We start from the raw sequence: 288,358 nt of genomic DNA, 5'->3' as shown, positions 1-288,358 counted from the left end.
AAGTGAGTTAAAACATTGTTAGCTCTGTTCATTATATCTCTTCATCAGTACCCTGTGACCAAAATACTAAGTGAGCTTTAGAGAGAGGTCTGTGGGAGAAAGTTGGGATTGGGACAGAGGAGATATTTTTCTCTGTGGGAGTTTTTAGAAGATCTTACAAGTGACAGTGCCTGTTTTGGGATTCAGCAATTTTGCTAAATGCAATTAAAACCTAGGTTTTTTTTATAGTCATGTGCAAAACTGATGTGCATCTTAAAATTTCGGTGCTTAAAAGTTTATTTGCTTATTATAATTGTTTTATTTAATAATCTGATGTCACAACAGAGCACTTCTAGGATTTTTTTCATGTCTTTCTTCAAACACTAAGATTATCTTAGATAACATCATGGTATATACTTCCAATTCTATTTACTCGGTGTCATACCGAAGCCTGGAAACCTCACCAACACACATATTTGAACGCAAATACACACTTTCTTCTCTATTTTCTTTTTCTCTTCCTTATTTCTTTCCTTATAGTTCTTTCATTTACTGAATTTGCTTCACCCAATTTTATGCTTTCCATTAATTCTGCAATTTTATTCATGACTTGTAATACTGTGCATAAATAATTGAGGAGAATTAAAGTTTTGAAATATTAACAGATACTTTCTCTTTTCTTTGACCCTCTTGGTCCTTTCCAGAAAACTCTGGTAAGAGATGACACATCAAAATACAAAGTAAAAATAAGTAAAGTCTTAGCTTTTGAGTTTCAAGAGCCCACTCTTCAGGGAAGTCAAAGAACTCACGACATGGGCAAAATATTTGGAAAACTACCTAATAAGTAAAAAAATCAAGATATCGTCTTGCTTGTTAGATAAAACTGTCTTGGGTTGGGGGCATGAAGAAAGTTCAGAAATAAATATTGAAAGTTTAGAATGGGTGGGTCCCCAAGAAAGAAAAGGGCTCATGTCCCAGTATCAACAGCTGACTCTAGGTGGATGGGAGAAGGATGCAAGGGGGAGGCTATGTGAGGCAACAATAATATTTAGCAGGATTGCCTCTAAGTCTGAAGGGACTTACAGAGAGCCATGGCTTCAGACAAAGGCCCTGAGGATCAGGGTCACAGCCAGGAGAACCTCTGAGTTATCTGGTGTCCTGGGCTACACCATCCATTTCACGTAGACAATTTGAGTCCTGCCTGCTGAACCCATTCAGGTCTGACGGCTTTCTCTGTTTCCCTTCTTTCCCAAGCTCTTCTTGGATTCCTTTGCCTACGATTCTTAGTCCTGTGTCCACTGGCTGCAATCAACGTTTAGTAAGACTTTTCTTTCCTCCCTTATTTTGCAAAATTGTTACATTTTAATGCAAAATTATGTGAGATCCAGACATGTACAGTTTTGTTTTTTTTTAAACAACTTGATCTGAGTGTGATTTGAATATATGTATTGAGAGAAAGTAGTTTTCTAGATTAATGGAGAATTTCTGGCAAAGTGATTGGCCTAGAACCCGCCTACCAATGCAGGAAACATAAGAGATGTGGGTTCAATCCCTGGGTTAGGAAGATCCCCTGGAGGAGAGAGTATGGCAACCCACTCCAGTATTCTTGCCTGGGAAAACCCCATGGACAGAGGATCCTGGTGGGCTACAGTCAATGGGATCACAAAGAGTCCAACAGGAATGAAGCAACTTTGCAAGCATGTATAGTATTTATTTTCTTCTTGAGTGAAACTATACAAAGTTCACTGGGTTGAAATGAGAAACAGAGGACTCAAGGAAACTTATTTTGTTCTGAGTTTTAATTAGGTTTTTTGAAAGAATGCTTTAGGTTTTAGTTTATTCTTGGCTGAAAGCAAAGATTTAAGGTGAGTTCACCTCTGATTCTTCTGTGAAGTGCTCTCTAAACTCTGTTGCAGTAACAATTACCTGCTAAAAATTCCTACTCCCCAGGCCCTTGTACCTGCCCATAGTTGTCACTGACCTAAATGGAGGTTAAATGCATGTTGCTGGAGGGAGAATTCCAGACTCCAGAGAGTATCTCTCTTGTAAGTGACAGAAGCTTGTGTGTGTTTGGTGTGTATACGTCCAGAAGCCACTAAGCCATGGATTTTTACCCCTGCAAGGAAAATAGTTCAATTCTGGGAAATGAAAACTAGAATAGATGTCTAATTCCAACTATATAGGACATGTAGATTCACAAAAGAAAATATTTCCACTTTAGTCATTGCTTCCTTCAAGGTATCTGTAAGTTTCCTAAAGATTGTGTGCCTGTGTGATGACTAATTTATGGAAAATGTGTGTAATTAGAATCAAAAGAGGAAAACTGTATTTCCCATAAATCACATGGCATCAGTGATGCTGTTTACTCTCCTTTACTGTGGGTCTAATTTGGGCATTCCTCTTAAGGTAAATATCAATTTAGTCATCCAGGTATAGCTTCATTAAATAATGTAAAATACAACTTTGAAAAAAGGTTAAATATTTATTGAATACACATTAAATAAAGCTACAGCTAGTCAATCTCTATTAAGTACTTACTAAGCGTCATGGTCCGGGCATGGGTTGGAAAAGAATTTCCAGACAGGAGTCAGAATGAGAGGGAAATAAAGTTTATTAGAGTGGGAGATGCTGTTAGAACAGCGGGCTAGCTCAAGGGAGAAATGACGTTGAATAGGGATCTTTAGTCCACTTTTATACTCAAGGTACAAGGAGTGGGATAGGGGTCTTGTGGGTCATTTGCTGATTGGATGAGGCACATATACTGGGTGGGGGAATGAGTAAGGCAAATACCTCCTCCCTATGGGGTAGGAGGGGAGACAGGTTATACTGTTCCATTAATAGTTACAACATGGGAGAGGGAAGGGTGATAAGGGTCTGGTTTTTCCATTCCTGCATTCCAAGACCCTCCTTGGTTATCTGCTATTTGTCCTTGAGTCACCACAGTAAGTACTGCTATATCTATACCTTTCTTTTTAATAGTTCCTTGATTTTCTAGGCAGGAAATCTCATGTCCTAGAAAAAATAGGGTGGGCTATTGTTGTTCAGTCACTAAATAGTGACTTTGCGACACCATGTACTGCACCATGCCAGGCTTCCCTGTCCTTCACTATATCCCTGAGGTTGCTCAAACTCATGTCCATTGAGTCAATGATGCCATCTAACCATCTCATCCTCTGTCACCCTCTACTCCTCTGGCCCTCAATCTTTACCAGTGTCAGGGTCTTTTTCAATGAGTCAGCTCTTTGCATCAGATGGCCAAAGTATTGGAGCTTCTGCTTCATCATCAGTCGTTCCAATGAATATTCAGAGTTGATTTCCTTTAGGATTGACTGGTTTGATCTCCTTGCTGTACAAGAGACTCTCAAGAGTCTTCTCTAGCACCATAGTTTGAAAGTAGTGAAAGTCATTCACTTGTGTTCAACTCTTTGCAATCCCATGGACTATACCCCACCAGCTCCACTATATATGGAATTCTCTAGGCAAGAATACTAGAGTGGGTTGTCATTTCCTCCTCCAGGGGATATTCCAGATCCAGGGATCAAACCCAGGTCTGCTACGTTGCAGGTGGATTCTTTACTGTCTGAACCACCAGGGAAGCCCAGTTCAAATGGAGCAATCAGCTAATAAATTAAACTTGTAGAGGAAGTCAATCAATAAGATTTGGTATTTTTAAAATAAGTACGTAGCAAATATTTTCACTTCAGCTTTAGTAGAAAAAGAGAAGTACCTTTCCTAGATGTTCCTCAGTTCAATTCAGTTCAGTCTCTCAGTCATGTCTGATTCTTTGAAACCCCATGAACTGCAGCATGCCAGGCCTCCCTGTCCATCACCAACTCCCGGAGTTTACCCAAACTCATTTCCATTGAGTCAGTGATGCCATCTAACCATCTCATGCTCTGTCGTCCCCTTCTCCTCCTGCCTTCAATCTTTCAAACATCAGGGTCTTTTCAAAAAAGTCAGCTGTTCGCATCAGGTGACCAAAATACTGGAGTTTCAGCTTCAACATCAGTCCTTCCAATGAACACCCAGGACTGATTTCCTTTAGGATGGACTGGTTGGATCTCCTTGCAGTCCAAGGGACTCTCAAGAGTCTTCTCCAACACCACAGTTCAAAAGCATCAATTCTTCTGCGCTCAGCTTTCTTTATAGTCCAACTCTCACGTCCATACATGACTACTGGAAAAACCATAGCCTTGACTAATCACCTCCACTAGCTTTGTTCGTAGTGATATTTCCTAAGGCCCACTTGACTTCACATTCCAGGATGTCTGGCTCTAGGTGAGTGATCACACCATCATGATTATCTGGGTCATGACGATCTTTTTTGTATAGTTCTTCTGTGTATTCTTGCCACCTCTTCTTAATATCTTCTGCTTCTGTTAGGTCCATACCATTTCTGTCCTTTATTGAGCCCATCTTTGCATGAAATGTTCCCTTGGTATCTCTAATTTTCTTGAAGAAATCTCTAATCTTTCTTATTCTATCATTTTCCTCTATTTCTTTGCATTGATCGCTGAGGAAGGCTTTCTTATCTCTCCTTGCTATTCTTTGGAACTTTGCATTCAAATGGGTATATCTTTCCTTTTCTCCTTTGCTTTTGACTTCTCTTCTTTTCACAGCTATTTGTAAGGCCTCCTCAGACAGCCATTTTGCTTTTTTGCATTTCTTTTTCTTGGGGATGGTCTTGATCCCTGTCTCCTGTACAATGTCACGAACCTTTGTCCATAGTTCATCAGGTACTCTTGTCTATCAGATCTAGTCCCTTAAATCTATTTCTCACTTCCACTGTATCATGTCCACTGTATAATCATAAGGGATTTGATTTAGGTCATACCTGAATGGTCTAGTGGTTTTCCCCCCTTTCTTCAATTTAAGTCTGAATTTGGCAATAAGGAGTTCATGATCTGCGCCACAGTCAGCTCCCGGTCTTGTTTTTGCTGACTGTATAGAGCTTCTCCATCTTTGGCTGCAAAGAATATAATCAGTCTGATTTCGTTGTTGACCATCTGGTGATGTCCATGTGTAGAGTCTTCTCTTGTGTTGAAAGAGGGTGTTTGCTATGACCAGTGCATTCTCTTGGCAAAACTCTACTGACATTTATATGTTCAGGATAATTCCAGAGGCTTCTTCTCAGAGTTGGGAAAAGGCTGTTTATTTGTTTTAAATTCCTGCATATCTTTTTGCACTGATTACTCAAAAGGGAAAAGTGTACTAAATATTCATTCATATTTGGAATTCTTTAAATTGTAGAGGCAGTCAATAATAGTTTATTAAAAGAAATAAAAACAGTTACATAAATGCTACATCAGTCTTGGGGAATAGATCAAATTATGAAAAGTTTGAGTTTGTTGTGGTATTGACATTTCTAAAGCAGCCACCATGAAATATAACTTCAAAAGCAGGTTTTAGCAAAGACCACAAAATACATATTTATATTATAGGTTTTCTTAGTGTTTCCTATTGTTAAGGGCATTTGTCCTGCCTTTGAAATTTTGAAAAACAAAATCTAGGAAGAAAGCTCTATTTTTTGAAGTATATTTTTTAGGTGTATGTGGATTTTTTTTTTTTTTTAATGAGGTTTGTTTCCATTCTTCCTCTATTTCTTTTCATTTGATACTTATAGGAGTATTATCATTTTAGAAGCACAACTACAATCATTGTCATAAACTGAGAGGAAGTATCACTTGTGGTCTGACTCTGTGAAAAAGAAATAGTCTCAATTCCTGAGGGTGCTCATATTCCTTCTCTTCCTTGGGAGATAGGTCTTAATCTTTGGAGTGGAGACTTGTCAAATGTTATTATCAAGATGCTGCTAATGGATTAAAATCTCTTCTGACTTGTTCATTACCTCCTTTTTTTTTTCTTTTTAAAAGTTTCTTTCCTCTTCATCTCTACTCCCTCACACTTCCTCCTCCAGTTCTTTAAGTGTGCAAAAGCCACAGCTTCAGTCTTCAATAGTCATGGCATATAGGGACCATTGTACTGTACTTTTAAATGGGATTTAAATAATATTGCTAAGCCTTCCAAACATGTGGCTGCCTTTCTTGCTCTTATGAAGGGGTGAAGAAAATTGAAACCAGAAGCTATTAATTTGAACTTTTTCCAACACTATGAAGTTCAGGTATTCATATTGATAATTGTGATGAATTTCTAAGATGTATTTGTTATTTCTTCTATGCTATGAAAGGAGAAAACATTTGTTTTGGCTGGAATACAACCAAATCTCATTAAATAAAGTTAAGTATATTCTTAGTCTCAACATGTGGTACTGGAAATATCTGCATTTGTGATGGAAATTTTAAAATATAACTATAAAATTATTGATTAAGACTGGAATAGAAAAAAATTGGGTTTTTATTTATATCAGGAAATATTCATTTTTTTGGGCTGAGTTTAATGTATATACCACCATCTTCCACTCATATGCACTATCTATGTATACTTTGAAGAAAATCTAGTTCATATAGGTTCATATAATCTTAAGGAAAACAAACTGATATAAATTTCACATTTGAACTCAGTCTGGATACTATTCATTAATTCATCTGAGACTCTGTTCTCAGCCTGTCACTGTTCTAGAATCTGAGGCTCTAAAGATAAGGAAAGTGCCTGTGAGGGGTGTGAGTGTGTGTGAGTGTGTGTATGACAGTGAGAGAGAGTCCTGCGTGTAGAGCCTACATTCTAGAGAGTACAGCATTCTTCAAAGTACTACAGAGATACCTAGGAAAATATGAAGAAAAAGGTGCAGTGATAGCATTGCCTAATTAGGAAGGTCAGGCACTACTTCCTGTCTGAAGTCAGGACTGAAGCTGAATGGAGGTCTAAAAGAACAGTAGGGGTTCTTGCATGAGGGAATCTTTAGCAGAGGAGGAAGGAAAGGGGAGGAACCCTCCAGGGAGCAACGACCCAGTGTGGGAACGACGAAGGTGAGATGCGCTATATTCAATATCCTGTGATAAGCCATAATGGAAAAGAGTATAAAAAAGGAATGTTTATATGTGTGTAACTGAGTCACTTTACTGTAGAGCAGAGATTGACGAGCATTGTAAATAAACTCTACTTTCAGTGAAAAAAAAAACATTGCCTAAAAAAAGAAAAGCAGGCCAAGATCGGAGTATGTATCAATATTTTAGCTTTCACACTAACTAAAGGCATTGGGAAGCCACTGGTATTTTCCTCAGGAAAGGCAGAAAGGGGCACAATATCATCAGAATTTGCATTTTGAAAGGAATATTCTGGCCGTAGTATAGAAAACCATATATATCTTTGATGGGAGGTTCCTGCAATAATTCAGAAAGAGTGGATGAGAGCTTGGATTGTGATGATGGTGGGAGAAAAGAAGAGAGTAGAAAGCAGTAGGGTGTTACAAAAAAATCCGAATGAACTTTTTGGCCGACCAAATATGTATTTATTAGGTAATGGACGTGGAGGCTTTGGAGGGAGGGCATTTTACAAGGTGCCCCTGGGTTACTGGCTGTGCCGTTCATGCTCAGTGGGGCCAGTGGAGAGGTGCTGAGGAAGAGAGCCAGGATTCAAGGAAAACCACATGTTTGATTTTGACCTATTGCCCTTGAACTATCCAAGTGAAAAAATCCAAGGGGTAGGGCACTACAGGTCTGAAGCTCAGAGGAAAGGTGTAGATCATTGTACAATAGTACAATTTTCATGTGCTTTTGTGTGCACAACCATAATTGGTGTATAAACCTATGGACTATGAATAGTTGTCTAAGGAGAGGAAAGAGGGAGAAGATAAGAGGGATATAACAGGCTCAGGAATCGGCACTGTTTAAGTTATGAGAAAAAGTTAACATCAAGAAAAAAAACCCCACAATTCAATGGTAAGGAAGATGGGAAGAAAAAAATAGGGTCTCATTTTATGAAAGCTGAGGAAAGAGAATGATTCAAGATGGAGGAAAATAAAAGTAAAACTGTTCTCTGTTATCCTGAGGCATGACTGAATTAACATCCCTTTATTGAATCTGTTAATAGGTGTGTAAATAACAACAAGAACCAAAATCCAATGACACCATTTTGATTTGAGATGGATAAACAGAAACAGGAATGCGATGTGTGGCATCGAGTGAGGCTTTTGGGGTCACAAATTAGCAGCACAGGGTTTTATCTTCAGGGCACTTAATGTGGTTTGTAATTATAAGTTTGCCTGCCCTCCTCTCTCTGTCTCTCTGTACATTTCACTTTCATTGCAGGGACCATGTCTAGTTTCTAACCATTGAGCCTAGGCATTTAGCATAGTGCCTACATGTACTCAGAAGGCATTCCATATTTGTTGAGAAATAAATGAGTGAATTTCAGTTACACAATAAAGAACAGAAAGCTCTGAATTAGGAAAGAAAAGACTTTGGTCTCCTGCTACTCTGGGTCCTATTTTCTTAAAATATTTACGTACCTCTCTTTCTTAGTATAGAAAAGCATATGCCTTGACTGGAGGACTTCCAAGATAACGTCTGATCTAAAGTTCAACGAATTTGCTTACCTAACTCCATTGAAAATTTTGGAACAGATCTCTCTGAGGAAAAAAAAATAGCCTTTTGTAAAAAACCTATTGCCATCCAGATTGAGTTTCATCTGTGCCAGTGAAATCTGAAGAAGGCAAACACCTTAGAGATGCTGTGCCCTATTTCACACCCTCTAGAGGCACACCTATGAGCCGTCGCTGGGGCATCCGTCAGAGCTCATGGGGGCCTGTTGGTGTCTGGTTTCAGCTGCATCCTTTCTCTTGCTTTCTGCCCTGGGCTTCTTTCTTTGCAGCCTCTGAGTAAAAGGCTGCACATGTGCACATCTGGAGGGTAGGGAATTCACAACCTCAAGAAACCTTTGGCCAATGAAGGGTGAGAGCCATGAAGAAATACTTTCCTCCACTCGTCTCAGGTGGAAAATTCTGGGGTGCATTCCACATGGTTTTTCCTGGTCCCCCAAAACACTGAGACCCAATTCCCACCATGATAGTCAGTTCAACCACACTTTTCCTTCTCCTCTCTTGTTTTGCTCTTTCCAGCCCCCCAAAAAATTCTCTTGGAAGGCTGTTTAACAGGAAGAACCCAAGTTAAGGGAGCTTTCTATTGCATCAATATAGGCACACAAAGTTCACTTTACCCAATTAAGATATTTCTGAAATTTTTTTTAGTATAATATGTATTGTTCTAAAGCAATATTTTGCTCTTGATTTACATTTCAATTTTAGAAGCACTCTATTGGTACTCTGTTATGAAACTTTAATTGGCATGGGCTTGTATGTCTTTTAGTAGCTCGACTAGGATAACTTCCAGCTTTTATAATGAACAAATAATCAAATATTTAAATATACTAGTAATGTAGTTACTTAATAAACTATTAAGGATAAATAGAGCTTTGCTGGTAAAAGCACAATTACTTACTTGCTAACGTGTATTTTCATAAATTTTATCTTGGACTATATTTTGTTATGTCAGGTTTGCAAAGATTTGAATCCTTATTGCTGATGCCCTTCACTTGAACTTGGAATTCGCCCCCCCCATTTTCATTGTAATGATAATGCTTTTCTCTGATCCACAAATATGTTAAAGTCAATAGTATATACACATAGATGCTTCTCTTTTTATTGGAAATAAGGAAAATATTTTTCTTCCGCTGTTCCCTGAGCCCATTAATCACAGTACAATATATGCTATTAATTATGCTTAAATGTAGCTTGCTTATATAATTTGTGAACCTCAAATAACTCAAGACTTTCAAATTATTTGTCTTCCATGTAGACATTTTGATTACTAAAACATTCCTAAAGCTAGTAGAAGGAATAATAGCATAGGATTAAAACTATGAATCACCTTTTGATTAGACACTCAGCAGTCTTTGTTGCTAAATGTTCACTCAGAAGATAACTCTAAGTCTCATTTGAACTTGTAGATTTTAATTCCATATTGATCACCATAACCTGGGGAAGGCAATACATATTCGCTCCAATCATAGTTTGAATTTAAACTGGGATATTAATGCTTTCTTATAACAACAGTGCCTCTAATTGTGCAACACTAATGGAGAAGACTGACAGAACAAAGTGGGCAGCATAAAGTGGACAGTTGCATTTGGTGACACTCTCCATTCAGTGTTGAATTTGATATTCTTTTAAGTTGACCTGTTCACTCAATACTGTGGAATAACCTAGACTTCCATCCATAAAGTCTTGATTGTGGTAATAGCAATATTAGATACATATATAAATAGAAGAATGTAGGGAAAACCACTAGAACATTCAGGTAAAACCTAAACCAAATCCCTTATGAGTATAGAGTGGGAATGACAAATATAGTCAAGGGATTAGATCTGATAGAGTGCCTGAAGAAATATGGATGGAGGTTCATGACATTGTACAGGAGCCAGTAATCAAGATCATCCCCAAGAAAAAGAAATGCAAAAAGGCAAAATGGTTATCTCAGGAGGCCTTACAAATAGCTGAGAAAAGAAGAGAAGTGAAAGGCAAAGGAGAAATGGAAAGATATACCCATTTGAATGCAGAATTCCAAAGAACAGCAAGGAGAAATAAGAAAGGCTTCCTCAGTGATCAATGCAAAGAAATAGAGGAAAATGATAGAACAGGAAAGACTAGAGATCTCTTCAAGAAAATTGGAGATACCAAGGGAACATTTCATGCAAAGATGGGCACAATAAAGGACAGAAATAGTATAGACCTAACCAAAGCAGAAGATAATAAGAAGAGGTGGCAAGAATACACAAGAGAATTTTATACAAAAAAGATCTTCATGACCCAGATAACTGCAATGGTGTGATCACTCACCTAGAGCCAGACATCCTGGAATGCAAAGTTAAGTGGGCCTTAGGAAGCATCGCTATGAACACAGCTAGTGGAGGTGATGGAATTCTAGTTGAGCTGTTTCAAATCCTACAAGATGATGCTGTGAAAGTGCTGCATGCAATATGCCAGCAAATTTGGGAAACTCAGCAGTGACCACAGGACTGGAAGAGGTCAGCTTTCATTCCAATTCCAAAGAAAGACAATGCCAAAGAATGCTCAAACTATGGCACAATCGCAGTCATTTCACATGCTAGCAAAGTAATGCTCAAAATGCTCCAAGTGAGGCTTCAACAGTACATGAACCATGTACTTCCAGATGTTCAAGCTGGATTTAGAAAAGGCAGAGGAATGAGAGATCAAATTGCCAACATCCATTGGATCATAGAAAAAGCAAGAGAATTCCGGAAAAACATGTACTTCTGCTTTATTGATTACACCAAAGCCTTTGACTGTGTAGATCACAGCAAACTGTGGAATATTCTTCAAGAGATGGAAATATCAGACCACCTTAGCTGCCTCCTGAGAAGTCTTATGCAGGTCAAGAAACAACAGTTAGATCTGGACATGGAACAACAGACTGGTTCCAAATTGGGAAAGGATTACATCATGGCTGTATATTGTCACCCTGATTATTTAACTTATATACAGATACATCATGTGAAATGCCAGGCTGGATGAAGCACAAGGTGGCATCAAGATTGCCAGGAGAAATATCAGTAACCTCAGATATACAGATGATACCACCCTTATGGCAGAAAGTGAAGAACTAAAGAGCCTCTTGATGAAGGTGAAAGAGGAGAGTGAAAAGGCTGGCTTAAAACTCAACATTCAAAAAACTAAGATCATGGCATTTGGTGCCATCACTTCATGGCAAATAGATGGGGAAACAATGGAAACAGTGACAGGCTTTATTTTCTTGGGCTCCAAAATCACTGCAGATGGTGACTGCAGCCTTGAAATTAAAAGATGCTTGCTTATTGGAAGAAAAGCTATGACCAACCTAGACAGCATATTAAAAAGCAGAGACATTACTTTGCCAACAAAAGTCTGTCTAGTCAAAGCTATGCTTTTTCTAGTAATCATGTATGGATGTGAGATTTAGACTACAAAGAAAGTTGAACACTGAAGAATTGATGCCTCTAAACTGTGGTGTTGGAGAAGACTCTTCAGAGTCCCTTGGACTGCAAGGAGATCAAACCAGTCAATCCTAAAGGAAATCAGTCCTGAATATTCATTGGAAGGAGTTTCATAGCTGAAACTCCCATACTTTGGCTACCTGGTGCGGAGTACTGACTCACTGGAAAAATCCTGATATTTTGAAAGATTGAAGGTAGGAGGAGAAGGGGACGACAGAGGATGAGATGGTTGGATGGCATCACTGACGGGGGATGGACATGAGTTTGAGCAAGCTCCAGGAGTTGGTGATAGACAGGGAAGCCTGGCGTGCTGCCGTCCTTGGGGTCACAAAGAGTCAGACATGACTGAGCAACTGAACTGATAAATGGATACATAAATCTTTCACATACATTATCTCATTTGACCTGAAAAAAATATTTTTTGACGTCAGTGGAACAGGTAAAGTTATTTCCACTTAGGCTCAGAGAAATGGTGTTCCTTATGACCAAACTGGACTACCCAGGTAGCGCTAGGGGTGAAGAAACCACCTGCCGATCCATGAGACATAAAAGACATGGGTTCAACCTCTGGGTCCAGAAGGTCTCCTGGAGGAGGGCATGGCAATCCACTCCAGTATTCTTGCCTGGAGAATCCCATGGAGAGAGGAGTCTGGCAGGCTACAGTCCATAGGATTGCACAGAGTCGGACATGACTGAAGTGACTTAGCACACAGGCACATGACCAAATTAAAAGGACTAATAAATGGGAACCAGGCCTTCTGGCTCCTGGTCCAGTGATCCCAGCATGTGCCTTTGCCCAGCATTCACTAACACTAGACTACTGTCTTCTCAGCTGGCGCCTTGCCCCATCTCCTGCTCTCATAGTCTTCTCTACCTCCTCCTACCATTTGCTGTATTTTCTCAATAAATAGTAAGATACATACAGGGAGTTAATTTGGACTAGCTGTATCCTTTGTCTTATTACTCAGTCTGAACGTTGTATATATTCTTGCTGTGATGGTTAATTTTATGTTCCTACTTGGTGGGGCTATAATACCCAGTAACTTAATAGAACCTAAATCTCAGATAGATTATGGTTCACATCTGCAGTCAGTTGACTTCAAGTAAAGCAGATAATCCTTGATAACGTGAATGGAACTCATTCAGTCAGTTTAAGAAGCAGCAGCTCCTGAGAGTTTCTAGCCTTCCAGTTTGCCCTCTAAATTTCAGACTTGCCGGTTACCACATTCCTGTGAGCTAATTCCTTAAAGTTAAGCCCTTTGACATAGGAGATATATATATATATATATATATATATATATATATATATATATATATGTGTGTGTGTGTGTGTGTGTGTGTGTGTAGGTATATCCTATGTATGTATTATTCCTATTGCTTCTGTTTCTCTGGTAAACTATGACTGACATATTTGCCTTATATTTTTTCTGAGGACATCAATTATCATACAGTTGTGCTCCAGTTATGTTTTCTATTCCTTAGATCTCTTTCTATTGTCCTTCTTCCTCATTAAAATTTAAATTTTCATTTGTACTCTTAATTCCATAGTTCTCTTCTGATTCATCAGTCTTTTCTCTCTTGTAATTTCAATCTTTTCCATGTCTCAGTTAGTGAACATAATCCTAATTTATTAGACAAAATAATTGCCATTAGCTCACTCCCTTCAATCTTCCTATCAGTAGAATTAGGAGCATTTCACATCATATTCCAAATAACTTACTATTAGCTAGTCAAATGGATGCATACATATTAATATGTAGACATACTGAGTTCTAAAGAATATGTTGTATTTTATTTTGGGTTTCAAAATATATACCAACCTATTTATAATTTCAAAATAGAAGGTTAAGTAGCAAGGAATCAACTGTGAACTCTATCACAATACTGACTTTCATAATTAGGTATTGAAGACTTTGGTCCTTATGCTTTTGCATACTAGGGATTCTTAAGCAGTAAGTCATTTTCGGTAGCCTACTGGAATTCACATGGATGTTTCAGATGCGACTCAAACCTAGTCAAAATTTAACCCCAATTCTTTCCCCCAAACCCTCTTTCTCTTTTCCTATTTCCCTATTTGGTTGTTGGCAATCTCATTCACAGTTCTCGATGACTCTTGACTCTATTTTCTTCACTAATAGATTTGCCTTTGGTCCCAAGTTCTGTCAGTTCCTTCCCATCACTAACTGTATCATACTCTGTTCAGTTTTTATGCCTTTTCACACTGATTCATTGATTAAAGAAAGATTTACTGTCTATGTAATCTTTATCAGGCACGGTTGTAGATGACCAGGATACATCAGGGAATAAAACAGAGAAGTATACCTTGTGGAACTTACACTCCAGAAGGGTTTGACCAGTAATTAACAATTAATATAACTAATAAATATGTATGTTAGGAGATGATATTTTTCTCTGAAAAAAAAAGAAAATAGGACATGCCCCATGGGAATTGGCTAACTCAATACATATTAAAGAAACATTTACATGTGGATGATTGATTGCATGACTAGTGCTTCAAACTCTAGTATGTCTTATGTTCAATGTCGTGGAAGAAATTTATGTTTAAATAAGGACTTAGTTCATCTCTTTGTTTGCTTTGGTTGGGTGAATATTTGTCTTGTTATCTGTTTGTTTGTTTCTTTGTCTTTGGTAGAATAAATGGTAGAATAAATAAATGTCACCAACCTGTCAGAGGATGCTGACAGATTAAAATACCCAATGAATGGCTTAAAAAAAAAAAAAATGTATTTCTAATTTGCCTTCCCTTCCTCTCTCATACCATTTCTCCTTTTCTTTCTTCTTTCCTTTCTTTCATTTAATTTAGCAGTAACTATGTAATTTCTCCTGAGGATGGCATGGCAACTCACTCCAGTATTCTTGCCTGGAGGAGCCCATGGACAGAAGAGCCTGGAGGGCTATAGTCCATAGGGTCACACAGAGTCGGATATGACTGAAATGACAGCATGCAAGCAAGCATGTAATTTCTACTATGATTCAGGAGCTATGTCTAGCATTGGAGACACAAGGCTTATTACTAAAGAACCCCTGAACTTAAGGTTCTCACGGTCAGGTGTTGGATACACAGTCATACAGGTCAAGGGAAGGCACTCTAGTGGGTGAAAGCCAGGTTTCTAGAACTCTATTCTCTGGCTGGATCCTAGGTTACTCTGTCTGTAGGTCTCAGTCGTCTTTTCTGAGAAATAGAAATAAGGCTCTGATCAGAAATGTGTGTTAGGATTAAATGAGTTATTATTTGTAAATTGCATAGAAAAGTCCTTGGCACACAATAGTAATTTTCACTTTTTAAAAAAATTATAAGTATAATATGCTCTAATAAGTTCGAAGTAAGAACATGCCTGAAGATTTTGGAAGTATATACATGATATAACTGAAAATACAGGGACAGTTCTTTCTTGCCTGTAAATTGAAATGAGGATTCCATAATTGGGATGAGGATCAGGTTAGTTATGGGGTTCAAGGAGACAGTGAGTTTGGGAATAGTTTTCAATGAAGAATGAAAGCAAGATGTGATAAAGGACAAGATTTTCAGACAAAACATAACCATATATAATATGGCTCACTATAGAGTCATGAAAAAAATATTGAAGTTTTACTTTAGTATTTAATCTAGGACATTATCGTTGACAGATTATTTATCGTAAAAGTTATTGTTATCTCTTTAAATTGTAATCATTCACTTTAAAGTGCTAATTGTTTGGGATTTGAGAAACTGGGAATTTATAATTGAAAAATTATAGCATTTTTGTTGATTTTAGATTTTTAACCTATTCTATAATTTCTTAGGTTTTTTTACCCTTAAAATGGACTTAGTCTGTGAAATCAGGTATATTATCATTTTAATCTTATTTCTAGTTAAAAGTTAAAGCTATAAAATATCTTGTGTTATAATTTCTGCTGGGCATAATTTCTTAGGGGATATAGTTGAGTTCAGGCACACTTTCATATAATGTGTAATGATAACATTAATTTTAATAAATTAGATAATATATTGCATTGATGAATTTCATTTGTTAATGTAAAACTAGAACATAATATATCTTTTCCTAAAAATAGAAGAAATAGTGATTTATTCCCTGACACAAAGTAACCTAACACACACACACAAATCTATGAAAGCTTGTATTTGCTCTCAAAGAGCACACACACACACACAAAAAAAAAGATTTGGAAAAGAGGGCAAACTTGCTAGAATTTTAAATCAATATTTGTGTGACACCTTTTTATCTACTGCCTGAAAGAAATAAAAACACATTAAACTTTTTAATAAAAGTAAGTTAGAGTAACTGAGAGCATTTTCAATCACATCATAAAGATTTGTTTCAGACATAAACAGTGACTTTCTGTGAGCTCTACCCTGACATCTAAAGAATTCAGAATGACATTCGCTATCCAGCAGGGATTTTCCTTCTGAAAACATCGCCCACTAAGAATCCCCAAACTACTCCGCCTCCTGCGTTGCTATGTAAGAAACACCAGGCAAGCATGAGAAAATGAAACTGGTTGGCTGAGGTTTGGCAAAGGAGCCTTCACAATGGGGAGGCTTAGGAGAATTTTCCTGGATCCCCATAACCGGCAAATCAGGACTTCAGATCTGGCCTTTTTCTAGCCAGGAATGGGAAGGGGAGAGGAAGGAGAAGGGAGAAGGTAGTGGCAGGGGAAGGGGAAGGGAGAAAAACTATGGGAAAGTAGACATATCCCCAAGGTCTGTGCAGCAGCCTATCAACATTCATTCATTCATTCATTTGATAAATCTTTGCATGCTGGGCATTGTTCTTGGTGTTAAGATAGGTTAGTGAATAAAGCAAATTTCCTACTCTCAGTCTAGTTCAGGAGACAGATAAGAAACAAAGAAATATGTGGTAAATCACATGGCAGTGTATACTATGGAGAAAACTGAAATAGAAGGAGAAAAGGGAGTATTAAGGTGGGTTTAGACTGGCCAGATAAAATACAAGATGGTAAAAGGAGAATTTCAGATAAACAACAAATAATTTTTAGTCTGAGTATGTCCCATGCAATATTTGGGAATAATTTTTAGTATAAGTATGCCCTATGTTATATTTAGATCAATATACTAAAAATTGAACTATTTACTGTTCATTTGAGATTAAAATATAGCTGACTGCCACCCATCCCCAGTCTCTGCTGCAAATCTAGTAATTTTGTTTGAATTAGAAAAAGGAGAGTGATTCTATTTTTATATTGAGTAGTCAAGGAAGCCTCTGATGTTATGATAAAAGAGCAGAGACCTAAAGGAAGAGAGTGAGCCAGGCAGATATTTAGAGGGGTAGTGTCCATGACAGAGTAGAACATGTGAGTGGCAAGGCTCCAAGTTAGACATATTCCTGGGATACTAGAGTAGATGATGGGCAGGGAGAAATCAGGTTGAAGGTTGAAAGGAAATGGACTTGGAGAGTTGGATGTTGAGCCAGATAATGTAGAGTTTTAAAGGATATCATAAGAACTTTGGCATTTACTCCAAATGAGATTAGACGTCACCAGAAAATTTAGGTCAGGAAATGCTATGATCTACATTGAATTTTAAAAATATATGTCTTCCAAATGGGGACTAAAAGAAAGGGTAAAAATTGGAAAACCATTTAGGGGTCAATTGCAAAACTTACAAAAAATGACTATATTTTTTTGAGAGTGTAGTGGCAACGAGGGTAGTGAGAAGTGGACATTTTAAACCCATAGGATTTATTGACATACTGGATGTTGTGAGATCTGTGAGAGAGGCAAGGATATTGGGAATTTTCTCCCGGTTTTAAGACCTGAACAATTAGAAGAATGAGAGAGTGGAGTTGACAGGGACTGAAGAGAAGGCTGCAGGGGTACCAGTCTGAGAGCATGGTCTGGAGTGGTTTCTTTAAGGAGTTAGGTTACTGGTGGCTTAGTTCTCTCTCCAAATGGAGATGGCTCACAGGCAATTGTACACCTGGAGCTGAAGAGAAAGATTGAAAATGCAGATATGTTTGTGAGTTGTTAGCATAAAGGTATTAAATAAAGTTATGAAACCAGATGAAGTCCCCTAGAGAAGAGAGATGGATCTTGGGTACTACTACAGGTAGAGGTGTAATAAACAAACAATTGAGGAGTATTGAGAGATGTTAAAGGAAAGCTGAGGGAGAGTGGTGTCAAAGAAAGCAAGGAAATGCTATTGTTTTAAGGAGGAAAGATAGTCAGTTATGCTAAACGATAATTGATATTTTGAACAATAATAGTAACAGTAACCCCAAGGTCTTTTAAACTGTATTCGTTTTAATGAACAAAATGCAATAAAGGATGAGGGACATGACATGTATCATGGGGGTTTGTATCCCCATATTTCTTCCTGTACCTTCATCTTTCTGGATTGGAAGCACTTTGGTAAATAATTGACAAGAGGACAAGTATGAGCTAACATTTGACAATTCCTGGCTCCTAGTTCCCTCACTGTTTCACTTTCACTAACTTTCACCTCATCTTGGACTCTCTAGGTCCCCTGCAATTATGGCCACTCATTATCTGAATCTCCATTTTGGATCTACTGTTATTTTCTTTTTTCTGGGCATACCACAAAGACTTGCAGTCTTAAATCAATATATGAATGCAGGGGCAAACTAAGTTTGACTTTCTTGGCAGTGCCTCCATTTATTATAGTTAATATCCACCTTGGTTGGAAAAACATCTGAGTCATTTATTTTCTTTAAATAAAAACTCATCTATTCTGTGATTCCTCATTGTTCAGCTAACTAATCTGAAAATCAAACTATGTGTTAAACAATTGATAGCATGATAGCTTCCCTTTCAAAACATGACATTTTGAAAGAAATCTTCATAGCAGCACATGGTACCAGTTGAAAAAATAATGTTGCATAATTTCTCTAGTGAGGCATGGCCCAACATAGTTGATGGGGAGAAGGTTTGAGTAGTTCCCTAGTGGCTCAGATAGTAAAGAATCTGCTTTGCTTGCAATGTGGGATTCCTGGGTGGGGAGATTCCCTGGAGAAGGGCATGGCTACTCACTCCAGTATTCTGGCCTGGAGAATTCCATGGACAGAGGAGCCTGGCATGCTAGTCTATGGGATTGCAAAGAATCGGACACAACTGAGCAACTAATACATATACACTGAAAAGTAATCCTCAACTCAACTGAAAGTGGGCAGTTGTTCACATTCTAACATGATGGTTCACTTTTTATGTATGAGACAATTACCTTATTTTTTTTCCTCAGTTCAGGCTAAATACATAATTTGTAAAATATTTTGAGATTATTTTTAATCAGTGAGTTTCTGCTTTAGAAAAGCCCTATAAAATATTTCTCCACACATTTCTGTACACTTCCCTCTTACTTTGTTTCTTGGAGGGGTATGCAACAAGAATATACTTCTTTAATAAAAAGAAAAGTTTTAGTTAGAAGTTGTGTTCACAGTTGCATTTACAAACAAAGCTGTCGTAGAGCAGGATTGTCAAACATCCGATGTGGCGTCTAGTTTTGACCAGTGCATTGGTTACTAGACTCATCAAGCCACTAGAAAATCCTGTTCTGGCTCTGCGGTGAGTCTGTCCCATAATGTGGGGAATCTGCCCCGCCTGCAAGTTCACCTCGGACTAGTCTATGGAGTTAGGCAATAGGGCTATGTGAGTTGTAAAAATGTCACCTCTGTTGAACCCAAAGAACTTTGGTGTCTAGCTTCTAGTTAAAATCTGTTGCTGAGTTGCTTATCTGTTTCTTTTTAAATGCTCAGAACCTTACAAGTTAGTTAGTCTGCAAAATTGGGTTGAAAATTTGGCCAGATTTCTAGAACATCCACCCCTGGCATTTGCCAAAAATATCAAAAGAGCAGCCTTTCTTGTGGTACTCAGCTCCTCTGATTTCAGGCCCAGTTAAATACCAGGCACTTTCTTCTTCCTTTCTGGGTGGGAAAATAGGGTATGAGAAAACTAGGCAGAAGACAGAATATTTAGGCATTTAAAAATTAATCTTTTCATATTTTCAAATCTTTGATGGAAAGTAACATAAATGAATGAGTTTGAATGTTTTTTGTTTGAAGTGAAAAGATCAGCCTAGAAAAAAAGAAAAAAAAGGAGGCATCTCTGTGCCAAGACCAAAGGGTAATTTTATGTCCTGGCAATTCAAGTTGTGGGTTGCTTTTCCACAACTGTGCTTCCACTGCTATTAGTCTGCTCGGAGTTCTACCCTGACTAGTGTCACATAATCTAATAATGAGCAGATGCTCCTGCTGTGCGTATGACTCTTGGATGGTGATTTTGGAGGAGGTTTAACTCTTTCATGATACCAGGAGACAATGGAACGAAAAAATGATGAGTAACCTAATAATTATTGCAACTTTCAAATTTACCTAATGTACAAGAAAGACCTAGATCAACAATAATAGAAAACCGAGAGAGAACTGTGTCTTAGGAAACTTTCTCTTTTGTTTTCTGCAATGTTTAAGATATGGGTAAGTATATTCAAGCTATCCAGTTTTATTAGGGACCATGAATTAAATATAGACACACTGCAGAGCCTGGCAGAGGTCTGATATTTCCATGTTGTGTATAATTGAGTGATATATGTCCACAGTTCAACGTCTAGCAGGAAATGTTAACTGGCTAGATGGTGGCCCCTAGAAGCAAGGTTTGGCATTTATTTTGGAGAAGACAAATATGTATGTAGACTGGTTAGGTACCTCAAGAATTCCCCCTTTAACCAGAGATCCATAGACACCTCAAGAACAATAGATATTCCAGAAAACCCAGGGAATAAATTATGCTTAAGAATTTTGATCCAAACATGTCTCCACAAGGTATAAATTGTGAATTTTAGTTGTGCTGGTTCAACCATCCCCTCTCCTAGACTTCACCTCATAATTGTAGAAGAGAGCATAGATAGCTTCCCCTGTGGAAGATGGCAGATCCTTAGTTTGAGAATGTACTTATTTAATAATTTAAATATTTTTATAACTTTAACATAATGAATGGAAATACAAGAGGGTATCCCCAAGATAATAATAAAATTTTCTTCCTACAACCTCATAGGTGAACAGTATGGAATTTGTTTTTGTCTTCAATTTTTCACAAAACTGTATATTTTTTGTTTTCCTATAAAATATCATCATATACTACAGTTTTGTTTTCTGCTCTTTTGCACTTAACATTTCATCTAGAGGGGATCTTATGCTATTAAATATTCTTAAAACATGTTTTTCAGTAGTGTCATATTAATTTGTTACATGCTAAACCACAAGTTATTAAGTCATATCACACTTTGAGTAGTAATGATGACTCCAAAGTTCTACTATTATAAATGAACCACCTTGGTATATAATTTTCCAAACATTTCTCATGATTTATTTTGCAAGTTTTTTTTTTTTCTGTGTAAACAGTTTAAAGTATATAGTAAATTTTAAGATTTGTGATGCATATTGACAAATTGCTTCCTGGAAACATATGCCCTTTGCAAAATCCCATAGTGTGCACGTCTGTGTGCATGTTAAGTCTTTTACGATGTCGCGTTTTCTTTGACTTTTCCTCACTGAGGCTTTGATCTTTCATAAGGTTTGTTATTTGTTTTCCAGTGGCTAGTTTTATAATGAGACCTCATTGTAAGACTCTTATTCCCCTATTTTCCCAGACAGCATAACATTTTGCTACTAGGAAAGTTTTCTTATTTATTGTTGCCTAACAAACCATCCTAGCATAAAACAACATTTTATTGTATCTTATAATTTTGTGGATAAAAATTCAGACAGGGCTCAGCTGGCAATTCTTCTACTCCATATTTCATCAAGTGAAATCACTTGCTGGTATTCGGCTGGTAGCTTGGCTGGTCTGAAGGTTTTAAAATGGTGTAACTTACACATTGATGACTTGGAAGAGATGGCCAGAAGTCTGGGCTCACTTGGGACCCTCTCCCTTCCCGCGTACTTGTAGGGCCTTTCTGAGTGTTATCTCTATCATGGTAGTCAAACTTATATGGTAGCTCATGCCAAAAATAGTATCACCTGAAGCCTGGGTAGAAGCTGGAAGGCTCCTTATAACCTAATGTCAACTTCAGAAGTAGTTGAATGATTCTTCAACTGTCTTCTATTGAGAAAACAAGTCACTAGATTCAGCTCTGATTTAAGGGGAAGGGAAGTAGAGTCAAACTCTCAATGAGAAAAGTAGACGATTATTTGTAGTTATCTGTAATCTACACCATTCATCCTCTGGTTACAAATTACTTATGTTCTACCATATCTGAAAGACTTTAATCTCCTCCCAAGATCTGCAAAAATCTTACCCTTTTATGTATCAATGTGTACTCCAAGATTTCATCATCTAAATTAGGATGATGTGAGAATTTATATCCTACTGTTGTGTGAAAATTGTGTAAATCTTAATTATGTTGAATTGCTTCATGGTGCTCTTCAGGTCTATTATGTCCTTCTACTTATCTGTATATTCATTCCATTAATTTTTGAGAGTTTGATATTGAAACTCCAATTAAATTCTTAATTTATCTACTTAAAAAAATTGTAATATATAGTGGAACTATATGTAATTTTGTTGTGTATTTTCCAAGTTTCCTGTAAATGTGTAATCATATTTTCATAATTTAAAAAATGAAGAAAAAGTGATAACAATTTTTAAAAATAAATAGAGTTCTACATGCTCTCTACTCCCACCCTCACCCACACCCCCACAGACATTGACAGGCTCAAGATAGAATCAGTGGATACTCTGACTGAAAATGAAGAACAGGAGGCACATAAAAGTCAATGGCTCACAGAAATTCTGAAATTCAGCAGTGTTCATGGTCTAATTCAACTCCTTAATAATGATTCTTTGAGAACCTTGGCTATACTCTCTGAGGTCCTGGTTTTTCCCTCTGAATCATTTTTCCTTTTCCATTAGAAATTGCCAATATTTGAATCTACATAGTTTTCCCAGCATGCTTTATATCTGTAGAAATTTTGAGTTTTGAAGCTCAAATATCTTATTTCTGTCCATTTTGATTCAGCTTAATATAATTAAACTTTTTGATTTCTTGTTTATCAATTAATAATCTACTCCATTAGACAAAAGATATGTGTACAAACCTCTTTGACATTAGTCCTTTTTTATCTTAAGCGCCCTGTGAGATTGTAGAGGGATGACATCCTCTAGTTTTACAAATATCATTGTCTATGGATAAAAGCTTTCTTGGTAAGTTCCCTTCTTGTGGTCCATGTCTTCTCTGCCTCTCAGAAGCTAACCCATTCCCTCAATGCTTCTGGAGTCATTTCTGTGCTCCTTCAGTGGGTCCATGGCCACTATCATCAATAGATATAGTCAATATGTAGAAGATGTTTTTATCTGACACTTTCTCAGATCTGCCAGCACTAACTTCCTCACCCTCTTGTTTTTCATTTTTCACTGTCACTCCTATTGCCTCTTTCTGTAAGGATAACTGAAAGGCTTTGTCAATCTCAGCTGCCTAATTAGCATATACATAATCCAAAATTTATTTTCTAATTTCCCTGGAATGGGATTCATGAATTTTGCAGTTGTTTTCTTTCTAGTGTAGTTTTCAAGAGAGGAGGGATCTCAGATCTAATCTTTTGCCATGTTTCTACTAGAATTAGAATTGAATTATTTGTTATAGTCTTAAATGTTTTTTCAAATGGTCACCATTAGAGATGAATGACAGTCTAGTAAGGGGTAAAATCGAGTATTTTGAAACAGTCAATTTGATTTTACCTTAATTTGTGTGGACATAGTTGATTGAGGCCATTTCTGACATCACAATTTTTATTAACAAATAATATCTCAAATGATTCACCCCATCCTTCATTTCAGTGATGAGTTCAGATGTCAGTGAGAGCCAGAGATAAGATGAAGAAAAAAAAAAAAGGATGAGGAGATAGATTAAGGAGGAAGACAATATTTAACATTTCATAAGAAGTGTCAAAATGAAGTCAAACCAGCTAAATTCTGAAAGCTAAGTTCAAACAGACATTTTAATAAATATGACATTAATATTGGAGATGGGAGAATCCCACATTACATTCACATGAAAATAAGCATACACATATTATAAAATGCAATGTAAAGGTTAAATTAAGTTTTAAGTTAAAGTATGAGATGGTTTCTGAAGTTCTTTTCAATCTGATCTTTATGTATCTTGCCTACATCATTCAAGTCTCAACTTAAATGTTACCTGCTGAGGAAAGTTAGCCCATGAGTCTGCAGCCTATTGGTCCGTTTTATTCCTTATATCAGTTTTTACTCTCAGATGTTTCATTGTGTATTTTTCTTTTTTTTTAAATCAAGCCTTGCTCCACTTACCCCAATAAATGAAAAAATTTATAAGAATAGAAACTTGTAGGTCCTTTCCAGTGCTATTTTCTCTGCATCTGGACAGACCCTATTGCCTAGTTGGAATATATTAATACTTTTGCTTATGAATGATAGAAATATTACCAAAATTTCATATTGGTAGCAGTATGTTGAAAAGGCTTTAAATTCCAGGAATCTAGTCACTCTTTTCTGCTCTTAGACATACTGAGATGCAAATAGGACTCTGTTTCAATAAATTGACTATTTCTAATATTCAAGAAGCTAAAAACTATCATTTTTCTGTTGCATCTGATCACCTTAACAACATTCAATTTTGCTTTAAGGATTAACTGAATTGACATACAAAGCTTTAAGGATAGAATCTGCTACAGAGAAGCATACTGTATACCATAGCTGTTTATTGTTATAATTACCATCATGATCATTTCCCTCTTGGTTTTATTTGCAGAAGTTTTTCTGTTTTTTAATATTTTTATATTTATTTAATATTTCTATTATCTTTTTCTTTAATAATTTCTGCTTTTATCTTTACTATTATTTTTCTTCTATTTCACTTAAGAATGTTTCTCCAATTTCTTGAATGCTTGGTTATTCTTTTTTCTCATGTAATTATAAAAATAGTCCAAGGCTGTGATTTTGTTTTTGAGTATCACCTTGGCTTCATCTCATAAATGTTAAACTATAGTGTACTAATTTCTGTATTTCCTAAGCCATTAATTTTTATTTCTTCTTGGCCCAAGCAAAATTATTTAGCAAAATTATTGTAAATTTCTCATAGTTAGAATTTTTGTTTTGTTTCTTTAGTGTTTTATTATTATTTATTCTTTTATAGCAGTCAGAGATAGTTCCCAGCATAATTTCTGCTTTGCACAATATTTTGAATTATTTATGAAATTGTAGATAACATTTTTCTATATGTTTCATGAATAGTATATATATCACAGGTTGTAGATTTTATATTTAAATATATTATTAATTTAATCATATTACTTTTTCCAAATTATTTTTTTTTTTGATCTATGGGAGGCATCAAAGACAGAGAACAATATTAAAGTCATTCACAGAAGTTATGTTTCTATTTTTTACATAGCGTTCTTTAGTGCTATTCATTTAGCATATAAAGATTTGTGATATTTTTACAATTTTATTATTATTGTAAAGTGCACTTTTTCTGTATAAATGGCCTTTTGTAATCTGATTACTTTTTCAAATACATTTTGGTTTTACACTAATATTTTCATCCATGCAATTTAACTTATGGACAACTTTTCTGTGTAAAAGTCCTTTGATGAGAACTGAAAAGATCAAAGTCTATAATGATCTCTTTAGAGCAAAGTAACTGTCCTTATTCTTTTCAAGAAGAACCATCTTTGCCTGAAAATTTTTCTCCTGACATGCAGGTGATAACGTGCAACATTAGCATGAAAACATATGCGAAGGAAGGATTTGCTCTTGACTAGTTAAGAAATAGGCTTAACAATTCACAAATTTCTTATGGGATTAGACTTTAATACCTAGTAATCACCTTTGTCAAGGAAAATGTATTCGACACTGTGGGAAGTAATTGCAATTTATGGAAATGTTTTGAACCAAGAAAGAAAAACCCAATGTCACTATCAGGGGTGATAAGATGGAGTTGGCTCCCTGTGTTAAAAGGAAGAAGTTTCTCTAGCAGCTCATCCCTCTCTTCTTCTTCTTGGACAAGACTTCATGTCTGAAAGACCTTCCCAGCTTTGGTTCAATAAACTCATACCTTATCATCACAATTAAAATCCCTTTGCTACAAAACCTTAAAGAGAGATTGCAATTAATTCCTCAGGTGTCTTTTCCTGTTAACCCTTTTTTCCACAACTATCAGTTTCATTTTGTTTTGTTTTACATCTAACTACTTATAGAAATGATTGCTTAATGTTTTTTCATTTGTTCATGTCTATTTTTTCCATACAGAGATCATAAGCTCCTAGAGGACATAAATCTTCTTGAGTTTAGTTTGCTCTGTACTACGCTGAGCACAGATACATGTTTACAAATCTATCAAGATGTGCCAGCTATCTCTTTTAAACAATTATCAATCTCTACCTTTTCTACTCCTCCCCACCACCACTCCCCCTGGCCAAAAAAAAGAACATAATAATTGATGCTTATCCAAGTGATAGTAAAAAGGTGAGGTATAAAAATGAAAGAAGTTTTAATTTTCCTTTTTACATTGTCAATCCTTGACCACAGTTATTTAAAAGCTGCATTTTACCAGTCATACAATATAAATATAATATAAATACAATATAAATATGGTTTGAAATGTTTTTGCAAATATAATATAAATCAATATAATAATATTAATATAAATACAATATAAATATAATATAAATACAATATAAATATAGTTTGAAATGTTTTCACAAAAGTTGCAATTGCCTAGTTATTTGGGTGCAAGGGAGTAGCAGACAGTTAGGTTAGATGTAAGCTGATGCATCTTCTCATCAAAGGAATCTAAGTAGCCTCTTGTCTCAAACTATCTATTAATTTTCATCTACATTTTAACCACTTGATAATCTACTGATTACTGAATGAGCTATTATCTATGTAGTCTCATATTTGGGGGCCTTAAAAAGAAAATTGTCTGGAACATGCAGTACCTGTTAGAGGTTAGAATAAAAAAAATGCCAAAATACACCGGCTCAATCTCAGGACAGCTAGGATTGCTGAATAGTCTGTAATTCAGGAGCTGAGGAGGAGTTGTACTTGTATTATGTAAAGGAGGGATACATAATTGAATTAAGCAGTGGGGGAAGGGGAAGAAAACAAAGATCAAAGCTCAAATAACATCAGTTCCTGTTCTTGGCGATGACATTAATGACAAAAGATTTCTTTGTTCTTTCCCATATGATACCACCCTACTTAAAGTGAACACACTATTGCAAAATTTGCAGTTTGCTCAAAGACCATTTTGAATGCTCAGAGAAAGCTTTAACAAGTTTAGCATTAGTAGTTTTAGAAATCTCCTCCTAATACTTCCTATGCAGAACTTTAAGGTTGAACATGAAAGTGGCTGACAATGTTAAGGGGGAAAAAAAACCCTTAGGAGAGAACTCTGTTATTGGTATCCGACATATAAACTATGCAGTTGGGAATTGCCTCAGGGGGCCATTTCCAGGGAAAGCCTCACCTGGTGAGGTCAGAACCTCTGGAGTTTAAAGCAAGGGGCATACTTTATTACAACGTGGACTGGAGGTGAACACACAGATCCCATCAGTCTTTAGAGAAGCTATTTCAAAGCTCACCCAAGAGCTCAGGCATAAATACACAAGCAGGAGGCCCTTTAGAAGGGGTTCAGACAAGTTATAATACTACCTGAACGTGAGCCAGGCCAAACGGCTAGGGCCCGAATTAAAAGGAAACAGTTTATAGGCTGTGGGACCTCTTACCAATACATCTTTTTCACTAGGGAGAAAAAAAATCCCTTTTGCAGAGGTGATGAAAACCTGTATTAAAAGGTGACACAGCAGAAAAAAATAAAAAAGTAGGCTAAGCCAATTGATTGAGTATTTTAAAAAATAAGGGGAAAACAGCCAGCAAGATTTTAAAATAAGTGGGGATGGGAGAGAGGGAGGAAAAAAAATCATGGTATATTCTATGATTAATCCAGGACAAATGATATTTACAGCAAAGAACACTTAGAAAATTCAAGAATTATATTTAGTTAAACCTGTGCTTTTTAAATAGTTACATCTATGAATATGTTGATGAATTTTTTCAATGATGTGAGATGTAAGATTTGTAAAATTCAAACACAGACAATGACATAGGCCCATAAGTAAATGCAATGTTCTTGATAAGTCTAGAAGGAGAAGTCCAGCCAAAGCATAAGTCATAAAATTGATAACTGTTCTTGTCTGTTATAGATATTAACCTGCAGAAAACCTTTGGCACACTTCAAACTCTCCTTCTTATCCCCTCAAGCCCATGACCACTTGCAGATATGTGTATGTACATGCTCAGTTGATCAGTCATGTCCAACTCTTTGTGACCCCATGGACTGTAGCCTGCCAGGCTCCTCTGTCCATGGATTTCTCCAGGCAAGAATACTAGAGTGGGTTGCCATTTCCTTCTCCAGGTGATCTTTCCAACTCAGGGATTGAACCCCAGTCTCCTGCACTGTAGGCAGATTCTTTACTGTCTGAACCTCCAGGGAAGCCTAAGATATGGTATAGTTTAATCCAAATCATAATGGTTATTACTATTGTCTATTACAGATTGAAACTTGAATGTACATTAATACATATACCTGTTGATTGTCTTTGGTAAAGTGCCCGTGTAGGATATATCTTATCCTTTGCTGTTAATGTGAAAGGTAAAAGAGGATTTGCTAGGTGGTTGTATAACTGGAAAAAATGGAAATGTGTCAGATCCCTCTACAAGAAGGGACTTATTGCCCCAAATGCCAGCTGACAGTCTCCATCTATCAGCTCTTTCATGGTTTGCCAAAGTTTCTATGGGTTTTCTCCAAGATGTGCTCTTCTTCCTCCCCACCCCAGCTCCATCCCTATCTAAAGACTGACTGAGCAGATATAAGCATCCATCTATTTCTGCCCAAGACAGGCCAACTCTGAAGTATATGCCCTAGAGCTCTCCTGAGCTTGTGACCAAAGCCTTATTGAACTTACATGGCCATGTGGTGTCTCCTGCCCAAACTTCCTTCTCTCCTAATATATTCTGCTTGCCAAATTCCCTCTCAGTGCCTGCTTCCAGAAAATCTAACCTATGAGTATGACCATGTTTGTTAAGAGGCTTTCTAATAAGTGATCTGCGCATTCACCTTATTTTATAGATTAGGAAATGAAAATACAAACAAAAAGAACTTACTTGGGATAAACTGTGAATTACATATTAGATATCAGTGCTATGACTTTTATAATCTTCTGATTGGCCTCTCATTCTTCTCATTGTGAGTTGGCCAACTGACTGTAAGTGTTACCAGGGACATTCAATAAGAATGCCAAACTTGGAAAGTTGTAGCTCCATTGGCAAGTGAATATCTGGGCTGTCAAGTGACTTCAATTGTATATTAAAATTATGTGTAGGGAAGCTAATGAAATAAACATATGGGATATTAGATAATTGAGAATTACCATTAAGTTTTTATCTTTTTCTAAAATATGTTTAAATGTTCAGTAAAATTATGTAATTTGAGGGGACCTTGAAAATTAGGGAGTTCACCCTTTCTGTTGTTAGATAAGTTGAACCTGAAGCTATGATCTTAGAGTTAAACATGAAAAGTAGATAACATGCTCTGACTGAGCCATAAGTAGATAAAACCCCCGAAACAGTCAATACTTATGTAGTACTGAGGGTGGATATGAGCCATGAAAGGTTTGGCAATCAAGGTGTAACTATCTTCATGCTAATTAGCAAGTTTTGTTAACCATTTATTAATACACATTTACTTATTTTAATATGTAAAATGGGTAATGAAACTATATGGCATATCTTCCCTCTTATTTTCATATATTATAAAACTTCAAATTGAAAAAAAAATGCTCATTTAGACCATTAATGTGTATTTAGTATCTGCTATGTGCTAGGCAATGTTTTAGGTGCTGGGGATATAATGATAAGCAAACACATGAAGTCTCTGACCACTGGGAGCTTAGAATTCTGGTGGAGGAGATAACAATAATTAATAAAGTAATTAAGTAAATAAATAACTATAATCTATAAGTTTATATTATAATGTCAAGTAAATTACAAAAATAAAGATTAAGCTGGGTAGAGGAGATAATGCCATTAGAGGCTGCTCTAGAACTGTAAATACTGTACTCTGGGAAGTTAATTTCTCATAAGTGAAAGAAGTGAGAGAGTGGGCCGGGCAAGTATCTGGGATACAAGTATTCCAAGCAGAGTATAATAGACTTTAGATGGGAAAGGCTTTGGGTTGTAAAAAAAAAATCATCAAAGGAAGTGCTGTAGGAATGCAGTGAATAAGCTGAGAGATATGTAGGAAATTAAGTCAGAGAGGTTGCCAGAGTCTAGATCTTGTGTGGATTTAGGAAGCATAATAGTAATTTTAAACCTTATTCTAGGCATATCAGAAAGGCATTGGAAGATTGAGGGTATGGGCATCATATAATCTGCTTTGTCTTTTAAAAGGATCACCGGCTACTGTCTGGAGGTGAAACAGTAGGGAGAAACAGTAGAATCAAATAGTTTGTGGAGTAGTGAGGAGACTATTGCAATAATATAGATAAATGGTCATAATGGCTTGGTTTATGGTGATAGCCCTCGAGATGATGAAAAGTTGTTGGATTTGCTAGTGATTTGGATATTGGATGTGAGAGAAGGAGAGTAGTCAACAGTGACTCTCAGGGTTCAAAGCAACTATGTGGGTGATGGTAACATTTACTGAGGCCACTATTTCAAGAAAATAAAACGGTGTCATAAGTAGCATTGACCTATTGCCAGTGTCTCATGCATGACATAATGGAGTTTTCTAGTCTCATCATGCCCAATTATAGCTATCTTTTAGTTCTTAGTCCTTCATCATTTAGTTGGGATTAAAAATAAGTACAAAATCAGAGTGTGACATGCCAGAATGCCAAATGAGGAGAGATGAGAACTGGAAAGCATACAATTGCAGAGAAAGAGAAGCATGTTAGTGGCAGAGCAATTTTTTTTCCTTGGAATGGTTACAACAAAGCAAAAGATATATTTTGTTCTTCTATCAGGAACATGAAAGACAACACAAGAAGCTCTTTAAAACTCTGTGATGTCCCTGTTTTGTTTTTTTTTTTAAAGATGACCTTTCTGATTACAGATTTCATTTTTATTAAAGTACAGTGCTTCACCCACAGCTATGTGTTTAGTGGCAAAATAGACAAGTGACAGTCAGTCTTCTAATAATCCGCTTTGCCATCAACTTTTCCTTGCTGGCTTGGGTGGAGGACCATTTTAATTGTGACTTCATTTATGTTTGTGAAAAGGAACGTTGGTTGCATGTATTCAAAGATATATTTTTATTTAGGTTTCCCTTTAAATTCCATTCAGTGCTTAACTTCAGTTTGTTTCAAGAAAAAGATTGTAAGGTCATAGCTATGGCCCCAGCTAGAATCCCTTGAGAATTTTAAGACACATTGGGCTGCAGTGCCAAGAGAGTAACATTTTAAAGAGTACATGTTGATTAGTTCTACCAGCTACCATACAACTTTCATCCAACCAATAACACTACTATTAGTCGGACATGTCTGACTCTTTGCAACTCCATGAACTGTAGCCCACCAGGCTCCTCTGTCCATGAAATTCTTCAGGCAAGAATACTGGAGTGGGTTGCCATGCCCTTCTTCAGGGGATCTTCCCAATTCAGGAATTGAACCCAGGTCCTGCATTGCAGGTAGATTATTTACCATCTAAGCCACCTGGGAAGCTCAACAAGTAACAGATGCCTACAAAATAAATTCTTTGTTAGTTCTACTGAGACAAATACACATTCGGCTTGGGAAGGGTTTGTCAAAAGTAGAACATGTTGGTGAGGAGCACTTACCAATATCAACCTATCATCATTACATCAGTGTTATCATTATTTTGGGGTGGGAGGGAAAGAAAATTTGTGATAAGGTGATACATTTCTTGGACACTAGGACAATTTTCTAATTTATTTTCCATATACTTGTCTTATGTCTTAAAATCTTCTAAATAGCAAGTTCAGAGACCAGGAATCATTACAATAAAGCTAAACTTAATTGATGTCCTGCAGTAATATGTAGCTTCAACTAACTCTTATAAAGTGGCAACCAACCTATAGAGAAAAATTCCAATTCTTAATTAATATTACTATAACTACCTATGTGATTTACCTCTGAAGACATTTCAAAGAGCATTGAATTTACAATATAGGTCAATTAATGTCATATTAATTGCTGTTATTATGTTGCCCCAATTGACCTATTTCATATTTGTGAGACTCCAATGAGAAGGAAGAAGAGGCAGAATAATAAATCTTTCCTTTTTAGCTGCTGTAATGTCCCATCTTTCTGCAATTGCATTCAGAGTAAAGCTTTTGCATGAAAGGGCTTCAGGAAGTTACAAAACTCCTTTACATGGCTTGTTGGATCTGTGTACAATTTCCAGCATTACCCAGAATAAATACCAGGAGACTGGTGTGGTTTATACAAGAGTTTATAGAGAAAAAAAATCCACCCACTAGCTCCCATGCTGAGGATTACAACCAGGTCCCTGCTGCCAAGTTCTGTGTTTAGGTAAAGCATGAGAAAATCTGCCTTTTTTTTTTTTTTTTTTTTAAGTCACACAAGGGTTTCTATAGTAAGGAGTGGTAAGAAGCTGACAGCTTTTTATGCATAAAAGGCAGCTGCTCCTTCTCAGGTAATATTATTAATAAACCCTAAGGTAATGTTTGCTCTGAAATATGTCTAATTGAAATAATTTACTCTGACCCTTGGAGAATTATGAAACTGTTTTCATCATGTTCACACACAGCAAAATAATTATGAGATGCCATATGGAAAAGCCATCATGTGGTAGATGTCTTTCTGAATCTATATTTTTGAAATGTTTCCCACAGATAAATCATATACCTAATTTACAAAGTAGAGGTGAATAGCCCCTTTTCCACATGGAGATTTGATGTGAAATGTTTGCAGTTCGAGAATATTAACAGGGGTGTTGACATCAGTAATTACTGCAGTTATGAGACATTTTTCATAAAGTATTATGAGAGCAATACTTGATCATATAGGGAGGAAAAACGGGGACTTTATACTTAGCATATAAAATTGCGAGGTATCGTCAGTCTCAGAAAACACTGTGGGTACATTGGTGACTGAGGTACTTTTTGCCTTTAGAATAAAATCTGTCTGGAAAGTTCCAGCAGTTTCCACTGAGATAGCACATTTGGCAAGATGAGGCTGAGCGTGGTGGTATGTAAGGACTTTCGGGAAAACTTGTCAGCTTTCACAGGGAAAGGTCCAAGTGTTTATGGGAACTATGAAGTGGGTTGGGTGGCTCTCAAAGGGATCTGTGGGGTCATTTGGGACAAGGATTTGAAAGCTTTTTTGATTGAAGCTCTTCTGAACTTATCAAAATGGTTAAAAGTCTGGCTGTGAGTCTCATGAGAGCTGATTTTCTTGTGAAATTTCTGGTATGGTACTTTCCTGCTGGGGTGAGAAAATCTTAGTAGGACAGACTTTCTCACCGTATTTTAATTCTTGAGATCCATGTCCCTGTTAAACCCAGGAAATGGAGAATCACAGGAAACTGAGCTTTACTTTCAACCTCTGGGAAGTTAAGATTCAGATTTCTCTAGAGTTTCAATTGTTTAATTATGTCAACTGGCCCAATTTCCTGACCATAACCCCCACTCCCAACCCGACCTAAAAAGGTGGGGTACAAGAAAAAAAAGAAAAAAAAAAAGACTTTTTAAAAAGCATAATTCACGTTTCCATAAGCTTCCAGTTTCTCCTGACTTGTATTAAATAAAATAATTAAAATGTGGTAAATAAACTATAGCCTGTTAATCCTACATTCCCTACCTCTCCAAGAGTGGTGCCAGAAGCTTCTTTGACCCTTAACATTGTCGCAGTCATTTGAGGGACCTCCATTTCTAATGCACATATCTGGATTTCAGAGCTCTTGGTCACATTTGCAAGAAATGAGCATTCTCTTCTTAAAACAGCTCTTTTGGAGGCGAACGCTGGGTTGTGAATTGTGAGTCTGGCCAGAACCGTGTCATCCTCATAATTAGCTAATAGTTGGCGTTTTGAAATCCTAGTTCCAGCCCCCTTGGGTCCTTTGTAGGGGCCTCCCATTTGTTTACCTCATCTTGCTTCAATTCTCAGCAGTCAGTTATCCTTGGATGTTCAAAGAATGTCAAATTTACATAAAAGCTCATGTATGTATATACAGTTCCCAAATATTTGCAGAGTTTTTTGAGAAACACGTGACAGAAAAGTTTTTCACCTTTTTAAAGTTGCAGTCCTACCTTTGACAAAACAAGACATGGAATTTTTAAGAAAAATAATGAAATGTAAAACTGGAACCTTGACAAAACGATGAAACTGCTCTTTTCTGATATATTTCAGGTCAGATCCTTGTACTTCCCATTTTTAAACAACTGCCAAGCATTTGTTTTTATATCTACTAGACATCTATGCTATTGGTGAGCACTTTTTGTAGCTATTGACTCTCCTAAAATAAAGGTAACATTTTTGTGTGTGATTTATAGTCTATCATTATTATAGTGCAGCCTCTGAGCCCATGAACTAGAGATTTATTGCACACTCGTGTCTTCTCCCTGACTCATGTAATAGTGAAAAGGTAAAATGCCTTGGCTTGTTGAAGGCTTCCTTCTTTAAGCAGCTGTCTTTTTTGGTGTGGTGCTTGCAGCTTGATTAAACTATATCGAGAAGGTCAGTGACCAAACTTTGCCTTTAACAGTTTCTCATAACATGTATTCCTCATAGGGAGCTTTTCTCAGCTCAGGTTATTTCCAGCAATGTTCTCAAACCAAAAGAATGATCTTCACAGTAAACCAATACATTCCCACTTTTTATCCTTATCTCCCATGTCAGTGATGACAGCATTTCTATTTCTTCTGCTGACTGGGCCAAGAATAACTAGATTAATGATGAGCCTGTTTCTTTTTCTTAAGTGTATTATATTCTTTCTTTGACCTTTCAAGACATGGGAATCTTCGATTTCATAAGATGGCTTAAAAAGGGAAATTCCCCACCCCCATCCCTCTCTACTTCTCATCACTGTTTCCCCCTACTTGGCTGGCTATCAGTGGGAATGATGCATTTAGAACACACACACACACACACTCACACCAGTCCCAACACATTTACTGGAAGTTCAGAGTATATTGCATAATTATAAAGAAAAGCTTGGCTGTAAGATTGGATTCCCACCTTAATCCCACCACAAAACTTTTTGGAAGATGCTGTCACAAAAAGATTATATAAACTGCATGAACGTTGAAAGAAAACAAAGTAGCCCACATAAATGAATGAAACTTAGAACAGACATTTTGACACCTAATTTCCTTTTCTGAAATACGTGATATTTTGTTTTATTCCACATTTTTATTTATTAATAGTCTCTGATTTCTGATTACGTTTTATATGTGAATGACTTATAACTATTTGAAATAGAAGCAGAAGAGTATGACTAAATTCATAAAGCTAAATCTTAACTAGCGCTTCTTTTATATCCTTCACTCAAGCACCAAAGTGCTTGTAATTTTTTACTTTGGGTTCCAGAATCTCTTTCTTAGGTCATGCAGACCTCCTGTTTTTCCTCCTATTTCTCTCCTATCTTTAATCTGAAATTTAGCTGAGACTAAGGCAGAAAATTGATTATGTCCTAAAAGAGAGTGTTGAATGAGGGCAGTTTCTTAAGAGCCTGCTAAATGCAATTGTCTGTTGAGTAATCAGGTCTCTCACTGCTCTCAGAACATCCAAACAAGCACCTGAGTATTGCCTCAAGGTTTCCCTATTTAGATCTTTGCATATATTTGTTATCCCAGATAAAATACTTTTTAGTAAACTGAAGCAGTCAGTCAAATTATTTTCCTCTATAGGAGCACAGTGGTTTAAATGAAATTATTCCTAGAACTTCCATTTCTCCCCCTGTGAGATAAAAGCCACAGAAAAGAGTTGGGATCTAACCACTCAGGAGTTAATTATAACTGAAAAACAGAGTTTAGAACTACAGGATGATCAGGAGGCTAGGTCTTTCCACAAATCTCTAGATTCCATTAACCATCTGTCAATTAAAGAAATCCACTTTGCTGTCCTATAGGGATCTCACCATGAACCCATCTCAATAAATGACACTATTATGATTCAGTTTCCCAAAATAAAAAAGCAGGCATCTTCCTTGATTCCTCCCTTTTCTCAACATCTACAAGTTATTTATCAATAACTCCTCAACTCTGTCCAAGTCTGCTGATCAATACTGCTAACACCCTAGTACCCTGGATTAAACCACCATCACTTCTCACCTGAACTACTGAAATAGCCTCATGATCAGGGTCAAGTCAATGCCTGTTCACTGAACTTTAGGAACATAAAATGTATTACAAAGTTATTAGAAAAGCTGAAAAGCCAAATATGAATGGTATCTCAACCGCAATATTAAGTATATCAGCAAGGCACATCCATTCTTAGTTATGAAGAGCAAAGGGAGAAGAGCCAAGGAATCAGGGTCACCAGGCAGGAGAGGAAATCACAGTGGAAGAGTCTGTTTATACTCTTGATTAGAATTAGAACCATGGGAAGATGAGGTGCTAGCAGACATTCTGCCTGAAGCAGTGGGAGGGTTGGAGTGGTGGGATTGATTTCTCCCTTTTTTTTTAGCCTGAAACTCATATCACAGCTTCCCATTTCCCACCCTCCTGGCTAGAGGGTGGTAGACAAAAGTAGCCTGGAATTGTTTGCAAAATGCCATTTCCTGGACAGCAGATTAAGTATACGGAAAGAATCTGTGAATAAAATTGCGACAGTCACCATCCACCCCTTTTGCTATATAGTATGCATTCTCTCCAACAATATAAAATTTATTCTCATGTAATAACAACTTCATGCTTCCACCTAAGAAAATACAAACCAAACACAAATTAAAACGGGCACATCTCCTCACACAAAGGGCACATGAGGTCTCATCATCACTCACCATTTACTCTCAAAGTTGAATGTCTCTAGGTGATGTAATACCTACATTGATCTACATGTGATTTCTCAATGTATGGCGGCCTATGAATGAAAATGTAAATTTAAGTGTCACCAACAGTCTTCATATATAGAGTGAAGAAAGGGTAAAGCATGAATAATTTATTAATATATAAATGACAAAAATATGCAGAGCTGATATAACCCTCATTTTTGACTCTAATCATGAGGACACTTCTTTAATTTGCCCTTTTATATTCTTCTTGCCCTTAGCCAGAACCTCAGTTGATTTGATCAGGGTTCTATATCTGATAGTGATCCAAGCCTTCTTTCTCAAAGGATCTGAATACTTCATGGTTCTAGCTCTATCAGTTAATTGTTGTAGGTTTTACTACTGGGTTTGGAATTATTGAGGGAGGGAGGTCCCAAGTGGATTTCACTATATTGGTAAGCAGAATCAATATTCACATTTCTTTTCTGCCTGATGGTTCAATGGCAAGAGAAACCCAAATAATCCAAGTCGTGGTTTCAACTTATAATTCGATGGGACAATTATTATGTCATTAATGAAAGTATTTCTCTTTTGGGAACTAAGACGTCTAAACTTCAGAACATAAAGTTATAAGGACAGGAAGCAAAAATGATTCAAGCATAGATATTTGGTATAATAATGAAACCAACAACTCCTATTTCTATTTCTTTGTTCCTAAAGGCTTATATATTGCCCATGGGAGAAGTTGAGCTTATACTGGTCCACTTTTCAAAGCAATCAGCGCTACCAGGATGTGGTCTTCCACAAGTGAATCATCAGTAAGCACTCACTATTCTATTAAGTCAGTTTCCTTTGGGCAACAGGGTACATTGCAATGCAAGTGAATCTCATGGGTGGAAAGCTGCACTTTTTGCTGTGAAATAAACTTCAACGTCTTACAGGATTCTATGATGAATGACAAGGTTTTTTTTTTTCATAAATCCATGGATGATAGTGCTGGCAGATCAAAGCAAATCTATTTACAGAATAGGTATATATTTAAGTCAGAACTTGATGCCCCTTCAGAATTATAGAGGGTCACAGTCTTCAACCTGCTATCAGGAAGTTACTGATCTCTTTGAAAATATTGCAGTGTGAGGTGTAAAGCATTGATCACTGAGGTTATGCATTGGACTCTATACTGTGGGGGTAAATTTGAACCCTTGTGAACTTCTATTTCTGGCATGATGGTACCTTTGTACATGGATCCCTTGAATAAGTACTGAAGTATCTGGGAAAGGATGCTGCCTGATATCCATTGTATAAATTATTTACCCATCTGATTTGAGAGCTTTCTCAACTGTAGATGTCTTTCAATGAGCATTTAATTTAGGATACAAACACCTTCATGCTTTGTGCCTGTTCTTAGTATATTAATCTAACTTTTTCCCAGAAAATGTCCACCAATCTTCTAATGCTCTTCCGATTTCTGGTCAACTAGCCAGAAAGCTAGTGATGGCCAATGAATCAGTTTTTCCCTCAGGCCATTTATTATCCTGAGTAAACTAGATAACCAGATTTATTATCTGAAATTTTGCCCATGAGAGAGGATATTCCTTCATCATGTTCTTTGAGTGGGGGTTCGTATTCTTTAAGTCAACTATAGAGCTGTAGCAGAACAGAAATCCACGACTGGCTGGTTCCACTACATCATTCCACCTGTTGGTAATGAGGTCTGAGCTTTTCTTTCTCAGTCCAGTGTTCATAGGAGCTCCCTAATAGGTCACACGTGTGGATTGGTAAAAAAAAAAAGGGGTGGTGTAGCATACCTAATCTAAATGTTATTTGACTCTAAAATGACCGTCTCACTGTTCTGGTTCTCTGGGATTATTTAAATATCTATTTTTCTCAGTCATCACATCTTTGGAGGGTTAGGAAAACCTGGGTAGAAATAGCTTTATACTTCACATGGGTGCCGGTTCCAAGGCCTGAGAATTGTCTGAGTCAAGTATCCCTGATGAAACCCTCAGAGGTTCTGTGTTGTTATGTCTGTGTAGGTTTGTGCCTTGTAGCATCTTATTTCTTGAATCTGGACCCTGACCTTGATGTTGAATTGCTCTGAGGAACTCTATGGCAGAAAGTGAAGAACTGAAGAGCCTCATGATGAAAGTGAAAGAGGAGAGTGAAAAAGTTGGTTTAAAGCTGAACATTATGAAAACTAAGATCATGCCATCTGATCCCATCACTGCATGGCAAATAGATGGGGAGACAATGGCTGATTTTATTTTGGAGATCTCCAAAATCACTGCAGATGGTGATTGCAGCAATGAAATTAAAAGACGCTTACTCCTTGTAAAGAAAGTTATGACCAACCTAGACAGCATATTAAAAAGCAGAAACATTACTTTGCCAACAAAGATCCATCTAGTCAAGGCTATGGTTTTTCCAGTAGTGATGTATGAATGTCAGAGTTAAGACTATAAAGAAAGCTGAGCACCGAAGAATTGATGCCTTTGAACTGTGGTGTTGGAGAAGACTCTTGAGAGTCCCTTGGACTGCAAGAGATCCAACCAGTCCATCCTAAAGGAGATCAGTCCTGGGTGTTCATTGGAAGGACTGATGTTGAAGCTGAAACTCCAATACTTTGGCCACCTGATGTGAAGAGCTGACTCATTTGAAAAGACCCTGATGCTGAGAAAGATTGAGGGCAGGAGGAGAAGGGGATGACAGAGGATGAGATGGTTGGATGGCATCACCAACTCGATGGACATGAGTTTGGGTAAACTGGGAGTTGGTGATGGACAGGGAGGCCTGGCGTGCTGCAGTTCATGGGATCGCAAAGAGTCGGACATGACTGAGCGACTGAACTGAACTGAGGAACTCTTTCAGTAGGAATAATTGTTACATTTATTAGTCAAAGTGTATGTGGATAATGTACAAATAGTCTAAGTGTGCATTAGGTGGTAACTGGGGAATCTAGCTTCTAGCAGTCCCCTTATTTTTTCCTTAGTTTCAGTTTATCTCAGTAATTTTCCAGTGTCTCTACGATTGCTCAAAATTTTATCTTGGGTCAGATAATTTGTATTTTATAATTCTATAAATCATGAGAATAATTTATTCTGGTCATTTTTAACAGATGACCTGAACCTCTTCCCCCATATGCTCCCAGAAGTCTGGCATGGAGAAAAACTTTGTCTCCAATAGGACTTTAGTAGAGGTGCTAAAGGACATATATCTGTCAGGATCCTTGATCCAAGCCAAAGAAATGAGATCTGGATACATCAAGCAGAAAATGGAGTGTCTAAAGAATATTTTGGAGTTTAATGATGGTCAGAGAGCAGGCTCCACCATCTAGAATGTCCACAATCACACCAGAGTTCTAGCCATGAGGACACTGAGTTACTGCCATTCCCCCTACACCACTGATGCTTTTGGTGCTAGATGCTGGGAACAGCTAAACATGTCACACACTACCATTTTGGTGTGCTTTTTTTTTTTAAAGGATCTTCCCAAATATACATATACATTTTTGATTCTATCCAAACTACAATGTATTTTTCAATGTTAATGATACAATGTATTTTTTAATGTTAACAATACGTTGTAAACATTCTTCCTGTGCTCAGAAGCTTTTTATTTCTATTAATTTACAGTAGAGCAAATAGATTATCACATAGGTCTATCATAGTTTATTTAACAAATCTCATATTGCTTGTACTGTTTCCAAATCTTTATTATCTTATATAATGCTTCAATGAACATCCTTGCATTTGTACTTTATACTCATTTCAGAATACTTCTTTAGAATAAAATTTATAGAGTTTGAATTTCTGGTTCTGGCAGGCTTCAAGTCTTTTCACTGATATTGCCAAATTGCAGTTCTGAGTTATCTTGAGAAATGGAGTGCAGAGACAAGGTCATTTTTTGAGAAATGATTTGTTATAAAAAATAGAATAATCTAAAATTTTCTTTATTCTCTTATTGCCACTATCATCTCTAACATTTCACTCATCTGGATTGCAATCTAATTCTGACTTTCCTCTTTTTTAAATAAGACTTTGATAAAGATTAAAGTATATAAAGAATAAAATGGTTGCTTACCACATACCTTGCATAAACTAAAACTCTGCAGCAGTCAGCTATTATAATAATGTTGTTATTAATTTGTTTTTTTCTCACTTTCCTTATTGATGGTCAACTTTTTATTCTCTGTTTTTTTTAAAGGACTTTCAATATTCACAATATGTGCATTAGGAATTCTACCCTCTGAAAACACTGAGATACAGCTTCAAAATGATATTGTTAAGGTGAAATAATTATAGTTACAAAACAGCATTCTTTTTCCTTATTAAATCTCATATAATCCTTAAAGTCTCTATAGAAAGTAATAAAGTGATCTCTCATAAATAGGAAAATATTATTTTCACATTTTTTTAGAAAGATTTAGACTAAAAATATATTTTTAATTCATTTTGACAGAAGTAATTTGTTGCAATTACATCACCAACACATTTAGATATTATATATATGTCACCTTGACTTAATAGTGACCTGAGGAGGAAATTTGTAGGTTTAGCAAATCTCTTCTGGTAACACCCACAGAACTGAAAATTTATCCCACTTCTTGGTGGTCTTCTGCCCATCCAAAGCTCCCGAGGATCATAAAAAATATCATTTTCTCTCCTAAATTGCTGTAAAATTATCCGGAGAGACCCAGGGGAAAATCTTTCTCTGGTTGGGCATTCAGTGGAGACTCAATATTCTATATTTTGAAATGTGGCTAGAAGTGGAAATGGATTTACTTCTCATGATCTCTTTGTTTATAGTTGGGGATGTAAAAAATAAAGTTTAGAACGTGAATAAAATATAATTGAAAAGAAAAGCTTTGATTTTTGCATATAAAATTTCTTTACCAAATGGGTGAGCTGGTGTAACTTAAGATAGTACTTAAGATTAAATACCCGTGAATGAAACTATGGAATATAAAACTTCTGACACCATGAGCTAGTTCCTAGAAAGAAGGCGCATACATTTAACAAATATTGTATTCATTACATATAAGGTATAAGAACTTACACATAATTCAGTGATAAAATTAATTGTAATTCAGTAATCATTAGTTATTACTTAATACTCAGTAATAGAGTTAGCAACCACAGTGCAGGTTAGTTTTTTTTTTTTTTTCTTTCCCCTTTGTTCTCTCCTATTTCTATTGACTTTCTTAATTTAGCTTAATCTCTCATTTAAATATAACCTATCTTGTTCCAAAAAATATTTGTGACAAACATTTTATTATATTCATTAATAACCTGAGTATTATCTCAGCAGCCTTGTCTTTCATTTTTTGCTCCATTAGTTGAGACTAAATGCTGTGATTTCTCTCTTTCTCTTCTTTAAAACCATGATTTAGAGATACATACTTCCTTGTGTGTGAAATTCTGTATTGATATGGAATTCACTTTCTTTGATAACCCTTAGTTTGGCTTGAGTCACAGTGATTCAGACTTAGTGAACACATTGACACTCGGTTAATTAGAGCATTCTATATGATTGGAGACCCTGGCCAGTTGGATTCTTAGAACTATTTTAGCAGAGACACCACCTCCTTTCATTATGAGCTGGAGACATCATGCTCTTTAGTCGTCATGGCAGTTTTCTAATATATTACTTTCTCCATTTTAAAGAGAATTAAAAGAAGGTTTAGCACTAAAGGTAAACCCAGAGTTTAAATTCAAGTTTGCCTTTGCTTATTTGAACAATGAGTGTATATCATGTGCCTCATTATGTTTTACGCATTGGTGTAATTGAAGTTGTTAGAAATTATGAAGGTGTTATGGTGGTGGAAATTATTCCAAAGTTGCTTTTTATTCTACTATACTGTTGCTGAAAATATTTAGGTACTTCCTTGGTGTTTCCTAAAGATTAGAATCCTAATATTGGAAGTCAAATTTAATTTACAATTGAATCACACATAAACTAAACACCGGTAGCCGAATGTACTGGTTGTGTCTACTCTGGCATTGTCATCAACAGTGACAATGTCCTGACATGGTCTGCTTTAGCCTAAGAATCTGTAGGGTCTGGAATGTTCAGTGTGGACTTAGGGCAAACACTCAACTGGTATGCTTCAGTGTGGCCATAGCTAGAGGTGGGTTTTTATAAAATTAATCATGATTAAGTTTCAGAGGTCCTAGGAGAGACTTTAGTAATGATGATTTTCTTTCTTTCTTTTTTTTAATTTGTGAAAGGCAATTTGTATTCACTTCCTTCTTGAATATATTCAAAATTATATAAATTTTTAGACAGAAAAAATTCTTTATCCACTTTTAGTTTTATCAGTATTTATAATATTGGCCTACTCACAAAACTGGTTAATTACTAGCCAAAACCCAAGTCCTTAGGGGTCACCCCTTCCACTCTAGCTCAGTGACTTCTTGGAAATCACCCAGCTTTCATATTTATATGCTGGCAACTGAAAGGCTACGCTAGTACAGCAAGAAGGTTGTAGGACTCTACTACTGGGCCATGGCTAGGATCTGTTTGGATTGGTTGTTTCTTGTACTGTCGTCACTGGTTAAATGTTTTGAGTATTATATCTTGCAAACCTGAAGATCCAGCTCAACTTCAAACCTCCCAAAGCTACTGAAGGATAGTTACAAAGCAATGCCAACTATTTTATCAGGATTCCATTACTTTGGCTTAATAAATTGGTAGAACTTGAACCCAGCTCATTTCCTGATTTTCCTAAGTAATTAAGTCAACCTGAGTCAGGGTTAGAATCAAATTATCATTTGATTCATTATATTTGTTACATTGTGATCTTTGACTCTCAGATTTCAGGATCTGGGGAGAGCAGGAGATTGAGCAGGACTGGATAATGGCTAAATCTTCTCCCTTTCATCTCTTTTCCTGAAAGAAGACTGTATTTTTTTTTTTCATCCTTCTCAGCCATACATTCAAAGATTAATTTTAAGGCCTGCAATAGTAAATAACCAATATTTAAAATTTGACAGCACATTATTTATATTTTGATCTCAGATGGCCCCCCCCAAAAGAATTGATGGTCATAAATCATAAATCAACAGTCATAAATCCTTGGTTCATAACACATTAAAATGATTGATCATGAATGGACCTCTTTCATTTATATTCATTAATTAATTGAAGTTGAAGGGATACTTATGAACACACCAATCTAACAAATGATTCAGTTCTTATCAGTGACTTGTTGTTTAGTTGCTAAGTTGTGTCTGACCCTTTGTCACCCTATGGACCGCCAGGCTTCTCTGCCCGTGGGATTTCCCAGGCATGAATACTGGAATGGGTTGTCATTTCCTTCTCCAGGGGATTTTTCTGATCTAAGGATCGAACCCACGTCTCCTGCATTGGCAGGTGGATTCTTTACCACTGAGCCATGAGGTAAGCCAACAATAACTTAATACCCTTATCAATAACTAGGGTGACTCTAGGTCCAGTTTTTCTGGGACAGTCCCTGTTTACTATGACCATCCCTATTTATTAACACTGCCCCTACTTCACTCTCAAAATTGTCTTAGTCTTGATGATATATTATATTGTAACTCACCCCTGTGTTTCTTTCTGTCCCACCCCTCTGCCTCATTTCAGAGGAAAATACTATCCTTAATTTTGTGTTTATTGTTTGGTATTTATTCGCTTGTTTTTTTTTTTTTTTCCAGTCATATATGTGACTAAATATTATATTGTTCATTTAAAAACTTTATAAAGAGGATGTCATACAATTCTACTCTTTTGGAACTGTTTTTTCCCAGTCAGTGTTATGTTTATTTATGTTATTGTGCTTAGAGGTAGTTCATTCATGTTAATTTTCTCTGCTGTATTATATTCCATTGTGCAAGTATGCTATAACTTACTATTTCAGGGTTATTGTTATATGGATGTTAAGCTATAACATCCAGTTTTGTTCTGAACATTTTGGTTTGCATCTATGTATACATATAGGTGATACACAAATTTGAGTAGAATTGATATATATATATATATGTGGGTTTGTGTGTGTCTACACACACATCATCTGTGTGTGTGAGTAGAATTACTATAGGGTTAGTGAGTATTCAACTTAAAAACTATAACATCAAAGCATTTTGGGGGTACTGGTATTGTTCTGTTTCCCAAAAGTACTTTGATTTAACATCTGTCTACAAAGAATATTTATTGACTAAATATTTAAATTTTATCTATTTGCTAACAACATCATATGAAAGTTGCTAGATACACTTTCACCAAATTTGGAGTCTATATTTAAAATGGTCTGATCTAACAAAATATAGTTTACTTGAAATACAAGAATTCCTTTTGTAAGCCATGCAGTTTCACAAAGATGTAGAAATATTTTTTCAGAGTAGCTCATGCAATGCCTTTTGGGAGAAAAATGGCATATAAATACATACATTGGTGACAGAGAAAACAACCTGTATTTTAAGCACAGACTCCATCTGGAATGACCCAAAGCAGACAGTTTAAATGGAAGACTTTGACTGACCGAGCACCTTCTCATGACGGGCAGGCAACACTAGGACACCTGGACTCTTCTTGAACTCCTTCACGTTCCCCATCCTGCTTTCTTCCTATTTCCTCTTTGGTGGTCTCTTTTTCTGTCTCCTTCTTATCTTGTTTGAAGTTATTCCTGGTTCTGTCCAGGCCTATCTTCTCTTCTCCCTGCCTACTCTCCCTAAGTGACCTCATCATCCTTGTTTTCCAAATGTTCGCTGCAGATTGGTGACTCCCAAACTGTATTCTTTCAGCAAAATTCTCTCTTCTGGGCTCCAGATTTTCCATCTGTGCGCTTATTCAGCACTCCCACCTTGTTACCTCAGGGCAGCTGAACTTAATATCTGAAGGTCAGGAGCAGCGGCGGTGAGGAGATACCCCAAGTCCAAGGTCAAAGAAGCCCCAGTAATTTGGTAGGTGCTGAGAGAGGGCATCAGAGGGCAGACAGACTGAAACCACAATCACAGACAAGTAACCAATAATCACATGGACCACAGCCTTTTCTAGCTCGATGAAACTATGAGCCATGATATATAGGGGCACCCAAGACAGACAGGTCATGGTGGAGAGTTCTGACAAATGTGGTGCACTGGAGAAGGGAATGGCTAACCACTTCAGTATTCTTACCTTGAGAACCCCATGAACAGTATGAAGAGGCAAGAAGATAGGACACTGAAAGATGAACTCCCCAGGTAGGTAGGTGCCAAATATGCTACTGGAGATCAGAGGAGAAATAACTCCAGAAAGAATGAAGAGACAGAGCCAAAGCAAAAACAGCTCCCAGTTGTGGATGTGACTGGTGATGGAAGCAAGGTCCAATGCTCTAAAGAGCAATATTGCATAGGAACCTGAAATGTTAGATCCATGAATCAAGGCAAATTGGAAGTAGTCAAACAGGAGATGGCAAAAGTGAACATCAACATTTTAGGAATCAGTGAACTAAAATGGAATGGAATGGGTGAATTTAACTCAGATGACCATTATATCTACTACTGTGGGCAAGAATCCCTGAGAAGAAATGGAATAGCCATCATAATCAACAAAAGAGTCTGAAATGCAGTACTTGGATGCAATCTCAAAAATGACAGAATGGTCTTTGTTCATTTCCAAGGCAAACCATTCAATATCATGGTAATCCAAGTCTATGCCCCAACCAGGAATGCTGAAGAAGCTGAAGTTGAACGGTTCTATGAAGACCTACAAGACCTTCTAGAACTAACACCCCAAAAGATGTCCTTTATATTATAAGGGACTGGAATGCAAAAGTAGGAAGTCAAGACACACCTGGAGTAACAGGCAAATTTGGCCTTGGAGTACAGAATGAAGCAGGGCAAAAACTAACAGAGTTCTGCCAAGAGAATGCACTGGTCATAGCAAACACCCTCTTCTATCAACACAAGACTCTACACATAGACATCACCAGATGGCCAACACCAAAATCAGGTTGATTATATTCTTTGCAGCCAAAGATGGAGAAGCTCTATACAGTCAGCAACAACAAGACTGGGAGCTGACTGTGGCTCAGATCATGAACTCCTTATTGCCAAATTCAGACTGAAATTGAAGAAAATAGGGAAAACCACAAGACAATTCAGGTATGACCTAAATGAAATCCCTTATGATTATACAGTGGAAGGGAGAAATAGATTTAAAGGACTAGATCTGATAGACAGAGTGCCTAAACAACTATGGGTGGAGGTTCATGACATTGTACAGGAGACAGGGATCAAGACCATTCCCAAGGAAAGAAATGCAAAAAAGCAAAATGGATGTCTGAGGATGCCATACAAATAGCTGTGAAAAGAAGAGAAGCAAAAGCAAAGGAGAAAAGAAAAGGTAGACCCATTTGAATGCAGAGTTCCAAAGAACAACAAGGAGAGATAAGAAAGACTTCCTCAGTTATCAGTGCAAAGAAATAGAGGAAAACAACAGAATGGGAAAGACTAGAGATCTATTCAAGAAAATTAGAGATACCAAAGGAACATTTCATGCAAAGATGGGCTCAATAAAGGACAGAAATTGTATAGACCTAACAGAAGCAGTAGATATTAAGAAGTGGCAAGAATACACAGAAGAACTATAGAGAAAAGATCCTCATGACCCAGATAATCATGATGGTGTGATCACTCACCTAGAGCCAGACATCATAGAATGCAAAGTCAAGTGGGCCTTAGGAAGCATCACTCCGAACAAAACTAGTGGAGGTGATAGAATTCCAGTTGAGGTATTTCCAATCCTAAAAGACGAGGCTGTGAAAGTGCTACACTCAATATGCCAGCAAATTTGGAAAACTCAGCAGGGGCCATGGGACTAGAAAAGGTCAGTTTTTATTCCATTCCCAAAGAAAGGCAATGCCAAAGAATACTCAAACTACCGCACAATTGCACTCATCTTACATGCTAGTAAAGTAATGCTCAATATTCTCCAAGCCAGGCTTCAACAGTATATGAGCCGTGAACTTCCAGATGTTCAAGTTGGTTTTAGAAAAGGCAGAGGAACCAGAGATCAAATTGCCAGCATCTGCTGAGTCATCAAAAAAGCAAGAGAGTTCCAGAAAAACATCTATTCTACTTTATTGACTATGCCGAAGCCTTTGACTGTGCGGATCACAACAAACTGTAGAAAATTTTTCAAGTGATGGGACTACTAGACCACTTGACCTGCCTCTTGAGAAATCTGTATACACATGGAACAGCAGACTGGTTCCAAATAGGAAAAAGAGTACGTCAAGGCTGTATGTTGTCACTCTGCTTATTGAACTTACATGCAGAGTACATCATGAGAAACGCTGGGCTGGATGAAGCACAAGCTGGAATCAAGATTGCTGGGAGAAATACCAGTAACCTCAGATATGCAGATGATACCACCCTTATGGCAGAAAGTGAAGAAGAACTAAAGAGCCTCTTGATGAAAGTGAAAGAGGAGAGTGAAAATTTGGCTTAAAGCTCAACATTCAGAAAACTAAGATCATGGCATCCAGTCCCATCACTTCATGGCAAATTGATGGGGAAACAGTGGAAACAGTGGCTGACTTTATTTTTTTGGTCTCCAAAATCACTGCAGATGGTGATTGCAGCCATTAAATTAAGAGGCACTTCCTCCTTGGAAGGAAAGCTATCACCAACCTAGACAGCATATTAAAAAGCAGAGATGTTAGTTTGACAACAAACGTCTGTCTTGTTAAGGGTATGGTTTTTCCAGTAGTCATGTGTTGATGTGAGAGTTGGATTATAAAGAAAGCTGAGTGCTGAGGAATTGATGCTTTTGAACTGTGGTGTTGGAGAAGACTCTTGAGAGTCCCTTGGACTGCAAGGAGATCCAACCAGTCCATCCTAAATGTGATCAGTCCTGAGTGTTCATTGGTGCAACTGATGTTGAAGCTGAAACTCCAATACTTTGGCCACCTGATGTGAAGAGCTGAGAAAGATTGAGGGCAGGAGGAGAAGGGGATGACAGAGGATGAGATGGTTGGATGGCACCACTGACTCATTGGATGAGTTTGAGTAAACTCCAGGAGTTGGTGATGGACAGGGAGGCCTGGTGTGCTGTAGTCCATGTAGTCACAAAGAGTCGGATGCTACTGAGCAACTGAACTGAACTGAAGTATTGATTCTCTCTCCTGAATCTAGTCCCATGCTGTTTTATTTTCCCATCTTGGTCGATAGTGCCTACTTGTTCGGGATGGCTGCCTGCATATTATTTTTTATCCCTTTGTCTCTCATTTTTGTCTCTTTGTTTCCATGTCCATTTTCATCATTTGTGCTGGTTCAAACTGTGTCATTTTCCACCTAGAATAATGAAATATTTTCCTGCTAGTTCTCCCTACCTTGATACCTTATTCTTTCTAATCCATTATTCACTGTGCAGGCACGCATCTTCTGAAAAAGTATATCTTATGATACCTCTTGATGCTCAAAATCCTGCATAGCCTCACAGTAAAAATTAAAATCCTCACCATAGACCATAAGATCTACATAATTCAGCCTCTGATAACCTTTCCAGAATTTTTTTCCATCCCCCCCATCTTTATTACTCTCCCATCATACTGGTTTTACTTCAGTTTTTCAGTGTAGCCTGTAGTTTCTTTTTCTTAAAATGTCCTTATTCACTCTTTTGATAATTTGTAATTACCCTTTGGGTTTAAAGGTGTCAGTTCCTCTGAAAATTTTGCCTCATCCCATAGTCCGTGTACATTAGATCTCTTCACTTAGAATATCTGCTGTTCTTCCTCCATAGCACTCATCACCAGTTGTAATTTTACTCATGGTTCTGTGATTTTTGGCCTACTGTTTCTTCTATCCTGAAAATATATATGCTACCTAGGGCGAGGAGCCATGATAATTTTGTACTTGGTCCATAGAAGGTGCTTAATAAATTTTGTTGAATGAATTAATAAATAAAATATTTATTGAGTATCTTCTGTTCAGTACAGTAATTATCTTGAAGAAGGAAGAATACACATTAATTCAAAATGAGTAAAAACTCCTAAACCACTAAACCTTTAAGTAATTAGAGGACAAAGGAAGACAATATGCAATTAAGTGTGAAAATATGTGGTACAGCATGAAACTGCTAGAGGAATGCAAGGAAGGAAGAGATATCTGGGGCTCCAACAATTGGGGGTGTCTTCTTGGGAGTGGGTAGCACTTCCATGAATATAGGATTTGGTCACTTTAAACAACAGATATAAATTTGTAATCTCCCATAGCCCAGCCTTAATTATAATAATTATTAGTATGTTTTCTACAGCAATTTTGGGGCTGTTGTAAAGGAGCTCATAAATATGTTATTATTTAAAATTCCTTTCTTCATGTTGAATAGTCATATGTTTCTCTGCTTTTCATACCACCCATTTGAGTGACATGAAGCAGTGCTGCATTCGCTCTAGAGGACTGTCCCAAATCAGAGTCTTCAGAAAGAATGGTGTTCATGGCACCAGAGTGGCACTCCCCCCCACCCCCAGCAGCAGATGAAATATTTCAAAGGGGACATCTGCCACCACCACTGAGATTTTATGGAGTACCCACACATGTAGACTCACTCAAGTGGGCATGACAGCTGAAAAATATTAAAAGTGTGTGTGTTTTTAAAAACAACTTATGGTTAGGAATTAAGAAATGACTTTTAAATAAGAACAGAATTTTTTTTTTTTGCAAGCATGTAGTTTTTTCTTTTTCTTTTTTTTTGAAGACCCCACACTTGCAAAATCTTTTAGGTCATGTGTTTGCTTTACAAAACATTTGGCAAGTAATAGGTGCCATGGGAATATATCCACTCCATCTGGAGTCAGCAGATCCTCCTGGTTCCACTGTACCTGTGTTACCACCAGTCCCCACGGCTCACAAATGTTTTTGTTTTCTTTCTTTAATAAATTTTGGATGCAATAATTAAACTGAGGAACCTTACTGAAGTGAGTTCCTCCCTCAATTTTGTAAGGCAAATCTAAAGGGAGAAAGGAAATGTATATTTGCCAATTTGATGTTTACAAAAATTAAACCTGCATAGAATGTAATTACTTCTTTCCTGGTAGAGCATTTCCTTTCACAAAACAAGGCCCAGTGAACACACATTATTTCCGACCTAGTTTGTTTTTTTTATAATCTCTCCAGTGGAAAACTTTTTAGAAGCTTTTAATTTTATTTCAATAATAGCATGTTATGGGTCATGTTGTCCTAACTTTCATCTTCCTTTTAAAAATTGAACAGATATTAAAACAGGAAAAATGATTGGGTTAATCTCATTCATTTATTGTCAGAGTAAGATTGTTTCTTGCTATATCCTTTATTACTTTCAGTTTTTGTCATCAGTTGAGAATGGTTATATTATTTCACAAAGATCCTTCTGGATTTCCCATTCCTCCCATCATTTTATTTTGTTTTATTTATGTTTTATTTTATTTTAAAGGGGAGGTCATGTAGAAAATCAGGTTTATAATCTCACAAATACAGCATCCCTTGTTTGATATTTGGATCTTTCTTCTTTCATTTTGGCAAGAAATACTGTGGGAATAAGTTTTTCTGCCAAGTATCAGTTATTTAAATATTTCATTACCTCACAAAATAAAAAAGAAGATGGAAAAAATTAGCTTCCCTAAGACAATTGGACAAATTCCTGATTTATCAGAAGACTGTTTTTTAGAACAACACTAGAATTTTTAAATCCTTTTTAAAAAATTTCTAGAGGTATTTATACTGCTAAATTAATTCAAATGTTGACAACTGAAAACATAGTTTTCTAAGTAGGAAACATTTGGTATCAAAAAAGAACTTTTTCCCACAAAAGCAAAAACAAAACAGAATAACAGCAAAGTATCAGTCTAAATATGTTATTAGAAGAAAGGAAAACATACGTACATACCCACCCACACACAAACAGTTTTCTGTGATCTTAATGCCTCCTGCCATTTTCTTGTTACCCGTATATTTCTAATTAAAAATTTGCAGTGACAGTAGTTACAAGAAGAGCTTGGTGGTGTGTGTGTGTGTGTGTATGTGTGTTTGTGTGTCTATGAAAGCAAAAACTGCGCAAAACTAGAGATACTATATGGAAATTAACTGCTTTTCATGTGCTAAGTTTTTTGTTTTAACTTCTATAAAATACAACTTTGTTTTTGGTGGAGAGCCATAAACCTAAAGATTTTGGTCTTTAAACTTAGTAGAATTATAAGTTAACTAAGAAGATCTAAATTTACTCCTGCAAATATATTATCTGATTGATCTGGCAAGAAACAGTCAAATCATCTCAAGTGAAACACCCACTGACAGTTTCATGACGATTTTACCCACCACTTTATAAATGCAGCCTCAATGTCTTTATTGACAATAAAGTCTGCTAAGAACATGACTTAAAAAAAAAAAAAAAGAATAAAAGAAAAATAAAAGACTAATGTATTTTGCAAAAGGAATCTTATTAGGACATTTCCCACAATGATGGGGTATTTAAGATTGTTTCTTTTGGACCTAGATCAAGGTTCTTTATTACTGATAGTTTCAGAATATCCTTGCTTTAAATCCATGTCAGCCATCTGACAAACCCATAGCAAGGAAACATATTGTCAAGTTTCAGTATATTATTATTTAATTATATTTTAATTTCCTAATGACAGATGGAATCCCCTTTATGCCAAATTGCTTTATGCCTGATTTTAAATTTCTATGTTGAAATAAATTCCTCCCATTTTAATCTAGAATAACCAATTTCTGAATGAAAAGCATGATACCTCTGGGAAAATGGAGGTAGTGATAACTCTAGGATGCACTTCTTGTGCATCTGAATATAATTTGAACACTTGTAGGTTTAGGTTACATATTGGTTCTATGTCAGATATAAGGATCTGACTTTAATGGGTGGAAAGATCATATTTTTAGACATTATCAAAAAGAAAAACCTTTCTTATCAACTACAATTTAAAAAAATTTTTATTGCAAAATGTTTGCTTTATAATATTGTGCTGGTTTCTGCCATACATCAACATGAATCAGCAGCAGATATATGTATGTCCCCTCCTTCTTGAATCTCCCTCCCATCTCCCACCCTATCTCACTTCTCTAGGTTGTCACAGAGCATTGGGTTGAGCTCCCTGCATCATACAGCAAATTCTCACTGGCTATCTATTTTACATATGGTAATGTATATGTTGGTGCTTCCATCCTAGCTCAGTTGGTAAAGAATCTGCCCGCAATGCAGGAGACCTGGGTTCGATTCCTGGGTCGGAAAGATCCCCTGAAGAAGGAAATGGCAATCCACTTCAGTATCCTTGCCTGGAGAATCACATGGACATTGGAGCCTGGCAGGCTACAGTCCATGGTGTTGCAAGAGTCATACACTACTTAGCGACTAAACCACCAACAATGTATACGTCTCCGTGCTACTCTCTCAATTCATCCCACCTTTCCCACTCACACTGTGTCCACAGACTGTTCTCTATTGCTCACCATGTCCTGCAAATAGGTTCACCAGTACCATCTTTCTAGATTTCATACATGTGCATTAATATACAATATTTGTCTTTCACCTGACTTAACTTCACTTGGTACAATAGACTGTAGGTTCATCCACCTCATTAGAACTGATTGAAATGCATTATTTTTAAAAGCTGAATAACATTCCATTGTATATACGTACCACAATGTATGCTTTCACCTGTCAGTGGACATCTAGGCTGCTTCCATGTCCTCAGTTCAGTTCAGTCACTCAGTTGTGTCTGACTCCTTGTGACCCCATGGACTAGAGCACACCAGGCTTCCCTGTCCATCACCAACTCCCGAGCTTGCTCAAACTTGTGGCAATCGAGTTGGTGATGCCATTCAACCGTCTCATCCTCTGTCGTCCCTTTCTCCTCCCACCGTCAGTCTTTCCCAGCATCACGGTCTCTTCAAATGGGTCACAACTTAGCAACTAAACCACCACCACCAATGTATATGTCTCCATGCTACTCTCTCAATTCGTCCCACCCTCCCCACTCACACTGTGTCCACAGACTGTTCTCTGTTGTTCTCTATGTCTGCATGTCCATTGCTATCCTGAAAATAGTTCTTCCCATCAGGTGGCCAAAGTATTGGAGCTTCAGCTTCAGCATCAGTCCTTCCAATTAATATTCAGGGTTGATTTCCTTTAGGATTGACAGGTTTGATCTCCTTGCAGTCCAAGGGACTCTCAAGAGTCTTCTCCAACACCACAGTTCAAAAGCATCAATTTTTCGGCACTCAGCTTTTTTTATAGTCCAACTCTCACATCCATACGTACCTAATTGGAAAACCATAGTTTTGACTAGATGGACCTTTGTTGGCAAAGTAATTTCTGCTTTTTAATATGCTGTCTAGGTTGGTCTTTGTTCTAATTATTGCAAAAACGTGCTATAATGAACACTGAGCTACATGCATCTCTTTCAGGTATGATTTTCTCAGGGTATATGCCTAGTAGTGGGATTGCTGAATCTTATGGTAGTCATATTCTTAGTTTTTAAAGGAATCCCCATACTGTTCTCCATCGTGGTTGTATCAGTTACATTCCCACCAGCAATGCACATCCTTGCCAGCATTTGTTGTTTGTAGATTTTCAAAAGAAGGCCATTCTGACCAGCATGAGGTGATAGCTTGTTGTAGTTTTGATTTGCAGGATGGGAGAAAATAATTGCAAATGAAGCATATGACAAATAATTAATCTACAAAATATACAAGCAACTCCTGCAGCTCAGTACCAGAAAAACAAACAACCCAAGATCAAAAAGTGGGCAGGATACCTAAACAGACGTTTCTCCAAAGAAGACAAATATGTGAAAAAACTGCTCAATATCACTCATTATTAGAGAAATGCAAATCAAAACTACAGTTTTTACGTAAGATGATACGATAAAGATAAAAAGAATAGACAATTATAGGTTAAAGAACAAACCCTAAACATAATATACCAGTGACTTTAGCTGATAGTTATAGGGTCTCTTCTCTAATCATTATTTTTGGGACTATCCTCTGAAGGCTAGTTAATATAAAACTCTAAACATTTTCCTATACTAAAAATCAGGGAAATTGTGAGTCAGATTAATTACACCTCTCAAATTCTAGATGACATAGAACATTAAACTAAATATATATCAGTGCTCATGATTTTATTCATAAAAACAGATTTTAATGGAACTTAATCATTTTTAAATATTTGAAAGTAGTTTATTCTCTGGTATAAGGACTCAGAAGGTGTTCTTCAAAATTAGCAATTTCTAAGATCATCCCTTTTATAAAATTTGGTTTTAGTGACTATTGGATTATCTCCTTTTCTTGAACGGCTTGGCTTAGTCACAGACACAGACACACACACACACAAACTTGTCACCTTATCAAATACATATATTTTTAATTTTGTTTTCTTGACTGATAAATTTGGTCAGTTTATTCAAAGTCTGGGACATGGGCAGAGGTAGATGCACATTTTTGAGGCTGAAACATATACAATGGGTGGGGGACCCCCTCCTTGAGAAAAAGAATGCAAAATAACAACAACAACAAAAATAGGTTCAGGATCTTGAAAGGAATTCTTGCTAGTGAGGTGCCAGAATCTTATGCTTTATTGGCCTTTCAGAAATATTTCATTTAATATAGGCCATAGATTGGGGCCTGTATGTGAAATTTTAGTCCCCTGTCTAATCTCCTTGTTCTATTCTGCACTTGAATCCCAAAAGGAAAGGTTAATGTTGACAGTCAGACATTTATGAGATTAACATGCTAATGTGCTAATCTCTCTGTTTTTGTTTTTGTCTCAGGCCCTCTATTCATTTTCTATCTCTTTCTTTTTCTCTCCTCAAATTCTCTTCAGTCTTTCTAGAAACTTTTTGCTGTTGCTTCTTCTTTATGTGTTCTTAGATTGAGACAAAACTTGAGAAAGCCTATAGGGAGCAATCATTTTGTTTTTATTGAGTAAGTAACCCTTCCTTTTCCCCTTGTCTCTTGAAGTAATTTTTCTCTGAACTCCTTCTCCCTTGTCATTGATGTTCTCAAGTAGAGAAGGCCAAGACTTATGTAGAGAGTTTAGGTTAAATGTATCAAATCCATAGCAATTAAGTGATGAAAATGGGCAAAGAAGTCCTGGTATGAGACACAGCAGTGAGTGACAGAGGTTGGAAGTTTTGCCTCATAGAGCAGCAGATCTTCAGCTCTGGAAAAATGTTGCAGGTTTGCCTATATTTCCTGGGGTCTAAATCTTTTTCTTTCTTCCCCAGAAAAAAATAACAGTATGGCTTTCAAATATGAAGTCTTCTGATTTTTAAATGTCTGCAAATCCACATTTAAGAATACGGGCAGGCTAAGTCTCTTCAGTCGTGTCCGACTCTTTGAGACCCTGTAGACTATAGCCTGCCAGGTTTCTCTGTCCATGGAATTCTTCAGGAAAGAATCCTGGAGTCAGTTTCCATGCCCTCCTCCATGGGATCTTCCCAACCCAGGGATCAAACCTGTGTCTCTTGTGTCTCCTGCATTGGCAGGCAGGTTCTTTACCTCTAGCGCCACCTGGGAAGCCCTTTACATTTAGGGCCAATACATATATTGACCATGAGTCTGATGCAACTCATAGTCACCAGTTCATAATTTCAGGTCTATAGGATATGGGTTAACAGGGCTGGCATTCCAAATAGGCTGGAGGCTACTTAAGTCTGTATATAGCTTAGGGAAGAGGAGCTTTCTTCTAGTCCAGCCTAGATTTTCAGGGCATTTCCTACTGCATTGGAGGAATAAAGAACATTTATTTGTTTAGCCATAGCCATTGAATGTATCTCTCTCCTCCAAGACTTCATATTGTGTGAATATGGAGTTAGAAACTGATAGTGGTTGATGGCCAATGTTCAGACATTCATGATCCTGGATTTCTAACAAAATACATTTCAATTTTACCTTTAAGATTATTAACATGGCACGTGCTTTTCCTTTCACAAAATTTCTGTAACTTCCTCTTGGACTTTTGTGTTTTGTAACTCTGTAGCTGTGGCATTTTGTGGTTTCAAATCCATCCAGGAACGCCATGCTATTGAGGATTTTCCTATTCCCACATTAAACACAAGAGCAGCATGATTATACAGAATGCATTTCCTGTCATTTGGCCTCTTGACATTTCCAGTATGCTCTATAGCTGAGTCTGGAAGGGGTTTTTATGTAGTTGAAATCTCTTGCACACACACACACACACACACACACGCACACACAAAAGCAGGTCTGGAATCTCATTTCTTTTTTCTCTAGGGAACATCCATGCTCTCAATTGACATCAACACATGATAGAAATTGGTCATTCCCTGATACAGTCATTTAGGAATTTTTGCTATTTTAAGGCCTATTATTATTTCCAGCAGTTGCTACTTCATCATTCAGCAAAATACAGCCATCCAGAACTTCCTGACATACCAGTAGTCCTGTTCAGAGCCTTAACTCCCCAGTAGCCAGCATTGTCACTCAATGCAGACCTGGTAGGGGCAAGAGCTCGTGGGCTTGGCTCACAGAAAATGTGATCCACGGGGCCTCAGCCCTTGCTCTTTAACTTTGCAAGGAGTCTAAGTTTCAGAAGCCTTATCTGAGTAAAATCAAGCGGGCTTTGAGACTGCACCTTGTTTCTGCTACTCCAGCTGCGACTGCAACTTCTTTTTGTGCAAAAAAAAAAAAAAAGATACAAACAAAGAGAGCAGGAAAATAAACATGTAGAGTTAGCTGCAAAATACACAGGAGCAGAGAACAGAGAAGATGAGGAAGAGAAAAATAGTGGACTCAGAATGAGTCAAAGGAGGGAATTAAGAAGACACATATGCTCAGTTTCTAGCTGCCTTTTCTGTTTTGACTTCTAGAGAGTATTTGAGTGTCTTATAGAACTTCTTCAGTTTTACAGGAAGGAACTCAATGGAATGATTTTTTTAAATTACAGGTTTCCTCCCCCCGCCCCCACCATAATGCTGGTTTACTGTAGATTTTACAACCATCTAGTTGCTAAATTAATGCTTCATAGGACGTAATGCTTGCTGATAGCCTGATCTTCCATTCTTCCTACAAAGGCCTTTGTTTGATGTTTGAGGTTTTTGAATCTTTATGATTTTAAAGTATGGGTACCTAAAGATTCATTAACTTAAGCACTATTAAGTTTCTAGACAAAGTTTTGTATGGATGTAGCTTTATATACATAAAAGTTGAAGCAACTTCAGATAATAAAATGTTTTAGATCAACTGAGCATAGCTGGGAAGAGTATGTGAGTTCTCTACAGCTGTGAGGATTTTTTTTTTTAAAGTAATTGACAAGAGGTCATTTGCAACATAGTTTGGTGCATTATCAGTTTTTAGTAGGCAACACAGACTGATTCTGAGCTGCTGTTTGCTTAGATGACTAAATTGTCATTTTTAATTAGCTTTTGTTTTTCTTAAAGGCTAATTGCTTTTTTGAAAAAATTCAAGGTTACTTGATTGCCAATGACAAGAGTATTATGGTTACATTAAAAAAAAAAAAAAAACCCAAACCTACCTAGTTGTACAGAACTATATTACTTTTGATTTGTTTTACAACAAAGTATATATATTTAAAACCAGAAAAACACATGTTTACTAATGATATTAGTAAAGTAAAATGCCTTGTTTTTGGCAAGAGGATCATTGCTAATATGTTTAATGAAACATAAACAAAATATTCATGGTTCTCTCAATTTAAAATATGTTTTATACCTCCTTATGACTATCATAACTTTCTGGACAAATGCATTCTAGTAATTAAATGCTTTTACTGATACCTGCTGTTGGTGAGTATATGCTATAAGGTTTTTCCCCTTTCCAGATCACGCCATGAAGGGTGGGCACTGTCATCCACATTTTCTTATTGTTGTAAGCACTGTGTACAGTGTTTAGTGGAGGGATACCAATATGGTGTTGTCACTGGCTATAGAAAAGGAATTATTCTTTCTACAGAACAAAATGGGTCAAAGATTAAATAGCTAGTTAGGCTTGTTCCTATTCTAGGAAGCAGTTAGTGAAATTAAGGACCTCAGAGTCTTAATCGAAATCTCCTGGACTGCTTGCTGGGGGCACATGTTCTGAGCACCTACTACATGCCAGGCACTGTTTGCAACAGTGAACAAAACAGATTAAAAAGCATTGTCCCCAGGGGGTGCAGATTCTGGTGGGAGGAGATAGATTATAACTAAGATGAGTAAGTAAATTAAGTAGAATATTAGAAAGCTGTTGTGTACTATGGGGGAAAAGTGCTATGAGGAAACAGGAAGGGTAGGGTGCAGGTAGGTGTAGAAGAAACACAATTTTAAGTAGATAGGCAGGAGATGGTGTGACTACAAAGATGATATTTGAACAAAAACTTGAAGAAAGTGAAGAAGTGAGCCATAAGGATGCTTGGGGAAAGCATACAGATAAAGACAATTATCGGAGTCTTCCTGGACTATCAAGGCCACTGGAGTATAAGAAGTCTGAACCAAGGAAGGAACACAGGAAGTTAGGTGAGCGTGATGCCAAGTGCGGTAGACCTTAGACGGCTTGTAAGTCAGGGAGAGATCGTGCTTTCAGCTCCAAAGAAAATGGGAAGAGGGGCTGCTAAGGAGGAAGTTCACTTAGGATCCACTAAGAACACTCCATTTAGCAGTGAATGGATGGAGCAGGAAGGAGCTGGGGGCACAGGGGATCATATACGAGGGTATATGGCAATGGCCGAGGCAAAAAGAGAGAATCTCATCAGTTACCTTTAATGTGTCTTGAGTTATCACAGTTGAGAACTTTGGCTACCTACCCTCACAGAGAACAATGTAGTCAAGCATTGAGAAGTTACTGGAAGCTCTCCACATGGCTCCACTCTTCACATTCTCCTCATCACAGAAATGGCCACAAGGAGAGCCTCCCATCAAACTCTGTGACATTCTGGTAAATATGTACTTATACATGCAACATCTTCATATGTTCTTTCAGCAACCAATATAAACCAGATGTGCAACGGGCCAGAATCTGCTCTGGAGGTTGTCTGGGGAAAGGAAAGATGTATTGATTCAGATTGCACACCTGCACCTCTTGCTGCCATGTGCTGCTCCTGCTGCAGGTTTGACATCAGCTGCTGAAGGAGAGCCTCAGCTTCCAAAATCCCCTCTTGTTGATTAAGTAGAGGAGCGTTGGGTCAACAAGGTCATCTAATGACCTCACTGCCAAGCACAGAGCATCAGGGCATGGCATCTTCCTATAAGAAGTCCCTAGCCCTGCCGTGTTTAACATGATCTGCTCTAGGGTGAGCTTGAAGCAATCACTTCTTGTTATTTGTAAAAATAAAGACTCAGAAAAAAAAAATATAAGAACAGGTAGGGAGTATTTGAAAGGTTATGAGTAAAAATGTAACCTTGCTCCATTCTCCAAATAAGTCAAGAAATACGAGCTTTTGGTTTAAGCTAGATCATGTACGAAAGAAAGATGAAAAAAAATGACTTTATTAAATCAACAAATTATCAGAAGAAAAGGATGAAAATCTTGGAATTTAAATATTTATGAGAATAATCCAAAACCATCGCCAAGCAAAACAATAAACATAGTTAGATCAAAAGTGTTTATGTTGTTTTGTAAATTTCCCTGTTTAAGTCTGAGTGGAACTTTATAACTGGTGAAATATGCATAATTAGAACATTCTTCTTAAATATTAAAAGTCCAGTACTTACTGAGGATATCAGCAATAATTCCATCTCTCGAGCTTTGATTTTTTTCCAGATATTATTTATGTTCACCAAAATCATTAATATGAAATCTTTACTTCTATGTTATTTTATTAATATTTTGTTAACCCATCACTCATAGTTCATTATCATTGGCTCTTCCCCTGTATAAAGAAACCCCAATTTTACAGAAACCATACAATGTCCAAGGTGGAGTAATTTATGCACCTAGTTAGGCAAGCAATCTGAGTTGCTTTTCCACTTGGTCAGGATGAACTTGTCTTCCCTCCTTTTAATCAATAGACCAAGAATATTGGCAATGGAATGATAGGCTCAAAAAAGACTTTAGTTTTAGGTGATGGAGGAATCATACTCATGGAGATGAATCACAAATGGGATTGTGGACTACTCACTTCCTCTGGAAAGTCAGAGTTCTTTTCTGTGCTGTCCACTCCTCTTGACATAGCTATGGGTCCTGAAAAGAATGCTCAGCATGCTGAACTTCTCTTCTTCCTTAGTGGAAATCCCTTGGACCCTGTGTTTTTCCACTTCCTCTTTTAATAGAATAAAGACATCTTCTTCCACAAATATTAAGGGTGATAAAATGATAGTGCTTTATTTTTTAAATCTCTGGACAAGATATATGACTTGAGGGCAAGGAAACGCCTGCTTTTTCTTATTCCTTTTTTTTTTTTTTCTTATTAAAGAAAAAAGAATGAACTAATTTCATTTGAAGTAACCCAGATGTCTTCGAGATAGAACCTGTCTGCCAAAAGAGTTCTTTAGAAATTCTCTGATGAGTCAAAATTCCAAGATTCTTTCCCATGTTGGATTGTACAGTTCCCTAATACAGCTTTGAGTTAGGTCAGAGCGATAAAGTGTCTTTCACTAAACTGTTCCTCTAATCCTCTCAGTGGTCACTTGATTCTGTGAATCCAGGGTTTCTCCAGAATTTTATCCCAAGAAGTCATTCGTCATTTCCCACTATGTCTGTGCAGATTCATAAACTGGACAATGAAGAAAATAATATTTGTATGAATGGTGATTGATTCAACTACTAATTGGTAATATCTCTGTGCAGTTGTTTCCTTCAATATAATTTGTATTATACTTAACTAGTCTCCTGTCTAAGATATCAGCCATTATGCATTAGGACAATATTTGTTATACTTTGTTTAATTATCTTTTATAGATTATCAATAGAGCATTAAAAAAAAAAAAATGAATGAAGTGTTTGCAGAGTGCACTCCATAGCTGAATGGATGTGTTTAATTTTCTCCTTGGTAAAATTTCCCAGATACCCTTCTCTGGAGTAGTCATTTAAATGATAGTGATCTTTGGATGATGCTGTTAAGATTAGATAAAAAGAGTAGGACTCATAAACATGTCATTTAAACATGGGAACAAGTAACTAGAATCCACTCTCTCTGGCCAAAAATCTCTCATTTTTATGGCTTTTCCACCCCCACATGAATGGCATACACCTCCAGCCTCTAAACTGGCAGGTTTTCTTAGAAAAATGACCCATTCTATGATGAAGAATACCTAAATCCCACAAGTAAAAGAAATAGCCTGTTATTACTCTTCCAGTTCAGCTCATGAAAAGCAGAAGTACGTGAGAACCAGACCCAATCTGTAATTTGGTAGCCAAACAACTGATCTGTGCTGTAACAGGAAAAATAAAAATACAGCTCCATTTTGGTATTCTTGGCTGGTCTACCCTGGAGGAGTGAAACCTTGATTTCCTCATTTCCAGGACAGTGTTCTTGTCTGTCATTAGATTCCAAATAGAGAAGCTTGTGCACATGGGGAATTCAATGTTTGCTTCCATTCCAAGGACTGAGATTGAAAGTATATAGTTTGGGTTTCTCTTTTATATCTATGGTCTTCCTCTCCTGAACTTTCTTTCCTTCCTTCTTGCTTTTCTCTTTCTTCTTCTTTTTTTTTTTTTTTTTTAATAAAAAAAGAATGAACTAATTTCATTTGAAGTAACCCAGCTATCCTCAAGATAGGTTCTATCTGCACTTAGGAGAAAGAAAGTACATTTTAGGGTTGAACTGTTTTAGGCTTTTTTTTTCCTTTAAGCAAGTGATAAAAGTTAAACTGAAATATATTACGATTTTCAGGAGTTTATTTGTGCATATATGGATTTGAATTTGGCAGTGTCAAACCAGAGGTGGTTAGGAACACTCCACCCACAGGAGCAAAGGGACGGGTTTTTATACAGAAGGAGAAAAGCAAAGGAAGAAAATTATTTGACTGGCTATAGTTTAAGCAGTTGCCTTCTTTAGGAAAGTTTATTTGGCTGTTTGTGATTATTTGTTTGTAACTGTCATCTTTGTGGATTTGAGTTCATTGGCTTTGGCTTAGATTTCTGTTTGTTTTCATAGGCTGCCAAGGCATTAGAGACCCCAATTTGATGGCCTTTTGGTTTAATTACTTTAACACAAGGAACACAGTTACCTCACTATTGAAGTAACCAAAGTTCCTCACATCCTTGACTGACTACAGCTTGCTTAGTGAGAGAAAGGACAACTCTTCCTAGTTCAGCCTGTAATGCAATAAAATGGAGATTGATGAGAGTTCTTGTTTTATCAATACCACTAATACATAATAAAATAAATACACACATAAATATATGTACACCTATATACACATATATGAATACATACATATGTGTGTATAATTTAACTGGGAATTTTCATATTTTTCTTGGCCTCTATAACAACAGGAACAAAAGTAATGAGGACAGTGTTATTCTGTAACTGTCATTGAAGACAAGATTTTGTCACAGACAAGTGAAGAAAGGGGACACTGTTTTAAGAGAAATAGCTTTTAATTGACAGAGTCCCCAAAGCACAAATCATTCCATCAAGATGCTGGGAATCTGAAGCTCAAAAGAGAGGCTTGGTCACTTATCTAGTAAGTGATCTGGAGTCAAACCAGAGATTTGATTCTTAGGCCAGTGAGTTCCTCTTTTTCCAGGTCGCCTTGTGACCTGAGCTATGTATATCCCAAGTGTTGCTGGTTTCTTATTTCCTTAGCTTTTTACTCCTACTGCCCTTTTTATTGAGTATTGTGTATACTAATAGAACCCTGACATTCTAAAAAATATGCAGAATTGTTTCCATCATTAGGTAGAACATACCAATATCATTCTAGAAATTTGAGTGTAGTATGTGTTCATAAGACAATATTATAACATAGATATAATATTTTCCTGGGAGATGTTTAATTTAAATAATCTTTTTGGTGAATACATTTGTTGTGGGAAGAATGTCACTAATTTCATCCAGTCTCTGTCTTGAAAATATGTTGGCAGGCTAAGACAAAAACTAGCTTTGTCTATTCTTTCCCTAGCCTTATCCTAATTTGGTGTTGTTGAAGTCTGTGTTAATGGCTAAGTTGCCGTTGCTTTCCCATTCACCTCTGGGATAAGGAAAGGGGAGTATGAAGAAGTGAAAGACTTGTATTTCAGGACCATTGGAGAGGACTAATGAGAGCACCAGAACTCAGCGTGTGCTCTGAGCTGATGAGGTTGTGTGACAAGGAAGCCTGGAGAAAAAAAGGTGTTTTCAGGGTATTAGAAGTCTTCTCAAGGCTGGAAAGTAGACTTCGTGTCTCCTAGCCCTAAGGTGATCTATACCCCCAACCCTGTGAGATGCCTGTATTCCTCAAGAGGTGGTTTAGGGCTTGTAAAGGTGTGACGCATGCTCAGGAGTGACTATGGCCATGAAGGTCACAGGGAAAAGTACATGTGCCCAGCAGAGAAGGCTCCTAATGGTCTCCTATGACGAGTGTAACAGCAATGTCCAGTACTCACTGGTGATCAGCGTGCCCTGCTCTAAATGATCCCAGAAAACATCATGACTAAATCACAGCTTCTTTCCAGAAAAACAGGAGGAAATTCCGAGCAGAATGTTTGATGAGTAAGAATTGTTTTTTTTTTAAAGTTGAGGACCAAATTTCATTCACATGACAGAAAGTCTAACACACTCAGATGGGTTCTCTTCCCCTTTTTTGTCTATGTGCATACCTTTCATCCAAACTTCGAGGTAAGAAAGATGAGTTGGAAAAAAAAAAAAAAAACCCATGAAAATTATTTCCTGGCATCTTACCCAGGAATGAGTGATGAATAGACCCTAGAAACAGCTTTAAAAGCCATTTTCTTTGCTCATGTGAGGTCATGAGGTTTCTCTGTGCTACTCTCTGGGCACTAGAATGAATGAAAATGGCCCAAAACACACTCAAGGTCTATCATTGATTTAAAGTGATTGATGGCTGGTCTTGTCTGATTGTGCTATATTGTTGAACCATCCATCATTCCAAACAAACCCTGTACTCCATAGTCCAATATATGGTTACTTGTGGCTGAAGAGTTGAGGGTTTATTTATTTTTCCCGGAGAGCTGTTGGTGGTGGGGTGAGGGAAAAGAGGACATGCCACTTCCCATTACAAAACTACAAAGTAGTTGTCTGTTAGGAAGAAAGTACTCTGATGACACATGCTACATTTTTGTTAAGTTTATGTAGGAGTGTGTTCATTTCCATTGAGCAACCCACATTTCATTCATTCCCCACACTTTCTTCAGGTTGTGTCTTCCCCAAGTTTTTTCACAAGACTTAATATTTGTCCTACTTAGAAAACCACCCTTTTCTGATTCCTAGCCAATCCTGCATTGAGACAGGAAGTTCACGTTTTAAGACTACCTAAAATGATTGTAAAAATATTTCATCCGTATTATCTAAAACATAGAAGATAGAAGTTATGAAGAAAGAAAGAAACATCAGACATGACTCCCTCTTATCTCACATTCTAGAGGATCTCTGTCATTTTCTTCCAAGGTGTTTCCTAGGTTTTGTGTCCTTTTCCCCCATGCAATGTTATATCTTGAGTGTTTCAGCTAAGGTCATCACAAAACCTTCCCAGGCATGATTCTTGGGGCAGACAGGGAGTGTTAGCCTCTCCTGACTCACCCTGCTGGGTTAACAGGGCTGCCTAGGGTTAAGCCCACCCCTTCTGAATCACCATCGCTGCTTATCTCACCCATGACATGGCATCTCCTCACCTCTGGGCTTCAGAGTTGAGGCCAGAATCTAGCTTGCCATTCAAATCCTGCAGTACTTCCAGTCTCATGAAATCTCAGATCCAATCCTGCTAGAGGTGCCATGGTTCCTAGAACTTGGTTTTTTCCTCAGTCATCACTGAGGCTTCTATCTTTATATAGTAATGAGAAGCCGGCTTTGCTCTTGCCAGATATAACACCTCCCTCCATCTCTTTTTTGTGCACCTATCCTTCTAGAACCTAGAGAAGAGGGTTGTTTTGCCTTGACATCTGAGTACCACTAGCTTAGACCCCGTCCTATCCCTCCTTGCTTCTTTGATGCTATATATGACTGTCTCTCAGCAAGATCCACTGTTGTCTTGGTCGCTTGTTCCTAAGTGTGCATTATAAATATGTGTGACTGTATTCAATGGGAGTAATTCCTTTTCCTAGTTGTTAACCTCAGCCAGGCATTCTACAATAATTAGCTCCTAAGTCCAAAAGAAACAGGCTTGTTGTGGCTTCAATAGCTGAAAGCTAGCTGGGGGAAGGAATTGCTCTGGGCTTCTCTTTCTCCTATTCTCTTCAACACTTCTCCTCTAATGAGTTTCTTTGATACCTGAATTTTCCTTCTTTGGGAAGGTCCTTTAAAGTGACATTTAATCTGGGTTTTACATGAATTTTAGGATGCAAATCTCCTGAGTTTCTTGTTTTGGCTTACTATCTTAAACCAGTTGTTCTTGATGGGGCATAATTTGGCCTTACTGGGGACATTTAGCAATATCTGGAGATATTTTTGATTGTTCTAAGGGAGGAGTGCTACTGGGATGTGGTGAGTAGCGGCCAGGGATGCTGTTAAACATCCTCCAAAGGATAAGACTGCCCACATAAGAAAGAATGAACTGGCCTAGAATGTAAATAGTGCCACGTTTGAGAAAACCTACCTTAGGCTGTCCGCATAAAGTCTAATAAATATACAAAGCCACACCCAACTCTGGTGGAAGGCATGCTGAACCTTCCTTTCTCTGTGATCTTGGAGAGACACTCAACACCCATTCACCTACCTAACTTGACTGTAGTGGGTCAAATTATACCAGGCTCTAAGTTCTCTATGTTGAAAATAAACTGCCAAAGAATCCTGAACTCTGCACCAGTATAGAAAAGGCACCAAACTAGGTATTGTGAATCAGACACACACTCCATACTCCAGTACTTTTAGGCCAACATGGAAAATAAAATGTGTCCACAGATTAACACATAACATACATCAGTATATTCCAACATGAATCTCTCCAAATAATTAAGTATATGGGATATGGTTACTGCTGGTCTCTTTCTTCCCTTCTAATTCTAAGAAATATCTTCAATTCTAGATAGACACTCTGACACAAAATATTCTGAATAAAGCTCAAATAACATCCAAAAATAAAGTATAAAAAACACTTCAGTTCAGTTGCTCAGTCGTGTCCAACTCTTGGTGACCTCATAGACTGCAGCACGCCAGGCCTCCCTGTCCATCACCAACTCCCAGAGTTTATTCAAACGCATGTCCATTGAGTCGGTGAGGTCATCCAACCATCTCATCCTCTGTCGTTCCCTTCTCCTCCCACCTTCAATCTTACCCAAATCAGGGTCTTTTCAAATGAGTCAGATGGCCAAAGTATGGGAGTTTCAACTTCAGTATCAGTCCTTCCAATGAATATTCAGGACTCATTTCCTTTAGGATGGACTGGTTGGATCTCCTTGCAGTCCAAGGGCCTGTTAAGAGTCTTCTCCAACACCATGGTTCAAAAGCATCAATTCTTCGGCGCTCAGCTCTCTTTATAGTCCAACTCTCACATCCATGCATGACTACTGGAAAAACCATAGCTTTGACTAAACAGACCTTTGTCAACAAAGTAATGTCTCTGTTTTTTTAATATGCTGTCTAGCTTTGTCATAACTTTTCTTCCAAAGAGCAAGCGTCTTTTAATTTCATGGCTGCAGTCACCATCTGCAGTGATTTTGGAGCCCACGAATACAAAGTCTGTCACTGTTTCCATTGTTTCCCCATCTATTTGCCATGAAGTGGCATGATCTTAGTATTCTGAATGTTGAGTTTTAAGCCAAATTTTTCACTCTCCTCTTTTACTTTCATCAAGAGGCTCTTTAGTTATTCTTTGATTTCTGCCATAAGGGTGGTGTCATCTGCATATCTGAGGTTATTGATATTTCTCCCAGAAATCTTGATTCTAGTTTGTGCTTCTTCCAGCCCAGCATTTCTCATGATGTACTCTGCATAGAATTTAGATAAGCAGGGTGATGATATACAGCCTTGACCTACACCTTTCCTGATTTGGAACCAGTATGCTGTTCCATGTACAGTTCTAACTGTTGCTTCCTGACCTGCTACAAATTTCTCAGGAGGCAGGTCAGGTGGTCTGGTAGTCCCATCTCTTTAAGAATTTTCCACAGTTTGTTGTGATCCACACAAAGGCTTTAGCATAGTCAACAAAGCAGAAATAGATGTTTTTCTGGAACTCTCTTGCTTTTTAGATGATCCAATGGATGTTGGCAATTTGATCTCTTGTTCCTCTGTCTTTTCTAATTCCAGCTTGAACATCTGAAAGTTCACTGTTCACATACTGCTGAATCATGGCTTGGAGAATTTTGAGCATTACTTTGCTAACGTGTCAGATGAGTACAATTGCGTGGTAGTTTGAGCATTCTTTGGCATTGCCTTTCTTTGGGATTGGAATGAAAACTGACCTTTTCTAGTCCCATGGCCACTGCTGAGTTTTTCAGATTTGCTGGCATATTGAGTGCAGCACTTTCACAGGATCATCTTTGAGGATTTGAAATAGCTCAACTAGAATTCCATTACCTCCATTAGCTTTGTTCATAGTGATGCCTCCTATGGCCTACTTGACTTCACATTCCGGGATATCTGGCTCTAGGTGAGTGATCACACCATTGTGATTATCTGGGTCATGAAGATCTTTTTTGTACAGTTCTTCTGTGTGTGCTTGTCACATCTTCTTAACATCTTCTGTTTCTGTTAGGTCCATACCATTTTTGTCCTTTATTGAGCCCATCTTTGCATGAAATATTCCCTTGGTATCTCTAATTTTCTTGAAGAGATCTATAGTCTTTCCCATTCTATTTTTTTCCTCTATATTTTTGTATTGATCATTGAGGAAGGCTTTCATATCTCTCCTTGCTATTCTTTGGAATTCAGCATTCAAGAGAATATCTTTCCTTTTCTCCTTTACTTTTTGCTTCTCTTCTTTTCACAGCTATTTGTATGGCCTCCTCAGAAAATCATTTTGCCTTGTTCACATCTTTTTCTTGGGAATGGTCTTGATCACTGCCTCCTGTACAATGTCACAAACCTCCATCCATAGTTCTTCAGGTGCTCTGTCTATCAGACCTAATCCCTTGAATCTATTTTTCACTTCCATTGTATAATTGTAGGGAATTCGGTTTAGGTCATGCCTGATTGGTCTAGTGGTTTTTCCTACTTTCTTCAAATTAAGTCTGAATTTGGCAATAAGGGGTTCATGATTTGGCCACAGTCAGCTCCCAGTCTTGTTTTTGCTGACTGTATAGAGTTTCTCCATCTTTGGCTACAAAGAATATAATCAATCTGATTTTGGTATTGACCATCTGGTGATGTCCATATGTAGAGTCTTCTCTTGTGTTGTTTGAAGAGGGTGTTTGCTATGACCAGTGTGTTCTCTTAGCAAAACTCTATTAGCTTTTGTCCTGCTTCTTTCTGTATTCTAAGGCCAAATTTGCCTGTTACTGCAGGTGTCTGTTGACTACTTACTTTTGCATTCCAGCACCCTATAACTAAAAGGACATCTTTTTGGAGTTTTAGTTATAGAAGGTCTTGTAGGTCTTCACTGAACCATTCAACTTCAGCTTCTTCAGTATTACTGGTCGGGGCATAGACTTGGATTACCGTGATATTGAATGATTTGCCTTGGAAAGGAACAGAGATCATTCTGTTGTTTTTGAGATTGTATCCAAGTACTGCATTTCAGAGTCTTTTGTTGATTGTGATGGCTACTTTATGTCTTCTAAGGGATTCTTGCCCACAGTAGTAGATATAATTGTCATTTGAGTTAAATTCACCCATTCCAGTGCATATTAGTTTGCTGATTCCTAAAATGTTGATGTTCACTCTTGCCATCTCCTGTTTGACCACTTCCAATTTGCCTTAATTCATGGACCTAACATTCCAGGTTCCTATGCAATATTGCTGTTTACATCATCAGACTTTACTTCCATCACCAGTCACATCCACAAATGGGTATTGTTTTTGCTTTGTCCTTGTCTTTTCATTCTTTCTGGAGTCATTTCTCCACTCTTCTCCAGTAGCATATTGGGCATTTACCAACCTGTGGAGTTCAACATTCATTGTCCTATCTTTTTGCCTTTTCATGCTATTCATGGGGTTCTCAAGGCAACAATAATGAAGTAGTTTGCCATTTCCTTTTCCAGTGGACCATGTTTTGTCAGAACTCTCCACCATGACCCATTTATCTTGGGTGGCCCAAAATGGCATGGTTCACAGTTTCATTGAGTTAGACAAGACTGTGGTCCATGTGATCAGATTGGTTAGTTTTCTGTAATTGTGATTTTCAGTTTGTCTTCCCTCTGATGGAGAAGGATAAGAGAGACTGACTGTGGGGGAAACTGGGTCTTGTTCTAATGGGCGGGGCCATGCTCAGTACATCTTTAATCCAATTTTCTGTTTATGGGCGGGGCTGTGTTCCCTTCCTGTTATTTGACCTGAGGCCAAACTATGGTGGAGGTAATGAAGATAATGGTGACCTCCTTCAAAAGGTCCCATGCATGCACTGCTGCACTCAGTGCCCCCAACCCTGCAGCAGGCCACCACTGGCCCAGGACTCTGCCGGAGACTCCTGGACACTCATGGGCAAGTCTGCGTCGGTCTCTCGTGGGGTCACTACTCCTTCCTCCTGGGTTCTGGTGCAGAGAAGTTTTGTTTGTGCCCTCCAGGAGTCTGTTTCCCTGGTCCTGCATAAGTTCTGGTGGCACTATGGTGGGGTTAGTGGTGACCTCCTCCAAAAGAGTTATGCCATACCACCAATCCAGTAATTTCATATGGAAGCCATACTCCTTATGCTGCCAAAATCCTTATCTGTCAATGTCCTTCACCTTGCCTAGTAATTCGTGTGTTCTAATGAATGGGAAAATGAGATAGATTGGTTTCTGTCTCGGTGCAATGTATTTTTATTCTCTGTTACCATTGTCCTCTTCATCACCCTTGGTTTTTCCTTTACTTGTGTCCTTCAGCTGAATCCAGAGAGGCTTATCTTAGTCAAATCTCAGCTTTTCCCTCAAATTCTTTTCCCCTGATATCCTTTCAATCTCACCTCTCTCTGGTATTTATTAATTATTCTTTATTACTTTTTGTCTCCTCAACATTTTACTATAAGTTTTTTCTAGTGTAAAGATAAGTTTAAAGGACTATAGAATGAACAGCTGTGTAGTCACCACCTAGAATGTCTAATAATGCTTTGCTTTTATATCATAACTATTTATCCATCTATCCTCCTTGAGTTTTGATGCACTTCAAGGAATGTTCCAGTTATCAGTGTACTTTATCTTTAAACTATTCAGCCTGCATAGCTTTACTAGAATTTATATCTAGTATTTCTTTTCACACATATTTTGATAAAATTTATATGCAATGAAATGCACATATCTTACGTGTACCATTTGATGAGTTTTGACAAATGCATACACTTGTGTCATCCAAACCAGAAAGACATTTTTTGTCTTTAAACAACAAAGCTGATCTCATTATTCATTTATTTTGACCTCAGTTCCCTGTTTGAGTAAATTCAGCACAACATAAGTTGCTGTAGTGATTCACAAATCTGGAACTATCTGAGGAATTGCTTTAAAAACATAGATACCTTTCTTTAGGCCATGATTCAAGAAGCCCACGATAGGGCCCAGAAATCTATGAGTCTTAAAGTTTCTCTAGGTTAATTATGATAATTAGTTAAGTTTGAAACTTCTCTCCTAAGGTAGTATGCCCCAAACTTGTGTGATAACACTCATCCAGGGTTGCTTGTTAAATGTACAGATCACTATGCCTGCCCCTTGGAAATTTTGACTCAGTAGGTGTGGTCAGGACTCAGAATTTGTGTTGTCATTTGCTTTGTTGTTTTCCAACTAGCTATTCATTCACTTTCTCATTTATTAAACACATATGTTCTGAGTACCTATTATGTGTCAGGCATCTGGACAGTTATGAACTTTGGGCAAGTGTGGAAATCACTCTATAAAACATCAAAATGATGTCATGGTTAGAGATAAAATATGACTTGGAAGTATTGAGTGGTAACTTTAATCACCACCACCCTCATAGCCCTTCCTCTCCCTCCTGCAAATGCTGTTGCAGTCAAATGAATGATGTAGAAAGTGCATCTGAGAAGTGAAGTCTTATGCTGAATTGTCCATCACCCAGCCCCTAGCCAGGAGACTGAGTTAGAAGAAAGACATTCTATTGTCAGGTTACAGAATCATAATCCTGGAACTTCTTGGCCACATCTATAGCCTCAATATCTGTTGACTTTTTGAAGGGTCTTGGGTCCAAAATAAATTCATGAGCTGTTCAATCTCCTGAAATGTTGAAAAAAGTCTGTAGTATTTTTCTAATTACTTGGCCATGCCATTGGTATGTAATACAGCAGTTTCTATATCTATTTAAGGCCCTTGCCTCCCATCATCTTAATGTAAACCCACAAAATGGGCAGGATGGAACTAGGGCCCCAAAGAGCTGAACTGATGGTACCTACAGATCAGGCACTGTGATTCAGGTTAATTGAGATGATAGATAATTGTGCAGAAAAGTAGCAAGATACTTCTTACTTGATTGGTTCCATGTCAGGGCTGCCTCCTCTGTGGGGAATGCAAAAGACTGTGCCCAGCCTCCCAGCACCTCTATGTGTTTAGCAACTCAGACACTCAGGTATTGTCCCCACTTTAAGCAGAATGATGAGAATTATAAGGTGTCTATCTCCAAACTACTATGGAGGTACAGATGGGAATATTATACAGTTATCTGAGAGTGAAAGCATTTAATGGTGGAAGTGATACTAGGTAGAAGAATGATCTAGCAGAAGGGACAGGCATGGGCTAAGGCAGCCTTGCAGGGAAGTATATGACATGTTTAGAAATGAAAAGTTATATGTTTTGATTGGAGTGTAGTGGGTGTGAGAAGGATCAATGAGTAGAGAGGCTGGAAATGTAGATTTGGGCCAGATTATAGTAGGCTTTGAATTTTAAGGCCAAGGGTTTAGGCTTTATTTTATGGGCAATAAGGACCCATTGAGCTGAGTGTTATAATCAAAGCTGCACTATAGCTAAATTACTTTGGCAGCAGCTTGAAGGATAAGAGGCAATATGGACTTTAGACTCAGAAGAAGACTAAAGCTGTGTGTGAGACATGCCATGTAACAGCTGAGTGAACTAGAGTAGGTTACCATACTTTTCTATACCAGTTTCATCATTTCTAAAATGTGTGTAGCAATAGTTATCCTGCAGGGGCTCTGACATGGATTTGAGATAATGGCTTTAAAATACCAGTACCAAAGTTGACAAATATAGACAACCAGTAAGTGCTCACTGAACAGGAGGTGACACTGAAGAGGGTTTCTCTACAATTTGACTGAAAAACATAAGAAAAAGGAGAGGGAATGGATAAAATGAAAGGAATATGAAATAATATAAAAGAAGAGTCTCCAGACCTTTTAGGAACGTGGAAAAGAATGAAAAATGACTGCTTTGTTGACAACTGGTAACAGCAAGGATGATGCCATGTCAGAAGTCAGAGTAATAAAGGAAGGTATTTAATAATTCCAGTAAGAATCACAAATGAAATAGAATTTAGTTCCTCAAGTAGTTATTTCTGGAAATAATATCAATTGTAATAGTAGCTAAGGAATAAATAACAATTGTCACATAATTCTCCTTGGCAGGTATTATATTAGATATCATAGATTATTCCTATTTTAAAAATTAAAAAACTGAGGTACAGAGAGGCTAAGTAAATTGCCTAAGGTTCTACAACTGTTAAGTATCTGAACCAAGCATTAATCATAGGCACTCTGACTCCAGAATTAGGAAGCATCTCTATGTTATATCAAAGGGTAATCTCTATGTTATACCCAAGGGAATTAACATCCTAGGATAATTTCTAGACAACTCAGCTTTGGTGAAGGACTGGTCAGACCTGGCTGGTCTGTTGTGGAGAACTCAAGATATAGTGTGCCAATGACTTCCTGTTCAAACAGATACAAATTTTAGTCAGCAAATTAAGATGCTTATTTTTATTTTATTTAAATCAGTTAAAATCCAACAAAGTTCCTTATTCAAGCATGGGTTTTAGGTAAAACCAAAGTTTGTGGGGACTTCTCCAGCCATCAGTCATTATATTACACGTCGCTGAGGCTATGTACAATGTATACTGTTGTACATAGATGTGTCTGACTCTTTGTGACCCCATGGACTGTAGCCCGCCAGCCCCCCATGTCTTCTGTCCATGGGGATTCTCCAGGCAAGAATACTAGACGGGTTGCCATGCCCTCCCCCAGGGGATCCTCCCAACCCAGGGATCCAACTTAGGCCTGTCACATTGCAGGCAGATTCTTTACTGTCTGAGCCAGCAGGGAAGCCCCTATACTGTTGAAGTTCCAGGTATACCAGCCTACATAGGTGCCCTGAAGTCAGGTGTGTCTGCAGCTCCCAAGAGCCTTAACAGGGAAAGCTGGAGAGACTCTGGGAGTCATACTTCATGTCCAGTGTCTTCACCATGTTGGCCCCTCCATAGGACTATGCTACAGTGCCTGATACCCCTAATCTCTCCCTAGTTAAGGAAAGTATCTTCTCTTCCTTACTTGCTGCTTCATTTGGAAAAATTCTCCTCCTTAGCTTCCCACATAAAGATACCCACATAAAGAAAAAAAGATAGTTTTTCAATGAGGTTTAGGTTTTACAAATAAAGCAATAATGTCTCCACTTTAGATCTGCAAAAATACAGTTTTTGTCATACAGGGGCAACATATAATAAGCAAAGAGATTGAATCAGTAATTTAAAGCTTTCCTACAAAGAAAACCCCAAACTCAAATGGCTTCACTGATAAATTATACAAATGTTTAATAAGAATTAGTATCAATCTTCATGAACTCTTCAATAAATTAGTATAGAAGAGAAGATTTCCCAATTTATTCTGAGGCCTGTATTACTCTGACACTGAAGCCAGACAAAGACATCACAAGTAAACTACAGACCAATAGAGATGAAAAATTCATCAATAAAATACTAGCAAGTCATATTCAATAACATATAAAAAGGATTATATACCAGGAATATGTGGGATTTATATCAGGAATACAAAGTTGGCTTAATATCTAAAAATCAATAATGGAATACACAATGTCAATAGAACCAAGGGCAAAACTATATGATCATCTCAACAGATGCAGAAAAAAGCATTTGGCAAAAAATTCAACACTTTATCATGATAAAAGCATTTAATAAAGTGGAATTTAAAGGATCTTCTCTAACTTGATACTGGACATTGATGAAAAACCCATGACTATCTCCATACATAATGGTGAAAAACTAAATGCTTTCTCCATAAAATCAAGAACAAGACAAAGATATTACTCTTGCTACTTACATTTAGCTTTTTACTGAAAGTTCTAGCAAGGGTAATTAAACAATAAAAATAAATGCACCCTGATTGGAAAAAAAATAAAACTATCTGTATTTGTAGAAGCAATGATCTTCAATATAGGAAGTCCTAAAGAATACACTAAAATATTCAGACCAAAAAGTCAGACACAACTGAAAATGCATACATAAATAAATGAATCAAACTAGGGTTCAGGGTACAAGATCAAAATACAAAATTCTACTGTATTTTTATATACTATTAATAAAAAATCTGAAACAAAAGTAAGAAAAAACTTTCATGAAAAATACTTAGAAATAAAGTTAGCAAATGCAGAACAAAATTTACACTCTTAAATTTGAATACATTTATTAAAAGAATTTAAGAATGGTTTCGGCTTCCGTGGTGGCTCAGATGGTAAAGAATCTGCCTGCAATTCAGAAGACCTTGGTTGGGAAGATCCCTGGAGGAGGGCGTGGCAACCCACTCCAGTATTCTTGTCTGGGAAATCCCCATGGACAGAGGAGCCTGGCAGGCTACAGTCCATGGGGTTATAAAGAGTCAGACAAGCACACAGCACACACACACACAAGAATGGTTTATATAAATGGGAAAACATCTGACATTCATGGATCAGAAAATTTCATATTGTAAAGATGGTAATATTCCCAAAATTGATCTACAGATTCAATATAATCTTTATCAAAATCCCAATTGTTTTTTTTAACAAACTGGTCCTAAAATTCATTCAAGGGACCTAGAACAGTCAAATCAATCTTGAAAAAGAGGAACAGAGTTGAAAAATCCACACATCCTATTTTAAAGCTCACTACAAAGCTATATTAATCTAAACAGTTTGTAGTGGCATAAGGACAAACATATAGATAAATGAAACAGCACTGAAATCCCATATATTATTCTGACAGGAAAAGGTGGGGGTGGGAGACACGAATTTCTATCTTGAAAGAAATAATTCTATATATTATCTATCATGCCATGATTTTTTTTTTTCATGATTCTCTATGGAATGATTTGAAATGAATATAATCAATGAGAATATATATTTTCCATTTGGCAATTGAATAATTTTGTTGCTGCAAAGAAAATAATCAGTATTTCTTTTCTTCACTACATTATTCCCTACCCACCTCATTCACCCCTGGCCCCATGGTCAGTCACCTGGTGAACTCTCTGGAAAGGATGAGCATTAGCTGATTTAAATACACACTGAGGTATAAACTATTCATATCCCAAATTTGTCTGAAGCTCACAGGTCCTTGGAGGTTTAGTAAGCCAGAGTATCCCATAAGAAATTCTGCAGTCTCTGAAGTCTGCAGACAGACCCAAGCGAATCACCATGATATCTAGGATTGGAATTTAGAGCATTTCAGGTAATTTGGTAAGAGAAATTACCTAAACTCCATTAAAGTTACTATAAAGTAGCAAGTTATAAAAATTGTGTCTTGAACCAGAACCAGAGGTTAATATTTTAGGAGAGTTGGGAGGATTTTAGAAAGAAGTGAGGGACATTCTAAGGTATCAACTTTGAGAAATTTATACAGGAAAAAATGTTCTTTTTAAGAAATTAAAAGTAGGAAAATGAGGTGGATTTCTCTCGTTTCAGAAGGGGCAGTGAGGGGACAAAACAAAACCAATAATTAATCTTACAATATATGAGACTGAAGGAAATTAAAGTAAAATGAATACAAGTGACTTGAGTTTGTTTTGGAATAGAGACCCTATTTAATAATGAGGCAACTGCCCAGACTGAAGTGAAATGTTTTGGGAGGGATGAAGAAAAGTTTATAATGGCCAAATTTATTGAGCTCTTAAAATATGATCATGTTGGAGTAATTTTCAGAAGTTGTCATTATTAAAACTACTTACTATTTCTCTTCATTTTTACCCTGCCAAATACTAGCAGTTAAAGAGCACACAAGTTAAAGCTATTGTAACAGAGTTGATACAATCCATAAAACTTCATTTAATGTCCCCCAAAACACAATGAATCTACAAAAATCAATTCTGCCTACCTCTCAAACATTACTTTCATCTTGAAGTATCTGTAAACAGTGTCTGTAAACTCTGTATATAGAGTTGTAATGAAAAGAAAAACTGTTAAGTTGCAATTGTTCTGAAGATACTGTGATATTCATCTCCAAAAGAAAATATTTCCCATCAGTGCCCCTCCTCCCACCCAGTATTCTAGCAAATACAGATGATATGTGCTAAGTCGCTAGAAAATTATAATCTAAATACCTAAACATAATTTTTAAAAAACCCAAACCAGAAATGTTTCTTCCTCTGAATTAAAAATAAAGCAGATGAACTTAAAGAGAATATACAAACTTGGTGGTAAGAGTTGGGGAAAGAAAGATGAAAAGTCAGGACAGAGGCACAGTACTGCTGTAAATACACTGATGGACTAACAATTAAAAAATTAAATGGCATTTTATTTAGTGCAATTGCCTGCACACTTTTACAGGAGAAGGTTAATCTAAAATGACACCAGTCCTGAAAATGTTAACTGTCACACTCAATAGCAGGGACATACAGTGGCCCTTGGCTACCTAAGGGGAGAAGTTGGTAAATCACTTTCTCCAATTCATGTACTTCCCAGAAAGACCAGCTCTTTGGTGTCTTTGGCTGGCCTGCATTAGGAAGGCTTCCCCTCCCATGGAAGGTTTTGTTAACCTAGCTAGCAGCAGGTCCTGATTGGTCATGGGAGAATGTGGGCTAAATGGTATACATTTCCGATGATGTAAAAGTAAATTAGAGAACAGGGCAAGTTATTACACCAGAGAACGTGGGGCAATGGGGAATAATAAAAATCAGGCTACTCTAATTTCCTTTGAACAACTAAATATATACAGGTCATTATTTCCTGTAATCCTCAGGCCTCCCAGTGCAAGTCCTGGCCCTGCCTTAAAGCCTCCGAGACAAAAACAACAAAACGCAGCGTGGAGAGAAATGAAAAAGCCTGTAATGCTATTTAAAGAATGGATTAAGTACAGTTTTCAGACGCTGGATTTCTTCTCCTATTGGAATGTTAGATTAGACAACTGAGAAGGAAAACTCACCTTGCTTGAAAAATTTAGATGTTTCCTTAGTAATTTCCATGTATATTCGCTGCAGTCTGTTCCTGAACATCACTGATGTGACTGAATCACATTTGAATTTCTCTTTGCCAAGGCTAGATCATAAAGGGAATCACAGTTTCTTCCTGATTGGGGTTTAGGCTATACTTAACATTATTTCTCTGGAGACTAAGCTTAGTTCTTAATTTCAAGTCTATGCCAAAATTGGTCTATTTTCTTAGGACACACACCGTGCCACTTTTATAGGAAAGAGGGAGTCTCTTTCTCAGTCTTAGGTAGGTCTACACATCCCTGCCAATATAGGAGGCCTCCAAGGCAACCAGAAGAGGCTACTATAGGCTCCTGGCCTCCTGTGTATTGGTAAGAGAATGACTGAGAAAGATGAAGCCTTTACCAGTGCTTTCGTTTGTAGGGACCCTTTATATCCAAACTGCCTTTGAGGTTTATTAAGTATATTGATTTGGGGGCATCTAAGCAAACCTGCTGAGGGGGTGGAAGCTAGGAACCATTTACAGTAAGGACCCCAGGTGGTTCTTAAAATAAATACTAAAGTTTAAAACCCACTCACTGCCAGTGATTCTTTACATTTTCACAAAACTTATACAAAGGAACTGCTATGAACCTTCTCTATCATATTTGTATCTGGAGACAGCTACAACCAAATTCATCATGGCTATGCCAAGTTTTTTTTTTAATAACTCAACTAGCTTTATTTACAAAATATTTGTGAAGCATTTTTTAAATCTACAAGTGTTTTATTTAAAAAAAATTTTTTTTCATTTATTTTTATTAGTTGGAGGCTAATTACTTTACAATATTGTAGTGGTTTGTGCCATACATTGACATGAATCAGCCATGGATTTACATCTGTGACAAGTTTTTACACTATAATATTGTGGAGAATAGCATTTTTTCCCCATGCTACTAAATTCTTGTTACTACTAAGTCAGCTTCTAATAGAGTCTTACTGCCTTTTCACATGTCCTTATTGTTTTTACCCATGGAACAAAGAATAATCCATGAAGGTTCCTAATATGGAGATTCTTGGCTACCAGGCAACTAGACTAGGACAGAGGGGATACTGAATGATGGTAGAGAGTTCCCACTCTGGCCTGCAGACACCAAAGTTTCACCTGGTCCCAGTTAGTCTACCTGGAAAGATTGGAGAATATTTGGTGATAGCAAAGGTTGAGTTGAGAACCTAGGAAGCTAGCAGTGTTGATCCAAGAGTTCAGCTTAAATGAACGGGGGCAATAAATGAAAAAAAACAAATGGAGTAGCCTGGCCAAGAAAAGAAAAGATCCAGTCATCTAACGTCCAGTAGTCTTTTATGCAAGGTTTTGCCTTCTGTCATGTTAGTTATCCAGTTTGAAAATATTAAATGGGAAATTTCAGATATAACTCACTTGTAGGTTTTAAATTGTGTGATTTTCTGAGTAGCATGATGAAATCCTCAGCCTTCCTGTTCTGTCCACTCAGAAGGTGAATCATCCCTTTTTCTAGCATATTCTGCATTAGTCACTTAGTAGACATCTCTTTTATCAGGTCGACCTCTGTGAAATCACAGGGATTGTGTTCAAGTCACCATTATTTTACTTAATATTGGTCTCAGAGTTCAAAGTCACGGTGCTGGCAACAAGGATATGCTAATTAGAAGCCTTAAAATGTTTCCTTTAAGTGAAAAGGTGAACGTTCTTGACCTAACAAAGAAAGAAGAAGAATGATATGCTGATGTTGCTAAGATCTGTGGAATGAACAGATTTTCTATTCATGAATTTATGAGGATGGAAAAATAAAATTTGTACTAGTGGTACTGTTGCACATCAAACTGAAAAAGCTATGGCCATACAGTGAATTAATTGCTTAGTTAAAATGGAAAAGGCATTAAATTTGTACAATAATATATTTTGAGAGACATCATATTCACATAACTTTTATTACAGTATATTTTAATAAATTATTTTATTATTAGTTATGGTTAATCTCTAACTGGGTATAATTCATAAATTAACTTTATCGTAAGGATGTATATATAGGTAAAACATAGTATAAATAAGATTTGGTGCTATCCGTGAACTCATGACATAAGAGTTGCATGTTTGATCCGTGGGTCAGGTCAGGAAGATTCCCTGGAGACAGGCATGGCTGCCCACTCCAGTATTCCTGCCTGGAAAATTCCCTGGAGAAAGGAGTCTGGTGGCTACAGTCCACGGGGTCGCAAAGAGTTGGTCTTAACTGAAGTGACTTAGCATGCACAGCACGCATGTGGTTTCAGGAATCCAAGGGGGTGTTGGAATATAAAGGGGCGCTACTGTGTGTCTAAACATGAATTTCTTTACTATCAAGCAATTAGGTAAATACATAATGTGTCTCATTTTACCTGGAATAGTTCTGGCTTAGGCCTCTTGTCCCAGTTCAATCATCAATTGTTCCATTATTACTCTAAAAGGTGTTCAGTTTGCATAAAAATGGTATGTATGTGTGGCAATATCTAATCATCCCATTAACTTTGCTGATCTCAAAAGAAGGATATATATTCACATTCTATTATTAAAAGATTACCATCCCTTTAGAGTTTTAGCTTTTAGCATTACATAGCCTCAGAGCAAGTTTTAGCGAGGTCAGAGAAATCATGGGTCCATTGTTACTAGATGTTGAGTGAAGGGTAGCATCTAAGAGAATGGTGTTAAAGAAGATTGAGCATAAGTTAGTGTCTGATTCTACTGAAGACTCCATTACTTTTGAGAGTTATTATTTTTTTTTCTAAAAATGTTGTCTTCATAATTCAGAGCACATAAAATGGAATTCTCCAGGCAAGAATACTGGAGTGGGTTGCCATTCCCTTCTCCAAGGAATCTTCCCAACCCAGGGATCAAAACCATGTCTCCCACACTGCAGACAGATTCTTTACCATCTGAGCCACATGGCTCAGATAAAATATAGAAATGTTCTTTTTTATCAAACCATTGAACATACTTATTTTTCTAACTTTTCTTGATTATTAATAATACTGAATATTAAATAATAACATTTGAAAACCTCACTTTTACTCTGATTTATCTAGTATTAATATTTCTAGTAACATTTTCCAACTTTTCCCTCCTCACCATCTTTGGTAATAGCCTAAATATTATTAAAGACATAGTAGAGAAAAAAAAATGTCCTTTCCAAAAGATGGAATTATTCTAAAAATCACAGAAAATTGGACATTATTGTTCAAAGAAAGATATGAGTTCTATTAGATGTAAGAGGCATAGAAGTTAAGCAAAATAGAGGGCTAATATGTATTATTTTAAAATCAGGTGGTAGGGGGGAGAACAGAACTCATAGAACTAAGTTCTGCTGTCACTACCAGAAAGTGTCTCTGAGAAAATAAACATATACACCCCCACCAAATAGAAAAGTGAGAGCAGGATATTTTTTCCTCTCTTAATTTGCCATTTGTTTCTAAAAAAATAATCCACCCCCACATAGATCAGTTGGAATTCATTTTGTCTGCATCCTGGACAGCACGTAGGGAGACAAAAAAAAGAAAAAAAAAAAAAAAAAAACGCCTGGGATCTGAAAGAGGAATGTGGTAGGGCATGGGAATTGCAATGTCGTGGTGGTCACCAGAGCATATTTTGGCTTGTGTTAAAACAAGCAAGCACCGTTGGGCCTTTGGAATAGGAGCAAATTAGTCCCGCTATCAGGCTACCTATCAGAAGCTGGCTGCCTGAGAAAAACTGTGTGGGTCTGGAGCCGCAGCCCAGGGCACTGGCAGACCCTCTGTCAGCCCTGCTGCCTTCTGACTTGCAGAACTGTTCAGCGACCTCTGCCCCTATTGGGTGTACTGTTACAGTTCATTTCAATAATTAAACAGTTCGGGGATGGCCAGACTTTTATGTTGTCAAGAGAAAATCCGGGCAGTGGCTTTTTCTTAATACTGAAATCAGGAGTGTTTGGGTTTAATTATATTAGCTAGGGCCTGTTCATTAATTTTCCCAATCATAGAAAGACATGTTCGCAGAAAGATTGGCAATGGGTTAAAGTGGTTATTAAGGCAGGGCATTTGAAAGGAGAGGGATCCGAACTCTGACAAAATCAGATGTCTGAAATTTCAATCAAGCTCCCTGGGTTCTGATGGCAGCTTTACTCTTTGAAATAAGACAGCTTCTCTCCCATCTGGAATCCCGTCTCTCAGCGCACTGGACTCAGTCATTGGATGCCAACCCCAAATATGCTGAGTTCTCAATGCCAGAAATATAAATGGACCCTTTCAAACTCCAAGTCCTTGGTTCACGGTACCTCTTTGGAAAAGTCTCTTACATCCTCACTATTACTCACTGAAGCTTTCCCACATCCCCATGTCAAGAAAGAAAGAAAAAAAAAAGCAATATAATGTGCTTAGTGAAACCAGCAAATTTACCATTTTTGCTACTTTAGCAGAAGTGTTAATACTTCAACTTTTTGTTGGGGATGTCTTGGAAATTTTGCTTATTTTTTTCTCTCTGGAGAGTTTAATGTGTACCTTTATGCCCCCTTTCATTATTGGCCTGGCCTCCTTCCCAGCGCTTCCCTGCTGACTCCAGACCTATCTTGGTTATTTTGCGGCGGTAGCTGGCTCCTGGTCATTCAGACATGTTTGTGGCTTATAAGTGTATCAAATTAGATGCTACAGTCTCCTAGGTCTCCTCCCTATGCTCTGAGAAAATTTGTGTTGCTCACAAATCTTCACTTGCCTCCCTATACTTTTTTTTTTCATCATCTATTTCCTTTGTGAGCTTGAGAAATGCCCCAGCTTGCCTCTACTCACAATGAAAATGGGCAAATTATAATAATTCAAAGGTGTCCTACTAACCCTTTTTAATCCTTGAGGATACAGTTCATCAATGAATAGCTTTGGTGTTAAAGCTTGCAGCCAGTTGTGTTGATTATATGAAGGCTCTAGAGAATGAAGTGATGGCTATAATAACCCTATGTTTCTTTTGTGACTAGCTGAAAATTCCTGTAGCGATAACCATTAGGATCTGTGCAATATTTCTCATATTTAGTTCTGCAGGGTTTTATTTTAGTTTGGTTCTAACTCCTATGCGCTCTTGAGAGCTATGCAACAGAGTGTTAAGAATGTGGATTTTGGAGCTAGATAACCTAGGCTCAAATCCTAACCTTGTTTCTTTTTCTCTGTAAGACTGTGGGCAAGTTACTTAAGGTCTATCACCATTTTCTCATCTGTGAAATGGCTCATTTTCTCATCTGTGAAATGGCTTTTATAATAACATCTATTTTAGAGCATTGTTGAAATTATTAAATAATACATTTATAGAACTGAGTCTGTCACAAGGTAATGCATGTCAGTTCTTAGCACCACCAGCCTTAGTCTATTATAGCATCTAAGATTCTGACTTGTAAATTTTATTTATATGCCTTTGTTCCTTTGTAAACTCTAAGAAGAAAGACTTGAGTTCTTTCCATGGTTGTGCCCTTCGTTTAGTGACACAGTGCTTTATGCAAAGTTATTTAACACTGTCAAATGGATGGACAGATGGAAATATGGACATCTAGCATTGGGGTTGGTCTTAAGCCATCATTTTAAGGTCATGAGGGGTGTCTCTAATGATATCTTTTTTCTATCATTTTCTTTATCTGTTCAGATCGTGCTGCCTTTCCAAGCTTGGACATGCTCCAAGCCTTGTTTCTCCTCCACTCTCCTATCACAGTTTTCCTTCTTTTAGTCTTTCTAAGTGACTGATTATCTAGTTTGATCAGTAAGTGAAAGGAGCTTTATGTGCCATGACTTAAGATAGCTTGTATATTTTATCAGATAATTTTTTTTCTCACTGCTTCATTCCAAGGAAGTGACTAATATGGGAATTTCAGTAAGGCTGTTAGAAAAAGTATTTTTGTAGGATGTTTTTGGGCTTTAAAAAAATCATACCCTATAAATATCTGCCTTCTTTACCTGGGGCTAATGCTGACACTGAACAGTGCTTTGTTCCAATATAGGAATGGCTAATAAATTCATACTGGATGAAAAAGTAGGGGGTGGATATTGAAAGACTGAGAGGCCACCAAGAAGCCCCTGTGGCATAAGCTGAATTATAGTTTAGCAAGAGGTTTAACACGTGTAGTTTAGCTTCCCCTCCAAACCCCAAGGGAAGTGAAGCTGGAGTGTCAACATGAAATATTCAAGCCTCATATTTTCCAGGTGTACACAAGCCAAATCTTGCAATGATATTGGCAATGTCTCAGAGTTGCAAAATAATGGAGATATTTTCAATTGAATGATTCTCTGGCTTTTTAAAGAATATCCTTTATTTCTACTTGTTCTTTCAAACTTAATATTTCAACACTGGTGAAAGGTCAAAGTGGAACTCAGACAAGTGTCACACATGTTGCTGTGGCAACAAGTATAAAAGCTAAATATATAATGCATGAAACAAGAGTTGAAAAAAAACTTTGAAAGTTAATATTTATACTATGGAGGCATTTAGTAGCCAGGTTGGGAATATGTCACTACCAGTTTTCCAAATGCCTGAATAATGTTTACAAAAATGTTGAGAACACTGTTGGGAGGGGCCTCAAACTACAAGAGGAAGTACAAACTGCTGGTATCACCTTTTCATTATAAGCAATACCCACTCTGTGGATGCCCTGAAAAGAAGTTTGTAAAAGAAGATGCAGAGGGGAAAAGGGCAAGGTATCTTGAGTTCACTCTTGGTGAAAGGGTAAGGACTGAAGGCGACCAGTATAAGAGGTGAAAAAGGAGCAGTCAAAGGGGAGAGGGGAAGATTGACGAATTTAATCCGACAGATACAAGGGAGAGAAATAATGATCACTGAAAAGTGTTACCTGCAGAAAGATCAAACAGTGTGAAACATGAGGAACAGAGAGAAGATATATTTATTATTTACCTAATATATTCTGAGCAGAGTTGACCATGTTCTATCACACAATTAATCCTCTAATGTAGATACTTTTGGTTCCCAATTCATAAAATAATAAGTTGGGGCCCATTGAAGTAAAGTCACATGATTCATGTCAGTGCTAAATAAAATCTTAGATTCTAAGACTCCAATTCACATTGTCTGGCCACATCTAAGTTTTTTTTTTTCTTGTAGTTTGTGCACTTTTCCCTGGTCTTCCTGCCTCAGGGAGGGCCTATAATTTGTTCCTTAACTTCCTAGGTAAAGGGGGAAACTCTACAGTGGGTAGTATGATATGGTGAAGAGAAAGCTGTTATGGGAGTGATGGATCCCTTGGCTCTAGTACAAGTTTTGTTGCTAACTAGCTATGTCCTTTTAACCAGTAGCCTAGGTTTCTTTCTTCTTCATCTGTGACATAGGGGGCTGGGGACTCAGTGTTGTCTTAAGGTAGCCTCTGGTTTCAATAATCTGGGGTTCAATTAAGTTAAATGGAAGTGAACATAACTGGACAAGGGCTGGGCCTTTAAAAATAATACATTAGGGTACTCCTTAACAAGTCAATGTTGTTAAGGTCATTTAAAAAATACTTCAAATTTAAATTCCATTTAGAATAGCACGTTAGTAGATGCAAAATAAATTACATGAGAATACTGAACAAATATGAAATTCAAAAGACAGATATTTCAAAACTTTTTGGAAAGCATTTGAAGGGAAGAAAGAAGGGAAGTCGGTAGGAGAAAGGTTGATTCAAATATTTCCCCCCTTTGGGGAAACAGCTGCACTACCAGTGTTCTCTCCTCATACCAGAATTGTGTACTTATTTCAGAGTATGGAACCACTTGTAGAATTTTTTCCCTATGCTTAATAGTTTAAGCAAGTAGATTATAACCCTCACTAAATCATCCCATATTCTTTGTTTATTTTATAATTTTCCCTAAGTGCCTTAAATATTGATAATTAATCTATCTTTCTATTCCATTCAGAGACAACTAAACTAAATACAAGTTATAATCTTACTCTGCCTAATCATCAGATCTTAAATCTCTAATATATTTAAACATTTCTAAGCTATTTTCTATATAACAAGACCTCCTTAGATATTTTATGCAGTAAGAGTGGCATGAATAAATAGATTAAATTATAGCTACATTATGAAATTTGATTTTCACACAGTCTTATGAAGGAGATAAAGCAGATTTATTATTTAGATGATAAATCCAAAGCACATAGAGGTTAACACACTTGCCTGAGTTTCATCAGTTAATTAGTGGAAAGATGAGTCTAGAACCCAGGTACTGTAATTCCTATTCACACTTTACTCCCTTGATGATGGCCTGCCTAATATTCTGTTTTACACTGTAGTTTGTCTTACGGACATCATAAAACAGAAACATCAGACATTGGAGAAATAGAATAGAAGACAGAAAATAGGATGAAAACAGCTTGCTCTGGTACCAATGTGAACATCACCAGTTAGGAGCTGTTTGGCTTCGGGCAAACTTACTCAACTTCTCTGAACTTTTTCTTCATTTGTAGAATGTGAATGATTACACATAACTTGAAAGGCTGTTGTCTGAAAGAAGTAAAGTTTATCTCTTTGAATATAATTTTAATCATACTTTTATTATCAATAAAAATGTTGAATCCAATTTAATAATTTTATACTTAACATATATCACCTATAGTACTATAACTGTAAAGCCCAATCTTTACTTGTCCTTGTTTCTGTCATATAATAGAACATATATAATTTAAGTAATTCCAAGTTTATTCACTTTTAGTTTTAATATAATTTGTTTTCTGTAATTAGGTATATAACATGGTCATGTTATCAGAAGGAAAACAAACATTTAAAAATCAGTATGGCCTTTCTATCCCTAGATCTTTCATTTCTCCTTGTGCCTACAGAAAACAGCACACTTCTTTGATCAGTGGTTCATTTTTTTTACTTAGAGTATAATTGCTTTACAACGTTGTGTTAGTTGTACAACAAAGTGAATCAGCTCTAAGTATGCATAAATCCCCTCCCTCATAAGTCTCCCTCCCAAGCCTCATTCCTCCAGGTCATTACGGAACACCAAGGAGCTGAGTTCCCTGTGCTGCGCAGCAGCTCCCCACTAGCTGTCTAGTTTACCCATTGAAGTGTATATATGTCAACGCTACCCTCTCAGTTCGTCCCACCCTCTCCTTCCCCTGCTGCTGTCTCCACAAGTCCATTCTCTATGTCTGCATCTCTATTCCTGCCCTGCAAATGGGTTCATCAGTCATTTTTCTGAATTCCACATATGTGTGTGTGTGTATATGTGTGTGTGTATTGCTCAGTCATGCCCGACTCTTGCAACACCACAGACTGTAGCCTGCCAGGCTCCTCTGTCCATAGGATTCTCCAGGCAAGGATATTGGAGTGGATTGCCATTTCCTGCTCCAGGGGATCTTCCCAACCCAGGAATCGATATACATATTAACATGTGATATTTGTCTTTCTCTTTTTGACTTACTTCACTCTGTATGACATACTCTAGATTCATCAAAAATCTGTAAACAATAATTGCTGGAGAGAATGTGGAGAAAAGGGGACTCTCTTATACAGTTGGTGGGAATATAAATTGATACAATCAGTATGGAGAACAGTATGGAGGTTGCTTAAAAAATTAAGAATAGAATTACCATTTGACCCAACAATCCCACTACTGGGCATATACCCTGAGAAAATCATCATTCAAAAAGACACATGTACCTCAGTGTTTATTGCAGCACTATTTATAATAGCTAGGACACAGAAGCAACCTAAATGCTCATCAACAGATGAATGGATAAGAAAGATATAGTCCCTATATACAATGGAATATTACTCAGCTATAAAAAGGAATGAAATTGGGTCATTTGCAGTAATGTGGATAAACCTAGAGTCTGTGATCAGTGGTTTTTGAAGTGTAGTCCCCAACCAACAGAATCAGCACCACCTAGGAACTTGAAAGAAAAGATGAAGTTTCTAGGATCTCTTACCAGACCTACTGAATCAGAAATTCTGGGGTTGAGGTCTAGTTATCTGTGTTTTAAAAAGGTTTCTAGGTGGTTCTGACTCATGTTAAGATTGGAGAACCAATGCTTTTGATTAGTGTAACTACTATATTTCAAGTTCAGTTCAATCACTCAGTCATGTCTGACACTTGGCAACCCCGCGGACTGCAGCATGCCAGGCTTCCCTTTCCATCACCAACTCCTGGTACTTGCTCAAACTCACGTCCATCGAGTTGGTAATATCATCCAATCATCTCATCCTCTGTCATCCCCTTCTCCTCCTGCCTTCAATCTTTTCCAGCATCAGGGTCTTTTCCAGTGAGTCAGTTCTTCGCATCAGGTGGCCAAAGTATTGGAGTTTCAGCTTCAGTATCAGTCCTTCCAATGAATATTCAGGACTGATTTCCTTTAGGATTGACTGGTTGGATCTCCTTGCAGTCCAAGGGACTCTCAAGAGTCTTCTCCAACATCAATTTTTTCAAAAGCAAGTCTTCAGTGCTCAGCTTTATGGTTCAACTCTCATATCCATGCATGACTACTGGAAAAACCATAGCTTTGACTAGATAGACCTTTGTTGGCAAAGTAATGTCTCTACTTTTTAATATGTGGTCTATGTTATTCATAGCTTTTCTTCCAAGGAGCAAGTGTCTTTTTAATTTCATGGCTGCAGTCACCATCAGCAGTGATTTTAGAGCCCAAGAAAATAAAGTCTGTAATATTTAAAATAAATCCTGCCAAATCCACAAATATTCAGTGAAGGGCTGCTAAAGGTAAGGTACTGGGCACCCAAGTAAAGAATTCAAATATAAAGCAGGTCTTGTGACTCCTCATTGTGACTTTTTACAGTCTAGAAACAAATCGGGAAGGGGAAAGGACTGTGTCAAGTACACAAGTATTTAAAGCCCACATCATCCACCAAGTCAGAAACGGCAATTCACTTCAGGATCCAAGGATGTCCCTCTCTGTAACAATGGAGACTTATCCCACACGCCCTAGAACTGGGCCTTGACAGGATATGTTTCTCTCCTGCTAGCATCATGGATCAGGAACATACCTCAGAACAGTCAGGAGAGGGAGAAGGAACACAGTATTTGTTCAGTCACAAGACGTCTCTCAGGAGAGAAGTGATACCTTTTATGCTTAGCTCCTTGAGCAAACATACATTAGAGGAGGGATGGTGAAAGAAAGGGACAGGCCAAAAAAAGGAGGTAGAAGTGGTGGCTCCATGTAGATAAGGTGAAAAACTCCCTCTGAAGGCACCCCAGCCCCGTGGCAGTCCTGTGGGGGGTTGTCTCAATAAGTGGGGGAGAAGCTGCCACTACCCGGAGGACATTCCCTGAGTGTGTGTCATCAGAAAGCGGTTCAGGAACAGAGACTTCCCAATATTTTGAAGTCATAAAATGTTGGGGTTACACTCTCACAATGTATATTTGTTTGGATATTTATTTTTATAACTTTTATAAATGTACACTCAGTAAGACACAGACAATAGCATTTAAAGGATAAACACATGCCAATAAAATGGCTAATATTGTCTTTACACAGCTCACTGGTCTGCCCTGCTCACTTCACTGTGGAAGTTCCTGTTTCTGACTTAAGTGAAAAGGAGTTGGGTTTGCAGTGGAAAAGGAAAGATAGGTTTGCTCACCGCATCCTCAAGCAGCGGTGATCCAAATAGATGTGTAAAGATTGCAGTTAATACATATATGAATATGCTTGGTCCTCTACATACTAATAGTATAAAATAAACTTTCCCCCATCCTGGTACTTTCTCACCAGGTTCCTTGAGAATCCAGCACAGCTTTGTCTAGTGGCGGGGTGGTCACCATGGCATGTGAGGACAGGAATGTCTCTAAAGGGACTTAAACATATTTGGCTGACACAGTACCCCTTTCCCCATGACTCACAAACCCACAGTTCCATAAACAAGACAAAACAAAATGATATAAAATTAGCCCTGTGTTTGCGGGTGCTTTGGAAAGGTGGGAGGGTGTTAAGTTACTTGGAGAAACCCAAGGAAGGTTTAAAGGTAGATTTTTAAATAGCAGTTCAGTAAAGAAGAATTCAGGGAACACAAGGAATTGGAGCCAGATATGACTCATAATCATTTGAAGAAATCTTGAGTAGGTTTTGGAATAATTTCTGTTTCTGTTAAGTGTGTGTGTGTCATTTATGTGCAGCAAGGTCAGATACATGAAGAAGGTGGTTTTGTTGGGGGGAAAACAGCAGGAGAAATAAGTCAGTTTGATCTAGAAATAAGAGTTAGGCAGTTCAGAAGGCGCTCTCAGGTTCTTTAGGCTGGGGATTTAACCTATCACAGAGAGAATATCCATATTATTTATAATCATGCAACCCAAGTCAGAAAATCAAGAGGCTTCCCATGGTATCTATTTTGGGGCTGAATATCCTCTCTGTATAATGAACTGCCTAATACTATTTTACTTTATGGACAGGATCATGACATTCAAATTCTTCTCCCTGTGTCCTTTCATATGTACCTTGTGAGTACTCACCTTAATGTGGCAAGCATTGTCATATTTGCTGTGACTACGTGGTCAAGATCAGGATGACTAAATCCTTGCACACAGTCATTTATCTCCACTGCATGAATTGTAGGAGTTTATGTAGAAAAGAGAATATGCCAAAAAAAAAATAGGCTGATTAGTAATTTCAGATGGAATCCAATGATGTATGTAGTCTATTTTTTGTGAACCAAACTTGACTATGTGTGAGCCTCAAGAATTCCTTTGGTTTGTTATTAATTAGAAGGAAGAAAGACCCCAGAGCCCACTAGTACTATGAGAGGGAGAAGTGAGATGGGGGGTGGTCCAGTAGACAAGCTACCTCAAAGAGAATTTTCCATATAGAAGTAACAGCTTCTAACACTGTCTCTTTCCTCTCACAAGTGAAAATCACTTGTGAGACACTAGTATAGGTCTTGAGGATGGAATGTGAGCAGAGGGAAGGGGGACAGGGTCTATATTGCTTTTCATAATTACAATAGTTTACTTTTTTGTTTGTATGAAAATTATCACTTTCAAAAGTCATTGGGAATCCTCAAATACTAGATCTCTATATTTGAGGAGTAAATATGAACCAAACTGAAAATACACTATCATCTTCTATAATAATCTTGATTTGACAATCAGCTTTACTAGCATTATTGGAGCAAGTATATAAATATGTTCTTCACACAATTCAGAGAAGCATTTTGGAAGCCTTCTGGATTCTTAAGTTTTCACATTCCTAACCAAGGATGCAAAAAATCCATTTCATTTCAATTCTCAATTCTGCTCTTTAGTGGTGACTTCTTGGAATACATGTTGAAAATAATTCCTATACCATAAAATTTCCACATATAATTTGCAATGTCTTCCACTGGAATAGAAAATGGGAATGGAAGGAGGTATTCATGTATTTGACATTCAAGAAGAATGGGAGTAGAAAGTGAAAAGAGTAAAGAAGAATCACAGAGGCTAGTGGATATTTATAGTGTAAACAGAAAGTGAAATAGGCAGAAATATCATATGAAGAAAAGGAAGATTCCCAAGGAAAGGACAAGGTTTATCCTTCAAGATCACACAGCAAGCAAGTACCAGATAATTGATATAAAACAATTTCATGATGTTATTATCAAAAAACTTCAAATCTATGCACCCTTAAAAGATACTAAAAATAGGCTCTAGTGAGAACAGCTTTGTGACTCTTTGATGTAGGACAAATTCGGGAAAGAGCCAGTGGAGCCCTGCAAATGAATTTTCCCAAAGCATTATAAAAGGCTGCAGTCCTGGGACAGTGCACATTCCTTCTCACGGTCTCTACCTTTTCCCTGCTTCCTTTCTGCTGCTGCTGCTTGTTTATGGCTGATCATTTAAGGCTTCTTCCTTTTAATGAATTCTTTAGCCTTTGACTTGCCTGTCACCACTGAGTTTTATGCCTTTGTTATAAGGCAGTGAGCTTGCTCCACACACAGTCCAAATTGAGCAAAACCCCCTTCAAAAGCCCCCCAAATGATAGTATTGTCCTTTTTAACAATGTTTCATCCCTTGTGTTAGAACAGCTGGAATGAAATGAATAGAAGGGATTGGGCAGTTCTGCAAAATCTTTGATAATAGAGAAGTACAAGTGTTCCCCATCAGCAGTTGAATGATAATTTCTCTGGTATAAGTGATGTAACCAAGTGGTTGTATATTACTGCCCCATTCTTTCTTGTCCCAAAACACCCTTGGAAATGCGATGCTGCATCTCAATGGGATCTTCCAGTACAAAAATTCTTTTCAAATAACATAATTGTGGATACACACCACTCCTACAGAGGTAAGTATACTGAAGATGTGCCAAAACATTAGGGCAGAAATTCAGTTTCCATGGCACACAAACAGGAATCTAACCATTTGCTGCAATAAATACATTTTTGTGGACTCAGAGATGATAAAGTATACACTCTCTATATGACTCAAATTGCTTGTTCATTTGTTTTGGAGTAGAACAACCTGAAGATGAAGCAGGAGAGAAAAATATATAGGAATACAGATTTTTTTTGCTTCACAGCTGAAATTAGTATATTTCTATTTCTATCTAACATAGGAAATCTTTAGGTGTGAGTAGTGATGTAAATAAATAATTTGTTGCTACACATTGAAAGTCAAGTTCTTCCTTGACTTTCAGAGACTATGTAAATTAAACAAACAAAATAAATAGCGGCAATAAAAAAAAATCTTCTAATATGAGATTCAACCAAAATGTTGTTCAGGGAAAAAAAAGTGGTAAAATAGTTGGAGAAAAAATGAACATAATAGTTGGATGTCAAATTTCTGGAAAGCATGTTATATACATAGCAATTGCATAAACCTGCCTTTAGACATGTGAAGATCTATTATGTACAACACAAAATGAACATAACCTGGATAGGTTTAGAAGCAAAAATTAGAACCAGTGGGTAACGTATAGAGGGACAGATACCAACTTAAGAAAGTACGTTTTAACTACATCTACTCAACAGTAATGATGATCAGTATCACTGGGAGTTCTTCAGCAGAGATAGGAGTAAGGAAAGCTAAAGGACTTCCTGCCATCATTCCTAAATTTCCTAGGTGTGATAATGAATCTACAGTGGTACAATTTATACTTGAGGAAGCTGATTCACTTAGGAGCAACATGAAGAATGAAATAAAAAGATTTCTTCTTTCTTCTTCTGTTAAGAAGTGGGAAGTGGGTGGTAAGGAAGGGTTGGACCATGGATCACTCTCCAGAGCTGTAGGCTTCACTGGATACTTGTTTTGATCCAGCTCTCATTCCTCCCCTCTTTTGGGGGCAAGAGTAAGACTGATTTTTTAGGGGAAAAAAATCTCTCATTCCTTCCCTCTCTTTTGGATAAAAGTCACCCTGATTTTTAGAAGGAAAAAAAACCCAGTCTCTCTCTCTCACATCATTCTATTGAGGTTCACATCCCTCAGTTCTAGAAGAAATCTTGACATGGGTTTCCTCATTAAAATAATAACTTTCATGGCTACAGTGATTGGTTAAGCAATGAATGTGCGATTCATAACCTGGCCAATAGGGTTAAATGAGGAGTCTCTATGCTACAGTTGTTGAGAGGTTACCGCAATAGCCTAGCACTTTCGGAAGCCATCTTGGTATCCTGACTGAAGAGATTATGTTAAAGTCAACTCAGGGTAAAACAGCTGAGATGGAGGCAAAGTAAAAAAGAGTTAAATTATGTGTAAGTTTTTGAAAGTGGCCATGTTAAAACTAACTCTACCTCTAGAATGTTTATTTTTGAATTCTTCTCCCCCTAAATGACTGTTGTTCTTCAGGTTATGTGAGCGGGTTTCCTGTTGTGTGTGTGTGCTGTGCTTCTTTGCTCAGTCATGTCCGACATTTGTGACCCCATAGACTGTAGCCTACCAGGCTCCTCTGCCCATGGCGATTCTCCAGGCAAGAATACTAGAGTAGGTTGCCATCCCCTCCTCCAGGGGACCTTCAACTCAGGGATCGAACCCAGGTCTGCTGCATTGAAGGTGGAATCTTTACCAGCTGAGCCACCAGGGAAACCTAAGAATACTGGGTGGGTAGCTTATCCCTTCTCCAGGGGATCTTCCTGACCCAGGAATTGAACTGAGGTCATCTATACTGCAGGTGGATTTTTTAAAAAGCTGAGCTACCAGGGAATGCTACCAAAGTGTTTTGATTACTACAGCAATGTCCAACGAGAAGCATAGTGTCAAGTCCTTGGACAGCCACCAGTCACCAAGGGCCAGGAAAAAAGCAATAACAAATTTGGTCTCCTCACAGTTTCTTTAGGACCTGGTACTGAATTACATCTGATCTAACCAGATTCTCTCTTCACATTATTGATTAAATTTTGATTTTTTTCTCTCAACCTCCGCTAAATAATTTAGTTTTCTTTTACTTTTTCCAAGCTAATCACATCTGATTTCCTTTATTCCAGATTTCAGTCCATCTTACACTTTTATAGGCCCAGATATGCAGATGTTAATTTGGTGCAATGAAAAAAGTTGATAATTAAATTGATTGAAAATGTTTATCTGTTGTTGTCTTACTGTATCCCACACTCTCCATTTCCTTATTCTTGTATTATTTATTATTTTTTATTACTAATGAGTTTTGTATTATCTTTGTGTTTCATTTGCATACTCTAGAAACAGGGAATTACAATGATGTAGTGTTTATACAAACACTTTATGTGTGTTTTGATATTTGTAAATTTTAAATTCTCCTTAAAATACTTTGCTCAAGCCCCTGGTAAATACTGTTTTTATTTGCAATGGAATTTAATTCAATTTGATTAGACACAATTTCTGATACATAATGAATCCTTAAGCAAATGTATTTTCTTTCTATTTTGTTTTTGGTAGAGTGTGCCTTGCAATGACAGAAGATAGCATGATGAGGAAGCTCAAGAAGTAGGAAAATGAAAATTTAGTATGTCAGCATCATGAGGTAGGTAAATGTGGAGTTTCTTAATTTCTCACCTTTTTAAGATTTATTTTTTATTGAAGCATGGCTGATTTATAATATTGTGTTAGTTTCTGGTATATAGCAAATTGATTCAGTTATACATATATATGTATATTCTTTTTATATCTTTTCCATTATGCTTTATTACAGGATGTTGAATATAGTTCCCTGTGCTATACAGTAGGACCTTGTTGTTTATCCATTCTGTATATAATAGTTTACATCTGTTAATCCCAAACTCACAATCCATCCACCCCCGACCCTGCCTCTGTCTTGGTAACCGTAAGTCTATTCGGTATGTCTGTGAGTGTATTCCTATTTCATAAGCAAGTTTATTTGTGTCATAATTTAGATTCCACACATAAGTTTTATTATATGGTATTTGTCTTTCTCTTTCTGAATTCTCTTAGTATGATCATCTCTAGGTCCATCCTTACTGCTGCAAATAGCATTATTTCATTCTTTTGTTTAACTGCTGAGTAGTATTCCACCATGTATACATAACACATCTTCTTTAGCTATTACTCATTTGTCCATGGACATTTAGGTTGCTTCCATGTCTTGTCTATTGTAAATAGTGTTGCTGTGAACAGAACGGTGTGTGTATATTTTTGAATTATAGTTTTGTATGGATGGATGCCCAGGAGTAGATTTGCTGTTCATATGGATACTCCATTTTTATTTTTTTGAGGAACTTCCAAACTGTTTTCCATAGTAGTTATACCACAACTTCTCACTGTTGACTGTTGGGAGAAAAAACCTAGGAACTCATCTCTTATGAAATAGTGAAGGAAATTAGTACCTTTTTATGATTGCAGTGCTTCTTAATTTTTCCAATAGTAATACATGTATGGAAAACAATAATACTTCTCCTGAATACTAAAGTTAAAAGACAAGATTGCTGTCACTGAGGGGACTGGTTCAGGTTCCAGCTCATCTAGTCTTATCTGACTAGTCTTAGGACAGAAGAAAGCAACAGTTTGTGTTTACTTTTAACTTAAAATAATCACCAAAATTAATGATTCTGAAGTTTTGTTGCTTTTAGTGACCAAATGATTCCAAGAGGAGCAGAACTCCTGTTTATTTTCCCACTCAGTTCCATTTCAAACCTTTTCAGTAAAGAGAGAGTGAGAAGATCATTTTAGTATTGCAAATGCTTGCTGAGATAAGAATAATTTGTTCATATGGAATTATCCCACATAAGCATCTCTTTCTTTTAAGAGGAGCTACCATGTACTTCAGTGGTTTAGAATCTTGTTTATAGAAGGCTTTAAAGTGTGTCTTTTCTTGCCTTCATTTAATCATTTGTCAAATATAAATATAACAGCTAGGACCTCTGACTTTGTATAAGAATGTAGTAAATCTAGAAAGTTATAGTTGAAGGTTATACCTGCAAGAATGTAAAAGTGTTCCTTTTATCTGAGGAACAGTACAGATAACATATGCAAAAACTATAGTAAAAAGCACACATGGTGTTCTTTATGGTCTCCCTAAACACTTTATTAATACAAAACCAAAGAGCCAACATAAAGATCAAATTGAAGTTTAGAAAAAAGAAATACTACATTTGCATAGTTGAGAGAAGTCTGATTTAGAATTCAGGGACTATGGGATTTAGCCTGGCTTTGACTCTGTACTCTATCCTCTGCCAGGAGGCAGTTTAGACCAAGAGTGCTCAGCTGAAATGATTGTGGGAATCACTGGTCAGGTTGTTAGAAATACAGATTCCTGGGTGAAACCTACCCTTAGAAATTCTGACTCAGCCAGTCTGGTGGGAGGGCAAAGTGGGTGAGAGGCATGTATTCACATATCCGGTGAAGCTAATGTGCTGATTCTTGAAAATTCACTGGTCTAGACCTCAGTTGTCCTTGTTTTTATAATGCAGAGATCTCATTAGGCCTATTGATTATAGACCCCAAAATTAAAGGAGGCAACAATTTCTACTTTTGAAAGGGAAAAAAATATCTGATTATAAGTTCCATATGTTAAAATAATAATAAAATTTTAATTTATATTAATAATAGAACTATATTTCTCACAAATGCCTTGTAAGAAAATACAAGATGAATATTGGTATTGGAGTCCAGAAATGGTGATAAAAGCATTGAATGTCTAAATTTATCTAGCTGAATGGCAGGAAAGGTAGGACTAGTCTTGTCTCACAACTTAAAGGCCTATTTTCTTTCATTTATACTTCACAGCTTTTTATAAGTGAACCATATTCTCTTACAGCCTGTTATTATTCATGGTATTTAGAAGGAGGATTCTGTTTTACATGGGTCAACATGGCCCTTGGACATAGCTCTGTGGCAGAGACAGGTGATAGCTGAAGAAGAAGAAAGAAAAGGAGAAGGAGCAGAAGAAAGGGGAAGCAGAAGCAAAGCAAAGCAAAATTAATAATAATAATAGCATTTTCTGGAATAAGATACTTGTCATTTTTGAAGGTATCAACAGTGCTAACAAGAGAGCCCCCATCTGCACTCTTAAACAAGACTCCTCAAATCAATTCCTATGGCTTTGCAAGTGGTGGTGCTAAGTTGTGTCTGACCCTTGCAATCCCAGGGTCTGTAGCCTGCCAGGTTCATCTGTCCATGGGATTTTCCAGGTAAGAATACTGGAGTAGGTAGCCATTTTGTACTCCCAGGGATCTTCCCTTTATATATATATATATAATACATATATAAAATACATGTGTGTATATATGTATATGTGTGTATATATATATAATATGAATGTATATATATACACATACTAATTGAGATGAGACACCAGATATGAACAGTGTTAGCTAAGATTGCAGTTCTGTACCTCCTGCCTAAACCTTAATTACTGTCCCACACCAACAAGTGTTTGCTCTGACCTCACCTTTAATATCTCAGCTGCTGGAAAATAAATCCCCAAACATTCCTTAAGTTCTTATTTCATGCTTGTGAGTTAATAATGAGATGCTAAGCCACAAGGTGTGGGCATTGTTAGTGACAACTAAAATTAAAAACAAAGTGAGAACTGATTGTTTCTATAGGTGTCAATGGGGACCCCTCTGAAGGAATGCCAGGATGTAACTCTAGTTGCTATGTTGTGTTAACAGGGATTACATCAGTTTGTATATCACCCATAAACACCAGCCATTTGGTGCATAATGATATTTTAGGCTATCCAATAGGTTGGGTCTCATGAGGCTTTGTTTTCTTTCTTTGTTTCAAACATATTTTTATAGACACTTTTCACACAACAGCTTTGCTACTCTTAAATATGAAAACAATTTGCAAATGATATTATTTGACTTCCATTCTTTTAGTTGTTATACCTTTAGCCCGTTCATTTTAATCTTGATTTTGGAAAATTAATTTTGAAATGTATTTCTGAATTGTGTACAGGGTAAAAGGAATGATAATAGTTATTTTGCAATAGGACTCCCTGACTTATATTTTATAGACCAGTAAAATTAAATAAAAATAAGTACTTACATTGAATTGGCAATTTTCTACTTAATGAAAAGAGCAATGAAAATATAACACCTCTTATTATAAATCTCTCATTTATCAACAAACATTTTTTAGAATAAGTAGAAAAAGTATGAAGTCAAACATTTTGAATTAGCTTTATGAAAAATACAAGACAATGTCTTTATTGTTTTTTGTTTAAGATGCACTCCTAAAAACTTGGTTGAACACCTATTAATGCCAAGAACCCCTGTTTTATTTTTTTACCTTTTCATTTTATATTGATGTATAACCAATTACGGAGAAGGCAATAGCAACTCACTCCAATACTCTTGCCTGGAAAATCCCATGGACAGAGGAGCCTGGTAGGCTGCAGTCCATGGGGTCACAACGAGTCAGACACGACTGAGAGACTTCACTTTCACTTTTCACTTTCATGCATTGGAGAAGGAAATGGCAACCCACTCCAGTGTTCTTGCCTGGAGAATCCCAGGGACGGGGGCCTGGTGGGCTGCCGTCTATGGGGTCGCACAGAGTCGGACACGACTGAAGTGACTTAGCAGCAGCATAGCCAATTAACAATATTGTGATAGTTTCAGGGAAATGGTGAAGGGACTCAGTCATACGTATACATATACATGTATCCATTTTCCCTCAAACTCGCCTCCCACACGGGCTGCCACATAACATTGAGCAGAGTTCTTGCTTGTTGGAGAACCACCTGTTTTAGAGAGAGTGTCAATTATCTTGTTGACAGTTGAGGAGGAAGTCATGTGATAAGCAAACTTAAATGATGATTTTATATCGAAAACAGCACTTGGGAAAAATGATGTGCTTAGAGACTAAGGCTCTTAGAAATCTCAACGCTTCCCTCAATATTGACTAACTAGTGTGCATGGGTCTGGCCAATAGCTCTATCTTTTCTCATCAAATCTTGAAAGGCTTATTAAGTATTCTATCACCATGAATATTTTGAGAATTTTATGCTCCATGAATTATCATAATATTAGTAGGAAAATGAGATTTGTCTTTAAAAACTTTACTTTGCTGTGAATATTTGCTTGCATTCTGTCATATGATATGAGTGTTTTTCATGTCAGAAGAAAAAGTGGCATGTATTCAGACTGTATGTAGATTTTGGCCCATGAAATTGCATTATCTGGTAGAACCCTGTGTGTTCAGTAAAGCACATGCTGGTGGGCCCCTGTTTGGTCAGGACCAGAACAGCTAGACATCATGGCCTATTGCCTGTAGGCTGTATATCTTGGCTTTAAACACCTAGTCAGGCTGGGTCTGATAGTGAAAGCTTGCAGATGGTCAGCAGGAGAGTAAGGTCTGGGATCTGCTTCTTTGATGTGGTTCTCTAGGCTCAGCAGCAAAGATAGGACACATCCACTTCACGGGCCGGGTGCAGAGCTTACTGTGTCCATCGTGAATAAAGACCTTTTGGAATTTATTTCAGGTTTCCAAGGAGGAAGCTATGTAGCCCCAGTTGGAGTGGGAACTCTGCTGGTTGACTGGCAGTGAACTGGAGTCAGAGTTGAGGGGTTGGCATTACATTGTTGTTTTACGTGTATTGAATTCATCTATCTTATTGTGGACTAGTTGTGCTCTAAAAGACTAGCATGTTGTTCATGCTAGCTGTATGATAGCTGCACTAATCATATGTATGCTTATAAACTGATGGGAAAAATCTGTTGGATTCAAAATTATTAAAAGAAATTTCAGCATTTATGAATAACCTTTATCAATAAAGGTTACCAATATCAATAATCTTTCAGATTCACTGACCCTAATTTTTTAGCTGTTTTAATTTCTAAATGGCTTTAAATATTGATTTTAAAGTTGTAACATCTGTCTGTGGTATATATATATATATATATATTTTTTTTTTTTTTTTTTTTTTTTTTTACTAGGGATGACTATTACTGGTTTGAAGATGCTATTCATTGAAGTGCCTAAGGCTGGGATGTGCTTATATCATTTTAGGTATGGGTGTGATATAAAGTTTTAGACATGCACCCTAGTATTCCTGGGCAAAGGTGGAAGTTCTGGTTACTTTCTGGTTCTCTACTGATACTACTCAGACACCATGTGATTTCAAACCCCCGTGAGTGTGAATGGAGGCTGAGCCGGGGAACTGGAACTGCTTTCTCAAACTGGTAGTGATGCAGTGTGCCTCATATTCCCTTGCTGGAGTGGGTATGAGAGGAAGTTAGCAGAAATAAAAGATTTAAATAATATCCAGAGTGTCATAACTTGATAACCCAGAGTCCAAGTTCAATAAAAAACTAGTCCTATCAAGGTCCGGGCAAATCTTTGAACAAAATACAACCAATAAATGCCAGTTCCAAGAAGACAGAGATGTTAGAATTATTTGATAAAGATTTTAAAGCAGCCATCATAAAATGCTTAAATGACTAGTTGATCTTTGACCAATAATACACAGGTCAAATGAATTTGAAAATCCTAGTAAAGAGAAAGAAAATGTCAGCATGTAAATAGAACACAAAAGAAAAACCAAATGGAAATTTAGAATTGAAAAATTTAAAAAGTGAATGGGTTCAACAGTAGGAAAGAGGGAACAGAGGAAAGAATGTAGACAATAAAATTTTCCCAATTTGAAAAATGAAGAGAAAACAGACTGGGAGGAAAAATCACGAGATTTAATCCCTTTAGGACTGTATCTAAAGATCTAACAGTCATTTATGGAGTGTTAGAAGGATAAGGAGAATAGGGCAGGGCAGAAAAGTAAATTGTATGCTGGGCCTATAAACAAGCTTGATAATGTTAAAAGTATTGAAATTATACAAAATTTGTTCTCTGACCAAATGAAATCAAGCTAGAAGTTGAAAACAGAAAATAACAGGAAATTCTCAAGAGGGAGGTGGTATATGTATAATTATGGCTGATTTGCATTGTTGTACAGCAGAAACAACACAACATTGTAAAGCAATTTTTCTCCAATTAAAAAAAAGAAAAACAGGAAGTTCTCAAATAACTAGAAACTAAATAGTAGACCTGTAAATAATTTATGGGTCAAAAAGAAAGCCTCAAAAATTAAAAATATATCAAACTGTATAAAAATGAAAATATAATATGCCAAGCATTTACAGGACACAGCTAAACCAGTAATGGGAGGGAAATTTCTAGCACTAATACTTACATGAGAAAAGAAATCAAGTCTCAAGTCAATAATTTCATGTCCTACTTAAGAATTCAGAAAGAAAAGATCAAACATAATAATAGCAACCAGATAGAAGGAAATAATAAAATAAGAACAGAAATAAATGAAACAGAAAGGAGAAAAACAATGAAGTAAAAACTTTTTTTTTTGCAAAGATCAATAAAATTTACCAACTGACAAAGAAAAAAGACAAAATTTACCAGTATCATTAATGAACAAGGGATTTCACTACAGACCCTACAGACATCAAAAGAAAAAATAATACGGTGTTTATAACAAATCTACTCAGATAAATTTGGCAGCTTAGATGAAATAGACCAATTTCTTGAAAGCACAAACTACCACAAATGACCAAATGTGAAATAGATAATTTGGGTAGTCCTACAATTAAGAAAATTGAGCTCATAATTTTAAAACTCATAAAGGAGAAATTCCTGGCCTAAATCATTTCACTGGGGAATTCCATTGAATTTTATAAAAGAATTAATACAAATTACATACAATTTCTTTCAGAAAAGAGAAGATGTGGAATATATGCTGCCTTATCTTATTAAGCTAGTATTGCACTAATATTAATACCAAAACTAGATAAAGACAAGAAAAAGAAAACTGTGGTCTGATATCCTCATGGGCCAGACACAAAAGTTTTAATATTATGTTAGCAAGTAGAATTAGGTAATACATAAAAATAATCATATGCCATGACTAAGTTGGGTTTATTACAGTGATGTGAGATTGCTTCAATATTAAAAAAACTGAATATAATCCACTGTATTAGCAGGTCAAAGTAGAAAAAGCATATGATCATTGATACAGAAAAGACATTTGACAGAATTCAATACCCATTCATGAAAAACTCTAAGAAAAATAGGAATTGAGGAAATTTTTTCAATTTGATAAAAGGGTCCTATAAAAAAGTCTTACAGTCAGTATTTAAGGACGAAGAATTATAATGCTTTTCCCCTGCAGTCAGGAGCAAAGCAAGCATATCTGCTTTCGCTGTTTTTCAACACAGTGCTGGAAGTCCTAGCCAGAGCAACAGGGTTAGCAAAGGAAATAAAATAAATGGCACACAGTTTGAAAAGGAAGAAATAAAACTCTATTTGCAGATAACATAATTGTCTACATAGAAAATTCCTCAGATTCTTAACAATTCCTAGAAAATAAGAGAATTCAGCAAGTTTGCAGGATACAATATAAACATCCAAAAAGGAATTGTCTTTCTACATGCTGACAATGAACACAGTGGACACCAAAAGTAAAAATATAATGACACACTTGCTCACAAAAAGAGAAACACTTAGGTGTAAACCTAAAACCATATGGATAGGACTTATATGCTGAAAAATATAACATACTGCTGTAAGAAACCAAAGATCTAAATAAATAGGTAAACTGTGTTCATGGATTGGAAGACTCAACATAGTAGAGATTTCAAGTGTATTCAAATTGATAAATAGGTTTACTGCAATTGTTATTAAAATGCCAAATTATTTTGTATATACAGAGAAGAGTATTGTGAAATTTGCAACAAAAGTCAAAGGACTTAGAATAGTTAACACAATTCTTTATAAAAAGAGTGAAAAGGGAGGAATCAGTCTACCCAATTTTAAGAATTATATACAGCTAAATTATATAATATAATATATATATATAGCTAAAGCATTCAAGACTATGTGGCATTGGTGATCATACACATAGATCAATGGAGTACAAAAAGGAAGCCATAATTAGATCCACACAAGTATGCTTAACTGAATTTTTAAAAAATATAAAAGCAATTTAATGGAGGAAAGATAGCCTTTTCAACAAAATATGCTGGAGCAATTGAACAATCATAGGCAAAAATATAACCTTGACCAAGACCTATTATCTAAAATAAAAATTATTTGAAAATGAATTATTGACTTAAATGTAAACATAAAATTATAAAACTTTTGAAAAAATTATAGGTGTGAATATTTAGGATCTAACAGCATGATCCTTAGAAGAAAAATTGAATTAATTGTGTTTCATCAAAATTAAAAACTTTTGCTCTGGAAAAGACACTTTTAAGACAATGAGAAAACAAGCTACAGACTTGGAGAAAATATTTACAAATCACATATCTTACCAAACTATACTATCTAGAACATGTAAAGAGCTCTGAAAGTTTAACAATAAAGTCTCAAACAATATAATTAGAAAATAGGCAAAAGACTGATCATACATTTCACTGAAGAGGATATATAGGGGGCAAATAAGTTCATTCAGTAAGTTCAACATAATTGGTCATTAAGGATATGAAAATTTAAAATGTAAGATATCACCACATGTCTACCAGAATGATTGAAATTTAAAAAAATAGTCATAAAACTAAATGCTCATAAAGATGAGGAGAAATTGGATCACTCATATGTTGCTGGCAAGAATGAAAAATTGTTCAGGCACTTTATAAAAAAGTTTCTCAGTATAAGGAATTTAAACATGCAAACACCATACAGTCCAGTAATTGCGCTTTGGAGCATTTATCCCTGAGAAATAAAAGCTCATATTCACACAGTAACCTCTAGACAAATATCCAAAGCATTTTTATTCATAATAACCAAATACTGGAAACAACCAAGATGGTTTTCAGTGGATGAATGACTAAACAGTCTTAGGTATGTGGAATACTACTCAGAAATTACAAAGGAATGAACTATTGACGCACAGAACAACTTGGGTGAATCTCCAGAGAGTTACACAGTGAAATATGCCAATCTCCAGAAGTTACATACTGAATGATCTCATATACATAACCTTCTTGAAATGACAAAATTATACAAACAGAAAATAGACTAGTGGTTGCCACAGTTTAAGAATGAGGGAGGCACGGAGACTATAGAGAGAAATGTGAGTTGTTTGGGCAGTGACAGAAATGTGCTGGCTGTATCAGTGTCAATATCCTGATTGTGATATGGTACTATGGTCTTGCAAGATGATACCACTGGGGAAAACGGAGTAAAGCGCACATGGAATCTGTGTATTATGACTTATAACTCCATGTGCATCTATAATTTTCTTCAACAACAGCAACAAAAAGTTTAATTAAAGTATAGAAACAAGCTCAACTTTCTCATAAATATTTTATAAAATATAATCCAGAAATTTAAAAATTCATTTTTAATCCTTAATATTTGAGATTTGTTCTTATCACAGGTATATAACATAAGGAAAAGTATGATTAGCTATTTTCCATAAGCCCAAACTGAATATCCACCAGGCTTATGCCAATTTATCAGGATATATGTTTCAAAGAAATGACGATTTTTAGGATAGAGGGAATTGCACAAAAAAACAAAAAAATATTTTTTTTAAATCACTGTTTTCCAACTTCCAATATGTATAGTACATTTTCCTGCTGACTTGTCATATGAGACCAGAAAGCTATATTCTTGTTCAATCTCATGAAATTAGAAAAAAAAAAAAAAAACACATGCAAATTAAGTGTGAAACATAAATTATTCTGAAAACAAACAAGAAAAGCAATGTTAAAATAACAGGGTCATCCAGGGAAATTCAAATCCAGGACACAACTGTGTAAAACCTTAGAAAGTGAAAAGCAGCAACATTCATGTAAGGAGGGAAAGGATTGCATTAAAAGAGAATGCTCGATGAAAAAGAGACTAAATATATTTTTATTTAGAGGAGACCATTTCAAGCTATTTTAATTACTGTTTAAACATATCTTTAAGGAGCAACTTCCATTTACATTATAGATGACACAATGAAAATTTTCTTTATTTTGCATGTCTTTATAACTACAGGATGTATAAAATGAATATGCTGTTACCTAATGTAGTCAAAGTAGAGGTTACTCATTCATTCATTCACTAATTCAACAACATTTTATTGTTTCCCTGCTATGTGAGAGACATTAGTTCAAAATTAAGGAGGTATAATCCTCGATTTTCATGTACTTGAAATCCTACCTGGGATATTAGATACCAAATATAAACAATTATCACAGGAAAATGTATCAAGAGAGATATACCTAAAGCTCAAGCAAAGCACAAAGAGGCCCCTAGTCATAGAACGCACATGGAAATTAAGTTTTGGAGACTATAAGAGTTAATCTACTGGGAAAAAAAAAAGATGATGATGGCTACAGTGGTGATGGATGGTGAGAAGTTACTGGCCCTGCAAGCAGAAGAAACCATATGAAACATCTGTGGTTGTTCAGTTGCTCAGGCATGCCCCACTCTTTTGTGACCCAGTGGACTACAGCCTGCTAGGCTCCTTTGTCCCTGGGATTTCCCAGGGAAGAATACTTGAATAGGTTGTCATTTCCTTTTCTAGAGGATCTTCCCAACCCTCGGATGGAACCCAAAATGTCTCTTTCATTGGCAGGTGGGTTCTTTACCACTGGGCCACCAGGCAAGCCCCACATAAGACAGTTGTCTACAAAAGCTTGAAATGTTCTAAAATTTAAATGATTTAGGTTGGGCAAGAGGATATATTTTGGTGGCCAGCAGGAGGTACTGGAGGTGAAATGGGCATAAAGCACAAAAAGTCTGTGTGATAAACTATACTATAATATAATATAAACAAACTAAGGTTTATATTATAAAGCATAAGAATGAATTGAAGGGTATAAAATTGAGAGGACTGATATGAACTCGTAGGCATTTCAAAATGATATCCCCATTCTCAAGGAGAATGGCAGTGGGTGTTAGAATATCACAGAGTTGGTAAGAAAAGCAGTGAAGTGTCTATTTTAGTAATGTTCTCCTGTATCTAATATTTGTGGTTAATAAGAAATTATTAATTATGAAATTGTGCCAGTCATTCTCATATCTGTTTTGTGCCTTTCTCCTCCTCTGCTCTATGAAAATGTGACTGATCTCTGCAAAATATTACCTTTCCCAGCCTCCTCTGTCCACTGGGCTTCGAGTGAAGCTTGGCCAATTAAAGTTACTGGTGGGAGACTGGAGGACAAGAAGTAAAGAGAAATCAGTCTACAAACATTTCATTTTACTATAATTTAGGACCCAGTGTAGTTTTCTTTTTTGTTGTTTTAAACAATGCCCCAAGAATAGTTGAGTAGTGTGATAAGATACCCCCAAGTACAGTTCAGTTCAGTCGTGTCTGACTCTTTGTGACCCCATGAACCATAGCACGTCAGCCTCCCTGTCCATCACCACTGCTGGAGTCTACCCAAACCCATGTCCCTTGAGTCGGTGATGCCATCCAACCATCTCATCCTCTGTCATCCCCTTCTCCTCCTGCCCTTAATCTTTCTCAGCATCAGGGTCTTTTCAAATGAGTCAGTTCTTCGCATCAGGTGGCCAAAGTATTGGAGTTTCAGCTTCAACATCAGTCCTTCCAATGAACACCCAGGACTGATCTGCCTTAGGATGGATTGGTTGGATTTCCTTGCAGTCCAAGGGACTCTCAAGAGTGTTTTCCAATACCACAATTCAAAAGTATCAATTCTTCGGCTCTCAGCTTTCTTTATACTCTAACTCTCACATCCATACATGACTACTGGAAAAACCATAGCCTTGACTAGACAGACCTTTGTGGACAAAGTAATGTCTCTGCTTTTTAATATGCTGTCTAGGTTGGTCATAATTTTCCTTCCAAGGATTAAGCATCTTTTAATTTCATGGCTGCAGTCACAATCTGCAGTGATTTTAGAGCCCCCCAAAATAAAGTCAGCCACTGTTTCCACTGTCTCCCCATCTATTTGCCATGAAGTGATGGGACCGGATGCCATGATCTTAGTTTTCTGAATGTTGAGCTTTAAGCCAACTTTTTCACTCTCTTCTTTCACTTTCATCAAGAGGCTCTTTAGTTGTTCTTCACTTTCTGCCATAAGGGTGGTATCATCTACATATCTGAGGTTACTGATATTTCTCCCGGCAATCTTGATTCCAGCTTATGCTTCCTCTAGCCTGCATTTCTCATGCTGTACTCTGCATATAAGTTAAATAAGCAGGGTGACAATATACAGTCTTGACATACTCCTCTTCCTATTTGGAACCAGTCTGTTGTTCCATGTCCAGTTCTAACTGTTGCTTCCTGACCTGCATACAGATTTCTCAAGAGGCAGGTCAGGTGGTCTGGCATTCTCATCTCCTTCAGAATTTAGCCGGTGATGCCTCTGTCATCAGATGATGAGATGGTTGGATGGCATCACCAACTCAGTGGACATGAGTTTGGGTAAACTCCGGGAGTTGGTAATGGACAGGTAGACCTGGCGTGCTGTAGTTCATAGAGTTGCAAAGAATCAGACACAACTGAGTGACTGAACTGAACTGAACCTTCCTGATGCAAGTGAGCGTAATCTAAAGCAAATATTCAATAGATGGATGAGTTTTTTTCCATATTAAAATTTAAGGAGGAATTTCTTGCTCTTAAACCCCCACACTCTCACCTCCAGAAAACTCTTGCTCATTGGAATTCTGTGTTTTCCAGTTTATATATATTGGTAATACTCATTTCTAAGTATTTTTTTGCTCTGGATCCAGAAATTTGTGACTAGGCTCTGATCCCAAAGCTTTTATGCTGCTCCCAGTCCACATCATTAGTTCTAGAACCCTTGTTAATTATTAGGTTCCCTGGCTGCCTACATCTTTCCTATCAGATACAGGAAATATAGAAAAAGGGCCCATAACAGGCATATAGAGAGAAATACCAGGGAACTAGGAATCATAATGGTCAATGATGCAATGGAGACAAAACTTTGAGATGCTTTCGACTCTAGCCCTGAGAATAAACTGAATCATGGTTTAAGCTAATTAAAACAAAGCCTATGAAACCCATTTTTTTTTTTTGATCAGCTGATAGTCTCACTCCGTACCTGAGCCCTAAGAATATTTTGTTTCTCAAGAAGCAGGTCAGGTGGTCTGGTATTCCCATTTCTTTCAGAATATTCCACAGTTTATTGTGATCCACACAGTCAAAGGCTTTGGCATAGTCAATAAAGTAGAAATAGATGTTTTTCAGGAACTCTCTTTCTTTTTTGATGATCCAATGGATGTTGACAATTTGATCTCTGGTTCCTCTGCCTTTTCTAAATCCAGCTTGCACATCTGGAAGCTCATGGTTCACATACTGTTGAAGCCTCCTTAGAGAATTTTGAGCATTATTTTACTAGCGTGTGAGATGTGTGCAATTGTGTGGTAGTTTGAGCATTCTTTGGCATGGCCTTTCTTTGGGATTGGAATGAAAACTGACCTTTTCCAGTCCTGTGTCCACTGCTGAGTTTTCCAAATTTGCTGACACATTGAATGCTTCACTTTCACAGTATCATCTTTTAGGATTGAAAATAGCTCAACTGGAATTCCATTGCCTCCGCTAGCTATGTTCATAGTGATGCTTCCTAAGGCCCACTTGACTTTGCATTTCAGGATGTCTGGTTCTAGGTGAGTGATCATACCATCATGATTATCTGGGTTGTGAAGATCTTTTTTGTACAGTTCTTCTGTGTATTCTTGCCACCTCTTAATATCTTCTGCTTCTGTTAGGTCCATACCATTTCTGTCCTTTATTGTGCCCACCTTTGCATGAAATGTTCCCTTGGTATCTCTAATTTTCTTGAAGAGATCTCTAATATTTCCCATTCTGTTGTTTTCCTCTATTTCTTTGCACTGATCACTGAGGAAGGCTTTCTTATCTCTCTTTGCTATTCTTTCGGACTCTGCATTCAAATGGGAATATCTTTCCTTTTCTCCTTTGCTTTTTGCTTCTCTTCTTTTCACAGAAAGGTAAATCATGTACAGTAGAGGAAAAGGACCTGGAGAGAGTACCCACATTTCTGCTATGCCAAAAAGGAGAAAATCAATGATAGTCACACGAGCAATAGGGAAAAACCACCTATAACAACATACTCCACTTCTTTTTAATGTTGGGAGGCTCATAGTGCTTGGCACACTCAATAAATAATAATGTACAATAACTTGGTTTAATGAATGAATGCAACATGAATTACAAAGTATATTTTTAGTAGCCTTTGAATAAAGCATAATTTTAAAGACTTGTTGCTGGAAATAAAGCATTCTTTTAGTTATCCTTAAATCCAAGTCATTTCAAACATGTACACTGAGATCAAAATTATTTATATTTTTTTCTATTTTTTTCTTGGTTTGATAAAAGAAATAAAATTTTATAGCTACCTCAAGTGAGTCCAATAAAATTTTTCCCCTTGAAATGGTGAAGACCTAAAGTGTAAACCTCCTGCAAGATGCAATCATATATTGATATCTTCATTCCATACTCAAGGTATGAAATTAAGCCTTCTTTTATTTTAGGGATGAAAATATTAGATCTAAGGTTAGGAAGGATAAACTTGAATTTTCTTAGTAATAAAAATTCAAAGTACCAGTGGCAAAACCTCAATATCCTTCCAAAAAAGTGAAACACCATAGATAGAATATTCCAGTGGGCAGATGTTAACTTAAAGTGTGCATTGTTTGGAAAAGGAGTTAATTAACAACTTATTAATTGGATAGAAAATCTGAAACTGTTGTACTTCTAGCAAATACATAATTTTCTTCAAGTATTATTAAAGCGTTTTTGTTGTACCTATTAAAGATTCTTGTCTCTAAGTTAATTTCATTATGCTAATAAGCTATCATCGTTACAGAACCTAAGCTTTGATCCATGTTAATTGTCGTGATCTTCAAAGACAAAGTCACCACTTACTTTAAATGAATTTTACATCTTTTTAAAGAATCACACGGAAATTAGGGGAAGTAATTAATTTTTTATTATGTGTCTCAATATTTTTAAGGGAGGAAGTCAATGGTATTGGCTAGAATTCATTTTAACATTTAACTAGGGAAAACAGCATGAGGCAAAAAAAAACGTTCAGATGCAAAAGATTAAAGAAAATTTGAAACTGGGACCTAATTTGTCTTGATAAACTTTGGTGTTTAATATGCTTCTTTTGTTCTCAGTGTGAAACTGCAGGGTTTTGATTTGTAAAAACTTTTTGAAGAATTAATTCTTTCTAATTTTTATTCATTTTTTTGCCTTTCTTTTACAGTAAGACAGACAAGTTGACCTTCAAACCATAACACTTTTAAATATCTATGAACTTACAAGGTTAAATCTATTAGTGATCTGATATTAGCTATTGTACACTAACAGAGTATGTTTCTTCTGAAGCAGATTAGACCTAGCTGTTCCTATATAATAACTAGTTATTTGAACCTTAAGGGGTGTAAGCAAATAATGTTATTAAATTATTTGCCTTTCTCTTTGTAACAAGAAAAGGTCAAGTGTAGAAATATTAATGCCTTCATTTTAGAAAATATTTTTTGTATGAAGATAAAATACCCTTTAAGAACATATCTGAAATGGAAAATTACTGGTTTTGCCTTTGTTGTAACCAGAGTGATGGGCAGGTTAGAGATATTTTTTAAGTCCCTGTCAAACTAGATAGAAAAAAGGATTAAACAAAACAGGAAGGTAAAGCATACTAGAACACAGTTTTTTTCTTAAACATTCAGAGAGAAGGAATGAACTGCCATAATTTAGTTTTATAATCATTTATACTATATCAAGCTACCTGACATTCTTTTTGGAAAGATATGGGATATGAAAGAAATATTATACATACATGTAAAAAATACAGAATTCATTAGCTGATGTAAATAGGTACTTCACTGTAAATGGAAATATGTCAAATAATTTTTTAGAGAAAATCTAGTGGCTCTAATATAATGGTTAACAAAGAGAGCCATCTCAATGCAACAAACAAGCTTATGGTGAAATTCTGCCTTGCTGTGAAGAATTTCTGACATCCATTGCAGATGGATGAACTCATCATAATGATTTCTTGATATGGAAACCAGTAGTCCTTAATTCTTTCTGTTCAAGAAAACCACCTAGTGATGGCAAGAATGAAAATTCCATCATGATGCCCAAGAGTTCATGTTCTTAACAAGTATTGTCAGGTGATTCATATACATTTGATTCATAGACCACAAACCTTCAACCATTGATAAGATTTATAAGTAACTCTGTTTTATCTGACTTTAACTTTATCAGGCTTTAAAATACATTTCAGTTAGTAAAATTATTTACTAGCCAAGGTGCTACTAATCTGTCTAGAAAATAGGCATGTAAGTATTACTCACCAACACTGAGAACCTATTTACCTTTTATGGTATAATTGCCATTTTATAATATTTTCTTTGCATGTTATAATAATGGCAGTTATGGATGTTTGTAATATGGAGAAATTGGATTTTCATCTTTTATGTTGTAACCCAGTATATGATCCAGTTTGTTTATTCATTTTATTTACTAAACATTGCTGGATTTTTAAGCAAATCATAACTACAGACATAGAATAGGCATTGTCTATCCTTGAGATTATTCTAAAAACTGTGTCAAAGTTTCTGACGATATTTATATGAGTTTTTGTGATACTTTAAGTTCTATACTAGCACATGAACATGATTTCCATGTGCCTTACAATTTGAATAGACAAAACCACACATTTGCATTTGTACAAAGGTATAATTTCTCGCAGACTTGTTGGGATGTTGTGGTGGTCCTACATTATATTTTGAGATTGAATTTTCACATAATTTAGGGTGGAAAGACTTACAAAGAAAACTTATTTACACTTAAAAGTATGTAACTCCTAAAGCCCTACTAAAGACCTCTATTATCCTTTAACATCTCCCTCAAAACAGGTTAAATCACACTTAACATGCATTCTAGAAGTAAAAGTAGTGTATGAAATCATCCACACGTTAAAGACGTTGACCTTGTTATACAAAAGGATTTGCAAGGGACAGACTAAGTGTAGCTTTCTTGATGGTGCCTCAGCAGTAAAGAATCTGCCTGCAATGTAGAAGATGCAGGAGACACAGGTTTGATCTCTGGGTCAGGAAGATCCTCTAGAGGAGGGTATGGCAACTCACTCCAGTATTCTTGTCTGAAAAATCTCATGGACAGAGAAGCCTGGTGGCCTACAGTCCTTTGGGTTGCAAAGAGTTGGGCACGACAGCCTGGTGTGACAGATGTGACAAAGACCTCAAAGCCCATCCTTTGTAGGACCGTGTTAAAGTAGGATTGAGGAGTGAAAAGGTCAATGACTCATATCTAGGTCTATCAGTCTCTTTCCAACTTGTTAGAGGGAACTGATGGAGGGAGAAGTAAAATTTTAGGAAGATTTTCCACCTTTGTGACTAAGGAAAGAGTGAGGTGTGCACTTTTTTACTCCCACTTATCTTATTAATAGCATGGACATTCATAGCTTCACATAGGTCTTGCTGTTCCAACCAAAGCCACCTGATGGTAAGCCAAGAGGTCACTGTTGCATATAATGGCTAAGAGCAAAATCCAGTATGAACAAATGGCATATCAGAGGAGAAATATAAGAAACGTCAAATCCTCTGGATATAGTGCTGCTAAGTTAAATATTTTAGATCAGGCTTCCAATTGATAAAAATTATGAATCAGTGTATTTGAAGTTAGGAGGTAAAAAGCTTAGGAAACTGAAACTGCTGAATCATTTAGTCAAAGATAGAATTTCGTTATCACCTTTCTAAATTCCATATATATGTGTTAGTATGCTGTAATGTTCTTTATCTTTCTGGCTTACTTCACTCTGTATAATGGGCTCCAGCTTCATCCATCTCATTAGGACTGGTTCAAATGAATTCTTTTTAATGGCTGAGTAATATTCCATGGTGTATATGTACCACAGCTTCCTTATCCTGGGAAGACCCAGAGGAATCGGGTGGAGAGGGAGGTGGGAGGGGGGGATCGGGATTGGGAATACATGTAAATCCATGGCTGATTCATATCAATGTATGACAAAACCCACTGGAAAAAATAATAATAATAATAATAATAAAAAATAAATAAAAAAAAAGAAAAGTTATCTGAAACACCAATTAAAAAAAAAAAGATAGAATTTGTTGAATAAAAAACTTTGTTGTTAGATTTTTTAAAAAACTGTCAGAACTGCACTTCAATGGCTTCAAAGGTATTTGTGATCAAAGGTGTAACAAATTCTATGATTAAGGACCATAACCCAGACTTTGTCAAATGCTGTAAGCATTGAAGAGCAAACCTCTAAATGACATCTGATTTATTTCTAAATATCCCATGGCTTTCCATACAAAGGAATATAATATGTGCTGAAAGAAACAGTCATTTTTCCAGCTTTTACTTGAATTAGGAGATCCTTAACATTGTTTATTATATTTTATAATACAGATCGCAAACTGGTACCAATCATATGTTTGGCTTACATAATATATAAAATATTTTAAGGTTAGTTTCTAACATTTAAAAGTTGTGTGATTGAATATAATATCGGGATATCTAGATTTAATTGAAAAACATTCACCACCTGAAAATATTGAGCATTTCCTCTTACATAGCAAAGGTAGGAGATGAAAGAGTCTCAAGACCTAAAGACATTTGAGTTTTCCACAAACTGATAAAAAGGCCTATTAGAAATAAATATTAATCTTGTATTCACTGTTGGGGATCCCTCTATCTGAAATCACTAGAATACTTTAAAATTCAAAAAGATACAAAGGGCAATATTGTAAGAAATGAAAAGAAAGTAAAAGAATGAGAAGAGAATAAACTATTAATTAAGAGACACAGTCAGATAGGTTCGTGCTCCAATTACATTTTTTGAGCACTTCAGAAAACCGTGGGTGAGTCTTTGAGTATTTGGCAAAACTTAGTTTAAGGAAAATGAAACCTTAAATTTTGGAGCAAATAATCTTAGTTCCTGCATATAATATGTAACATTCTAACTGAAAATTGTTAAAATACTTCTGACTGAAGATTGTTGTAAGATGTTTGGGGTTAACTGTGTTAGATGCTTTCCTCTTCTAAAGACCTTTGCTTTTAACTAAATGCTTGCTTATCTTTCTAATTTAACATAGTCCCACATTCTTCTTTGTAGTAATTTTGGGCTATCTGATAACATATAATGGAAAACATGTTTATGTCTTCCACCCGTTCTTGTTGCATATTTCAAATGCTTAGAACAACAATTTTCAGAAGCTTTCATTAAGGTTAATTTAAAAACTACATTAAATACAAACAGATTTTCTCACAAACAAAATGGAATGTGTACTTAACAGACTTCTGTATGTTATATTTGATAAACTACCTCATATAAATGCAAATTTTGACTTTCTGCCAGAACCAGGTGGTATGGAAAATATTTCTATTAAACAAATAATGCTGGAAGAGAAAACTTCAAGCGCTGGTATGTTGCATAGGAATAGAGGATGTTTTCATTCAGGTTTGATGTATATTTTCAGATTGACCTTTTTGTATACAAAATGAAAGGAATATATTGAAGAATAATATGTGGTGAGCGGTTGTCTCTGGTGTGAAAGAAATTTCAGAAAAATATACTTTGGGAGGGATTTTACATATTCAGAGAAATAGGCTAAAATAATTTCTTCTGTTTTTTGTGGTTATTCGCTAGCATCATCTCATCTCCTCTGTTGTTATCAGAATAGCTTTCATCTCAATCACTAAGACTGAACAAGGAGAGCTAAATAAAGCAGGATGAGCCCAAATGTTGCCTCACATGGAAAAGCTTTTTTTGAACTCTCAGCCAGACAAAATACAACCAGCACATAAAAGAAAATAGAAGACCTCCCCCAAACTGATAACTGTAAGTCTCACCATGAGAAAAATATTAGGGAAAAAGCATAATTAAGAGACTTCCTACAAATTATCTAATTAGTATTCCCCAAGATTTTTCAAGGTCATCCAAAATAAGGAAAGTTTGTGATATTCACAGACCAAAGGAGACTAGGAAGATGTGAGGACTGTATGTAATGTAGTATTTTCTGTAGGACCTTGAAACAGAATGACATGGAAAACCTAGTAAAATCCAAATAAAGTGTGGATTTTAGTTAACAGTAATGTACCAATTTTGGCTCATTAATTCTGATGAGTGTACTGCAGAAATGTAAGATATTAGTACTACGAGAAACTAGGTATTAGGCACATGGGAATTCTCTGTACAACCTTTGGAATTTTTTGCTAAATCTAAAACTATTCCCTTAAAATTTTATATAATAAAAAAACAACAAATACAAGATAAACAGAGGACATATTATAAAGCCCAATGGTCCATTTTGATCCTTACAGGATGCTTCTTGTTCACTCTTAATTGGGAAAGCCCTCAGAATTGCTGTATCAGAGATAATGATGAATGTACACAAACTGTATATACTTTCTTGATTAGTTACACACACAATGTCTACCAGAGAGCTCAGTGTCCATCTGAGAGAAGGTTGTTGCCACATGATGTGCAACAGGAAAATCCATGACCTTGATCCCACTAGTACTGGATTGTCCATGATCTTGACCACACTGGTACTAAGTTCTAAATCAAAATGGTCATGGGTTTTATTTGTGAAGTGTTGTTATAAAATTGATCTGAAGACCCTAGATAAATGTTTGATTCAGGACAAAGTAGTAATATTTAAGAAAGTTGCAGATCATTTAAACACTATATTGTTGATAATATGCAAAACTGAGAACAACATAATGATACTTTTGGGGTTTTCTATAATATTTTAAGTATCTAAAAATAAAACACTAAAATGTTATATACACACACACACACACACACACACACACACACACACACATATGCACAAAATGATGAGGAGGGAAAGGAGGGGAGGAGGAAAAAGAAAGCTTCTTTTTTGGAGCTCTCTATTTAAGCACTGAGCTTCAAGTGTTACTCTGTCCTATTTGGTATATACATGTTATATATATACTCTACCTATTTGGTATTACTGTCCCTATTTCATAGACAGGCAATAACATTCAGAAAGAACAAGTAACTTATATTCACAACTTGCAAATAACAGTAACTTTCCTTTCATCAATCACTCATAACAACATCTATGACCATCCTTGTCAAACTTTTTCGTTTATCAAGTCCCCAGGTTTTAATCTTCTTGGTATTTGTTCCTGACCCTCCCTTTAAACTAGGGAAAGGCTACCTACTCCAGGATTCTGGCCTGGAGAATTCCATGGACTGTAGAGTTCATAGGGTCACAAAGAGCGGGACATGACTGAGCAACTTTCACTTCACTTTCTCTTCCTTTAAACTAAGGACTCACTGTCATGGTCTCAGAGATCTTATGTGATAAACCTAAGGTTCTAACTCAAGTCCAGACAACTCTGTCTTAATCAGTTGAACTGGTGTATTAACATGCCCATGATAGAGTGTATTTACCTTTGAGATATTATTAAATTAACACATTTAATTCCTGGAAATGTTAAAGGTATTCCTGACTAAAGGGTCGGTTACCAAAATTTTTTTTTGAAGAATATAGAATTCAATATTCTTATTGGTGACATATTAACTTCAAAATGTATATGTTACTGTATATATTAACTTTATAATGTAAAATTTTATAAAAATTATAAAAGTGAGTAGAGAACAGAGGAAAAAAAATGAGGATGACACATTGATACACTTTGATAGGTCTTAATGAATTAAGTTACCAGGAAGGGAACAATAGATTTTGTTGATGTTATTATTGTCTGTTTATTTAATATAACACTTTTAGATTTTCATTCCTCTAAAAATACCTAATGTTGTCATACAAAAATGTGTTCCCTACTAGAGAAGATAAACTAGGCTAGTTGAGACTTTGAAGATTTCATTAGACCTCTGGTCTAATCTGTTATTTCTGCTAAACTGAAGTTAGCATTACTGATTCATAAAATAACTTCAAAATTGCCTTTAATGACAACATCTGACTGAGCGTACACATCATATGGGGCAATCAGTTTGAATAAAATAATTCCCATTAGTATCATAACATGTTTAATTTTATTTTAAAATCAAAATGGAGCCAAGGTTTAAGAGTTCATGAATTTTCAAAAACAGTTGTTTTCTCTCCTATCAAAATGTAAACAGTTTCCTAAGAAATCCTTATCCTCAAAGAACTAGTAGATGTACATATAAATAGTCAGCATAACCATTATTCTAAGAGGAAGTTAAATTTCAAAATTAGAGCTATTTTATTAATTATTCATATTAAACATTTTTCTTAATCCTTGAGAGAGTTTGAAAGTCAGAAAAGGGTTTGATTATATGGCACATGAATTTAGTGGTGGCTTAATAAAATCATGTGTACTCTAGAATGTTTAATGTAAGGAAGACTGACAAATGGCATCGATTTTATTACAAAATAAATATTTGCCTTGCTAAGTTGGGTAAATTCATTTCTGTAAATTTTATTTAATATCAAAAGAATGAAATTCAAAGAATATGCAAACCAAGAGGCTTCCAAAATTAAATATAAAGTGAAACATTATCAAAAGCTGTATTAAGCTGGTCCTGATTAGTTATTATTTAAAGCAGATAGTCATATTCAGCTTTTAAAAGGTAAAGTTCTCATATATTTTAATGTGAGTGACTTCAAATTTAATACTATTATTATTTCTTTATATTTTTCCAGGGAAAATTTCAGATTTTGAGCCAAGTATAGAATTATATGGTTGGAGGTTACATAATGCAGACCTACAGAGTGTTTTATATTATGTCTATGAGACAGAGCATTAGATTTCACAGAGAAAGTCACAGAGATGCCACATTGTTGAAATTTCTGATCTGGTTGCAATACTTAGGTTTGAATGAAAAACCCAAGAGCCAAATTCACAAAACAATTACATTTGCTTCTTGCATGCTTGATGCCCCCAAAATGCTGGAATATGCACTTTTAAACTGGCAAAATAAATTCTCTCTTTCCTACTTACTAAACTTTAAACTTACAAATGTTTCTTACCTAACTTTAAGTATACTCCTTAGGGTATCTGCTGGCCTTAAAAAACTGCAGGGAAGCAAGAAAGGTGTTCCCTGCTCAGTAATCTTATTTATCTATCTTCTCATCTCCAGTTCAGTCCAAAACACAGGCACATGAAGAATCCTACTGGGGCATCAATAAAATAGGTAACATCACTTAAAAAGTAGTTTATGTCATTAGTTTTTAACACATTGTGTTTATTTCCAAAAGAGAATTCAACAGTATTACCAACCAGACTCAATTTCGCTTTACTATTAAATATCAAGTTGTATCCATTTAAAGTTTACTCCTAACCATCGTTTTCGGGAAGTGTATATGTACATATTATATACAATATTATATGTATTCAATAGATATCAAAATTTCTTCAAATTCTAGAATTTTTCCTTGATATTGTACCTTTTTAATGTCAGAAATCTATTTGTAATTCATAATACAAGTTTTTAATCAGCTATAAGAAAAACATAATTTTTCTTGCTAATCAAAAATAAATGGAAAATACATTAAGAATTGACACAAAGATGGCATTTGTCTGTGTGGATGAACACTCTTAAAGTTTTTCTTTCTGATTGTTCCGAAAGCTACTAATACATTATAAGTACTTCAATAATTTTTCCCTCATCAGTTGTTCTTAACAGATCCTTGTCAGTCTTTCTCTCCTATCAATTCTCCTTGGTCTTCATCCTCTTCTGTTGTTTTCTGGTTCTTTCTTTAGAGTGGGTTCTCATCTTCATAGTCTCATATTCAGATTTTTAGTTGTATATGTTCTAAGAGAGTTCTTTAGACTGTATCCAGTGCTGAATTACACTTTTGCCTGGATAAAGGACTATCCCATCATTAAAATACCTGTGAAGCAAGGTTGACCTGTAAGTATACCAGTGGTGAAGTTACCAGTACCTAAGGTGGCCACACATCTAGACTTGCTGAGGCAATTCTGTTTATGTGTTTACCAGTACCCACTTGTACTCTTAAAAGTTCTTATTTGATTACTATATCAATAACTAATTTATTAAGGTAAGTTGATTGGGAATAAACTCATGAGTGTTCAGGGACAGTTTTTTAGGTAGAAACACTCTTTAAATTATGTGCAGTGAATGTCCCTGTACTCCTAATAAGAATAAATGAATAAAGCCCAAAGGGTAAAGGGTGTTCTATTCTGATTCCAGAACAAGACTTTAGAGAAGGCAAGTACATAGAGATTTTTCAGTCTAAAAGCTTTAGTGATCATGTGCTAATAATTAGCATTTATAAGTTAAAATATTCCAAATTGGCCTAAATAACAAGACTGTGATAAACAATGAATAATAAAAACACCTAAATTATATTTTTAATGATAAGTTCTGAGATGCCTCCAATAGCAGTCTGAATTAAAAAAAAGAAAATATCACATATTAAGGGACAATGATGTGTCAGTCTTCATGATATACATTATCATTATGCAAGAGGATTGTAAATATAGATATGTTAACACAGGGTGGGCAGAGGGCCTCATGTAAGGTCATGGTAATGAGATGATCTCTTGGGATAAATGAAGAATCATGGCAGAAGAGAAATAAGGCGGGTAGTGACAGGGTATGATGATTTCCCTTTCTACACACATAGTGGAGAAGCGCAGTCACTGCTGCTGTGGAAAGCTCACGCTGTCTTAACCGGTGGGAAGGGAAATGGGTCCAGTAAGGGGTTGGCACTGGCAGAGAAGTCAGATAACTGTCTCTGAAATGTCTGAGACAGAATTTCTGACCAATCTAAGTACTGGGAAACGTAAAGGCTGAACTTACCATAAGTATATGCCAGGTAAGCTTATACATAGTTGAGGACAGACTGAAAGAGGCTGGGGATGAGAAAGATTTTACCTTGAGGACACCCAGAAATTCCAGGATAAGAAGACAGTGTATTTATTTAATGCTCATGTGCATTTTCTATGTTATGTGTTTTGTTTCCCTGTAATTTTTGTGACAAAAGTTATAGAGTGGAAAGAATCTGCCTGCAATGCAGGAGACTGGGGTTCGATCCCTGGGTCGGGAAGATCCTCTGGGGAAGGGAATGGCTACCCAATCCAGTATTCTTGTCTGGGAAATCCCATGGACAGAAGGGTCTGGCGGGCTACAGTCCATGGGGGTTCACAAAGAGTCAGACATAACTGAGTGACTAACACTTTCACTTTTTCTTCAGGAAGAGGAAGTGAGAAATATATTATTCAGCAGTGTCCTATAACAGCGGTCCCCAAACTTTTGGGCACTGGGGACTGGTTTAGTGAAAGACAATTTTTCCACTGACTGGGGTGGGGGTGGGAGTGCACACAGTAATGCAAGTGATGGGGAGCGATGGGGAATGGCAGATAAAATTCTGAGTCCACCTCTCACCTCCTTATATGCTGCCCAGTTCCTACCTGTCCTTGGCTCCCAGGAGTTAGGGACCCCTGTTGTATAAAACTTTCATGAACAATTGCACGAATGTAAGAATGAATCTACTTCATAAATGATATATATTCTATCCTCAAAACAACCTCCAAAATAGATATTACACTCACATGAGAGATGAAACTGAGTATAGGCATATCAAACAGCTTATCCAAGGTTACACAAACAGTTAATGGCAGAACTACCCTAACTTAAGATAATTTAAGTATATTAAGACCATAGAGCAGTGATTTTTGATTCAATGCTTGCAGCTATCACATGGTTTTTATTTTTGTTTATACTGTGAAGCAGGTGGTCTGAGATAGGCTTTGGATGTAATGATGACCAGTGTATAGGTCCCCACACATTTTGAATAGCAAGGGTGTAGGGTAGTGGATAAGACACAGAGTATTGTTAAATTTTTAGGATTATTGATGTATCTTTTGTTACAAGTTATTTACAGATTTGTTTGCAGGGATTTCTTTTGAATTTCATTGCTTATTATTTTAAGGAACTCTAAACTATCGTTTATGAAATCAACTCCCATCATTTATATTTTCCAATCAAGCATAATATTTTGTTGGAATGAATAACTGCAGATGTAACCCTTTGTGAGTTAATGATATATTTTCAAAATTAAACAGGATCATTATGCAGGGTTGGTGTAAGGTAATATTTCTCAATGCTCTGTTTTCAGAGTTACTACCAAATTGCCCACTAGCAATATTTTAGTTGCTGTAAGGTAGCACTCAAAATATCTCCAGCCTAAATATAAATTTTAGTGCAACTGTTTCATGTTTCTTCTAAAACAAATTTTAAAATTCAAAATAAATACAAAGCAATAAAGCAAAAACAAACACCCCAAAATTAAAATGCTATGGTTAAACCAGCTATCACCAAGATAGTTTTTAAAAATAATTTTTATTTATTTATTTATTTTTGGCTCTGCTGGGTCTTCATTGCTACATGGGCTTTTACCCTAGTTGCGGTGAGTGGGGGCTTCCGTTCATTGTGGTGTGCAGGCTTCTCACTGCTATGGTTTCTCTTATTGTGGAGCACAGGCTTTAGGGCATGTGAGCTTTAGTAGTTTGGGCTCCAGGCCCTAGACCACAGGCTCAATAGTCATGGCACGCTGGCTTATTTGCTCCTAGGCGTGTGGGATCTTCCCGGGTCAGGGATTAAATCCGGGTCTTTTGCAGTGGCTGGCATTTTCTTTACCACTGAGCCACCAGGGAATCCCCACCAGTATCGTTTTAATGAGACTATTTTCATGGTACAGGTACTGTGTGTTGAAAGAATTCCTTCCTCTATTTATTTCACAGCTTTTAATGTAATTTCAGTTACGTTATTATTATTTTTTTTCTCATTTGAGACATTTAAAACACCTTTGTTCAGGAGGCAGGGAAGATCTTAACCATCAAATATGTACCAGGAGAGCAAGCTATGAGAAGTGGAATATTTCATCGAACTACTTAAAAAAAAATTATCTCAGAAGTTGATTTAAAATAATAGGAATTTTAAATAATTTCATTTTTGTTGAAAAATCCCTTCCTTAGACCATAACCTCTTTAGAAGAAATTCCAAGTATTTTATTCCTGAAATATTCAAATTTTACAAATTACAGTAATTACTAGTATAAGCAATTACTATTAATCAACAGCAAAATTTTATTATGAAAAAAACATAAGAATTATCCTTGCCAGTAAATCAGTTTGTGTGTTAGTCGCTCAGTCATGTCTGACTCTTTGCAACCCATGGACTGTAGCCCACAAAGCCTCTCTTTCCATGGGATTTTCCAGGTAAGAATACTAGAGTGGGTTGTCATCTCCTTCTCCAGGGGATCTTCCTGACCCAGGGATCGAACCTAGGTCTCCTGGTTACAATCTGCATTGTAGGCAGATTCTTTACCATCTGAGCCACCAGGGAAGCCCAACTTAGAGTAACACTATCTCTCAAAGCAGTTCTTATTTACTGCTATTTTCCATAAAGGAGAGTTCTTTTATTTGTACACATTATTTTTTAGCCGACATAAAAAGAGAACATAATATTTTAAAAGTCCTCTAAAAAGAAAAAAAAGTGATTTGACAAAATGATTCAAAAGTTTATATGGAGAGGTAAAAGACCCAAAATAGCCAACACAATACTGAAGGATAAGAATAAAGTTGGAAGACTCATACTATCTGATTTAAAGCGTTACTGTATAGCTACAGTAATCAGAAAAGTGTGATATTGGCCAAAAAAAAAAAAAAGATAATTTCATCAGTGGAACAGGATAGAGGTCCCCAAAGTAAACCCATACAAAGATATTCAATTGATATTTGACAGAGGAGCAAGGGCAATTTAATGGAGAAATGAGGTCTTTTCAGTAAACAGTGCTGGAACAATTAGACATCCGTATGCAAAAATAATATCATCGTCATCTAGACATCAACCTTACATCATCTAGACATCAACCTTACATTCTTAACCAAAATTAACTCAAAGCAGATCACACACCTAAATATAAAATGCAAAACTCTGATATTCTTAGAAGATGATATAGAAAGTCTAGATAAAATCTTGCCTTTCATATTCATATTTTAGATTAAATATCAAAGGCACATTTCATGAAAGAAAGGATTGATAAATTGGACTTCATTGAAATTTAAAATTTGTGTTCTTGGGTCTTCCCTGGTGGTCCAGTGGTTAAGAATCTGCCTACCAATGCAGGGGACACAGGTTCAATCCCTGGTTGGGGAAGATCCCGCATGCTGTGGGGCTGCATGAAGCTTGTGTGCCCTAGAAGCCCATGCTTCGCAGGAAAAGAAGCTACCACAATGAGAAGTCCATGCTCTGCAACTAGAGAAGCCTGTGCATAGCAGTGAAGGTCCAATGCAGCCAAAAATAAATATACTTAAAAAAAATTCTTTTCTCTTTTGAGAAACACACTGTCAATAGAAAAAGACAAGTCACAGACTGGAAGAAAATATTTACAAAAGACTTACAAAGTATTGTTACACAAAATATACAAAACACTGTTAAAACTCAGTAATAAGAAAAAAACAAAAAATTAAAAGATCTGAACAGACACTTCACAAATGATGATAAACAGATAGCAAATATACATAAGATGCTCAAAATCATTCATATTAAAATAGCAATGAGACACCACTACACATCTATTAAAATGGCTAAAATCTAATCTACTGACAACATGAAATGCTGGTAAGGATGTTAAGCAATAGGAACTCTTATTTTTGGTGGGAATGCAAAATGGTACAACCACTTTGAAAGGCAGTTTGGCAGTTTCTTACAGAGCTAAACATACTCCTTCCATATGATCTATCAGTGATGCTCTTTGGTATTTATCCAAATGAGTTAAAAAGTTATATCCACAAAAAACCTGCATATGAATTTTTATAGCAGTTTTATTCAGAATTGGCAAAATTTGGAAGTAGCCAAGAAGTTCTTTAGTAGGTTGAATAGATAAACTGTGGTACATCCAGACAATGGAATATTATTTAGTGCTGAAAAGAAATGAGCTTTCAAACCAAGAAAAGAGATGGAGGACCCTTAACTACATATTGCTAAGTGAGAGAAGTCAATCTGAAGAGCTTACATGCTGTACGGTTCCCAACTGTATAAAAGGAAAAATCATGAAGATAGTAAAAAAAAAAAAAAAACAGTGTGTGTCAGGGATTGGGGGGAGGGCATGAGGATGAAGACTGAAGCAGAGAAGATTTTTAGGGCAGGATACATACCAGTATATATTTATCAATATCCATATAATGTATAACACAAATAATAAACCCTAATGTAAACTATGTACTTTTGTTGATAATGATGTATCAGTGTTGATTAATCAATTGTAACAAATGTACCGCATTGATTACAGATATTTTTGGTGGGGGTGTTTGTGTATATAGGAATTCTCTGAACTTTCCATTAAATTTTGCTGTGATCCTAAAAGTGCCCTAAAAATTAAGACTATTAATTTAAAAATAAAAACAAAACAAAAAGGATGTGATGAATTTAACTTACATAATCAGTTAAAGAATGTATAGTATTCTGGGATTTGTTTTGTTTTCCTAACATGGGTGAATTCTTCTGACATTTATCCCCCAGATGAACACACACACTTTTCCTATGCATGTTTAGCACTTATCTGCTTATCTCCCACAAAGATTATTTTTCATTACCCGGGAGATACTGTATTAAGGAAAATGTATTGTAGTGGATTGTGATTAATTTTAGGTCTAAGGCATTGGCTTTCTTTGCCTCAACCCAGTGGGTGTGATGATGTAAAGGAGAATTGGTCTATTTAAATGACTGAATCTATCAAAGGAGCAAACATATTTTAGACTCTAACATGAATTCTTAATCTAGAAAGGTTTTAGTATTAAAATTTCATATCTAAATGTTAAAATGTGAACTGATAATGACAATTGCCCAAGATCATATAATTAGCACAGGCATTAATAAGCACAGGCATTAATGATCACAGGCAAAAGATTTTCTGACTCAAGTAAGGTGATGAGTGGTAAGATGGATGAAGCACCTTGGTCTGTGGCATTCAGATAAAGGACACTTGAGAGGACATGAATGAATTCCTGATCACCAAAATTTCATATTTGTTTCAGTGGTTTATTAATAAATGAAAGTATTATAATTTAATATACAGAAATAGAAGCCTGCAGCAATGTGTATGTGTTAGCCTTTTACAAAGAAAATGTAACAGCAATGATTTTATTTCCTATATTTTTTTCTCCAACTTTAAAATTTGATGTTTGTGGTGAATCATAGATATAAGATTTCAAGCATATGGAAAAAAAACACAAATATATGCAATATGTACGGAATCATCTCTGGTGCTTTGAACTTTAACCAATTCATTCACCATTTAAAAACAATTAAAAAATTCATTAAGTTGGATTCTGCCCTTGGATACACACAACAAAACCCCCATTGAAATCAATGGAAATTGTACGTGCATATCCAGGGGCAGAATTTGGCCCGCTGTGTTTAATTCACTCTGATCATTCCTATTAATTCAATATTAATATTTCCGTTCATTTATTCAATTAGTTCTGTGGTATTCAAAATTCATTGTATGTAATACATTGTGATCAGTCAATCATTTCATTTCCAGTCCACTTTCTAACAATCAATATTTGAAGTTAGTCAAGGCAAAATGCACTTAAAAACCAAACAGAAATAGAAATAGTCCCTCTGCAGAGATATCTCCTACTTTGTTTCCTGGTTTCTTGGGCCTGACCTCTCCCTGGAGATTTAGTCAGTGTGAGAGACATTAGCAAATTGCGGGGCAGAGTTGGCCCTTAGATCAAATGCTGCTTTGTGGGGTAGCCAAGTAGGGCTATCTAATAACAGCCAGATGTGAAAGACTAAGCTCATGAAATACCCACCACTTAATTAGGTCACACAATACCACTTGGCTCCCAATCACATTTGGGCTATCTCTGTTCTGAGCAGAAGGATCTCTTCTGTCTTCAAGGAACATAGATCAAAATGAATACAGTATGTTAACATTGTAGTATAAACATTACATGCATGAATAAGTGGGACTAAACTCAAGAAGTGTGATGATGTCTAAGTTCCAAATTTATCTAAGTATTATTTCTTTAGGTAGGCTAACTTAAATTTCTTGCACAATTTTATATGCATTATAAATATCCATAGTATGTGTGATTATCAGCAAACTGATAGAAAGGAAGTATATGAAACTTGACAATTCATATTTCGATATTCATTAAATATTCTAAAAAGAATTATGTTCACTATTTTTGTTTTGTGACAGATTTATTGAGTTATAATTGACATTAAAAATAAACCACATATTAAAAAGGCACAATTTGATAGGTTTTGGCAAATGCATACACCTGTGAAACCATCATTGCAGTTAATATATACTAAATATATTTACCATCCCCAAAAGTTTCTTCATGTCTCTAAACAACTCCCACATCACTGTCCAGGCAACCACTGAAGTGTTCTCTGTTATTAGAAATTAGTTTATGTTTTCTAGACTTTTAACCAATCAAAAATACATATTCTTTAGTGTCTGGCTTCTTTTATTCAGAAGAAATATATTGAGATCCAACCATGCTATTGTTTCTGTTCTTAGGCATTTGGAGTGTTCGTAGTTTGGTCTATTACAAGTAAAGATGCTATGAACATTTGTGTACCAATCTTTACAGGGATATCTTGACCGCTGACCTTGAGAAAATAAGTGGGAGTGGAATGGCTAGTTAGTGTTGTTTATGTATGTTTAGCTTTTTAAGAAACTGCTGCCGTGTTTTCCAAAGTGATGTGCCATTTTACATTCCTACTAGTAGTGTAGCAGGGTTCCAATTCCTCTAAATCCTTAGCAATGTTTGGTATAGTCAGTCTTTTTACTTTTAACCATTGTCATAGTGTGAAAGTGTTGCTCAGTTGTGTCCAAGTCTTTGCAACCCCATCGGACTGTAGCCCACCAGGCTCCTCTGTCCATGGAATTCTCCAGGCAAGAATACTGGAGTGGGTAGCCATTCCCTTCTCCAGGGGATCTTCCCAATACAGGGATCCAACCCTGCAGGTCTCAACCCAATGCAGGTCTCCTGCATTGCAGGTGAATTCTTTATCTTCTGAGCACAAGTGTACAGTAAAATCTATTGTTCCTTTATTTTGGATTTCCTTAATGACTAACTATGTTGAGCATCTTTTCCTTTCTATTTTCCATCTACTTATCTTCTTTGGTAAAGTGCTCAAATATTTTGCCCATTTTTAATTTAGTTTTTTTTGCTCAAAAAATTGCTTATTTTCTTATTGCTGATGTCAGAGTTACTTCCATATTCTGAATAAAAGTCCTTTATCAGATATATACATGGCACATGTTTTCTCTGAGTCTGTTCTCTTATTATCTTAACATTACTATTACAGAGGGAATTTTTTCCCTTACTTTTGATGACAGCCAATTGGTCAGTTTTTTCTTTGCCTTTTAGGCATCATACTATTTGTTTTATATCTAAAAAGTGTTTGCCTAATAAAACATCAAAATATTGTCTTCTGCAAGTTCATAAATTTATATTTTGTATTTAGGCATATTGTTCACTTGAATTTAGTTTTTCTGTATTTTACAAGATAAAGATTAAAGTTCAGTCTTTGTGCATATTAATATTCAATTATCTTAGCATCATTTTTTGTATCAACTAACCATTTTCCACTGAATTTTGCACTCATGTCAAAGATAAGTTGTCTATATGTTGTGGGTCAGTTTCTGATCTAATTATTCTGTTCCACTGATCAATTTTCTGTTCTTTATGTCAATACCTTTCTATCTTGATTGTTGCAATCACTTTACAGTAGTTTTGAAGTTAGGTAGTGTTTAGCCTCATGTTTTTTCTATGTTGTTTTGGCTATTTAGATCTTTTACATTTCATGTGATTTTTGGAATCAACCTGTCACTCTCTCCAGAAATACTCCTGGGATTTTGCTTCATTGACTCCATTAAAGCATTTGAGTGTGTGGATCACAACAAACTGTGGAAAATTCTTAAAGAAATGGGAGTACCAGACCACCCTACTTATCTCCTGAGAAACCTGTATGCAGGACAAGGAGCAACAGTTTATAGTTGGACATGAAACAATGGACTAGATCAAAATTGGGAAAGGAGTACGACAAGGCTGTATGTTGCGACCCTGCTTATTTAACTTCTATTAATTTCTATGCAGAGTACCTCATGAAAAATGCCAGGCTGGATGAATCACAAGCTGGAATCAAGATTGCTGGGAGAAATATCAACAACCTCAGATATGCAGATGATACCACTCTAATGGCAGAAAGTGAAGAGGAATTTAAGAACCTCTTGATGAGGCTGAAAAGAGGAGAGTGAATTTTCTACAGTTTGTTGTGATCCACACACTCAAAGGCTTTAGTGTAGTCAATGAAGCAGAAGTTTTTCTGGAATTTCCTTGCTTTCTCTGTGATCTAGTGAATGTTGACAATCTGATCTCTGATTCCTCTTCCTTTTCAAAACCCAATTTGTACATCTGGCAGTTCTTGGTTTATGCACTTCTGAAGCCTAGATTGAAATATTTTGAACATAATCTTGCTAGCATGGAAATGAGCTCAATTGCCTGCCTCTTTGAACATTCTTGGCATTGCCCTTCTTCGGGATTGGAATGAAAATTGACCTTTAGCAAACCTGTGGTCACTGCTGAACATGGCATATTTCTATATTTATTTAGGTCTTCTTTAGTTCATTTCAGTGATATTTCAGTTTCCAGTATACAAGAGTTAGGCATCCTTCTTCAGATTTATGTTTAAGCATTTTCTATGCTATTGTAAGAGGTATTTTTAAAATTTCAACTTCAGATTGTTAATAATATATGATTAATGTTTTTTTATATTAAAATTGTATCCTTCAGTCTTGCTCAACTGATTTATTAGGTTTTGGAATTTTGTTGTAGATTATATGGAATCTTCTGTATAGTGAATCATGTCGTCTAAGAAAAAGGACACTTCTTTGATTCTAATTTTTTTTCAAAGCTTATTGCGATATCCAGAACCTCCAGTAAACTGTAGAATAGAAATGGTGAGAACAAATATTCTTGTCTTCTTCTTGATCTAAGGAAAAATGCAATAAGTCTTTCATCCCTAGTATATAGTAGCTGTAGGTTTTCCCTAGATGTCCTTTATCAGACTTTGAGCATTCCCTTCTATTTATAGTTTACTGATTTTTTTTTTAAATTAGGAATGAAAGTTGAATTTTGCCAGATGCTTGTATGTTCGTGAGTGTTGTCTATGTGTGTGTGTCTATTAAGATGATCATATGGTTTCCCTTGTATAGTTTATTAACATTTAATGGTGAATTACATGGATTGATTTTTGAAAGTCAAATCAACAAGCAAAGCATTATTCAGATAAACTCCACTTCATTATAATATAGTATTATAATGCTTTATATTGCTGCAGTTGACTTATATTTCAGAATTTTTGCATGCATGCCATAAGGCATCTGCATCTGTAGATTTCTTTCCCTGTAACTATTTTGTGTAGTTTCAATATCAGATTAATGCTGGCCTTAGGATGATTTGGGGAAGCAGTCACTCTTCTTGAAATTTTAAAATAAATTTGTGTAGAAATGACGCTTTTTTTCATTAAATGTCTGAGAAAATATAATAGTGGAGATATCTTGGATAGAAAAAAATTTGGAATGTTTTTAAACCTGAATTAAATTTCTTTAAAAGATATAAGACTGTTTATAGAATCTTGTTCAGTTTAAGTGAGTTTTGATGGCCTTTGTCTTTCAAAGAATTTCTCCATTTCATCGAACTTATTGAAATTTTTTGCATAAAGTTTCTCATCTTATTATCCTTTTTTTATTTGTAGACTTTTTAGTGAACTACTTTTCTCATTTCTGATGTTGATATTATGTGTCTTTCTTTTTTTATCTGAGAAGTCTAGTTAAATGTTCATCAGTTTTACTGATTTTTCACAAAGGAAAATATTAGGGTTATCATTTTTTCTATTGTGTTTTTCTGAATCTTGTTTAATTAGTGTCTGCTCTGATGTTTACTGTTTCCTTTTTCTCATTACTTTGGGTTAAATCTCTTCTCTTACTAGTTTTTTTTTTTTTTTTCTTTTTAAGATAAAACATCAAGCCATTGCTTTGAGATCATTTTTATTCTTTAATATGGCCATTTAGTGCTATAAATTTCCCTGCTTATACTTCATTGTACTTCTTTAGCAACATCTCATGTATTTTGACATGTTGTGATTTTATTCTTATTCAGTTCATACTACTTTTTTTTTCTTTAGCCAAATAGTTACTTAGGAGTGTGTTGTATAGATTCCAACTATTTGTCGTATTTATGGAAACCTTTACATAATTGATTTCTAATATAACTTTATTATAGACAGTGCTGTGTTCTCAGTCACTTCAGTCCTGTTTGACTTTTTGTGACCCTATGGACTGTAGCCCACCAGAGAACATGGCTGTTTTGACCTTTAATTATACTGAGCCTTGTTTTTTGGACCAAAATTTAGGATATCTTAGTAAATGTTTCCATGTATTTGAAAAGAATGTATATTTTAACTGTTGTGTGGATTTTTCTATATATGCCAATTACATCAACTTGGTTGGTAGTATTTATCAGTTCCTCTGTGTTCTTTCTGAATTATATTTAATCTATCAATTTTTGAAAAAGTAGTATTGGAATCTCTGACTATGACAATGGGTTTATTTATTTTTTCCTTGTGATTCTTTCAGTTTTTGCTTTGCTTAGTTTGAAACATTTTTATTGTTGTTAAGTTTCTAAGTCATGTCTGACTCTTTGTGACCCCATGAACTGCAGCACGCCTGGCTTCCCTGTCCTTCATTATCTCCCAGAGTTTGCTCAAACTCAAGTCTATTGAGTTGATGATGTCATTGTACCATCTCATCCTCTGTTGCCCCTTTCTCCTTCTGCCCTCAATCTTTCCCAGCATCGGGATCTCTTCCAATGAGCTGGCTCTTTGCATCAGGTGGCCAAATTATTGGGGATTTTTCAAGTATTGCTATTAGGCATATCCAAGTTTAATAGTGTCATGTCCTTTTATTGAATAGATGTGATTATCACTATGAACTTATTTTCTTTGGCTATATTCTTTGTTCAGAAATCAATTTTCTCTGAAATTCATGTAGTGACTTCATATTTCCTTTCATTAATGTTAGTATGGTAAATCTTTCATTCTTTTAACTTTAGCCTATTTGTGTCTTTATATTTAATGTTGATTTCTTATAGGCATTTACAGTTAGATCTTACTATCTTCTTTAATCTGATTATTTCTGGCCCTAAATTGGAATTTTTAGAGTATGTCTATTCAACATGATTATTAATATAATTAGGCTCAGATCCATTATATTTTGTTTTCTGTTGGTCCTATATATTATTTGTTCCCATTTTTCTTTTTGTCTTCTTTTTGACTGAGTAGCTTTCATGATGTCATTTTATGTCATTTTAGTTTACTAACTGTGACTATTATTTTAATGATTGACTTGTGGTTTAGAGCATGTTTCCTTAGCATCACAGTCTACCTTTCTGTGTAAGAATCTAACTACTGTGTACTTCTATCACTCTTTTCATATGGACAAGCTATTATTGTTTAAATTAATAAACCCCACAATGTATTTTTACTGGTTTTATCTCTTTTTTTTGTTTAAAGAGTCCATTATATCTTAAAGAAATTTAATAGTAAGAAAAAATTTGTTTACCCACATGTTTATCTTTCCCAGTGGTCTCCACTTCTTTGCGTGCTTCTATATTTTCATTTGTTAATGTTAACTTGAATGAATTCCATTACTATTTCCTATAGTACAGGCCTGGTGATAATGAATTCTTTCAGTTTTTATAGACATGCAAACATGTTTTGTTTCATTTTGATTTTGAAAGATATTTTTGCTGAATGTAGAATTCTAATTTGGCAGATTTATTCATTTGGTTCTTTAAGGATGGCAGTCTGCTGTCTTCCTGATATCACTGGTTTTGTTAAGAAATCTACTACATCCTTGCCTTTATTTCTCTGTATGTTACTTATCATTTTTTCCCCCTGGATGTTTTTAAACTTTTTTTCTCTTTATCCCTGCTTTTAAGTAATGTGATTATAATGTGACCTAATGTGTTTTCTTTGTTTTTTGTGCCTAGCATTTATTGAGCTTCTTGGATCTATAGTTTATAATTTTTATCAACCCTAGATAATTTTTAGTCATTATTTCTCCAAAATTTTTTTCTATCTTCTTTCTCAATAGCTTCAATTACACAAATATTAGCATATTTGAAGTGTTTCCACAGCTCTCTAATATTTTGTTCATTTTTTTCAAATTTTTCTTTATATTTTGTTTTGGATTTTTTTATTTCTATGTCTTTCAAGTTCACTGTTTTTTTATACAATGTTTTATCTGCTGTTAGTTCATTCTAGTCTAGTTTCATATCTGACATTGTACTTTTTATCTTTAAAAGTTTGATTTTGACGTATATGAGCTTCCCTGGTAGCTCAGCTGGTAAAGAATCTGCCTGCAATGCAGGAGACCCTGGTTCAATTCCTGGGTTGGGAAGATCCCCTGAGAATGAATAGCCTATCCACTCCAGTATTCTTGGGCTTCCCTGATAGCTCAGTCAGTAAAGAATCCACCTGCAATGTGGGAGACCTGGGCTCAATCCCTGGGTTGCGAAAATCCCCTGGAGAAGGGCACGGCAACCCACTCCAGTATTCTTGCCTGAAGAATCTCCATGGATAGAGGAGCCTGGCAGACTGCAGTCCATGGGGTCACAGAGTCAGACACAACTGAGTGACTAAGCATATATATATATATACATTATATATATGTTTTATCTCTTTCCTTAACTTTTAAATTGGTTATAAAATCTACTTTCTAATTCTAATATCTATGGAAGTTCTCGGTTAATGAGTTTGATTTTTCTCCCAATGGGCCATAATTTCCTACTTCTTTGCATGTCTGGAAGTAGTTGATTAGATATCAGACATTCTGAATTTTATCTTATTGAGTGTTCAGTATTTTTGTGTTCTTATAAACATTCTAGAGCTTAATTCTGAAATGCAATGAAATTATATGAAAACATTTTTATTATTTTGCCTTTTTCTTTTAAGATTCATCACTTGGAACTTAAGCAGAACTCAGCCTAGGCCTAATTATTCAGGCAAGATTCTTCTGAATATTCTATTCAGTGACATATTTATTCTGAGGTTTTCCAGTCAGACTGGAAGGGATAGCACTATTCCTAGCTGTGTGTTATCACTAGACACTGTTACTTCTAATCCTTTTTGGTTCTTTCCCCCTCAGGCTTAGGTAATTTCTTCAATAATCAGTACTCAGCTAAATACTAGAGGAGAACTCTATAAGGGTATCTGGGGTTCTTTCTATGTAACTCTCTATCTCTGATACTCTGTTCTGTAGTATCATACCTTGGTCTTTCACCTACCTGGTCTCCTTGACTTAACGAATTTGCCTGATTGACCTGGATTCCCCTTTCCTGGAAAATACCCTGGAAACACTTTCAAGACAGTAATCTAGGGCAATTGTATACTCACCTCATTTTTTTCTTCATCTTTCAAGGATCACTCTCATTAATTATCTGGTTGTTTCATATATTTATTAGTTTTTTTGTTTGCTTCAATTACAAAGTCAAAGTCGGTTCTTGTTACTTCTCCTCAGTCAGAGGTGGAAGACAGGCTCATCTCTGAGTCATTACTTATTGAGCCTTGGCCTTTTGTTTGGGCTTCCCTGGTAGCTCAGCTGGTAAAGAGTCTGCCTGCAATGCAGGAGACCCTGATTCGACTCCTGGGTCAGGAAGATCCCCTTCGATCTTTCTCAGCAACAGGGTCTTTTCAAATAAGTCAGTTCTTCGCATCAGGTCGCCAAAGTATTGGCATTTCAGCTTCAGCATCAGTTCTTCCAATGAATATTCAGGACTGATTAGGATTGACTGGTTTGATCTCCTTGCAGTCCAAGGGACTCTCAAGTGTCTTCTCCAACACCACAGTTCAAAAGCATCAATTCACACTTCAATACCATCTACAGAATGAATTAAAGATTCAGATGATTATAAAGACTACTGAAGGTCTATCTGTAGTGGTTATCTTGCCATTTGCTTTAAAAAGCAAAACATAGCTACAACTTTACTCTCCAATCTCTAGGAACATCTACTTATTTTTCTCTTATTTTATCTTTAAAGATGTAGCTAAATAAGATAATTATCTTGCTCACTTAAAATAGTCATTTCCTCTTACCACAGTTCAAAATTACATAAAGGTTTCCATTATTTTAATCCAATGATTTAAACAACCCTTGTGATTTCATAAGTGGAAGAATTTGACTACAGGTGGGGATTAATTTGCAAAGGCAGGAAAACTGCTGAAAACAAAGAGCTAGTGTCCAAGTAAATATCTCCTGAGAAATTAGGAAATACAAGCTACATTGCAGAGAATTATTGCTAAGTATTATGATTTAAAGAATTCCAGGTGGTCTGCGTGGGTCATAATGCTAGCATTTCATCTTGGAATAATCTTTGTCCTTTCCAGTACATTTTTTAAACTAGTCATTCTCCTGCAAAGTGCTGGGAAGCTTGTTCATATAGGCTCATTAAACCTGTACTATATAACAAAAAAATGAATAGTGAAGAAATGATCTGATGAAGAATTGTTCCTTTGTTCAAACTATAGAGATAAATAAAGTAAGAAAATTGAGGGCAAAGGAAGATTGAATTATCTGGATCAATGCTTAATTCACCATTTAACTTTCCTCATGCAGATATAGCACTTGTCTCCATAGTTTGAAACTTTATCTTAATTCAAGGCTTTTCTAATTTTAGTTTGTGAAAAGAGAAAGGGATTAAAGTTCTTTTTACTTTCAAAGAAGGAAATAGATATTGGTAAATCATAAACAAGAGAAAGTGGGGGTAGGTGTTTAGGAATGATGAATAGGATAAAATATTCATGGCCTCCATGAACGTCTATCTTTTCTTCATCTATCAAGATGGACCTTATAACTCAGTCTACAATAAAATCTAGCAAATCCTGCTACAAATTCAAAACAGGCTGTTCTCTACAAGACAAATGAGCAAATTTTATTTACCTATTTAAAGTCAATTATTTCATGCTCTATATAAATCTTCCAATCCTTCCTATTGCCTGGAGAAAAAAACACCTTGGCATAGACTGATCTCTTTTGCAATTTAGTTCCAACTTGCCTTTCTAGTTGCATCTCATGTCATATCACCCCTTGCACTTTATTCTTCAGTGCCTTAAGTGGTAATATTTTTCCAAAATGTCAAGAAGTTTTATGTCTCTTTCCTCTTAGGATCTTTTCTCTACTCAGAAATTTTTTCTTTTTACTTACCAAGTATACTCTTGTTCCTCCTTCAAGAAACAGATCAAATGTCTTATTCTCACTGAAGCCATTCTCAAATATCTTAGGAAGAGTCACCTCTTTACCTATTCACATACATTTATTATTATTTTTGGTTGTATTCATTCATTTTATTTTTAGATTCCACATATAAGGGGAAATGCATAGTATTTGTCTCTATATGACTTATTTCACTAGGCAAAATACACTCTGTGCCTACCTATGTTGTTGCAAATGGCAAAACTTCCTTTTTACAGCTGAGTAATATTCCACTGTGTATGGAATCTTCCTTATACATTCATGATGAATATCTTCTTTATCCATTCACAATGGATGCTTTGGGTTGCTTCCATATCTTGGCTATTGTAAATAATTCTGTTATGAACATTAGGGTGCATGTATTTTTTCAAATTAGTATTTTTATTTTCTTCAGATGTATATCCAGGTGTGGAATTACTGTATCATATGGTAGTTATATTTTTAACTTTTTGTGGAACCTTCATACTATTTTCCATAGTGTCTGATTTACATTTTTCTATTACATGTACTATTACATTTTACTATTTCCCATAGTATACTGATTCACCTTCCCACCAACAGTACATGATGGTCCCCTTTTCACCATATCCTCAACAGCACTTATTGTTGTCTTTTTAATGGTAGCCATGCTGTTCTGTTAGTTATGGGGCGATACTTCCTTGTGGTTTTAATTTGCATTTACTTCATGATTCATGGTGTTGAACATCTTTTCATGTTGGACATCTTACTGTACCTTTATATTAAGGCTTAACATGTACCATTGACTATCATTTCCAGAAACAACATGTTCTATCTCCATCTTGCTATCTAACATAATTGGCACAAAGTAGGCCTTAAGTGAATGAGCATATGAATGAGTTTACTTAAATTAATGGATAAATGGATTGTTTCTTTCACACATAGAGACACCACTCAGAATTGACCATGTTCAGTCTTAACTTTTCTTTTCAAATGCATAAACAACACACTGACTTCATCAGTAGAAATTACTCTAGCTCATTTTGGAAGGATCTTGTTGCATTAGGTAGCTAGTACCAGCAAAGAAGCCTGGGTGTCCTTGTGTCTTTACAGCTTGGATGGCAGAGTAAAATAAAAACTATGGAAGTTGAGATTGTTGCTTAGCTAGCCACCAAAATGATACAATGAGCAGAAAAGTAAAAAGTGGCAAAGCAATGGAAACTTCATATAAGGGAACAGCATAGTTATGCGCCTGTTTATTGCTTTGACCTTTGTTCGAAGACTTAGTAAAGTTGTTCTAGTAGTAATCTACCAGTTATTCCTGCAGTGACTACCAGTAAAAATAATAACAGTTAGATACTGTAACTGTAGCCACTGGAATTGTAATCCCTTTACTGTTTTCCTTCAGTATCTCCACTGCCACTTACAACTCCTCAGAAGAAGCAAGTAACATCCCCTTTATAGTGGAATTACTGAAATATTTCTCTATCAAGTAATATCCATAAATAAGTGACAAATGAATTTTTAAAAAATTGCTTCTGTTCTTAACTTAATGCTTTGTTTAAATAAATAGCATCTACTTTCCTTGTCATGGGTATTACTGTATAAAAATTGTACTTGTTCAGCCCAGTAAATAAATGATATAATTATGTTTCATATTTTGTTTGTTTCTTAGGCTAAAAGAATAGATAAATACAGTATGTCTGAAACTGCTGGTAAAAGCTTATAGTCTGGCTGAAAGAATAAATGTCTGCTTTCATTTTTTTTAGATCTCTGAACTCTAGTATAAGTAAAAGATGAAATTAAGGTAAATCAAATTAGTAAAGTGCATCCAATATTTTAAGAACAGATCTTAGAATTTAATTTTTCTAACTTCTGGCCTGGACCTTTGGAAATATTGCTACCTCTCACATGCCCCCTTTAAGTACAGTAAAGAGGAAAAAAAAATGCATGAGACAACTATGAAATATTTTACAAGATTTTAATATTACTAGCAAACTTTCATTCCCTATGTTTAGTGACCAGCTGTAGCTGACACAATATATGGTTGCTAGTTGCTAGCCTGCCCTGAGAGTGAGATTTTATATATTTATTTATGGCTAATTTATTTATCTTTATATTGAGTGTAATACTTGCCAGTATATTTCAGCTTGTAATTATTCTTTTTATATCAAATAATAGCCTTAGAAATTAAAGTCCATTCAGTGTCATTTACAATTCACAGCTTCTGTTGTTGATCTTGTGAAAGATGCTTATTTATTTTTTTTTTCTTTTCTAGATCTTCTTCCCTCTTCCTTCTGCTCTCTGCACCTGTCTACCCCCTACTTCCCATTATTAGGTTCTTTCAGTATTAGCAATATGTGCTAATATATATTATCAATATATAAATGCAAGGGAAAGAAACCTTTTCCTGCCCATAAACCTGATACACAATCCTGATACACAAGAAAGAAACCTTTTTCTTGGCCCTCAGCATCTAACTTTTACAGTTAGATTGTTTGTGCAGACATCCTAAAGAGCTTGCTGATTAAGAATGACTTGGTTGGTACTGAGATGCCTTCACTTTCTTCTCCTTAGTGTGGAATCCTATAGCACTATGAAACTTATAAATAATTGAGTTATTTTTAAACCACTGGATGTTTTCCAGTCACTCTATTTCACACTGGATTAATTATGTAAGAAAACTGAATTGTTCCTCACCAGTGTTACAACTTTTAAAAACAACATGCTGTTTAAATTCAGCTTTGGCAACTCCAGCCCAAACCCCCTCAAATTTATGGCACCACACCCATAGCATAATAAAACCTTTAGTGGTCCTTTGTCTTTTAGCTCGCCTTCTATTTTTTCTCAAGGGTGTTTTAGGCTGGAAGATGCAAACAAAAGTTGTCCAGATGTTATTTGTATCAGAGCAGGATTTCAGTCCAGCTATCTGTGGTTGCAAATGTTTATTTTAATGGGTTATTGTGCAATCTTGCTGTGTAGACCTTCATGGCCTTATATGCGTGTTCTCAGCAATGCCAGGACATTGTTTTTTAAAAGATATGATTTTAGTCCAGTTGAATGATTACTAGTCATTAGGGAAGCAAAAAGTGTAACACCTGTAGAAACATAGAGGATATTTTTGCCGATGCCCCCATGGTGACACTGTGAAACTGCCTGATTACAAAACCATGACCAATGGGCTTTAGGTAAGCAGGAGGAAGGTGTGGTCCACACCCTAGCAACAGCCTGGGCCTGAGACAAAGTTACTCAGTTACATGACTGCAATAAACATAGCAAGGAGGCAGGGGAAAAAAAAGACCAGCTGCTACCCCATACCGGTTGATGGAATGAAAGAGGCACTCAGCTAAATCACCATAGTGTGAGCTGCAAGTTTATTTTAGCTATTATAACAAGCACAGGGCTGGGCTTATTATTCATATTTAGAATTCTAATAAAATCTTAACTGATGTTTCCTTGATACAAGAGTAAATTGTTTACCCTGTATCTAAAAACACGTTATGTCCAATGCACCAAATAGAAGTGGGGAATTTCTAGTCCTTAAACTAAATGTGGAAACTAAATTACATCATATGAAAATGAATTTAGTTTTTCAGAATGTGCTAAATTTTAGAGCTACTAGTTTTCACTGAGAATTTATTTAAAATCAAAAGATGCTTCTAGTACATTTGTAAAGGACACATTCTCCACTATTGGGAAAAAAACACATTTTAAATCTATTTATTTTTAAGAGGAGTTGAATAGACATTTTTGTCTTTATCTCTATTTAATGAAGTGTAGTTGATTTACAATGTTGTGTTAGTTACAGGTATACAGCAACATGATTCAGTTATACATACTGATATACATCGAATTTTTCAAGTTAGTTTCTAAATATGTGGGTCTCTTTTTTTTAATATAAGTTCATTTGTATCATTTAGATTGCACGTGTAAGCGATATCATATGTTATTTGTCTTTATCTGGTTTACTTCACTTAATATGATAATCTCTAGGTCCTTCTGTGTTACTGCAAAAGGCATTATTTCATTCTTTTTTCAATGGTTAGATAATATTCCATTGTGTGTGCGTGTGTGTGTGTGTGTGTGTGGTGTACCACATCTTCTTTATCCATTCATCTGTCAGTGGACATTTAGGTTGCTTCCATGTCTCAGCTGTTGCTAATAGTGCTGCAATGAATATTGGGGTGCATGTATCTTTTTCAATTATGGTTTTCTCTGAAAATATACCCAAGAGTGGGATTGCTGGTTCATATGGTAGCTCTATGTTTAGTTTCTTAAGGAACATCCATACCATTCTCCATATTGGCTGTACCAATTTACATTCCCACCAACAGCATAGGAAGATTCCTACTTTGCCACACCCTCTCCAGCATTTATTATTTGTAGACTTTTTGATGATACACATTTCACTGGTGTGAGTTTTGATTGTAGTTTTGATTTGCATTTCTCTAGTAATTAGCTATGTTTGAACATCTTTCCATTTGCTTTCTGGCCACTTGTATGTCTTTAGAGAAATATCTGCCCATTTTTTGATTGGCTTATCTTTTTTTTTTAATTGAGCTGTATGTTTGTATAATTGGGAGATTAATCCCTTGTTGGTCATATTGTTTGCAACTATTTTCTCCCATACTGTAGGTTGTCTTTTCATGTTATTTATGAAAAGACCCCTAAGAGGAATATTATTTTAAGATGTTTAATACCAGCAAGTGATATAACCTCACACTAAAGATGTCACTTGGAAGTTTTGATTGACTTTCTAAAAGAAAGCTAAATATTGAGTTGAAAGTAAAAGTTGATTATAATGTTTTATAGATCCACTCTGAGGTAAATTAAATATTGGCATAGTTTCATAGATATAAGAAGCCCTGATGGTCTAGAAATTAGAGTGCATGATAAGAAAACGTTTTTAAAACTTGGGAAATGATCTTTATCTTTCTGGCTTACTTCACTCTGTATAATGGGCTCCAGTTTCATCCATCTCATTAGAACTGATTCAAATGAATTCTTTTTAACGGCTGAGTAATATTCCATGGTGTATATGTACCACAGCTTCCTAATGATAACCCTATATGCAAAACAGAAAAAGAGACACAGATGTACAGAACAGACTTTTGGACTCTGTGGGAGAAGGCGAGGGTGGGATGTTTCGAGAGAACAGCATGTGTATTATCTATAGTGAAACAGATCACCAGCCCAGGCTGGATGCATGAGACAAGTGCTCGGGCCTGGTGCACTGGGAAGACCCAGAGGAATCGGGTGGAGAGGGAGGTGGGAGGGGGGATCGGGATGGGGAATACATGTAACTCCATGGCTGATTCATGTCAATGTATGACAAAACCCACTGCAATATTGTGAAGTAATTAGCCTCCAACTAATAAAAAAAATAATAATAATAAATAAATAAATAAAACTTGGGAAAGACAGATTTTTTTGCTATTTCATATAACAGTATGTATATGTCAGTCAACATTATAATAAAACTACTTTACCTTTGTAATAGTTTAGAAAGTACATTGGACATTAACTTACGCCTTAGTAGTTTTGGATATTTTATGATGTCATACTGTTGTCCCTACCTGGATTCTGAAATGTCCTCATGTACTGACTTGTTTTCCATAGGTGTGTGCACAGTGTTATTGATAATTTTCTCTGAAAGTTTGAGATCATGTGATCCTGTGGTCTTAATCATAGTTCTTCAAGGAAGAGTAACACTCAAGTTGTCCAAGATGTGAGGAACAAAGGTGATTTTGCACAAATCTCAAAAAAATATTTCAGCACTTTATTCTGATTATAAATTTTAAAATGTGTTGAGATTTGCTACATTCTGTTAAAAATGGACTATAATTTTTTTTAAATCAAGTTAATCAAAGTTGTACAAAATTAATTTTTGTTAGTCAAGGTTTGATTATGGCTGCCAAAAGAAAGCAGAGTCATTAATTCTAGAACTCATTTTATAAAATATTTACCAAGTACCAGGGAATTATAAAATGAATAACATTAAACTGGACCAGGCAGTGGTCAAGGTTTTCAGAGTAGTTAAGATCTGATACTGAAATTCAACTCTATGGCTTTCTGACTAGGAGACCCCAAGCAATTTACCTGCATTCTCTGAGTCTGAATTTCCTCATCTGTAAAATAAGATAGAGGAGTTAAGGGGTTTAATGAGCTTGAAAAGTGTTTAAGGGTATACCTGGCACATATTAAACACTTATTACATGTCAGTTTCATAGTGGTGTTGATGGATGTGCTAGGATTGCTGCCATCAAAGTCCTAACAATCTGCTAAAGGGGACAGATGTGATGCAAGGCAAACTGCAAGTGTTCAATGATCACAAAGAATGAGCACAATTAGAGAAATATCTTCCAAGAAGGTGGAATAAATAAATGGTTCTTAGAACACAAAGTTTCCCATAGGTAAGGTCAAGAGTCAGATTGAGCGGCTGAATATAAATCAAAGCATAGAGTTCCAAATGCACAGGAATGCCTGGAACATTTAAGGGGCCCACGTTCCAAGTGAGACACAGCTCTCTCATATCGTTGGAGAGTCCCAGGCCTCAGACCCCAGACTGGAACCTTCCTGTCTACCCTAAGTAGAAGGTAGACTTCTAGAGGGCAGACTTAAGTAGAAAGACTTCCCTTACAGTCCTTAAGCTGATCATATCTATTCTTCATAGCTTTAACACTGGCAGTCCACTGAGAAACTCCAACTTTGGGTTGAAGAATCCCTAAATTTAGGTTTCCAGATAAGCTCTTTTCCATGAGCTTCATTGTACATTTACACAAATTCATTTGGATATCTAATGAGTATCCCACAACTAACATGGACAAACTCAATTCTTTATATTTTCTTCAGAAATTATTTATTCTCCCCATAGTATTTCCCAACTCAGTAAATGGAAACTTCATCCTACTAACCATTCAGGCCCCAAACCATCGTGTCTTCATTTTCCTCGCTCTCTCAAACCACACATTTACTTCATCATCAAATCTATTTTCTCAGCTTTGAAAAAATATTCAGCATATGACCTCTTTTTACCTTCTCTACTAGCATCATGTTGATATCCCTCCTAGATTATTGCAATGACTGCTTCCTTTTGAGAACCCTGAATGTCTCTTCTCCATATAGTAGCAAATTTAATCTTGTTTGAGGTAGTCATTGCTTCTTTTCAGGGCACTGCATGCCTCTAGCCCCATTTCATCCATATTAAAAGCCCAAGTCCCCACATGTTCTAGAAATCTTCTCTAATGTCACCTTTGATATCACTGCTTTATTTATTTCCCTCTTGATTATGTCATGCCAGTCATACTGAGTTCCTTGTTCAACAGATATGGCTTCAGCGTCTCAACTTGGGCCTTTGTTTTTTGCCTATTACATTTACCAGCAACCCCTAGAAATTTTTCCGGGTAATATCTTTACCTTTTTTAAATCTGTGCTTAAAATTCATCTTCCTCTGCTAATCTATACTGACTACCTTATTTAATTCTATAACTTGCACTTCACTTTCAGTACTTGCTCCTTTTTCAAAATGATTCTGCTGTACTTATTTTTCCATACCCCTTACTATCTTATAGCTGGTATATTATTTACTAATTTTAGGTAATGTTAATCTCTTACTGCTTCCCCTAGGATATAGCTTCATGAGGGCAGCAGTCATTGTGTGCTCTGTTCGCTAAAAAAGTCTTCAGCACATGTAGATGTTCAATAAAGAAAGAAAGAAAGAATTAATTAATTCTTCTGACATGTGTTATTAGTACATTAACACAAATCATTCCCAAGCAAAATCAATGCATGATACTTATTATTTAAAGGATCTTGGATATGATTTCTATACTCTTTAAGCATTTTCTCCATTAGAAAGTGAAATATGATATGAAACAAAGAATCATTATTTTTACTTTGAAATATTCTTTTCTGGAAAAAATAATACTGTTAGAACCATGTTAGGAAAAATTAATATATAACACATTGAGTAACTCCATTATGTTAATCATTATATGTGTTATTTCATTTAAAAATAACACTATGAGTGGGTGTTTTCTCTACTTAATGATTTGAAAACTGGAGATCAGAGAGGCTAAGTAATTTGTCAATATTCACACAGTAATCGGGATTATCTGGAGTTGAAACATAGGTTTTTCTAACTCCATGACTCTTATTATTGACTGGCCATTTTGATTTAATAAGCTAATAGCTATTTTGTAGATATAAGAAACATTAAAAATGCATAAATATCCCTGAACCTAACAAGGAAAAGATCAGTTCAGTTCCGTCGCTCAGTCATGTCTGACTCTTTGAGACCCCATGGACTGCAGAAAGATAAGTTCTTTTAAATAAACATTTATCTTTATGAAGGGAATTTATCATATACTTATCTTGCTTTCAGGCCATTCCATAGAGAACAGCTCTGTAGATGTAGAAAATAACTTAATTATAGATAAATAGGCTTATGAAACTTAAGCATCTGTATAGAAAAAGCCGATTAGTAAGTTATACTTACTAATTATTGCAAAGATGTATGAACTATGACAACAATAGGATGCAGTCATACTAAATTTTTCAAAAAGCTATTTTTATTAGCACCTCATGATGTTTAATGTCAGAAAATGGTCTTTGAAGTATTTTACTTTTGGTTTTGATACTTTTAAAGTTTGTTTAAAACTTTGGTCTGAGTTTTCACAAGAAAATTTTATTCTTGTATCCTGTATTTAAGCAAAATACTCCCTTTTATTACTGATACCTCTCCTATTATGTGGAAGCTACATATGTTTTTAAAAGTCTCTTTCATGTCTCTCTTTATATATTGTTATTGTTCAGTTGCTCAGTTGTGTTCAACTCTTTGTGACCCCATGGACTGTAGCCCGACAGTCTCCTCAGTCCATGGGGTCTCCCAAGCAAAAATACTGGAGCAGGTTGCCATTCCCTTCTCTAGGGGATCTTCCTGACCCAGTGATTGAACCTGTGGATTCTCTACCACTGAGCTACCTGGGAAGCCAATATATGTCAACTGTATTAGGAGGCAGAAGCATTCTATGTAAATTTTTCTCCACTGATTTTACATTCCATGTCCTAAACTCAGATTACTCATATGTGTCATTTCCCTTATGCTCTCCTAGAGAAGTCTTATTTTCTTTCTAATGTAATAAGTGCTACTCGAGGAAGGAAATTTTTTCAAATTTACTTAAGAAAAAAGATATTTTGTGTTTTTTTTTTTTCTGTTTTACTTCGTTTCCAATCTCCCATCAGCCAAAAGTAAGCAGGTCCAGCCCCACAATTACTTTATGCATAAACTTAGATGCATAGAATCTTGTAAAAGAAGGACCTTTTGTCCACAGAAGAAGCCGTGTTGCCCATTTTGCTCCAAGTGAAGCACAGAGGGCTTAAATGATTTCCCCAAATAAGCATGTTAGCATATTTCAGTTTGGGACAATGAAAATAATTGCCCATGAAACTTCAGACTCATTTGAGGAAGTTAAAATCTGAAAAGAGAAATTCATTTGCTAATTTTCAAATAAGATTCAGTATAACAATCTATGTAGATTTTCTTCTTTTTTATCTATGTATGCAGTAAACAAAAACCATGGTTAACTTCATATGCTTTCCTTTTTAAGCCATACTCCAGAAAAGAAGTTAAAAAAATCAAATTAGATAGCAAGATTTCCAGTGAGAGAAGTTTGCACATCCACATCCTTAGTTTATCTTCTGCAAATGAGCATGTGTAAAATAGTCCACCTACTGTTCTAGTTGCCATGGTTTAATGCAGTTCCACTGAATGATCCTGTTAACCTAACCTTCAATTTGCTGGGGTCTGAACTCTGAATTACAGCTTACGAACATAGTTTAACAGCTGGTACAAGGGCTTCCTTTGAATTTTTAATCATATGAATTAAAGATTACTGGAGATGCTTTTTTATGCTTCTCCTTGGAATGATCTAATGTATAGAAAGTCAAGTATAGATAAACTCAGGGAAACTGAATCACAGAGGTACCAGACCTGGAGACATGAGGCCACACACGCTGCCCACCAGATTGAGATAACAACTACAAAGCATTCATTAAAAATTGCATCTTCAACAATTATAGCATTATCAAATATTATACAGTCCTCAGATGTATAACACATATTTTGTAGTTAGCTTCAGAGAGGCATTAGTCAAGTAGAAGTGAGCATATTGTCAAAATTCTCATTACATCAAAGTCTTAAATTGGTCCAGAGATAAATCAGAAGGTAGTTAATCCACATTCTAAAGGATTACTTGATTGTGACTATAGAATTTCTTAAAAACAGCAGTGTTTTTCAAAGAAGATTTTTGCAAAATGTACTGAATACTGAAATTAATTTAGTGGGACTTAAACCAATTTTTTAAAGAACAAAACAGAATAGAATAGAAAATATCTGAATGTATCTTGTTTAGCACAGTTCAATTGTGTGAAATTTGTGTTAGCTATTTATGTTTCTGTGTGCTTGGAAAATGTATTTTTTTTCCTCTGTTTGAGAACAGTTTGAAAAACTATTCAGGCAGAATGTTTTAATTTGATTTGAATTTCCAATATTCTTACTATTTCAATGCATTGTCTTAAGAGTATATATAGTACCGACACAAAAACGAATATATGTAGCATGTGTAATCAAATATATACAGAATCGTAATAGTAATAGGCACATAGCTAAGTTCAGGTGTTTAGTAACATCTAGAAAAATGCCCAGAATATGTTAATTGTCTACAAAGTATAATATGAAGGCAGAAATATTTAGTATTAGCTTTGTCATTTTCAAAGTTATATACACGTGTATATGCATTTATTTATTGATTTTTGTTTTGTTTTTTATTTGTGTATATGCATTTAATAAACTCTTTTTTTTTACTGTTTATTTCAGCATAATTGTCCTTACATACTGAAAGTTGCAGGGCTTCGGTGTAGTACAATTGACCATGCTCATGCATGTCAACAGACTGGTGGTTGAAGTAAGAGACAATTCTTTGTTATTTAATATTTCAAATTTGTGCCCTTGTCAAGCATGAGGACAATTGTACACCTGATCAAATAATTTTCCAAAATACTTAGAAAAGAATATCAGGGTTTTTACTGGTGGCTTGGTTGGTAAAGAGTCCACCTGGAATGCGGGAGACCCAGGTTCAATCCCTGGGTGGGGAAGATCCCCTGGAGAAGAAAATGCAACCCACTCCAGTATTCTTGCCTGGAGAATCCCATGGACACAGGAGCCTAGTGGGCTACAATCCATGGGATTGTAAAGAGTCTGACACAATTTAGTGACTAATCCACCACCACATCTGATAGAATATTGATAGAATACCAAAATACTTAGAAAAGAGAAGTTAAAAACAGACCAAAATATTAGAGCATTAACCAAAATGATTCACGGGTCTTCCTCATTCAAAATTCTGTGACTTCTCTAAAAGGTTCCTCTCCTAATGGTTGCCATTTGATGTTGTCTTATTGTCTAGACAAATGCAGCTTAACTCTGTCTTCATAAACATGAAGATGTGTGTGTTTCTTTTGTACACCACCATATCTTTTTAATAACAAATATATTTTTGAGAAGCTTGGATCAATACAGAGGTTGAGAAAAGTGATGTGTTTCATTCTTTGGAATTGTACAACTCTTCTTTCCATCCTGAGAATCTGTACATGACTCCCTTATTCCCTTTAAGTCTTCAACAAGGCTACTGAGAGAGGAACTTACCATTCTTTGTGGTTGTGTATAAGTTTTGTTTCTTATAATTTGATATGAACAGATCAAAGTTAGATAAATGCAAAGGAATAACTTAAGACAGTTTAGTTAATTGAAAGGGCTCAGGACTGGCCCCAGAATAAGGAATTGCACTGAGACAATGGTTTCAATAACTGATATGGCTCCTAGTGGCGAGGCAATAAGGCAAGAGTAACAGAGGAGAACCGATTTTGGAGAGCTTTTGAATACTTTTCTTACCATGTGATGAAATGGTTGCTTAAAGCAGCTGGCTGCACTTAATTATTTTTATTTCAATTTTATTTTTTTTAAATGTGGTTACTTCATAGACACATTTATTTTCCAACATCAGCTCCTTAGTAGTATAATATAGAATGCCTCATTAGCAATGGAAAATGGGCTTAAGTTCGTAGCAGGAATGTTCTGAATAATGTTTTTAGATGTGGAAGAAGTTAGCAAGGGAGATTATAGAACCTCAGTCTTTCCCCCGGAGGACTTTAAAACAAGTAAGAACTTTTTACTTAATCCACAAATCTCCCATACAGCCCATCCTCATTTACTGGTACTGGTTTTAGTTCAGTTAAGTCTCCCTAACCCTTGCTCTGAATTATGCTAGCTTTGCTTGGAGAGGCCACAGGGAAAAACAGAAACATCCCTCCTCCACGGGGAGGAGGGCATGGGCCCGGCTCCAGCAATGTACCGATCCATTGCTCTATCCACACTCTTTCTCATGTTCTAAATTGTCAGTCAGAGGCTGGAGTAGTGCCATGGTTTTCAAAGTGTAGTATCCAGACCAACAGTATCAGCACCACCTGGGAAACTATTAAAAATGCAAACTTTTGGGTCTCATATCAAATTAACTGCATGAGAACTCTTCAGTGTTCCAGGAGGCTGAGCTTCTGTAGACTCAGGTATGCAATGTTCAGTGATTGAAGTAACTTAGCAATTCAAGGAAATGTCTGGAAAATATGGTGAAATAGCAGCCACAAAATGACTGCAAAGGCTGATAAAATTTTTTACCTGGCAATATCCTCTGCCCAATATGACACAAATATTTGCATGTTGAATGTCTGCTCACACTTCTTTAGACCCAAAGAACCAATTCATCCTAGGTGGTTCCAAAAAAATTTCCTCTGTCTAGTCAACAAATATTCATTGAACACTTGGTATGGGCCAAACACTGTTCTATGCACAGAGGATGTAGTTTAAAGATGACGGTTGTAGGTTCATTGCATGAGATCCTCTGCAGAGATGAGAAAATTATTTGTAGAGCTGAATCGGACCCCCTTTTTTTTGTTTTTCCCTTGGCTGCTGATGCTACCACAGAAACTTTTAAAATTTCCAATAGTTTATGCCCTGCAGGTGGAAAAGCCTTTCCTATCAGAGAGGATGGTTACATTCCCCTGATGAAATTTCCTCTGCCTGACAGTGTGTTTACTGAGAATGCTATCTTTAGGGCATTCTAAAGAAAGGAAACAACAGGACCAGAAAGTGCAGCAGCTGACAGGCTCACATGTGCCTCTAACTCAGATCTGAAGGGTGAAGCTGAAGCATCGGCCGCAGCTGGGAGAATAGGGAGCAGAGAACTGGCGATGGGCAAAATGGTTATTCATTTCCTCTCTTGTGATCTTTCAGATTTCATTTTTTGTGCATCTCAATACATAGTTGAGACTTTTCCCAGATTCACAATCAACCCTGATTATCTTCCTCCTCTCTCTACTTTTCCCTTTTTAGTTTCTTGGAAGCTGTTAGAGGAAGATTAAAAACTATCTGGCATGGAACATTCTTGCTTTTTTTTTTTTTTTTTTAGGTCGCTGAATATTTGTCTAAGAGTTGAGAAAAAGAGACAAAGGAGAGAATAAGGTCAAAGGATAAAGAGAGACAGAAAGTTTTGTTTCTCTTCAAATATGTTTTTCATCTCTGACCTCACATAAAACTTTGCAGTGCATCCAGTCATAATATTTACATAATTTTAAACAGGTAGTGATTCTTTTGGTGACAAAATTATTTTACAGTGTTAATCCCCTCTTATACTCTCGTGGTTTGGTAGCTTTTTATTTTCCTTGGGATTTAGTGCATGTGTACAATTTAGTTTCTGTGGACAACCTAGCAACAGCTTGATTGCTTTAAGCTGTTCATAGTGTATGTTTTTTTTTTTTTTTCTTTTGCTTACCTGAGCTCACCTAAGCATCAACTCTTTAATTCTCTAGAACTATTCTAAAGCTATATATGAACACAATAATGTCCACATAGTGGTTGAGGATATACCGAGGATATACTGGTTGAGGATATACTGGTTGAAGGTGACATTGAGAGGCACAGCTCAGGCTACAGCCTAGAAGCTCCATCTGCCTTGGGACCTGTGTCTTTATCTTGAACAGGAGTTTCCGGTGGTCTGCAGGAAGACTTACCCAGTTAAGAGATTTACCAGTACATTCTATATATGTTAAAAGTCATGGAGCTAGTTTTCCAAAATCAAAAGGTTTAAGTCATGAGAGCAAGTGAATATATCAAATGGGAGATCCACAATCTCTCCCCCACTCTACCCTGCCAACAGATGCTGAAAGACGTGGGAAAATGCTGAAAATCTAAAACTCTGGACAGACTCTAATATGATTAAATTGTATAGGAATAGTTGTAAGGCCCTACTCTGGGATTCGGAAACAAAACGCACAAAGGTAAGACTGGAGGAGATATGACTTAACAGCATGTGTGAAAGAGGCGTAGGCATTTAGTTGACAATAAGCTCAGTAGGAGTCAACAGTACTGTGGCTGCCAAAACAGCTGATGGGCCCAGAGGCTGTATTAATAGGAGTATTGCCTTGTGCTAGAATTAGGGAAATAATGGTGCAGCTCTACTGAAGCTGCGCACACATTTCCTGGAGAGGGCAGGCAGCCGTGTGGGCTCCTTGTTGGACCCATTTGCAAGGACCAGTGATAAGGCAAGTGAAAGTAGTGGGAATTACTATCTGTGAGGAACAGTCGTGGTAAATGAGACTTACCCTTAGAAAAGTCTTTAGAAGTATGTGATGCCATGAGTAATGGAGTTGTCAAAAAAGATTAGACTTATTCTGCATGATTAAGAAGAAGAAAGAGAACCACTCGTAGAAATCTTGGAGAGAGAATCTAGAAAAATAATCTGGTCATTGCAGTCACACAAATCTGACATCGGCTTCCAGCTTATAGGTCTACTCTACGAGCTTGAACAAAGTTTTTTTCCCCTGTCTTCTTTACTTCTCATATTCACAATACGTGGATAATACCTGTCTCGTAGATTTGATATGAGGATTAGAAATAATGCATTCAAAATACCTAGCACCCTATGCTTGCCATCACATGTAGTCAGAATCTAAAATAGCAGTGAAGAAATGCTATTCTTCAGAAGAAACAGAAATGAATGAAATTATGTTCATTAGAAATGGTGGTGAGAGTGATGTACCAAAGAAGATATAGTGTTGGGAGTGGACAGGTGACTAATCAAATGAGGTATAGGGTTTCATTGGATCTTGAGTGCTATGATAAACATAACATAGTGATATATACAGAAAAATACCACATTGAAAATAGAACTAAAATAAACATCAGTCAATCAAAGAAATCTATTCAACTTTTGGTCTTAGGTATTTTATAAATATTTGAGAATATATTTCCCTTTAAAAATCAGGAACTTCTTAAAGGACCTCAGGAGACTGTAAAAGCATCATTTATTAGGGAGCAGAGATGAGATGGGTTTAATTATTGTGACTGTTATAAAACACTTTTTCTAAATTCTTTGAATAGGTGATTTATTTCATGGAGCAAAATCAACCCTTCTCACCCAGTTGACATCCTGCTTTTTTCAATATTCTGAGGACAGAATTCTTCACATCCTACTAACACTGTGCACATTATTTTCTTTCATGCAGCCTTAAGTCAGTTGACTTGTAATAGGACTTGCCCCTTTGCTGTTTACTTCCTTTCTTTATAATTAAGAAGAGCCTGATACATATCTGAGATGAACTGTGTTCAAGTATAGTCTTTTAAATGTTGTTCAAAAGCTACTTGTGGTGTTTAAAATTCTCAATGAGCTTGTTGCAATTCTGACGTTACTTCAAGACAAAGTCATCCCCTAAAAGCCACAGCTGCTCAGGGAGAAAATCCAGAATCCACAAATGACCTTCCACAGTAGGGAAGTCAAGTCATACAGGAGGCACTCAAAACCTCAGACCAAACCCAGTAAAGGGCTATCCATTTTTATAGTTCCTTAAAATACTAAAGAACTATGTATATACTCGTGAGGATATGTTCTGCATCTGTTTCCTTCATGAGTGTGTGTATTCTAACACTTGCTTATAGTAGGTTACAATAAAAATTTCTTAACAAATGAACAGATGACTCTTTATTAGTGGTTCTCAATCAATTACACATCAGAATCACTTGGGAAGCCTTTGAAACCACGGATGCCTGAGCCCACCCAGAATGAGGGAGAACACAACTCTGGGAGGTGGAGGGTAGCCAGGCTTGGTATTTTTCAGAAGCTTCCTGTCAACCCTTACTTGAAGGCAGGATTGAAAATAGCTATATTATATAATCCTGTTTGTACTCCTGGTATCTATTATCTTCCTCAGGTCTTATAAACCATTTTTCTGTACATTTGATAAAGGATGCTAAGATTTGGTAATCCCCAAATCATAGTGTTTACATTTATACCTTAGAATTTTCAGACAAGCTATTCTTTTTTTCTGGCAGTTAAATGAACTAAACAATATAAGTAATCTGTTTAAAAACTATGAGACTTAGTTTATTTTTGGATAGCTATTTAGTGATTGCTTTTTTGGAAGTTTTAACTATTAGGTAAATCAGAATTCAAGATTATTTGTATTTTAGCTTTAAACTAAATACGTTGAAGCACATTGGTTCTGTTCAAAATTGTTCATGAGGGAACTTTTTTCCTATTTTGTTTACTGATATATCCCATCCGCCAAAAATACTACCTGACAAAAAACAGTTAATAAGTATTTGTTGAATAAATGAATGAATAAAATCTCCATGATTCACAGAAATCCATGCTTAATCTGAAATCACAGAGCTATAAATCACACATATAAGAGCATGGAGAAAGTTTTCCTTTAGAGAATTTTCAACCTGGTCAGTAAAGTAATTTAAAATGAACTGTACATATCAATGTATGACAAAACCCACTGGAAAAAAATAAATAAATAAAAATAAAATGAACTGTATTACACATTTATTTAGGTTGAATATGCTCTCTAATTCATATAGACTCCTCATTTCTTATTGATGTTGCTGTTTAGTCACTAAGTTGTATCTGACTCTTGTGAATCTGTGAACCGTAGCCTGCTAGGCTCCTCTGTCCATGGAATTTCCCAGCCAAAAATGCTGGATTGGGTTGCCATTTCCTTCTCCAGAGGAGCTTCCTGACCCAGGGATCGAAGCTGCATCTCCTGTATTAGCAGGCAGATTGTTTTATCCTGATTCATGAAAACATTTTTTTTGGGGGGGTGGGGGGCTTTACAGACATTTGAATATGTAACCACTCTACACAAATGTTTTCCACTTTTTTTTTTATCCCTGAACCAAAAACATCGGTATGGTTCCAAGTTACCTTGGAACTTGCCAAAATGTAAATACTCAGGTAATATACGGGTTACCAAGTTACTGTAGGTGATTATAATACACTCTAAAGTTTAAGAACAGCAATCAATTTTAGGAAAGCATTACCTGGTAACATCTTTCAGTTAAGGCATACCTTAGAATGACAACAACAAAACAACCAAACAAACACAATGAAAATAAAGCAGATTCCTATGCCTCATCCCATTCATACTTACAGAGCCAGAATCAATGGGATCAGGTACCAGAAAACTGGGCTTTAAGTTAATCTTTCCTGTACAACCTCACAGAACAACTATTTTGAAGTTAAGCTAACAAATTCCAAAGACTGGTGTTGAGGGACCCGTGGGCTAGGTACCTTGCCTTTGCAAAAGTGGTCAGTCACCTTTCATGTTACATCAATGAAAGAAGCTTTAAACATAAGGATTCAAACCAGAGGAATGAACGCTGTAGTGCTTTCATCACTATGAATACTGACTCTTATCTTTTTTCCTCCACTTTATGAAGCACCAGGTTCTCTCTCTGCCTTTTGCTAACTTTCAATTTAGTGACAAGCCTCATGCTGATGAAAGTGTATCCTAATAGAAACCAATTAACATGTCACTCACATAATCCCTTAGGATATGGCAATAGAGGATCCCTTGGGAGTATAGTTTTATGGAAATGTGCACACCTCTTTTATTCTGGTCTCCATTTCCATTCTATACTTGTGCAATGAATCTGCTTGGCATTATGGTTATTACTTTTACTTTTCCACTAAAAAGTTGCTGATTAATTAATCATTTTGCCAATGGATTTCTTCTATAATCCAATCCCCAAATACCTTTCCACTCGTGGCTCTTGTTGATGTTGTTCAAAATGTCAAGTTTGACTTAATACTACAAACAGCAGTAAAAAAAAATCACTGTATAAACTTATTGCAAGAAGGAGATCCTCTGTCCTGTTCTTCCATCTTTCATTTCTTATAGAAATTTCTATGGTGCAATGAGTGTAATATAAATCAAAACACTTAGTGGTGAAAGCCAAATTCAGAACTTAATTCAAACAAGATAATTCAAATATTTGCTTCACTGAAGTAATATAAAGTATAATTTTATTAGGTCATGTTTTCACTTATGTAAAATGAATATGGTAAAGATATGCATAGCATATATATATATGTGTGTATATATATATAAATTATTCAAAATGGCACATATGTATGTGTACTTATAACAAACCATAGGAGTTAGGGAAATTTTTGAAACATTTTAGAATAAAATACAAAGTAAGATAAAAACTTTATCTTTTTGATTTGTAATAAACTTATGGGTCCTTAAACCTAATTTTTTAATGTTAAAATGATTAATATGTCAAAAATGATAAGTCTTTTTAAAATGTCCATAGAGACCTCCAAAAGACTACATCTTCATAACATACAAGTACACCAGTGTTTTATGCAGGTATTAGATGTTGCTATTTTATTATTTAATAAAATAGAACTGCTGAGTGGCAATGATTCCTAAGATATTTTAATCTGATTTATCCTGATTTCTTTTAAAGCAGTATACAAATACATGGCTACTCTTCTTATGTCCTGAGTCTCACACTTAGAACAGAATTTATCTACTATCTCTTTTAAGTCACTTGTCAATAGAAGAAAGAAGATATTGTATATTGATGAGAGTTTTTCCTAAACTTGATTCTGAGAAAGAGGGAAGAGAAGAGAAAGAAAACGAAGACTATAATTCTGCTTCTTAGCACTTCTCATGCACTTGTCAACGTGTTGTTGCTGTTTCATGTGCTTTCCTCTCAAACCCTTCAAAATGGCCATAAATGTGATCTTAAAGGAAATTTAAGAAGCACTGAATTACTGTATTAATCAGGTTAGGTATGGAGTAGATGGTTGCAGCATGTCTGATACTTTGACATGCCATGCAGAAATCTAATCTGGGTTGTTGCCTTTATCAAATCAATGCATTGGACAATGGCTGCTACGTCTTCAAGGAATAGAAGTGTTAACAGCTAAGTTCTGGTGTAATTGCAGGAGATAAAGATAGATGTTAGGCCAGGTGGAATTTAAGACTCATGAACTTATAATGTGATTTGGAATGTAAGAAGAACCTATTCTGTGTTCTGTATGGCAAATAGCTGGGGATAAAGTATATCATAATACTAACAGCATTTGTTACAAATGAATGACTTAAATCAAAAGAAACAAACCTTTAAATCTAGTGAATATAAGTCTATCAACCAAATAAAAAGCATAGTTGGAAAGGCAGACATATCTAACAGAATTCCTTTTCACAAAATCTATAGTTTACTGGGGAGAAAAGAATAAATATATGGAATTAAAAACCGCATATATATAGATATGTATGTTTCTACATATGAGTGGTAGATACATGCAAATTCAATGCTATATCGCATAATGTAGGCAAGAAGTGTTATTAGTATTAGTAGAATTAAATTATGATGCATTGAAATAGTTCCACTGAGGAGGTAGGCATGTAATCCGATCTTTGAAGAGGAGCAAGAGGTATAGCAGCAAGATGACTGGACATTCCTATCAGAAGAAAATATAGTACAGAATACAATCCTTGGTCTTTTTGATAAAGCATGGCACATATACCTGGCTGAAGTTACCTTTGGGACCATGTTGGGTAAGGATGGTGGAGGGGAGATTTATGCTGATGAACTTAGAAGAGGTAAAGATGGATGCTGAAATTCACAGTGCTGCCTACCCTCTATTCCTTGAGCCTGAACCGAAGGATTGATGCTTTTGAGCTGTGGTGTTGGAGAAGACTCTTGAGAGTCCCTTGGACTGCAAGGAGATCCAACCAGTCCATCCTAAAGGAGATCAGTCCTGAACATTCATTGGAGGGACTGATGCTGAAGTTGAAACTCCAATAATCTGGTCACCTGATGCGAAGAGCTGACTCATTAGAAAAGACCCTGATGCTGGGAATGGTTGAAGGCAGGAGAAAAAGGTGAAGACAGAGGATGAGATAGTTGGATGTCATCACTGACTCCATGGACATGAGTTTGAGTAAACCACAGGAGTTGGTGATGGACAGGGAGGCCTGGTGTGCTGCAGCCCATGGGGTCGCAGAGTCGGACACGACTGAGCGACTGAACTGAACTGAACTGAATTAACAGGAATAAACCCTACTCTATTTTCCTGTCTACTTAGCATAGGAAGGCAAAGTAACATTTTCCTCACTAAGAACTGTATGCACATTTAAAAGCACTTCCTGTTTAGATCTCATCTTACCTTTATGACATTTCCCATCATTTAGATAGATGTGGAGTAATGAAGTTATGATGAGATGTAATTTTAAGGTAGAGATGTTTAAGTCAGAACTGCATATACTGTGTTATTACATGTATATTACACAGATCTCAGTAGCAACTGAAATAGTACAGGTTGCTCTTCCTACAAGCACTTACTTCATTTCACTAGTGCTTAACTTTCTCCAAATGTTTATATGGAGGCAGGGAGCTGGGCCAGAAGAGTAATGTGACTGTAACTATGAGGCTTTCTGGGGCACAATAAACCAAAATAGCAATGCAGAAATAATTTGAATACAAATCCCTGAGAGCAAAACTGTCCCCTAGAAGAGAAAGGCAGGAGCTGGTGATCTGAGTACAGACATATAGGTCACAGACATGGCCTGTGGATTAAGGAACTGAAGAGAATGTTTGTTCAGTGGTTACCAACATAAGTCACATCTTCAGAGGCAAACTGCCTGGGCATGTCATCAGTTGTTACATGTGCAACCTGGGACTGTGACTTCACTTTTCTAGGGCTCTGTTTTCCCATCATAACTTGCTTTCATAAGGTTGTGATGAGAGTTAAAAGAATTATACTTTGTGAAAATCGGAGCACTAAGCAAGCCGTGTCACAGAATGCATGTGAACATGTACTGTATCACCATAATTATGACAGCTTTAAGAGTTAAAAGGGGTGCTAAAAGCATTAAAGTTTATAGATTATTTTGAAATGTTTATTGGTCAAAAACCACAGTTTCATCATAAACACCAGTAGTTTATTAAAAAATAATTTTAAAAATAAGCCTTTTTCTTAAAGATGAAATAACAGATTTATACCAATTAAAACAAAAGTACTTATTTATTGACTATTATGAAGGAACATAAGTAGAAAAATATTTTTGTTACATTTTCATGAACACAGTCAGTCTTGTTAGTGTATTTTCATTATTACGTTACTGGTTTTGTTCCCTAGAATGTGTTTTGTTTCTCAATGTGGTTTTTTAAAATGTTTTAAACAGCTTTATTGAGGTATAATTTACATGTTGTAAAAATTCATTTACGTGTATAATTCGGTGTTTTTAAATAGATTTCAGAGTTGTGTGAATATCATCACAAAGGTTTTCTATTTTTAAGTTCTTCATAAAATTAACTCTAACATTTTTCCAAGTTTCTTTTTTTCTGATTAATCAATTTGAAATTGTTAATGCATTCAATTTACCCTTCTCTGTGGACCATAATGGCTTCCCAAGTGGCTCAGTGGTAAAGAATCTGCCTGCCAATACAAGAGACACGGGAGACACAGGTTGGTCCCTGTGTTGGGAAGACCCCCAGAGTAGGAAATGGCAACCCACTCCAGTATTCTTGCCTGGAAAATTCCATTGACAGAGGAGCCTGGAGGGCTACAGTCCATGGGGTGGCGAAGAGTCAGACACAACTGAGTGAATGAGCATGCATACATGGACCATAATAATTTTAAATGAGAAAACGATGTGTTAGCAGATACTAAAGTACTTAATAAGCTCATGGTAAATTCTAGAAAGGAAACATATTCAATTCTAATTTTCTTTAATATAAATATATATACATAGTACTATCTACTTTTACAGGTAATTGCATTTTGTTTCATTCACCTTATCTTTAACCAATATCTAAAATCTCTTTTCATAAGACTAAACTTTTCAAACACATTAGCTATTTGTGACTGTTTACCATATTTAAATCCTATAAAACTATTGGCTTTCTAATTTTTTTCCATTTCAATATACTGTATACAGTATTTCAATTTAAACAAGGAATTCCATATTTTTCCCCCCACAAGTTATTTTGCAGCCCAGTCTCTGGATTTAAAAATTAAATAGTGCAGGCTGATTGGGTATTCACTGTTTAAATTTCTCTATTTTCCCATTGTTATCAAGGATAAATTTTAGTTTCTTTCCATTTGCAGAAAGCTTCCTATTTTTTTTTTTTAGGGTGGATGAACTGATTTACATTTCCACCAACAGGGCACAGTGTTCTCTTTTCTCCACATGCCCAATACTCATGTTTTGTCTTTTTGATTCTGTCCCTTTTAATAGGTGTCAGTTGATAGCTCACTGTAGGTTTGATCTGCATTTCCATGGTGATTAGTGATGGTGACCTTCTCATTTATTGACCATTTTATGTCTTCTTTGGAAAAATGTTTATTTAGATCTTCACATTTTTAAGGGACTTGTTTGTTTTATTGCTATTGAGTGTATGATTATTGCAAATATGATTTACAAATGTTTTATCCCATTGGGTAAGTAAGTAGCCTTTACATTTTGCTAATGGTTACCTTTGCTGTGCAGAGCTATGTACTTTGATGTAATCCTAATTGTTTGTATTTGCCTTTATTGCCTTTACTTTGGTATTAATTATAAAAATTAAGCCAAGACCAATGTCATGGAGCTTACTTGACATTTTTTCTGGTAGTTTTATGGCTTCAGGTCTTTTATTCAAGTTTTTCTTTCATTTTGAGTTGATTTTTGTTCATGGCAAAAAAATGGGGTCCAATTTCATTCTTGCATGTGACTGTCCAGTTTTTCCCAGCATCATTTTGAAGAGATAGTCCTTTCCACACTGTACATTTTTGTAGTATTTTATATCCTTGACTCCTTTGCCCTAAATTAGTTGACAGTATATGTGTGAGTTTGAGTTTCTCTGTTCTGTTATATTGATCTATATGTATGTTTTTTATGCCAATATCAAAGTGCTTTGATTACTGAAGCCTGAGAGTTTTAAATCAGAAATTGTGACACCTTCACCTCTATTCTTCTTTCTTAAGATTGCTATAACTATTAGAGATCTTTTGTGGTTCTATACAAATTTTAGAATTTTTTTCTATATCCTTATTTTTAACACAGTGATACCAAAAATATGAATTTTAATACCATTTTTAGAGTACTTAGGTTGACTTATGAAGCAGTTCTTCAATGGGTAAACCATTTCTAAAATCTGTTTGGTGATGGAAAACAAAAAGAGAAAGCAGTACTACCAAGTAACTTTTTAAATTATTCATCATTAACTTCATCACAAAAATTCTGTTTTAGCTAATCCTACTTTATAGATTTTTTTTTAAACTCTAAATCCTGACCACACCTACTTCTATTTTAATTAGAGATTTTCTGTTTGTTTGGAAACAAAAGGATAAAATATCACAAACAAACAATATCACAAACAGAATATCACAAACAAAAGGATAAAATATCACCACAACTAACTCCAAGTATATTTCTGTTCCTTAAGCTTCCTAATTTAGCAAGAATATTTTTAACATAACTTTTTTCACCAATATATATGCTTATGTTATCTTTACAAATAAAATAATTTTTAAATTTATTTTTAACCTTTTTAAACCAAATTTACAATGCCAGGTGTTTCATTTCAGCAAGATAAACTACCCTAATCTTTACTTTGATTTTATAAATAACATTAAAAAATAGAACCATTATTGGAATTAACATGTTGATTTTAAAAACCTGATAACAAGGATATAAAATTAATATAATATACCATTTGTAAAGTTCTGGTAATAGAGTTAATACATAAACAGGTATCACTTTAACTTTTTTATGTGAACTAGAAATTTTGGACTTAAGCAGAGCAAAATTAATAATATTTACTTGATCTAAATGAAATACGTTCTTTTAAGAGTAATATAAAAACCTACCTTCTTTAATTACATCTTTAGTGTATCATCTTTGGCAAGTCATCTATACATTGCTACATTTTGAAGTACATGTTGAAGCTTTTCCAAAAGACTTGCATCTTATTTTCTCATATTTTCAGTGATTTCATTAAAACCCCTATAGTGAATAATAACTATCAATAAGTATTTTGTGCAAGTTAAAATTTCATCCTCATTCTTGGCATATAAAAGTCAATAGCTTTCCATTAAGAATATTTTTGAAAATAATTTTTATTTATAGAAAAAGGTAAAAAAGCCAAAAGAAATTTAAGGAAACATATATGATATGTAGTAATTATTACATATTAAAGTTATATCTATATATCCAGTGGCTGATTGACTGAAAGGTAGAGTTGTAACAAACAATCTTGATGTATTTGATGCAACTATGAGTGTTAATGCATTGCTTGTGAATTAAAAATCTAGGACAATGCTAACAGGAAGCAGGGACAACAAATGTGAGTTTGGACTCTCTGGGCAAACTGGGTATATGATTCCCGCCTCCCCCTCAACAAGAGAGTCAACACTATTACTGTTTGTGCATTGAGTACAAACATGAACTACACGTGGAGTAAAAGCACAATCACAAATCCCATTAGTCATGTATGCATTTTTATACGATTTACATTTTAATATTGGATTGCCTATGTGTGTGAAAACACCAAATTTCAAATTGATTTAGGGCTGGCATGATTTTGCATATGCTAACCTAGCTCCCTCCCCAGTCACTCATCATTCATCATTCCGTTAGCTGAAGATTCAATTAAGTCTGCTTTTTTGTGACTTTTAAGCATGCCTACTGAGTGGAGACTTAATACCTTTACTTTATTTGCTTTTTGATGCTGCACGTAGGATAAGGACAAGCATATATGCTGACAGCATCATTGAAGGGGTTAGCAAGCAAGGAAAGTCTGTAATTTGCTTGAACATCAGAGGGTCATATTAAGTAGTATTTGTTGACCGTTTCTATAAATAAGGTATTAGAAAGTTTTTATGATACCCATATGTTGCTGGGTCAGTCCCATCATCTCTTCAAATAAATATTCTCATCTCTTAAGTAGATGTGTATGATTGTCTAAAAAGTCTAGATAGAACTGAGTCTATTAGGAATATCAGTTACTTTGGAAAAACATGTTTATTGTGAAAAACATGATTTGGTCCCAATATATTGTCAGTATGCTTGATCATTGATATCTTTAACAATTTAAAAAAAGTATTTTTATTCCCAGTTGCACTGATGAGGAAGTGAATACAGAAAATTCAGAGTAAATTCTACCAGGCCACACAGTGAGGTCTGATAGAGCCAGGAGAGACTTTATGAAATCCAGACTCCCAAACCAATGTTCTATCAGCTAGACCTCCATGTGAGCCTCACAAATTGTAGGTAGGAATAGCTTTCCCTAAAATGCTCATGAAGCAAAGCAGAGCAATGCCTCATTTCATGTGATTTCTAATTTGAAATGCAAACAATTGCCAATTTGTTTGACTTGTATTTATAATTATTTCCTTGTGAATTACTCATCACTAAATGCTTTATAAATATTTTCTCTTTCCCAATGTCTATGGAATGATCATAGCATAGAAAATGTTGGCTTTCAAAGATTTATTAATATCTCTTTTTGAAATAACATACATTTGTAAGACAAAGTAAAAGCACTTTTAAAGAAACAATCCTTGAATTTGAATTCTCTCTCAGATAATGACTCATTTGATGTGCTTATTAAGATGAACTGCATAGTGACTTTGATTAAAGGTGCATATGAAGTCGTTTCAGTTGTGTCTGACTCTTTGTGACCCTATGGACTATAGCTCACCAGGCTCCTCTGTCAATGAGATTCTCCAGGAAGATTACTGGAATGGGTTGCTGTGTCCTGCTCCAGGGGATCTTCCCAACTCAGAAATCAGACCCCTGTCTCTTATGTCTCCTGTATTAGCAGGCAAATTCTTTACCACTAGTGCCACCTGGGAAGCCTTGATACAAAGGTAGCCATTATATAGCAGGTCAGTTCTGTCACTCAGTGGTGTCTGACTCTTTGGGACCCCATGAATCGCAGCATGCCAGGCCTCCCTGTCCATCACCAACTCCCAGAGTCCATCCAAAACCATGTCCATTGAGTCGGTGATGCCATTCAACCATCTCATCCTCTGTTGACCCTTCTCCTCCTGCCCTCAATCTTTCCCAGCATCAGGGTCTTTTCAAATGAGTCAGCTCTTCGCATCAGGTGGCCAAAGTATTGGAGTTTCAACTTCAACATCAGTCCTTCCAGTGAACACTCAGGACTGATCTCCTTTAGGATGGACTGGTTGGATCTCCTTGCAGTCCAAGGGACTCTCAAGAGTCTTCTCCAACACCATAGTTCAAAAGCATCAGTTCTTTGGTGCTCAGCTTTCTTTATAGTCCAACTCTCATATCCATACATGACCACTGGAAAAACTATAGCCTTGACTAGACGGACCTTTGTTGGCAAAGTAATGTCTCTGCTTTTTAATATGCTGTCTAGGTTGGTCATAACTTTCCTTCCAAGGATTAAGCATCTTTTAATTTCATGGCTGCAGTCACAATCTGCAGTGATTTTGGAGCCGTAAAAAATAAAGTCAGCCACTGTTTCCACTGTCTCCCCATCTATTTGCCATGAAGTGATGGGACCGGATGCCATGATCTTAGTTTTCTAATGTTGAGCTTTAAGCCAACTTTTTCATTCTCCTCTTTCACTTTCAAGAGGCCCTTTAGTTCTTCACTTTCTGCCATGCGGGTGGTTTCATCTGCATATCTTAGGTTATTGATATTTCTCCCAGGAATCTTGATTCCAGCTTTTGCTTCTTCCAGCTCAGCGTTTCTCATGATGTACTCTGCATATAAGTTAAATAATCAGGGTGACAATATACAGCCTTGACATACTCCTTTTCCTATTTGGAACCAGTCTGTTGTTCCATGTCCAGTTCTAACTGTTGCTTCCTGACCTGCATACAGGTTTCTCAAAGGCAGGTCAGGTGGTCTGGTATTCTCATCTCTTTCAGAATTTTCCACAGTTTATTGTGATCCACACAGTCGAAGGCTTTGGCATAGTCAATAAAGCAGAAATAGATGTTTTTCTGGAACTTTCTTGCTTTTTCGATGATCCAGCGGATATTGGCAATTTGATCTCTGGTTCCTCTGCCTTTTCTAAAACCAGCTTGAACATCTGGAAGTTCACTGTTTATGTATTGCTGAAGTCTGACTTGGAGAATTTTGAGCATCACTTTACTAGCGTGTGAGATGAGTGCAATTGTGCAGTAGTTTGAGCATTCTTTGGGATTGCCTTTATTTGGGATTGGAATGAAAACTGACCTTTTCCAGTCCTGTGGCCATTGCTGAGTTTTCCAAATTTGCTGGCATATTGAGTGCAGCACTTTCACAGCATCATCTTTCAGGATTTGAAAGTAGAAAGCAAATATATGTAGTTGAATTTAGTTGAGCAAAGTGTCACTATCAGCTCCTTTTGATAGATTCACTGCCTTGTGTAAGGTGAAGGTATTGCATTGAATGCACTAGTAAATCTGGTTTTACTTTTGCCTGCAATGAAAAGAACAAGCTAGTGGCCATAATATGGCAGCATGCACCATATACTTACCATAATCTAAAATGTTTACTCTACCTGAAGAACTGAGCCTTTTATTTCCCAGTATTTTTGAACTTGAGACATAATTTAAAGCATTTCTAGATCGTAACATAATTATCCCTAACTTGCAAACTTAAATTCAGATTAGAATACAGAGCTCAATAATGTGATTCAGAATATTGTTTTTACTCTGTGTGTGTCATAATTTCAATATTAAATACTTTTTAAAGAAAAAAGGAAACAGCAATTCTCTCCCTTTTTGGTTCTGGTTACTATCATATGTTGATTATATATGTATTTTTCAATATTTCTCATGAAAAACTTCTTATGAATTTAAATAATCCTAAATACTAAAAAATCTAATATCCCGTTTTAAAAGCAGAATTAAAAAATTGTTAAACATTAACAGCAATTCCCTTAAGCAAGAGAGAAAGGAAAATCATTAGAAGCAGTGAAGAGAAAAAATAACATACTTATTTCATTTGCTATTATTTTCTCCCAATCTGAGGGCTGTCTTTTCACCTTACTTATAGTTTCCTTTGTAGTGCAAAAGCTTTTAAGTTTCATTAGGTCCCATTTGTTTAGTTTTGCTTTTATTTCCAATATTCTGGGAGGTGGGTCATAGAGGATCTTGCTTTGATTTATGTCGGAGAGTGTTTTGCCTATGTTCTCCTCTAGGAGTTTTATAGTTTCTGGTCTTACATTTAGATCTTTAATCCATTTTGAGTTTATTTTTGTGTATGGTGTTAGAAAGTGTTCTAGTTTCATTCTTTTACAAGTGGTTGACCAGTTTTCCCAGCACCACTTGTTAAAGAGGTTGTCTTTTTTCCATTGTATATCCTTGCCTCCTTTGTCAAAGATAAGGTGTCCATAGGTTCGTGGATTTATCTCTGGGCTTTCTATTCTGTTCCATTGATCTATATTTCTGTCTTTGTGCCAGTACCATACTGTCTTGATGACTGTGGCTTTGTAGTAGAGTCTGAAGTCAGGCAGGTTGATTCCTCCAGCTCCATTCTTCTTTCTCAAGATTACTTTGGCTATTCGAGGTTTTTTGTATTTCCATACAAATTGTGAAATTCTTCGGTCTAGTTCTGTGAAAAATACCGTTGGTAGCTTGATAGGGATTGCATTGAATCTATAGACTGCTTTGGGTAGAATAGCCATTTTGACAATATTAATTCTTCCAATCCATGAACACGGTATGTTTCTCCATCTGTTTGTGTCCTCTTTGATTTCTTTCATCAGTGTTTTATAGTTTTCTATGTATAGGTCCTTTGTTTCTTTAGGTAGATATACTCCTAAGTATTTTATTCTTTTTGTTGCAATGGTGAATGGTATTGTTTCCTTAATTTCTCTGTCTGTTTTTTCATTGTTAGTATATAGGAATGCAAGGGATTTCTGTGTGTTAATTTTATATCCTGCAACTTTACTATATTCATTGATTAGCTCTAGTAATTTTCTGGTAGAGTCTTTAGGGTTTTCTATGTAGAGGATCATGTCATCTGCAAACACTGAGAGTTTTACTTCTTCTTTTCCTATCTGGATTCCTTTTACTTCTTTTTCTGCTCTGATTGCTGTGGCCAGAACTTCCAACACTATGTTGAATAGTAGTGGTGAGAGTGGGCACCCTTGTCTTGTTCCTGATTTCAGGGGAAATGCCTTCAATTTTTCACCATTGAGGGTGATGCTTGCTGTGGGTTTGTCAAAAATATACAAGCAACTCCTGCAGCTCAATTCCAGAAAAATAAATGACCCAATCAAAAAATGGGCCAAAGAACTAAACAGACATTTCTCCAAAGAAGACATACAGATGGCTAACAAACACATGAAAAGATGCTCAACATCACTCATTATTAGAGAAATGAAAATCAAAACCACAATGAGGTACCATTACACACCAGTCAGGATGGCTGCTATCCAAAAGTCTACAAGCAATAAATGCTGGAGAGGGTGTGGAGAAAAGGGAACCCTCTTACACTGTTGGTGGGAATGCAAACTAGTACAGCCGCTATGGAAAACAGTGTGGAGATTTCTTAAAAAACTGGAAATAGAACTGCCATATGACCCAGCAATCCCACTTCTGGGCATACACACTGAGGAAACCAGATCTGAAAGAGACACGTGCACCCCAATGTTCATCGCAGCACTGTTTATAAGAGCCAGGACATGGAAGCAACCTAGATGCCCATCAGCAGATGAATGGATAAGGAAGCTGTGGCACATATACACCATGGAATATTACTCAGCCATTAAAAAGAATTCATTTGAACCAGTCCTAATGAGATGGATGAAGCTGGAGCCCATTATACAGAGTGAAGTAAGCCAGAAAGATAAAGAACATTACAGCATACTGACACATGTATATGGAATTTAGAAAGGTGATAACGATAACCCTATATGCAGAACAGAAAAAGAGACACAGAAATACAGAACAGACTTTTGAACTTTGTGGGAGAATGTGAGAGTGGGATATTTCAAAAGAACAGCATGTATACTATCTACGGTGAAACAGATCACCAGCCCAGGTGGGATGCACGAGACAAGTGCTCCGGCCTGGTGCACTGGGAAGACCCAGAGGAATCGGGTGGAGAGGGAGGTGGGAGGGGGGATCGGGATTGGGAATACATGTAAATCCATGGCTGATTCATATCAATGTATGACAAAACCCACTGGAAAAAAAAATAATAATAATAAAAAAATAAAAAAACAAACAAACAAACAAAAAAACAAAAAAAGAAAAAATAACATACTTATTAAAGGGCCACAGGATTGACTTATAAGGAAAGATTAAAGAAAAAAATTTAAAAATAAAGCTAGATTTGTTGCAGGAAAAGACCATGATGATCAGAGCTGCAGTGGTAATATAAATAATCTGGGTGGAGACACTTCAGATTTTAGTGTGAGGGAGGAAAATGATCCAGTTCATTTGCTCATGGTGAGTGTTATTAGCTGCCAAATGCAGTAATCAAAAAGTAAGTCCACAACTTTAAATATTATTTAAAATATCTAGAAGAAAGACAGTTTGAAGTGATAAAATATGATAATAATCAAATGAATATAAAGTTTTAAAATTATTTATTCAACTCAATCTGTACTTCCCCACCCAGATCCTCAAATAGTAAAAGAGAGAAAGCAACATAGACATAAAAGTCTCAACTCCATATCTTAACAGAGGTTCCCTTTATTATGACTGACAGAGAAATGCTTGCAAAGGAGTAAGATAATATGAGGGACAAGGCAAAAAGGAGAGGACAATGCTCATTTTAAAAAAGAAAAGAAAAGATTGTGTGAAACATGAAAGCCACCCCATATCTGAGAGAGGTTATAGAGAGAAGACAAGAATATTGTGCAGTTTCCCATTCCCCTTACCTGATTCTTCTTGCCACTTCATTGGTTAAGTTTTATAGGTTGAAGTAACTGGCACAGAAGAGGTATGCCTTTCAGCTGTTCACAATGCAGAATTTTGAAAAGGTCAGCATAGTAACAATATGACAGGCCATGTAAGTCATTATGTGACTTATAACTCATTTGTAAGTAGAATGAGATCTAGAGCAAATTAATGTAAACTCTGCCACAAGAGCTCTGAAACATGTTAGCTATATTGAAAGCTAGGTTTTCCTTTTTATCTCGAAAGACAAATAGATATTTCCTCACAAATGCATTGCCTTCCTTAGGAGCAGCAGAAATGGAAAATAAGTTCAATATTCTGTGAAGAGGTTTAAAGAAAAGATATTAGCTGAAGGAAAGCAGTTTTAGGGATCTTATACATAATAAAATATATACACAGATATTATATGTGTTTCGGTTCTGTTTGGTGCCATTTGGAAATCATTTCCTAATTTAGAAAAAGAGACTTAAGTCTTCAAGTCACACATTTTCAGGAATGTTAAAATAACATTGTTAGTCAAGAGAAAATATTTATGATATTCCCTGGTTTTATTGTGATGGATCTATTAATTGTGAAACTTGGTTTTATTACCATATGCCTAATTTTATACCATTAACCAAATATTGTTTTTTGAATGAAAACTAGTAATGTACACACATATCATAGCACTTTCTTTAGTCCTGAACATGCTGCAGGTGATTGATATGGAGTAGTGAAAGAGTTAATTATCCATAATACCATCTTTCCCACCAGACATTCCACTGTGACTCTGTTAGACACTTAGGCACAGTTCCTAATGGCAAAATCTATTAGAATGCACAGTATTTTCCCAAGGGAGGTGGTGGAAGTCCTGTCACTTGAGACATTTAAAACTACACTTGATAAAGCACTAGAGAGCTGTGAGTGCATGTTCCCCAACCCTCAGGATAGAACATGACCTAATGGGTGCTTTTCTGTCCTTTAATGTCTTTGATTCACTGGATGTTTTAATAGCTACTTCATATTTAAGTAGATCTAGAACAACAGTCTGTTTTTTCAATGGGAATTCAGTTTGGTCTATAAAGTGTCAAGACGGAGGTGACAAGGCAAACCACAAGGGAATGAAGGAAGCCTCGTGGAAATTTAATTGATTTAGGGGAGGTTTGAGCAAACACAACAGTGTATTAGGGTTTAGCAAATGCCTCAACTTTTTTCAAATGTTTTCAGTTCAAGGAAACCCAAAACACATTTGGCTAAACACTTTTTCCTTGATTTTCAAACCCATGTGTATTTCAAGGGAAATTTAATCCATGTGTTTCTGATTCATTTACACTTAGCTCATCAAAATGTGGTTTCGTAAGACCCATTTGATGTCTAAGAAGCCTTGTGAGTTTTTTGTAAGCCTTTTTTCTTTGAACCAGGAAGTTGCTTTTTGCCAAGAGTCAATGGAACTTCAGCCCGAAAAGAGTCAGTTGTGTTTGGGATTTTGGAATCCTCGAAGTTGGTGGGAGCTAATGAGAGAGGGTGAGGACACTGATTCAGCTATAATGAATGTCCCCATTTCTAATATATTACCTATTCAAATAACTTAAAAATATGTTTTTTTCTCAATTTATAGGGCAAAAAAAAAACAAACCCATCTCTAATTCTTGAAAATCTTGTGGAAAACATAAGGATGAATTTTATTAGTGGATGTGCTATTGCCATGTGTTCTGATAATTACCCACTAATGTGCCTCTTGGTGATGAGTCATCAGGGCAGTAATTCATATTTATCTCAAAACGATTATAAAGAAGTGACTCCAAAAGGTGTTTAGCTTGGCCATCTTTCTGTATTGAAAAAGAAAAAAGAAATCCTCTGTCTAGCTTTTGTTGCTCTGTGCACAACACTACTTGTTATTAAAACAAGAAGGGAGACAAACAAGACTCCGTGACCATGCTGATTCAGGTGCACACAATCCTCTATCTCATTGCCGTTGTTCTTAAAGAGCATCTGGGGTAAGGAAACATACATCCGGTCCATCCGTCAAGAGTCCATGAGAAAGCTAACAATGTTTGCACCTGCGGGATGAATTACAACTTTGGTGAGTGTGGGAAGCTACATAATGAGACAGCTGAATAGCTGATGCATTTCTTTCCTCTTGCCTTACCATACCTTCTTTTTGCACCAGCTTTATTTTTCCTAGTTCTTCCTCTTCAATTTCCCCCACCTTTACACTTACCACTAGATAATAGAGCAAATGTGATGCGTTCATCCAAGGATGGGTTGACATGGTTTACACATTGCTTTCATTTGGTTGTTCTTTGGATGAATTCTTCGTTGAGAACAAGATAATGAAAACCATACGGTCATTGAACACAAAATGTGCCGTCACTTTGGCTGTTCCCTTACAGCCCGTTTCATTTCATGTAGGCTGGCCCCTGAGTTTACTCCCATATAAGAGCCCAGCCAGGTGGAACCCTGCCCCCTATGGGTTTTGATCATTCAGCAAATACTGCCAATTTAGTTCTTGCCTGTCACCCATATATCAGGGAGCTCATTTGAATGTAGCACCTCTTGCTAGCCTGGTGTAGCTTTAGAAACTTGGCCTTTTAAGTATTCATAGAGTTCTGTTCAGGGACCTTCATTGTGAAACCTGAAGACAGAAGAACCAGGATAGGTGACAACAAAGAATTAAAAGAACATTAAAAATTGTTTCACTCATGCTGACCTCAAGTTTTGAAACACTGCCTAAAGGAAATGAATATTTTGAATGCTATGGTGAATGAAGGCAAATGTGTCTTTAGTTTCTGGACTGAGTTTTGACAGTATACTGGAAAATTATAAATTTTTAACTGTGGCAGCAAGTTCAGACTACAGGTGTGAGGATAAAGAATTATTTATTGACTCAGACTCCCATATCAGTGAGCAAAAAGGCTCAAAGGAACAAAAATACAGATGAGGTCCCTGGCATTTGAAGAAACGAAGTGTATTTTCATTTCTAATTTGTCATTTGTTTTACACAGACACCAAAGGCATCTTAACTATATAAATTCATCTCTGACAATACAAAGGTAAAATTGTTACTTGTGGTTTAAGATGCAAAAATATTTTCTCTTAAATTTAGCTGCAGAGACTCTTTTTGCACTGACAGAATTTATGAAAATATGCAACTTATTATATCCAATTTCATTTCCTTTCTCACAGACATATAATTGAGAATAAAAACTACAGTCAATATTAAAAATGTAACCCATACATAATGCAGGAGAAATGTTGTCAATTTCTTTCTCAGTACAAATATATGTTTTGCTTTTAATTATCAGAAATCTTTGTCATTATTGATCAAGCAAAACAAACTTTGTACAGTATAGAATTATCTTGTGGTCTCTCCCCATAACTGGAGAAATGAAAACAAAGTGATTAATAACAAAATATACAAACTTCTGTAATTTACGTTCCTGAGAGATGGAAAGGAATCTGGTATAATTTTGTCCAAACTCTGAATTTTATGTGTTAACATACAGAAAATGTAGCAACTTTAGGAAACTTGTTCAAAGTTCACCAACTAGCTTGTATTAGACTGCACATTCAAGTTTCATTTTCTTAAATACTAGTCCAGTGCTGTTTTAATAATCAATAAAATTTCTATAGGAAGGATATGTTCCTGGGATAGGGCCCACCAGATAAGATGACAGGGAGTCATTCAAAAAGTTCTCACTAGGTAGAATTTTCATATTTAGAACAGCTTAAAGTTGAACTCATTCCCTAAGGTGGAGCTGGGAGCCCTAGATCCTCATGTGTTTTATCTCTCTTACCCCCATCTCCTGGGAGGACTCTAAGGCATCTTAGAAGAATATCATGATTTTCCTTAGGACCATGTCTTGAAAACTCTGTAACTTCTCCAATTATAGAATAAACTCTAAAGTAACCCCTAATATTGACTGCATTAGTTTGCAATAAAAAAAAAAATTACTACAGAGTGAGTGGCTTAACAACAGAAATTTATTTTCTGGGGGTTAGAAGTCTGAGATGGAGTTGTCAGTAAGGTTGATTTCTTCTAAGACTACTCTTCTTTACTTGTAGATGGCCATCTTTTCCTATGTGTTTTACTTGGCTTTTCCTCTGTACTTGTCTATCCCCCACCCTCCTTTTCTGATAAGGAGAACACCAGTCATGTCAGACTAGAGCCCACCTTAAAACCTAATTTTAATGTAATTACCTCTTTAAAGACCCTATCCTGAATTTTTTTAATCTTTTATTTTTATTGAAATACATTTATTTCCAATGTTGTGTTAATTTCTGCTTTACAGCAAAGTGATTCAGTTATAGATATACACTTTCTTTTTTATATCATTTCCCATTATGCTATATCATAGAATATTGAACATAGTTTCCTGTGCTATATAGTAAGACCTTGTTGTTTATCCATTATATATACAACAGTTTGTGTCTGCTAACCCCAAATTTCTACTCCATCCCTCTCCCATGCCACTTAGTCCTTGGAAACCGTAAGTCTTCTCTATGTCTATGAGTCTTTTTCTGCTTCATAGAAGTTCATTTGTGTCATATGTTAGATTCTACATATAAGTGATATCATATGGTATTTGTCTCTCTCTTTCGGACTTACTTCACTTAGTATGATCATCTTTGTGTGTGTGTTGGTCGCTCGGTCACTCAGGGCGACTGTATAGACTGTATCCCACCAGGCTCCTACGTCCATAGGATTCTCCAGGCAAGATTACTGGAGTGGTTTACCATTCCCTTCTCCAGATCTTCCTGACCTACGGATCTCTTGCATTGCATGGGTCTGTTGCATTGCAGGCAGGTTCTTTACCATTTGAGCCACCAGGAAAGCCTGTGATCACCTTTAGTTGCATCCATATTGCTGCAAATGGCATTATTTCATTCTTTTTTATGGTTAAGTAGTATTCCATTGTATATATGTACCACATCTTCTTTATTCATTCACCTATAAAAACCCTATCTTAAACGCTGTCACATTCTGGGGTACTGGGAGTCACACTTCAACAAATGAATTTGGGGGATCACAATTCAGCCTCTAACACCTTCCTCCACTTACACCTTTGTTATATATAATCTCCTCCTTTGAGATGGGTGAGGATTTTTCCTTGACTTCACCTAGTGGAATATGGCAAAGATGATAGGAGTCAGCCCCATGATTACACAACATTTTCTAATAACCTGCCTAGTTTGCTAGCAGACTTGCTTTAGAGACTTTCTCTCTCTCTCTTTGTCTTCAAACTAGTAAGTGGCTGTGTTAGGAGGTCTGCATGACAAAGAGCTGAGAAAGGCCTCCAGTCAATAACCAGCAAGAGGCTACTTCCCTCAGTCTTATAGTCCCAAAAAGAAAAATTCTGCTATCAACCTCAGTGAACTTGGAATTGAATTCTTCCCCAGTCAAGCCTTCAAATGAAAATCACAGCCCTTGCCAACACCTTAACTGCGGCCTTGCTGAAGACTCAGCCAGGACATGCCCTGACCACAGCCCCACAGAAAGTGTGAGATAGTAAATATATGTTGTTTTAAGCCACTAAGGTTGTAGTAATTTGTTACATGGAATAGAAAACTGACACCTAAAATTCATGAGTGGCTTTGGAACCAGGCTGTGGATGGAGATGAGAGGAACTGTGATGAGTAGGATAGTAAATGCCTTTATAGTTTAAAGTAGATAATTGGCAGATGTCTGGCCAGCATTATTAAAGACACTGTCAATGAAAGCTTATGAAGAAGGGAGGGGCATGTTATTGAAAGTTAGAGGAAGATGGATCCTTGTTATTTAGTCAAAGAAAGCATAGCAACATCATCTCATATAGATACATGGAAAGCGGAACTTGCAGATGATGAATTTGTTCACATAGCTGATTTCCAAGCCAAGTGGTGAAGCTGCTGATTGTAGTAAAATGTGAGAAAAGAGGCAAATTGAAGGAAGAACTACTAAAAAATATTGAAAATTAAGAGATTTACTTCTAGGAAATCTTGCTCTGGAGAAAAAGTCAAGGATTTGATTCTATAACCTTTCAGTTAAGCCTCAGAAAATTAAAAGGTTAAGGTATTCTGTCACCAAAAAAGGGCCTTTCAAGAGAGCGACAATATGCCTAACAGATCCTCCCAACCAAACCATTAAGATTCTACTAAGTTAAGTGTGGTGTCCTTTAGCCATTTTAGCAGGACACCAAGGTAGGGAAGGATTATCACAAAAAGCTCTGTGAGCTTGTTCTTTGTCTTATGACATGAACCCCATTAAAGTTCACAGGAGACCCAGAAAATACTTGAGTTAATGGTTTCAATGAAGAAGTTACTACCAGATTAAAAAGGACAGTGAGTATAATATGAAAGGAGACAGTCCAAACCCCCAGATTCTACTGTCAGAAACTCCTGGTACAGTTTCTCAGCTGTAAACCTATGCTTACTTCATGAAAGAGGAAGGGTGATCAAAAAGCTGAAGCAACAGCAAGGGGATGGAGCCTAGAACCACAAAGAATTATTCTCAGTCCTTGAAATCTAATCAAGAAACCCAACATTTGCCTGGCTGAGCAGTGACTCCTTTTTATCTTGGCCCCCTCCCCTTTGGAACTTGACTGTCTATAAATGTCATTTTGTCTGCCTCACTATTTTATAATGAGTTTGTTAAAGGCAGACAACTTGCATTTTTAGCGTTACAAGGTTACAGATGGAGAGACTGCCTCAAGAGTTAGCTTTTCTTAGCAGATTCTACCTGGAGACCTCATACTTACCTAGACCTGGTTTACATGATAAGATTTTGATCTTGTGCTATGATGGGATGAGACTCTTGGGGACTTTGGAAGGGGTGATTTTATTTTGCATGTTGGAAGGACGAGAATCATTGGCTGAATGATGGCTTTTGGTAGACAGAAGCTAAAGTGAAAGTGAAGTCACTCAGTCGTGTCCAACTCTTTTCAACCCCATGGACTGTAGCCTACCAGGCTGTCCATCTATGGTATTTTCCAGGCAAGAATACTGGAGTGGGTTGCCATTTCCTACTCCAGGAGATCTTCCCAACCCAGGGATTGAACCTGGGTCTTCCACATTGTGGGCAGATGCTTTACCATCTGAGCCACCAGGGAAGTTCCAGATGACAGAAGCTAAGATGACCCTAACGAGCCCTACTTTCAAGCCCCTGTATAATGGTTTCCTCTAGATTGTGGAAGGAACCTCTCTCTACCTTACCTCTAACCGTAGCATATGTACAAGGTGAGGATGGGGTTCAATCCCTGATTCAGGAAGATCCCCTGAAGAAGGAAATGGCAACTCACTCCAGTATTCTTGCCTGGAAAATCCCATGGACAGAGTAACCCGGTAGGGTATGGTCCATGGGGTCACAAAGAGCAGACACAACTGAGCAACTCAGCACGTGCTACTACACATGAGGAGGGGGTGTCCCTCCCAAATTTATATTACGTTATATAAGAATCATGTTGCTGAAAAATCTGTTAACAGCCTGAATCATCTTGTAAGTGAATCTGTCCCCGGGCAAGCTTGCAGATAAGAAACACTTGTTGTTAATCTTTTTTGTGTCCTCTCACTCCTATGTACATATGATATCTTCAAAACAAAGAGATCGCAAAATTTTGAAATTAAGGATTATGGCTGCCACTTCTATCAGGCCCTGGCATTTAGTGGGGTGGTAGTAGAACACAGTGGAATGGTTTTAAAAAGTCAGGATTAACTTTTTCAATGACCTGAATCTATCTTCTCTAGCAAGATCAGCAAGTTGGATTTTTTTTTTAAGCCTATAAGATGGGTACCCTAGTTCCAGGTATAAAATGAGATAAAATGATATAAAGCAGAAGATAAGGAACCACTTCCTCTCTAAGTTTATTTTCTCAACAACGAAGCATTTTCTGGAGTCCCATAGAACCATCTCTCTGCATACCTCCTTGGCCAGTCCTGGGTCACATGGCCAGTCCGGGGTAACGTGCCCACCACACAACAGCTCCCTAGCGAGCAGAATGATAGGACAAGCACAATCTATCTTAAGAATCATCACAATTCTCCTGAATTGCTGGGGAAGAGCTGGTTGACAAATTTGAACAAAATTGACATCTGCCAATCTGGGAGAAAAGGTGAATTATTGATCTTTTAGACAAACAATAGTATTTTCTTCAAGAAAATAACATACTTTAAAAAATACCGATATTACAAAAATGCCTATAAAATCCGTAAGTATTACCTGAACACCTGCCATAGGCAGTACTCTAGGAGCTAGGGTTACTACAGTGAAAAAACAAATATATATATATATATATATATATTTTTTTTTCCTAATTCAAGTGAATAAAGTCACATGTTAGTGGTGTAAAAAGATAACATTTATAAAGATCACACTTATAGATGCCTTGGTCAGGTGCTTGAGGGCTGATTTGTGTAGTCTGGTAGTTGTGTATGTCCATGGCAGAATTGCAAGTGATAAATATAAACTGACCTGAATTCACATTTGTCTCAATAAAAAGCCATGTACCACTGTGGCGCATTCCCCTGTTGCATTTGGTTTTTGTTTGTTTGTTTTGGCTGCGCTGGGTCTTAGTTGAGGCATGTGGAATCTTTAGTTGTGGCAGTGGAACTCTTGGTTGTGGCGTGTAGGTTCTAGTTCCCCAACCAGGGATCAAACCCAGGCCTCCCGAATTAGGAGTGGAGTCTTAGCTGCTGGACCACTGGGGAAGTTTCCCATTGCACTTGTTTTGAATCTCCCTCAGTTTCCCTAGAGTCTCTAACCTGTTCTTCACTATTAGCCACTTTTCATGAACAACTCAGAAGGCCCCCAACTCTCTCACTTGAAAAACGAAGACTAAATAAATAAGCCCAGTGCCACTGTATAGGGCTGCAGTGTCTGTGTATTGCACAACTCTAGGGGGATCCATACACAGACAATTGTACAAACAGTTCCAATGTGGAGTCTCTGAAATCATCCCTGCTCTAGCTATGGTCTTATCCCTCTGCCCTCTCCATCACTGAAAAACTCTGTAAGATAATTTTCTGTACTAGTTGTTTCTTCCTGATATTCTGTTTGTTTCTAAAACCACTATAATCTGGCTTTCATTCCACCACCCCTGCAAGATCAACAATGACATCTTCTTACTAAACCCTTTTCTGTCCCTATGTTGTTTGGTATTTTGATAGCATTGGATCCTCTTTCTTGAAATACTGTCTTCCCATTTCACATTTCCCTAGCTCCTTCAACCCCTCTGACTCTTCCTTCTCAGCCTTTCGGAGAATTTCTTGGAATTCTGTGATGCGCTACTTGCCTGGGCTCCTTTTCTTCTCATCCATGTGGTACAGATAGAGCACTACAGACTTGACTAATCAAAATCTTGTTGGGAATTTTAAAAATTGGTACATAAAAAGTTATTGATGGATTTTTGTTACTTTAATTCATGTAAACTGTGTTCAGTTTCATTTTGGACTTTAAAATGGATATTTTTGAAATGAGATGAATAAATATACAAATAGATAAATAGATATAGGTTGATCAGTCTAAATTAAATCTATGCAACAATTTAGGGCTATTTTACCTAAGACACTGTGATCTGGCACCTGACACATCTTAGATGCTTAATTAGTAATTGATGAATAGATTAATGAATATCATTTTTAGGGGAGATTATAAAAAATATAAAGGTATGGTCACAATCTGTAAGGTATAGATGTGTAATGGCAAAACATGAAATGTAACTTAGATGGTTTATTTTCCACCCGAAAATATTCACTTAAGTGAATATAAATATATAAATTTATATATAAGTAATCTGGCACTTTGGAGGACTAGAATTTTATATCCAATATGAGATGGATTATTTATTATTTCACATCTGAGGTTAAAGGTCAAATACTTATATTCTGTGGCATGTCCATGGCCACAGTTATAAGAAGACAAACATAAAAGTTAATAGAGCAGAGAGATTTGTTTGGGCATTTGAATATAAGATGCAAAGTCAAAAGACACCGAAGTATTTTAGGGTACACTTCGATTATTTAGTTCATGATTTATGAACAAGAAAGAAATCTCAAACTTACTGAAATATCAAAGAAAATATGAAGCTGAAGAAATTACATTCTTGTATTTTTGAGCATAAAGAGGAAGAAAAATGAATCAGACTTCTAAACTTCCAGCCAAGCTTCCCAAGGGTCAGTTAGACATTTTTATTAAAAGGAAAAAACACACAATATAATACATCCATTATTCTTTCATTTTGCAAAATGTCAAACTCCATGTGATCCTTTTAATTTCTATGGGTGTTCTAAACAGATTCTATCTAGAGATGGAGCTAATACACAGCTTGGCAAGTATAGATCAGAATGTGCATAAAAAGCCATCATGGCTTATACACACACATACACACAGCACAGTGTCAAAAACCCTTGAAGTGAAAGTTTTCTTTCTTTTGAATTTGCCATATCTAACATATCTATTTTTTGACCAATTTTTCTAATGAAAATGATTTTTCTGTCTAAAGGATATGAACTCTACAATGCATCTATTCTCTTCTTTCACTTCCTAGAGCTGAGAAAAGGTCACTCCTTATTCCTTGAGTAGCCAAATTGATATTATTTTCTGAAGTTGTTCATGGGAGTTAGACAACACAATGGTGAGACTGGATAATTTCATCTGAAATGTATAGCTTCCTTTCTTCTCTTCTTTGCCTGCCCAAGGCTAGAAGTCACTTATTTATGCTCATCTTAATATTTGAGATTTTAAACAGTTCCTTGATGCAGTGAATAGACTGATCAAACATGTGTGTTTAAAAGTGAATAAACTTTATACCACGTCCACAGAAGCCAAAGTGAATGACTTAAATGTGGAGAAACAGAATTTTTTCTTCCTCACTTATCAAAAACCATGAGGACTTCCTGTTTCATCATTCTTTAAGTCTAAGTATAGTGGTCTGGAGGTGAAATGCCTGAATATTAAGCCATAATCAATCATTGTACACACACTAATTACTTTCTGTCCTCCCCTTTCCTTGTCATCATGGTCCAAAGCAGGTTTTTGAGACTGAGTACATTCATCTGAGCTGTTAGCTGCTATGCTCCGCTGCATCCTCCTATGATCTGCCTGGTCCAGACCCCTGGAGAAAATTTGTGCATGCATACAGTATGTGAACTTTAGATAAATAAATAAACACGCGAACCAGCTTCCAGATAATTGAAAGCGAATGAAGGAGGGAGCAAAAAGAAAACAATTTCTCTGGGGATAAGCAGCTAAGGTGGCAGGTATGATTAAAATCCATATGATTTATGGGCAGGTGGATTACTAACATGACAACCCTGTTAGTGTGTGTTTGTTTTGGTGCATTTGACAATAAAGTTTTGTTGTTGTTGTTGTGCTTGCTGTGGGTTTTGCTCAGGAGTTAGCCACTCAGGAATTCCTAGTGCCTGACTGAGCAGTAATTTAGCAAGCTCTCTTGTGCTCTTTTCCTGTCAGCATTAACATGTCAATTCATTTTAATAGTCTGGGCATGCTCAGTGGGCAGGCATTTTCTCAGTAGGCATCCCAGGAGCCCACCCCGCAGTGAAGAAATGTGTTATAGCTTGTCTCAGACCTCGGAGACTTCAGCAGGTTTATTTTCATTATGGCCAAGTGTATTTGTTAAGACAAAGCCAAAATAATATAGAAAATCAAGACCTTAACAAATGAAATGGGTTATGTATATTTGATTGGTAATCTAAGTTCCTTCAAAGATCAGGTTGGACAATCTTTATTTATACAAAATTATTACATAGAGCTTTGTAAAAATTTGTGCTGTCACTGCCTCTAGCTTTTGGAAGTTAAATGATAATCTGTAACAATGGGGATTTTCTCTAATCATGATTAATAGTTGAAGTGGCTTTTATGTTAAACAAGAATTTGCCTATGTTTCTCATTAAAGTGGATTTTTGTCTAATGTTCTGTCCATAAGGACGTGGATGGATGAGTATAGAAATAGTACATAAGGACATAAACACAGGCACAAATAAACACTCAAATCAAACTACCAGTTAGAAATCTTGATGCTTCATAAATCCATTGTGACTCAGCCTGCAATGCAGGAGACCTGGGTTTGATTCCTGGGTTGGGAAGATGCCACAGAGAAGGGAATAGCAACCTACTCCAGTATTCTTACCTGGAAAATTCCATGGACAGAGGAGCCTGGCAGGCTAAAGTCCATGGGATTGCAGAGTCAGACATGACTGAGCAAATTTCACTTTCATTGTCAGAGTAGATCTCAAATTAAATCCAAATTTCAGATATGTTAGCAAATACCTTATCAGAAAAGGAAGTGAAAAAAGAAAAGAAAGAAGAAACTTAATTCCACAACCTCAATAAAATTTGATTCACCATTGCAGAAGAGTTGGTAATTTATGGCACTTATACAAGTGACCACTTCAAAAAGCAAGCTTTTAAGGGCATACTTTAAAGCAACTAAAAAATTCAAAGTGTTGTAATGTTGACAGTTTTGAATCTTAAACTGCTGAACAATTTCATAATATCAAAGTAAACAAAATAGTTGGGAGAAAGATATCAGCATAGAGAATACATTAGCTTTTTCTTTGAATTATTGTTTAGGCGTTAAGTCATTGGAGAAGGCAATGGCACCCCACTCCAGTCCTCTTGCCTGGAAAATCCCCTGGACGGAGGAGCCTGGTAGGCTGCAGTCCATGGGGTCGCTAAGAGTCAGACATGATTGAGCAACTTCCCTTTCACTTTTCACTTTCATGCATTGGAGAAGGAAATGGCAACCCACTCCAGAATGTTCTTGCCTGGAGAATCCCAGGGACGGGGGAGCCTGGTGGGCTGCCGTCTATGGGGTTGCACAGTCAGACACGACTGAAGCGACTTAGCAGCAGCAGCAGCAGCAGACATTAAGTCATTTCCAACTCTTTTGTGACCCCATGGACTATAGCCCTTCAAGTTCCTCTGTTCATGGGATTTCCCAGGCAAAAATACTTGAGTGGGCTGCCATTTCCTTCTCTAGGGGATCTTCCTGACCCAGAGATTGAACCCCTGTCTCCTGCATTGGCAGAATTCTTTACCACTGAGCCACCAGGAATACCCACCTCAAATTTTTCTTTTCCATCCCTGTTTTCTTGATCCTGAGTTGCAAACTTTGTCTATACAGTTATATTGGGAAAGTGAATTGATGGTGGGTAGGCCCATAAGATTTTTCTGTAGTACAGTTGGTGGGAATGGTCTGGCTTTGGTGCATCATTACACAATAGAACAAAATTCTGGTTAGAATTTAAAGTTCAATAGAGGGTGTTTTACCTCAGCTCTACCCTTGTCTCCCACAAAGTATTATTTAAAATAATATCAAAGGATAATTTTATAAATTATTTTACTATAGGTCATTTTAGAAATTTTTGACACAAACTTCTAGAATTCTCCATAGTGTCATAGTTTCCCTTTTTACCTCCTTTAAGTTTTAACCATGGATATTGACTAGTTATACATTAGCAAGGATTTTCTTAAGGCTTCAAATATTCAGTGGCTGGAAATATAAACCTGGGATATTTAAGCAGTGATAAGTTATTCCAAAATCATTGTAATATTTTAACTAATACCACCATTCATAGGACATACAATGCTTTTTATGGTCTAAAAATATTCACTGAACTCAGGAAGTAGCAGCTCATAAATACATACTCAGGTTGGGGGAAATGTTTCCCATACTCTGTATCCCAAAGGGCAAAGTGGAAAGATAGTGGATCATAGGAAGTGGATACAGAGGAGATTAGATGGATGTGAAGGCAGAGGTCAGAATAGATGGAGTGGCTCTTCTTCCTGGGGCTTTGCTTCCCTTCCTGTGCTTTTCCATCACTCTGCCTGGTGCAGACACCTTTAGAATCTTCTAGCAGCCCTTCTAGGTATGCCCTCCCGCACACCTCCCTGTGCACGCGTATGTCTTTGGGTGTACATCTATCCATATATTACAATAAATACATGTGCACCTTAGATGATTAGAAAAAAGAAAAATGAAGGAGCAAAAGATATTTCTTATCTTCTAAATCTTAAACCACACCTATCCTTTATGGCGCTTCTAAAGTTTGCACACTGGGAAAATCTTGACTAGCATTTAGTCTTTTTGTCAAGATGAAAAATGGTAACTTTTGCCCCAAAGTAGTGAATATTCTTTAACTCAAAAAAAACTTTGTTCACATAAAATAGAGTCAAAAAAGCCCTTTGTTTATAAAGTGCTTTCAGATGCTCATTGAGAGGCACTCTGTTTTTGTGATTCAGTTTCCTCATGCATTCATTAATATTATTATGAGAAAACAATTATAATTTGAATAAAACAAACTAGAGAATATATTCTGCCTGTCACCTTCTGTGTTCAGTCTACAATGGATTACCTGGTAGCAATAAATTCCCTGGCTTGTATTTTAACTCAAAATATAATGTTTCCAATTTTTTAAATAAAATTTTTACAGATATATAATTTGCATAATCTATGATTGATGGTGCTTATTAACAAAACTCCAAATTTCTGCCTCATTTTCTCTTATGTACAAATAACGCTCCCCCCAACCCACTCACACACACACACTGAACACGCACACACAGCCACAAACATGCTCTCTCTTCAGGGCTCATTCCAATCTAATAAGGATTGTTTTCACAGCATTCCAGACATAATGCTCCAAATTATTATTCTATATTCCTTGTTCTGCTGCAGATAAAAGGAGAACACATTTAAAGGACCATTGCTTAGAAGTCTCTTTTATTTAAATGTTAAAACAAAAAAAAAGAATTAGCTGTGAAATATATAGGAAGGTTCCATGGGATTCTGAATGACTTCTTCTAACAAAGTGTTTACATATGTTATCTGTGACTAGAATAATGGAAGTGGTGGAGAATACCATATTTTAATCAATTTTCAGAATTATTTTGTAAAGGACTTTAACTTTAGAACTAATAAAAATGTAGCACATAAATGTCCAATAGCCAAAATATACTATCTCATCATTTGCTTTTTATGGAAGTAGTGGTGAGGATAGTAAAATTATTATTTCCTTTAAATATCTTTGTCAATTTCTTTGAATCTTACAGTTTACAGCTTCCTTTTCACAGTGAATCTACCTTTCAAAGAATTACTTATTCTTTGAAAACTTTACAAAGGCATCCTACAAGATTCATTTTCATGTTATTTACAGCAAATACGTAAATCATATACTAATGACAGTAGCATCTTTGTAGTTCATTCTAAAATATGGATGAAATATGAGTTTTCTTCCAAGGTACAAAACGTCATTAAGGGCTCAGGTGGTTAAAATCAACATGAAAAATACATGCTGCATTTTCTCCCTTTAAATGCAATAATGTAATCAGATTTCAAGTCATCTTACCTACCTCACTTACAGCTTTATGGAGATTAATTAGTTTTTAGACCCCAGTCACATGATCTTTTCTGACTGTCATTTAGCTGGCTGACTAGAACCTGTAAGCTGTCTCCTGCCCCAAAGGACAGATTAAATTTTAGTATTGTTTGTCTTCTTTCTTTGATTTAAAGTTGTATTTTGAAAGTTATGGTTTATTTTATTTTGTTGTTAATTGGAAATTTACTGTAACCTTGTTTGGGGGAAGTTAAATATTTGAAATGATAAATATTAGGTAAAACAAAATGTTCTCCCTCTTTTGCTATAAAGATGGTTATTATACAGACACCTAAAAAATAGGTTTTCATTATTTATGAACCAGATGTTACAAGTATTCAAATAAGTTTTCTACCAGAGAATGGCACTTCACAGTGGAAGTTATTCAGGAGCTCCAGGTTAAGAACACTAGTAGTTGGTGGTCCCAAAACAAATTTCTAAGATCAAAATGATGATAAAAAATATTTCTAATTACTTGGAAATTTAAAAACCAAAAAAGAGGATAAGTTGCCTCAGTGACAAAATTCATACCCACAAACATAGAAAATAAAATTCAACACAACAAAAATTTAATAGTTATGCATTTGTTATTCATTAACAATGTATTTTCTATGATTACCATTATCATTTGTTAACTCTGTTGCTGACTGAGCTGAGGATTAAAATGGAAAGATCACAGCCTTAGTTTTTATGTTAGTACACTTAGCCGTGGATTCTCAGTAGGGAAAAAAACAAAAAAGAATTGATAAAGTACATTGATAGAGTACTTCAATCTGCTTTACAATATGTGATTAAAAAAAAAAAAGAAACCTTGTCTGCTACAGTTGTTAAAACATTGATATTTCTAGCTGGGGTCCTAATTAAGGTGTAATGAGAGATTTGAAGTGCAGTGAATTCCCTTCATTCACGTCACTAAACCAGTGAACCACAACTACATGTAGAGTTTCAGGGAGAAATAGGACCAAGTGAATTAGTTATCCTGTAACTTATGAGCAGTTGGTTCAGCATTGGAGCCACTGGGGCGTAGATGCACAAGGAATGTGTGACGTCTGTCTGCTATTTAACTGCAGATTTCCTTTTATGGATACTAAACAATAAATAGTCACTCCATTTAGAAGAGAACTTGATTCCATAAACACATGGAATTTCCTGGCTCTTAAATGAAGACTCCAAAGGCTTTTCACTGCTCAGGTGTTAGTGGTCTCAATGCTGATTCAGGAACTGAAATTATCTATTTCTCTTATCTGTGGAGTTGGATCTTTGCCTTTGGCATAACCCCAGACTCCTGTGAATGATGAAGACATCCCTCCATGCCTGTCTAGAAAATAGCACCAACATGGATGCCATTAGAAAAGATTCAATTGAGTGTATGCTAAGAAAATTGCATCTTCCATGCCTTGAATGAAGAGGGTGGATTGAGAACACAAGAACAGGTTGAAGCTTGTTCCCTTGAATAGAATTGTTGGGTTAATCAAAGTCTCTTTAAGGACACTGATATCAGATTTTCTCGCCTTTTTTTTTTTTCATTCCAACACATAGTTCATCTACTTGTGTTTCCTGCGTGACTTTGGTGTTAAGAAATTAATCACACCACTCTATGTTCTTTAAATAATTAGGACAGAGATCAATGATATGAAAGAAATCTCAATACTCATCCTGGAGTATTTGTATAAGTAATAGATTTGATAAGATTTGTATTCATTTTTTTCATAATGAACTTTGGAGAGTAAATTCCATTTCAAATTACCAATTTGTAAATAAAAAGCCAAAAGCTAGGGATAGGTAACAGAATAATCCAACGCCTCTATAGATTCATTGGTCTCATCGACCTCTCTGTCCTTCCTAGGAAATGTATTATTATGTTTGAGTTCTTTACCAGGAGGCGTTGGTTCTCTACTCCGTGACATTCCTTTGGCCCTATACATAGCTTTTGTGCATTCCATGGTCCTTGTTTTCGTTATTTAGTTGCCAAGTCATGTCTGACTCCTTGCAACACCATGAATTGCAGCGTGCCAGGCTTCCCTGTCATTTACTGTCTCCCAGAGTTTGCTCAAAGTCATGTCCATTGAATCAGTGATGCCATCCAACATCTTATCCTGTGTCACCACCTTCTCCTCTTGCCCTCAATCTTTCCCAGCATAAGGGTCTTTTCCAGTGAATCAGCTCTTCACTGCTGCTGCTGCTGCTAAGTCATATCAGTCATGTCTGACTCTGTGTGACCCCATAGATGGTAGCCCACCAGGCTCCCATCCCTGGGACTCTCCAGGCAAGAATACTGGAGTGGGTTGCCATTTGCTTCTCTAGTGCATGAAAGTGAAAAGTGAAAGTGAAGTCGCTCAGTCATACCTGACTCTTCGCGACCCCATGGACTGTAGCCTACCAGGCTCCTCCATCCATGGGATTTTCCAGGCAAGAGTACTGGAGTGGGTTGCCATTGCCTTCTCCATCAGCTCTTCGCATCGGGTGGCTATTTTCTGGCATTTTTTTTTCTTCCAACACAGTACTGGAGCTTCAATATCAGTCCTTCCAATGAATATTCAGGGTTGTTAGCCTTTAAGATTGACTGGCTCAATCTCCTTGCAGTCCAAGGGACTCTCAAGTGTTTTCTCCAGCACCACAGTTCAAAAGCATCAATTCCTGGGTACTCAGTCTTCTTAATGGTCTAACTCTTACATCCATACATGACTACTGGAAAAATCATAGCCTTGACTATATTGACTTATGTTGGTAAAGTGATGTCTCTACTTTTTAATATGCTGTCTAAGTATGTCCCTGGCTTTTCTACCAAGGAGCAAACGTCTTTAATTTCATAGCTGCAGTCTTTAGTGATTTTGAAGCCCAAGAAGATAAAATCTGTCACTGTTTTCACCTTTTCCCCATTTATTACCCATGAAGAGATGGGACTAGATGCCATGATCTTCATTCTTTGAATGTTGGGTTTTAAGCCAGTTTTTTCACTCTCCTCTTTCACTTTCATCAAGAGGCTCTTTAGTTCCTCTTCACTTTCTGCCATTAGTGTGGTATCATCCTCATATCTGAGGCTGTTGATATTTCTCCTGGCAATCTTGATCCAGCTTATGATTCATCCAGTCCAGGATTTCATATGATGTACTCTGCATATAAATTAAATAAGCAGGGTGCCAATATACAGCCTTGAAACACTCCTTTCCCAATTTTGAACTAGTCTGTTGTTCCGTGTCCAGTTCTAGCTGTTGCTTCTTGTCCTGCATACAAGTTTCCCAGGAGACAGGTAAGGTTGTTGGGTATTCCCCTCTCTTTAAGAATTTTCCATACTTTGTTGTGATCCACACAGTCAAAGTCTTTAGCAGAGTCAATGAAGCAAAAGTAGATTGCTTTTTCTATAATCCCTTGCTTTTTCTATAATACAGCAGATGTTGGCAATTTGATCTCTGATTTCTCCACTTTTTCTAAATCCAGCTTGTACAACTGAAAGTTCTCAGTTCATGTATTGCTAAGGCCTAGCTTGAAGGATTTTGAACATAATCTTGCTAGCATGTGAAGTGAGTGCAATTGTATAGTAATTTGAACATTATTTGGTATTGTCTTTCTTTAAGTTTGCAATGAAAACTGACCTTTTCCATTCCTGTAGCCACTGCTGAGTTTTTCAAATTTGCCGACATATTGAGTGCAGCACTTTCACAGCATCATCTTTTAGGATTTGAAATAGCTCAGCTGGAATTCCATCACCTCCATTAGCTTTGTTTGTAACTAGATTTCACATTCCAGGGTGTCTGTCTACCTCTAAGTGAGTGATCACTCCATCGTGGTTATCCAGCTCATTAACAACTTTTTTTTTTTTTATAGTTCTTCTGTGTATTCTTGCCACCTCTTCTTAATCTCTTCTGCTTCTGTTAGGTCTTTGACATTTCTTTCCTTTATTGTGCATATCTTTGCTTGAAATAGTCCCTTGGATCTCTAATTTTCTTGAAGAGATCTCTAGTATTTTCCATTCTATTTTTTTCATCTATTTCTTTGCATTGTTCACTTAAAAAGGCTTTCTTATTTTTCCATTATCCTGTTTAGCTAAAACAATAGAAATCCCAATATCCTCCCATTGCCAGGTAAATATCACACACCTAATCAATTGTCTCCAGCAGTCTTATAACTTCAGAGTTAAAAGTGCATAGTTACATTTTTCATTGGCACCTGTGAGCTGCCTGTTTCTCTTTTCCCCACAAAAGAGACCTATTTCAGCAGCAGTAGAAAGGAAATGGCAACACCCTCCAGTTTTCTTGCCTGGAGAATCCCATGGACAGAGGAGCCTGGCAGGCTACAGTCCATGGGGTTGCAGAGTCGGACAGGACTGAAGCAACTGGGAAGACAGTAAGCACCTCTCCAACCCCTCCAATCCATGGAAATGGCTATAAATAAACAAATGCCTGGATATATCCATTTCTATCACTAGTAGGCAGAATTCCAAGCCAGGCATGTTGATCCTAGGTTTCTGTTCCATTGATAAAAGGGGATATGCCATTTTTATTCCAGTCCAGAGCCGTCCAATGTGTTCTTGTGAGGCAAGTTTCCATGTTGAGTGAATAAGGATCATTGTTCCCTACATAATGAGCCTCCCTCTCCTTTGGCTCTCAGTGAAAGGCTGCCACCACACTGGCTAAGAAATAGTCCTGTTTAACCGCCAAGTGTCTGCTGAACACAGTGTGGTAATGGGAATGATTTTCTTATCCATCATTACATGACTGGCATGTGAATAATTTTGCCCACCAGGTCATCATGTCACATCCTCCATGGTAACTAACTCAGTCAAATGGAAAAGCTGTATTACTCCACCAAAATGATCATTTTTGTAAGAAAAATAAGGAAATGTCTTCATGTCTACTCCCTTCCACCTCCATACATTGAAGATGTTGGTTTCAGAGATGAATAGTTAAGAAAAGCCAATAAAGTACATTGATGAATTCATCACCAACTGAGCTATCAGGGAAGCTAATGAATTCATATTGTAATTTAAAATATGTTCTCAAGTGGTGCATATGTTTTATACCTGTTTCTGGCTGGCGTAGCCAAAGTATCTAGATATTAATACTAGATCCAGTTCACTAATATTTATTGCTCTAAATCCAATCTATATTAGCATGTCAGCCTTGAATCAAAGCAGAAGACAGCAGTATTTATGATTATTAGTACAATATTGAATCATCCTGAACCAATTACTGATCCAATTACTGTGTCATTATTATCTTCTGAATAGGGCTTGATTTGTCTGTGATAAATAAGATGCAATTAAACCACCTTTTTACATAATAAAACACTGCAGGTGTTTATTCTTAAGAGTTCACAGATACCAACAACCAATAGATTTAATTTAAAAAAATCCTTGATATAATTGTGAATTTCATTGCTTTTTTCTATCTTTATTGTACATTTAAAGTGTATCTTATTGAAAGATACAATTGTGTAAATCTCTCGTCTGGCTATTGTTTAAAAACTATACTGTTAGACCAAACAAAAATTAACATGGTTGCTTAATATTCTGATTAAAAATGTCATTTATTCAAGTCATATAAACATTGACTAAATTACTAAAGAAAGTTTTTAGTAACAGTTATGTTACAAAAAGAGACTGATGACAAAAGCATATATGCAATTTTGAAACAGTTTTAGCTGCATGTTTAAATATACTCTATTTGAATGACCCACTTTTCAACCAATCTAGATATTAATAATTCTAAGAACCTTCATCTAAAAGACAAAAATCTTAAAAATGAAAATAATAAAGTTATTATTTTAAATGTTGAAAATATCCCAAGAAATTGTCTTAGTTCTTGATGTGTTTCCTCTCCTCACTCTCTCTAGCCCCAAATTTAAAATCAACATTTATAAGAGGAGAAGAAAAAGATTATCAATATCAGGGTTACAATTTAGGGGGATTTTACAAAGATATCTTGATTATCATAATAATCAATATATTTGATAATTATTATATATTTTAAAGCACTAAAATTCAAGTTAAATCAGAGATTTCTTTTTGTAAAGATGAACATCATTGATCATCAATTTTCAAAGGCATAAACAAAGTAAATGAGGAATTATGACCTTATAAAAAAATTGATTACAAAAAATGCATTCAGAAACAAAACCACCTTGACAGGTTCAATTTATTGCCAGCTGGGTCTATTATACTATTTCTATCCTGCATTTTTCTTGATACATTTTGGGGAAAGAAAATTTGATAAAAATCTTCATCTATCTATCAGGCTAGTAGCTCTTTAACTAATGTCATTTATCAATGAAACAGTGGTTGCCACCAACACCTTTTATGATGATGTTCTTCTAAATGTGGTCATGGAACAGAACATGTGTTAGTGTTTACTGCCTGCATTATTGCAATCAGTCAAGGATTTCAAAGTGGTTGACAACATATAGCTTTTATTGTACACCTTGCTATTGGCCTGTCCAAGTAATTATCAAAAGTTTGTTGTTGCTTTGAGGCTATAATTATATAAATTACAGTTTTGTCTTCTTTCATCTGCTTTGCTTCTGTCTTTCCCTTCCTTTCCCTCTCTCTCTTTTCAAGAGTAGTCCTAAATAGGAGGGAGGTCCCATTTTTATTGCCAGCATTTCAATAATTGTAGATGTGTTCTTGTAGAAATCAATTGATAATTCTGAACACCTACCATCAATATCCAATTTTCTTCATATTTTGAAAAGGCAAGAATATATTCAAATCCATTCCAAGTAGATGAACAAAAATGCACTTTAAAAAAAAATCTACATTGTATATAGGGGAGGAGGGAAGAGTCTGTTGTGCCTCACACAAAGGAGTATTAAAAATTAAAATGAACATTTTCATTGGTGCAGACTAAAATTTACTCCTGTAACTACAGAAATTCAGTGTGAATTAAGAGTTTGTAAAAAATTGAAAATAGGTACTAGATTCCAAACAATATTTAATTTAACCTAAGTGTGAACATAAAAGCAATAACACTGTGAATAAATTAATGAACTACAATTAATTATATTTACAATAAGTGGGTTGGGTTTGAAGCACCTACTCTCTGTACTGATAAAATAAAACCTACATCCACAGAAGCTAAAGTAAGTTAAATGAAGATGCTTTTAACAAGGTTATTACTTAAGCAATGACAGGTTTACAGATTTTAGCACCACTGGGTTTTCACAGGAGCTACAGTAAGTGCTAAAATAACACACACCTTCAGGTTCATTAAATTCACCAGTGTGATGAAATAACTGATATTTTGCTATATTACTATAGTTCCTCAAAGAACCATCTATAAATAAGATACACTAATAACTGATTGTGCTGGAAAAAATAATCAAATAATTCTTCCAAGGCTTATCTGCAAGAGAGAAAGTGTTTAAGCAATACTGTGAGCATAGCTATATCTAGTAATTTTTATTTCTTTGGAGTCACATATTTATTAATTTACCTAAAATAGGTATGTTCTATAAAAGGTTTTGCCATGGGGCTGTACTCAGAAGGAAACTTGTAAAAAGATGGTGTGTATTAAGAGGAAATAAACTGAATCTAACCCCCAAATATTTACTTTATTGTCTGATGTTTACTAGGATATTTATGGAGACTGTTTTATTTAAAGAACTTATAAAATCCCAACAACTGCCAGAAACAGCAGCATCTCTGATAAATCCTTTACTGTAGTCTGTTGTGAAATGAGCCAAAAGCATAAATAGTAGGTTTCTTATAAATCAATGGAGCCTGGCCTTTGGAGACCCAGAAGACATATGGGCAGTAATAGACTATCTCAGGTTGTCTCATGAGTGATTCCATCTGGATGAAGTCTTGGTGTTATTCACAGCCTACTTCTCCCCTAAAACACCTTCAATCTTATCCACAGCCTCCATCTCAAATGTCAGACCACCTGGGATATGCAGCTGTCAGGCTGAAAGGGGAGCTGCCCGGGACTGGCCCTGGCCTGCTCATCAAGGAGATCCTGCCACCAGCCTGCAGGCAATGTTAGGTGCCCAGGGTGACTGCCCTACAGAAAACAGGGGCCCCGCCCAGCTCAGGATTTGAAATTTTAAGGAAAAAAAAATAGAGAACTTAGCTGAAACTATCACTGTTGCTACAACAGAGCTGCCTCAGATGTGAGGATATGATATTCTCTCCTTTAAAATCTTTTCTTCTTTTTTTGTCAGTATTCATGTAGAGACCCATATATTTTGTTTATAAATCAATCAAAATGTATAATAATCACAAGTCTATTTTTTCGCACTTCACATCATTCTTGAGTTTTTGCCATATGTTCTCTTACACTGGCATTTATATTTGTCATTATTAACCACATTTACCTTGACCAGTACATGCCTTCCGAGGTGATCTTTTCTTTATTATAACTGTGTTTGTTGACCTCCTTTCTCCTTCCTCCTTTCTTCCTTGCCCCCTCAGTCTCTGCTGGTTTGTGGCTCTGACAGCCTGGCAGAGAGCAGCACCCTAATCCAGGTGGAAATTTTAGTTAAGAAACGACTAGTAAGAATCCAATCAATTTAATATTTCATGCTCCCTTCTTCACTCCCTTGAACCCTCCCTTTAAGCAATTAGAAAACACAAAATTCCTATTTCAACTTCAATAATTGCTCTCCTCTTGAGGGGCTGAATTATACTTCGCTCATTCTGATTCTTTTCGTTTGCAAGGGTATTGAGGGTCTCTTAACCCCACTAAAAATAGACCCTTTTAATCACAAATGATGGTTTCTACAAAAGGACAGATATCATTTCTAGCTTCTTTACTTGTACTTTAAAGTTTCAGCAATGATTCTTGGCACTCCAACATGTTTATCCAATGAATGACTGAATTTGTGTCTTCCTTTTACCCTATGAAAGACAAATTGTCTTCATGGATAATCAAGACCCAATGTGTTGTGAAGTTTTATTTGCCTTAAAATATTCCTTTCCTAAATTTCTTTCTTGTGCACACTCATTACAATTATTTTATTCCTTGTTTAGATCTTTCCCCCAGTATTAGGAGATGCTTATTGTTTTTGTTTTCTTTTTCTAACCCCTGATCTATTGTACTTGGTTTTAAGATAGGCTCTGACAGTTATTTGTTGGTTGGTTTCCAGTTTTATGAGAAAGGAATTATAACTTTTCCAGGGAGGCAGTGCAGCATCATTGTTAACAGCATGGATTCTGGAGTCAGGTGGAATGAGTGTGAAGGTCAGCCCTACAGTGAACAGCCTGCATGATACTGGGCAGGACTGGAGTGGGTGCTTAGGTTCTCCACACTGAGGACATGACATGACCTGCCAGGTTAGGTGGTCGAATTCACTGTGACAAGTGTTATGAAGTTCATGTCACAGAGTGCAGTGCTACCACTGAATGCCTGATAGTTGCTCTACGATGTTGCCTTACTCTGTGAGATAAATATCATCATCCCATTTCACTCTTAGGAATCTAAGCATGGAAGTGTTAAGTTTGTTCGCAGTCACATTGATGGTGAGATGGGGTTTGAATTAAGGTTAATCTGGTTCTAATGTCTTCATTTCTTCTGCAAGTTACCCAGGAGACAACTTGTGTGCCTTCATGTACTTTCACACTCTATATACATAAATAGCAGGAAGACTACTGGATCCCCCTTTAAAACAGATCTGGAATCTGACCACTTCTCTCTGTTTCCAATACTAACTCCTTGGTCTCAGCCTCCATATCTTTTGCCTGGAATTCTCTATTGACCTCTTAACAGGTCTCTCTCATTCTAATACTCTTGCCCTGTATCTTTTCTCCTCAACACAGCCACTCCTGTGATCTTTAGAAAGTGGAAGACCTATCTTGCTGTTGTTCTGCTGAAAATCCCACACTGAAACCCCATTGAATGGAGCCTAAGAGCCCCAAATCCTTGTAATGGCAAACCATGTCACATAAAGGGTTGGCAGTTATGACCAGCATACCAAATCTACCCACTACCTATTTTAATAACCCATGAGCTAGGGATGGTATTACATTGTTCAATGGTTAAAAAAATTGTAACTGTAGAATATATGAAATTTAACTTTCAATGTCCATGTTTCAATGTCCATACATGCTCAGTCTCCAACACTTTGCAACCCTATGGACTGTAACCCACCAGACTCCTCTGTCCATGAGATTTTCCTGGCAAGAATACTGGAGTGGCCTGCCATGCCCTCCTCCAGGGGATCCTCCTGACCCAGGGATCAAACCCATGTCTCCCATGTCTGTTGCATTGCAGGCAAAAATTTTACCATCTGAGCCACCAGGGAAGGTCTTCAATGTCCATAAATAACTTTAATTGGAACATAGACACTTATGTTTACTTATATCTTGCCTATGGCTGCTTTGGTACTACATAGGTAGAAATGAGTTGTTGGCAATAAAGACAACGTTTTGCTAAGCCCAAAATTTTTACTATTGGGCTTTTTATTTATTTATTTATTTTTTTAGTGGAGTGCAGTTTATTACACCGGCGGGCCCAAGGCAGAGTCTCCTCTTAGCCAAGGACCCCGACCAGCATTTGTGAAAATCTTTTATACCCCATGTGTCCAAACCCACTACCCCAATTCCCTTGAGACTTACATAAACAAAGGAAGGGTAAATACAACTACAATAACCCCATCATTCACGTGTTATGTGTTCAAACAGTCAATAATCAATAAGCCCGCAGTTACATTCCAAATAGTTAATAACTGATAAAGCCCGCAGTTACATTCCAAATAGTTAATAACTGATAAGCCTGTGCTTACATTCTGATAGATAGTGTCCGGAGGCAGGGGTGATTAGTGTCTGTTCTTCAAGATTCCCCTGCCCAGAGGGGGTCTTATCCTTCCATTGTCATTCCCACAGGCGCTAAGCACAGAGTTCAGAGTCCACTGGAGAGGTGGCCGCGCACGATCAGCACAGACAGGCCTGAGATGGAGTCCAGGCCCTATGAATTCCTTCTTCATTCCCCTCTCTTGATGCTCTTAGTTTCCATAACGAGCATCATTTATTGAGATATATTGTACCTTAGCCCTCCTGCCACCCACATGAGAGAATGCTATCAACCTCTGGGTTACAAAATTCACAAGGCATTGTAGGAAGCAGGGTCCACAAAGCAGTATGATCAAGATTACTATAACAACAGTTCATTAGACATGGCTTTCACTTGATTTTGCATATCCTCCAAGGCAGCAGATACATCTTCAGACAGGTCAGGGATGTACACACCATTCGCCAAAGTCCCTCCTTGGGCTGCTGTGAGTATGTCTAATGCCATCCTATTTTGAATTACTGCCTTCCTCATCTGAATCTGTTCTTTGTTCAAAGCTTGAATGGCTTTAGTACTGTCTAAGAGGGCCTGTTTAATGAAATTAGTTAAGGCCTCTACCTTAACCATGATATCCGTTGTCCCTACAGAGGGTATAAACAAGGCAGCAAGATAGTCATACCATTGGAACACAGATCGTGTCCATCTTGCATGCAGATAAGGCAGGTTTACTGGAGGCTGGTGTAGGCTAGGCTTAATTCTGCCATGGGCTAAAGCAAATCCTAATGTGCAACGCCCCACCCAGCCAACTGGTAACCATGGCCATAAGTTAAGCCCACAGAGCCACTGGGTCCCATTGGGGGCTACCCAGCGGATTCCAGGATTATATTTCCAGTCGGAACCGGGCCACTGAGCAGACTGATTGGGGTGATAGGTAACTTCCAAGATTTGTTTACTTTGTTCAGGGGACAAATAACAATTCTTTTGGGTCTAGGGGATGGTTTCCAAATCCAAGTTTCTGTTCTTTTTGTTCCCAGCAAATAGTAGCAGGGGCATTATTGGGCTTTTTAAAGAAATGTCTGCTGACCTAAAAAAATCTGGCCCCAGTTGTTTCCATGACCTCACACACTACTCTTCTCTACTCACTGCACTTTAGTGGCACCGGCATTCCTGTTCCCACCTTGGGGCCTTTGCACTAGCTGTTTCTTCTTCCTGGAATACCCATCCCCTAGATCTCTACTTGGATAATTTAGTTTGTCTTTTTCAGCTTTCACTTGCTGCATGGGGTGGCCTGCACTGAGCATCTGATTTGTCACTACAATGGATGCGCTACATTTTAGAGTCCAATTCTCCTCCCCCCACCTAACTTGCTCCATGTTTTCTTCTGTCACAGTACTTACCACTTTCTAACAGGTCATATCATTTCCTTACTTATTATAATTGTTTTATTCTTTTATTCTGTCTCTCCTTGCTAGACTAGAAGCCCCAAGAAGACAAATGTCTGTTTTGTTCACTAATATACCCTAAGAGAATATTACTGCAAAAACAATTGCACTCTGCAAGCATATCTGTTAACTGTTGCAGGTGATGCTATAGTGCCTCTTACTAAGAAAAGGATTTTAATATTTGACCTCTGGTACCTCACTAGAGCTGCTATTTAGATTCAGCATCTTCCCTCAGGTTCATAAGTCACTCAGTCGTGTCTGACTCTTTGCAACCCCATGGACTGTAGCCCACCAGGCTCCTCCGTCCATGGGATTCTCCAGGCAAGAATACTGGAGTGGGTTGCCATTTCCTTCTCCAGGGGATCTTCCTGATCCAGGGATCAAACCCAGGTCTCCCGCATTGCAGGCAGATGCTTTAACATCTGAGCCACCAGGGAAGCTCCAAAGGAAAATATACTTAACTATATAGTTAACTAATTTGATCTTAATAGCATTTGATACTATGCTCACTATTTCAAAAGGAGTCCATCCTTCCATTGCCTTACTTCAAAAACAATGGAATAACTTTTAATTCTTAAATATATGGAATGTCTGATAATTAATGCTCTTATAGTCTTGAGTTGTGTATACAGTTATTTTAATGTCTTTTATGCAGGGAAAAGATTGTCTAAAATATTTAAATAGTATAATTCTTTATAAGAAATAACATTAAGAATAAATTATTCATATATATTTTGGAATAGTGTTATAGATACTCATATCAACAAAATTTTTTAAAATGATAAATAATAGTAAATAATGTATGATTTATTTTATTTTATATTTTTGGCTTACCATGTGACTTGTATAGTTTCCCTACTAGGGACAGAATCCATGCTCTTGCCAGTGAAATTTTGGAGTCCTAACCACTGGACCATCACTGAACTGCCAGGGAATTTCCAACATATGGTTGATTTTAAATCAAATTTTATAAGGTACATTGAAGAAAAGTATCTTTACAAGATACTTTGTTCCAAAATAATGATTCCTTCATTGTCTATATAAAGTCTTAAAATTTTAAATCTAATTTGGCCTTTGTTGTTGTTCAGTTATGTCCAACTCTTTGCGATGCCATGGACAGTAGCACACCAGACTTCCCTGTCCTACACCATCTCCTGGAGTTTGCTGACTTTATTCATTTCAAAAATATTAATTAAATGTAACATGAAGTAAATTTTTAGGTGAAAAGCTTAGCCTTTCTCCTATAAATTTAATTCCTTGGACCAATGTTCATTGACTGTTGCCAAATATGTCCAAAATGAGCAGAAAATTCACATTCATCTATAGCAAAATTTACTGAAAATGCATAGAGAAACATGTTTTATGTAAGAATTTGAATAATTTATTTCAACAAAGAGTCTGAGGATATAAAATACAAAATATATTAATTAAATGACTTGTTAAAATGTTAAAGCAGAAAATTATAGCTATGGCATTCTACAAAATGAAAAATCACTTTACCCACTTGTTTACCCATACATAATAGAATTTGGTCTGATATTCAAAATGACACCTCTAAGAAATTTTAAAATCCTACAAGCCCATTTGAATCATCACATTACACTTTACTATCTTAGTAAATTTTGTATCATTCTTTTCATTTCAAAGTTAGCCATCTACTCTAGAATAAATACAAATGTTTTAGACAGAGTCTCCACTAATGTGAGTAAAATAGAGGATATACACTGATCTTATCAAACATACATCACTTGTTTTGAGACTGGTAATAATCCATTATTACTGGCATTCAAATTATCCACTGTGAATAATCACACTACCTGCAAACAATTAACTGGCATCCTCCTTCCAGCTTCCCCTGTGAAGCTTCCCATAGCTCTTAAAATGAGGGAAGAGAGCCACACTTCAAAGCTCAGAAATGACTACTTCTGAAGTGGCAACTATTTTAGGAAGAGATTATCATGTGTCAGTGACTCTCTGATACTATGTTTTGTATGATATGAAACAGTCAATGAATGCAAATTAGTAATAGCAATGTGTCAATGACTGTAATTCCATCCAGGGATAATAGAAATTGAAGAAAGTGGGGAAAACCACTAAACCATTCATGTATGACCTAAATCAAATCCCTTATGATTATATAGTGGAAGTGAGAAACAGATTTAAGGGACTAGATCTGATAGAGTGCCTGAGGAACTATGGATGGAGGATCGTGACATTGTACAGGAGTCAGGGATCAAGACAATCCCCAAGAAAAAGAAATGCAAAAAAGCAAAATGGCTGTCTGAGGAGGCATTACAAATAGCTGTGAAAAGAAAAGTGAAAAGCAAGGGAGAAAAGGAAAGATATACCTATTTGAATGCAGAGTTCCAAAGAATACCAAGGAGAGATAAGAAAGCCTTCCTCAGTGAGCAATACAGAAAAATAGAGGAAAACAATAGAATGGGAAAAACTAGAGATCTCTTCAAGAAAATTAGATATACCAAGGGAACGCTTCATGCAAAGATGGTCTCAATAAAGGACAGAAATGGTATGGACCAAACAGAAGCAGATGATATTAAGAAGAGGTGGCAAGAATACACAGAAGAACTGTACAAAAAAGATCTTCACGACCCAGATAATCACGATGGTGTGATCACTCACCTAGAGCCAGACATCCTGGAATGTGAAGTCAACTGGGCCTTAGGAAGCATCACTACGAACAAAGCTAGTGGATGTGATGGAATTCCAGTTGAGCTATTTCAAATCCTAAAAGATGATGCTGTGAAGGTGCTGCACTCAATATGCCAGCAAATTTGGAAAACTCAGCAGTGGCCACAGGACTGGAAAAGGTCAATTTTCATTCCAATCCCAAACAAAGGCAATGCCAAAGAATATTCAAACTACTGCACAATTGCACTCATCTCACACACTAGTAAGGTAATGCTCAAAATTCTCCAAGCCAGGCTTCAACAATACGTGAACAGTGAACTTCCAGATGTTCAAGCTGATTTTAGAAAAGGCAGAGGAACCAGAGATCAAATTGCCAATATCCGCTGGATCATCAAAAAAGTGAGAGAGTTCCAGAAAAACATCTATTTCTGCTTTATTGACTATGCCAAAGCCTTTGACTGTGTGGATCACAATAAACTGTGGAAAATTCTGAAAGAGATGGGAATACGAGGCCACCTGACCTGCCTCTTGAGAAACCTGTATGCAGGTCAGGAAGCAACAGTTAGAACTGGACATGGAACAACAGACTGGTTCCAAATAGGAAAAGGAGTATGTCAAGGCTGTATATTGTCACCCTGCTTATTTAACTTATATGCTGAGTACATCATGAGAAACACTGGCCTGGAGGAAGCACAAGCTGGAATCAAGATGGCCGGGAGAAATATCAATAACCTCAGATATGCAGATGACACCAACCTTATGGCAAAAAGTGAAGAAGAACTAAAGAGACTCTTGGTGAAAGAGGAGAGTGAAAAAGTTGGCTTAAAGCTCAACATTCAGAAAACTAAGATCATGGCATCTGGTCCCTTCACTTCATGGCAAATAGATGGGGAGACAGTGGAAACAGTGGCTGACTTTATTTTTTAGGGCTCCAAAATTACTGCAGATGGTGACTACAGCCATGAAATTAAAGGACACTTCCTCCTTGGAAGGAAAGTTATGACCAACCTAGATAGCATATTGAAAAGCAGAGACATTACTTTGCCAACAAAGGTCCATCTAGTCTTGGTATGGTTTTTCCAGTAGTCATGTATGGATGTGTGGAGAAGGCAATGGCACCCCACTCCAGTACTCTTGCCTGGAAAATACCAGTGATGGAGGAGCCTGATAGGCTGCGTCCGTGGGGTCGCTAAGAGTCGGACATGACTGAGCGACTTCACTTTCACTTTCTACTTTCATGCATTGGTGAAGGAAATGGCAACCCACTCCAGTATTCTTGCCTGGAGAATCCCAGGGACGGGGGAGTCTGGTGGGCTGCCGTCTATGGGGTCGCACAGAGTCAGACAGGACTGAAGCGACTTAGCAGCAGCAGGAGCAGCAGCATGTATGGATGTGAGAGTTGGACTATAAAGAAAGCTAAGCACCAAAGAATTGATGTTTTTTAACTGTGGTGTTGGAGAAGACTGTTGAGAATCCCCTGGACTGCAAGGAGATCCAACCGGTCCATCCTAAAGGAGATCAGTCCTGGGTGTTCATTGGAAGGACTGATGTTGAAGCTGACACTCCAATACTTTGGCCACCTGATGCGAAGAGCTGACTCATTTGAAAAGACCCTGATGCTGGGAAAGATTGAAGGCAGGAGGAGAAGGGGATGACAGAAGATGAGATGGTTGAATGGCATCACTGACTCAATGGACATGAATTTGGGTGAACTCCAGGAGTTGGTGATGGACAGGGAGTCCTGGAGTGCTGCAGTTCATGGGGTCGCAAGAGTCGGACACAACTGAGCCACTAAACTGAACTAAACTGATAGTAGAAATAGGGGATGGGGAAGAGAATGACCCATTTAGTGAACTCGACAGGAATTAGAATCTTGAAGGAATGGGCCTAGGTAGCCAAATACTATAGTTAGTATGCATTTAACTTTATACATTAGTTATAATTTCAGTTGACTTGATGTTCTGTCCTTGACCATTAATTTTTAGAAGATGCTGAAAATATGTGACCTGGAGTGTTTTTTTTTTTTCCAGTTTATAGACAAGTTTTTGCAGGTCCCCTAGCTTTGTTTTTTGAGGAAAACAAAGTTCCCTCAAAAGTTGAAATGACTCAGTTGGGCCTTAAAGCTTCTAAAACTAGGTTTTAAGAAAATGAATGTTGAGAAATAATGCTTATGAAAATAAATAAACATTGCAGAAAAATATTGATCTTGGTTAGGTTCTAGATATTTTTATATGAATAATGTAGAAAAGGCCATGAGCATGTATCTATGAGATACTGAAAAACTGTAGTATTGTACACGTACAATTATTCAGTTCCAGCACTACAACTTTGTAGATATTCATTGTATGCCAAGAAAGATAAAACACCTAAAGTTGGTACTGCTTTGGGGAAAGTTGAGTCACAGGAAAGACAGTTAGAAGTGAAAAATGTGGAGGTGAAATAATTAATGAAGCCAGAGGCCCTGTGGAAATTTATCCTCAGAGCTTAAACAGAGGGGAGTGTCAACTTTGGAAAACTCATGGACCCTACACGGAATTACAAGTGCAAGATGTGGGAAACCAATGCAGTGTTGCAGTTGTCATAAGGACAGAAGATTCTCTATGGCTTCTGGGGCTTCAGGGAAGGTAACCAGGTTACATATTATCAATCCAATGTGTTTGTGTGTGATGTGTGTACTGTGCTTGAAGTGAAGTCGCTCAGTTGTGTCCGACTCTTTGCAACCCCATGGACTGTAGCCTACCAGGCTCCTCCATCCATGGGATTTTCCAGGCAAGAGTACTGGAGTGGGTTGCCATTTCCTTCTCCAGAGGATCTTCCCAACCCAGGGATTGAACCCAGGTCTCCCGCATTGTAGGCAGACGCTTTACCATCTGAGCCACCGGGGAAGTATAGTCATGTCCAATTCTTGGCAACCCCATGGACTGTAGCCCCACCAGGATCCCCTGTCCACAGAATTTTCCAGTCAAGAATACTGGAGTGGGTTGTTATCCTACTCCAGAGGACCGTCCCAACCCAAGGATCCATGCTTCTTGTGTCCCCTGCATTAGCAGGCAGATTCTTTACCACTAGCACCACCTGGCAATCTTATCAGTCCCATGGTTACCATCAATTTTTACTTCCTCCAAAATGTACTCAACTATGAAATACTTTTTAATACCATTTTAAAACAACTTCCATATTTAATAAATTTTGTTTTAAAATGTTTTAGGCCTTTTATTATCAATTTTAAAGGAAACTTTACTTGGTGTATGCTTAGTCACTCAGTCGGGTCCGACTCTTTGTGACCCCATGGACTGTAGCCTGCCAGGATCCTCTGTCCTTGGGGATTCTCTAGGCAAGAATACTGGAGTGGGTTTCCATGCCCTCCTTCAGAGGTGTCAATTTTAAAGGAAATTTTACTTGGTAGCAGAGTTCTAATAAAATTAAGATTGTGAGGTTAACAAAGATCTTCTTTGGGAATGGACCTCTTGGTGCTTGGATCCCAGGAAATACTATTTTTTATGTAATATGTTGAGATGTTTTGGCTTTGGAGTGTAAAATTAAGCTAGAGATTTAAATAGTTTTCTTCAAATAGTTCTGCACCTATTTGTTGCATCCTCCTCAATGTTCTGTGTATATTATTTTCTGGAAAAAAGAAATTTGTCTAGTTTTCTGAGCTAAGACTTGCTTGGACATTGGTTGCCTTCTAAGCAAGTGAGGTTTATATCAGTTTTCCATAACTTCTTACTAAACATTTGAATATTTCTTTCTCCGTCCTTTTCCACCACAGTGGAGGAAGGGTGTCCTTGAGACTCCTGAAAGCAGACCAGTAGGAGAGGAATTATATCAAACAGGCAGTTACTGCACAAGATAATTTGTCAAGCTCTGCTGGAAACAGTGATTAGTGAAGAATGGGAATTGCTTTCTAATCCTTGAAGTCTAGGAATTTTGTGGGAGCTTCCCTGACTACAACCCTTACTATCTTTGAATAGATTCCAGGGCATTACTTTCTTTAGAAATGAAACAATTCATTAGTAATGCATTAAATGTTTTGTTTGTTTGTTCATATGTTTCCAGTCAATACAATATAATTATCTATTTAAAATATTTCATCCCTTAAAAAGCATGTTATATGCCTGTGTGTGTTTGTGTGTGTAATGGAATATTATCCAGCCATTAAAGAAAAGAATGAAATAATGCCATTTGCAGAAACATGGATGGACTTTGAGATTATCATTGCTAAGGTAAATAAGTTAGAGAAACACAAACAGCATATGATATCACTCATGTGGAATCTAAAAAAAAAAAAAACATGATACAAATTAACTTATTTACAAAACATAAATAGACTCACAGACATAGAAAACAAAGTTATGGTTACTAAAGAGGAATAGGATGGGAAAATAAATTAGGAATTTGGGATTAATACACACTACTATATATCAAACTGATAACCAAAAAGGACCTATTGTATAGCACAGTGTGATATTATATATATATATATATATATAATTATGTGTATGTATGTATAATTCAGTAATGCTTAGGTGAAAAGACAAGACCTATGAGTTAGCTTTGTGATCTGGCTTCAAAAATCCATTACCTTAGTTTAAGTAATATTAACACTTTAAGTGGGCTTCCCAGGTGGCTCAGCGGTAAAGAATCTACCTGCAATGCAGAAGAGGTGAGTTTAATCCTTGGGTCAGGAAGATCCCCTGGAGAAGGAAATGGTAACCTGCTCCAGTATTCTTGGGAAATCCCAACCCTGGGAAATCCCATGGACAGAGGATACTGGTGAGCTACAGAGTCAAATACAACTTAGAGACTAAACAACAACAACACTTTAAGTGGTAAAATAGCTACAATATGATTATTGCTTCATTCATTTTAGGATATTTTCATTTGAAAGAACTTTGTTCGTGTTAGTTGCTCAGTTGTGTCTGACTCTTTGCAACCCCATGGACGATAGCTTGCCAGGCTCCTCTGTCCATCGAATTCTCCAGGCAAGAATACTGCAACAGGTAGTCATTCCCTTCTCCAGGAAAGAGAACTATATGGGTAACTAATATCATGGCCATATCTGCACAGAGACAAACATCTTGGAAAGGGGGAGAGAAAGGAGAGAGACCCAGATCTCTGGGTCTTTGGTCCACATGAATGATTCCACATACCCAGATTCTTAGAAATATCTACATACTTGAATGGGGTTAACACAATATTTGGATGACTGAAACCATTGTTCTCTTTACATAGAAATATTTGAACATTTTTGCATAGGTTACCCCCAAAATAGATTATATAGTGTAACATGTCAAAGATTTATACGTTTTTATGTGTTTGTGAGAAATATATGGGTGCCCAAACCTCCAACTATGTCGGCAGAATGAACTTGCAATTCTACTCTGTTAGCCTAACTCACTGTAAACCGATGGCTAAAACAGACACAAAGATTTACAAAGAATGACAGCATTGATGGGACACCATAGAAATTCATGCTGCACCTGTTCTCAAAAATAAAGTTTTCTCTCTTTGAAGCTTTCAATATAGCACCTTTCACTGATGCTAAATTTGTTGATTATTAAAAAAAAGAAAGAAAGAATGATATGGACAGACAGGGAAATAAGGTGCTGTGACACCCCCTGTTGAAGGCTGCATTACTTATTCCGCTTGGATGAATTTGTATTGGATAAATCTAGTACGAAGTGAAAACCCTATTTCCAGCTGAGACTTAAAGATGTTTTAGTAAAACATGCTTAAGCAAATGCATTTTGATGCCTCACAAGGAAGATACACACAGAGTTCTTTTTGCAGAAGTTCAATAAATTGTGTATAAGCAGCTGAAGAAAGATGTTCTCTTTCTGATTTGCACTCATCGTTTGCATTGACTTCATTTAAAATTCATGGTATGCAAGGAAGAAATGGTTAAATATGACTTTTGGATTATACCTAACAAGGGAAAGTAACTTTTTCTTTCCTATTCAGTTGTTAGCCACGCTGCTGAAATTCCACAAGCTCACCAGAAGCTACTTTTCACGGAGGGTCCCTTCATCATAAAAGCCTAGGACAGTAGAATTGCACCTTCAACTGGCATCTCTCCACCTTACAGGGTTCTAAAAGCTTTCAAATCCACCTCAGGCCCAGGCAGTAGCAAAGTGGGAGAGGAATTGGAGAAGCAAAAATAAATATTAAAGTACATAAGAATTAAATATTACCTATTTAAATAGCAATTATGCAGTTGAAAACAAGATCATCACACCTGTACAAGAAAAGGCATGCAAGCCCAAAACATCTGCTTGGATCCACCTGCCAGGCACCTGTTTTGCTGTTTCAATGCCATTTGATTGCTGGAGATGTAGAGGCTCTTGTGAGGTAATGAGTGATTTTACATTATGCATGATTGAAAACAGGTGTTCTAATGCTGTTCAATTCTATGCATGAATAATTCAGTTTGTTTAGAGCAAGATCTTTAAAAGAAGTACTGCATGGGCTTTATTATTTCTATAAACATGAAGGTTTTTTTTTTTTTAAATTTACAACGATTGTTCCTTTTTAGTCAGCTTGTTTATGGCAATTTTTGTGTAATTTTATGGATGAGGAGTAATATCTTGAAAGGTAAAATTGATCACACTTAAAACATGTAAGAAGTAAAATTGAAAGGTCTGTTAGCAAGAGGAAAGATGGTATTAACGTTCAATGTTCTAAGTGAAAATGCCTGATTATTTTCTTTCTGCTTTGCCTGCTTTCTCATGGTAACAAAACATTTGTCTGAGGGCTATAATTAGGGAGGGGTGAACTATTTGGGAAAATAGAGAAATTGTTTTGTATCTCAGCCCAAACATCATGCAGAGCCCAGACTTCCTTAAAGACAGAACTGATGTTAGTCAGCAGCCCTCTGTTCTTAGATATCACGAATTCACACCCTCCTGTAAGCCATGTAGGATACCACTGAGAAAGACAATCTCTTTCACTCCAATCCCCACATCATTTTGTATACCCTGGTTTTCTAGAGTCAGAAATATTAGTATCATATTATGGCGTTTCAAATAGCAAGTAAAATCCCCACACTCCCAATGTTAAGATTTAGAACCTCACCACGATGCACAAGACTTTATCTCTTAGAGACTTTGTCTCTTGGACACCAGAGACCAAAGACACTGTGGTGTCTTGAAGCACATGTTATTAAGTATTTTACACTTCTAAGGTATGAGAGAAAGCATATTTGCTTCAATTAATACTATTTAAGTAATAGAAATACAAGACCAAAGAATTATAGTCATTATCACATTGCTATTACTAATTTACATCTGTTGAATGTTTCATACCACACAAACCATAGTGTAAGAGTTATTGACACATAATAATCCCTTCCCAAAATATACCACCTCAGCAAGTAGTCAGCTTCGAGCTTTGAGGTTTGGCTCTCTTCCCTCATTTTAAGAGCTGTGGGGAGCTTCACAGGGGAATCTATTATTGAAAAGCTTTTCAGTTAGAAGTAAATTGTAAGACTGGTCCTTCAAGTGGGGAGCAACACTTGGAAAGTCACAAAGAAAAATAGAAGATTTGGTATGAAGGAGAACACTTTCACTGCTATTGACACATAGAATTGACCTTATTCCCTCCCTTGGGGATAAGGTTGGCGAGCAGGCCTTTACAAGTATTCACCAAATATAAGCGTTGGCCTCATAAACTCAGAGAATCAATGCCAGGAAGGGCTTCAGGAATCTAAACTAAAGGATATAAGTAACCAGAAGATAAAAATGTTGGTCTGACAATTGCGACCTAGCATTAAATGACCTCTGTCTCTAAAAGTTAAGACAGCATGATTTTCTTTTTAAATCTACTAGTTATTTATATAAAGTCTCTTTTTTTGCTACACAGTTCAATGTGGAAGGACACCTAAAATATTAAGTTGAATCATATGAAATTGCAGTTTTCATTAGTCAGAGTTGGTTGAAAATTAGCCTTTTCATGTGATCCGATCTCTCTCTGCTAAGGATCCCTCAGTTGGAGGCATCACTCATTCTTGAACACAATCAACCATACCTTCCATTGCATGCAATCCATAGCTAGTAACAAAAGCCATGCTTTCTGATAGGAAGAAACACAGAGACAGTCAAAGTGTAATAAACCACTTTATGAGCACACCTTGCAACCATGATAGAAATTGGGAAATGTTCCACCTCATATTAAGAGGTGATCTTGTTTCCCATGACTCAACTGTTCTTAACTAATAATTTGACAAATAGATTGAGGTAGAGCTGTGCAGCTCTGTCCCTGTATCTCAGAATGAGAGTTGGTAGGATTCTTTCTCTAACATAGTGAAATTCTGCTTAGGGTCACACAGGTCAAAAGACTCAACTGAGCTTTCAACCCATTCTCAACATCAATTCACGTGCATATGAGGGAGCCAACTTCACTGTCTGTCCTAAAGGAGGCTTCAAATGTCCCCAACACCAGTATCCCCTGCAAATGCTTACTTGATTAAATATGGCTGCCAATATATCAACACTCCTACTACTGACAGGCATGGCCTATCTTTCCTCTGACTGTGGATGGCTTTGATCTTTAGAAAGTGGTAGAAGCGGTGTTCTGACCTACTTGTAAAAGGTAGTTGTAGACCTACTTATAAAGGGATTGACAGATTTTGCTCCTTCTCTCTAGGAATATTGGCTCTTAAAAGGCAGTGTCCATTAAGAAATAAGACTCTTCAGCCTCCAGCCCAGTGAGAAACCCGAACCACATTGAGAAGCTATGGATGATGTGATGCAATGTTGGCCAGAGACAAGAAGTGTGGAGGCCACGGGTTTGAGTGGAGAAATCACGGAGGAAGAGGTTTCATTGTCCTGTGCTGCTCCAGAGGAGGCCCCAAGAATCAAAGAGGAGCCCTGCCAAGCCCTCTGCAAACCCCTGACCCACCAACATGTGAGTAAAGAAAACGGTCATTTTAAGGCACTATGTTTTGTGCAGGTTTGTTATGAAGCAACAGATAACTCGAACGTGCTTAAGGAAATAACACAGATTCAGCCACTGAGTGTGACTCTCTCAGCCTCTATTGTCACATCTCAGAAATGGAGCACTGGGGGAAGAAATGGAGAACTGGTAGGTTCTGCCTCCTAGGAGTGTTTTGAGAAAGAAAATATATGATGTTGTCAGAATATTGCCCAGTACTTACAAATTCTCAAAAATTGTGAGTTTTTACGATTAGAATTTAGAGCTCTACAAAGAATAGAAAATAGCAAAATTCTTAAAACCAGTGTGTCTGAGTCACTTTACATCGAGATGCAAAGCTTCTTGAAGTAGTCCTAGCTTATTACCTTCTGCTTTTTTATGTGACAATCGTAGGATTCCTCTTAGTATGAGGCGGGGAATTTCCCAACTGCTGTCATTTTTGCAAGGCCTTCTCATAAAGTGGTTGCTGACTGTGTGTTAGCACGTTGTCTGCTTCTGCATTTGCTTCTTTCAGAGATATGTAACTTTGGAAATCTGAAAGACTGAAATCAGGTGCTGTATGAATGCAAATTTTTAATTTAAGTGGCAAATTTCACTCAGAGCACAGTGAGCATAAGACAGTTCTTTGTGCTTATCTGAGGTGTCCAAAAGGGTAGCTGCTGCTAGGAGAGGTGGTGTTAAAAGATGGGAAGCTGGCAAAGAAAAACTATTATCTTTTAGTTTTATCCAGACCCTTTTGGGATCCCTGGTGTGTGCCCATGGGCTGATGTGACAAGTGATAATTATTCTGTGGACCAACAAATGGTTAGCAAGCTTTTTAGAGTGTCTTTAGTGTATAGTTATAATAATCCCACATATAAGGCTCAATTTCTGCTAAATGTATTGTCAGTGTTTTGAAAAGTTTTCATAAGTGGTGAGTTGAAGCAGGTGAATATTACTGATCATTTGATTATAATATTTATATGAAATAGTCAGTAACTTTAAGTGTTAGTTTTTTAAGTACTGATTTAAATTGTCAGCACCTTACTAGTAGAAATCATGTCTGTTGAACTTGTGCATGCATTCAAAGTCTAAGCATTTAAATTTATTATTTAATTGAAGGATAATTGCTTTACAGAATTTTGTTGTTTTCTGTCCAAGCATTTTTAACTGGACAGGCAGCGTTGTGTAATGGCTAAGAGCATGGACTTAGCTCTGGTTCATGACTTACAAGCTGTGTGGCCTTGAACAAGTTACTTTACATTTGTGCGCTTGCTTTGCTTCTTTATAAAGTGTATATTCTAGAAGTATCTACTCATTGAGCTCTTACGAGAACTAAATTAATATTTTCAAGGTGCTTGGAACAAAACTAGGGCCAGTGCAGAGTGCCATGTTAGTATTCATTAATAATTAGTCTTAATATTTATACTTTAGAAATGAGGAAATTGATCCTAGACAAGATAAATAGCTGGGATACCCTTCATTGCAATGTCATCATAGGGTGCCAATTAGAACACATATCACATAAATGGAAAATAATTATTCAAATACTGATAAAAATATATGAATATAGTAAAATGAAGTGAGGATTAATATAACAGTTTTAAGGTCATCAGTGTTGGCAAACATGGTACTGATTTGCAATTCAGAACCAAATCAAGGTATCTGCTTAATGTTCCTAAATTTGGAAAAACTTAAATGAAGTAAACACAACTGAAAACTTCAGAGAAGCATGTTATAAATTGAATTATCACAACAGAGTACATTACTGGGTGAGGCAATTGTGCAAAGAGTTCAGAAGAAATTGAAAAGCAGAATGCCTGCTCCTGAATTGCTTGGAATCTGCTAAGGAATAATGATCTGAATATTTAAACCACCCTGAGGACAGTGTAGTCAGGACCAGTCCAAGAAAGGACTAGAATCATTGTCCATAGCAAATTCACATGTGGAATGAGCAGGCCACAAATGGAAAGAAAATAGAAAATGCCCTTTAGTCATCATTCACAGAAGTTGTGACACAAAAATAAGCACTTTTATTTGGAAAGTGAGTAAATAGGTGTGTGTAAATATTTGTAAAATTATTATATAGTCCATTTATAAGAAAAATATGCTTATTACATAGAAGTTGGTTCTCCCCATCCCAGTGTTACTGCTTCTTCCCTTTTCTAGTTCCTCCTAATCTCCCCTAGTTGATTGCTCCTTTTTAATTCCACTCAGAGTGCACACTTCCAGTTTGCTTATACATTGCAGATAAATACACACGCGTACATATACACAATAAAACTTTGGTATGCCGCAGGCATGAATGCCAAGTTACAAATTAAGGTGATAAGGAATTTAATTTTTCTAGAGCTGAAATTCTTCTCCATTTAAGCTTTGTTTCACACTGTATTGAAAATTAAATCCACATCAAATAGTCTCCCATCCCTAAACTCAATCCTTGAGAAAGGAGTACCTGGTATTAAGAATGTATGGTGTGAGGTGAATGGGGCAAAAGGAATCTGGTTCAGGTTGTTAGCATTCATCCACAGAGTTGGACATGACTGAGTGACTTCACTTTCACTTTTCACAGTGACATCTACTGACACTTCAGTCACCCGTAGGACTTCTGCTCCAAAATAAATGCATTTTATTGCTGCTTTCTCCTTATTGCAAACCCAAGACCTTTCCAGACCAGCTCTCTCACAGAAGGTATCTTGCTCTTCTTGGCCTCACAGATGACCTTGACCTGCTTGCATTCTGGGATTCCTGGAAATGTGTTCAGCCAAGCTCTACCTAGATGTTCCATGAAGCTGTATCCATGCTACTCCCCCTTTCCATTGCTGGGTAGTTGGCAACTGTGGATCTTGCTGGTGCTCTAGACTTGATATGATTTGTGGGCATATTCACCTATTTCTCAGAAAACACCCAACCATAGTTTAAATCATCCCTACTTTGCTCCCTGTCCCTTTCCTCAACCTGTGGAATAGTTTGTATTTCCAGAGGAGACCTTCTCTTAACCAGGGATTAGTCCAAGTTGTTTTTTTTTTTCTTGGTAAAAATCTTATGCCATAAGTAACTTCTATGTTGAGAAACACAATAATCTGAAGATTCTCAGGATGACTGATGCCTCATGGTCCAGCAGATGAGGAGAAATAACTGGATAAGCAGTCATTAGATGGGGAGATGGCAGGGAAAGTAAATTAGTTAATATGAAAAGTTATCCAGTTATTTGTAAATCAGCAAATCCTGGCATTTCTGAACCTGGCTCTAGGTTACTTTTCAATAGCTTCTCCTGTATATTTCCCCCAAATTTTAGATCTCTGAACACAAAGCATCTTTCATGCCTTTGTACCTTTACTCACGTGACTCCTTTGGTTCAAACTACCTCTCTGTCATTCAGTTGCTGAGTCATGCCCAACTTTTTGCAGCCCAATAGACTGCAGCACATCAGGCTTCCCTGTCCTTCACTATCTCCCATAGCTTGCTTAAACTCATGTACATTGAGTTGATGATGCCCTCAAACTATCTCATCTTTGTCGCCACCTTCTTCTCCTTCCCCAGCATCAGGATCTTTTCCAGTGAGTTGGCTGTTTGCATCAGATGGCCAAAGTATCGGAGTTTCAGCTTCAGCATCAGTCCTTCCAATGAATATTCAGGGTGATTTCCTTTGGGATTGACGGTTTGATCTCTTTGCTGTCCAAGGGATTCACACAAGTCTTCTCCAGAACCACAGTTCAAAAGCATAAATTCTTCAGTGATCAGCCTTCTTTAGGATCCAACTCTCACATCTGTATGTAACTATTGGGAAAGCTATAGCTTTGACTATATAGACTTTTGTCAGCATATTGATGTCGCTGCTCTTTAATATGTTGTCTAGGTTTGTCATAGCTTTTCTTCAAAGGAGCAAGTGGTCTTTTAATTTCATGGCTGCAGTCACCATCCACAGTGATTTTGGAGCCCAAGAGAATAAAGTCTGTCACTGTTTCTACTTTTTCCTGTCTATTTGCCATGAAGTGATGGTATCAGGTGCCTTGATCTTAGTTTTTTGAATGTTGAGTTTTAAGCCAGCTTTTTCACTCTCCTCTTTCACTTTCATCAGGGGGCTCTTTAGTTCCTCTTCACTTTCTGTTATAAGGGTGGTGTCATCTGCATATCTGAGGCTATTGATAGTTCTCCTGGTAATCTTGATTCCAGCTTGTGCTTCATCCAGACTTCTGGCATTTCACATGATGTACTCTGCATAGACGTTAAGTAAACAGATAGCAGTATACACCTTGATGTACTCCTTTCCCATTTTTGGACCAGTCCATTGTTCCAAGCTTATTTAACTGATATGCAGAGTACATCATGAGAAACGCTGGACTGGATGAAGCACAAGCTGGAATCAAAATTGCCAGGAGAAGTATCAATAAGCTCAAATATGCAGATGACACCACCCTTATGACAGAAAGCGAAGAAGAACTAAAGAGCCTCTTGATGAAAGTTAAAGAGGAGAGTGAAAAAGTTGGCTTAAAACTCAACATTCAGAAAACTAAGATCAGGCATCCGGTCTCATCACTTCATGGCAAATAGATGAGGAAAACAATGGTAACAGTGACAGACTCTTTTTTTGTGGGGAGGGGGGAGGGGGTGCTCTAAAATCACTGCAGATGGTGACTGCAGCCATGGAATTAAAACACACTTCCTCCTTGGAAGAAAAGTTATGAGCAACCTAGACAGCATATTGAAAAGCAGAGACATTACTTTGCCAACAAAGTTCCGTTTAGTCAAAGTTATGGTGTTTCCAGTGGTTATGTATGGATGTAAGAGTTAGACTATAGAGAAGGCTGAGCACTGAAGAATTGATGCTTTTGAACTGTGGTGTTGGAGAAGACTCTTGATTATATCTTGGACAGCAAGGAGATCCAACCCCAGTCCATCCCAAAGGAAACCATTCCTGAATATTCATTGGAAGGACTGATGTTGAAGCTGAAACTCCAATACTTTGGCCACCTGATGCGAAGAGCTGACTCATTTGAAAAGACCCTCATGCTGGGAAATACTGAAGGTGGGAAGAGAAAGGGGACGACAGAAGATGTGATGGTTGGATGGCATCACCAACTCATTAGACATGAGTTTGAGTAAACTCTGGGAGTTGGTGATGGACAGGGAGGCCTGGAGTGCTGCAGACCATACGGTCACAAAGAGTCAGACATGGCTGAGCAACAGAACCAACCTGAACTGATTGTTCCATGTCTGGTTCTAACTGTTGCTTATTGATCTGCATTACCTGGGCAATTCTACACTTAAGAGTAAATAGTCATGGGAAAGTGGTCTCTGGGTTCAGGCCTCAAACCCACTTACAACTTACTGTATGTGAGGAGGTATTATACAAGTTACTTAACTTCTCTTGCCCAGTTTCTTTATCTGCAGAATGTGAATTACAAATGTGCCATCCGAAAGAGTTTGTCAGGGAGATTAAATGAAATAATATATATAAATTACTTAAAATGGTATTTGGTGAATAATAAGCACTGGCTATTTCCACTCATCTTTCAAGACTCGCTCAATAGCATTGCTTCTGGATGGCCTTCTTGAATGACTCAACTTGGACTCTATCTGTCTTCGGAGGCCTGACATCTCCTCATGCTCACCCCATGTACCCCCATTCTTCTGCCTCTGGTAGTCAATTAAATACAGCGGCCAAATTTCAGTGCTGGAGGGTGGAGAAAGAAGGGGTCAGAGGCATTGATTGGGAAGGACACAAGGTGCATTTTCTCAGGTGAGAACAGTCTTTCACATTCTGCAGAGTAGCCTCTTGTGACTATATTTATGGCAATTTTGATGTTAAAAGTCTGTTTCCTTCCTCAATGCAACATAATATTATAAACTCTACTTCTGCTAGATTAGCACACCAGGTGGATTGGGGGGCGCAGAGTGTGGGGTGGTGGAAGGACGGAAACAAAAAGATTTGTATCAAAATATTAGTAGAACTAGTATCTAGTAGAAAAATATCCCTACTTTTTCAAATAAAGGAAAAAAGGTTAATAGAGACAGAATGACATGTTCAAATTTATTGGTCACATGGCAAGCAGCAAAGTCAAGACTCAGTTTAACTCTTAAGACTTCTATCATCTTGGTGTTAGGTAACTGTAATTCTACTTCTCCTGGGAGTGTGCCTTCCCTGAAGAGTATATTATAAGTGATACACTCTTCTGTGTGTGTGTATCACTGGAAAATGAAGACAGAAAAGATTTTGGTTCTAGGAATTGGATTCTGGTTTCTCTCACTGTTCTGCAGGCCTGCCTGGCTTGATTGGGATGTAATCCCAGTTTCTTAAAGTTTTACTATTAAACTTATTGACTTGAATTTTGTCCCAATGTCTCAAGTTTCTTGTCACAGATACAGTTTTTATCTTAAAGCAAATCCTTCATTTTCTTTGTACAAAATTCCAGGGCCTGGATATCATCTTGTCTTTGGGTAACATCTTCCAGATTTGTTTTAAGCTGATTACATGTTGCTGAACAATCAGATTTTCTGCTCTAAGCCACACAAAACCAAGTGATGACAGCTCTGGCTCCTGGCCACCAGCAATGTGATGATGCAGCATGGGTCTTTGACAGCCATGATTTGATCTTGGGTGTTCTGAAATGGCAAAATACCCCTAAAGAGTAGAAAATGGACTCTCGTGCGTTATGACACAGTGACTGTGTCATGGCTCTTTGAGGCATCTGCACTTCCCCTTCTTGTTCTCTATTCTACCTTTCACAATCTCTTTGCATGACTTCTTACATTTTTATACATGCTTATATTTCTAATGGATGCCTGTTAAATGTTTTTAAAAAGCTACTTTAGGAAATAGAGTCCAGTGGAGGCTGTATTCTGTTTGGAAACACAGGAAGCACTAGACATGTATTTTTAGGAACTACTGAACCTAAAGGGTAGAAAATCTTGAGCTAGAACTCCGTTTTTCTGGTCTAAATGTCCCATTCAGTCGCCCTTCCTTGTTTTGCTGGTCTGTCGTGTCCTGAGCGGCAGTCACTGATGCCATGTGCCAATGCATGGCAGTGATTCCTGTACTTTTCAACCCACCACTATAGGGAAGCAGAAATGTGTATCTGGAGCACACAGTCAGCTTATTCAGCCTCTCTATACCTGAATGCTTAATTCTGGGAAGTCACAGGGACGTTTGCCGTTACAGAATGGACCGCTAATAACTTGAAGAACATGCAAGGAATGAGAAAATGACGATCGAGGAAACATTCATTGAGCTTTATTAAATATTTACTAGGAGTAGTGTCCTGGGGTAGGAAAGGTAAAGTATGCTAAGAGAATGTCCCCATCTTTCAGAATCTCAGTTTGGGGAATTCCAGCACGTTGAAAGTAACTGAAAATACTGAACATGACATGCAGAGTTGTAATTTAGTTCTTAAGGAATTAGTTCTTTAAAACATTTGAAAGTAAAATGGAGATCATTATGATTTGTAGTGATCAGAGGATCCTTTAAAATCTGGAACATAAACTGGGCTGTGAAGAGCAAGTAGGAATCAGAAATTTCAGAAGTAAAAGGAGTAACATTTCAGGAGGAAAGGAGATGTGAGCAAAATTTTCACCTGGGTGGGGGAGGGGAGGTTTGAAAGAGTGTGGGAAAGTTGAGGGACTGAATTTGGCTGAAGCCATGTGCCTTTCATGGCTTGAAAGGCATGTACATTTCAAGTACATCTCAAGCTGTACATTTCATGTACATTTCAAGCTGAATGACTGTGCTTGCCACTTGTGAAATACATGATAAAATGTTTAAAAGATGGGTTGATGTCACGTTATGATACATGGCTATTTTCTGTGTACTTTTTTAGTTGAAGGTGACTCTTGTCTGACTTGAGCCTAAAAAGCTCACAGGTGATGGATTTCCTGAGCACTTTTATGTTTGAGAATATGTGTTCTTTCATGTTGTATTTAAACAGCATTTGTTCTGCATTCTATACTTTCTGACCTTCTACCCATTGCTTCCCTGTCTTCTAGCTTTGAATTAGAGAAAAGGTAAAGTCTATGAGGAAAGATAGTTTTGTCTGCTTTCTCTTGTGGCCTGAAACCATTGCACCGATTGGAAGTGCTCCCAAAGCATTCATGTAACGAATGAAGGAATATTGTGTAAAGAATCCTGATACTAGCCTGGATTTTATTCCTGTTTGGGTATCTGAAAAATTATTTCATAATTTTTACATTTTAATAGCTTAACTGGCATGTATTCTGGCATTGGCTTTCTTTATATGCTTCCTATTGAACAAAAATGGACCTTTCTGTAATTTCAAGTAAATATTTCTCCTTTTTTGTGAAACCTATCAAATTTAGACAAATTGTTCCCTGAAAAAACAATGGGGATAATAATGGTATCTACCATGGATATTTAAATAAGTTAATACAAGTAAAATGTTCCAGGGACATAATTTTTATTTTATCTGACACATCCTCCTAACATTATTCTATTACAAAAGATCCACATAGGAGACTATGATTACATTTCTCATCTTGAACAATTTATGATTTTCCCTAGTTAATAATTACCTTGCTTTTTGTTTGCTTTAGTTTACCTTGTATTAATCATTAAATCTCCCTAGAAACCTTACCTAAAGTAAACTTCACTTCCGTGTGTCTAAACATATCAATGGTCTATCAATTTTATGTTGTTCAGGACACCTCTCTCTGAGCCTGCTCACCTGGTCTAATATGGACTAGAGGCCGTGCTTAGCACCTGCCTTACAGCTATCACGCCAGTCTTGCCCTTGACAACTACCTCTGTTCTTAGATAATGTATCTTTTTTGAATTACTATTTTGTTTGCCCATCTTTTAGGAACTTCCTAGTTCCTAGTACTGTAGTTCAATAATTTGAGAGCGTACATGTTGGGAGATAAATCACATTTATTTTCATATTCTACTGAATTTTCTGCTGAAATATACTTAATTTCCAAAAGCTCTGGACTTTCTTTGCTGTTGTTCAATATTTGTTTTTAAATAGCATACTGTTGTTTAATTGATCTAGCACTTACTCAGTGATCTACCTCTAGTCATTGCATGCTTTTAATTTGCCTCAGTTTATCTTTTTATTAACTTGATAAACTTAAATCCACATTGTTGTTGTTTAGTCGCTAAGTCATGTCCAACTCTGTGAGCCCATGGACTGCAGCATGCGAGGCTCCTCTATCCTTCACCATCTCCTGGAGTTTGCTCAAACTTATGTCCATTAAGTCAGTGATGCCATCCAACCATCTCATCCTCTGTTGCCCCCTTCTCCTTTTGCCTTCAGTCTTTTCCCAGAATCAGGCTATTTTTCAAGGAGTTTGTTCTTTGCATCAGGTGGCCAGTGTGTTGGAGCTTCAGCAACAGTCCTTCAAATGAATATTCAGGGTTGATATCCTTTAGGATTGACTGATGTGATCTTGCAGTCTAAGGGACTCATGTCTTCTCCAGCACCACAATTCAAAAGCACCAGAATTCAAAAGCATGAATTCTTAGACATTCAGCCTTCTTTATGAACCACATCTGTACCTGACTGCTGGAAAAAACATAGCTTTGACTATACAGACCTTTGTCAGCAAAGTGATGTCTCTGGTTTTTAATATGCTACTAGGTATTGTCATAGTTTTCTTTCCAAGGAGTAAGCATCTTTTAATTTCATGGCTGCAGAAACTGTCCACAGTGATTTTGGAGCCCAGGAATAAAATTTGTCACTGCTTCCACAATTTCTCCTTCTGTTTGCCATGAAGTGATGGGACTGATGCCTTGATCTTAGTGTTTTTTAATGTTGAGTAAATCGATATGTATAATTAAACATCATTAAATGCATCTGTTAATTGGGAACTTCTTTTCCATATATTCAGATCTCTTATTTGGTAATATCAAATACTTTTGCATTATCCATATGCCCCCAATTTTATTAACATTGCTATTTATTAAAAGTCTCTATCACTTTCTCTGCAATCGGAAAAATTTTATGACACCTCCCTCACTGTTGGTGGTATAGTTCTCACACACATTCTTTTATTTTCTCACATGTATTTGTAGGTGTTTTCCTAGGTAGACGAAATCCATTTTCAGCTAATTCTCCTTTTTACCTGAGTCATTCATCTTTGAGCCCTAATGCGGTTCCAGTTTAAAGTCTTCAGTAGTGTGAATCAGTCATAGGAAATGTTATTTTGATCCTTTTGTTGATTGTTCTTCTGGACTGTGGCCTTTATCTTTTTCTTTTTTTTTTTTGCATGCTATATCCTTTATGTTTTCTTTTCCTAAAGTATGTCTTCATACTTTTCTTTGTACTTTTTACTTTAATTGTTCTAACTTAACAGAGTTTTTAGTCAAGTTTTTATGCTCTAATATTAAACTGGTCAAAAGATTTGTTTGAGTTTTTCCATGGAAAACCCAAACAAATGTTTTGACCATCCCAATATAATAGGGACAAATTCTCCTGTATCATTTTTCATCTTAAGAACAGTTTTTCTCACTTCAGAAGTGCAACATGCTTTCTCTACAGTCTGTGATGTTGGGAGGAGGTGTGTGTACATGTGTGTGTGTGTGTGTGTGTGTGTGTGTGTGTAGCAGATTAAGTAGAGGAGTAAGGGGGAGGGGGCAGAGCTCAGTTGGAGTTTGTACATGCTGTCTTGTTAGAGGTAGATTCTGCTCCCTTTTCTAAAATTTTGGCATATTAATAATTAGTAACATGAGAGCAGTGGTCTAGGATTTAAACAATTTTTCTCTCTGTTCCCTCTCTGTTCTCTCCTCTTCCCTCCTCTCCCCTCTCATCTCTCTCTCTGCCCCTTCCTGCCTTCTCTTTCTGGCTAAACCTAAGACCTATTCTTCTATCATGGAACCTGATTCACTTGTTAATTTATTCTAATTCCTTGCTGCTTGAAATATTCTTGGACCAGCAGCCCAAGCATCACAAGGGAGCCTGATAGAAATGCAGAATCTCAGTCCTTGCCCCAGATTTCTTGAGTCAAAATCAGCAGTGACTAGGAAACATATTAGGATGCCCATAGCACCGATGCTGACAGTTAGAGGTGAGGACTTCACATAGCCCCTGGGGCTTTTTATGTGCCTTCCTACCTTTTCTGTTTCCAAAGATATTATCATCTTAATTTTTTCTTGGTATTCAATTCTAATTAAGTGAAGTGAAGTTGCTTAGTTGTGTCAGACTCTTTGCGACCCCGTGAACTGTAGCCCAGCAGGCTCCTCCGTCCATGGGATTCTCCAGGCAAGAATACTGGAGTGGGTTACCATTTCCTTCTCCAGGGGACCTTCCCAACCCAGGGATCAAACCCGAGTCTCCTGCATTGGAGGCAGACGCTTTAACCTCTGAGCCACCAGGGAAATTGCCTCATTTGATTTTGATAATGGGCAGCTACCTCTCCGGCCACTCCCCTAAACTGAGAGTATAAATAATAGGGGAATCCCAGTGGTCCTTTCTAAGTTGTCCCCTGAGATCCTGCCACTGTAGATGGGTAGAACTTCTCCTGATAGATTTTTGTAATTGACCCCCTGTCATCCCAGGTTTCTCTATGGACTGAGTAGTTTGTTTTAAAAGTTAGCTCCTTCACATTGCCTCTCCAGTGCTATATTTAGAGAGAGAGAGGGAAAGCATAGCCGACGAGCAAAAATACAAGCCACATTAGACTCGTCCTTTTTCTCTCTTTGGCTGCCGTATTGAACTTCTCCCTTTTATGTTACCCTTGAGGTAGTCATGGCAGTGATGGGCTTTCCTTTCTTTCCTGAAGCAGAGAGGATGTATTGTGGGAAAGAGACACTGAGTTTTAGTTTTACTCTGCCTCCTTTACCCTTAGGTACCATCTATAGTTACTTTAGGATTAATGATGTTTTTACAGAAGCACAATCTTATTAAGACAAATATACTTGTATATTTTGTCCTCTTCCCAAGGAACATGGGAATAAAAGCAACAATGGAAAAAGGCATTCTGAACTTTAAATCTGTTTTATCTTACAATGCTTTGCAATTGGATAGTGCTGGTATTTTTAAGGTTTATGTATTGATGGCACTCTATCACTATGGGCTTTGCTGGCAGGTACTTTTTGCTGATATCTCCTTACTACACTCCTTTCAACCTACTCAAAAATGTCCATGGAGTTGCCCTTACTAAAGCTGTGTTTTATTCAGAGCCTGGTAAGCTGTGAGCAATAGTAGTGTGAGCATCCATACGTTTCTTACAACCTTTACCAGGAAAGGTCAACCTCCCAGGGTGAGAGAGAATTCTTTTTATGATCACTCCTGCTGGATTGTACTGTACTATGTGTGATCTGACTGGAATGGTGTCAGTCAGTAGCATGCCAGTCTATCTCTAACACAGAGTAACAGAACATGAAAGAACAAACAAATTATTGTTATTTATAGAAAAAAAAAGACTCATGTGCTGTATGCTGTAGATCTACCATATATCATACATGGATTTGCAGCAATTCAGGATAACATCACGTAGCTAATGGGTTCATGCTGTTAGTCAACTGGTTAGAAAGGCAGTGTATTTCAAAATATAAAAGAAGTTGGGGTACTAAAAGAGATAAGGGGGAAAGAATAGGGGAAGGAGTGAGATAAAGAAGATTGCATTTTCAAAGCTTATTCGATTAGATGATTATAGTCTATTTGAGAGTGCAAACAAACTTATGCAAAATTCATATCCTGGAATCATAATTTTTTCTTACCCTGTTCCTTCTCTGAATGAAGCATAATTCATCATTGAAGTTTTAATTTTATAATTAGAATGGATATTGGTACCATTTGATCCCTCTCAAGAAAATTCGAATTCAAAGTATTTCTCCATTTTGTCTGAATGGTTCTTTACACATTAAATGGTTTGAATCTCTTTTTATGTGGTAAGTTTTCTAATAAAAGTGTGTGTTTCTAGTAGAAGAATCATAAATTTCCATACGCATCTAATAGCAGGCAAGGCGTGGGAGTAAGCAGAAGAGGTTTTTAGTAGATTTTATGTAAAGTCAGAAAGTATGTTTAGAATTAACCTTGACTTTCCTTCTCTGCTTATCTTCCAAATTCTGTTCTTCCCTAAATGGAAGAGTAGCTATCTATTTATGACCATCTACTTAATTTAACCAAGCTACTGTTATGAAGCAGATAGTTTCCTTCAGGATTATTAAATGAGAATAGCCATTGATTTCACTGACAAATGTCCCCTTATTACTAATATTTAAGAGCAAAATTTATTAGGCAAATAATTCTACTACTTTAGGAATATGTCCAAAATGAAGGGAGGGAACTTCCCACATTGCCTAATTAAAAGAAAAAAAAGCAACTTGCATCATTTTGAAAGAATCACAAAAATTGATTCCCTAATAACAGTGGGAAATGTTTTATTCTTTCATATCACAAACATTTACTGAACAATTTTTGGCTTCTAGGTACCATATCAGGCACCAATAAGCTCACTCCTTGCATCATAATTAAATGCGAATATAGAATAAAATAAAGAACTGTCTTATAGCTTCTATATCATTAGGTCTAATTGAAAAATGTATTGGGTTAAAAGTCCCACACTAACTTTTATCAATTGTTTATCAAGTTATTCATGTACATAATTTATATTTATTTTCTATTTACCTTTCATTACTTATTTCCTCCTATTGTTTTGAATTCTTTTTGTCAAAAAAAATTGATAAATATATGAATCTCTCAATGTCAGAGGTATAAGCCACTCAAAATTACTTGTCCAAACTTGTTTATTTTACAAATTGGTTGACACAACTCAGTTCAGTTCAGTCGCTCAGTATTGTCTGACTCTTTGCAACCCCATGAATTGCAGCATGCCAGGCCTCCCTGTCCAACACCAACTTCCGGAGTTTACTCAGACCCATGTCCATCGAGTTGGTGATGCCATCCAACATACCATCCTCTATTGTCCCCTTCTCCTCCTGCCCCCAATCCCTCCCAGCATCAGGGCTTTTTCCAATGAGTCAACTCTTCACATGAGGTGGCCAAAGTACTGGAGTTTCAGCTTCAGCATCAGTCCTTCCAATGAACATCCAGGACTGATCTCCTTTAGGATGGACTGGTTGGATTTCCTTGCAGTCCAAGGGACTCTCAAGAGTCTTCTCCAACACCATAGTTCAAAATCATCAATTTTTCAGTGCTCAGCTTTCTTTATAGTCCAACTCTCACATCCATACATGACCACTGGAAAAACCGTAGCCTTGACCAGACAGACCTTTGTTGGCAAAGTAATGTCTCTGCTTTTTAATATCCTATCTAGGTTGGTCATAACTTTCCTTCCCAGGAGTAAGCGTCTTTTAATTTCATGGCTGCACTCATGATCTGCAATGATTTTGGAGCCCCCCAAAAATAAAGTCTGACACTGTTTCCACTGTCTCCCCATCTATTTCCCATGAGGTGATAGGGCCAGATGCCATGCTCTTAGTTTTCTGAATGTTAGGCTTTAAGCCAACTTTTTCACTCTCCTCTTTCACTTTCATCAAGAGGCTTTTTAGTTCACCTTCACCTTCTGCCATAAGGGACACATAAATAGGAAAGATATCATTGAGCCCTGCCTGAGACACTCCAAGAATGGATCCATCAGAGAAGGAATTTCTAGGTGATGGAACTGACAAGAAGTAGCCAGTGATAAGTGGAGATTAGGCTTTCTTAGCTTTCCTTGCTATTGTTTGGAACTCTGCATTCAAATGGTATAACTTTTTTCTCCTTTGCCTTTAGCTTCTCTTCTCAGCTATTTGTAAGCCCTCCTCAAACAACCGTTTTGCCTTTTTGCATTTCTTTTTCTTGGGGATGGCCTTGATCACTGCCTCCTGTACAATGTCAGGAATCTCCGACCATAGTTCTTCAGGCACTCTGTCTATCAGATCTGATCCCTTACCAGAATACCAGACCACCTGACCTGACTCTTGAGAAATCTGTATGCAAGTCAGGAAGCAACAGTTAGAACTGGACATGGAACAACAGACTGGTTCCAAATTGGGAAAGGAGTATGTCAAGGCTGCATATTGTCTCCCTGCTTATTTAACTTATATGCAGAGTACATCATGAGAAATGCTGGACTGGATGAAGCACAAGCTGAAATCAAGATTGCCAGGAGAAATATCAATAACCTCAGATATGCAGATGACACCACCCTTATGGCAGAAAGTGAAGAAGAACTAAAGAGCCTCTTGATGAAAGTGAGAGGAGAGTGAAAAAGTTGGCTTAAAAAACTCAACATTCAGAAAACTAAGATCATGGCATCCTGTCCCATCACTTCATGGCAGATAGACGGGGAAACAATACAAACAGTGACAGACTTTAGTTTGGGGGGAGGGGCGCTCCAAAATCACTGCAGATGGTGATTGCAGCCATCAAATTAAAAGAAACTTGCTCCTTGGAAGGAAAGCTATGATCAACCTAAACAGCATATTAAAAAGTAGAGACATTACTTTGCCAACAAAGGTCCATCTAGTCAAAGCTGTGGTTTTTCTAGTAGTTATGTATGGATGTGAGAGTTGGACTATAAAGAAAGCTGAATGCCAAAGAATTGATGCTTTTGAACTGTGGTGTTAGAGAAGACTTGAGAATCCCTTGGGCTGCAAGGAGATCAAACCAGTCATCCCTAAAGGAAATCAGTCCTGAATATTCATTGGAAGGACTGATGCTGAAGCTGAAACCCCAATATTTTAGCCATCCGATGCAAAGAACTGGCTCACTAGAAAAGACCCAGATGCTGGGAAAGATAAAGTGAAGGAGAAGGGGACGGCAGAGGATGAGATGGCTGGATGGCATCACTGACTCGATGGACATGAGTTTGAGTAAGCTCTGGGAGTTGGTGATGGACAGGGAGGCCTGGTGTCCTGCAGTTCATAGGGTCGCAAAGTCAGACATGACTGAGCAACTGAACTGAACTGAGCCAGTGATAATATGGGACGCTTTGTATGGTGTCTTTTTTCAGCTTTCCTATTTCACTTAAATAGTTACTTAATTAGGCTTCTAAATCATGAAGTTATTGAGACTTGGGGCAGATAATTCTTTTTCTGTGGGGACTGTCCTGGGCGCTGCAGGATGTTTAGCAGCATCCCTGGTTTCTGCCCATTAGATGCCAGCAGCAACCCCTACTTGTGTGAACCAAACATGTACCAGACGTCACTGAAGGTGCCCTGGGGGGAAAATCACCCCTATTGATAATGACTGTTCCAAGCAAATTGCTACTTGCTAAAGGGATAGACAATCCTGAACATTGGTGGCCAGTCTCTTAGCAAAATGTGCTGAATTATTTGGAAGTATTTTATGGCTAGGAGAAGGCAATGGCACCCCACTCCAGTACTCTTGCCTGGAAAATCCCATGGATGGAGGAGCCTGGTAGGCTGCGGTCCATGGGTCGCTAAGAGTCGGACACGACTGAACAACTTCATTTTCACTTTTCACTTTCATGCATTGGAGAAGGAAATGGCAACCCACTCCAGTGTTCTTGCCTGAAGAATCCCAGGGACAGGGGAGCCTGGTGGCCTGACGTCTATGGAGTCACATTAGTTGGACATGACTGAAGTGACTTAGCAGCAATACTATAATATCAATAAATGTGTATTTTCATATGTGTGTGTGTATATATATACACACACACACACACACACTTTGTATTTGCATTAGTGAACAGTTTTGTAAGCTCATGTAAGACTTTTTGAAGGTAAGCAAAGTATAACTTTATTTTTGGCTGCCAGTATCCTATTAAAGTTTATTTAGAGAAAGTCTTTTGCAGTCACTAGAGAAGTACAGTAGCAGGTCCATTTTTTTCTCTGGGCATTCACTGATAGTAAAGGTCCTGGTAGCTTTAAGTCACAAACCCATTCTTAATTCAGAAACTAGAACACCCATCTTCTGGAATAATCCTGATTTTCACTTGATGTGGCACTTAATCTTCTCTCCCCCAAGCCAGGGTCTGCTTGGGGCAAAGGAGAGGGCAGGATGGTCTGGGCTTCTCTGTGCCATCCATTTCTCCTTCTCCTCCAGCATTTTGTTACTTCTGACCTCCTAAACATCAGGCTGTGGGGGTTGAGAGGTCAGGGGGAAAAGTATAGCTAACCCCGTGTGGAGGGCGCCATTGTCACTGGCATGGAGACCCTCTGGTGGGCAGATGTTTAATACTGACTTTCACTTCATGGGCACTTGAATGAGTTCTTCCTGCCCTTTATTGGTCCCTCTGATGATACTTTGTGTCATAGATATTGCATTCTTTATGCTTATTGCCCCTGCTTCTCACCTCCTGGCCTTCCAACGTCCATTCTTCCCAAACTCTCTAATGCCCTGCTAGGTCTTCTATAGCAGGTACCCAAGAAGCCATGAGTGAGCCCTCTTCCCCTGTGGCCTGTGTCTGGTGAATGGGAAGACTCACATCCTCTGCCACTGGGAACTTTGGGAATGCAGGTCTAAGCCCTGCCCCTCTTTACTGCTGGAGGTGAGTGTAATTAATTATTAAACAGACATAGACACCAGTGTTCTGGGTCTTCCAGAGTAAGCTCCCTACTTAAGTAATTTCCTACTAGTTCTGGGGTAGCCGATCGAACCAAGATCCCTGAATAAATATAACAGCATTTCAGTAGCTCTTTTAAAAAGTAACCATAAAATCATCTTTAATTTTGAACTCTTGATTCTGTTTTGAATCCCGAATAGGAGGTGAGTCTCTGAGTATCTAGTAACCTGGCCCTAGATTACCACTTTCGTTTCTTTCAGACTGGTCTGCCTCTCCTTCAATTTGGTGCTTGATTTGGTAAATCTAGGTGTCTATGTCAGACTGTTGTTTAGATCTTCTCATCTATCTATATAAGTAAAGACTTTATTTTTATACTAATTTTAAACTGAAACATAGACAGTTAGCTCCAAGAGAATGGTGTACTAATATACTAATTCCCTATTGTTTTCAAAATTCTGAGAAAATCTGTCTGGACCTCTATATAATCATCTATAAAATGACTGCATTGCACCAGATGATACTCAGGTTCATATAATACTTAAAATTCTGAGTCTCTATATACTACAATTCCCAGGACAAGCCTGTATGAATAAAATAACTGATTCTGTATTTCTTAACTTTTATTCATTTATTTTCTTATTAAGAAGGATCATTTAATATTTAGGACTATAGATATTTTAAAGCATGGGAAATAGTTTAATAAATATTTATTGAGTGCTTACCATGGACTAAGAACTGTGCTGTTAGAGTATATGAATGTTGTTATATAACTTAATTTACTTTGCCATTTAAAGAAAATCAATTTCTACTCTAAAATACTCTAGTATTTTCCCATGGGTATTTGGGTATATTAACCTGCCATTATACCACCTTATGATGGTAAGAGACATCATCTCATACGAAAGTACAGTGATCATCTTGCCAAAAGGTTTGGTAAATCTTCAGGACCTACATAGAGTAGTGGTATTAGCTAGAAATATCACCAGAGTGGCTAGTTCTTTATGTTTTAGATTTATAGCTGCTTCTTAGGAACTTATAACAGTTATTCCCCAATGGAAACAGTGTCTCTAGTAATTATCTTTCCAATGTCCCCAATTTTATTTTCATGCACCTTAGTATGTATTGCCAAGATACATGGAGAACCAAATAATGAAAGTAATCCTTTGAGTGAAAATACTCAGTGTTCACTGAAAATGAATGCCATCTCTGACTTCATCCCAGAAATATGACTGGTTCAGACACCTTAGCTTTCAAAACAATTAAATTTACCTCTATTTGCTCTAGATGCAAAAGCAGGCTAAATAACTGTTTTCCCATTTTACGAAATTTGAAAGTTCTCGACCTGCCATTCATATATACTTTTGGAAGGCTATAGACAAAGATGGACTGTCTTTAGCAGAGAAACTGAAGAGAAGTTTTTCACGCCTAAAATTTCAACTTTAACATGCTGGACCACATGAAATCTTTTTATCATGTATCTGTTTACACATTTCATAAATAATAAAAACTGTTGTGGTTGTTCACTTGCTAAGTAGCTTCCAGCTCTTTGCAATCCTGTGGACTGCAGCACACCAGTCTTCCTTGTCCTTCATTATCTCCCATAATTTGCTCAGACTCATGCCCATTGAGTTGGTGATGCCCTCCAACCATCTCATCTTCTGTCGTGCCCTTCTCCTCCTGCCCTCAATCTTTCCAGCATCAGGGTCTTTTCTAATGAGTTGGCTGCTTGCATCAGGTGGCTAAAGTATTGGAGCTTCAGCATTAGTCCTTCCAATGAATATTCAGGGTTGATTTCCTTTAGGATTGACTGATTTGATCTCCTTCTGATCCAAGGGACTCTCAAGAGTCTTTTCCAGAACCACCGTTCAAATCCATCAATTCTTTGGTGTTCACCCTCCTTTATGAACCACATCTCACATCTGTACCTGACTACTGGAAAGACCATAGTTTGACTATATATACCTTTGTTGGCAAAGTAATGTCTCTGTCTTTTAATATAATATGTTTGTCATAGCTATCCTTCCAAGGAGCAAGCATCTTTTAATTTCATGACTGCAGTAACCATCTGGAGTGATTTTGGAACCCAAGAAAATAAAATCAGCCACTGTTTCCACTTTTTCCCCATCTATTTGCCATGAAGTGATGGTACTGGATGCCATGATCTTAGTTTTTTGAATGTTGAATTTTAAGCCAGCTTTTTTACTATCTTTTTCACTTTCAGCAAAAGGTTCTTTAGTTCCTATTCACTTCATCATCAAAGAGGTATCATCTGTGTATCTGAGGGTGTTGATATTTCTCCCAGCCATCTTGAATACAACTTGTTCTTCATCCAGTCCAGCATTTCACATCCAGCCCAGATGTGTTCGTCATACACGTTAAATAAGCAGGGTGGCAATATACAGCCTTCATGTACTTGTTCCCCAATTTTGAACCAGTTCATAGTTCCATGCAAGGTTCTAATTGTTGTTTCTTGTCCTGCATACAGGTTTCTCAGGAGGCAGGTAAAATGGTCTGCTATCCCCATCTCTTTAAGAATTTTCCACAATTTGTTGTGATCCACACAAAGCTTTAGCATAGTCAATGAAGCAGAAGTTGATTTTTATTTTATTTTTTTAAATTCCTTTGCTTTTCTGTAATCCAGTGCATGTTGGCAATTTGATCTCTGGTTCCTCTTCCTTCTCTAAATGGAGCTTGCATATCTGGATGTTCTTGGTTTACTTACTGTTGAATCCTAGCTGGAAGGATTTTGAGCATAATCTTGCAAGTATGTGAAATGAGTGCAATTGTATAGTAATTTGAACATTCTTTGGCATTGTCTTTCTTTGGGATTGGAATGAAAATTGACCTTTTCCAGTCCTGTGGCCACTGCTGAGTTTTCCAAATTTGCTGGCATATTGAGTGAAGCACTTTAACAGCATCATCTTTTAGGATTTTTACATAGCTCAGCTGGAATTCCATCACCTCTACAAGGTTTGTTTGTAGTAATGCTTCCTAAGGCCCACTTGACTTCACACTGCAGGATTTCTGGCTCTAGGTGGGTGACCACACCATCATAGTTATCTGAGTCATTAAGACCTTTTTTGTACAGTTCTTCTGTGTATTCTTTTTTTTTTTCTTCTGTGTATTCTTGCCACCTCTTCTTAATATCTTCTACTTTTGTTAGGTCCATACCTTTTCTATCCTTTACTGTGCCCATCTTTGCATGAAATGTTCTCTTGGTATCTTTAATTTTCTTGATGAGATCTCTAGTCTTTTCCATGCTATTGTTTCATCTATTTCTTTGCATTATTCACTTAAGAAGGCTTTCTTATATCTCCTTGATAGTCTCTGGAACTCTGCATTTGGTTGGGCATATCTTTTCCTTTCTCCTTTGCCATTTGTTTCTCTTTTCTCAGGTATTTGTGGGCTTCCTCAGACAACCACTTTGTCTTATTGCATTTCTCTTTCTGAGGGATGCTTTGGTCACCACCACCTTTACAATGTTACAAACCTCCATCCATAGTTCTTCAGGCACTCTGTCTACCAGATCTCATCCCTTGAATCTATTTGTCACCTCCACTGTGTAATCATAAGGGATTTGATTTAGGTCCTCCCTGACTGGCCTACTAGTTTTTCCTGTGTTCTTTAATTTGAGGCTGAATTTTGCAATTAGTTCATGATCTGAGTGATAGTCAGCTCCAGGTCTTGTTTTTGCTGTCTGTATATAGCTCTCCATCTTTGGCTGCAAATAATATAATCAATCTGATTTTGATATTGACCACCTGGAGATGTCCATGTGTAGTGTCGTCTCTTGTGTTGTTGGAAGAGGGTGCTTGTTATGACTAGAGCATTCTCTTGGCAAAACTGTTAGCCTTTACACTGCTTCATTTTGTACTGTGAAGCCAAATTTACCTGTTACTCCAGGTATCTCCTGTCTGTCTACTTTTGCATTCTAGTCCCCTATGATGAAAAGGACATCTTTTTTTGGTGTTAGTTCTAGAAGATCTTCTAGGTCTTCATAGAACCATCCAACTTAAGTTTCTTAAGCATTACTGGTTGGTGCATATACTTGGATTACTGTGATGCTGAATGGTTTGCCTAGGAAATGAACTGAAATCATTTTGTTGTTTTTGACATTGCAGCCAAGTACTGTACTTCAGACTCTTTTGTTGATTATGAGGGCTACTCCATTTCTAAGGGATTCTTGCCAAGTAGTAGATATAATGCTCATCTGAATTAAATTTGCCCATCCCTGTCTATTTTAGTTCACTGATTCCAAAGATGTCGATATTCTATCTTACCATCTCCTACTTGACCATATCCAATTTACCTGAATCCATGGACTTAACGTTTCACATTCCTATACAATATTGTTCTTTATAGCATCAGACTTTACTTTCACCACAAGACCACAAGACAGACACATCCACAAGTGAGAATTTTTTCTACTTTGTCCCAGCTGCATCATTCTTCATGGAGTTATCTCTTCCCCATTAGCATATTGGACACCTACCTCCCTGGGATGCTCATCTTCCAGTGTCATACATTTTGCCTTTTGATGGGCCTTTGCTCTGGCCCCCAGGCAGCATGTTGACTGACTCCCAGCAGTTGATGAATGTTTACATGCTCAACAAGGACCAGCAGGGGGACAACCAGGGTGCTGGCGGGGCAACTGAAGGGGGCATATCCTTACTAGTTAGGGCCTGAAAAAAATGTGGTTCACTGGAGAAGGGAATGGCAAACCACTTCAGTATTCTTGCCTTGAGTACCCTGTGAACATAGTGAAAAAGTCAGCAAGGAATAGAACAGCTGAAGCTTTGGTTGGTCCCATGGGATATATACACAGAAGAACCTTAAAATATATGCATAAAGAAAAAAAAATATCACATTTCTTAGTGCTTCCTTCTGTCTACAATACTTTTCTGACCTTGAGGGAATTATACTTACAAGGTGATCTAAGTAACAAATTTCCAAGATGTTTGTTAACTTTGTTGAGAATTGAAATGATTCCTGATTTTACGAGCACCTCCTTGACATATCTCTAACCTAGTCTGCTTACAGGAATTAATGCCATTTTTTCCCTTTTCCCTTGTTGTTATTATTGGACAGTGCCACTGATGCAATGACCATGCTTTTATGTCTTGTCTACCAAGGTTGGTCTATGGGCTGGGAGAGAAAATGAGAACTCTGTCAGGGAAGGAGTATCCATAGTGTAGTCCACACGTTTCCATGAGAAAGTAGGGAAAGCAGGTGGGATCTTAATTGGGATAAAAGAACAAATGACAACTCAATTCATGACAGTTTGTATTTTTGGTATCTGGATCATCATGCACTTTCCCATCATCTCACAACCTGTCCCCCACTCTACTCCTTGGTTTGAATTTTTTTTGCCACCGTGATTTCTCTTTTTCCCTTCCTTTTCTTCCTTCTCAGTCCCTTTCCCCCTCCAATTTCTCCCTCCTTCATCTTGGTTTCTTCCTCCTCTTTCTCCCCATCTCCTCTTTGATCTTCCTCTTTCTTCTCCATTAAGCTCTTTCCTCTGTCCCCATTTATCTCATATGGAGAGTATAATTTGTTCTTTGTTCTATAATTTCTTAGCTCTATAGTTTGTTCATCCCTCCCTCCTCCACTTTGCCTTTGCAGTCGACAGAATCCCTCCCATTAAGAGCAGGTAAGCCCTAAGAAAGGCGTTGGAAGAGTGGCTCTGCTCTGGGTAAGAAATGGGACAAAATTTCTCCAGGACAGATATTAGAGTGGGTAACCATTCCCTTCTTCAGTGGATCTTTGCATCGTAGGGATTGAATCTGGGTCTCCTGCTTTGCAGGCAGATTCTTCATTGTCTGAGCCACCAGGGGTGCTCCTAACAAGCCTTAAGCAAAATATTGAGAATTGTGGCTCTGCTCTGGATAAGAACTGGAACAAAATTTCTCCAGGGCAGGTAGGTAGATGAATGTGGTTGCTCAGGGCTCTCTTTTCTTTAAACATAGACTTGACTTTCCTCCAGGAATTTGGAGTAGGAACTCATCCCCAGCACTCTATGGAAACAGTTTGTTCAGATAAGTGAATGCTAACCATAATGAACTCCTTAATTTATTGGTTGTGGGTAAATAAACAAAGGCTCTCTGCAGTGGAGACTTTATTCCTCTTTTGTATGGATTTTAATGCTGTGGCACAGGCATTCATTCCCCATCCTGGACACAGTTGTGAATGAGATTAGTACTTAAATCTACATTACTGCAAAAATAGACCACGTGTGAGAAACAAATTACACAAAACTTTGCAAAGCAATGTGTCAACAAGTCAAACTCAATTTGGCACAGTACAAATTGAAAACAGAACTGCCCGCTACCTGTATTATTTGCCACAAAATGGCTCTTTAGAATAAGTATAGTTAAGGTTGCAATGATTTCATTGATTAAAGTTAACATCTATTTAAGGGAAGAAAACTGAATTTGGCATCAGAATTGCCAGGTTCCAATCCTGTTTAGCTGTGAAAATTTTGGTAAGTTAAAAATTTCAATTTCATAATCATGAAATAAATGTAGAAACAGGATATTACTGAAAAATAAAGTAATTTAAATCTTGGGATCATGGGCAATGTAATACATAATTTTAAAATATTGACTTAAGGAATAATAAATGCAGATCAAACTAAAGGTAATACCAAGTCTTCATTCTTTTACAGATATTTAATATATATACTTGAGGTGTATTTTAATTTTGATGGCCTTTTAAGAATAATATAGCATTGTGAAATTGATTTACACTATTTATTTACTCAACTTGATGTCATGTAAGAAAGTTTATCTAAAATGTGGGTAAATATTTGCTTTATTCTGTAAATAAGTTACAGCCATCACTGTATTTGATTTTTCTTTGAGACTGTATAGTCCGTGAAATCCTCTTGGCCAGAATACTGGAGTGGGTAGCCTTTCTCTTCTCCAGGAGATCTTCCCAACACAGTTCTTCTACATTGCAGGCAGATTCTTTACCAGCTGAGCCACTAGGGAAGCCCAAGAATACTGGAGTGGGTAGCCTATCCCTTCTGCAGCAGATCTTCCTGACCCAGAAATCAAACCAGGGTCTCCTGCATTGCAGGCAGATCTTTACCAACTGAGCTACCAGGAAAGCCCTAGCAAGGCTTCTCCAAGGGCAAAGCATTAGCCCTAACAAGATGGTAAGAGGGGTGAAATCACATTTTGAATCAAACCCCATACCCGCCAGAGACTCTCAGAGGGCTCAAACAAAACCTTGTATGTACCAGGACCCAGAGACCCCACAGAGACTGGGCCAGACCTGTGTTTGAGTTTCCTGTGGCGGTACTGGTCAGCAGTGGCCTGCAGTAGGGGCACGGGCTCTGGGTGCAGCTACCTGGGTCACACAGCCTGTGGTATAAGCCCTCTTGGAGGAGGTCGCCATTAACCCACCATAAAGCTGCCGAGCAGATGACCCACACACTGCAGAACAATTATACCAAAGAAATTCTCGCACTGTTAAGAAAGTTCTAGGACCCACAACAAATTTACCACCCTGGGGATCTGTCAAAGGGACTGAGAATGCCCAGAGAATTTGACTTTGGAGACCAGTGGGATTTGATTACAGAACTTACACAGGACTGGGGAAGCAGGCTCTTGGGGCACAAACAAAACCTTGTGTGCACCAGGACCCAGAAAAAAGGAGCAGTGACATCACAAGAGACTGACCCAGACTTGCCTGTGAGTGTTCAAGAGTCTGTGGCAGAGGGGTGGGTCAGGAGGGGCCTGCTGCAGGGTTGAGGGCACTGCATGCCCAGGACCCTTTGAAGGAGGTCTCCATCATCTTCATTAGCCCCACCATAGTTTGGTCTCAGGTCAAACAACAGGGAGGGAGCAGAGCCCCGCCCATCAACAGAAAATTGGATTTAAGAATTACTGAGCATGGCCCCGCCCATCAGAACGAGACCCAGTTTCCCCCTCAGTCAGTCTCTCCCATCAGGAACCTTCCATAAACTTCTTATTCCTATTCAACAGAGGGCAGACAAATTGAAAACCACAATCACAGAAAACTAATTAAACTGATCACGTGGACCACAGCCTTGTCTAACTCAATGAAACTATGAGCCATGCCATGTAGGGCCATCCAAGACAGACGGGTCATGGTAGAGAGTTCTGACGAAACGTGGTCCACTGGAGAAGGGAATGGCAAACCACTTCAGTATTCTTGCCTTGAGAACCCCAGGAACAGTATGAAAAGGCAAAAAGATAGGACACTGAAAGATGAACTCCCCAGGTCGGTAGGTGCCCAATATGCTACTGGAGATCAGTGGAGAAATAAATCCAGAAAGAAAGAAGAGACAGAGCCACAGCAAAAACAATGCCCAGTTGTGGATGTGACTGATGATGGAAGTAAAGTCCGATGCTGTAAAGAGCAATATTGCATAGCAACCTGGAATTTAGGTCCATGAATCAAGGCAAATTAGAAGTGGTCGAATAGGAGATAGCAAGAATGAACATCGATGTTTTAGGAATCAGTGAACTAAAATGAACTGGAATGAGTGAATTTAACTCAGATGACCATTATATCTACTCCTGTGGGCAACAATCCCTTAGAAGAAATGGAGTAGCCCTCATAGTCAACAAGAGAGTCCGAAATGCAGTACTTGGGTGCAATCTCAAAAACGACAGAATGATCTCTGTTTGTTTCCAAGGCAAACCATTCAATATCACAGTAATCCAAGTCTATTGCCCAACCAGTAATGCTGAAGAAGCTGAAGCTGAATGATTCTATGAAGACCTACAAGACCTTCTAGAACTAATACCCCAAAAAGATGTCCTTTAATGATCGGGGACTGGAATGAAAACTAGGAGGTTAAGAGATACTTGGAGTAACAACCAAATTTGGCCTTGGAGTACAAAATGAAGCAGGGCAAAGGCTAACAGAGTTTAGCTGAGAGAACTCACTAGTCATGGCAAACACACTCTTCCAACAACACAAGAGAAGACACTACACATGGACATTACCAGATGGTCAGTACCGAAATCAGATTGATATTTTTGCAGCCAAAGATGGAGAAGCTCTATACAGTAAGAAAATCAAGACCAGGAGCTGACTGTGGCTCAGATCATGAAGTCCTTATTGCAAATTTCATACTTAAATTGAAGAAAGTAGGGAAAACCACTGGACAATTGAGGTATGACCTAAATCAAATCCCATATAATTATACAGTGGAAGGGACAAATAGATTCAAGGGATTAGATCTGATAGACAGAGTGCTTGAAGAACTATGGAGGGAGGTTCATGACACTGTACAGTAGGCAGTGATCAAGACCATTCCCCTCCCTCAAAAAAAACAAAAATTGCAAAAAGGCAAAATGGTTGTCTGAGGAGGCCATACAAATAGCTGAGAAAAAAGAGACATGAAAGACAAAAGAGAGCATCTTTTCATGTGTTTGTTAGCCATCTGTATGTCTTCTCTGGAGAAATGTCTGTTTAGTTCTTTGGCCCATTTTTTGATTGGGTCATTTATTTTTCTGGAATTGAGCTTCAAGAGTTGCTTGTATATTTTTGAGATTAGAAAAAGAGACACAGAAGTACAGAACAGACTTTTGAACTCTGTGGGAGAAGGTGAGGGTGGGATGTTGCGAAAGAACAGCATGTATATTATCTATGGTGAAACAGATCACCAGCCCAGGTGGGATGCATGAGACAAGTGCTCGAGCCTGGTGCACTGGGAAGACTCAGAGGAATCAGGTGGAGAGGGAGGTGGGAGGGGGGATCGGGATTGGGAATACGTGTAAATCTATTGCTGATTCATGTCAATGTATGACAAAACCCACTGAAAAAATAAATAAAATAATAATAATAATAAAAAAAAAAGAAAACTAAAAAAAAAAAAGACAAAAGAGAAAAGGAAGGATATACCCATCTGAATGCAGAGTTCCAAAGAACAGCAAAGACAGATAAGAAAGCCTTCCTCAATGATCACTGCAAAGAAATAGAAGAAAACAATAGAATGGGAAAGACTAGAGATCTCTTCAAGAAATTTAGAGATACCAAGGGAACATTTTATGCAAAGATGGGCACAATAAAGGACAGAAATGGTATGGCCCTAACCGAAGTATAAGATATGAAGAAGAGGTGGCAAGAATACACAGAAGAACTGTACAAAAACAATCTTAATGACACAGATAGCCAAGATGGTGTGATCACTCACCTAGAGCCAGATATCCTGGAATGTGAAGTCAACTGGGCCTTAGGAAGCATCACTAACAAACAAAACTAGTGGAGGTGATGGAATTGTAACTCTGTTAGCCTTTGCCCTGCTTCATTTTGTACTCCAAGACCAAATTTGCCTGTTACTCAAGGTATCGCTTGACTTCCTACTTTTACATTCCTGTCTCCTATAATGAAAAGGACATCTTTTTTGGGTGTTGGCAATATTTCATTCTCTTTTATGGCTGAGTAACATTCCATTGTAGATATATATCACAACTTCTTAAGCCAATCATCTGTTGATGATTACTTGGGTTGCTTCCACATCTTGGTTATTGTAAATAGTGCTGCTATGAACATTGAGGGGGTGCATGTATCTTTTTGAAATGATGTGTGTGTATATATATATATATATATATATTCTATATGTACATATAACCAGGATTGAAATTACTGGATCTAGTGAATTCTAGTTTTAAAACTAAAACTTCATACTGTTTTCCATAGTCCTCACCCCAATTTACATTCCCACCATTAGTATAAAAGTGCTAACTTTTCTTCACATCCCCTCCAGCACTTGTAATTTGTAGACTTTTCAGTGGTCACCATTTAGACAGGTGTGAGGAAAAATCTCATTGTAATCTTGTCTTTTTTTTTCTAATTAGCCATGTTGAACATTTTTTCACATTCCTGTTAGCCATTTGTATGTTATCTTTGGAAAAATATTCAAATCTTCCCATTTTTTGATTGGATTGTTATTTTGATACTGAGATGTATAAGCTAATTATAAATTTTGGATATTAGTCCCATTATTTACAGATATTTTCTCCCATTCCCTTAGGTTAACTTTTCATTTTGCCAATGACTTCCTTACTGTGTATAAACTTTAAGTTTGATTAGATCCAGTTTGTTTATTCTTTTATTTATTTTGCCTTAGGGAAAAGATCTAAGAAGATATTGCTATGAATTATATCAAAGAGTGTTTCACCAATATTCTCCTCTAGGAGTTTTATGGTGTCGTATCTCATGTTTAGGTCTTTAAACCATTGAATTTCTGTATATGGTATGAGGAAATATTCTAACTTCATTGTTTTACATGTAGCTGTTCAGCTTTCCCAGCACCACTTATTCAAGAGACTCTTTTCTCCATTATATATTCTAGCCTCCTTTGTCATAGATTAATTGACTATAGACGGGTGGGCTTAGTTCAGAGCTTTGTTTTCTGTTCTCTTGATCTGTGTGTCTGTATTTATGCCTATACCATGCCATTTTGATTAATATTGCCTTGTAGTATAGCCTGAAATCTGTTTTTTTCCTCAGGATTGTCTATTCATGGTTTTTGTGTGTGCGTGTTTACATATAAATTTTAGGATTATTTGTTATAGTTCTATGAAAAAATATCCTGGATATTTTGATAGGGATTGCATTAAATCTGTAGGTTGCTTTGGGTAGTATGAGCCATTTTAATAATACTGATTCTTCTAGTCAAGGGTACAGGCTACCTTATCATTTCTTTGACTCATCTTCATTCCCTTTATCAGTGTCTTATAGTTTTCAGTGCATCGGTCTTTCACCTTCTTGGTTAAGTTTATTTCTAGGTAGTTTTTGATGAAATTTTGAATGAGATTTTTTGTTTACTTTCTCTGATATGTTGTATTTCTTTACACAAAAAATGAAATATTTATGTATATTTAATTTTGTATGCTACAATGTTGGGCTCATAGAGAGAATTTGGAACTATTCCCTCCTCTTCAAAGTTTTGGAATAATCTGAGAAGGCTAGGTATAATCTTTTATATGTTTGGTAGAATTCCCCAGAGAAGTCCAGTGTCTTTCTTGATAGTCCAGTGTTTTGAGGAAACTGGCATGGATTTTTTTTAAGAGGACAAAATAGATGAAGTTATGGTTAAAAGGAATGTATGTGTACCAAGGCCTTTGTAATTATATAAATGAGTTTGAGTAATATACTGCATGAAAAGTACCTTGTAGCATTTCCTCTCAATAACATAATTTCCTTAGAAATTAGTTTGAAAGCCATAAAAAGGGCCTGTAATAGAGGAACTATAGAGGTGTCATTTGTAATTAAGACACTTATGTTAATAATAACATATGTACTTCTACAAGTTGCCAGGTGTTGATGTTAGTATACATTATAGACTGTAATTTTTAGTATGTTTTGGAAAAGAAAATAAATGTTTTCAAAAAGTTTAATGAAATGAATAGTGGCCAGAAAAGTCAAACTGCTTAAAGCCTTATTGTGCTAATACTAAAAATGGGGTTATTTTTTTTTAGGAGATTAGTGTTATCACATTAAAAGTATGGGTTGTCCAAGACTATTGGTGTTATTTTAAAAAAAAATTTTAAGGTGTTCTGCAAATTTAGGATAAAATCTTGATGTGGTTCAGTAGCTGGAAACATTGTAATGAACAATGTTCTGGGCTTTAAATTAGTTGCTAGGAAACTAAGACCAAAGTCAACTTTCACAGTACTGCTGCAGTTCTGCTTTACTGCAACATGTTAATAGAACAGGGTCATTTGCTTCCTGCCTTTGAAGACCTCTGTCCAGAAGGGTCTTTTGCCAAGTCACTGAGATTCATTCCAAAGGGTCAGATGCTGAACACTCAGACTGATGGCATGAACCATGTGATAAAAATGGAGGCAATATGTGTAGTTGAGATCTTGAATGCAAGGGCTTTTTCTGTCAGCTGCCATGATTGACAATGCTACTTGTTTAAGTTGTTCTTTCCCAGAAGGCTCCTTGAGAATTACTTTGTGGTCCTTACTGACACCTTTAAACTTTCAATAACCATTATTCTTACACTTATTTTTTAATCCTGTCATAACATTTTCCATCAGAATTATATTGATTTTTGTGAAAAATATAATAATCCTCATAATGACTAGATTTCTTCTATTTCTAGCAGAAAAAAAATAAAAGGTATTAAAATGCTTGCACATCTCCCTCAAACTGGTAGTATGCATTTAAAGTACTTTTGTAATAATAAATACCACATGGACATATGTAGCCAGTAAAGGGTTTCCGTTTTTATGACACTTGCTTCTCAAAAACAGACATATTCTTTAAAGGAAAAAAAAAAAAAAATTGCCAGCTCTGAATTGATTGACATTTGTTTACTTAACTCTCTCCTTTTGAAAGCCTGCACACCTATTTCAACCTTGAACAGTTTCCAACTGTGGTATACTGGAACATTTTTTCATTTATTAAGTTCAGTGTTGCCAACCCAAACAAAGTATAATCAGCGATGATCCGAGCAGACCAAGCTGTCTAGCACCATACAATGTATCTGCATACTAATTTCCAAATTCCCTCACATTTCCAGAGAACTAATGGGATCATTTTCATTCTGTTACAGCAACTCAACAGTTACTGAATCACCATCTGTGTTTTCGTTAACCTGAATCAGATATGAATTCTGTTATTGCAAGGTAGAGCAGCTTGTTTAATGATTCTTAATCTTTTCTTTAATTAAATCATGCAGCCAACCTGAAAAATCTATCTTAATGCAAATTAGGAGCTTTTTTGGCATTCGCTTACAGTAATGCACTAATAAGGTTAATTTATGAAGGTTCTCTTCCAGTCTGTACAGATGATATTTGTTCACTGCATATTTTTAGCATATTGTCCCTTTTTGTAATATTTTAAGTAATAAAAACATAGCTATTTTTCACTTACACAAATGAGAGATACTGTAAGCAGCACTCTGTTAACCAAAACTAAGTACAAAAAATATAAAGAATTCTAGATAAGAAGAGAATTCATTTTGTTGAGTTTCAAATGCCAGGTATCTGGAAATAACTGTCTCTCTCTAATCATTTTCTAATCATTTTCTTTTTTCTTAGATATAGGAAAAGGCAGAGAACTGAATAATTAGAGGAGTACTTACCTTGAACATGTTTTTTCCTTTTGGACATGAGTTAGTAATATAAAAAATAAGTAAAATACTATAAAATTATCCTATCAAAACTTTGCAGTTACATACTTATTACAAGTTATATTTTGATAATTTAAAAATACCTCATCTACATGATATTTTCAATTAGGTATTATAATAAATATTTCTTGTAATGCTAAATTCAGTATAAATACACAATCATAGTGCTGGGATAGATTATAAGAAATAGTTCAGGATAAAAACAAATAGCAGCTTGTAAGAACAGTGGGATTAAAAGTTAATCAATAAAAGAATAATACCAACTTTACCATTCTAATATTTACAAATGGGGCTTTTCTTTAAGAAAGAGTTAGTCACTGTATGAATTAGTCTTCTCTATATCTAGATTTAGCATTTGAATAACACCAAAGATGGTTAGTTAAAGAAAGAAAGAAAGTGAAGTCGCTCAGTTGTGTCCGACTCTTTGTGACCCCATGGACTGTTGCCCTACCAGGCTCCTCCGTCCATGGGATTTTTTAGGCAATCCCAAGTAGTCTTCTCCATTTCCTTCTCCAGGGCATCTTCCCGACCCAGGAATTGAACCAGGATCTCCTGCATTGTAGGCAGATGCTTTACCGTCTGAACCACCAGGGAAGATTAATTAAGGCAGAATACAAATAATCTGCCTAAATTTGTTATGGTAAGCATACAAATTTGAGAGCAACATATATGCTAAGCATATTACACACATATACATATAGTGATATGAATAAAACAAGAGATAGTTGTCCTTAAAATCTTTAATTATTGGAAGGATTAGTAACTTTGCACTCACAAGGTTTTCGAATGTGACTTCAAGTAGGTGGCAGTATTTTCTGAAGTAGTTATCTTCCTTGCCTGCCTGCTTGTATGCTAAGTCACTTCAGTCATGTCTGACTCTCTGCAACCACGTGGACTGGAGCCCACCAGATGGGATTCTCCAGGCAAGAATAATGAGTGTTTTGCCATTCCCTCCTCCAGGGGATCTTCCCAACCCAAGGATCAAACGCACATCTCTTACCTCTCCTGCACTGGCAGGCAAGGTTTGGCTAATTAGCATGATCGTATACTACTTAGATGTTTATTCACTAAGGATGAACTAATCTTTTTAAACATTACTAATAACGTCTATCCCATGTTACATTTCAAAATATCCTACAGTAGAATGCACCTAACCTATGAAATAAACCGTATAATTGTTTTTTGTTTTGACCTCATCTTTCTCCATGATATATAGACTCAATTCCTAAATAGTTGTGTGATGAAATTATATTTTAATAGCCAACTTGTTTCTTTAGAACATAACTGAGTATGGATTATTTCCAAAAGGAACTTTCCTTATCTGTTATTTAGGTGGAAAATTAAAATTAAAAAAAATACCTTTTAGGTGATTTCATTATGGAATTCTGTATTACGAGTATGTCATTCATCCCCCAAAGCACTGGAACGTGGTATAAGTAAAAGAGGAGTGCTGTGGCCTTAAACAAAGTAATAAATTGTAATGCAAATCTTGACCTGTGGGTTTATATCTAGTAGACTTTGAAAAGATAAAAACAAACTGATTAATGAGGTAACAAATATATTATTGCCTTTAACTTCTAAAGTCCAATATGGCTGTTGACTATATTATACCTCTAGGTTAAATTCATTCCAGAGGGAACTGGGCCCAACAGAAAGCACCAGTCATTTAGAGAATCGTGATATAGCTTAATTAAAATTAGAAGCAAAGCAAGGCACTGGTGTTCAATTGCCACTATCAAACAGGATAAAGTATTTCAAATACTTTGGGTCAGAGATTAGAAGATATATTAAAGATGTTCTTGAAAGAACAGCATGTATATTATCTATGGTGAAACAGATCACCAGCCCAGGTGGGATGCATGAGACAAGTGCTCGGGCCTGGTGCACTGGGAAGACCCAGAGGAATCGGGTGGAGAGGGAGGTGGGAGGGGGGATCGGGATGGGAAATACATGTAACTCCATGGCTGATTCATGTCAATGTATGACAAAACCCACTGAAATGTTGTGAAGTAATTAGCCTCCAACTAATAAAAAAATAAATAAATAAAAAAAAATAAAGATGTTCTTGATGTGAGTGAGCTCCTCTTATTTGAAACCAGATGACACAGAAATAGTTTTATCTAGGGAATTTGTAAGTTACATTGCCTTTTTATTTCTTTGAGGCAGAATCTATAAAATACTGAATTATTACCTTACAGTAAAGCTGCTATTTTAAGAATTTTAAACTAATATTGACTGCTGTCAGATCAGTTTCTAGATTTATTGACTTAAGAAGTAAATATAAACTGAGGTGAAGGCGAGGTCAGATCAATATTTATCTTGTGAATCAATAGATTCTGATATTACCAAAATTGAAGCTCAATAAATGTATGTGGCTGATAGAGAAAAAAACTTATCAGAAAGTTTAGTTTTGAAATTTCCTAAGCAAAATTGACTTGCCAGTTTTACATATGGGATTTTATCATGCCATCAGGGTATACAGAAGAAAGTAATTCTGCATAATAGCCCTGAGAACTTACACTATATAATAGACATTGGCAATGTTCCTGTGTAGAGTCTTCTCTTGTGTTGCTGGAAGAGGGTATTTGCTATGACCAGTGTGATCTCTTGGCAAAACTCTGTTAGACTTTTTGTTGCTCCATTTCGTAGTCCAAGGCCAAATTTGCTTGTTACTCCAGGTATCTCTTGACTTCCTACTTTAACATTCCAGTCCCCTATAATGAAAAGGACATCTTTTTTGGGTGTTAATTCTAGAAGGTCTTGTAGGTCTTCATAGAACCATTCAGTTTCAGCTTCTTCAGCATTACTGGTTGCGGCATAGACTTGGATTACTGTGAGATTGAGTGGGGTGCCTTGGAAATGAACAGAGATCATTCTGTCGTTTTTGAGATTGCACCCAAGTACTGCATTAGTGGCTTAAAACTCAACATTTGGAAAACTAACATCATGGCATCAGGTCCCATCACTTCATGGCAAATAAATGGGGAAACAATGGAAACAGTGACAGGCTTTATTTTGGGGGGCTCCAAAATCACTGCAGATGGTGATTGCACCCATGAAATTAAAAGATGCTTACTCCTTGGAAGAAAAGTTATGACCAACCTAGACAGCATATTAAAAGCAGAGACATTACTTTGCCAACAAAGGTCCATCCAGTCAAATTACGGTTTTTACAGTAGTCATGTAAGGATGTGAGAGTTGGACTATATAGAAAGCTGAGCACTGAAGAATTGATGCTTTTGAACTGTGGTATTTGAGAAGATTCTTGAGAATCCCTTGGACTGCAAGGAGATCCAACCAGTCCATCCTAAAGGAAATCAGTCCTGGACATTCATTGGAAAGACTGATGCTGAAGCTGAAACTCCAATACTTTGGCTGCCTGATGTGAAGAACTGACTCATTGGAAAAGACCCTGATGTTGAGAAAGATTGAAGGCAGGAGAAGAAGTGGAAGACAGAGTATGAGATGGTTGGATGGCATCACTGACTCAATGGACATGAGTTTGAGCAAGCTCTGGGAGTTGGTGATGGACAGGGAAGCTTGGCGTGCTGCAGTGCATGCGTTCTCAAAGAGTCAGATACGACTGAGTGACTGAACTGATAGACTGATACTGAATGTTTCTGTCTCCATGAGACACATGTTTTTCAATCATATGTTATTAAAGTTCTTTCCTTGTTTTACCTCTGATTTACCTGCCTCAGAAAGAAAAAAACTGGAGAATGTTTGCTGAAGAGGAATTTTGTTCAAATTTTGATGCAACATCATTTGAAATGTGGTTCCCGAGATGAACTATAACTGCTTGGTTTACTTGTATCTTCATCTTTATAGCACCTGTGAGCTCTAAGGTACCAATATGTCTTAGTCCATTAAGGCTGCTATAACAAAATATCATAGACTGGGTAGCTCATAAAGAATAGAAACTTATTTTCATGGTTCTATAGGCTAGAAGTCTGAGGTCAGGGTGCCAGTATAGTTGAGTGAGGGCCCTTTTCCAGGTTGTAGACTTCTCATTGTGTCCTCACAGGATAGAAGTGGGCAAGGGAGCTCTGATTTCTCTTTTATAAGGATATCAATCTCATGACCTAATCACTCCCAAAGCTTTTAAATGACTAATATCATTGCATTGGGCTTTCAACATAGGAATTTAGGGGAAAAATAAACATTCACACTGTAGCACTTGCATTCTGTAACACAAAATTTAATTTTTTTAATTTTTATTTTTATACAACTTTAAAGGTTACTTTCCAGCTAGTTATTACAAAATACTGGCTGTATTCCCTGTGTTGTACAATACACTGAGCCTTATACCCAAGAGTTTTGTATCTACCATTTCCCATGCTTATATTGCCCTGCCACTAGTAACTACTAGTCTGTTCTTATATCTGTGCATCTGCTTTCTTGTTATATTCAGTAGTTGTATTTTTTAGGCTCCACATATGAATTATACCATACAGTTTTTTCTTTCTCTTTCTAACTAATTTCACTTAGCCTAATGCCCTCCATCCAAATCTATCCATGCTGCTACAAATGGAAAAATTCAGTTCTTTTATGACTGAGTAGTAGTCCACTGTGTATGTGGAATTTTTATTCATTTGTTCATTTATTTCATTCATTTTTATTCATTCATCTGTTGATGGAAGCTTAGGTTGTTTCCACATCTTGGCAATTGTAAGTAATGCTTCTATGAACACTGGAATGCATGTGTCTTTTCAAATTCATGTTGTTTATTATTTTTTCAAATATATACTCAGGAGTGGAATTTCTAGGTCTTATGGTACCCAGAGCCTTGGCAGCTCACACAGTAAAGAATCTGCCTACCTATGCAGGAGATTTGACTTCAACCTCTGGGTTGGAAGGATCCCCTGGAGAAGGCAATGGAAAACCACTCCATATTCTTGCCTGGAGAATTCCACGGACAGAGGAGCCTGGTGGGCTATAGTCCATGGAGTCACAAAGAGTCTGGCATGACTGAGCAACTGAACATGCATGCATGGTAGTTCTATCTATATTTTTTGAGAAAATTCCATCCTGGTTTTTCCACAATGACTGCACCGATTTACGCTTCTACCAGCAGTGTACAAGGGTTCTCTTTTTTCCAAGTAGTTGTCAACATTTGTTATTTGTGTTCTTTTTTATGATAGTCATTATGACAGGTGCGAGTTGATATCTACTGTGGTTTTCATTTGCATTTCCCTGATGATTAGTGATGAGCATCTTTTCATGTGCCTGAAAGCATGAGCATCTTTTTATCTTAATTTCCACTTTAGAAAAAAATGTCTATTCAATTCTATGTTCAACTGAATTGTTTATTTTTTGATATTAAGTTATATAAGCTGTTTATGTAGTTTGAATATCAATACCTTGTTTGCATCGTTTGGAATTATTTTCTCCCATTTGCTCTGTTGTTTTTTCATTTTCTCAGTGGTTTCCTTTTCTGTAAAAAGCTTGTACAGTTTTTCATTATTTTAATACTTTAATTTTACTGGAGTATAGTTGGTTCATAGTGTTGTTAGCTTCAGGTATGCAGCAAAGTAATTCAGTTATATATGTACATATATTCAATGTTTTATAGATTATTTTCTTATATAGGATATCACAGCATACTGAGTATAGTTCCCTGTGCTATACAGCAGGTACTTGCTGGTTATCTGTCTTACAAGTAGCAGTGTGTATGTACATGTGTGTTCATCTAAAGCTCCTGATTTATCCCTCGTCTGCCACATTTACACTTTAAATGGAAATTTGGTGAGTTTAAGTTTGCTTTCAATATCTGTCTGTTTATATTTTGTAAATAAGTTCATTTGTATCTTTTTAAAAATTAGATTCCACATATAAGTGGTATTTGTCTTCCTATCTGACTTCAGTTAGTATGATAATATCTTGGTCTATCCAAATTGCTGCAAATGGGATTATTTCATTTGTATGGCTGAGTAATATTCCATTGTATGTGTGTGTGTGTGTATATATAATGTAAATCACCGGGTTTCCCAGGCGGTGCAATGCTAAAGAATCCACCTGCCAATGCAGGAGACACAAGAGACATGGGTTTGATCCTTGGGTCAGGAAGATCCTCTGGAGGAGGAAATGGCAACCTACTCCAGTATTCTTGCCTGGAAAATTCCATGGACAAAGGAACCTGGCAGGCTACAGTCCATGGAGTCACAAAGAATTGGACATGACCGAGCAACTGAGCACACACACACAAATATTAATATACCCCATCTTCTTTATCCACTCCTCTGTTGATATTTCGTTTACGTCTATGCCTTGTCTGTTGTGATGCAGTGAGCATTGGGGTGTGTGTATCTTTTCAGATTATGGTTTTCTCTAGATATATGACCAAGAGTGAGACTACTGAATCATAGGAATAGCTCTGAATTTAGTTTAAGCAAGTTTCATCCTGTTCTCCATAATGGCTATACCAATTTACATTCTTCCCAACAGTGTAAGGGGAGCAGCTCCCTTTTCTTCACACCCCTTCCAGCCATTTATTGTTGGTAGACTTTTGGTGAAGGCCCTTCTGACTGGTGTGAGGTGATACCTCATTGCAGTTTTTATTTGCATTTCTGATAATTAGTGATGTTGAGCATTGTCTCATGTGCCTCTTGGCCATCTGGATTTCTTCTATGGAGAAATGTCAATTTAACGCCTCTGCCCATTTTTTGATGAGGCTATTTGTTTTTTGGATATTGAGTTAATTGTTTATTCTGGAGATTAATCCCTTCTCAGCCCCTTAATTTTCAGATATTTATTCCCATTCTGTTGGTTTCCTTTTCATTTTGTTTGTGGTTTCCTTTGCTGCACAGAAGCTTTAAATTTAATTATGTCCCATCTGGTTTTTTTGTTTGTTTGTTTTCATTATTGTTATTCTAGGAGGTAGATCTAAAAAGATCTTGCTGCAATTTATGTTAAAGAGGGTTCTTGTGTTTTCCTCTGAGTCTTATAGTGTCCTGGCTTGCATTTAATACTTTGATCCTTTTTGAGTTTATTCTTATGTAGAGTGTTAGAGAATTTTTTTTTTTTTTTTTTTTTTTTTAACATATCACTGTTCAGTTTTCCAAGCACTACTTACTGGAGATACTTTTATCCATTTTATATTCTTGCAACTTTTGTTGTAGATTATTAACCAGAAACATGAGTTTATTTGGGACCATTCTGTCCTGTTCCATTGATCTATATTTCTTTTTTTGTGCCAGTACCATACTTTTATGATTACCATAGCTTTGAAGTGTAGTCTAAAGTCAGAGAGGCTGATTCCTCCTGCTCAGTTTTTCTTTCTCAGGACTGTCTTGGCTCTTTAAGGTCTTTTGTGTTTCCATGTAAATTTAAATTTTTTTTGTTCTACTTCTGTGAAAATGCCATTGGTAATTTGCTAGAGGCTGCATTGAATCTGTAGATTGCCTTGGATAATGTAGCCATTTTAACAATATTGATTTTTCTAATTCAAGAACCTGGAATATCCTTCTATCTATGTCATCTTTTGATTTCTTTCATCAACATCTTATAGTTTTCAAAGTACAGGTCTTTTGTCTTCTTAGGTAGGTTTATTCCTAGTTATTTTATGCTTTTTAATGTGATGGCAAATGAGCTTATTTCCTTAATTTCTCTTTATGATCTTTTGTTGTTAGTGTATAGGTATATAAGTGATTTCTGTGTATTAATTTTGTATTGTGCAACTTTACTGAATTCATTGGTGAAGTCTAGTAGTTTTTTAGTAGCATCTTAAATTTCTATGTATAGTATTGTGTCATTTGTAAACTGACAGTTTTACTTCTTTTCCAATTTGGTTTTCTTTCTCTTCTGATTGCCATGGCTAGGATTTCCAAAACTATGTTGAATACAAGTGGCAAGCATGAACATCCCTGTCTTGTTCCTGATCTTTGAGGGAATGGTTTAGGCTTTTAGCCATTGAGAATAATGTTAGCTGTAGGTTTGTCATATATGGCTTTTATTACGTTGAGGTATGATTCCTCTATTTTAGTTTTTTGGAAAGCTGTTATCAAAATGAGTGTTGAATTTAGTCAAAAGCTATTTCTGCCTCTGTTGAGATAATCAAATGATTTTTATTCTTCACCTTGTTAATGTGGCATATCACACTGATTTGTGGCTTTTGCAAAATTCTTGCATCCCTGGGGTTAATCCCACTTGATTATGGTATATGATCCTTTTAATATATTATTGGATTTGGCTTGCTAGTATTTTGTTGAAGATATTTGCATCTATGTTCACCTATGATATTGGCCTGCAATTTTAACTTTAATTAGGTCCCAATTGTTTATTTTTCCATTTACTTTAGGAGACAGATCCAAAAAATATTGCTACAATTTATGGTAAAGACTGCTCTGCCTGTTTTCCTCTAGTTTTGTAATATCTTCACTGCTGTTTAATTAGCAAATCTATTATTCCCTCACAGTTCCTGATTTCAGATTCTTGAGTCTTCTCAATCCCTCATGTAAGTTCCAAATAATAAAAGGTTGGTCCAATGTCTATTGAAGGCCACATATGGGTAGGAAAATATAAGTGAAAAATTCACAGAACATATGATCTGTGCCCTTCACACTCTTTATTCATCAAATATGGAATGGCAGCACATCCTAGACACTGAAAAATATTTAGAAAACATTGTGTAGTTAATTAGGGATTGTTAAATTGCAAAACATGTGCACGAGGCCCAGAGATATGAAGGGTGGTTACATCAGGGAAGATTGTTGGGGTCCTAAATAAAATGAACAAAGAAAACCCAAGAGAACAGAGAAGAGACGAATCATTGTCTTTATCAGAACACTTTATGAAATGAATATTTTGATTTAGAAAGTTATCACAGAAAAATACTTGCAGACAAATTTACCAAATCTTACATACAAATTCTAAGCTGGAATATGACCTTCATTATTACAGATTGTCACATTTTTCACAGTCAATAGGAAATTTGTCCTTGTCTCAAATTCTGTATCCTAATGACTAAGCTCTTCTCTTTAGTCATACTTCTTTCAGCTTTTGGAGAACAGAGAATATGCTTTATGTATTCATTGTACCACCTTCAGTGCCAAGGAAAATACTTTGTACATAGTAGGCCCTTCTTCAACAAATGTTATTGGTCAAATAAAACTTCAATGTTCTGTGGTACATCAGTACTGTCTTCAACTAGAATTGGTTGTTAATGTATTCCCCTAAAGTTTCACACCTAGATGTCTATGAGAAAAGATACTGCTGCATTTCTTAGTTAAACTTGTTTTATTTGTACTCTTTTTTCATGTGTTCCTAAGGCATTTTGCATATGACTCCAATATAACTTACATCACAGTTTAAAGAAATATTTATCTGTCTACTTGGTATACTAGATTATGTTTTTCTGAAGAGAATGGAGTGTATCTTCTTTTCTTGGCATCTATGGAAGGAAATGTTAGATATTAAGTATTGGTGACTCAATCTTTGTTGAAATAGAATCCTTAAATATAGAAAATTGTGATAAATGAGTTATTATAACGAAACAAATTCTACCAAATGAGGAGGGAAAACTTTTAGGACTGCTTCTTTTTGCTGTGAAGACACCTGCTTAATTTGTGAAAAGTAGGAGGAAGATAGAAGACTGTAAATTCTTTGGTTTTTAACATGTCCTCTAATTTTGTTCCTATTGGCAGATTTTATCAGGTCTTTTGCACATAGCAGATTTACTTTCAAGTATGAAAACAAATTCTCATAGGTTTACAGGCTAAGTGAAAAAATTTTATATTTTAGTGTGAATGCTAGTAACTTTGAAGTACATGCTTATCTGAATAATCCAAACATAAACTAATGGGGATTACTTTTTTTTTTTTTAAAGAATGCAGCAAAGAAGAGACTGGTAAGTGTTAGCAGGTAGAGAGGGGGCGCCAGGAAGAAGACAACCATTTCAAGGTATAGAAGTTCATTGGTAACTTGACAGACAGTTTAATTGACAACATCGAAATGCTTCTTTGAAACTTAGGAGCTATGCTTTACTCAGATGTGAGGATTATGTTGTTTTTCAAAGGGTGGTGTGAGTAGGGTGACCATATTATCATCCAAACCTAACACTCTCAAGAGTTAAAGGGGGCATTCTTAATATGCTTACCACTAACATTAAGAACGGGTCTCCCTGGTGACTCAGATGGTAAAGAATCTGCCTGCAATGCAAGAGACCTGGGTTCGATCCCCAGGTTGGCAAAATTTCCTGAAGGAGGGCATGGCAACCCACTCCAATTTTCTTGCCTGGAGAATCCCCATGGACAGAGGAGCCTGTCTGGGTGGGCCACAGTCCATGGGGTCACAAAAAGTCAGACACAACTGAACAACTAAGCCCAGCAGAACATTAAGAAGAATCTAGTTCAGTTGGGGTGGATCATCACCCTGGATAGACCACTTGTAATGGTACTATCTAGGGTATTTTAAAAGGTGAATTCCAAGCTCTGGTCTAATCTCACTGCATAAGACAGGATCCCTAAATCTGGACTGGGATTCCACTTTCAAATAAGTACCCTAGATGGTACAAATGTACATTTTTATGTTGCAGAAGTTGGAGTTGAAATGATTAGTCAAAAAGGTGAAATTCTACAACCTGCCCCTTCATGCTAAGTTTACACTTACCAAAGACAATTTTACTCCTAACAACACCTAATATGTCAGACTCATGGTTCAGTAAGATTTGAAAGATTTATGATATAAAATTTTATAATGGGGATATGTATTGACCTACAGATTCCCTATTTTATAATTATGGTCCATAAAATCAGGCTGAGAAAAGATGAATTCTAGCCTTCATACAAATTTAGATGCTTTTGCTATATACCACCAATACCTCCTGGTGACACCCCCTTCCCCCACAAAGAATATCACTCGTAAGCCCTAGGATCCCCAAAACAGTAACTATACAATAGAAAGAGACAAAGTTTCTGCCCCTAAAAAATAAGGAAAAATACAAAATCTTGAAAGCAAGTATTTTAAAATCACAACTTTTAACTGAAAATGCTTCAATATCACATTATTTTAACTTAACATACATTCCAATAGATTCAACTAAGATATCTTTCTCAGAAAATATATATTCTCAAAAAAAAGTTTTTCAAAGTCTGTCACTATTGCACATATCACTCACTACAGTGATTTCTTATCCTGTAAAAGGCAGAGCACAACATCAACCAGAACCCAAGAAGAAATAAAATTATATTCAACTTTTCCAAAGCATTACTCTTATTGTGCTTTTTTCTAAAGAATGCTTATCTGCCAAGAAATAAGCAAGGGCAGGAACAACCAACTATAACAAGAGGAAGGTTATTTTAGCATCAATTGTGATATATGCAGATTTCTATATTTAAAATGAAAACATTAAAATTACAGTTTAAATGTTTAAGTATTATTTGACCTAAAATAAAGGAAATAAATTTACCAGTTGTAGTTTCTCAAAGCTGAAAAGACTGTCTCATCTAGAACAAAAAAGGAACCATTTGTTTGATATCATTTTTGATGAATTATTAATTTTATCACAGCTAAGATGACAGCTAATATTAGAACATTGAATTATTAATTTTCAAATGTGCAGTGAAAAAGCAGAATAAACATAAACTGAGAAGTGTTTTACGTATGGGTTACATTGCTTACATATTCTATTTAAGAAAAATACCAAAGGAAACAGAAGGAATTAAAAATCTTGTCAACACTTCTGATGAATTCGTTTACCCAGTACTTTCTATGCCACTTTAAAATATAAAGCACAAATAACATTACATCCTGTCTGATAATAAATGTTATTATTGAACACTAAAGATATACATTATCCATATTGCAAATCATCTTTGTGTAGTTCCAAGCAGGATAGTTAAATTACAAAGTGCTAATAAGAGTGAGAAACATCTGTGGTCTTAAAGAATTCACCTCTAATCTTTCCAGGATTATTTTATGGATAGATGAAAATTGTTTCTTCAGAATAGCTTCCAGTTGGTTTTTTAGCCATTATGTTTTGTCATGACAATTATTCCTGTTATTTCATAGAATAAAACTCACAGAGCCTCCGGTCTTCCTCAACTGTTTAAAGTGGTGAAGTTTCAGTCCAAAAGGAAGGATAGTATCTAAACAGCTCTGTCACATTAGGGACCAGCGCTGCGTCCCGTCAAATACCTTTCCATGAACCTCCCCTGAACTCTTGAGCCTTCAAAGCCTTAACACTCGACTTCTGAATAAGCAAGTGTTTTCTTGGTATTGGTGTCGTAAGCACTCCAGCAGTGTACAGCAGAATCACTGCTCAGAGCAAAGGGAAAATTATGGAAGATACAGAGGGGAATGTAGACTGATGGATATTTTTAGGACATGCTTCCCTGTCAGAAGGAAGAAACCAGTTGTTCATCCCAGAGTTCACAGGGTTTAATCTGGATAAAGGGTAATTTTTTTTATATCCATTAAAAATTTGTTTTAAATTATGCCATTTGTTATTTAGGCACATGGAACAGGGAGTACAAAAAGAAAGATAGTTTCACAGTAGGTAGATTTTTTTTTTTTTCTTTTCAGTGAGGTAGGACTCCAGGTAATAAATTTACAGTTTTTGTAATTTAGATAAAAGTGATTTTAGCCAGATATGCTTCTATGATAATATTCAAATCAATAATTTTAATCACTCTTTTTACACTTCACTATTGCTATACATGCCCCTACTGAAGGTTCTATGTAACCTGTAAGATTATTTTATCATTTATTCTATCTTGTAATTAAAACATATGCTTTATATATTATAATACATATCAAGTGACAAGCTAATAATCCAGTTCATATGTTAAAGGAGAATTAGCTTCTGCTTTCTAAACCTTCTTACTCTCATCAACTCTGTAAAATATTATATATGCATCTGTTTTTTTTTTTTTTTTTTTTAAGATTAAATAACTTCCCCAATATGGCATAACTGGTAAGAAGCTGAGGTAAAATTCAAATGTGTATCTGTGTGGATTTAAATATTTTTTCAGGTAAGATATCTCCCTTTTGAAAATTCACAATATATGTTAAATTATTAAATTGTCTGAAAACTCAACATTGTGTAAGTTAACCTAGCACGTGCTACATTGACTTTACATATTCACTGAGTCCTTTGTAAAAACCCCTGGGCTCCGTACTATTACTACACTTTTACTCCAAAGGGGAATGGGACTTGAGAAGTGAAGTAAATTTCTGGTCACTAACAGAACTGGGCTTTGAACTCAGAATGGTGACTCTCAGCTATGGTTGGGTATTCTGCTCATGTGATAGACTATATTGATAAAGGAATGTATAACACAACATTCTAACCTGAAAATATTGAAAATTATTGGCAAGAGACTAACGGGTACTGTGGCTCCTGGATTCATCAGGAAGAAGAGATTTCAGTTTCATCCTTAAACAGAAAGGAGAATTCAATCAACTCCCTCCTAGAATATGGTGGGTGCTCCCTTCTCCCTGAAAATACTCATCTTTGAGTCTCAGATCATCCGATTGTCCCACCCAATATCCCTCCATGTTACAGGTTTGTTTGTTTGTTTGACAGATGAACTAGGTTCCTCTCTCTCTTTGCTTAAAGGTTTAATTTGTAAGATGGTTGTCCTTTTACCCAATAACACTCCGGACATAATGTCTGAGGATTTCAGTATCCACATAGTCATAGATGATCTTCCTCATACCCTGACCTCTCTATTCCTTGACCGTCTCCCTACCACTGACTTTGGCCCCTGTCTTTTTTCAGTTACCCACTCCTAATGTCCTATGTTGTATCTTGCTATTACCTGTAACTCAGCTCTTTCTAATCAGCTCAAACCCTCTCATTCTTGCAGAACCATGGCATCGTCTTACAGCTGGTTTCTCAGCTCTAACAGTTCTTCAGACTCAACCATCACACCATGTTTTCATTTTTCCTCACTCCCTTAAATCCTAACATATTATCATATGCAACTTAATTCCATACCCATTATCATAAAAATTCCCTTACGTATACCCTCATTTTGCTTGCCCTCTTTTCTCCTCCTGGCACTTACTTGACAATTCCTCGATCTTAATTTAAACTCAGGTGAGCCCTTAATATTGTCAGGCAGTCACACTACTTTCCTCTAGTGCTTTCATTCTCTCACATTCCTAAATGACTATGACCTTTGTCTCTTTGCTCCATTTCCAACAGCTCATCCCCCATCATCACTCACATAGATAACATCCTTGCTTCCCTATTTTAGTGTGAAATCTGAGCAATCAGAAAAGTACTTCCTGGGACTCCCACTGCCATATTTATTCACCCACTACCTACTCAGTCTTTCCTCTTCTTTCTCTGCTCTTGACTAAGGCCAAACCATTAGATCTCATACCTTCTTGTATAATGAAGGATCTCACACCAAAAATTCTCTATTTTATATACTTATTACATTATATATATTCCATTTGGTCTAATGTGTCATTTAAGGCCAGTGTTTCCTTATTGATTTTTCTGAATGGATGATTTGCTTATTGATGTAATTGGTGTATTAAAGTCCCTTACTATTATTGTGATACTATCAATTTCTCCCTGTATATCTGAGACATGTATATCTGAGATAAGAAGGATAGCATAAATGATCAAGGAATCAATCCAACAAGATATAAAAGAAATGTAACTGTATAACATTATATATTATTATAACATTATTATATATATAACATATCAAACATAGAAATCTCTGAATACGTAAAACAAATACTAATGGATATATAGGAAGAAATTGACAGCATCTCTCCTCTTTTTAATCATGAACTTTTTCTCTCCATTCTGGATCATTTCTAACAACATACAAACATGCATTTAATTGCCCTACATTTTATCTAAAAAATAAATGCTTCTTTTTATTTTGCCCTCTAACAACTAGTCCGTTTCTCTATTTTTCTTTACAGCAAAATTCACCAAAGAGATGTCTATATTCACTTTCTCCAGTGTTTCTGTTTCTCTTTGTCTTTGAACCCACTGCCATCAGGCTTTTACACCCATCTTTCTAAAAGAATTGAACAGCAATGACCTTCAGACCTAAATCTGACAACTATTTTTTAGACTCCATTTTATTGAACCTATCTCAGCAGTAGACATAATATTTTCTTAGAAAGACTCTTCATTTGACTTCCAGAGCATCACATCTACTAGTTTTTTTTCCTAACTCAATAGTTGCTTTTCTTCTAATTACTATGTTGCTTTTTCATCTTCAAGACTTCTTTTTTAACCTCTATTTATTTCCATCTAAACTTCAGTGACTTTCTGAAGACTTATGGTTTCTAATACTATAAATAGGCTATATATCACCAAATGTTTATGTCCATTCAAGATCTTTCCCATGTATTACAACTCAATAAATCCAACTGCATAGTAGATACCTATCCTTAAATATCTAATAAGCAAATCAATTTTAACACATCCAAATACAATTCTTCATCATCTCCCAGAAGTCTTGTTCTGCACCTTTTTTCATCTCTAAGTATTTAGTTCTTCCTATTGCCTAGGACAGATATCTTAAAATTGATCTTAATTTCTCGTTTTCTTCTCAGTCCACATTAAATCACAAAGCATATCCTATTAGCACCATATTTAAAATAGATCCTGGTCACAGTCACCCCTATTTCTTAAGATTCTAGTCTCATCCCTATCTGTTCTCACACATATTATCTCTGTAACCTTCAAATTGTTTTTCCTTCCTTTGTGCTTGTTTCCTATGGTAGAAATGGTATATTTATGTGTATGTTTTACTTGAAAGTAAATGCTCACCCAAGGTCTAAATTTCCCAGATCTATAGCATATAGGTGGAGTCATGTGGATAATTCTAGCCAATACAATGTAAGGTTGTTAATTGTGCAGAACTCATTTCTTATGTTCTCTTTTCCTTCTCCAGAAACCATGAAGACGTTTTCAGGCCACTAGAAGACAAGATGGAAAGAATACCGATCCCTGTATCACTAATTAGAAGAGAGAGATCAAGAAATATATCCATTCAGAAACATCCACATTGGGTTTTGTTATGACCAATGCATATTTTATTAAGTCCCTGAGATTTGGGGATTCTTTGTTACAACATTTATACTATCTAACTTAGATATCAGATAGTACATCCTATTCTCCACCAAGCTGTCAGAATGAGCCTAATAAAACATAGGTCAAATGACATCACTCTTTTCCTCACTTACTTTATGCAGTCACACAGGCCTCCTAACTGTTCCTGGAATGCACCAACCACTGCTTCATTGAAAGCCTTTTACTCGCTCTTTCCTATGCTCTTTTCCTATGCTCTTTCCTATGCCTGGAGTGCTCTGCCAATAATTCTTTGTATGTCTATTCCCTTATCTCTTTAGTCAATCTCTTAGTGAAACTTTCCTTGACATACTTATTTAAAATGGAATCTGACTTTCACTCTGACATCTTATGTTGCCCTTACTCTTAGAATTTTCTCCAGAGGAGTTGTTACTATGTCACATACTCAATTCTTTGTTGGGTCTGTTTGACTCCTAGCACTTATAAATGTGTCTAGAACATTTCAGGAACCCAGGAAACATTTGTTAGAGAATGAATTGGCTCAACTAACTCATTACATTTTTCATCTTTTCAAGCATTCAACATATATTCATTCAAAACATGTGGGGTTCTCTGGCCTAGATAACCCTAACCCACTCACATATATACATCTTATCTTCTTAACACACCTGTAGTACAGGTACCAATTTAGGTATCATTTCCTAAAGTCAGAACCTCAGCTTTCTTCTGTTGATGCCTCTCTTCCATTACCTATTATGCTCTGCTCATCTGTTATCACACAAGTTTTCCTATGGTAGTATAAAAAAATCACTTACCTAGAGCCAGACATCCTGGAGTCTGAAGTCAAGTGGGCCTTAGAAAGCATCATTATGAAAAAACATAGTAGAGGTGATGGAATTCCAGCTGAGCTATTTCAAGTCATAAAAGATGATGCTGTTAAATTGGTATACTCAATACGCCAGCAAATTTAGAAAACTCAGTAGTGGCCACAGGAGTGGAAAAGGTCAGTTTTCATTCCAGTCCCAAAGAAAGGCAGTGCCAAACAATGTTCAAACTACTGCACAATTGCACCGTTGGATCATTGAAAAAGTAAGAAAGTTCCAGAAAGACATCTACTTCTGCTTTATTGACTCTGCCAAAGTCTTTGACTGTGTAGATCACAACAAACTGTGAACAATTCTTCAAGAGATAGGAATACCAGACCACCTTACCTGTCACCTGAGAAATCTGAATGCAGTTCAAGAAGCAACAGTTAGAACTGGACATGGAACATGGATTACTTCCATATTGGGAATGGAGTGCGTCAAGGCTCTCTACTGTCACCCTGCTTATTTAACCTAATGGCAGAGTACATCATGCAAAATGTAAGACTGGATGAAGCACAAGCTGGAATCAAGATTGCTGGGAGAAATATCAATAACCTCAGATATGCAGATGACACCACCTTTATGACAAAAAGCAAAGAGGAACTAAGGAGCCTCTTGATGAAAGTGAAAGAGGAGAGTGAAAAAGCTGGATTAAAACTCAACATTCAAAAAACTAAGATCATGACATCCCATCCCATCACTTCATGGCAAATAAATGGGGAAACAATGGAAACAGTGACAGACTTTATTTTGGGGTGCTCCCAAATCACTGCAGATGGTGACTGCAGCCATGAAATTAAAAGACACTTTCTCCTTGGATGAAAAGCTATGACCAACCTAGACAGCATATTAAAAAGCAGAGACATTACTTTGCCGACAAAGGTCCATCTAGTCAAAGCTATGGTTTTTCCAGTAGTCATGTATGGCTATGGGTGTTGGACTTTAAAGAAAGTTGAGTGCCAAAGAATTGATGCTTTTGAACTGTGGTGTTGGAGAAGACTCTTGAGAGTCCCTTGGACTGCAAGGAGATCAAACCAGTCTATCCTAAAGGAAATCAATCCTGAATATTCATTGGAAGGACTGATGCTAAAGCTGAAACTCCCAATACTTTGGCCACTTGATGCAAAGCACTGACTCATTTGAAAAGACCCTAATGCTGGGAAAGATTGAGGGCAGGAGGCAGAGGGGCTGACAGAGGATGATATGGTTGGGTGGCATCACCGACTTGATGGACATGAGTTTGAGCAAACTCTGGGATTTGGTAATAGACAGGAAAGCCTGGCATGCTGCAGTCCATGGGGTCACAAAGAGTTGGACACAAGTGATCAACTGAACTGAACTGATTATAAAATACTCTTTTTGTATTCTCTATCTTTTTGTATGTGCTTCCCTTGTGGCTCAGCTAGTAAAGGCTCCACCTGCAATGTGGGAGACCTGGGTTCGATCCCTGGTTTGGGAAGATTGCTGGAGAAGAGATAGGCTACCAACTCCAGTATTCTGAGCTAGAGAATTCCATGGACCATATAGTTCATGGGGTTGCAAAGAGTCAGACGCGACTGAGTGATGTTCATTTCACTTCACTTTCATCTTTTTGTATTCCCAACTATATTTACTTTCCATGAGAGCAGAGTTTATAACAGTGTTGTTCAGTTTTGCATCTCCTCCATATATTACAGTTTTGGGGTTCATAAATTAAAACTCATTAAACTTTCTTGAGTTCAAAGACAACATTATTGCTTTGGATTTGGCAATTTAGAGATTTCTGATAATCATGGATTATGGTATCATGGTATGAGAAGTAGTAGAAAAAAGCCAGAAGATTGAAAGGTAAGTTTTTAGAGTAGAAGCTATCTCCTTTATGTTTTTATGACCCAAGGCATGACTCAAGGATAATTTTCTGGTACCAACTAATTATAGTGAGGCAAGGAAGGTATGGGTCAATGTCCTTCAAGAGAGATAGTATTTTAATTTTCCATCTGAATTCATGAGAGGACCCAAAGTATGTATGTCTGTACTTCTAAAGGACAAGTTGAACCAATATCAAGCCCTGGAAATAATCATTCTGGTACCTCTTACTTTGAAAACTGAGTTGGTTATCCAGATTTGTTTGCGTAGTTGTTCAAAATTATTTTTCAGCAAATATTCACTCTGTCCTTATACTCATCCAACTTAATTTTGTGGTAGGCAGTATGTACTTTCCTACTCTTTGACTTAAATTGGATACTAGAGAGCAGTATGGTGTGACCCTGGAAATATGCTCACACTGTTGGACTTGTGTTCCTACACTTCTGTATTTCAGCATGAAGAGGAAATTTCTTAAATAGGTATTACTACTGGTCCAAAGAAGATGAGAGGTATGTGAAGTAGATCTGAACCCAACCTATGTTGGAGCCAAGTCCAACTGAGCTTAGCCAATATCAGCCCAACCTTACAGACCTGCAGACTGTCACTTAAAACCATCCCAAAACTTGGTGACTTCTAATACATAATTATTATTAAAAAAAAAAAAAAAGAACTAATTGATAGAGAACTAACCTCTCCCCTTGACTCTTTCTCAAATACTTTGAAAATAATTGGAGTCAAGACAGAGAAGTTCTACTTTCATAAACCTAATAAAAATATTAGAAATTTTACTGTCCTCTGTGCTAGTCACTCAGGAATAGGAAAAAATTGGAATAAATCACCTATTGATTCTTTAACTTTTATAAAACCATCTTGGATATGCCTTCAGTAAAATTCTTACAATTTTCAATACATTAAAACAGCCAATGAGGTTTCCACTTAAAATACAAATTCAAGTATTTCCAGTTGTGACCAAAACCCACATGTATCCTTTGTAAGTAGGGATCAACAGAGTGAAACCACTTACTTGGAGCTTATAAATGTTGTCAGTTCCTGAAGCTGCTGGCTGCACTTTGGGAGTTAAGAAATGTTTCAGAATAATAGCTAACTGCATGGAAAATTGAAAACTAAAGACTAAACTTTTCTCAAACATTATGCAGCCTTTGTGAGAGCAGCCTATCATTTATTTCCTCAAATGTATTCAGCACAACATTTTTGCAGCCGAGGTATCTTTGGCCACAAAAGCAGGATGTTATTCTCTTATATCTGCTGCCAGAGGAACTGGAAGAGCAACAGCCTTAAAGGAAGTGTAAACATCTTTCATTTAGCTAAATGGAGTGTGAACTAGAGTTGCTATATTAGAGAAGGAGCCAAATAGACAAACATACATTCATACACACACACACACACACACACAATCATTTTCTGGCTGTCTCTTTTGAGTCTATGAGAACTCAAACACATAATTATATCAGTTAGTCTTTCTATACTGTATAAAGCATACTTTATTGGAATTTACTCTTGGTATTCAATTGTATTTTAAAATAGTAAACATTTACATAGCTCTTTCTATATGTGAGGTACCGTTCTAAGCATTTTCTTAATTCACAGTATTTTAAAAGTAACTCTGTAAGGAAAATAATTTTATCTTCATATGACTCATAGTGTTACTCCATCACAGAGAACTTAAGTGATTTGCCCAACATCACATAGTACAAAGTGGAAGTGAAATTTGATTCTAGAAACCATGTTCAAAAGTCTGAGAGAAGACTGGATCAAGATAGTGGAGCAGGAAGACATGGGACTCACCACTGCCTACAGACACATGAAAAATACATCTACATATGGAATAATTCTCACAGAAAACTGGAAACTGGTGTAAGAACACCTATATAACCAAAACTGCAAAAAAAGATTTCCATGAAACAAGGTAGAGTGAAAAAAGGCATAGGGTTGAGACCTGCATCCTGAGAGGCATCTGTAGGGAAGAGTAAGTCCACTCAGGCAGACACTCACCTTGAGTGGGTCAAGACACAGGCTAAGCATCCCAACCCTAAGGTCCTACACAGAGGAGATGAACTGCCCTAGCTAGAGAGGCCTGGACTCCACTCATGAACAGTGTCTGAGTGCTGGCTTGTCAACAAACAGGGAGTAGAGAACTCTTTACTGGCGGCTGGCTGCCACCTTGAGGTACACCCCAATCTGAGTGGGGTTGGGATCTGGGCCCCCAGGTCGTGAGAACCTAGGAAAAGACTTGACCTGGCTATGCAGAGGCAGTTCAGGGGCCTGGGGTGTGGTCCAAAAGGAGCAGCTGTGGCATCACAGGGATGACTGTGAGCAGCAAACCAAGGTTTTCTGCTCCCAGCTGAATGGATACTCTGGCCCTACCCACTTCATGCCACAACTTGGCACTGGATCTGGGGCAGACAAGCCCTGGAAAAACAATCTAGGGATGCAGAAATGGTCCATGGTGTAGAATAGTGGCAACCACTATTGGTGCGTACTCAGACAGCATCTTGGGAACCACCACGTCAGCAAATCAAAGTCCCACTTCCCAGCTGAGCAAATGCTCTGGCGCTGCACACTCCACTGCCACAGCTTGGCGCTGGCTCTGGTACCGACAGGTTTTGGGAGAAGGCTCAGTCTAGGGATGCAAAAAGAGGCTTGGGGGCCTGGGGTATGGTTCAGGCCGGGCAGTGCCAAAAATGTTGCTGGTAGCTCTATCAGTGCCAACATGATTGGCACTGACCTCTGACAGCAGAACAGACACATCAGTTCCTTCAGCCACAACATATGACCCCCAGGCTAGGGAATGCTCCTGCCATGCCCACTTCACACCACAAACAGCTGGGGTAACGATTCACAGGGGGAGAGACCCAATCATGGGTTGGGTTGCATCTGAGACGAGCTGCAGACACCTATATAGGCAACAGGTCTGATGCTCCAGCATTCCCATCTTTTGGGGCAAACTATGCACTCAAGATCTTGCTCAATCCTAACATTTAGGGTTTCTGCTCAAGCAACTGGGAAGGAAGCCCTGCCCCTGATAGAGTAGTGACAGCCACAGAGCAGAGAGGAAGTCCCACCTGACACCCTGTGCAGGCTTGAGACCCTCCAACAGCCTCCCCCTCGGTCACCTTGATAGTGGCCAGTACATGCTGAGGAAAGAAATGGTTATAGCCCATACAAAATCAACCCTTGCACCAAAGACCCTGGACACAGTCTACATAGGGAAGATCCCACATAAAAATACACCTTCAAGACCACAACAGACAACTGTTTAAAAAGACAGAGAAATGTATGAAGACAAGAGAAACCTATAAAGACAGAGAAAGTCAAATGAAAAGGCAGAGGAACTATTCCCAATGAGGAGTAAGATAATCTGTTTTATTATTTAGTCTTTCAGGGATTACCAGACATCAAGGTAATAAAAATACTAACTGAATTAAGACAGATTGTTGTTATAAATGCAGACCATTATAACAAGGAACTAGAAACCATGAAAATGACCTGATCAATAATTTATAATTAATTTATAATTAAATAATAATTTAATAAATCATTTAATTTCTGAGATAAAGAACAACAATGTAGAGCAATGAACAGCCAACTGAATGACACAGAAGAATAAATGGATAATCTGGAAGATAGAATAACATAAATCACCCAATCAAAACAGCACACCAAAAAATGAAAAAAACATGAAAGCAACATATTAGCTCTGTTAGATGATATAAAATGTGCCAACTTATGCATAACTGGGGTTTCAGAAGGACAGGGAAAGTGATCAAAAAAGTATTTGAAGAAATTATGGCTAAAAATATCCCTACCAAATAAGGAAACAGATACCCAGGACAAGGTAGTCAGAAGGTTCCAAACAAGATGAACTCAGACAGCCCCATGCTAAGACATATCATAATTAAAATTACAAAAGTTAAAGGTAGAGAATTGTAAAGCAGCAAGAGAAAGAGTCATTTAAAAGGAAATATCCATAAGGCTATCAGCTGATTTCTTTGTAGAACCTTTGCAGGCCAGAAGGGAGTGGTGTATTTAACAGGCTAAAAGGGGGGGAGGGGGCAGGGGTGGGAATGCAAGGATAATCTACCTAGCAAGATTATCATTTAGAACAGAATGAGAAAGGATTTCTCAGATAAGCAGAAAGAATTAAGCATTACTAAACCTATCATAAAAGAAATGTTGAAAGGTCTTCTCTAAATGGAAAGCAACAGGGAACTATAGGAAAGGGAAAATTCCAGTAAAAAAGGCAAATATACAGTAAAGATTGAAGATCACTTAAACAAACCAGTACATAGATTAAAAAAAAAAAAGAATTGTAAAAGTGATTATAGCTAAACAGTAAAAGGATAAACTTGAAGATGATGTAAAACAGACCATCAAAATTACAAAATGGAGCTGAGGGGGATAAAAAATGTGGATAGCTTAGACTGTGTTAAATTTAAATGATTATCAGTTTAAAGGGCTTCCTTAGTGGCTCAGAGGATAAAGCATCTGCCTGCAATGCAGGAGGCCTGGGTTCAATCCCTGGGTTTGGGAAGATACCCTGGAGAAGGAAATGACAACCCACTCCAGTACTCTTGCCTGGAAAATCCCGTGGATGGAGAAGCCTGGTAGTAGGCTACAGTCCATCGGATCACAAAGAGTCGGACAGGACTGAGTGACTTCACTTCTCATCAGTTTAAAGCAAGTAGACATAGTTATGAGAAAACACACATAACCCCATGGTAATCATAATCAAAAACATACAATAGATTCAAAAAAAACCTAAAAGGAGAGAACTTAAGACTATTACTAATCAAAAGAAACTAATCAAACCATAAAAGAAGAAACAAAACCTACAAAGACAAATGGAAATCAAAGAATAAAATGACAAAAAGGCAGAACTATCAATAATTACTTTGAATGTCAATAAACTAACTTCTTTGATCAAAAGACCAAGTGGGTGACTGGATTTAAAAAATCTCAAAGATCTGCAAAATGCAGCTTTCTTTGGAGGAAAGGGTGGGCAGGAATAAAGTAGTAGTTTTGAATTAACAGATACACACTACTATATATAAAATAGATAATCAATGAGGACCTACTATATAGCACAGAGAACTATATTTGATATGTTGCAATAATCTATAATGGAAAATAATCTGGATGCATTTATGTGTATCTGTATGTATATGTGTATATATATATGAATCACTTTGCTGTACACTTATAGTTAACACATTTTAAATCAACAATACATCAATAAAAATAAAGAGAAAAAATATTCAAAGCATCTTTTCTGACTACAGTATTATAAAACTAAAGATCAACTACAGAAAGAAAAATAGGAAAAGAACAAAAACTTGGAGACTAAACAACATGCTACTGAAATACCAATGGGTCAGTGATGAAATCAAAGAAATCAGAGAATGTTTTGAGACAAATAATATTGGCAAAACAACTTCACAAAATCTATGGAATGTAGAGAAAGCAATTCTAAGAGAGAAGAATACAGGCCTTCCTGAAGAAACTATAAAAATCTCAAATAAGCAACCTAAACTAGGACCTAAACAATCAGAAAAGGAACAAAGCCTAAGATAAGCAGAAGGAAGGAAATAATAAAAATCAGAGAGGAAATAGAGACCAAAGCACAACAGAAAAGGTGAAATCAATACCTGGTTTGCTGAAAAGATGAAAAACAAAATTAACAAATCTTTAGCAAAACTCATCAAGAAGAGAAAGAGAGATGATTCAAATAAAATAAGAAATGAAAGAGGAGAAATAACAATCATTATCACAGTGATACCAAAAAAAAAATTCTATGAACAGTTATATACCAACAAATTGGACAACCTAAAAGAAATGGACAAATTTCCAGAAATGCAAAGCCTGCCAAAACTGAGTCAAGAAAAACAGTTTGAGAGGGAGATCAAGTAAGAAGCAGAGTTCAACTCTCTCCACAGAAACATTGAAAATATGTCTACGGTGGAATGATTCACATAGAACAGCTACTGGCTGCCTACAGAAGACCTCAGACCTCTGAAAAGATAAGAAAACCTCCACATAACTGAGTAGGACAGAAAGAAAAAAAAAGAATCAGGATGGGGCCTCTCTGGGGAGGGGACTGTGAAAGAGGAAATGTTTCCACACCTTAGAAGGCTCCTCACCAGTGGAGAAATTAGAGCGGAGGGGGCAGTTTTAGAGCTTAAAAGGGGGAAAGCAGCAAGTTGTTTGTGGAAGGCAAGATGGAATAAGTCACCTACACAGTGGGTTGACCTGCATTCTCCAGCCTGAGACACTCCCCTGTACACAGGGTGTGGGGGTGGGTGCTGAAGCTCAGATTCCAAAGCTCAGTTGCAGGGAAAGCACCAGGTTAGGTATGGAAACAGCCTGCAAAGTTCAAGCTGTGGCAACTGAGGGTATACTAGGAAGAAGCCTTGCCCCACCAGAGAGTCAATGCACCATTATTGGGAGAAGAGCAAGGGAAGGGCTGGGACCACCATAAAAGTTTCTTTCCCTATGAGAACCCCTAGGCAATAGGATTCGGCCTATAGTATCTCCAGGGACTGGTGTGAATTGCCTCTACCATCTTGGACTCCAGAGGTGGGCACTGGCCACCTCTCCTAGGCCTGCAGGCAGATGCCAGGTCTCACCCCTACTGACCTGGAAGGGCACAGACAGATCCCAAAACTAGAAGTTCTTCCCACCCCTACTGATGCAGAAGGGTTCAGACAGATCCAGCCACTGGCAATTCTACTAGTAGACTTGTCACTGCTGAACTGGAGGGGAGTGGATGGTCCAGCCACTGGGATTCCCATGAATGGCCCAGGACCTACTCATGCTGCCCCAAAAGGGAGTGGACAGCTTCCAAAACTGGAGATTCCTTCAGCGGGTCAGAGAACCCACTGCTGATGACCTGGAAGAGCATGGACAGATCCAGCCACCAGCAATTTCACCAGTGGGTCCCAGAAACTGCCCCCACTTGATCTGGAAGGGCATGGTCAGATCCTGAGATCAGAAATTTCACATGCAGTTCACAGGACCTGCCCCGCATGCCCCAGAAGGGCATGGATGGATCCAACCACTGGTAATTCTGCCAGTGGGCTCAAGGACCTGCCCATGCTATCCCAAAGGGATGTTGATAGCTCCCCAAACTAGAAATTATGCCAGTGGGTCAGAAAACCCTACCCCCACTGAGCCAGCCAGGCACAGACAGTTTCAGTCACTAGCAATTCCACCAGCAGGCCACAGAGGGGCATGGATGGGCCCAGCCACTGGGAATTCTGCCAATGGGCCCCAGGACCTGACAGTGGACCTCATGCTGTCCTGAAAGAAAGAAAGTGAAAGTGAAAGTCACTCAGTCTTGTCTGACTTTTTGCAATCCCATGGACTGTATAGTCCATGGAATTCTCCACTCCAGACTACTGGAGTGGGTAGCCTTTCCCTTCTCCAAGGGGTTCTTCCCAATCCAGGGATCGAACTCAGGTTTCCCCTATTGCAGGTGGATTATTTACCAGCCGAGCCACAATGGAAGCCCATGCTGTCCTGGGAGGGCACATATAGCTTCAGCAACCAGCAACTCCACCAGTGGGTGCCAGAACCCACTCAGCTGTCTCGGGAGCACATGGCTAGCTCTCCCTAATATGAAAGCTCTCAGTAGGTGGTGATAACCAATAAATAAAAGTTGAGGAACAGATGGTTTCACAGATGAATTCTATCAAACTTTTAGAGAAGATAACTCCTATCATTTTCAAACTCTTCCAACAATATTGCAGAGTATGGAACACTCCCAAGCTCATGGTAAGAGACCAACAACACCCTGATACCAAAACCAAAGACAGCACAAGACAAAGAAAATTACAGATCAGCATCCCTGATGAACATAGACACAAAAATCCTCAAAAAATACTAGCAACCAGAATCCAACAACACATTAAAAGGATCACACACCATGATAAAGTGGAATTTATGCAAGGGATACAAGATTTCTCAATATATACAAATGAATTACTGTGAAACAACATATTAACAAATTGAAGAATAAAAACCAAATGATCATCTCAACAGATGTAGAAAAAGCTTTTGACAAAATTCAACACCATTTATGACAAAAATCTCCAGAAAGTAGGCATAGTGAGGACCTACCTCAATGTGATACAGGTCACATTTGACAAACCTACAAAAATTATTCTCAATAGTGAAAAATGAAAGAATTTCTTCTAAAATAAAAAAAAGACCAGGATGCTTATTCTCACTACTATTATTGCACATAGTTGCATGTCATAGACCTGGAGATAAGAGAAGAAAAAAATAAAAGACGTTCAAATTGGAAAAGAAGTTAAATTGTCCTTGTTGGTAGATGACATGAAACTATACATAGAAAATCCTAAAAATGCCACCAGAAAACTATTAGAACTTTTCAAAAAATTTGATCAAGTTCAGACTTCAAAATTCATATAAGAAATTACATTCATTTCTATACACTAACAATGAAATATCATAGAGATTAAGGAAACAATCTCATTTACCATCACACATAAATAAAATAAAATACCTATGAATAAACCTACCTAAGGAAGCAAAAGACCTGTTCACAGGAAACTATAAGATATTGATTAATGAAGATAAAGGCAACACAAACAGATGTAGAGATGTACCATATTTTTGTATTGAAAGAATCAATATTGTGAAAATGACTCTACTACTCAAAGCAACCTAGAGATTTAATTCAATCTCTATGAAATTACCAATGGCATTTTTCAGAATTCGAACAAAAAGTTTTTACAATTTGTATGGCAACACAAAAGACCCTGACTATCAAAGCAATCATGAGAAAGAAAAATGGAAAGGAAGAAATTGGACTCCCTGACTTCAGACTATGCTACAAAGCTCCAGAAAACAAGGCAGTGTGATACTGGTCCAACATACGAAATACAGAAATATATAGAAAGTACAAAATATAGAAATATATGTCAATGGAACAGGATAGAAAGCCTAGACATAAACTTTTGCTTCTATGGTTAATAAATCTTTGAAAAAAGACACAAGAACATACAATGGAGAAAAGACAATCTCTTCAATAAAAGATGCTGGGAAAACTCCATGTAAAAGAATGAAATTAGAACATTCCCTGACACCATACACAAAAATAAATTCAATGGATCAAAGACTTAAATGTGCATAAAATCAGACACTATAAAGTTCTGAGAGGAAAACATAGGCAGAACATTCTTTGACATAAATAACAGCAAAATTGTTTTTGACCCACCTCCTAGAGTAATAAAAATAAAAAAGAAAAATAAAAAAATGGGGCCTAATGAAAATTAAAAGCTTTGCACAGAAAAGAGAAACATAAAAACAACCATTAGATTGGGAGAAAATATTTGCAAATGAAGCAACTAACAAGGGATTAATCTTCAAAATATTCAAACAACTCATGCAGCTCAATATCCAAAAATCAAACAACCTAACCAAAGATTAGGGGAAAGATCTAAATAGACATGTCTCCAAAGAAGATATACAGATGGACCAAAAAAATGAAAGATATCAAACATCCCTAATAAGCAAGAGAAATGCAAATCAAAACTTCAATGAGATATCACCTCACACCAGTGAGACTGGCCATAATTAAAAAAAAAAAATCTACAAATAATAAATGCTTCAGAGGCTGTTGAGAAAAGGGACACCTCATATTCTGTTGGTAGGAATGTAAATTGATATAACCACTGTGGAAAACAGTATGAAGGTTCCTCAGAAAAGTAAAGACAGAACTACCATATGACCCAGCAATCCCAATGCCTGGGCATATACCTGAAGAAAACCATAACCCCAAAATATACATACACCCCAATATATATTGCAGCACTATTTACAATAGCCAGGGCATGGAAGCAACCTAAATGTCCATCAACAGAGAAATGGATAGATATAATGCAGTACATATATAATGGAATATTACCACTTCATAAAAAGGAGTGAAATAGTGCTATTTTCAGAGACATAGATAAACCTAGAGACTGTCATACAGAGTGAGGTAACTCAGAAAGAGGAAAACAAACATTGTATAATATCACTTATATGTGGAATCTAGAAAAATCTAGTACAGGCGAACTTATTTGTAAAGCAGAAATAGAGACATAGATGCAGAGAACAAACATAAGGATACCAATGGGTGAAGAAAGGGCAAGAATGAATTAAGCTGTTAGGACTGACATGTATACAGTGTTATGTGTAAAATAGGTAACTAATGAGAACCTATTGTATATCACAGGGAACTGTAGTCAATGATGTGTGGTGACCTAAATGGGAAGGAAATCTAAAAAAGAGGGGATATATATATACACATATAACTGATTCACTTTGCTGGACAGCATAAACCAACACATCATTGTAAAGGAACCAGATTCTAATAAAAATTAAAAATAAGTGGAAAAAAACAAAACAAAACAGTTGGAACAGACAGACGACTAAAGTTGAAATTAATTGGTAGTTAAAATCCATTCAAGCAAAAATCCAGGACCAGACAGATTTACTGGGGAATTCTACCAAACATATAAATCAGAACACACATCTATCTTTCTTAAACTATTCCAAAGCAATGACAAGGAGAGAACACTTCAATAGTCACTTTACAAGGCCAAAATTCAGTTCAGTTCAGTCGCTCAGTCGTATCTGACACTTTGCGGCCCCATGAACGGCAGCACACCAGGCCTCCTTGTCGATCACCAACTCCCAGAGTTTACCCAAACTCATGTCCATTGAGTCGGTGATGCCATCCAACCATACCATCCTCTGTCGTCCCCTTTTCCTCCTGTCCTCAATCTTTTCCAACATCAGGGTCTTTTCAAATGAGTCAGCACTTTGCATCAGGTGATCAAAGTATTGGAGCTTCAGCTTCAACATCAGTCCTTCCAGTGAACACCAAGGACTGATCTCCTTTAGGATGGACTGGTTGGATCTCTTGCAGTCCAAGGGACTCTCAAGAGTCTTCTCCAACACCATAGTTCAAAAGCATCAATTCTTCGGTGCTCAGCTTTCTTTACAGTCCAACTTTCACATCCATACATGACTACTGGAGAAACCATAGCCTTGATTAGACGGACCTTTGTTGGCAAAGTAATGTCTCTGCTTTTTAAAATGCTGTCTAGATTGGTAATTGCTTTTATTCCAAGGAGCAAGCATCTTTTAATTTCATGGCTGCAATCACCATCTGCAGGAATTTTGGAGCCCCCAAAAGTAAAGTCAGCCACTGTTTCCACTGTCTCCCTATCTATTTGCCATGAAGTGATGGGACTGGATGCCATGATCTTAGTTTTCTGAATGTTGAGCTTTAAGCCAACTTTTTCACTCTTCTCTTTCACTATCATCAAGAGGCTCTTTAGTTCTTCTTCACTTTCTGCCATAAGGGTGGTGTCATCTGCATATCTGAGGTTATTGATATTTCTCCCAGCAATCTTGATTCCAACTTGTGCTTCATCCATCCCAGTGTTTCTCATGATGTACTCTGCATATAAGTTAAATAAGCAGGGTAACACTATATAGCCTTGACATACTCCTTTTCCTATTTGGAACCAGTCTGTTGTTCCATGTCCAGTTCTAACTGTTGCTTCCTGACCTGCATACAGGTTTCTCAAGAGGCAGGTCAGCTGGTCAAATACTAAAATCAGAGAAAGGCATTACAAGAAATAAAATTGTACTTTCTTTTTAAAATTATTTACCTTTGATAGAGATGTAAAAATTCTCAAGAAAATATTTGCAAACAGAACTCAATAATACACAAAAAGGAGTACACATCATGATTAAGCTAGATTTATTCCAACATGGTGTTGGAGAAGACTCTTGAGAGTCCCTTGGACTGCAAGGAGATCCAACCAGTCCACTCTAACGGAAATCAGTCCTGAATATTCATTGGAAGGACTGATGCTGAAGCTGAAACTCCAATACTCTGGCAACCTGATGTGAAGAACTGATTCATTAGAAAAGACCCTGATGCTGGAAAAGATTGAAGGCAGGAGGAGAAGGGGACAACAGAGGATGAGATGGTTGGATGGCATCACCAACTAAATGGACATGAGTTTGGGTAAACTCTAGGAGTTGGTGATGGGCAGGGAGGCCTGGCATGCTGCAGTCCATGTGGTCACAAAGAGTCAGATTCAACTGAGCAACTGAACTGGACTGATTCCAATGTCACAAGGATGGTTCAACAAATGCAAATCAACCAATGTGATGCACCATATCAACAAAGAGAAGCACAATCACCACATTATCATCTCAATAGATTCAGGAAAGCACTTGACAAAATACAACATTCATTCATGATAAAAACTCTCATTAAAGTGGGTATAGAGGAAGCATATCTGAACATAATAAAGGCCCTTAGAACAAACCCACCACTACTCAACTACTCAACAGTAAAAAGCTGAAAGCTTTCCTGTTAAATTCAGGAATAAGACAAGGAGGCTTACTCTTACTGTTTCTATTTAACATAATATTGGAAGTCCTAGCCACAGCAATAAGACAAGAAAAAAGAAGAAAATATATTCAGATTGAAAGGAAAGAGGTAAACTGACACTATTTGCAGATGGTATGATGCTGTATATAGAGAATCCTAATGTTTCCATCCAAAGAATAAACATTCAGTGGTGGCTTAGAGGTTAAAGTGTTTGCCTGGAATCCGGGAGACCTGGGTTCAATCCCTGAGTTTGGAAGATCCCCTGGAGAAGGAAATGGCAACCCACTCCAGTACTCTTGCCTGGAGAATCCTATGGAGGGAGGAGTCTGGTAGGCTACAGTCCATGGGGTCGCAAAGAGTCGAACAGGACTTCACTTTCACTTTCAAGGTTTCAGGATAGATTAATACATAGAAATCTTTCCTATATACTAAAAAAAATATGAAAAAATAAAAATACAATCTCATTTAAAGCTGCATCAAGAATATTATATCAAAATAGGAGGTGAATAGGATGTGGGACTCATCTTCTACCACAAATATATCAAAAATGAAACTGCATGCGGAATTATTCTCACAAAACATCTACAGAAAACTGGCAGAAGCCCTGAGACTTGCAAAAGGCCAAGAAACTGTTCATGTAACTGAGTAGGGAAAAAAAGAAAAAGGAAGGAAGGAATGAGGATGGGACTTGTGACCCTGGGAGGGAGCTATGAAACAGGAAAAGTCCCTGTACTGATGGCAAGATAAACTGGAACACAGGAGGAGCTTTGGAGGCTCAGAGGAGAGCTCAGCCACCTGTTTATGAAGGGCAAAGGGAGAGAGACCCAAACAGTTGTTTTGTGCTTCTGCTTAGCACTTCTCACCTGAGACCATTGTCCACTGGGGTGGGTGGGCTCTGGGTACTGAGCCTTGAGCTTCAGAGTTCAGACCTATGGAGAGGACTGTGTTGACTGTGTGGAGACAGCCAGAGAAGGCTAGGGCAAGATGCATCACAACTGAAGCAGCACAGGAAGAAGTCTGGACCCACCAGAGAGACGAGACACCATTGCTGGAGGGCAGTGAGGAGAAGGGCCAGACCACAATAGGAGCTTCTTTCTGTGTGCGTGTGCTTTCAGAGAGCAGGCACGCCTTAGACAAGATCTGGGGGCAATCATGAGCTGAGGCTGCTATCTCAGACTCCCGAAGAGGGTGTGGACCTCTGCTGCTGAGGGTTCTGGGAGAAGGTGCTGATCACTGCCTCCACCTTCTTGGAAGCATGCATGACCTGCCAGCACCTAATCAGGCACCAACCAGTGCCCCTGTCTCCTCAGGAGATGTGTGGCCCACTGGCAACACCACTAAACGTCTTAAGACCAGGTGCCAACTTCTGCCCCTACCTTCCTGGGAGCACATGTGGATCATGTACCTGTATATCACCCACCAAGAGGATAATGGCCAGCACACACTGAGGAAAGAGACAGCAAGCATCCAAAACAGCCAAATCAAAAACAGCCCTCACACCCAAAAAATATTAAACCCACATGAACCACACAGGGATACTTCCTCCAAGAGTACAGTAGAAAATTGTTTCTCCTAAACTCAACAGAGTTTAAGAGAAATATAAGCAAAATGAAGAAGCAAAGGAACCACACCCAGTTGAAAAACCAAGAAAATTTCTCTGAAGGAACAATGAGATAAACATCTTCATAAGTCTCATAGACACCAAGTTTAAAAAGGAAGTAATGAAAATACCAAAGGAATTTTAAAAAGGCTATTGACAGCAATGCAAATTACTTTAAAAAAGTAACTACAAATTATAAGGGAAAGAAAAGGAAAATTAGAAAACTCATTTACCATGATGGAAGTTGAGCTAAGGGCAATGAATAGCAGAATGAATAATGACAAATCAAGAATAAGTGACCTGGAAGATAGAATAATGGAAATTACCCAGTCAAAACTGCAGGTAGAAAGTCAAATGGAAAAAAAAGAAAGAAAGTGATTTAAGAGACAAATGGGATGATAGAAAGTGTATGAATTTATATATATTAGGAATTCTAGAAGAAAGAGCAAAGGGGATTGAAAATGTATTTGAAGAAATTATGATTGAAAAATGTCCAAACTTAAAGAAGGAAACAGATATCCAAATATAGGAACCACAGACTATCCTAACCAAGATGAACCCAAACAGACCTACACCTAGACATTATAATAAAAATGGCAAAAGTTAAAGATAAAAGAGGGGTTTCTAATGGCAGCAAAATGACAGCAAACAGTTAATTAAAAGGGAAATTCCATAAGGTTATCAGCTGACTTCTCTACAGAAATGCTGCAGACCAGAGGGGAGTGGTAAAGTATATTCAAAGATTTGAAACTGAAAAATCTGCAACCTAGTATAATCTACTTAGCAAGCCTATCATTTAGAATGGGGGGTGGGGTGGGTAATTTCCCAGATAAGCAAAAGCTACAAGAATACAGTAATATTAAACTGATCCTAAATGAAATAATGAAAGGTCTTCTCTAAATAGAAGAGAAGCAAGAAGATACAGGAAGGAGGAAATCACAACTGGAAAGTAAATTACTTACATTAGCCATTATACAGATCAAAAGGAGAAAACAATCCTACTTATGAACATGATGTAAACACAAGGAACAGCAAAAGGGTAAATGTGAAGATGTAAAAAGGCACATCAAGATCATAAAATGTATGGAAGGAGACCAAGAAACTGTAGATTTTTTTTTTAGAATGTATATTTGAGCATACATGAGTATCAGTCTAAAGTAAGTATATATAGGAAGGAGTTAACATACTTGAAAACAAGGCAATGACAAATTAAAAAAAAAAAAAAGGAAGAGACACAAGCATAAAATAAAAAGAAATAATCAAACCACAAAAAGAGAGAGGGAAAAAGAAGAAACATAAAATCAATTAGAAAACAATGCCTAAAGTGGCATCAAACAACAAAAAGAAAAAGAAAGGAACAAAGAAGAAATAGAATAACTGGAAAACAAGCTGAAAGTGGCAATAAATACATAGGTATCAATTATTACTTTAAAAGTCAGTGGACTGAATGCTTCAATCAAAAGACAGAGTGGAAGACTGGATTAAAAAAACAAGAGCCTACAATATGATGCCAGTGAGAGACCCACCACAGGGCAAAAGACACACATACATTGGAAGTGAGGGGATAGAGTAAGATATTTCATGTAAACATAAACGACAAGGAAATTTGAACTGCATGAAAAAAATGGGCTCAATAAAGGACAGAAATGGTATGGGCCTAACAGAAGCAGAAGATATTAAGAAGATGTGGCAAGAATACACAGAAGAACTGTACAAAAAAGATCTTCATGACCCAGATAATCACTTTGGTGTGATCACTCACCTAGAGCCAGACATCCTGGAATGTGAAGTCAAGTGGGCTTTAGGAAGCATCGCTATGAACAAAGCTAGTGGATGTGATGGAATTCCAGTTGAGCTATTTCAAATCCTAAACGATGATGCTGTGAAGGTGCTGCACTCAATATGCCAGCAAATTTGGAAAACTCAGCAGTGGCCACAGAACTGGAAAAGGTCCGTATTCATTCCAGTCCCTAAGAAAGGCAATCGCAAAGAATGCTCAAACTACTGCACATTGCACTCATCTCACACGCTAGTAAGGTAATGCTCAAAATTCTCCAAGTCAGACTTCAGCAATATGTGAACCGAGAACTTCCAGATGTTCAAGCTGGGTTTAGAAAAGGCAGAGAAACCAGAGATCAAATTGCCAATATCCACTGGATCATCGAAAAAGCAAGCGAGTTCCAGAAAAACATCTATTTCTGCTTAATTGACTACGCCAAAGCCTTCAACTGTGTGGATCACAATAAACTGTGGAAAATTCTGAAGGAGATGGGAATACCAGACCACCTGACCTGCCTCTTGAGAAACCTATATGCAGGTCAGGAAGCAACAGTTAGAACTGGACATGGAACAAAAGACTGGTTCCAAATAGGAAAAGGAGTACGTCAAGGCTGTATATTGTCACCCAGCTTATTTAACTTATATGCAGAATACATCATGAGAAATGCTGGGCTGGAAGGAGCACAAGCTGGAATTAAGATTGCCAGGAGAAATTTCAATAACCTCAGATATGCAGATGACAACAACCTTATGGCAGAAAGTGAAGAGGAACTAAAAAGCCTCTTGATGAAAGTGAAAGAGGCGAGTGAAAAAGTTGGCTTAAAGCTCAATATTCAGAAAACTAAGATCATGGCATCTGGTTCCATCACCTCATGGGAAATAGATGGGGAGATAGTGGAAACAGGGTCAGACTTTATTTTTTGGGGCTCCAAAATCACTGCAGATAGTGACTGCAGCCATGAAATTAAAAGACGCTTACAACTTGGAAGGAAAGTGATGACCAGCCAAGACAGCATATTAAAAAGCAGAAACATTGCTTTGCCAACAAAGGTTCATCTGGTCAAGGCTATGGTTTTTCCATTGGTCATGTATGGATGTGAGAGTTGGACTGTGAAGAAAGCTGAGCGCCAAAAAATTGATGCTTTTGAACTATGGTGTTGGAGAAGACTCTTGAGAGTCCCTTGGACTGCAAGGAGATCCAACCAGTCCATCCTGAAGGAGATCAGTCCTGGGTGTTCATTGGAAGGACTGATGCTGAAGCTGAAACTCCAATACTCTGGCAACCTCATGTGAAGAGCTGACTCATTGGAAAAGACCCTGATGCTGGGAGGGATTGGGGGCAAGAGGAGAAGGGGACAACAGAGGATGAGATGGTTGGATGGCATCACTGACTCGATGGGCATGAGTTTGAGGAAACTCCAGGAGTTTGTGATGGACAGGGAGGCCTGGAGTGCTGCGATTCATGGGGTCACAAAAAGTCGGACGTGACTGAGCAGCTGAACTGAACTGACTCATATCAGATAAGGCAGGCTTTAAAACAAAGTCCATGAAAGAAGATAAAGGACAGTATATAATAATAAAAGCATCAATACAAGAAGGGGAATTTACACTCATCATCATATGTGCATCTAATATGAAAGCACACAAATATATAAAACAAATACTAACAGAAATAAAGGGAGAAAATAATCAGGATTCATTAATAGTAGAAGACTTTAACACCCTACTCACATCAATGGACAGATCTTCTAGAAGGAAAATGCATAAGGTAACAGATATTCTAAACGATACAATGGAAGAGATAGACTTAATTGATACTTTCAAAACATTACATCCATTAAAGTATACAAAATATACATACTTTTTAAGTGCATCTGAAACATTCTCTAGCATTCACCACATACCAGTGCACAAAGCTAACTGCAACGAATTTAAGAGTATAGAAATTATTTCAAGAATCTTCTGTGACCGCAGTGGAGTGAAACTAGAAATCAACCACAGGAAAAGAATTTATTAAAAAAAAAAAAAGTTTAAATGGAAACTAAGCAACATGCTACTATAAAACCAATGAGTCAATGAGAAAATCAAAAATTGAAAATATAAAAATACCTTAAGACAATCAACAATGAAAATACAACCAATACAAAATCTATGGAATGAAGCAAAAGCAGTTCTTAGAAGTTCATAGCAAAATAGGCCTTCCTGAAAAAAAACAGAAAAATCAAAAAAAAAAAAAAAAAGAGAGAGAGAGAATACTATGAATAATTAAGCCCCAAAAATTGACAACTGAGAAGAAATGAACAACTTTTTAGAAACATACAGCCCACAAAAATTTAGCCAAGAACTAGATAATTTGAAAAGATGAATCACTAGAAGTGAAACAGAATCTTTAATAATAATAATAAACTCCCTAGAAATAAAAGTCCAGGACCAGGTGGCTTCACAGGTGAATTCTACCAAACATACAAAAAGTACTCCTATTAATCCTTCTCAATCTCTTCCAAAAGATCATAAAGTAAGGAAAACTCCTAAATACGTTGTATGAATTTATCATCGCCCTGATACTAAAACCATATAAAGATACCACATACCACCAAAAAAGAGAAGTACAGGACAATTTACTTGAATATAAATACAAAAATTCTCAACAAAATATTATCAAACAGAATTCAACAACACATAAAAAGATCATACACCATGATCACATGGTATTCATTCCAAGTTCACAAGGATAGTTTAACATATGCAAATCAATGTAATATACCACATTAACAAAAGAAAAGTCAAAAATCACCTGATGATCTCAATAGATGCATAAAAAGCATTTTACAAAATTCAACATCCACTCATGATAAAAACTTACCAAAGTGGGTGAGTATACAGGGGATATATATCAATATAGTAAAAGTCATTTATTACAAGCTCAGTCAGTAAAATACTCAACAGTGAATAGCTGAAAGGCTTCCTGTTAAAATATGGGGCAAGACAAGGATTCTTACTCTCACAACTCCTATTTAACATAGCATTGGAAGTCCTAGCCACAACAATCCAATAAGAAAAAGAAAAAAGGTAAACAAATTGGAAGGGAAGAGGTAAAATTGTTACTATATGCAGATGACATACTATATATAGAAAACCCTAAGGACCCACAGAAAAACTAATAGATTTAATAAATGAATTAGCAACGGAGTAGGATACAAGATTAGCCTTTGGAAATCAATTGAATTTATTTACACTAATGATAAGCTATCCTAAAGGAAATGTAAAAGAAAAACAGTGCCTTTTAAAAGCACCACCCCCCCCAAAAAAAAACCCACAAACAAACTTAGAAATAAAGCTGACAAAGGAGGTGAATGATCTATATGCTGAGACCTATAAAAAATACTAATAAAGACATTAAAGAGGATTCAAATAAATAGAAAGATATCTCATGCTCTTGGATTAGAAGAATTAACATTGTTAAAATGACAAAACTATGTAAAGCAGTCTACAGTTTTAATGTGATCCCTATCAAATTTGTTGTTGTCCAGTCGCTAAGTCACATCTGACTCTTTGCAACCCCATAAACTGGAGCACTCCAGACTTCCCTGTCCTTCACTATCTCCCAGAGTTTGCTCAAACTCATGTCCATTAATTCAGTGATGCTATTTAACTGTCTCATCCTCTGTTGTCCCCTTCTCCTCCCACCTTCAATCTTTCCCAGCATCAGGGTCTTTTCCAATGAGTCAGTTCTTTGCATCAGATGGGCAAAGTATTGGAGCTTCAGCTTCAGCATCACTCCTTCCAGTGAATATTTAGGGTTGATTTCCTTTAGGATTGACTGGCTTGATCTCCTTGCTGTTCAAAAGGCTCTCAAGAGTCTTCTCCAGAGTCTTCTCCAGCACCACAGTTTGAAAGCCATCAATTCTTTGGCACTCAGCCTTCTTTATGGTCCAGCTCTCACATCTGTACATGAGTACTGGAAAAGCCATAGCTTTCACTTTACAGACCTGTGTTGGTAAAGTGATGTCTCTGCTTTTTAATACACTATATAGGTTTATCACAGTTTATCCTATCAAATTACCCACAACATATTTCACAGAAATAGAACAAATAATCCAAAGATTTATATGGGACCATAAAAGACACAGAATTGCCCAAACAATTCTGACAGGGGCAAACAGAAAGCAAGTCGCCCTCAGACTTCAGACAACACAACAAAGTTTCAGTAATAAAAGCAGTGTGGCCTTGGTGCAAAAGCAGCCGTATGTATCAATGGAACAGAATAGAGAGCCCAGAAATAAACCCACACACGTAAAGTCAATAAATCTTCCACAAAGGATGGAAGAATATAAAGTGGAAATAAGACAGTGTCTTCAGCAGGTGATACTGGGACAGTTGGATAACTGCATGGAAATCAATAATGTTAGAACACACCCTCATACCATGCAAAAAAATAAACTCAAAATGGCTTAAAGACATGACACCATGGAACATCTAGAAGAGAAAATATGTAAAACATTCTCTGACATAAATTGTTTCAATGTTTTCTTAATCTCCCAAGGCAATGGAAATAAAACTAGAAATAAACAAATGTGACCCAATCAAACTTACAAGCTTTTGCACAGCAAAGGAAACCATAAAACAAATAAGCAAAAACAGCCTACAGAATGGAAGAAAATATTTGCAATTGATGCTACTGACAATGACTTAATCTCCAAATCATACGAAGCATGCATCCTCAGTCACTAAGTCATGCCCAACTCTTTTGTGACCCCATGGACTGCAGCCCACCAGGCTCCTCTGTTCATGGGATTTTCCAGGCAAAAATACTAGAGTGGGTTGCTATTTCCTTCTCCAGGGGATCTTCCTGACCCAGGGATTGAATCTGTGTCTCCCTCTTCTGCAGACCAGGCAGACTCTTTACCACTGAGATACTGGGGAAGCTCCCCCCAAATGTACAAAAAGCTCATACAATTCAACAACAACAAAAACAATCCAATCAAAAAATAGGTAGAAGACCTGTAGATATGTCTCCAAAGAAGTCATAGACATACAGATGGCCAAGAGGCACAGGAAAACATGTTCAACATCACTAATGTTAGAGAAACACAAATCAAAACTACAATGAAGTACCACCTCCCAGCAGTCAGAATGGCCATCATTAAAATGTATACAGACAACAAATGCTGGCAAGGGTCTGGAGAGAAGCAGACCCCCATATACCGCTGGTGGGAATGTAAGTTTGTGGAGCCACTATGGGAAACAGCATGGAGGCTCTCAGAAAACTAAAGGGAGAATTACCATATATATGATCCAACAATTCCACTCCTGGGCATATACCTTGACAAAAATACAATTCAAAAGATACATCCACCCTCCATGTTCATAGAAGCACTATTCACAATAGCTGAGACATGGAAGCAAAATAAATGTCCATCAACGGAGGAATGAATAAAGAAGATGTGGTACATAGAGATGATGGAATATTACTCCACATAAAAAGGAACACAGTTGAGTCATTTGCAGACACATGGATGGACTTAGAAACTCTTATACGGAGTGAAATAGGTTAGAATCAGAGAAACAAATATATATTAATGTATATATGTGGAATCGGTGATCTTATTTGCCAAGCACAAATAGAGACATAGATATAGAGAATAAACAAGTGGATACCATGGGGGAAAGCAAGGGTTGGATGAATTGAGAGATTGGGATGAATAGATAGACACTATGGCACCCCACTCAAGTACTCTCGCCTGGAAAATCCTATGGATGGAGGAGCCTGGTGGGCTGCAGTCCACAGGGTCACTAAGAGTCGGACATGCCTGAGCGACTTCGCTTTCATGCATTGAAGAAGGAAATGGCAACTCACTCAAGTGTTCTTGCCTGGAGAATCCCAGGGACGGGGGAGCCTGGTGGGCTGCCGTCTGTGGGGTTGCACAGAGTCAGACACGAATGAAGCGAGTTAGCAGCAGCAGCAGCAATGATACTATGTATAAAGTAGATAAGTAATGAGAACCTGCTGTGTAGCACAGAGAACTCTACTCAATGCTCTGTGCTAAATGAGAAGGAAATTTTAAAAAGAGATAGAATATATATATATATATAAAAATATATGTGTGTGTCTATATATATATATATATATAGCTGATTTGTTTTGCTGTTCAACATTGCAGAAAAACTAACAACATTGCAGAGCAAATATACTCCAATAAAAATTAATTAAAAAGTAAGTCTGACCATATAGCACAGGGAAATATATCTAATATCTTATAAAAACATATAGTGGATAAGAATCTGAAAAAGAATATATATAAAACTGAATAACCTTGCCATATACTTGAAGCTAACACAACATTGCAAATTAATTGTACTTTAAAATGGTTAAAAAAAAAAAAAAAGATTAGCATTTAATTAACACAAATGACCTCAACAGGTGAGTGGATCGAGATGGATGATGTGTGGGAAAAGCCTTGGCAGATGTAAGAAGAAGGCGGCAAGTTGGCCTCATGTCCCACAGCTGAGATTCCTATGATGCATGTGAGCCCTGGCAGGAATAGAACCCTAAAATTGAACTTCACAAATGGTGAGGAGGTTACTTTCTAAGACAGGATGGGAAAATGGCAATGGTTACATTAAAGTGCATGATTAAGTCAAGGTTAAACAATTGGCATTTTTCTTTTTTCTTTTAAAATTTTTATTTTGTATTGGGGTATAGCTGATTAACAGTGCTGTGATAGTTTCGGGTGATAAGAGACACAGGAGAGATGGGTTGATCCCTAGATTGGGAAGATCTCAGAGAGAAGGAAATTGCAACCTACTGAGACAATTCCTAGGTAGGTTGATAAGTCCCAAGGAGGAGAGAGGGGTCTGGAATTCTCAAGCAGGAGGAAAGGACACATTTTTTTTTCCTCCTACATTCCTTAGTCTTAGTAAGGATTATATAAGTGAAAGTGAAGTCGTTCAGTCATGTCCAACCCTTTGCAACCCCATGGACTGTAGCCTACCAGGCTCCTCCGTCCATGGGATTTTAAAGGCAAGAGTGCTGGAGTGGGTTACCATCTCCTTCTCCAGAGGATCTTCCCGACCCAGTGGTCGAACCTGGGTCTCCTGCATTGTAGGCAGACGCTTTACCATCTGAGCCACCAGGGAAGTACTCTACTTGAGAACAGTCTCTCCTTCTTTAAAACCTTCGACTAATCCTGTTATCTTAAAATGTATATTATGGGAGTGGGTCTAGTAAGATCTTTACAACCTTGAAACACTCTTTTGATTTATTGTAATAACTAATTAAAAAAGTACATAGCTCCCTTGCTAAGACTAGTGAGTGGGGCACTCTTCATCAACTTTCTGATGTCTGTGTCAGAAGCTTTCTCTGTCCCTTTTTCACTTTTGCAAAACTCTGCTACACAAAAGCTCTTGAGGGATCATCAAGCCTGGTCCCTGGTCCCAGAGCTAAATCTTCTTCAGAGACCATGAATCTGACACCATTCACCATAAACTATCACTGCTCCAGTGTTCTTGCCTGAAAAATCCCACAGACAGAGGAGCCTTGTGTGCTACAGTCCAAAGGGCCGCAAAGAGTTGAACACAACTGAGTGACTAAGGTCTCTCGTGCGCACACGCACGCACACACACACAAACGGGTTCCCAGGTGGTGCTAATGACTAGTGCTAAAGAATCCACCTGCCAATGCAAGAGATGTGGGTTTAAGCTGTGGGTCGGGAAGATCCCCTGGCAGAGGGCATGGCAACCCACTCCAGTATTCTCGTCAGGAAAACCCCATGGATGGTCCAGCATGGCAGCGTACAGTCCATAGGGTCACAGAAAGTCAGGACACTACTGAAGCAATTTCAACATGTGCCCCCCCCCCCCCCCACACACACACACGTACACAAAATGGGATATAACTTAGCCATAAAAGAGAATGAAATATTGCCAAGATAGAGACAAATACTATATGATATAATTCATATGTGGAATCTAAAAGGTAATACAATTGCATGTATTTATAAAATGGGAATGGGCTTCCCTGGTGGCTCAGACGGTAAAGAATCTGCCTGCAATGTGGGAGACTTTAGTTTGATCCCTGGGTTGGGAAGATTCCTTGAAGAAGAGAATGACTGCCCACTCCAATATTCTTGCCTGGAGAATCCCTTGGACAGAGGAGCCTGGCGGGCTACAGTCCATGGGATTGCAGAGTCAGACACGACTGAGTGACTAACGTCATTTCATTGTATTTCACAAAACAGGAACAGACTCTCAAACATGGAAAACAAACTTATGATTACCCAAAGTGAAAGGGGAGGAAAGGCTATGGGATTAACAAATACAAACTGCTAGACACGAAATAGACAAGCAACAATAATTTATGGTCTAGCACAGGGAATTATACCTAATAACATGTAATCACTTATATCAAACATAATCTTTAAAAAGAATCTCTGTGCTATACACCAGGGACTAACACTCCTTTTTATTAATAAATCAACTATATTTCAAATAATTTTTTAAAAAATTTAAAAATACTTTGCATATCAATACAAAAATAAGGCAGGTAGTATAAAATATGATTTAAGAATTATGATCTCAGATTTCACTGTGTGTACAACTTTATACAAACAAAACAACTAAAAAGCTAAGATTTTTTTATACATCCACTCATTGATTATTCTGTTTTATGTAAGTCTAATTATGAAAACAATTTACCTTTTACTAATATAATGAGCATTTTGCCACACACATAGAAAAAGCCTCATTTAAAGTATCAAGAAGAGAGGGTAAAATGCTACCCAAGTTAATAAAAGCAAATTATACAATTTTTTAAATGGATGAAATTTTTTTCCCCCACATACTATAAAGTTAAAGGAAAGATGAGACACAACAAGTTAAATTCAGCTAGGCTTCAGCAATAAATGATGCTGTCTTCAGGTCATTCCTGGAGGCTTAGCTCTATCTAAAGAGTGAAAGTGCTTCCTTTAAGACATATTTATAGGTAGTTCAGCTACAGTATATCAATTATTTTAACTACTCATCCCATAATGTGGAGTTTAAAGATAAATTTACAGATATGGGTGTTCTAGATGTGTTTCCATCTTTTAGGTTTGATCTTTTAGGTCTAATCTTTCATCCCCTACTGATGTGTAGTGTGTACCCATGCTAAGTAACTTAAGCCATGTCCGACTCTATATGACCCCTGGACCATAGCACCCCAGGCTCCCATGTCCATGGGATTCTCCAGGCAAAAATACCCACTGGAGTGGGTTACCGTGCCCTCCTCCAGGGGATCTTCCCAACCCAGGGATCGAATCCACGTCTCACGTCTCCTGTGTTGGCAGGTGGGTTCTTTACCACTAGCAACACCTGGATGAGTAGAGGGCCATGGATGAGTAGAGTAATGCCATGATTTATTTAGGTAATTTCAAAAAGCAGTAATCACTGAGATTCCTTGGAAATTTTGCATTGAGCACTCTTCCCTGCATGTTACCTATAGTTTCTCATTTAACCTTGACAATGGCCCAACACAGTAAGTACTGCCACTGTTGTTTCCATTTTACAGATAAGGAAGTTGAGGCCACATAGAGATTAACACGATCATACCCTTAGTAAGGATACACACACACCCAGGCAGTCTTGTTCCAGAAGCTATGCTAACATCATGCTCCCTCTTTCCCCAAACTTCTCCTTCTCTATTCCTTGCCAGAAGGACTGCATTTTTCAGTGTCATTACTTTAAAATTATGGCAAAGAGACGTATGTTGAATGTTAATATTTCAGTAAAAGGATGCATGAGAAGGATGAAATGCTACAGCTGAGACCTGACTTGGAAGCAATCAAACTAGGCTGCCCAAATGATGCATCAAGGCATCAAAATCAAACGAAAAGAACTGGTAAAGGCAAATTTCTCTATCCCTTACTTACTTCCATGATTGTCCTTAACAACTATTGAAAATCCTTTCAGGCAACAGGCTTTGGCCTGTATCACAAATCCTCATCTAGCATGGTGTGTGACTGCAACTTCATCTCTGTTACCAGCGTGGGTAGGTTGAAATTTCAGCCCTAAGAATATTAGCTGTATCTGTAGGAAACCTAGGTACCTGTGAGTCAATGGAGCTTGCTTCTCACCTGATGCCTCTCCTCCACTAGGATCACAATTTTTTATTTTATTTACCTCATTTCCAACCTATGTCCCAGCAATTTCATCCCTGTGGAAATGAAGCATTGCTTTGAACACCTCATTGCTTAAGTGGTCCAGATGTCTTTCAAAGAGTCACACAGACTCTCTCTGCTATCTCATGTCTTCCAACAGCTTAGTGATTATCAAGAATCCAATCTTCCTCCAAACTAATCACCTCAAAACATGCTCTACCTCATACCTAAAGCTGAACATTTCTGCTACTTAGCAAATATTATTGTCTTGCCTCACCTCTGTCCCATTGGGAAAGAGACAATATAGGATATTATCCAGGTTCTCCAAGGATAGCTGAATCTGCATCATGGGGGACATATATTGTCCTATTTTCTGACTCTTGATATTTTCTCTTTTATTCTCATCTTCCAGGCCTCCCATGCTCCTTTATCTGAGCCCCCAGTTGGGATAGGAAGGAGAGAGGCAGGTCACAATGTTTAAAAGAATGATGCAAGTGTTGAGAAGAACAGGATATGACAAAAATTGATTAAAATCTACTAGGTCCAAGATGGCAGAAGATTCAAATTCCAGTGTACCTTGATCCTCATTATTCACTCACTGTCCTACACTGGCATGCTAAATGACACAGGTTTCTCTAGCGGCTCAGATGGTAAAGAATGTGCCTCCAGTGTGTGAGACCTCTTCGTGTTCAATTCCTGAATCTGGAAGATCCCCTGGAGAAGGAAATGGCAACCCTCTCCAGTATTCTTACATGGAGAATCCTATGGACAGAGGAGTTGGGAGGGCTACAGCCCATGGGTCACTAAGAATCGGACACAACTGAGCAACTAGCACTTTCCTTTCCACTAAATGACACACCCATGGTGCCATGAGAGTTCCAAGGCCAACCATGAAAGGCCAAAATGTGGGTGGTGTCGCAATTCCTAGAAATCCCCGCCCCTTCTCCAAGATAGTTAGACTATTCCTCCCACTCCTCAGTCTATGAAATTAACCAGCCCCCCAAATTAACCACCCCATATTTGGGGCCTACCTCTTGTCTTCTGAGATATCCCACATACTGTCTATGGAGTGTGTATCTAACTAACACTTTCACTTTACTGTCTTGCTCTTGAATTCTTCCCTGCAGAAAACTAAGGACCCTTACTTGGTGGCCTATCCCAGGGACTCACCAGAGACCTGGGGCATGGCCATCCAATCACACCTTCATTTTCTTGCATCAAAGACTTTGAGTGCCAAGCCCACACAGACTGTGACAGCATTTATTTCTATCACTAGCTGGAAACATTATGAAAATCTACACTGAAGGAAACTTTTTCAAGCTGAGCTTCTGTCAAGCAATTGGAGGAGCATGTGGTTTTGTGGTAATGTTTGTCAGAGTGAGTTGTGGAAGTGGCTAAGAGTTGTGAGTGGTAGACGATTAGGTCTGTGCTCACAGGGCTGTGTGAAGGATGCTCTAGCCATTACCCTTCAGTTTCTGGTCTCTTCCAAAGCCAATAAAATTCCCTCATTTTTTGACACAATAATATCACAAGCTATTTTTTCATGAAAATATTTTTCACATGTGGAATAAAAATTACCATTTGATAGGTTTCCAATGGAAATTATTTGACGAAAAACTAGTTTGTTTCACTAGGCCAGAACTTTTTTAGTAGAGCATCTCAATGTAATTATTCTTTCTCTTATAGGTTAATTCAACACATATGGACCAGGTTGTATGCTACGAGCTTAGGATACCTGTGGGTTTATAGTCTAACTGGGGGAAATATATATATATATTTGAGTTCTCAGATGACCAGGTTAAATCATACATGACAAGCAGGAAAAGGATAAAACCTGTTTGAGAGTCTGGCAAATTGGAACAACTAAAATAAATTCAATATGGCTAGAGCAAGGTGACGGAGTGATAAGCCATGGCATGATCTCAGAGGAGAGAGAGAGAGCACGCAAAAGAGAATACGTGAGCATATACTGGGGACATCTTCCTGGTTGATGTAAGATTTATTGTAAGATTTTAAGCAGTAGCATGACATAATCAGAATTTTATTTTTAAAGGATTACACAGGTTTCAATAAAGGGATAAGTAGGAGTAATAAGAAGAAAGATGTAGTGGCTTTGACTAGGCTGGTGATAGGATATAGAGAAAGACGAAAGAAAAGAATAGAAAAATTGGAAAAATTGACATTGTTCAGAAGAGTGAAACTTTTAAATATGGTAAATTCTAATTCTCATGATCAGAGCAAATGCACCTACCTCACTAGTTTCAGCTAAAATCTGCCTGCCCCTTCATGAATTAGGTTTCAACCACAATAATCTTCTTTCAGTTCCTCGACTTCAAAAACTCTTTGCCCCTCTTGGTCCTTTTCATATACGTTCCCTCTTCTTAGAGTGCTCTCCCGACTCCTGTTCATACAAAGCCTTCCCTCCTGAAAGCTTGTCCTGAATCTCTGATCTAGATTAAATATTCCTGTTGCTTACTGATTTTTGTGTATGTCAGTTACACTTGAGTATTTCTGTATGGAGAAGGATGGTCTCTCTTCCATCACAGTAGGGACCCTGTCTACCTTGCTCTTGAACTTATTCCCATGGGGAGGATCCTGCCTACACAAAGTAGGCACTCAATATGTCCTTTTAAATAGAAAAGCAAACTCAGATGGTGTATCTTTATTAACTCTATCCCAATTAATTTGGCTACCATGGTAAAATTGGTGTGACCAAAATATTTGGTATACTTGAGTTATTGCTGGGAAAAGATGTTTGATGATGACTACTGTATACAGGTGATGATCATGGACTTTCAGTTGGAAGCATAGGCTACCTGGTCTAAACTCTGTGGTTCCTAATCTTCAGTTCATAGTTTCATAACTTTTGGAGATTTTAAGAGTACTGATGCTTAGGTCTCATCTCAGAGCAACTGAATCAGAATCTCATAATATTGAAGGTGGGCACTGGTATTTTTAGATTATCATGATGATTCAATATATATAATAGATTACTACTATGTAACATTTACTGACTATATCTGACAAAAATCACAAATGTATAGATCTAATGACCAGTATATTTCTTTAAACTACTGTATCATTACCAACATTGCAATTCACTTGTTCAGACTCTCTCAAACATGTACTAGGTACCTATTATGCATCATTACTATGTAGGTAATAGAAATGCAGACATTATTAGGACTGAGGGTACCTAGAAATACTATTTCCTATGCAGATGACACCATCCTTATGGCAGAAAGTGAAGAACTGAAGAGCCTCTTGATGAAAGTGAAAGAGGAGAGTGAAAAAGTTGGCTCAAAGCTCAACATTCAGAAAACAAAGATCATGGTATTGGGTCCCATCACTTCATGGCAAATAGATGGGGAAACAGTAGAAACAGTGACAGACTTTATTTTGGGGGGCTCCAAAATCACTGCAGATGGTGACTGCAGCCATTAAATTAAAAGATACTTGCTCCTTGGAAGAAAAGTTTTGACCAACCTAGACAGCATATTAAAAGCAGAGACATTACTTTGCCAACAAAGGTCCATCTAGTCAAGGCCATGGTTTTTCCAGTAGTCATATATGGATGTGAGAGTTGGACCATAAAGAAAGCTGAGTGCTGAAGAATGGATGCTTTTGAATGTGGTTTGAAGAAGACTTTTGAGAGTCCCTTGGGCTTCAAGGAGATCTAACCAGTCCATTTTAAAGGAAATCATTCCTGAATATTCGTTGGAAGGACTGATGCTGAAGCTGAAATTCCAATACTTTGGCCACCTCATGCAGAGTTGATTCATTGGAAATGACCCTGATGCCAGGAAAGATTGAAGGCAGGAGGAGAAGGGAACGATAGAGGATGAGATGGTTGGATGGTATCACCAACTAAATGAACATGAGTTTGAGTAAACCCCGGGAGTTGGAGATGGACAGGGAGGCCTGGCGTGCTGCAGTCCATGGGGTCGCAAAGAGTCAGACATGACTGAGTGAATGAACTGAACTGAACCTGAGATAACAATACACTGCTGCTGCTGCTAAGTCACTTCAGTCATGTCTGACTCTGTGCGACCCCATAGACGGCAGCCCACCAGGCTCCCCCATCCCTGGGATTTTCCAGGCAAGAACACTGGAGTGGGTTGCCATTTTGGTTGCCAATTTCATAATATGCCTGAATTGTGTATTGGGAATCACTTATTAATATTTTGATTGATTTAACTCTGAAAGCTCTTGTCTCCACATTTTATTTTCGAATCCAGTTATGCTCATGTTTATTTTTTCTTCTTATATATACTTTTGTAATGTTTCTTTGAACTATACTTCTTAATGTTATACATTAGACATAGTCATAAAATAAAAGAATGTCTACTAAGATTCATCAGTCTGTGCCTGTTACTCTCTTCCTCAGACTACAAAGGAGGTTAACTAATGAATTACTCAGAACAATTCTTATTTTATAGAAGAAAAAGTATTTTGACTTCTGCACAGAAATTGTGTTTACAAGCATACCTTGAAGATACTGTGAGTTCAATTTCAGACCACCACAATAAAGTGAATAATTCAGTAAAGTGAGTTACAGGAATTTTTGATTTCCCAGTGCATAGAAAAAGTTATTTTTACAGTATGGTGTAGTCTATTAAATGTGTAATAACATTATGTCTGAAAAAATTATGTACATTTTTAAAAACACTGTATTGCTAAAAATTCTAACTATTATATGATATTTAAGCAAATCATATACATATTTTTTTCACTGCTGGTGAAGGGTCTTGTCTTAATGTTGATGGTTGCGGACTGATTAGGATGGTTGTTGTTAAAGTTAGTATGGCAATTTAAGACAACAATGAAGTTTGTGACATAGATTGGCTTTTCTTTTTACAAATGATATCTCTGCAGCATGCAATGTTATTTGATAGCATTTTACCCACAGTAAAATACATTTTAAAATTGGAGTTAATCCTCTCAATTCTTGCCTCTGCTGTATCAACCAAGTTTATGCAATATTCTAATTCCCTTCTTGTAATTTCAATAATCTTCACAGAATTATCACTAGGAGTAGATTCCATTTCAAGAAACCATTTTCTCTCATCATCCTTAAAAAGCACCTCTTCATCCATTTAAGTTTATCATGAGATTACAATTCAGTTACATCTTCAGGCTCTGCTTCTAGTTCTCTTGCTATATCCAGCACATCTGTAGTTACTTTCTTCACTGAAGTCTTGAACCCTTCAAAGTCACCCATGAAGACTGGAATCAACTTCTTCTAAACTCTTAATATTAGTGTTGATGTTTTTCACTCCTCCCATTAATCATAAATATTCTTCAAGGCATCCGGCATGGCGAATCTTTTCTAGAGTTTTTATTTTTTACTTTCCTTAGATCCATCAGAAGAGTAGCTAGTTAAAACAGCTGTAGCCTTACAAAATGTATCTCATTAAAAATATTTATTAGAGCTCTTAAATGACCAGGTACATTGTCAACAAACATTAATATTTCAAGAGGAATCATTTTTTTCTGAGCAGCAGGTCTTAACAGTGTACTTAAAAATATTTAGTAAACAATGTTGTAAACATGTGTGCTTTCAGCCCATTTTTTTTTTCTGTTCCTTTCATAGAGCACAGAGTAGAATCATCATAATTCTTAAAGGATCTAGGATTTCTGAAATGGGAAATGAGCATTGGCTTTAACCTAAAGCTCCCAGCTGTATTAGCCTATAACAAAGAAATCAGCCTCTCCTTTGAAGCCAGACATTAACTTCTCCTCTCTAGCTATGAAAGTCCTAGATGGCATCTCC

The 288,358-nt window shown here is 36.9% G+C and overlaps 1 long non-coding RNA gene across 1 annotated transcript; it reads left to right on the top strand.

The window, feature by feature from the left end:
• Positions 1–95,230: 95,230 nt before the first annotated feature.
• LOC133050825 (uncharacterized) lies at positions 95,231–256,469 on the top strand. The gene is made up of 3 exons (XR_009691708.1): positions 95,231–95,309; positions 206,102–206,362; positions 253,784–256,469. It is a non-coding gene; the product is annotated as an uncharacterized LOC133050825 (long non-coding RNA).
• The last annotated feature ends 31,889 nt before the right edge of the window (positions 256,470–288,358 follow it).

Source organism: Dama dama, chromosome 33, assembly GCF_033118175.1.
Source record: "Dama dama isolate Ldn47 chromosome 33, ASM3311817v1, whole genome shotgun sequence".
Lineage (NCBI taxonomy): Eukaryota > Metazoa > Chordata > Mammalia > Artiodactyla > Cervidae > Dama > Dama dama.
Note: the sequence above shows the minus strand (reverse complement) of the source record. Positions and strands in the feature narration are given on the sequence as shown.